We start from the raw sequence: 208,088 nt of genomic DNA, 5'->3' as shown, positions 1-208,088 counted from the left end.
GTACTAATGTGCACGAAGTAGTACTTAATGGTACGAAATTCGCTACAATTTGTATTTGTGTGAACATATTACTGTTGGAGTGTAGGATTGAGGTAGTTTTGGAAATTCGTACTTATGGAAAAGTGCTAAATGGAACTACATTGGCTAAAATTTGGGTTTAGGTGAACAAATAGAGCTGATATATGAAAGTACATTTTGGAAAGTCGTGTACGAAAAATGCTAAATGATACAAAATTTGGTACCTTTTGGTATTTGCTATATGGTATAGCATTTTGTACAATTTGTGGTTTTGTAAAGCGATGATCTAGAAATTGGAAATTCGGTATTAGATTAGCAATTGGTGTTTAGAGTGGAGGTAGGGAGGAGGTTTTGAAAAATCGTACTTATTTATACAAAAAGTACTAAATAGTCCTCAAATGGGTTTCAGGGGAACTGGTAAAGCTGCAAAAGTGAATTGGGGTTAGGATATATGTTGAATATAAGGAAGTAATTTTTGAAACGTTTACCTATGTGTACGAAAAGTTGGGTAGCATGTTGGTACCAAAACCATTTTGGTATTGTGTAAACAGTTAAGGTACTAAATTTGGTGTTGGGTGTAGGAACAAAGCTGGGATTATATAATTTGGAAATACGCTATTTGTACAAAAAAATACGAAATGGAAAAATATTTGTTATGTAGATCACTCTAAAATTTGAGACAAAGTTTCGAGTTTGAAAAATTGTACTGTAAATTGTTCCATTGATGTTAACGCCAAGCAGTTTCTAAATAATGTACTGAAATTAAGTAGTCAAACGTGAAGTATCTTTTTTTAAAAAGATGTTTTTTGTTCTGACCGCTTTGGTATGTTAATTTGAAAACGTGGTCCAAATTGACAATTTTGTTAACTAGAAGTTATTTACCCCCTGATAATAAAAAAGCCTAAATTGAAATGCCTCCAAAAATTTTTCCGTTATATACGGTTGACATACCTCTAAATCGTCAAAATTTCTCTTCTAATAAACGTGAATTGAAGTGGACATTTTTTAAATTAAACTTTTATATCCTCTGAGTATTCAAGGTGCAAATTTAAAGAGAATTGGACAGTATAGATTTGTTCTTCTTTTAAAATACACTAAGTCGAGAGATGCCATTATATGGGGATATACGAAAACGTGGATTTTTATGGTCATTTTGAATGCCGGAACGTTAAATTTTCGGCATTCTAAATGACCATACAAATTCGGGTTCTGGGCGAAACCGCAAAAGCTAGAACCTTGAATTGTGAATGTGCGTTATTGTTGTTGTGAAGGGGTGAGATAAAGTATAGTGTTTGGAAATTCGTACTGGAAGGGAATGCTGTGTTAGTGAAGGGGTAAAACCAGGAGTCAAATCTGAAATTTGCAATATAATACGAAGTTTGGGAAATTCGAAATAAAAAATATGGTAGCTGTGTAGAGATGCGATACGGCAGATTTTTTTTTTTTTAAATTCTGACTACAATCGAAAAAATATTGGTAATAAGAAAAGGTCTTAGTACAACAGAATCTCCAGTATTCACTATTCCCGTATTAAATATTTGTTATATATATTTTGTTCCCTTTCCGCATACGAAGTAGCGGGCATTTGCTAGCATTGTATAAAATATACTAAGAGTTTGCGACTTATTAAATGGTAAACCTCACTCCCAACTATTGTAAAACATTGTTGAATATTACCATATACATTCGATTGACTATAAGCTGAGGGTGTAGAAACAAGAAAAACGACATTATACCCTCCACAGTAATATATGGTAAAATTCAAATTTCCTTTACAATTCCATCGAGAAAAAATTTAAAACAAGTAAAAAAGTATCAGTCGGCTTTGCCGACTGAGATATACCCTCAGCCTGTGCAAATTGAAACACTTTTTTCACAAAAAACTTATGTATTTAGGGGGTTTCAAAATTTTGGCCGTATGAACCCACAAATATGTTGATTAGGATTAAAGATCAAAAATTTTGCGGAAAAGGTACTTAAAGGAATGGACCGACATAGACAATAAGGGTTCAATAGGGGGTTTTTACACCCTTCGTGTTATTTTTTCAGGAAGTATGGACTTGCCCCTGAGGAAACTTGTACCTTCGTATAGGGGACAGTGAATACAAGATGTTACAAAAAAACCAAGGCGATTCGAGAGCAGGTCCTAAACTGAACTTTTCCGAAATTTTGTGTGGGAGGTACTCGAAGGAGTTTACCGATTGACTCCATATTGTAACATCATCTAAGTCTGGTAGAAATTTCATAATGTGCAAAGTATGGAACAAAACGGTTACTTCCTTCAAGAGTTATCGTACTCTCAAATTTTCCGAACATTTTCGAACTTTTGTGGGGGAGGTACCGGAAGGAGTGGACCGATATAATCCGTCTTCGAACTTGAACTAAGTTTGGACAAAATATTACGAAAGCCAAATTTTGGACCGAATCGGCAGATCCGTTCGAGAGTTATCTTGCGCTCCAACCTCTACACACTGTGTTATAGAGTTTTTTGTAACTTTCAGGCTATTTTCTCAGAAAGTATGTACTTGCCCCTAATGAAACTTACAGCGTCGTATAGAGGACAGCGAATACAACTTGCGTAAACAAAAATCAAAGCGATTCGAGACCAGGTCCTAAACTGAACTTTTCCGAAATTTTGTGTGGGAGGTACCCGAAGTAGTGGACCGATTGAGTCCATATTGGAACCTCATCTAAATTTGGTAGAAATTACACGATGTGCAAAGTATGGACCAAATCGGTTATTCCCTACAAGAGTTATCGTGCGCACAAGTTTTGCGACAATTTTTGAACATTTGTGGGGGAGGTACCTGAAGGAGTGGACCTATATGGCCCATCTTCGAACTTAAATCGAATCTGGACAAAATATTTCGATACCCAAAATTTGAACCGAATCGATTGATCCGTTCGAGAGTTATCGTGCGCACCAGCCAGCCAGACAGACAGACGGACAGACAGACAGACGGACGGACATTGCTAGATCTACTCAAAATTGTCTGAAACGGATATCGTACAAACATACTTGGGGTCTAAAACCATTATTTCGATGAGGCACATTTTTGGTCGTATCAAAGTGTAAATACCCTCTTTAGCCTAAAGGCTGAGGGTATAAAAATTTTGACAAGCACATTCACGATTTTTGTTACATGGGTTAAGAAAAAAATCGTGGTTTCAAATATGTTCGCGTTCACAAAATTGGATGCTGCGCCCAAAAGTTATGGGGGGTTTTATTCCCTTATAAAGAAAAAATATTTAAAAATTCCCTTTGTGTTGTAATACCAAAATGTATATATAAATCGGTAACAACATTTAATATCTATCCGTAGACGCCTAAATATTTGGTAAATTTATTTTCATTTTCGCGGAAAATCAAAAAGTAATGAAGGAATCTTTGAGTAAATTGTATTTATTCTAACTCAGAGTCCATAAAAATCTCTAAAAAATAAATTAAAAATACGTACAAAATCTAGACAATGTCCAGAAAAATGTGAGACCAACATTTTATAGATTAGGATTTTAAATTGCATATTGCAGCTACAACAAAAGACAAAAGTTTATTGTTGGCACATTATTTCAAGAATATATTTTTTGGTTTAATACGAAAATTTTGAGAACATTTTTGGGAGTTATTCTACTATTTCGCTAAATTTCCAAACAAAACCTGAATTATTTTGCTAAAACCTCTTCAAGGAAAATAGTTTATCATCGTGACAGTATATTTGCTTAGTGTGATAAACAATAGAATTAGGAAATAAAGAGTGATATTGATATTACAATCAAAGAAAACACATAACAGTTAAAACCCGTATAACGCGCGAAATAGTTAAAATCAGTTGAGGCGCATGTGCTTTTCGCATAGAGCGAGTGAGTGCATCTCTGTCAATATGTTTGCATTTTTCCATGTTTCATTCAGCGACCAAAGTGTGCCATCAGTTGCATCTTACTCCACCAAAATGCTTCATGGGGGTAAAAATAACGCGATGTTCATATGATTATAAGGCGCATCCGATTTCAGTGACCCCCTGTTAAAAATACGTCAATAAGACAAATTTTACACAGATTCGTCAAGAACCGCGGATGTGCTACCTGATTCTATTTTTGGTTAAATACGAATACTACTCCCGAATCTCTGTAGTTTAAGACACACCTTTTTGAAAAATATTATAATCGCGTATAAAGGATTCCATTTATGTAAACAATTTTAAGGGAAATCGCGGTTTAGTATGCGTTTTAGTCAAAATAAAATTTTGCTTATTTTCCTATTTTCAGGGTATCTATATCAGCGGTTTTAGTGGATGGATTCGATCGTGGTAGGGCTCATTAAATCCGGCGCGGAAAAAAACTAAAATCAAGCGGGGTTCAAGGGTACCTGAGTCACAGTTGTAAATTTTGAAGCCAAAAAATAGGTTTTTAAAGAAAAATTACGCACCAAAAATTCGACTTTGGACTCCTATTACTAGGGAGCTGTGCGGAGCACACTCATGAGATATACATCAAACGACGTGGAATCACGAGTTCTACAATCCAATAAATAGATTAGGTCATTATCTGGTTGCGCCCTCCAATTATAAGAAAAATTCAAAAGCCCCGATTTCAAAACTTCAAAATGTCAGCATCGATTTAAGGGGGATGCACTGTATATATCGAGAAGTCACACATTAGAATCATGTTGCCCAAGTGGTATTCTTCAATTCTTTCTTTAAGCTCAGGTCTGAATTTTCCCTGGTTTGACCAAAAATCAAGAAAAAACACAAAAAAGCTTGCTAACTTCAACACATTTTTACCCATTTTTTTATATTACCACCAACGCAGCTTCCACGAAAATTATTTGTTATGGTCCATATTATGAGATCGTGGCTAAAACACTTCAGTTAATATAAATTCATTCATATTTTATAAAATATATTAACAGTTCGCGACTTATTAAATGGTGAACCTCAACTTCAACGATTGTAAAACATTTTTGAATATTACCATATATTTAAACCGGCCTTGTCGGAATATTGTATAACTCAACAAAGACTTAATAGCACATTTTAGACATTTCGGTAGGATAATGCGTTTTACACCTGGAAAATAATGAAAATTGGAAAAAAAACATTAGTTAGAAACATTCAAATAAAAATCATATGCATCGGGTTTTAATAAAAATCAAATATCGTTCGTTGGTAAATGCATCTGTATTTCAAAAAGCAAAGCAACCAACAGAGAGGAATGGAAATCTTTTCTTAGTTCGGCTTATAGGACAAATGTTCTGTAATAGGCCAACTAAGTAAGTAAGTAAGTGTTGTTTGGTGTCTACTTCGCTGCTCAAATCCCGAGGAATATCTTTTTCTGTTTTTAAAATAATAATCTGCACTTAAGTGCAATGATATTAAACTTTTGTGGACGGAGGTAAATATTGTGTATAGCAGTTACTCCGTCCAATGTTATCGTGCGCACCAGCATCGGTGTGTACCGTTTGGTACCTACAACAAACAAGTTTTTCCGATATAAACGAGTCTAGACAAGGCCAAGATTCTGTCGTTTTATTTTTTTTTTTCGCACATAGTCTTCGTGGCTCTAAAACATTAAATAAATTTTCTTAGGAAAATGTATGCTTTGGAATATAATAAAAGAATATTTTGTTGCAAAAACTTATTAATGAAGTATTTTATTCGTGTAGCCTATGGCTTTCATTGAATATGGCTATGATTTCAGCAAACTTCTTAAAATAAGATCTCTTCCATTACAGTAAAACATAAAACTAAATATCTTTTTGAAAAATTAAGATTTAATATATCAAGTAGGGGGTAGGCACACTGGCACATCCTCCTGTACAGACCAGCAAGGTAATTTAGTAACTGATACAGATAGTGTGCTAAGGATATGGAAAGAACATTTTTCAAAATTGTTGGTATCCAATAGTAGCTAAGACGACGAAGATACCACAGATCCAATCCCAGAAGATGGTATTGAATGTATACCACCCGGCCAAGATGAGGTAAAGACAGCAATAAACCGGCTGAATAATAATAAAGCAGCAGGTGCTGCTGGCCTACCAGTCGAGCTGTTTAAAACCGGAGGCGAGGCATCAGCTAGTTAGCTCCATCTGGCAGGAAGAACGCTTACCCGACGATTGGAACCTGAGAATCCTGTGTCCCGTCCATAAGAAAGGAGATAAGACTTTATGCTCCAACTATAGGGACATAAGTCTTCTCCCTATCGCCTACAAGATAGTGTCAGGGATATTATGCGAACGACTAAAGCCCATGGTCAACGAAATAATTGGACCTTACCAATGCGGCATTAGACCTGGCAATTCCACCATCGACCAGATATTTCCCCTGCGGCAAATCCTGGAGAAAACACAAGAGATGCAGATCGACACCTACCACCTTTTTGTCGATTATAAAGCAGCCTTCGACAGCCCGCTACGTTCAAAGGTATTCCAAGCAATGTCTGAAATTGGTATCCACGCAAAGCTCATTCGGCTTTGTAAAATGACTCTAACTGACACAAGATCTTCTGTTAAAATAGTAAAGAACCTCTCCGAAGAGTTTTGTACTAAAAGAGGTTTCAGGCAAGGAGACAGCCTTTCGTGTGATCCTTTCAACATCCTGATAGAAAAGGTTATACGAGAGGCAAACGTCAAAAGAAGTGGCACAATCTACACCAATAGCCACATGTTACTTGCTTATGCTGATGATATAGACATCATGGGACGATCAATAAAACAAGTAACGGATACCTTTATGAAAGTCGAAGGAGAATCTGCTAAAGTGGGTCTGGCGGTAAACGGTGAGAAGACCAAGTTAATGGTGTCGACGCGCGATGCGTCCATTTAGCTCGGACCAACTGTTGAAGTTGGTTCCTATAATTTTTAGGTTGTAAAATACTTCGTATACCTCGGCACCGCCGTAAACACAACAAACAACATCAGTTGTGAAATAAAAAGAAGAATTGTATTGGCCAACAGATGATACTTTGGCTTAGGTAAGCACTTCAAAAACAAAGCCACAACTCGTCAAACAAAAATAACGCTTTACAAAACACTGATACTACCCTTGCTGATGTATGGTTCCGAAGCCTGGGTACTTGCGCAAGCTGATAAGGCAGTGCTTGGCGTGTTTGAGAGAAAAATTCTTCGAAAGATCTACGGACCAATCTGCGTTAACGGTGAATATCGACATTGCATGAACCACGAGCTGTATTAGCTATACAGCGACATCAGTATAGTTAAACGTATCGAGATGCATCGATTGCGTATCATAAGAATGAGCGATGATGAACCCGATAAAAAGGCGTATAAATTCGGGCCACATGGCGGTGCACGCAGAATTGGCAGGCCAAAGAATAGATGGCGCAAACAAGTTGATGAAGAGATGACAAGGCGGGGTATTTCAGAAAGCGGAGCACTAAACAGAGAGAATTGGAGATCTTTTCTTAGTTCGGTCTATGGAACAAATGTTGTGTAATGGGCCAGCTAAGTAAGTAAGTAGTGGGGGTAGGGGCTGGTTCCTTTTAGAACACGAAATCTTGTCTCTGAACGCCATTTTTTATAAACGCCATACGTCTTTGGGAGGTACCTCCACATGAAATAAAAAACATCAGCAACGCGTTTACTTTTAAGAGAAAAATCGTTAGTTATTTCGCCGTTTAATTGTTCAACTTTTTTGTTTCATTTTATTTGCTTCTCTTTTTTAATTTTTCTTAATTTTGTATTAATTTTTATCCAATTGTAATAATAATTTGTGCAACTGTTACATAAGTCCAATTAAAAAATGATACTTCATATAATTATAATTATAAAATTATATATCTTGTTGTGTAGATTTTTCAATAAATAATCAAATAAATAAATAAACTATTTCCAAAATTTTTTACCGATCCAGGTGTCATGGTAGTGAATAGGTTGGTATGTAAATAGATAGTATGAATGCAGACCAGGAAACTCGGCTTATTTATGACAGACATTCTTTACTTTCAGCCTTTTAAAAATGGTCATCTACTCTAACTGGTATGCCGTTAGCTCGGCAAATCATATCATATACATCAGATGAAATTTATTAAAATTTCTGATAAACGTTTTTCACTTGCATTCAGATTTCCAAGTCGTAATAGAGACTGTCATATGTTTTCATTTAAGTGACACAATTAGTGATGCAATGAATAATACATTGTGCCTGTAAACTCATAGGCCTCGTACAAACACCGAGTCAAGTGTTATTAGAAGTTGTTATTTATTCGGGGAAAACGCAGTTTAGAAATTTACATAACAAACTGGCAGCGTCTTGATGTAAGGTCATTGCCAATGTATTTTTACAATGTTTGCTGCTCTTCACTCGACACGTTCATGGTTAAGGCTGTTCTCAATTCTAATTCAATTAAATTGAAATGAAAATTGTTTCTTAGAAAAAAAAACGAGAATATTTTTCAACGTAATCAAGATCATGGGTGGAGGATTATTTGCAGGGATTTTTTTTTTGCTGTGGCATTATGTCACTAAATGATCATTTGTAGTAGTTGTGTCCGCTTTTAAATTACTAATATTTTCCTTATTCCGCTTAGTTGTGGTTGTCGCCGCTTAACGAATAAATGTCATAACGTTTGTGTCTGCTGAACAGGAGGGAATTGGGTGTAGATATTGTTTCTCTGGCGCATTTACTCATCTTTTTTCTCGACATTAAGTAAGTCCAACATTTTTAATCAGTATCAGCAATTTTTAAAACAACAACAACATCATCGTTGTTGGTGGTAATTATGATGCACTATCTTTTATGGGGTCTGTAGCCTCCGTAAAATATTCTGCTCAATTATTCGTTCAAGTTGTTAGGAATATATATGGGTTATTCCGCAGAAATGTCTACAGATAAGGAAAAGTTTGAGCCTGTATTTGACCGCGTAAGCTAAATAATATCTGGAATTTAGGTCAGTTTGTTTTGAAACATAAACTCGGTAAATATTCCAAATTTATGTTCTAAAAGGTTAGATCTCTTTTTTTACTGCTGTATGCTATCTTGGCAATTACACAAGAAAATTAGAGAAAAATCAAAAAGAAAAAAAAAACATGAAATAAAAAACATTAGAAACGTGTTTACTTTTAAGAGAAAAATCGTAAGTTATTTCGCCGTTTAATTGTTCAACTTTTTTTGCTTCTCTTTTCTCGCAGGAGCGATTTTTAAATAAATCGCCGTCAAAATTCAAACTTTTGGATTTTTTTATGTTTTCACGATTTTGCTTGGAACCGCAAGTCCTATCGAAATGGGGCTAAAGAAAATGTTGTTGCTGTGAAAATGCTCTGGAAGATTGACTCTTATGATTTGTTCCTAGGTTTTACAATTTTTGTTAGCTTTTCACGATTTGCTTGAAAACGGTCTTATCGAAATGGGACTACAAAAAAATCTTATAGCTGTGAAAATTCTCTACAAGATCGGCTTTCGTAATTTTTTCCACGGTTGTACCATTTAATTTGGGAAATTGCAATCTTGTCATTCTTTTATAAGTTGACGATACATTCAGTGAATTATCCCAATTTGAACGTCTATATCTCAAAAATGGTAAAACCTACGAAAAAATCATAAAATACAATTTTATAGACAATTTTCACTGCTACAACATTTTTTTTAGTGAACATTGTGAAAACTTAAAACAAACCCTAAAAATGTGAACTTTGACCGCGATTTGTTTAAAAATGTCCCAGGTGCAAGCTCCTTTCATTTAAAGTTGGTTCAAGACCACCGTGTAGTATCATCAACACCACGTTAAAAATGGAGGGGACTTTAGAAAATCATCATTTGAAATGTATTGTATTTGCACAAGGAAGACCCTTTTTCTGCGTTGGAGGACAAACGGAAAAAATGCATCATTTTTATAGAAGCACCCATAAATAGCTTATAGGAGTCTAGATTTTTGTAAACTGGTCGCAGCACTCACAGCCATTGCCGTTTAACACTTTACTGGCATGCAATAATCTACGACATAACATTTGAATGTTCATTTGTGATGGTGTAACACATACATACTCACCATCCAAAAAGCTTATACTCGGCCAACTACTGAGATTTTGGACTACCCAACACCTCTCGGCATTACCACGTAATCAGAAAAGTACGATTAAACCACAAACAATTGTAACAATTGCAATGACCACAACATTATTTTCTGGTAACAATGATGAGGATGACGCCAAGGCAGGCAAGAGTGCATGGAAGACAGATATGAGGCTGAACTTCCTTTATTGCCATAGACATGGTGTCCAGTATAAAAAGCCCTTTTATAGCAAAAAGAGCATTGTGGACAAACATACATACATACATACATAATTACACTTGCATACTAACAGACGCCATTGGGAAGTGAAAATATTTGAATGTTTCTGCTATCTCGTCATGTTTGGTCATTAGGGCCAAGAGACATGTTCCAAACAAAAGACAAAAAATAACGATTATTGTTGGTGCAATTTAAGGGGTACAAAAAGAACCACAAATTGGAAAAAATTAATGTTCATTGTAGGCGAGAAAATACTCTCTAAAAATTATACATACACATAATACTGTCCTGTACATCAATTTTGATGATTGGTGGTTTTTTGTGAGGGCATCCTTTTACCCCCATGCTAATACAAGTACCGGCGTGTAAATAAAATTTCTTATATCTGGAGGGCTTAACTTTACCTGACTTAGACGCAATTTATGTAATTGAAAATGTTCTGGTTTTTCATATTTAACCCTCTCCAATCATTACAGCCAACCAAATACTCATTATATAAACAACGTTAATCATTTCTGTGAGTTGAAGTGTGTGTGTGTGTGGATGGATGGCAGGAAGAAAGGGTTGTGCGTGACAGGAAGTTTGAAGATTCCTTCAAAGATTTATGGGAAATAGAAAAAAGTGTACATTATGTTATTACTGGCAATGAAGCTTTAACTGTCAATATGTCTGTCAGGCTGTCATCAGCATTTCCTCCTGTTTGCAATAAAAAACGTTGTTAAGAAAAAACTGTCAGAAAATATGGATACAAAATAAAACTGTCAAAAAAATAAAAAAATAATTATCAACATTTCGTAGTTGTGGTGGTCGTACCGAAATCCTTTTTGGGGGGAAAACTTTTTGTATAATAAAAAAAAGTTAGCTACCAACAAAAAATAAGTAATGAAAGAACTGTATATTTATTTAGATGCTAATTTCCTCGAATAAGGAAAAAAGATGATGGTTAATTAAAAAAGTGTTAGTGTCTTGGGGTGTGGGTGTTCGTGCGTCCGGTAAACATTCGTTGTCCTTCTATCAATATTAAGATGAATCTTCAATTGTAACGGATATCCTTAAGGCCATATAATAAGGCCAATTTTTTAATATAAAGTTCATCTAAATTTGTTGTTTTGTATGAAAAGAAGTCCATAAAAAAGCTTCAACCCTTCTTAAAATGCAGGAATTTTCTTGATTAGGTTTAATTGTAAATAATGGCAAAGGTTACTATTTAATAAGTGTAATTGAAGGACCTTTCCGGAAAGGATACTCTATTGTAACATGTTTTTCTTAGCAAAAAAGTATATTTAAGTTGCCTTTAAATATTTACCAACCCTCCCCCTCCTTGGTGTGTGCGTGGGATAATTAATCATTTCCACTTCTCAAGATGCAGATAAACAAAATTTGGCCAACTGAAAGTTGTTTGTTTTCCTTTCATGTTACGTTTTTCCCCAGCATGAAGTTATGACAACAATTAAGCCATCCCGATTGCTATGCTAATTACACTCTCTTTACTTGTCCGTTCTTATCATTATGGTCGGATTTTGCATTTATGCATGAGCACCAATCCTGACCATATTTACATGGCAACGTCTAAGATAAAAAGCACAAAACTTTGGATGAAACAAAGAGATTTGCATAGAGCCTTCAAACAACAAAACCTTGCCAGAATTGTTCGTGTGAAATTTCAAGAACTTTTAAGTAGTCGACAAGATAATGCATATCATTACAGAGAGAGAGAGACAGGATAAGAGTGTGGATTGATCGGTGTGAAATTTACTTAGGTAGAATGATAACTTAAAACGTACATAAATTTGTTGTTACAAGAACGGAACATTTTGGTCTGTAGTATATGGTCTGGTCAAGTTAGGATGAAGATTTTAAGTTATGTTATAATCCGACAGGGCTTTGAGTATTTACACAAATGTTATTAATTTTATGGAAATTACAAACTGAAAGTAAACTCAGTTTGGTAAGGTTTTGGAAATGTATTAGTATTTCCTAGAACTAAATTTTATTCTAAAGTATTACTTACTTACTTAGCTGGCCCATTACAGAACATTTGTTCCATAGGCCGAACTAAGAAAAGATCTCCATTTCTGTCTATTTGTTGCTTCACACTCTGGAATACCGAAACTTTTCATCTCATCATCCATTTGTTTGCGCCATCTATTCCTTGGCCTGACAATTCTGCGTGCACCGCCAAGCGGTCCGTATTTATACGCCTTTTTAGCGGGTTCATCATCGCTCATTCTTATGATATGGTCTAGCCAACGCAATCGCTGCATCTCGATACGTTTAACAATATTGATGTTGTTGTATAGCAGATACAGCTCGTGGTTCATGCGACGTCAATATTCACCGTCAACGCAGATTGGTCCGTAGATCTTTCGAAGAATTTTTCTCTCAAACACACCAAGCCCAGAGATGTGGCTTTGTTTTTAAACTGCTTACTTAAACCAAAGTAGCATCTGTTGGCCAATACAATTCTTCTTTTTATTTCACAACTGATGTCGTTTGTTGTGTTTACGGAGGTGCCGAGGTAGACGAAGTCTTTTACTACCTCAATATTATAGGAACCAACTGCCACAGTCGGTCCGAGCTCAATGGACGCATACCGCGTCGACACCATCAACTTCGTCTTCTCGCCGTTTACCGCCAGACCCACTTTCTCCTAAAAGGTAAAGGTATCAGTTATTTATTTTACTGATCGGCCCATGATGTCTATATCATCAGCATATGCAAGTAAAATGTGGCTATTGGTGTAGATTGTGCCACTTCTTTTGACGTTTGCCTCTCGTATAGGGTGTTTTTTTAAGCCCGATAGAACTTGAAATTGTAAAAAATTACACAAAAAATTAAATTGTAATCAAAATTTTTTTTATTCGAAAGATCAATACGTGACATTAACATTTGAAAATGATTTCGGCCATATGGGCACCGCGGCTGTTCTTGACGAAGTGCATTCTGGACGTCCAATTTTTGGCCACTTTTTCGAGCACTGCTGGCCGCATGTCACGAATAACACGAACAATGCTGGCCTCCAAGGCATCAATTATTGCTGGTTTATCAGCATAAACCAGTGACTTCACGTAGCCCCACAGGAAATAATCGAGAGGTGTCAAATCGCACGACCTTGGAGGCCAATTGACAGGTCCACTTCTCGAAATCAACTTATCGCCAAATTTTGATTTCAATAAGTCGATGGTTGCGTTTGCCGTATGGCACGTAGCGTCATCCTGTTGAAACCACATCTCCTCCGGATCAATGTCATCCATATTTTCAAACAAAAAATCATTGATCATGGTGCGGTAACGATCTCCATTGACCGTAACGCGAGCTCCGGCCTCATTTTTGAAGAAATAAGGTCCGATGATGCCACCAGCGTGAAAACCGCACCATACGGTGAATTTTTTTGGATGTAATGGAGTCTGTAGGGTCTCTTGTGGATTGGTCTCACTCTATATGCGGCAATTTTGCTTATTAACAAACCAGTTAAGCCAAAAATGCGCCTCATCGCTGAACACAATTGTGCGATAAAACAACGGGTCATTTGCCAACTGCTCTAGAGCCCAATCGGCGAAAGAACGACTGATTTTCAAAGTAAATGTGGATAATTTCGTAGTGTTGTTCAAGCGTGAGTCTATTCATGATAATTTGTCAGAGTATACTGAAACAAATAAAAAAAGTTTCATCAAAATTTAATTTTTTGTGTTACTTTTTACAATTTAAAGTTCTATCTAGCTTAAAATAACACCCATTATAACCTCCAGCAGGATGTTGAAGAGATCACACGAAAGGATGTTGAAGAGATCTCCTTGTCTGAAACCTACGGTCAACGAGATAATTGGACCATACCAATGCGGCTTTAGACCTGGCAAGTCCACCATTGACCAGATATCCTGGAGAAGACCCAAGAGATGCAGATCGACACCTTTTTGTCGATTAAAAAGCATCCTTCGACAGCTAGCTGCGTTCAAAGGTATTCCAAGCCATGTCTGAATTTGGTATCCCCGCAAAGGAGGAGGATGGATTTGCGCAAGAAAAAATTGTTCCCTTGTAAAGATAGCCGCAAGAACAACCTACTGAAAAAAATCAAAACGATCCGAGAGGAGCTCTTAAACTTCACTTTATCCGAATTTTGTGTGTGAGGTACCTGAAGGAGAGGAGCGATGTAGTCCATATTCGAACCCGATCTATATTTGGAAGAAATAATGCGATGTGCAAAGTTTGGACCAAATCGATTGCTGCCTTTCGAGAGTTATCGTTCACGCCATTTAACAGAAAATTTTTGAATTTTTGTGGGGAGGTACCCGGATGAGTGGACCGATATAGCCCATCTTCGAACTTAAACTAAGTTTGGAAAATATTACGATACCCAAAATTTGGTTCGAATCGGTTGATCCGTTCCACAGTTATTGTGCGCACCAGCCACCCAGACAGACAGACGGACGGACATGGCTAAATCGACCCCAAATTGTCTGAAACGAATTTCGTCCAAACCTACTTGGGGACTAAAACCGTTATTTCTATGAGGCACATTTTTTGTTGTATCAAAGTGTATATATCCTTTCTAGCCTAAAGGCTGTACCCTCAGCCTATAAGAAGAAGCGAACATTTGGTTTTTGCTCTTCAATTTTTATACCCTTCACCATAGTAAGTAGGTTATATTAAGATTGTTTTATGTTTGCAACGCATTGAACTAATCATTTACGATCATTTAAAATATATATTCTTGATCAGGATAAAATTCTAAGACGATCTAGCCATGTCCGCCTGCCCGTCGGTTGTAATCACTCTATCGTCCGTAAAAAATGAGATAAAACGCTAAAATTTTGCACCCGAGTACCTTTTTTCCATAGGCAGGTCAAGTTCGAAGATTGGCTATATAAGTCCACGTTTGGTATAGCCCACATATAACGATAGCTCCCGATTTAAGGTGTTTTGTGGATTTTAGCTAATTTTTAGACCAAACAAGCTGTAATTTGACGTTTGAGGTTCACAGTGGTCCTAAAACTTCTCCACCAAAAATCCCATACATCGCTACACGCGATTATCCGTATTTTGAAGGTTTTAACTACAATTTTTAACCGAACCAGCTGTAATTTGACACTTGAGGTTTCCAGTGGTCACGAAACTTCTCCATCAAAATTCTTTAAAAAGGTCCGTGTTTTGGTATAGCCCCCATATAACGGTACCCCCGATTTCCAGTATTTTGATGATTTTAGCTAAAATTTGTAATTTGTAGTTCTCAGAGGTCCCGAAACTCCTCCACCGAGTACCTTTTTCCATAGGCTGGTCAAGTTCGAAGATGGGCTATAGCCCATCCACGTTTGGTATTGCCCCCATATAACGGTACCTCCCTATTTAATTTATTTTGTTGATTTTAGCTATTTTTTGACCAAACTAGCTGTAATTTGACGTTTGAGGTTCACAGTGGTCCTAAAACTTCTCGACCAGAAATCCCATACATCGGCACCCCCGATTTTCGGTATTTTGAAGATTTTAACTACAATTGAGGTTTCCAGTGGTTACGAAACTTCTCCACTAAAATTCTTTAAAAAGGTCCGTGTTTTGGTATAGCCCCAAATAACGGTACCCCCGTTTTTCAGTATTTTGACGATTTTAGCTAAAATATTTGACCGAACCAGATGTAATTTGACACTTGAGGTTTTCAGCAGTCACGACTCTTCTTCACCAAAAATCGTCAACATAAGTCCATATTTGGGTATAGCCGCCATATAACGGAACCCCCGATTTTCGGCATTTTGAGGATTTTTGACTGAACTTGCTGTAATTTGACATTTGAGGTTTTCAGAGGTCCTCCACCAAAAATCGTCCACATAGGTCCATGTTTTGGTATATAAAGGTACCAACAGATTGAAGACATTTTTAGATACATTTTTAACCTAGTCGGGCATATAACATTTTATTAGCTAGACAGAGGCCGATTTTGGTAGATTACATTTACTTACACGTACATTATTTAGTTTCATGTTTTCTTCGAAGTCGCTTAGAGAACTTAGAACACTGAGCAACACTTTCTGTTAGCTTTATTTATTACGGCAAAATAATATATTACGATCATTATTGAATATACTGAAGTTTCTTGGGTGCCACCGTGGTGCCATGGTATGCACACCCGCCTTGCACGCTGAAGGTCGTGCGTTCGGTTCCCCCGGCCAGGCAACCTCAAAAATTTTTCAACGGCGGTAAAATACCCCTCGGTAATGTTGGTGACATTTCAGCCATGTAAAACTTATCTACAAGTGGTGTCTTAGATGCGCCGTTCGGACACGGCGATAAACAGTAGGACCCATAGCATTGAGCTAATATGAATCGGGGTACCACATATTGATATGAGAGAGAAGTCTCTCTTGTCCCTTCTGGGACGTTTGTGGAACTATTATTATTATATATTAAATTGTTTCTTCCAATTGAAGTCTTTGATGTTTCTCACAAATTTCCCAACTTTCGGCAACGTACCTCCTCAATTTTGCTCAACGCGTTAAATGCATAGCCCATACCGTTGCAGCTTGCCCGTAACGTTACAATGATTAATTACAGTCGACGCTTCGTTTCAATTACATCTTAAACTCATCTCCGAGAACCAGCATTGACCATTCGTTTCTTCATTGCTTTTCCGACACAAAAGACAAGAATGCATATCTTCGGATGTACAGATGTTGGTATTTTTTGTTGCAATTATCAAATATTTACATATGTTCCGTCCATCATCAACAACCATAAACCCACCCACCCACTGGTCGGTCCCACTGGTGTTATCTGCCGAAGAAAACTCACATACGCACTTTTCAGCTCATTAAAAAGTTTTACGATTTTCTCGTCTTTATCTTTTAGTGTTTCATAGTGTGTGTGTGTTTGTAATTGCCTGTTTGTTGTTGGTGTTTCTGTATGTGTGTGCGTGCATGTGTTTGTTAATATCAAATGGAAAAGTTGCCAAAGTTTGTGTACTCTTTTAACTTCATAAGGATGGAGAAAAAAAATAAGAAAATAAAACACCGACACTGTTTACACCATCCCGAAAAAATGAGAAGAAAATTATCCGAAAAGATAAAGAATTAAGTACGACGAGTATGATATGTTTGGTAATGATGTTGAAAATCAACACTTCCGGCTTGTTTCATGAGAACGCAAACGAAAACAAAAAACAGAAACATAAACTTACTCCTTTTCCATTTTGTTGGACGGATGAAAGGAGGAAGACATGATGTCGACATCTCATTGAGATGTTTTTAATTAGATATTAAACTTTCTTTTGGTAAACTCAATGTAATGCAATGTTGAAAGTGACGTGTATTTCTTTATGAAATAAAAATTAATAAACAAATTTTCCATATAAAGAGTTGGGTTGCCCATAACTGCTGTTTAATGAAATTGATACATATCCAAAATAATAGAAAATATATTCTGAGATACAATTATGTATAAACCGAAATCCAAACAAGCAATTTAAATTAAGCAATTTCATAGGTTTTTTTCTCGATTTGCCGTGCTTCCAAATCACTCCTTTGTCTATAAATGTTTCCCCTTTTTAGTGTGCAACGTGGTGTTACTGATTTCAGAGTAGACCTATGTACCTACCACACTCTTCTCTTCGGTTTAGGACGATACTTCTGTTCGTTAAATGGGTTCCTCTGGAGCTCATGTACAAATAGCCAATAGTTTGTTAAATATGTACAAACTTGCTCAAAATTTATGAATATTTCATTAAAAATGTGCGGCAAGTGGTAAATTAACTATAACGACTTCGTTAATATACAATGATCTCATAATATCCTTATTTGACATTCAACCTCGAAGTGAGGATAGCAAAATGAATACAGATATTGTGCTCTAAGAATAGTAAAAACCTTTAAAAATATAACATTTTGTACCAACAGTATTAAATTTATATTTCCTTTAGTCGGAATACTTCGTCTTGCTTCCCAGCAAAAATTCGGATCCGTTAGTCATTACGTAACCCATTACAAAGTAATGTAAACAAGCTTCTTTTCCCATTACAAGTAATCTGAAAAGTAATGGGATACTTCTTAAAAAAATTACAAGGCAAACCTACTTACTTTTCTCCTCACTAAGTAATGAGGACGGTGGCACAGTGAGTGTGTGTCCGACTATAAATCATAGGGTTGTGTGTTCAACGCTCACTGTCGGCACGAGAGTTTTTTTTAATTAAAAAATAACAGTTCGTGTTGCACATGTGCACTGCACATTTAAGTTCTTAATCAACCCTTAATGTTCGTGTGCGTGGCATAGTATGTAGTGTCTTTGGATACAAATCAGAGGGTTCGTGTGTTCAACTCGCACAGCGAGCGAAATAAAATAAAGTTAAATAAAAGTAAGAAGTGTGATGAAATTAAAAAAATCTCTACATCAACTGTTCTAAAAATAGAATTTTTTCAACTTACTTTTCAACTTCTAGTGGCCACTGAATAACTAGTTATTAGAGTGGTCATAAAATAACTACAAACTGAGTGCGACATGCCCTTGTAAAAATAATGGGGAAGAAAGGGGGTTTGCGAGTAGTTACGGCTGCCAAAAATCCCTTACAAAATCCATGATTTTGGGAGGACTTTTTTTGCTGGGTTTGCCTAACTTGAATTATCGTAAAATGTCGGAATCAAACATACATTTTGTTATCGTTACCCTTTATAACCAAACATTGGACTAGTACATAGTTTACTGTACTAGTTCAAAAAAGTATGAGTAACGTCATACAAACTACCGTGTGATATTACGTATACGCATTTTCATACAAACGATGTGGGCCATTGGAATTGCGTAGTGAACCAGATCGTTCAATTGAACTAGATTGGCACAACTCTTTACACAGCATGTTTTTCAAAGTTAAAGCTTATAGGCTGGTTGATCTAGAGATTGATCCCGTTTGAACCTCTCTTTAGATCATGAAGATTTCTCCTGTTGTTTTTTAGACATTAGTGCTATAACCAGTACGATGTGCAGAATATTGTTCTGATAACGCGTTTTTTAGTTCGATTCGGCAAGGATTTCTAAAGGCCATTGGATAATTTTTTCTTTGTAAAAATTTGATTTAATTTTTTTGAACGAACATTTATCGCTGTGCTTTTGAACCAACTTTAAATGTAAGGAGCTTTCACCTGAGAAGCTTTTGCAGATTCTGAAACTACAATGTTCATAGATGAGAAAAATGAAAAAAAAAACAAAAAATCGTTTGTTAAATTAATAGCGGTCAAAGTTCACGTTTTTAGGGGTTTTTAGGTTTCCACGATTTTGCTGAAAAACCAGAAAGCCCTATCAAAATAGAACCAAAGAAAATGTTGTAGCAGTGAAAATTCTCTACAAGATTTCCTTTATAATATTTCCTAGGTTTTACAATTTTTGCATGCAATCTGTGCGGGAACTTTTTCAACGGCAGAAGAATAGTGAAAACGTATTTCTTAATATTTTTCCATGCTCTACACGGTTGTGGGTATTTGTGATATTTGCAAAAAAGTTATAACCCTAATGTTCCTACTTTTATTGTTTTCAGTTCTTCTGTGTCCAGTTTGAAAAATTCTGCAACATAGACTGGCTGGGTTCATAAAAAATCGGAAGAAAGATGAGTGTTTTTAGCTGGACACTTAGACGGATGCAGCGTATCTTGCGGTCCAGTCCAAATGTAGAGCATGTGTTTGGTATCGTCCTGTCAATTCGCTGCCTAGAGAGAGATCATGAAGAACTCTCCAACGAGCTTGGGTAGGAAAGCCTATCCACTCAATTGTGTCAGGGATGATTACGGCTATAACGCCCAAACAGGCACTATATTGACAACATCTAGTTGTGCCGATGTAAAATCTCCGCGTCTTCATTACGATGGTCCACTGGTGTCAAGAAGAGTCCTCAGGGCAGTATTCTAGCATGTTTGAATATTTCCACTGCGCTGCAATAAAAATTACGTACCAGACCAAGAGGCCAACAAGGTTTCTTTGTCAGCACCCTAAGTGCTGTTGGTCAGAGATTTGAGGACCTCATTCCAACGTTTGATCTTGTTGCAAATATCAGTGCCTAGCGCAGACGACTTAAACATGCTTTCGAACGTTACACCCAATATCTTTGAGTAGTTAGTGTTCGGAATCAGGACACCTTCGATCTATATGTTCAGGGGCAGCCTAATTTCAGCGGCCTGCATACACTCAGACCTCGCTTTGCGTCGCTGATATATTCCAAAAAAACTCGACCCAAGGTGAAACGACGCAAAGCGAATAAAGATTTTCTATGGAAAACAGTGTTAAGATCGGAGATAGGTTCCATGCTAAAAACCGCTATTTTTTATATGCCCACAATATAGCTATTTTGGTCTAATTCGGAAATTTATTTAATTTAGCTAAAACAGTAAAAACATCTAAAATCGGACGGTAGCGTTATATGAGAGCTATAATAAAACGTGGACCAAAATACATATGTTCATCATTTTTGCTGGAGAAGTTTCTACATCACTGGAAACACTTAAATTATAGCTAATACTTACTAACTTACTTAGCTGGCCCATTACAGAACATTTTTTCCATAGACCGAACTAAGAAAAGATATCCAATTCCCTCTGTTTAGTGCTTCGCTTTCTGGAATACCGCGCCTTGTCATCTCTTCATCCACTTGTTTGCGCCATCTATTCTTTGACATGTCAATTCTGCGGGCACCGCCATTTGACCCGAATTTATACGCCTTTTTAGCGGGTTTCATCATCGCTCATTCTTATTATATGGCCTAGCCAGCGCAATCGCTGCATCACGATACGTTTAACTACATATATTGATGTCATTGTATAGCAGATACAGCTCGTGGTTCATACTAGAGTTGTGCCAAAGGAACTATATGGAACTATCTCGTTCACTTCGCAGTTCCAATGGCCCACATTTTTTCTTTGAACAAACTGCGTATACTTACTATCACACGTTATATTTCATGATGTTACTCATACGTTTTGGAACTAGTACAAGGAACTAGGAACTAGATTACCCAACTCTAGTTCATACGACGTCGATATTCACCGTCAACGCAGATTGGCCCGTAGATCTTTCGAAGAATTTATCTCTCAAACACGCCAAGCACTGCCTTATCTGCTTGCGCAAGTACCCAGGCTTCGAAACCATACATCAGCACGGTTAGTATCAGTGTTTTGTAAAGCGTTATTTTTGTTTGACGAGATGTGGCTTTGTTTTTAAACTGCTTACTTAAGCCAAAGTAGCATCTGTTGGCCAATACAATTCTTCTTTTTATTTCACAACTGATGTCGTTTGTTGTGTTTACGGCGGTGCCGAGTTATACGAAGTCTTTTACTACCTCAAATTATAGGAACTAACTTTAACAGTTGGTTCGATCTCAATGGACGCATTGCGCGTCGACACCATCAACTTGGTCTTCTCACCGTTTACCGCCAGACCCACTTTAGCAGATTCTCCTTCGACCTTTATAAAGGTATCAGTTACTTCTTTTACTGATCGGCCCATGATGTCTATATCATCAGCATAAGCAAGTAACATGTGACTATTGGTGTAGACTGTGCCACTTTTTTGACGTTTGCCTCTCATATAACTTTTTCTAGCAGGATGTTGAAAAGATCACACGAAAAAGACTGTCTCCTTGCCTGAAACCTCTTTTGGTACAAAACTCTTTGGAGATGTTCTTTCCTATTTTAACTGAAGATCTTGTGTCAGTTAGAGTCATTTTACAAAGCCGAATGAGCTTTGCGGGGATACCAAATTCAATACCTTTGAACATAGCGGGCTGACGAAGGCTGCTTTATAATCGACAAAAAGTTGGTAGGTGTCGATCTGCATCTCTTGGGTCTTCTCCAGGATTTGCCGCAGGGTAAATATCTGGTCAAAGGTGGACTTGTCAGGTCTAAAGCAAGGTCGTGCTTTGATATTGTTAAAGTTACGAAGTTTTTCGGCAATTCACACACACACGACCCGAACGCAACGAAAGAGCACACAAATGTTGTGATTTGTTTTTGTTTTGCAGCATGCGTGCATACAACGTTACTAACACACTGTCAAAAGTTGCAAATATTGAGAATTTTGTGTGCCCTCTTCTTGGTCGGCTGTGGTCTAAAGCCGCATTGGTAACGTCCAATTATTTCGTTGACCATGGGCTTTAGTCGTTCGCACAAAATCCCTGACACTATCTTGTAGGCGATAGGGAGAAGACTTATGACCCTATAGTTGGAGCATAAAGTCTTATCTCCCTTCTTATGGACGGGACACAGGATGCTCAGGTTCCAATCGCCGGGTACGCGTTCTTCCTGCCAACTAGCTGATGCATACACCCTATCAGCGTGTCGCCTCCGGTTTTAAACAGCTCGGCTGGTAGGCCATCAGCTCCTGCTGCTTTATTATTCTTCAGCCGGTTTATTGCTGTCTTTACCTCATCTTGGCCGGGTGGTATACATTCAATACCATCTTCTGGGATTGGATCTGTGGTATCTTCGTCGACTTCGCTACTATTGGATACCATCAGTTTGGAAAACTGTTCCTTCCATATCCTTAGCACACTATCTGTTTCAGTTACCAGATTACCTTGCTGGTCTCTACAGGAGGATGTGCCAGCTACAAAGCCATCATTTTGATGTTTCCCTCTTTTGTAGAATTTTTCGGACTTCATTCTGTCTCCTGTATATCTCCATTTGTTCACACTCTCGCTTTTCCATCTCTCTCTTTTTCCAGCGGAAAATAGTTTCTCCTCTCTCCTTTTCTCCCAATACCTCTCTCGTGCGCTACGCGTTGCGACTGATTGTAAAGTAGCCCTATATGCCGCTTTTATCTCTTCGGTAGCAGCAAGACACTCCTGGTCATAACATGGATTCCTTGGTGGAGGTCTCTGGTATTCAAGTACTGATTTTGCGGTTGTTTGCATGGAGTGGACAATGTTTTGCCATTGTCCTGATATGTTATCGGGACGAGGAGTGCTTTGATTAAGCAGTTGGGCCAGTTGAGTGGCTATCTGTTGTGATTGCAGGTTACCGATGTCCAGCTTCCGTGTTGTGTCTGTTCGCACTTTGTTTGCTACGTTTAATCTGGTACGTAACTTTGCTGCAACAAGGTAGTGGTCCGAGTATATGTTTGAACCTCGGAACGATCGTACATTCAACTCGCTTGATGCATGTCTTCCATCTATCACAACGTGATCAATTTGATTTCTTTTTCTTTGATCTGGCGACAACCAGGTGCCCTTATGAATATGAAGATGCTTAAATCTGGTACTGCTAACTACCATGTTTCTTGCAGCTGCAAAGTCTATCAGCCTCATACCATTGTCAGGTGTTTCACTGTGGAAACTGAATTTCCCGACTGTTTCTCCTTTCCAACTTTAGCATTAAAATCGCCCAGTATAATTTGAATATCATGGGCAGGGCAACGTTCATAAGTTTCTTCTAAGCGCTCGTAAAATATATCTTTGGTCTGTTCGTCCTTGTCTTGGCAAATAAAGCTGATGTTGAAGAATTTTGCTTTTAATCGAATTGCAGCGAGTCTTGCATTCACTGGGGTGAAGCTGGAGACCATATGTCTTAACCTCCGACACTACAAATCCGCAACCAAACGCATGCTTTGTGTCATGGCAACTATAATACAGTGCGTGACCTTTAGGTGTTGTTGTGACGCCTTTCCCGTTCCATCGTATTTCTTGTATGGCAGTAATGTCGGCCTTGTACTTTTCAAGTACATCTGCCAATCGTAAACTGCACCTTCTCTAAAGAGTGCGAACATTCCAGGTGCAGATTCGCAGATCATGGTCCTTAAAACGTTTGCGGAGTTCATCAATTTAAGAGGGGTGTGTTTTTCTTTTCTTTCGTTTTTTTATAGTAGGCTGCTTTTTTTGTAGGGGAGGGTTACTAACCCGACGCCCAAACCCAAGTTTTTAACGTTCTTATGGGTGAACGCGTGGCACATGTTAGCTCACTACCTTTATGGGGGAGGTCAGTGTCCACTTGAGATGAAAGAGAGACCAAGATAAATCCTGAGCTTTGCCATGTTAAAGCCGGTCAGGACCGTTCCTTGGTATCTTCCATCCCCTATGTCACCCAATAAAATATACCTAAAAAGATGAACATATCTGAAATCGCGGGGTACCCTTATGTGGGCTATACTTAAACGTGGACCGATGTATCCCATCTTCGAATTTGATCTAAGTTCGGACCAAATACACATGTGTACAAAAATTCAGCCCTCAATTACAACAAACGGGCGGACGGACATGGCTAAATCAACTTAGAATTTTGCGCTGACCAAGAATATATGTATATATTTTTTGGGATTATTTTAATGCGTTACAAACGGAAAAACAAACAAAGGTATTGGTGTATTTTTAATTCATATTTTGTAAAGGGCTAACCAGATAAAAAAACATAAAACAAAAAACATTGTTCCACAACATCCCATACGGGACATGGAAGCCTTCTCTCGAGGTTTAGAGATACCAACAAGAAAATTTTACCCACTCTTTGAGTACGAGTAAATGACAGATATGGCATGGTCGTATGTGTAATTGCTTTTCTTTGCAGCCGGTTTTTCCAATTTTATAAAACTGTTTTATTAAGTCTGTTCACTTAAAAATTCAACTGCCGAACATCTGATTGAAATCTTTATTTGAAATACTTAAGTCAAACTGTCGTTCCCTCTGCATGTGCATTAATGATTAGGGACCGCATACTTTTAATTTATTCCAACAAAATACCCCAAACTATTAAAAATTATCATTGGTTTACAATATTAACTTAATTTTCAAACAGTAGTGAGAAAGTGTCACATGTCTGTCAGAGCTTAAAGCCATGCAGGTGTCACTCCACTCCAAATGCTTTGTTTTAATTGAGGCTGATGTGTGTAAAATAACACAGTTTCAGAGGTAGACAATATACCATGAGATGGGGACTTAACGGTCTGCGATGTGGAGAAAACAAGGACACAAAATACCAGCAAGAAAGTTGTAATTTTATTATGAAAATCACTTTTAATATTTCATGAATAAAAATTGATATTTTTAAATTATAAATAGCTGTAAAATAAGATATTTCTCCATTCGCTAATTTGCCAATAGTGATTACATAACAAACAGAAATCATTGAAGTGAACTCCAGTGGAAATGGATCATTTATATCTGCTACAGACATTCGAGCAAATCGTTTGATCTTTCTAACCAGGCAGGCATACATACAGCTGGAATATGGGATTTCATGCCGTAATTCATGCTGCTGTATTCACAGACTCGGACATTGTTTTGATATGTCTTTCGGTGGGTATAATATTGGGAGGCTGTTTGTATAAAAACTTGATACAATGCTCGGACACAAGGATGAATATTCGTTCATGTTTTTGTTGATGCATTGGAATATGTTGTTGCATTTGACAGCTGAGTTTGTGTTAAATTAGTGCACAAATTTACTTTACAAAGTGCATAAATTGCTTTTCATAACGCCTCATTTAACCTGTATGCAAACATACACACACAGATGCACGCACTAGAATTGACCACACTCCCACCAAAAGGTGTCCATCCGTGTGTGGGAGGTTTCCGCCAATAAGTGAGATTCGTGGTATAGGTCTATTCTCATTGTTTGTTTGTTTATGTGCGATGTGAGTCAGTGGGTGCGTATACATTTGTTTGTACGTTCATACATACATACATACATATAAATGAAGGGACGAGTGAGAGTATAAATGCTTTTCAAACAAATTTTCCGGTGCATCACTTTGACCATTCATGCGTGACAGTAAACAATTGCAATACGGCAGCCAACGACGATGTTGTGAGTGAGTGCCCACGACTGTTGCACTGCTTGAATGCAACAAAGTCTTTTGTTGTGGGTATGTATTGGTGTTGTTGCTGGATGTGCAATGCTTGTTAGTGGATGTGCACATCTGATTGCATGAACGTTTTTTTTTTTCAGTTTAAACTGAAATCGTTTTCGGAAATTGGTTATGCCATTTGTATCAGTGTTATAGCCCATTCCAAACTCAATTGACCACCGATTCAATGGTACCTGACATGACTTTGTTTATGCATCGAAACATTTATGCATCGAATGTTATATGTATGTACGTGCATATGTATAAAGGAGATTGCAAGGATTCGTTGATGTTTAAGCATTTAAAGAACGTGTAGAACATTCTTTAACGTGATTTAGCTCATCGTCGTCAACGCAGATTTTAATAGCAGAACTCCTTCTTGTGTGTGGTTTGAGTAAAGCACAACATATCTCATCATTCAGAAGAGTTCTCCATGGAAGCTCTATTATATTATATTATTTTTAGGACCAGTAGTGCAATTCCCTAACTAATTTTCTGAGTTACCAACACAAATTGATAAACTAAAATACTTCTGCACGCGCAAAATAAATTTGTTAAAAACAAAATTCCAACAACAACCTCACAGGCAACTGTGGTGATGTTCTTTTCAACTCACAGAATTCGATGAATTCTTAGTTGATACGTGCTGACATGTTGCAGAATATTTTGATTTTTGTGTTTCTTTGGAAAAGCCGAAAAGTGAGTGTGATTCTCATTAATATGGGAATACTAGACACTTAAACAAGAGTTCGGTTTTTCGCTAAAAAGGCATAATTTCAAAAACTGAGAAGCCAATTGATAATTCCCTTCGCCGGGATGAAATCATGGTATTGGTAGCAATCAGTAAAATTTTGCAACACTGTCAGTTCGTTTTGAAAAACATTACTCTCTGTAATAGAGGGTAATAAATGAAGTTGAGCCAATGGGGGAATACTCCACTCAAGCAAACAAATGAGATTGAATCTTCAACAATAAACAAAACAAATAAAATACTTCTCTTTTTTTCAAAATAGTCTGGTTTAATCCCATTGTTGTTGTTTTATTATTTTAAAACAAATAATTAATTAGTGGAAATACTAAAATACTTCTAATTTCAGCAATTAACGAAATTTTCTAAGCGACATTTGTGTAGAACATTTCGAAGCTCAAAAACGTCATCTTGTGGTACTTTTATAGCGGCTCTTAAAATAAAAGACGAATATGAAGTTAGTTGGAAGGTAGAAGTGCTCTACGAAAATAATCCTCATTCTATTCGACTGCAGACATGTCATCTCAAAAATAAGCTAAAACAACAGTGAACAAATATATAACGCTGATTCCTGATGCCTTACAGGGTCTCTAACAAAAACTTCATCACGCCATAACGCAGAAATTCGACTCACGGCGGATTTGTGCTGCGGGGTTCTTAATATATTCACCAAGGTCTTTCTTCGCCAACAGGAATTTTCCCACTAAGTTAAACATTTTGCGATCAAATGGAAATATTAGTCCTAGACCCCAAATGTGGTATACTAAGCTTCATATCTCGATGAGATACAGCGATTTTGAGATGTGTGTCTGTCCATTATAAATTGTAATCAAACTGCAGACCGCAATTATGGACCGATCGTCACGAAATTTTGCATGGAGGTCGGGCTTAGACCAGAATAGATACCTATTGGTGATGATCGTGAAATATTTAGCTGGTGAAATGGACTAAAAGCATAATTTTTATACGATTTTGTAGTTGCTTATTAGGTCGCAATAATAGTCCGATCGCCTCGAAAATATAATTGAGGTAAGAATATATGACAAAGAAGAAGCTTGCAATTTGAGATGGTGATCAGGTAATTTTTAATATACAGCTTATATCATTATTCCTGGAAGACACATTCTTATCGTTCTACAAATTGTCTCTATCATGCAAATTACGTGGATTTTCTATACATATATTGCAGCATGGGATAGCTTCGCCACCCAAAAAACCAAGCGACACCAACTGAAGTGACTAATTAGCATTTACGATAATTTGCAAATCGTAAAATTTCTTCTAAATGTACATCAAGTTCAATGAAGTAGAATACCGGACAAATACTTTGTGGTCTCCAAAAATCCTGTGCTGATCGACTAAAATGATTGGTGAGACCTATAACTATTGGAAGGTCAAGTCAGTAACCTCCTTCGCAAAAGTTCATTAATTTTTTGGGTAATTTCCTGAATCGTGTTGAAATTTTAATAGAGGGAAAGGTTATACTTGATATTAATGAGATATGGGCCCCAAATTGCCCCATTTTTTAGAGTCATCCCAAATATTTTGAACTTTTGAGTACCTCCCACCTGGAAGGTATAGACCGGTGTACTCCATTCTCGAACATGGTGAAAGTTTAAGAGAAATATTGCGATGTGCAACAATAATTTTAGTACATGACCATAAAAGTAGCACAAAAAAGTCGATAATCCATCTTCGAGTCGACATTATCCATATTCAAACTAGAACTTAGTTTGGAAGAAATATTACTTTGCACTATGGTTGGACCAAATCTGTTTTTTTCTTGCCTTGAGAGTTATCGTGCGCAGTAGAGTTGATGGGATAAACGGTCGAATGTACACGGCTAGATCAAATATATTTGGTCAAAGCAATTATATGGTTACTATTTTTTTTTGTTGAGAATTGTTTGACTGTAGGTTTATTAACATTTCAACATTTCTATTATTAACATTTCCTGTTTTATCCAACAGGTCAAAACTGCAGTTGAGTAAATAACATGAACGTTGTTTTTTCCTGCAATAATGTATCCATCATCGTTAAGTTTCTTGTCATATTTTTGCCTAATATTTTATTTAAAAGACTTTTTTGTTGTGTTTTTTGCTGTTATCAATTATTTCATTAGCATTTTGAAGTGTGAAAAAATGTTGGCAATCTAAATTTTTGCAATCGTGTTTTTCACATCCCCATTTAATATTTATTGATTCCCTTGCCGTGGGCAATTTAGTTATGTTATAAATTATTCAATAGTCATTTAAAAGCAGATTTGAAAAAAAAAGAACACATGGAATTTTATGTAATATGCAATCATTATAACCTATACCACAGCATGCAGTAGCTTTTTATGACTAAAAACATGTTGAAGCAATAAGTGGCCGCCTTCTTTCATAAACGGTTATGTTTCTATTTGCTATAGATAACTTATGGGTCATAATTGACGAACTGATTACAAATAAAGTTCGTCCTAAAAAGGTATGGCAAACAATGAAACTTCGGTTTTCCTAAAAAAAATTAAAATCAGAAATAGATTTTGTTGTTTTCATTTTTTGTCCACATTCTGAACCGAATCAAGTTCCGGCTGGTGCTAGAGGACTAGAACTTTGACTTTCACTCCTAGGGTGTAACCAACCCGGCCGAGGAAATTGATAGTCCCACATTTTCACGTTAAATATAAATGCCTATTTTTCTGAAAAATGTGATAGCTGATTGGTAAAATTTTAGAGAAACGACCAATCACCGCTTCAGAGATCTACCCGTTCCCTTAGATCCTCTGGTTTCAGAGAGAATTTTATATTTAGCGGTTCGCATTTGAAGAATATACAAACCTGCCAGAATGCGAATGAGATTTTACCGGTGCATCAATACAATGCAATACTTACTTGGGTGTTATCAAGGTGGCCATCGTTGCAATCTTGTGGAAAGGCTTGCCCCACCCAGACACGTCAAGAGGAATCTTCATGATCTAGAGAGATCCGGACGGTGCTGCCACCGAATAAACGACACCATACCCGGCATATGCCCTGCATGTGGATCTCACCTATTTTACTATCCACCTGAATCCACTCATCTATCTTCCGATTCTTTATGGACGCAGCCAGACCCGGTTGTAGAAGATAACCAAAACCAGATACATAACACCGTATACAAACGAACATATTTGGATTCCAACAACAACCGATTAATTATATACGCTAATATCGATGGAGTCATTTATTACTCTGTTTGATTGGCCAGTTGAAATTTTTGGACATTTGTTAAAGGACGAACTATTTTCAAGTTAATGGACACTGCAATTCAAACAAGGATATAGTCGAGTACAACTCTTTGTGCTCTATAAGATGTGTGGCTATATTCTCTGAAAAGTGTGTGTGTGTGTGTGGCTTCGTAAATACCTTTCTTCTTCTTGTTCCTAACCTGGGGCAACTTTTTCTCTTATACCCCTGAGGATACTTGGTTGGTTACTAGAACTATGTAGGTGTATTTACGTGTGTGTGTCTGGTCGGGTGAGCATGAGTTCTTTGCCATAACCTTTTGTCATAATGGTTTGCATTCAGTTCCTTTTTGCCAACCGTGTACTCCTCATGATGTCCTCTCCTCATGATGTCACCCCTCTTTAAGTACAATAGCAATATGGAGGATACTTAAAATATGAAGTAGGAGAAGACAAAACAAAAAATCATTCGTTGTTTGCATATTTCCCATGTTTGTCTCTTTATTATTTCCGTTTCGTTCGGTTGTGTTGTGGTCTTGGTCCTCAACGTCAGCATCTCCATCATCATGAACAATCGTTTCAGTTACAGCAGTACAATCATCATCGTCGTCGTCGGCTAAATCACCATCAACGACTGCACTGTGTCCTTTTGCCGCAGGCATTTTATTCCAATTTGTGGTTGGCTTAAGTATTGTAAGGCTTTTTCCCCTAAGCCCTATTGCATGATTATTGTTAGGTTGAGGCCTCTGCATGCAGAAAGGTAAGGAAAAGATGTTATGTGGTAATTGTGAATGGTTTTGGTGCTTCACTTGTGGAAGACGCTGAATTTTTATTGTTCATCAGATACAGTAAGCATACGGCGGTCAAATTTGAGGCTAGGATGTATGGTGGCACGAGCCGATTTACATTTCTAGTAAAGGTTAAACGAAATTGTTCCAATATTAAGAAAAGGCTAAAGTAACAGTATCTAGTGGAGTGCAGGATTAAAGGGCATTGGTTCCTTATTCGAATATAGAAAATTTGTAATTTGTACATTTATATATATAATTGTTCCACAAACATCACATACGGGACAAGGGAGACTTCTCTCATATCAATGAGTGCACCCCGATTCATATTAGCTCAAGGCTATGGGACCTACTGTTTATCGCCGAGTCCGAACGGCGTGTCCTAAGACACCACTTTGTAGAGAAGTTTTACATGGCTGAAATACTCAGGAAATGTCGCCAATATTACTGAGGGGTATTTTGCCAGGGTAGAAAATTTTGATGTTGACTGGCCGGGGAATCGAACCCATGACCTTTAGCGTGCAAGGCGGGTGTGCATACCATTGCACGACGGTGGCATCCGTGGCGATCTTAATTCCTCTAGTCGGTATGTCCTAATCTACATTGGGCAAGTTTGCTTGCGCCAAGTTTATGTTTGTACCCTACACGACTGCCCCTGTGCATAAGCTTCACTTGAAAACATTTCTTTTAGGGCGATATTAAAATTTTCACCTATCTGGCTGTTATATCAAATGACTTAAGGCGAACTGAAACAACATAATTAATTATACGAGTATATTTGACTACTGTCGACATCTACTTGGTACTGACCGAAAGCTTTGCTGGTTTTTTTGATTAGCATTTTATATGTCTCTAATACACCAAATAGAAGCCGAGGTATTTGTCATTATACCCTCAGCATTTATGCAAAATGTGTCTTATCGAAATAATGGTTTTAGACCCCAAGTATGATTGGACGAAATCCGTTTCAGACAATTTTGAGTTGATTTAGCCATGACTGTCCGTCTGGCTGGAGCGCACGATAACTCTCGAACGGATCAACCGATTTGGTCCAAAATTTGGCCTTGGTCATATTTTGTCCAAATGTAGTAACAGTTCGAAGATGGGCAATACCGGTCCACAACTTCCTGTATTTCCCCCAATATTTAAAAAAATAGACTAAAATGGTATGCACGATATCTCTTGAATAGGCAACCAATTCGGTTCAAACTTTGGATCTCCTAATAGTTTGTCTAAATTTAGTTTAACGTCTAAAATGGCCCATATCGGTCTTCTGCTTAGGGTACCTCCCCCACAAAACTTCAACATTTGTGTCTAAGTGCAGTTTATGGTCTGTTCGAAGATCCTTTGGAAATGTATACCGATGTAGTTCGTTGTGGTCCTGTTTACAACCATATTACGTTTTCCGTGGACAAGTCCATGTTTGCTGTAATACTGGTCCAAAAGTTATACGATCGAACTTTCGGTATGACTGCAAAAATAAGATGCACTTCCATAATGGACTATGTCATTCCATTCCTTTAGGTACCTCCTCCGCAACACTTTTGAACTTTAATCCTTACAAACATTTTTGTCGGTCCAAAAAGCGCCACAAAATTTTAAAACGACCATAAATACATTCGATCTGTCCGTAGATGAATGTTTTAGTTCACATAGGCTGAGGGTGGTATATCTCTGTCGGCAAAGTAATTAAAAACTTCAAAATATTAAAATTGTGATAGATTAGCGCATTTTGCAATAACTCTGATATTTTACCATAAATGCCACTTGTTGTATTAATTTAAAGTTCAGATAGTTTAGTTTCATCATCAAGTCCAACATAAGCAGAAATATCTGACATGGAAATAAAGTTCCAGAAATTAGAAATTGGGATATGCCAGCGTCTTTTTCAACATCACAAGCATCTTTGAGTAATTGAGCGATATGATGTACACATATTTTTCCGGATTGTCTTCAAATAAACATAACCATAATTTTCATTCCATTTTAAATCAACCATTTTTATATCATCATCATCATTATGCAATTATTTATTGATTAATACAATTTTCACATTAATATTAAATTTTTGACAAATTCCATTTAAATTGAATTAATGCAAATGAAATTTTCAAAAGCAATTTCCCTCTTGTGTGTAGTCGTATGCTGGCTGTCACATTTCAATAATCAATTCAAGTGGGTATTCTTTCATTGTGCAGTGTTTGTTGTTGGGGGGCGTGTGAAAAGAAGAAAATATTTAATTAACACCTTTTGTTTATTTAATCCTTTGATGGCTAATCACATTATCCTTGTTATGCTAAGCATGATGCTATCTCGGCACACAAGTGTAGATTTGAGCCTTTGTTGGTTGGCATTTGTGTTTGTCTATGGATGGGTATGTCGGTGGTGTCTGTCACATATTGTCGCTGCAACCTTTGAAGCTTTACAACATTTCCTCCATCCCCCACGACAGAGCAATGAATGGACGCCGTAGAGATTCATTCATTCATTGGGCCGCTTGTCGCTCGCTATGACTGGTTGGTGTCAAAGCTTTAAACGATTCAAAGAAAATGTCAATTAAAATATTCATTTGCATACAGATGAGTTCACACTCTCGCTTATACGGACAAACAAATACATGAATACGGGTGGTGTTACCATTTTGGTATTAAGAGGCCAATTGAAATTTAAGTAATTTATTTTTGAAAAAAGTTCATTGTTTAGTGACCTTATCACTTCTGAAACATGTTCTAGGTTGTTGACGATTATAACATTATATATATGTTTTGAACCCAATGTAATTCTCGAGCTGACCTTATAAACATTTTTCATTTCGTGGTATTGGCTGTGACTTGCAAAAGGAATTAAATAGCCATTTTTTAACGTTTTGGGAAACTTGTTTTATTTTATTGGGTTACCATTATAGTATTCTATTTAAAAATGTTTTAAATAGAAATTCTTTTGGTCACAGTTCGGTATTAAAATTAAATAAGATACGGCAGCATTGTTCAATGTTCGACACAGTCACGAGTGTGTATACCTGTGGTTGAGAGTAAAGATAACTTTGGTGTAAATGAAACTTCAATTTTTATAGAAAACAATGAACTGGTGTTACATAAACATGGCGTGAAAATAGAAAAGTTTGCATTGTTTTTTTATCATTCTAAAAATTTAAGACATTTATTTTGGTACATCTCGTCACGTCTGTGGGGTTACATTTTTCTGAACATGGTTTAGGTCTAAACACTGTAGGATCAAGATTAGTATTTGGCAATTCTTGTTAAATGTAATGTTAAACTGAATGAGTCTTAACCAAATGATACGGCTTATAAGCATTGAACATTGTCAGCTTGAATGGGCTATAAAAACGTTGACCGTTATAAGAAACAATATGTGAAATTAAAACAATTCGGCTTGATAAGAATTCTGTGACGAATTTAAAAAATATAACTTAAAACTCTGTACTGAATTGAACAGACATACCGGCATGGGAAAATAAACATAGAAATTGATTATGGTGCAGCTCAAATGATAGTTAATTTCCTCTGCCTCATCCTCTGAGTATAATATAGTTATTGTCTACATGTTTCATAGTTTTCTTATAATATGAATAAACGGGTCAACAAATTTTTTTTTTATTGGTCCTAGACCCCCAATGTGGTATACCAATCTTCATATCTCGACGAGAAAAAACCTAAAATTTTACAGTTTTACTCGACTTGTTATTCCAGTGATCCCATAACAAATTTTAAAGCGCTGAAATTAAAAATTCTTTGAATATCAGTGATTCAATGTTTAGTACTATTTAGTACTTCTAGTACACTTGTTGCTTATTACACTTTAGATCTTCTAGTACACTAATAGTAAAATTCCATAAAATTCAATTATTCCCACACGCAATACCAAAATGGTACCAAATTTAGTACTATTCGTACACATAAGCTTCAAAAAATACCTCCTTTTATAAAGCCTATGTACCAACCGCGACACTCAGCTCTTTATATTCCCCCAGAAACAATTATGGCACTTTTTAATACATTTCATATACATAAGTACGAATTTCCAAAATCTCGTCCTAATATTTCAAAATTCCTGCTTTTATCACAATAAAAAATTATTCCAAATTCTGTAGCATTTAGTACAAATTTCAGGATTCCCGCTCTATTCGTTCTCCCCAATCCAAATTGTACCAACTTCTATCCCAATACCGAATTTAAAAATTCCAGCTCAACCCCTTTAGTACATTTTCAGGATTTCAGCTCTCAATTTAACAAAATTTGGAACCATGTAATATGTATTTTAACAGGTAAAAAACAACTAATAATAAGTAGAAAATCAAATAATTTGCATGCAAACAAATTGATGACTCCCGAAAGTATTCATATTTAATTATACGCCAGAAGGGGGTGGGCGCTTTCACAAAAATTAATATTTAAAAAAACTTTAAAGGTATCGACACCGAGTGCCTTTTGAAAAAAGGTGGCGAAGCGGCCCCATGCTGCACTATACATATGTATAAAAAATTCATTTGGATAATTAATATGCTGGGCTCCACGTAATTTTCAATAATGCTGGGAATTTCTCTATCATGATAGAGACAAATTGTAGAATGGGAGGAAAATGTTGTATTCTACACAAAACTTATTATATATTAGACAGTATGCCCGTAAGTTACCCAGGATACACATTATTGTAATTTGCATCAGAGGATAGGTCAGGCTCTGTTATCTGGGCTCGTAAATCAACATAATTGGCATCAATGGAAAGGTCAAGAAATGGTCTTGCAAATGTTATTTACATCGGCGGAATGTATCTTCCAGGAATAGATATATAACATGTATTTTAAAAATTTACTTACTTACTTACTTAGCTGGCCTTTTACAGAACATTTGTTCCATAAGCCGAACTAAAAAAATCTCCAATCCTCTCTGTTTGCTGCTGTATTTTCCCAATCTGGGATATGTAGCTTACTGATATCTCGTTTCAATTGTTCGCTCCAACGAAGCTTTGGCCTTCCAGATCTGCGAGAACCTCCATGCGGCCCGTATTTATACGCCTTTTTAGCGGGTTCATCATCATTCATTCTTATAACATGGCCTAGCCATCGCAATCGTTATATCTCGATTTGTTCAACTGCATTGATGTCATTGTATAGTTGGTACAGCTCGTTGTTCATACGACGCCGATATTCGCCGTCAACACAGATTGGCCCGTAAATCTTTCGAAGAATTTTTCTCTCGAACACACCAAGCACTGCCTTATCTGCTTGAGCAAGTACACATGCTTCGGAACCATACATTAGCACGGGTAGTATCAGTGTTTTGTAAAGTGTTACTTTTGTTTGACGAGAGGTGGCTTTATTCCTAAACTGCTTACTCAGCCCAAAGTAGCATCTGTTTGCCAACACTATTCTTCTTCGTATTTCACAACTGATGTCATTTGTTGTGTTTATGGCGGTGCCGAGGTAGACGAAGTCCTTTACTACCTCAAAATTGTAGGTACCAACATTCACAAATGGTGCGGGGTTTGTGGTAATATTACGCGTCGATACCATCAACTTGGTTTTTTCGCCGTTTACTGCCAGACCAACTTTAGCAGATTCTCTTTCGACTTTTGTAAAGGTGTCAGTTACTTCCTTTATCGATCGACCCATGATGTCAATGTCGTCGGCATAAGCCAGTAACATATGGCTGTTCGTGTATATCGTTCCATTTCTTTTGACCTTCGCGTCTTGTATGACCTTTTCCAGCAGGATGTTGAATAGATCACACGACAGGCCGTCTCCTTGTCTGAAACCTCTTTGGGTAATAAACTTTTCGGAGAGGTTCTTTCCTATTTTAACTGAGGATCTCGTCTCAGTTAATGTCATTCTACAAAGCCGAATGAGCTTTGCAGGAATACCAAAATCAGACATGGCTTGGAACACCTTTGAACGTATAGGGCTGTCGAATGCTGCTTTATAACACTGTGCAACACGAAAATTATTAACCATATTTTGACACCGCAGCGTGATAGAAGACTAAAAAAGAGAGGACACGTGTCTCGCCGTTTTTCCCTATCTCATCAACTTTTGCGGTTATAGGCCTCCAAAGGTTTGAGGCTTTGATGTAAAAAGGGTCATTTAGTCAGGGCTATATCTTCCAAACCGTTAGGAAATTTGAATTCATCTCAGAGGCTCTAGCTCTTGTCTTAGAGAACAAAAATTGTGAACACATATAATCCATCAAACTTCATCTGCAAGGTCAAAAACGCCATAATCAAATTTCTTTTAAAAAATTTTCTCAAGTTTTGTTATACAGCTATCAAACCGATCAAATTTGAAGCAAAGAACCAACTACAAAAATGTATCTCAGATCTCAATAAACATCTTTCAAGAACATATGAAGATTCTAGGAATGATTCTTAGGGCTGAAATTCACCTCTGACCAACTACAAAACTCATGCTTTGTGTCATGGCAGCTATAATACAGTGCGTCACCGTTAGGTGTTCTTGTGACATCTTTCCCAGTCCATCGTATTTCCTGTATGGCAGTAATGTCGGCCTTGTACTTTTCAAGTACATCTGCCAGCGCGTAAACTGCACCTTCTCTATAAAGAGTGCGAACATTCCAGGTGCAGGTTCGCAGATCATGGTCCTTAAAACGTTTGCGGGGGTCGTCAACTTTAGAGGTGTTTGTTTTTCTCTTCTTTCGTTTTTTCATAGTAGGATGCTTTTTTGTAAGGGGGGGGGGGGGGGGGGTTACTAGCCCGACGCCCAAACCCAAGTTTTTAACGTTCTTATGGGTGAACGCGCGGCACATGTTAGCTCACTACCTTTAACGAGTGTTAAAGGCAGTTCCCCAGGTGACACCACGGGAGGTCAGTGCCCACTTGGGACCAAGATAAATCCTGGGCTTTGCCATGTTAAAACCGCCATGCAAAATTTCGTGACGATCGGTCCATAATTGCGGCCTGGAGTTTGATTACAATTTATAATGGAGAGACGGACGGACACACCTCTCAAAATCGCCTTATCTCGTCGAGATATGAATATTGGTGTACCACATTGGGGGTCTAGGACCGATATTTCGCGGTGTTACATAAATTTTTCCCAAAACAAAATTATAATACCCTCTCACCTCATAGTGGTGTATTTTATTGAAAAAATTTACGAAATTAAAAAAATTTCTCCAAACCAATTTACTGTTGCACGAATGAATAAACATAAGCCTACTTATACTAAAATAACTTTTATATAACTTTTTTTTTCACCCAATCACCTTTTAATTAAGATTTTATGTTAACTTATGTAGTAACTCATCACGCTATGATACAGGGATATGAGGTTGGAAAAATGTCATAACCCAAGTGTGCATACAACCAAAATATGAGTAAAACATCCCGATATAAATAAAAAGATTTCTATTAAAAAGTTAAAACTAAAAAGTTGTTATATAATATACGCCTGAAAACAATTCAATATACATTACAGATTCTAACAGACAGTTGACGAAAGTCCCTTCAAATTAAGAATTATATTCGTAAATATATATTCAGTATTAATGAAATCCTTTCTATATTTTTCTATCGGAGCCCATAAAATCAAAATATCCTGTTCCTTAGGTTGCCGGATGTTAATGTTAGTTAAGTGAATTGTTCAGAAATTATTAAGGTACCCCTTGCATAATAATTTATAAAAACTGGTTATTAAACTCTAAATGTTCAAATGATTAGAAGGATATCTTAAAGAAAGTGTATTTAAATTATAAGGCACGTTATCGCTCATTCTTAATGACGTTGATGTTCATCATGGTTATGAAATCGCTCACCATACAAAATCATCATCACACATAAATGCAACGTCGATATATCTGTGTTTTAATATTGTCATTTTAAGTAGATGCGAGCAAGGATGCGGTCGGTCGGTAGACCGGATCAGGATCATTCGTGTATTTCTGTGTAGAAGTATAACAAACAAAACAAAACAAGAAGGAAAGCATAACAGGATCCCAAGTAACACAAGTAAAGGAGTTATATTTTCATTACTTTCACCACTGACCTTTGGGCTAGAAAAAAAATACACAGAGCCAAGAACGCAAACGCTTACATAAGAACACAAGGAAACCTCTTTATGATAGTGCCGTACACACACATACATACATGCATGTGTACTATAGCACATTTAGTTCGCAACCACAGAAAACTTCCACTGGCCTCAGGACATAAGAGCAGCAACGGTAAAGGAAATCAAGAAACAAGAATAAATGCAACATAAACAGACACATGGACGTACATAAGTACACCAACACAACCTCATATATGGTCAGGCAAATACACATACATACGTTGCCACAGTAACTATGGTAGTTAAAAGGCGAAATACAATAAACAGACAACCAAAGAAAGCCATGCACCACACATCCTTATATAGGGCTAGATTTAACCCTGCGTCCTGTCCTCCCCGGGAAGGCTCTCACACAAACAAACATCCATCCATCAACATGCATGAATTATAAGGCGAAATACTGGCATTCATCATGTTCCTGTCACGGCGGCGTATACGGCGGAAGTCGCCTGAACCCAAAAAGTGTTCAGGCACACCCACACACACACATCACCATCCGCTCATGTTAGCCGTGCCTATAAACGACACACGCTGCCAGGTTGGGCATCTTCTTCCATTCACAAATGTTGAGAAACTTCGATATGGATGACTGCTGTGGTTTTTTGCTCTGTAAGATGGTCTTCTTGTTGAGAATGAGTATGGTTTCAGGTGTGTCAGTATATTCATTCGTGGGTGCATGTGTATGTAAGTGTTTCCGCACACGATGTACAACAAACCAACAACGTATTCAATTTTCACGGCACCACGGTGAAATGAGTCTTGAGGCATTAAATGCAACCAAATTAGTTGCATTATGGAACCATAGGACCTCATATATACTTAGCTACGTTCGTGCATGCTTACAACCACACGTATCTATCTACCTATCTTCTTCTCATCATCATGTCAGCAGAAAACGACACATTGTTATGAAATGAACCCAGTGAACACATTAGAGGTCTTTAAGAGACTTAATCCGTATACTATGTGTATGTATATGTTTAAATAAAGGAATATTCAGAATTATCGAAGACTATAGGTATTGGCATAAAAAGTGGGTGGTAAAATTTCGATTGGGTTATGTAATGCAAGAGAAACATTTCAAAGATTCATGCACGAAGTGTTACGTGATTTGGAGTTTTGCTTCCCATATCTCTGTAACGTACTCTTCACATCGAGCGAATAATTTTTTGAGGTGGAGTAAAAGCTGTTCTTCGGTTTCGGATGCATTTAGGTTGCATTTACTCCCTCTCAAATAATTATTCACTTGACTGGAAGAGTACGGGTTAGTAATAAATCTGTTAAACCGCAAATTTGGTCTATAATCCGTCTCATTTCTTGGCCATCTTGTCGAACCAGAATGTATGCACCAATTACCAGAAAAAGTTGAACCAATGGCCAACCATCCTCAGCCGAAAAATGTGAAGGAACTTCGTCGATTGGTTGCCATGGTAAACTTTTATCGTAGATTTGGTCTTGGAGCTGCGGCCAACCAACTTCCACTAATAGCGTGCCAAAACGGAAACAAGGTCCCACAGTCGGGACGGAAGAGATCAAAAAATGTATGTCTCATATATACAATTGTACTACTTTATCGCACCCTTGTGATGTCGCCATTGGTGGAGTTCTGCAGCAGCAACTAATGGCTGGATGCCTCAATGTTTTTATTCGAAAAAATTTTCGGATACTCAGAAGAAATACAGCACATATGATCGTGAACTGCTTGCTGCTTATTCAGATGTCAAGTATTGCCGCCACATGCTCGATTGCCGCAAATTTATAATCTTCCCGGATCCCAAACTGATAACATCAACTTGATTACTGGTCTCATTTTTCCATATATACACGTTATATCAGCTCAGCGGATAACGTCGTCGCAAACGCACTATCACGCATTTCCACAAATTGTCTAAATCTCAGAAGTCTGACGCTGGTTTACAGTCACTTTTAACCAATACCGAATCGTCATTGGTGACTCATAAATTGGTGCAGATATCACCCGAAACTCAGTCTGTTTACTGAGATATTTCAACGGAAAGTGCTTGACCTCTCATGCCATCAAATATGCGATAATGTGTGTTTAATTCAGCTTCGATGAAATTAATACAACAACGCTTGGCCATGCATGATGAAAGATATTAGGATGTGGAGTCAACAATGCCTGATATGCCAACGTTCAAATATCCATAGACACACACACAGTGAAATTGGCTCGTATGCTGTTACTGATCGACGTTTTCATCACGTCAAAATTGATATGATTGGTCCTTTACCACAAAGCAAAAGCTATAGTTACCTTCTAATCTGTATTGATCAGTTTACACGGTAGCCCGATACGATACCGATGGAAGACATGCGAGCCTCTCCAGCAAAAATATCAACCAACCAAGGACGAAAATTTGAGTCACAACTTTTTACGGAATTGGCTCGTATCCTTGGAGCGACTCGCATCAGAACTACATCATATCCTTCCTATGTTAATGGAATGATAGAACAGTGGCATCGATTTTTGAAAACTGTCATAATGGTTCATCGATCTTAAAACTGGCTGTACGTTTTCCAACTGTAATGCTGCGTCTAAGGGCTAGCATTGGTGAAGTTACTAACATATCTCTGTTTGAACTAACGTATGGAATATCAGTTAGATTACACTGTGCAACAAAATGGAGGTGAAAGTCTGTAGCATGGAAAATTCCTCCTGAGGAAGAAAGGCCCTGGTGAGTATAGATCCGCCGTGAGTCGAACTTCCGCGTTATGGCGTGATGAAGTTTTCGCTAGGGACCCTGTAAGCCATCAGGAATTAGCGTTATATCTTTGTTCACGGTTGTTTTAGCTTATTTTAGAGATGACATGTCTTCAGTCATATCGAATGATTATCATTTTCGTGGAGCACTTCAACCTTCTAACTCGCTTCCTTCAATGTCCTTTTCGTCCTTTATTTTAAGAAGCGTTATAACAGTACCACAAGATGACGTTTTTCAGTTTCGAAATGTTCTGCAAAAATGTCGCTCAGAAAATTTTAGGTACGGCTCTCATTGACAACTAATCGATTTTGTCGCGTTTTGTAATTTTTTCGATTAAGACTAATGAAATTGATACATTAACCATATTTTTTCACTGGGTTATCTTTGTCGTTTAAACGCACACACCTACACACATTCTGTTTCTTGTGGAGTTTCACATTTGACATAATACTGACTTCTACGAAAGCGACAGGCATATCACGAAAATACAACTACAACGGAGTACAAATGAAATGGAGGGATCGACAACGAACACAAAAAAAAAAACGCTCGCAAACAGCCAACAAGAAATCCCTCCACGAAATATGGAAGAGCAAAGGTAAGGTTTCACATTATATCTTAGCATAAAGCATAGATGACAAACGAACAAAAACTAGCGGCAGGGGATTCGTATCAGGATAATGGAAAGGACAACGCAATAACTATGTTGTTGAATAGCAATGGAGGTGGAAATGGTACCGAGGATGACTATGATGATGACTGACTGTCTGAAAGAGTGAGCGAATGTTAAAGTGACTGCAAGACTGACGTCTCTGCAATGCAGTCTATTGTTTGCGAAATGGTTGTGGTGGTCGTAAGATACCGGAATGAAGATGAATTCTCCACGGAATTGGGCTGAGTTGAGATGTGCTTTACACCTGCAAGCAATGCTTCTAAAATGTACACACTCTCACACAGCTGCTTGACAGAATGTTTCGCTTGTATTCTGATAGTTGGTTTAATTCATAAGAGTGTGTGTGTGTAAAATGGATAGGTGGACAGATAGATGGATGGTTGGATGACTGCTCACTGGGATATGTAACTCAGTTCGGCAAGAAGGTAAGTAAGGAAATACGTTCAGGAAGTTGAACTCTGGCGACTTATAAACAGGCGTATCAAGTCACACAAACATACACATATACAGACATCCATAAGGACACATATTAATAACTGAATACCAAGTTGCTTAATAGGACTCTGGTGCTTATTTTGCATGTGAGTAATGATGTTTGGAATGATGTCAACTTATTGATACTTTGATTACCATGTCTGGAAAAAATGGAATACGCTGGATATGCATTTTCACATAAGTTCCAAGAAAATTTGGGGACATTTTTCAAAGTTTGTTTTATTGTTAACCCGTACTGGTTTATGGTTTAACACGATACGTTGTCAATTTCTATGAATTTCGTCGGTATCATTACCGAACCTCTCGGAAAACTGTATGGGCTTTGCGAGGATGCCAATGTCAGATATGTATTCGAACACCGTGGGCAGTAAAAGTCTATTTAAGGGGTTTTGCCACTTATTGAGCACGAAAAATTACATTTGCATGCATTTTTTACAAGATTTTTCTTTTAATTTTTGGTTTTCATCTGATAGATCACACCTTGAGATAAGTTCAGATTTTTTTGTTGAAAAAATATTGCACAGTGTTCTGGCAAATGGCCGCACACGAAACACTGTTTTTACTAAAGCAGTTTGCGGTGCCCACTGTAGCTCGAAAATATATTTTTGTGGGATCATTAATAACCTGATCGTACTTAAGCGAAAGGGAATTTAAAAAAAAATGTGAACTGTCAAAGTCAAAATTTTGATTTCAACTAAACAATGGATAGTTTTTTTCGCCATGAATCCGTCAACATATTCTATTCTACCTGCACTTTAAAATGAACTATAAAAACCTGTTTTGTAAAAAACTTGTAAGTGGCTATAACTCTTTAAAGTAAATTAAAAATTTTAAGTAAATCATGAAAACGCCTGTGTCTTAAAGTTTATTAAATTGCAACGAATTGTCAAATTTTAAAGTATATTTTAGTCGTCTATGAGTTCACGTAAATCGCCCATTTTCAACAAGGTATAGGAAACGTGTCTACGAAGGTCTCTACATCATCTAGAGGCTGAGCTATAGATGATTTACAAATTACGAATAAAGACGAACAAAAAATTGCTAATAAAAGGAGGTAGTAAATATCGATTTGCCCAGTCAGTTAAGTACCTAGCCAATGATAGATTTGTCTAGTTCATTGCCGCTTTGAAATTACCCAATTATTTCACTATCCAATGGCATTACTCGTTTACAAAGTATGCTCTATTTTACACATGATGGGGAGGAGAATCATTCCTCTGTAATTCGAACATACTGTCCCGTTCCATCTTTTTGTGTGGAATGAATAAGATTCTGTCGTGTAGAATGTGCTTCTCTTGTCAGCCAGATCTTCGAACTATCTGATAGATAGTCTCGTTAGGCTTTAAGAAGTTCGGTTGGTAATTCAGTCGACTTAAGGTAAGGTTACATTAGGCAAATATTTGCTCCAGCAACCGGCTGTGTGCGCTTACTGAGAGCAAGTGAGCAAAATTTCAATGCATTATTTACGCCCACTTGCTCTCAATAAGCGTAGATGGGTTGTGTTTCTTGAATATGATTTTCGGGTGACAAACGAAGTACGATGGTAGATGTGGCCTCACCAATGTTTTCAATTTGATGTTTCACTATTTGGAAACATTTTCCGTATTTACTCTGACCATTGTATACTTCCGCGCCTCAATTCTCTCAGGTCATACTAGGAACTAGAACAGATTTTGCGGCTGTTTGCATGGAGTGGACAATACTCCTCCGCGGATCCTGAATTCTTTCAACTTGATACTAAATTAACATAGAGTGGGCAATACCCAACCGCGGATTCTGAGTTATTTCAACGTAGGTGTTAAATTGTCCTGGTAATGGCAAGGGCAGCGGCATATGATCTTTCCAGCCGATCGCAGAAAATATGTGTAACTGTTCCCAGTTGCCTTCCATAGACACATGATCCCCGCGATCTGAAAAATTTAGTTTTTTTCTGAATTGTCACATGAATTTCATATCTGGTGCACCTGAAAACCATATGATTTTTACCCCGACCAACAACAATCACACTCCAACTTCAGAAGTGCGATTCTCTAACAAATTTTTGAGTTACCGACAAAAATCGGTAACATTAAAACGCAAAATTATGAATGAAAAGTTCAAATGACTTTGCGACTACTTTTTATTGGTCGCTAACTTACCGAATGATATCGTTAACTACCGAATTTTTAAGCATTTTAATTTTACCGACATTTGTCGGTAACTCAAAAAAAGAGTTAGAGAATCGCACTACAGGTGTTCATCGACCAGTACTCTCTCAGTACATTTACCACTCGGTAAACTACATTTTTTGAACATTCCAGGTACATATTCTCTTAATATGAAATATAAGTATTTAATGAGGTTTCTTCTTCTTACAGGAAACCAGCGGCACTTAAACGCCTGAATTGTAATAAATGGTAAATGTCATCTTTATCAAGTAATTCCTTTTGTGTGGGTACTTGACGAAAAATAATACTCGTAGCCATACAGAGTATTCCGCATGACCATTTATCGACTTTGTCTTTTGTATATTTGTTTTAATGAATCGGAAAAACATTTTGAAACATGGAAATATCTAAGGATATCGTAGACTGTTAAAGAAGTTGGCAATCCTGTTAACTTGGTGGGACAGCTCTTTTCCTGATACGCAATGAAGTGGAAAGAAAGCTACATACTCGTATATATGTGCGCGAGGTTATGTAAACAAATGCTTCGCAGAAACACACATGATACCCCATCATCCGGTCACACATGCTAAAACCAATCTACCGTACATCCATCCATCCATCCTCAATATACCTCATAAGGATAACAAACACGGTTTTGTATCTTCTACTTCGTTTTCCTTTTGTTATCCTTAAAGCTTCGTTTAAGCCTTCTGATATTTCATATTTAACATAAACTTGGCTTTTGTTCATCTACATGCGTACGTAACCGCCTATGTGTGTAATCAGGCAAGCAATGCCACCAACCAACCATCCATCCCTACATACCGCTCATGTACTCAAAGAGTGACACATTTCAAAAAATCAAGTTCTGAGAAAAACGCGTTTTAAGTTGCCTAAAAAGATTATTTAACAACAACTAAAATAGCTAGTTGGACCATATTTTGTAGAGAACTAGCCAGATATCAGTGCTAAATTTCTGTGCAAGATCAAGCATGACTTGAAGTGTTTTAGTGCTTCATCAACTCAAAAAACTTTTTTGATGATTTATGCGAAACTCCTAGAAAATAGCTGGATGAGTTTTAGAGATATTAACTTGAAAATTTGACACAAGATAAAGTAGAAGTCGTAGAAAAAATAGAAATTGATAACTCAAAAAAAACATTTTTTGAGTTATGTCACTCTTTGAGTAAATGAGCCATATGTACATATGTTTGTGTATACATGTGTTTGCATCTTCATGCGTACCGCGTTTTAGGAGATACTAGTAATTATGTTTGTGTGACAGTGTCTGTCACCAGAGTAATGCATACATGTCGTATGTCATTATCCAAATGACAGCAGTTGGGTAAATGTCATTTCAGCTGTATTTCACCGAAGAAGATGTAGCTGTTGTAACTGATGTAGCGACGAACGTCGTCAAGGCAAAATGCAGAATTTTAATCACCATTTTCCCAACCCATACCAATCCCATTCGATCCGTACTGGGAAGTGCAATAAAGCAATATAAACTTTGACATTTAAATGTGTCACTCACAAATGTGCTCATCGCACCTGCAGCTATGACTACAAATATAAGAGCAACATATTTATTCCAGTCTTAATTTCTATGAAATCTGCATAGTTCTGATTCGGTCTTAAACACATGCCTCAAGACAGGTGAAGTTCTTTGTATTGCGGAATGAAAGTTTGCAATATCCCAGTATGGATAATAAAATGGTATTGTTTTTTTAAGAGAAATGCTAAGTAGTGGAATAGGAAATTAGGATCTAAATAAAATATTTATAATAATGTGTAAAAGTATTTGTTTTTGGTATTTGTTTAATTTATATATATTTCTGAGGCATCAATATGTAACTATACAATATATAAGTATGTATTTCAATTGAAATTACATGTATCAATATGTATACGTAAGTTTGCGGTTATATTTAGGCATGTAGGTATAAATCACAAAGTTTTCAAACTCACACAACTATTTGAACGCATTGACACCTAGAGCAACATCTCTTAATTACTTTTCAAATACGACACTGCTGGCGGCGTGAATAAATGTTGAATGTAGATATGTGTGTGTGTTTGTATTTGTATGTATTCAGGTAGATAGATATTAATATAGAACATTGATATTTATATGCCGAAGAATATTTGGCATATTCGTGTTCAGCAAAAGGGATTTAATATTGGCGTGATTGCTGATTATATTGTTGTTGAGGTTGTCGGCGATAAATAATATATTAATAAAGCTTAGGGAGATAATATAAATGTGAAATTATAATACGCCCCCGTGGCCGCATCCTTGTTACGTCGGTGGTTAGTAAGGTGGCTTATAAGTATTTATGGCTTCCAACGAGTAGTATATAAATCCTTTATTTAGTAATAGGATTTTTTGTTATGAAGCGTTAGGGGTTTTTTACTTTTGGGACCCTTATGGGCTTCACGAAAGAACAAATAAATAAAGGGGACATTTTCAAATTGCACCGGACCATCAAATTTTTATGCCAACGTATTTAACTCCACCATTGAAAAGACGAATATTATTGATCTGTGTATCAGAACATGTATCTAGTGTCCACCGATCTCTTTTCCCTCAACAATACGAATACCATAGAGCAGAGCTGATCGAAATCGAGAGAGAGGGACATTTAAGGGAGAATTAATATTTAATTTTTCTTGATTTTTCATTACTTATTTCAACATTTTTTAAACATGTATGTTGTCTAAAATCATCCACAATGCAAATTATTAAAAAATATAAAAAAATTGCATAAACGTTTAGTTGTTTATGGTTCACAAAAACTAAGAGTACGACGTTTTCACAATTTGACTGTGTGCTAGCACACATGCGAGCTCAGCTATGCCATAGAGCCGAGCCACAACTGCCGAGCCGACAGCCGCCCAGTGGTACCGAGGCGACACCAACACGAGTCGTGAAGAGCCGAGCCTCACCCGACAACTGCCGAACTGATAGCCACCGAATAGCACAGAACCGAACTCAATTAATCGATTACATCCATTTAACTCGTTCAACAAACATATATGGCCTGTTTCTCTAAGACGATTCGAATACAAATTCGTCCGAATTACTACCAAACTTCCGTTTTTTGAAATATATTTGGATTTTTTTATTTTCAATCAAACAAACATTTCCTACAACACTAACTGTTTGGTAGTAATTCGAACGAATTTGAATTCGAATCGTCTTAGAGAAACAGGCTAATAATCTATATAAACAAAAATCAAATGTCGTTCGTTGGTAATGACATCAGTTGAGAACGGCTGGATCGATTTGGATAATTCTGTTTTTGAAATGTTTTTCATAACCCAACTTAGATTTTTATGGAAAGAAAATTTGATCATGCCCACTTTTTGCAATTTTCAATTGTAGGGCTGTCGATAAGAAATTGAATACGCAAGAAAAACTACCAAATTTGATTGTGCTTTTCAAATTTGTTTTGAAGCAAAAGTAAAAGAAATAATATTTTTAAAACTAAGGTTTGGGTGTGTTTCATGCACACACATTTTCGTTTCGAAATACATAAACTGGGGGTTATTCTTTTCTACAAAAACTACTGAACTGATTTTCCTGAAATTGTCATGGAATGTACAGGGACAGCCCCCGGTGAAAATAGGCTACAAATTTAGTTTCGGAGGGGGCGGCGTTCTTCCCCTATACCATTTTTTTTAAAAAAATTCTATATTTAAAATAAATATAATTATTTTGGAGACAATTGAGACTTAGGTTTTTATTAAAAGAAAAGTTTGCGCGCTCAATTTTTTTTCAATTTTTATTATACCCCCAGCATTTATGCTAACGAGGGTATATACACTTTCATACGGGCAAAATGTGCCTCATCGAAATAATGGTTTAAGACCCCAAGTATGTTTGGACGAAGTGTGTTTCAGACATTTTGGAGTCGATTTAGCAATGTCCGTCCGTCAGTCTGTCTGTCTGGCTGGTGCGCACGATAACTCTCGAACGGATGAACCGATTTGGTCCAAAAGTTTGCTATCGCAATATTTTGTCCAAACTTAGTTTAAGTTCGAAGATGGGTTATATCGGTCCACTCCTTCCGGTACCTCCCCCACAAAAGTTCGAAATTTGTGCACACGATAACTATTGAAGGGAGTAACCGACTTGATCCATACTTTGCACATCGTGAAATTTCTACCAAAGTTAGATTAGGTTCCAATATGGACTCAATCGGTCCACGCCTTCGGGTACCTCCCACACAAAATGTCGGAAAAGTTCAGTTTAGGACTATCGAATCGTTTTGATTTTTGTTGTAGCAACTTATATTCACGGCCCTCCATACGACGGTACAAGTCTAATCAGGGGCAGGCCCATACTTCTTCACAAAATAGCCTGAAAGTTGCAAAAAAACCCCTTTAAAACCGTGTGTAGTTATTGGAGCGCAGCATAACACTCCAACGGATCTGCCGATTCGGTTGAACATTTGGCCTTCGCAATATTTTGTGCAAACTTAGTTTAAGTTCGAAGATAAGCCATATCGGTCCACTCCTTCAGGTACCTCCTCCACATAAGTTCAAAAATGTTCGGAAGAATTGTGCGCACGACAACTCTTGAAGGGAGTGACCGATTTAATCTATACTTTACACATCCTAATATATCTGCCAGGTATAGATCAGGTTCGCATATGGACTATATTTGTCCACTCCTTCGGTTACCTCCCACACAAAATTTCGGATAAGTTCACTTTAAGACCTGCTCTCGAATCACTTTGATTTTTGTTGAAGCACCTTCCATTCACTGACCCCCTTTACGATGGTACAAGTTTTTTCAGGGACAAGTAAATACTTTCTGAGAAAATAGCCCGAAAGTTGTAAAAATCCCTATGACACCATGTGTAGTGGCTGGTCCAAAATTTGGCCTTCGTCATATTTTGTCCAAACTTAGTTTCAGTTCGAAGATGGGCAATACCGGTCGGCAACTTCCAGTACTTCCCCCCAAAATTTAAAAATGTCACTAAAATGGTATGCACTTTCTTGAACAGGGTAACCACTTTGGATCTACTAATATTTTATCCAAATTTAGTTTAACTTCGAAAATGGCCCTTATTGGTCCTTAAGGTACCTCGAAGGTACCTTCGAAGATACTTTGGAAATGTATACCGATGCTATTGGTTGTGGTCCTGTTTACAGCGATATTATGTTTTCCGTAGACAAGTTCATGCTTCCTGTCTTACTGGTCCAAATGTTATACGATGACCCACTGAAATTACTAGTGGGTGCGATATTTATCGAAAAGATATGACTCCCAAAATTAGATCCACTTTCATAATGGACTATTTCGGTCCATTCCTTCAAGTGCAACTTTAATCCTAATCCACATTTTTGTCTGTAGTTCAAATGTTCAAATAGGGCCACAAAATTCTGAAAAGGCCCTAAATACATTAGATCGGTCCGTAGATGACAGTTTCAATTCACATAGGCTGAGGGTATATCTCTGTCGGCAAAGCCGACTGATACTTTTTTACTTGTTTTAATTAAAATTTTCAATTTAAAAATTTTCTGTAAAAACTACTGAACCTATTTTCCTAAAATTGTTAGAGAATGTATTTCTCTGGGGCCTAAAGACCCGACCACGCCTGTTTTTTTAAATGGTATACATATCTCCAATACAGCTGAACCGATATATATATATATATATATATATATATATATATATATATATATATATATATATATATATTATGAATTTCGGAGGAGGTGGGGTACCTTCCCAAGGCCTTTCGGCATAAATTTTGGGAGGCAATGGGGTTTGTGTACCCTAGGTACATATTAGGAGCCAAAATATCGAAATTTTTTAAATATGTTATATCTTGAAAACTCGTGACAACGCCCACTCTTTTCAAAACATTATTTTTCCAAAACTACTGAACTTAATTTCATGCAATCTTCAGAAAATGTTCAGGAATATCCCGTGGTCCAAAATTCTATATATTTGTAGACGAATTTTGGAATCCTATTGTTTTATAATCGCTATATTTTATAAACTTATGAGTGCATCGGCTGGCAAATTGATTTTCGAGACAACTGTGTTTTGCAAATTTCCTTAAAGGTGAGGTTCAACGGCCATGAAAAACTAAAACATATAAGTCTCATTTTTTAACTTTGAGATAAAAAATCCGACAGTCCGTAAGAGAAAAGAAAGGTTACAGACAAAATCTTTTGGTAAATTTAAGATCCTCCTCGGTTTGCAATGGACCGAAGAAGTGAGGTAGAAAATACCTATTTTTGAATTGTCAAGCATAAAGTCTATAAAAGGTTGTAATAAAAACTCATTACGACGGGTCAGCAACGCGGGCCGGGGTCTGCTAGTATATAATAAAGATTGAAATCGTAAACACTCGTGTTTTACTTAAGGTTTGTGGGTCCTTAGGCCGACCATGGAAGCGAATGAGTCTACCTCAGCCTTAGACAAAGCAACTCGTTATACATTTCCTGAGTATTTCAACCATGTAAAACTTTTCTACAAGTGGTGTCGTAAGACACGCCGTTCGGACTCGGTGGTAAACAGTCGATTCCATATCATTGAGGTAAAATGAATTGGGGTGCATTCACTGAGGAGTCTCCCTTGTTCCTTCTAATATGTTTGTGCAACAGTTATTGCGTACGTGTAAGAGATCAAGTCACAAATAACCAAAAACAGATGGTAATCTTGTAAAGGTAATCTTATATTTTTGTGGAAAATATTCAAATAATGTGTAAATATTGGTTTATGTTTCGTTTGCTGTATTCAACTCATTGAATTACATAGATATTTCACCTTTTGGTTTTATTTTTTTCTTAAACTAGCAATGTTAAAAATTTAACTTCGGCACACACAATTGCCATTAGCTTAAACCAAGGCTAGGAGAAGGGAATATGGGATATATCCCTTTTACTCCCTCTGCTAACCGTTGATTTTGGTTAAAGAACAAAAAATCATTTCTTATACGAAGCTTACACGACCAATTCAGTACACTACATTTGGTAGTCCACTTACAGTATCCCAGATAGACGAATCTTATTTCGTTTTCCCAAAATCAGATTTAAGGCTATCGACAACTATGCATGGTTATTATTCTTGCTGCAGTAGGGTAAATTTGAATAATAAACGTAAAACTATGTATATTTGACTTACAATTGTAATTTTCGATAATGCCTCAAGGTTCGAGATGTATTGAAGGATTCCTGGCAAAACATGAAACAAAAACTCTACAAAAATAAAGGCAAATGGTATCACCAAACCACACCGGCATACTCACTTTTCGAATTTCGTATTGGTCGTACTGGTAATGAAGTATAAAAAGAAGAATGCTTGCAATCGAAATGATTTTACAATATTTAATGGTTAAATAAAATACATGCCGAACGAACTATGGCCACACGCACAGAGATCCAATACATATTCCTAGAACAAAAAAAAAAAAAAACAAACCTGCATATACAAAGAAAGAACCAATCTGCAATTTTAAGAGCCCTGTTGAAAGGTACTTTCTCAGCATCTCATCTGAACCGCAATCTCCCACCCGCACAACACATTCATCACACACCAAATAGAGATGGAAACTCCGCACATACTTATACAGAAAATTGCAATCATGCATCATCAAACAGAAAATAAATTAACTTTTTATCAAAAGTAAAAGCTGAAATTCATATTGTAACAAACGCACACTCATACATCCACCCACCTAGTTACCCACATATACACAGAGATACATATGTATTGAACTTTGTTATATTATAAATATAGGATATGCAATATCCCAAAATGAAAAGGATTTTTATTTTCCGAGGTTATTGTTACAAATGAACCAATTCTTGTTTTTTTCGGTTCTTCATTTTTGCGTAACAGGCTCATTTTCACAAATTACAGAATATACTCGTAGACAGACTCACATTTCGTATACGCACCAACATACTCTCAGCTAGGTTCAGCAATATTATGAAGTTGTTTTTCACAACATCGGAAACTATGTTGTGATGATGTGACTACATGAGTTATGTATGTATGTATGTATGTGAGGTTCATGGTAAAATCTTAATTCTGCAGCTATTCAAAAATATGCATGCAATTGAAGGTATGTATTGAAGTGATCGTATATTCATATATGGTATTCGGTTTTTTCAAATACATACAAGTAGTGCGATACTTTAACTCATTTCTTGAGCTACCGACAAAAATCGGTAAATTTAAAAAAGAAGAATGAAAAGTTGAAATAAATGTTGATAGCGCTCTTGCTATCGATAGAACTTTACGACTAGTTTTTTGGTCTCCAACTTACAGAAAAATATCGCTAATTACCGAATCACCGAAAGCATTTTGATTTTTTCCGATTTTTGTGGGTAAGAGCGTATTTGTATTGCGATATGTGGGGAAAATGAAATAATTGGTAATATCTAATTTGCGTATCTTCTTTCATACATGAGAAATGTAGACATGAGAGCGACCCAAAAAACGAAACACGGTGCGCCTGAACTAACTTTAAATGAAAAGAGAGTTAACACCCGGGATGTTTTTGCGGATTCTACAGTGTTTATAGATGAGAAAAATCAAAAAACAAAAAAAAATCGCTGAAGGGATTTTTTAAGGTCGCATTTTTAAGGTCACATTTTTATGATTTTTTTTAGGTTTTCAGGATTTTTATTGGACATCGCAAGTCCTATCGAAATGAGATTAAAGAATATGTTAAAGCTGTGAAAATTCTCTCTTGCATTGATTAAGATTATGCTTTTTTCGTAGGTTTTAACATTTTTGAAATATAGAAGTTCAAATTGGAACAATGCAATGACTGTATCGCCTCCTTTAAATGAAAAGTGCTTACACCTGGAAATTTTTTGCGAATTCTGCGAGAATATCAAATTTTTAGGTTTTTAGGATTTTGCATGTAAACAAGAAACCCTATCGCAAGAAGCCCTTTTTACGCGCAAGTGACGATCTTGATGGGTCGTAAGTATTTTTTTGTGGTGGTGGAAAATATTCTGAGTGCAAGAAAACACAGGTATAAGAAAGCATAAGTCCCAAAAAACTTGTGTGTGCTCAATTGACTTACGGGCGCAAATGACTCATTGATAATCTCTGCTGTAGGGTATCACATGGTCGGCCCATTCCAACTATTGCCTTTGCTCACTTGTTATACCCTCAGCATTTATGCTAACGAGGGTATATACACTTTCATACGGGCAAAATGTGCCTCATCGAAATAATGGTTTTTATACCCCAAGTGTGTTTGGACGAAATCCGTTTCAGACAATTTGGAGTCCGTCCGTCTGTCTGTCTGGCTGGCTGGGGCGCACGATAACTCTCGTACGGATCAACCGATTCGAACCAAATTCTGGGTATCGTAATGTTTTGCCTAAGCTTAGTTTAAGTTCGAAGATGGGTAATATAGGTCCACTCCTTCGTACCTCCCCCACAAAAGTTCGAAAATGTTCGAAAAATTTGTGCGCACGATAACTCTTGAAGAGAGTAACCGATTTAATCCATACTTTGCACAACGTGAAATTTCTTCCAGACTTAAGAGAGGTTCCAACATGGACTCAATCGGCCAACTCCTTCGGGTACTTCCCACACAAAATTTCGAAAAAGTTCAGTTTAGGAGCGGCTCACGAATTGCTTTGATTTTTTTGTAACAACTTGTATTCACTGTCCCCCATACGGCGGTATAAGTTTCATCAAGGACAAGCCCATACTTCCTGAAAAAATAGCCTGAAAGATGTAAAAAAATCCCTGTGACACCGTGTGTAGTTGTTGGAGCGCAAAATAACCCTCGAACGGATCTGCTGATTTGGTCCAAAATTTGGCCTTCGTAAATTTTGTCCCAGCTTATTTTAAGTTCGAAGATAAGCCATTTCGGTCCACTCTTTTTTTTTTTTTTTTTTTTTTTTTTTTTATTTTGTACTATCATATTTACATTTTAAAATATAGATTTTGTATATACATATTTTGAGTTTTTACTAAGAGTATTGCATCAATTGAAATCTTATTTTATTTATGAATTAGTCATTTTGTGTATTATATAAAACATATCTAGGCAAAAAAGATAGTAAAAAACCTAATTTAATTTCGGTCCACTCTTTCAGGTACCTCCCCCACAAAAGTTCAAAAATGTTCGGAAGAATTGTGCGCACGGTAACTCTTGAAGGGATTGACCGATTTAGTCCATACGTTACACATTATAATATATCTACCAGGTATAGATCAAGTTCGAATATGGACTATATTTGTCCACTCCTTCGGGTACCTCCCACATAAAATTTCGGATAAGTTCACTTTAAGACCTCGAGTCACTTTGATTTTTGTTGAAGTTGACGCCCTTTACGATGGTACAAGTTTTTTCAGAGGCAAGTAAATACTTTCTGAGAAAATAGCCCGAAATCCCTATGACACCATGTCTAGTGGCTGGAGCGCACTATAGCACTCGAACTTGTCAACGGATTTGGTTCAAAATTTGACCTTCTTCATATTTTGTCCAAACTTAGTTTCAGTTCGAAGATGGGCAATAACGGTCGAGTACTTCCCCCCAAAATTTAAAAAATGTCAATAAAATGGTATGCACGATACACTTTCTTGAACAGGGTAACCAATTTGGCCCATATTTGGATCTACTAATATTTAGTCCAAATTTAGTTTAACTTCTAAAATGGCCCATATTGGTCCCCTCCTTAACGTACTTCCCCCCACAAAACTTCAACATTTTTGTTTAAGTGCAGTTTAGTGTGTGTTCAAAGATCCTTTGGAAATGTAAACCGATGCTATTGGTTGTGGTCCTGTTTACAGCGATATTATGTTTCCGTGGACAAGTTTATGCTTCCTGGCATACTGGTCCAAATGTTATACGATGACCCACTGAAATGACTAGTGGGGTGATAACTATCGAAAAGATATGACTTCCAAAATAAGAATGGTCCGTGTGAACTGTATTTGAAATACGTGTTGTAAAAGATATGATGCAAAATACCGCTGAAACAACATAAAGGGAGCGTTTTAGAGTTTCAGAATGTTCTGAAGAATTGCTGAGAACTTTATTTGGAAGATTTTTGCAAAAGGTTACTTGGTTCAACTACCAATAGTTTAGCTGATACTGACCAGAATTTCAGCAATTGTGGAAAATTTTCTATATTTTATCGATTTTGATGCGCTAGATGGGTTTTTCTTATGTTGTCATTTCAAAAGATAAATTCAACTAGTTTAGTGCTACAATATTGCCAATGACAGCAAAGCCAAATTCCTAATCGTTTCTGAGATAAAGGCCCGATAAATGCAAAACACTGTAGTTTTAGCCCGGCTTAGATGAGGCCATAAAATCCGAACTGGATCAGACAGGACAAAACCTTACTAGGGTTTTTGTAGTCTCAATATGTACTTTTCAAACACGCATACTAGAAGTTGTTTGCATTTTCCGTGTTGCATAGTGTTATTCAAGTTGCGCCATTCCATACGTTTTTACTTACTACTAAGTTATCCATATATTCGGTTTCCTCTGCATTGCTGCACTATCACTCATTTCGGCCAGAAAATACCAATAACGAACAATTCCATTTTATTTTATTCCCTTCATTGAGTTTTAATGCAAATATCAATGCATTCATCCTTGAAATAAATATTCAATTGCAGATTTTTTCATTTGAAGTTTTTGAAGTCATTTCTTTTGGTATTCGTGGTCAGAATACAGCAGGGTGTAGATTATTTGCTTGAGTGTGCAAGCTAACATGTCAATAACATTGATTGGTTGATATATGCATGCGTCGTAGTCTAATATAGAACTGTGAGTACATCAGGATGTGCTTTCGAAAGGGCTAAGATATTTGTACATTGTACTCTTACTTACAAGTTAAATGCTAACGCTTGTCAAGATTTTATATTGCTAAGATTCCATAGGCCGCTGTCGTGGTGCAACGCTTATCATGTCCGCCTTGCACACTGAATAAATGGGGGGAGAACATTCAGGCAAAAGCACATGCCATTTTCAGTAGTGGCAAAAGTGTCTCCCGAACTCTACATTAAAAAAGAAGTCGCATATCCATGAGCTTAAAATAAAATATCCTCCCAAAGATTTATACCCTAATGTATACGTTTTTTAATAAATACCTTAATAAATAAATCCCTGCAAATAAGAGAATATTGAAGGAAACTATTGAAATTCCTTGATGCATGCAATCTTGGCAAATATTTGAAATCTAAATCAATTATCCAAAAAACAACAAGGATTTGCATTTTACATAAATAAATAAAACATGTGTAATCAAACTACATAAGTTTTATTGATGCCTTAAAAAAAATAGTAAATTATGAATTTTACAGAAAAGCAACGTCAACCCAAGGCAAAATATATCCATAAATTAAAACAAATAAGTAAAAAATCGGTAAGTTCGACCGGCCGAACTTTCTACACCCTCTACCATGACATACTCTGATCGGTTGGTCGGTACCGTTATATGGGGGCTACAATAAAACGTGGACCTATGTCCACAATTTTTGTTGGATAAGTTTCTTGATCACTGGGAACCCTAAATGACAAATTATAGCTAATTCGTTCTGCAAAAAAATGAAATACGTCAAAACACTTGAAATCGGGCGGTACCGTTATATGGGGGCTATACCAAAACGTGGACCTATCTTGGCAATTTTTAGTAGAGCATATTTTTGGTGATTGGGAACCACAAATGTCAAATTTCAGCTAATTTGATCTATTGAAATTCCAAATGCCAAATTGGAGTCAATTCGGGAGGAAAATGTAGCTAAAATCCTCAAAATATCATAAATCGTGAAGTGCCGTTAAATGGGGTATACAAATACGTGAACCTATCTTGAAAATTTTTAGTGGAGAAGTTTCTAGTCCATTAAGAACCTCAAACGTCAAATTTCAATTAGTTTGGTCAAAAAATGTAGATAAAAACCTCTAAATACCTTAAATCAGGTGGTACCGTTATATGTGGGCTATACCAAAACGGGGGCCTTCCCATCTTCGAACCTGCCCTGCCTATGGGAAAAACACTCGTTCTATATCAGTTATTGCGGACGCTAGAGTGATTACAACAGACGGACATTCTTAGATCGTCTTAGAATTTTATACTGATCAACAATATATATTCTTTATAGGGTCGCAAATAATTAGTTCGATGTGTTACAAACAGAAAAACAAACTTAACATACCCTCCATACTATGTTGGAGGGTATAAAAAAGTACAAAAACTGGGAAGAACAAAAAGTTATCTCTATGTAAAGGCCAATATGAATTTTGTTATTTGTGTTTACCCTTTTAGTTGCTCAAAGTGACTTTCATCCAAATAAATATGAATGAAAGCAAATCTTTCTAACCTGCCAGAAACTGCAACCCGCGGGAACTGAGAAATATTTTGCTTGAGACAATATACCTATAGTCAGTATTGAACTTGGAACTGAAAACTAAGTATAATCTTAATGAAAGAGAAAGAGCATACTTCAACTTTTTTTACATATGGGATCATGGATAAAACATCTCGTGAACTGGAAATTTAAGATATGCAGTCTTGATCCACAGAACAAAAACAGTTCCATTCTAATTTTATATACGACGGGTGTTGCAAATATATTACTGTGATTTTCACAAATTTGTATATGTATGTAGGTATATCCATATGGAATTGTTCAATCAATTTCGCCAACTGGTCCATTTAGCCAATCGCTATCATATTGAACATTTCACTTCTACAACAGTAAGCCATAAGTTTTCATTTCTCAACAACATAATTTCTAGGCCACAATAAGGATAATGAGATGGCGAGGGACTCGGGAAAAAATAACCAATCACAAATGTACACCCACACTTACTTCCATTCCTATATGCATATGTTTATTCTATGTACATTTGCATGTACATATGTGTGTGTATGTGAATAGTTTATGGAAAATGGCACAATATGCCATAGGACACAGGCAGAGTGCTGCAGTGTATTTATGTCGTCAGTAATTAAAAGTGACTTTGTTGTTTTAATTTGTTTATTGTTTTTATGTTTCTCCCATATAATTAATCATTTTTATTAATGATTAAAATGCAAAAACCAACAAAAACAACTGTAGCAACATCATCAATAAAAGAGAAAAAACAACAAACAAACACCACAAAAATGAGAAAAAAAACCGGGAAAGCTGTTGCAATTTTTTCAATGTACAATAATGGCCAAAAGGCTTAAAGCACCAACCAGCAAAATGATGATGATGGTGATTATTGTTATTATTATTGTTGTTGTCGTTATTATTGTTATTACAAAATAACAATGTCATTAAATATAAAAAAGAGACCATTTATTATTATTGAATCATTTGCTGTTTTTTTTTTGTTTAATGGAAAATTATGGTGGAGTCAGTTATGCCAGCTAGCAATGTGCGGGTGTTAATGAGTGTTTACATTAAGCATATATGTGTGTGCGGTGCGGACGAGCTATAAAGTGCGAAAACGCTTGAACACTGACACTTATAATTCACATTGTAAAAGGAAGTGGAAATCGGAAACACGAATACAAAAGCCAATAATTTAAACAATGATTGCAGTTTTAAACTTTAGAAAATGCCAATATGATTTTACAGAAGATAGATTAAGATGACTTACTTTATTAATGAGAGGTTGACACATGTAGTGATCTTAACAAGCCGACTGCAAAACGGAATCTAAAAATAGATTTCATTTTGTAATTGTGTGTGTAAAACTTTCTCACACACACAATTGAACTAATTGAAAACAAGTGAACCAAGGCTATAGTCGGGTCGGGGCCGACTATGTGATACCCTACACCACTACCCCTGTGCATAAGCTTTTGACTAGTAAAATTGAAAATAATAAAATTGGGATAGCGGGTGGGATGTACGCCAATAGGCTTCTTTCTCTGTGAGGCCCCCATCAACCCCCAAAATTTCGCGAGGATCCGATCAAAGTTCCGACCTGTGGGATACCATTAACAATCAACATTTCATGACGATCTGATCAAAATTGCGATCTGTAGCGTGATTACAAAAAAATTGATAAGTGGGATGTATTATCGACTATTGCGATATCTCCGTTATTTGGCCACCTACTTCAACCTATTTTGCATTATTGTAAAGATGGGATTGTCTACTTTCATAGTCAGACTTTGCTTTTGGAAGGTCCGCAACTAAAGCTGTGATATTCGTCATGATTATTAAAATCGCAAATATGAAAATTTGTGTTCTATTAGTGGATATTGCGATATATTCGTTGTTTGCCCACCTACGACAACCTACGTTGCAAAGGTGATATTTTCTACATTCATTAGCAGGTTTTGCTTTTGATATACCCCATATAGAAGCGGAGATATTCCCTTTGAAATAAAATGTTGACTTTTTCTCCAAATAAGTTTTTTGCCAATTCCGACCCCTGAATATTATCTGACCATCACCAAAATCAATAGGCTTCTTCCCCTCCGGGACATTCATCAACACCCAAAATTTGGTGATGATCGGATTAAAATTGCAACCTGTAGCGTGATTACAAAGTTAAGATGGACAGACGGACAGACGGACGGACGGACACACATAGCCAGATCGATTCAGCTTGTCCATACATTCATTTTGGTATTTTTAAGTATGGGTCTACGACCAACATTTGGTGACGATCTGATTAAAATTGCGACCTGTAGCGTGATTACAAGGTTTAGATGGACAGACGAACGGACGGACACACATAGCCATATCGACTCAGCTTGTCGAGACATTCATTTTGGTATATATAAGTATGGCTCTACGACCATTATTTCGATGCGTTAAAAACTTTTTGGCCAAAACCAACTTATAATACCCTCCCCACATAGTGGTGTAGGGTAGAGTTGGGCAATCTCGTTCAATTGAACGATCCGGATCACTGTTATCATTCAAAGACGAATGAGTAAAATCATACAGGCATGTTCTGGCATTCACCTCTGCCCTCACGTGTATCGGACACACCTAAAGCTGTTCTGCAACACACTTTACACCTAGTTGGGGTGTATTCCTCACACTGTAGTTTTTATGGCGAGAGCTGAGTGAATCCTTATTTTTTAAATAAACTAATTGAAATTTTCTACAAAAAACTGCATAGGATAAAAATATAATGTGTTTTCTATTAACATTTAAAAAAAAATATTTAATTTTCTTAACAAAATATGATTAAAAAAATGTATTTTTTCTTAAAGTATCAAATTCAACATGTACGCGCTCTTGTAGAAGTTCGTTTCTTTGTTTACATCTCTTTCGTAAACAATCAAAAGAACAAAGCGTAGATACCCACACACGCATGTGTATTCGTTGATGCGCCAACACAGACTGATATTTTTTCATTGTTAATGATAAAGTTTGAAAGCTGTAATAAAGCTTTCCAAAGTTCTTTCGTGAAATATGAAAGCTCTTTTTACGTGAAATACAGAACATCTATTGCTTTCACAGGTGAAGTGCATGTGTGATGTGAAATGGATACACGGTGAATTCCAGAACATGCCCGACAAAAACCAACGTCTTAAATTAAGTATACGCAGTTTTGCCAAAGAAATTATCGGTGTCCATTGAACGAGATAGTGAACACTCACACAATGACACCCCTAAAATATGCAATAGAAAAATATGTTGCCTACCATTGTCTTAACCCTCCGTCATGCACATGTTCCGATAGTCACGTACGTAGCGCATGTATCTGGCCAGATACAGTATGTATTTCAGTACATTTATACGAAAAATATGCTATTTTAGTGATAATATTATATTCTTGTATTGTTATCACGCCAGGCAGATATATATTTTCACTTTTTTTGTTCTTAGTACATGCTTAACCCGTGTAAAAAATATGAGAAATAAAACAAGAAAAATTGTATTTTTGTGTTTACTCGTAATGTCAAAAAAATAACAAGAATTGGTATAAAGTTCATTTCAATTAAATTTAGTAGTTATAAAGTAAGTTTTAATTAATTCTTAATTTAAAAAGTCTCACAAAGCTTCAGGTAAGCAACTAAAACATGTATAATCTGATTTCGAATGTTGTAGGCATACCGGATTGGAACAAAATGTGTGTGTATCTGGTCAGATACATGCGCTACGTATACGATGTGTAGATGAAAAAATCTACATAAATTTAGATTGTTGTTGTTTTTTAAAGTGTTTTTTTCATAAAACGATACCTTACAATATTTGTAAATCAGAAATATATTTAAATCGCAATTGAATTCGTAAAATATCTGGCCAGATACATGTGCATGCGGAGGGTTAAAGCAAAATATAGAATGTACCTCCACATGCCTCGGGTTTCAACGCACAAACTTCTGAGAGCATTTCATTGAAGTTGATGCCTTCGCCTTTCAACCACATTATAAGCCGTATAATATTGGCTCTTTCAGGTGGTGCTAAGTAGCTGATGCTGATACATTACAAGTAATCTTCTGAGGCTCATCAGCATCAGAGATCATCAATGAGTCACTTGCCTCCGTAAGCCAATTGAACATGTGTTTTCTTGCACTCAGTATTTTTTTCCACACTACAAACTATAAACAATTGTAATTTTATTTGTTGTTGTTTCGTTTGTGTGTTCTTTTCTTTACCCAGCAAACCAAAATCGGAAGAAACATCAGAGTTCGGACCGAATTCGGTCCGAAAGTCGGATGAAACGTCCGAGTTCGGATCCGAATTCGGTCCGAACTCTGACCGAAAGTCATATGGCGTGGTTGACGTGTTCTCTGACCGAAATTCGGATGAAAATCGGATGTTTTAGCCGACTTTCGGACCGAATTCGGGCCGAACTCTCATGAACTATCGTATAAATTTCTGATTTATTTACCGACTTTCGGACAGATATCGGTCCTAATTCGGAAGTAATATCTTATGAAATTCGAAAGTGTTTGCCGACATTCGGGCCGAATTTGGTCCGAAGTCAGATGAACTATCGTATGAACTTCTGACTTATTTACCAGCATTCGACCAGAATTTGTTTTTATTATAAAAAGATGTTGAAAATACACAGTTAATTCATGAAATATCCAAATCCTATAAAAGTTTATATACTATAAACATATTAAAGTTTTTAATATCATCTTGCGATGATATTGACTTGGTGGAAAAACAAACTGTGGAGAACAACAAATTCGTCAACACGATCTGTGAAATATATAAAACAATTGTTATTAATATATGAAAAAATTCATGTCTTCACATGCAAAAAATTTTGATACATATAAAAGTGTGAAGAAACTTAACATTGGCCATATACAAATATAAAACATATGTATGACTTTCCACGGAATAGTGTTGAAGTTTGACGAAGAAAATCTTTACTTTCACTAACTTCATAAAAATAAAGAAATATGTATGTATGCAATTGATCACTATGAATAACATTTAAACACTATCATGCATCAACACGCATAACAAAAATAAACCAAATTTGTTCTCCGATACAGAAATTAAAACCCGAGCACTCAACTTTTCGTTCGTACTGCATAAACGTCGGCACATCAACAATTACACATTTACAATGTGCGAGCGAAACATGTACTACAATTCTTTTCTCTCTGCTTATTTACACTTAATTTTACCAAAGCAGCACAAGAGAAAATAGAAAAATTCCGTTCAGAGAGGGAGAGAGAGAGGACGGTAAAAAGTTCGTCAGACTAGTCGGACAGAGTTCGGACCGAAGTCGGTCAGACGCGTCGGAAAAAACTTCCGACTTTGAGCAGACGCGTCGGACGTCCGACATTGTGTTTGCTGGGTAGTTGCTTGGAATGTTATGATTGTTTTTGCATATTCTTCTAAATTTTGAAAATCAGTGTTAGAAAATGATATTCGCTCGCACTCTCTCGGAGAGCATAAGACAATCGGTTGAATTACAATGATTAAAAACAATTCTTGATATGCGACGAGCAACAAACAGAAAATGTTATAGAGTTATCAAAACTACTTGACTTCTTGGCACTCAAGACCCTAAAAATATCCATTTTTAAATAACTTATTTTTTGAATGGCTAACCACACTCGTACATATTTTGAGAGTGGCAAGCAACACTTGCATTTATTTTTTAGAGTGGCAAGCCGCACATACTCTTGTTTTTTATCATGTGGCTCATGAGTGTCAAAATCAGCTACTTACGGATTTCTCTGATCAGCATCACTAACACTCAATGGTTTTTCTTCTCTATATAACCTGAGTACATGCATTAGTACTACTAATGCAAAAGCCAGAACAATGTCATTGTTATGCCAAAAGCCGCAAAATCCTTATTTGGGTGCAAATATCAAGAAGACAGGAGAGGTTTCAGGATAAAAAATGGAGAAGAAACTAAAGTACACCTTAATGGGCAAAAACGCGAGTGCGGAAAAGTCTAGATCAGAATGCGGCACCTCTTTACTCGCGAGCAAGCAAAGAGAGCTTCTCTCTCCACTCACTAATTGAAAAACAATGCACTGTCAACAGTGTTTGCTCAAATTGTTGTTGTTGTGTGCCGCATTCTGGTCTAGATGCACCAAAGTTGTAATGAAGCGCGTAGAGTAAACTGATGGTTTAGTACAGGCATATGCTCCCGACTAATTTAGTAGTCATGTTTGTCTCTTCGGGAGCATATGCCTGTACTAAACCATCAGTTTACTCTACGCGCTTCATTACAACTTTGGTGCATCTAGACCAGAATGCGGCACACAACAACAACAATTTGAGCAAACACTGTTGACAGTGCATTGTTTTTCAATTAGTGAGTGGAGAGAGAAGCTCTCTTTGCTTGCTCGCGAGTAAAGAGGTGCCGCATTCTGATCTAGACTTTTCCGCACTCGCGTTTTTGCCCATTAAGGTGTACTTTAGTTTCTTCTCCATTTTTTATCCTGAAACCTCTCCTGTCTTCTTGATATTTGCACCCAAATAAGGATTTTGCGGCTTTTGGCATAACAATGACATTGTTCTGGCTTTGCGCTGTTCTATTACACTATGCAACACTGAAAATGCAAACAACTTCTTGTACGAATTTCTTGAATGTACATATTGAGACTACAAAAATCCTAGTTGTGTTTTGTTCTGATCGGATTTTATGGCCTCATCTAAACTGGGCTAAAAATACAGTTTATTGCATTTATTGGGCATTTATCTCACAATTGATTAGGAATTTGGCCTTGCTGTCTTTGGCAATATTGTAGCCCTAAACTAGTGGAACTTATCTTTTGAACAGACCACATAATAAAAACTCCATCTAGGGCATCAAAATCGATAAAATATAAAACATTTTATATAATTGCTGAAATTCTTGTCAGTATCAGCTAAACTATTGGAAGTTGAACCAAGTAAGCTTTTGCAAAAATCTTCCAAATAAAGTTCTCAGCAATTCTTCAGAACATTCTGAAACTCTAAAATGCTTACTTCATGTTGTTTCACCGGCATTTTGCATCATATTTCTTGCAACAAGTATTTCAAACACAGTTTACACGGACCATTTTATTCTCGCATTTCGGATTTCACTACATTATTGACATATGTATTAAATCGTCGTTGAAAAATATACAGAAAACAACGTGATAGAGGCATTTTACAACAATGGCTTGTTCCGAAGAGAGTTGTGTATTACATTCCAGCGAATATTTTCCCAAAAGAAAACATTAAGAAAAATTAACGGTTTTGGAGATATGGTGCGAAATGTATATAATTTGAGGCAATAAATGCAGTTTTTCTAGTTCATTATTTCTACAAATATTTTATTCTTTCCCTTATCGACAAATTTGTTCAGAGTTGAGATGAATATACACAAAGATTTCAGAGATATAGCCCAGAATTGCTTTAAAAAGCCAATATTTAATCATGTTTAGATTGGGCCATAAAATTTAAGCTGGATGTGACACAACAAAACCCAACTAGGTTATTTTGTCGTTTGTGTTTTTAGTTTCAAAAAATCCTCAGCTCCAATTGTTTTCACAAGATTACCTTAAAATGTTGCACAGTGTTATCGGGACGAATAGTGCTTTCATCAAGCAATTGCCTAAATTGAGTCACGTATACTGCTGTTTGTTGTGTGGTAGTGATTCAAGTCGATGTTTGGTCTTCGTATTGATCGTACTTTCAAGGCAGTTGACGAATGTCTTTCATCTAACATTGGTGACAGACAGGTATATCGCTATATTTTTGCTGCAATTATAGACTATCAGTCTCATTCTCACCATTTCCGTTCCAACTCACCTAATTTCAAATATAGTTTTATATGTATGACATACGTTATTTATGTCTAATCAGAATGCAATATGGCTCATGCAACCTAATTAAGCTTAAAATAAAGCAAAGTTTTGCTTTTTGTTTTTGAAAGGAAACCAAAGCAGCATTAACTGAACATATTCATATTAAAATATTATATTTATTATTCATAAAACAACATCTATTTCAAATAAATGTACATATATACTTGCATATATTACAAATTCTGCTACTTTTGATTACTCAACCGTTTTGCAATTTGTTGTTTAAATTGCTACGATATTTAAGGCAATCAATGAAACGAAACGAATATTCGATATTATTTATACCAAAAAATGAATCTCCTGAGAATTCGGACAAGCAAAGGTTCACCGGAATACATGATAGGAAAATACATATTGATGGTTTTTATAATATTTTTAAAACACCACGAAAAAAGAGGAAGCCAACAACAACAAAAAAGACAATTGCAATGAGTAACATTTAATATAAGCTTCTGTTAACCTTTTTGTGGCATCTCTTTTTCGTGGCTGCATTGCAGTTGTCAGTCCTCCAAATGCAGATATTAAACGCATCCTCTGTCATAAGCCCACACACAACCAACACACACAGGCCACTATCCAAAAGGGGAGCTCTCTTGAAAGCAATAAAAGTGAGAAAATATACTCGAACAAATTATGTATGAATGTTGAAAATAAAAAACAAAACAGAAAATGAAACCATTTTTATATTAATATTGTTGTATTTATCTTTTTGCGTAAAGAATATGCAGGGTGGGGGTTAAAGGACATAAGGATGATGTTGGCATGCATAAATGCACTTGGATTTCAACTGCATTCAAAAATCCCAACAAGAGACAGATAACATTCAACTGCCACATTCTTTGCTATCTCCGCCCCCAATTGATGGGTAGGCGGTATGAAGTCAGTCCCAATGCAGTCAAACAGTCAGTCCGTCACTCGTTGAGAACGCGCTAGGCAATGATGGAGTTTTTTCTGTTGTTGCAAACAAGAGTGACATTATATTTATATTTATTGTGACATTTATGACTTTTGTTAAAAGAAAATAAACAAAAGTGTGCATCATGTGTGTATGTAGGTGTAGACGATACAGACACAAACACACATACATACATATGTATGTATTTGTGATTGAAAGACCATTTATAAAAACGAAACATTTTATATAAAAATATATTCTTTTTTGATGCAGTGATCATAATATCCAGTAGAGTTTTTGTATAAAAATATGTGAAATTGTTTTTGCAATAATTGCTACCGTGAATGTGGCGGGCAGCTACCCCACTCTTCCAAATTATTAATTAGTTTTGGAAGTCGTATTGTATTTTCCAACATAATGTGACCTACGAATACAATAAAAAAAATTTGGAATGATTTATTTTTATTTCCATTAAAAGTAAAAAAAAAGTTTAAATCAAATTGTTCCCAACAATGGTATTTTGTGCCATTGGAAGGTTTTTAGAGTAATTAATGCAATTATTAAATTTCACAAACAATACCAACAAATGATTTGTGTGAAAATATCATTATTTTGTTTAAATAATTTAAAAATACAAGAAGAAAATCACCAAATCTGGAACACAGTGTGAAATGATGTAAACATATTTAATATCTTACTTTTGTTGCGCCACACAGGACGTTGTGGTAAGGGGTATTATGTCTTTGTGCATTTGTATGTTACATGCAAAAGGAAACTTCCTGAGTCGATATATGCATGTCCGTCCCTCTGTCCATGTTTTTTGTGATCAAAGTACAGGTCGCAATTATTGTCTGATACAGCTGAAAATAGGGGAAGATCATTTTTAGCCATAGCCACGCTATTGCTTTTGGTGAATATCGGTTCATATTTAGATACAGCTCCCATACATATGTTCGCCCGATTTGAGGTATTTGGTGCATCAAACACGCAAATTCTGGCCAATATTGTTGGAATTTGGAAAATGTCACCGAATTCGGATTAGAAATAAGTGTGCCAAATTATACTGAAATCGTTTAAGATTTGGATATTACTCCCATATATATGTTCGCCCGAGTTGAGGTATTTGGTGCTCCAAAAACAAATTCTGTTCATTTTTCATTTATATTTTCTGCCAATTTCATTTAACGCACCAAACGCAAAATTATACAGATATTTTGAAGATAATTGGAAATGTAACGCAATTTGGTGTAGAAAAATTTCACAAAATTTTATTGAATACGTGGTGTAGGGTATCATATAGTCGGCACCGCCCAACTTTAATGCTTTCGTTACTGGTTTAGATTTAGCCCTGCCTATCTATCTGTCTGGATGGCTAGAATATACAATTACTCTCTCTGGTCCATTTTGGTCCAAACTTTTGATCTCATAGCATTTTGTCTATAGGTAGTTTAAGTTCGAAGATTGCTAATATTATTCCACGCCTTCTGGTATCTCCTCCACAAATGTTCAAAAATGTTCGTTAAAATTTTGAGAAGAGAGTAACCAATTTGTTACAAGCTTTAAACATTTTTTTCCAGACATTTTCGCAAAAGTGTTTCATTAAGTTCTTACTTTTTGAAATAACAGCACAAAAGCACTAAAAAAGTATCAACTAAAATTACGAAAACTTATGAATTGAGTATCCAATTCGGCCGAAACTTTGCTCATCGCAGAATTTAGGAAGGTTTGTATTGGGCAACACCTTCGTGTACCTCCCTCACAATAGTTCAAAATTGTTGGTTTAATGTTTAAGTTTAGTTTAAGTGCAGTTTGACGATAGTTTTGAAAATTGTCGCGAAATTACTGCTTTTGGTCCCGTTTGCAGCGATATAAGGTATTTCGGTGGGCGCCATTGGTCCACCTGACATTGGAGTGTCTGACATTGGTCCACTCTTTATAATATTTCTCTCAAATTCAGAGCTCCGAAATACTAGCTCGAATTCTACTCGCGAGTGAAATTCGAGCGAGTTCGAACGGGAGTACTGGTGCGAGTAGAAAAAGTAAATCGAATATACTCTATTTTTACTCGTCACTCGCGAAGCTTATTTCAGACTTGCTCGTTTTTACTCGCGAGTGAAGAGTTTTTGCGAGTACGAGTACTTGAAGAGTACGATTTTTGCAAGAAAAAACGAGTGGGAGTGAAAATGCTCGAAATAGGGTACGAGTTTACTCGAAGAGTAAAATCGACTATAATCGAGTAGGAAAAAATTATTTATTTGTTTACCGTTTGTGTGTTCGGAGGTTTGATGAGGTTGTTCCGAAGTTCGGAGAGGGTGTTCGGAGGTCCGGAGGAAGTTGTTCCGAAGTTCGGAGAGGGTGGTCGGAGTTACATAGGAGGTTGTTCCGAAGTTCGGAGGAGGGTGGTCGGAGGTTCAGAGGTAGGAGTTCGGAGTTCCGAACAACCTTCGACCACCCTCCTCCGAACTTCAGAACAACCTCCTCTACGCCTCCAACCACCCTCTCCGAACTTCGGAACAACCACCTCTGAACCTCCGACCACCCTCCTCAAAACTTCGGAACAAAACCTCCTCTGGAACTACGAACAACTTGCTCTTTCCATATTCAGTCCACAGGAACATCGAAACCTGTTCGCTACTACAACAACACACAAACATCAACAAAATATTTTTGTCACTCGAGCAAACTCGTACTATATTTCGAGTATTTTCACTCGCACTCTTATTTTTAAACCGAGAGTACTCGCGATTGCTCCCAAATAAAACAAAAGAGTGGAGAGTAAACTTCTTGTAAAACTCGTATTCTTATTTTTCACTCCCGAGTAAAAACGAGCAACTCGGAGCTCTGCTCAAATTGAATTCAATTTTGTAGATAGACTATATCGGAAAACTCTTTCCGGTACCTCCTTTACAGTTTAAAGGCTGTTTGAGTATTACTTTGAAATTTTCATCGAAAGTAGCCCTTGTGATTCTGTTTACAACAATATAACTTTTTCGTTGGGTTGGTCCTTGCTTCTTCAAATAATGACCCAAGAGTTCTAAAAATTCTACAATGACCATATGAATGGTTATCGAAAGGAATTACTCCCAAACTGAGATTAATTTTTCAAATATACTATGTTAGACTATTCCATCAGGAACCACATTCTTTACTCTTCTTTCATTCAAAATCAAATTTATTATACTGTGCAACAGCCAATCAGGGGTTTGAATTTTTTTAGAACCTCTTATAAAACCTCATTCAAAGGTAATGGGTCCCCAATCTTATGCGCTATACTTCGCAAGATTGAAGATAAAGCATTGAAAATTGATGGAGGCCCTTGGAACCTGAACTTGGGAGGTATCTTTATACGGGGACCTTATCATAAAATGACAAATTGGTCTAAAAATTCAAATCTTTGAGGTTTTGCTCTTCTGACCTAATACCATCACCTCCATTTGTAAATTTTCCACCACCCAAACAATATCGGTTGGGAACGTGGACTTGGGAGGTACCGTTATATGGGGACTTTCACATAAAATAAAAAATTGGGCTGAGAATTCAAAGTCCTTTTGGGATTTTGCTCTTCTGGCCTAATACTATCAACTCAATTCGTAACTAATTGTTTCGGAACATGGTGGTGGGAGGTAGCGTTATATAGGGGATTTACTTTGAGATGTTAACATATTGCAATTTTGCTCAAATTGTGGCAATCTTAAAATCTAACAAAAATAAACACTTTTTATTTATTTTTAAAACCACCTACATTAGCAATTTCTTGCAAAAAGGTATTCTACCCTCTGTGAAACGAAGATGCCAAAATAAAGTCTTATCAATTGAAAAGTGTGGCCGAGACCCTCGAAATAGCTAAAGTCAAGGAGTACCTATACTATGATAAAACGTGGACCAATATTGATGATTTCTTATCGATGGTGTATGGTGGCTATACAAAATATGAACCGGCATGACCCATTATCCTGAAATTATACAACACTTTAATTCCGCTTGGTTCAGAAATTTAGTAGATCTTATAATATTGAGAGATGTATACAGATAAATCTAATTCTCAGTGTTTTATTTCAGTAACTTTGCATACTTTTGACAACAGTTGCCGCTGCCCGAATCATCGAACAAATGAGAAATTAGCAAGAAATCAGTTAGGTCATTTCTGTGCACCAATTGATCTCTTTTGACGCTCGAAAATTAACATCTTGTGTTATCATACATACATACCTCCAAAATCTAATGATAAAGTTCCTTCTGACATCATTATCTGATGATTCGGCAATGCCTATTGCATCTAATCTGCCGATGTTGAACGTGTAATAGGTATTCGACAGCTGTCTATAAAACGATAAGAAGTAAGATAACTACCATCATCAAAGGTCAATGTTTCTAAGATTGACCAACTTTTCAGGAGTAAGAAGTCGAGAATAGTTGTATATTAGGGGAGCTCTTTGCTACAATTAAGAACATTGGCAATTAATAGCTGTAGGAGCAGGCTTGTTTAGGTTTCAGTCTGAAGAAGATCCCGTTAATACACAATTTACTCTTTGGAAGAAGAATGACTTACGTGAGTTGCGTTTAAATTAGTTTTTTAAAATTCAATAAAATCGTCTTTCTGCATTTGTGGTCTTTTTAATGGCAATGTTTAATTTTAAATTATTTTAGCCAACATAATGTTACATCAATGCCACATATTAATGTATGGTTTTAAAAAATAAATAAATAATGTATACACTTGTGTTGATGAGTATTTATGTAGTTTTGTGTTTCCATTGATTTGACTGAGTACTTTACATCTACTAGTACCACTATGGCCATTAACAACAACAATACAATTACAACTATATTACAAGCCAATTTGCTCCATATTCCCTTAGGAGAATTTACAAATATCACATACGCATGTAGCTATGTGTGTGTGTGTGGGTTTGTTTGTTCGTAAATAGGCATACAGCAGTGTCCCTCAGAATAAAAAAAGAATATAGTCGCAGTTCTCCCATATATACATACCTACCGACATGAATACATAGGACAAATGTATTTTTGAGGTGGCATTCCGCACAATAACGTTTGAGGCCAACTCAGATAGATTTGTTCTCCGTATCATTTGCTGGTTGATGATGCTGATTCATTGTTTTGCTGCAGATTTTCGATAGGGATTTCGACATGAAATTATTAATAAGAAATTTTGACTTTTGGCATTTGTAGAGTTTTTCTCAAAGGTACTTATTCGTGCTTCTGTCTATTTACAAACTTACAGAATAGTTAATCTGGTCTAATGTGCCATGTTATTTTACTATTTCTCTTCAGAGGACATCTTCCATCAACTGACTACGAAGAACTATGTCCTTCTAGAATACTGTTGCATTCTATGTATACGAATAAAATATAAAAGTTAACAATTTTATGTAACATACATATGTACATATGATGGTCATGGCTTTGAAAAGTCTTTTATATTCTCTTCTCTGATGATGATTTGTACACCGAGCTGAAAAAGGTTACTGGATATTAGAGCAATATGTTAACTATCCTAACCAGTAGTGCGATGCTTCAACTATTTCTTCCCCTACCGCCAAAAATCGGTAGAAATTAAAAAAGCAAAATGTTGAATGAAAAGATGAAAAATAAGTAAGCAACATTATATATAATTATAACAGCTTTATTGTGATCGTAAACTTAGGGAAAATATTCGGTAGGAATAAAAATAATGTTCACTTAAAAACTTCCACTTAATGACGATTAAGAAAAATTGTCTGGAGGAATGCAATGGTCCGAACCAGAACTTGGTTTGGTTTTAGGACGCACAGCTACCATTGTTGGCAGCTACTTCAACCGGAGACCTCGAGGTCCATTGTGATCATCCTTAAAAAAAGAGTTGTGTTGTGGCTGGTCTATTGTAGAATAGTTTATGTATTGTTGTTGAGGCCGTGATGATGATGATAGATGCAGGTTTATAATAAAGTTGTTGTGTGTATTGACTGGTCTGGTCTGAAGTGATAAAACGGTAGTTGGTCTATTGCAGGTTTTGTTGATGTAAAGTGGTTTGGTGATGGATGTGATGAGCAATGGATATAGGTGTGCGACTGCTGTTGTTGTGGTAGAGATGTTGATGTAGTGGAAGTGATGTACTATGGGTGTGTGTGTGTTGCCGCTGAGGGTGTGATTCAGAGTTGAGCCGATTTCTATCCCCCTGTGTGAAGAAGAATAAAAACGAAAATTAATTAGTTTTGTTTGCCAAGCTATGTAAGATTGGCAAATTGGTATATGTAGATGGGGTCTATGTCGGAGAAGAAAGTCAGGGTGTTTATCTCATATCTACCGAAAAATCGATGTCCCCTCGTGAGTAGCGATAGCATAGTAGATGTTCGACCGTATCTGTTTCTTCTGGATCTTGACATAGCCTACAGTAGTCTACACTACTGTTGTCCCATCTAGAAGTTAGGGACCTGACCATGTTATGACCGGTAATGAGTCCTACAGTGATCTTTATCCCTAACTTATTTAATGAAAAGAGAGAGTTGGTTCTTTGTTGAGAGTAGCTGGGCCAGATTGCCTTGGATACCTTACAGCCAGGTTCCGTTTGCCATCTTTGTCCTGCCTTCTCAAAAAAGAAACCGCGAAGTTTTCGGATGTAGTAGCACTTTGGTGGTCTGGTAAATGACTCAACTGGTAAGTCAATCGACTGAGAGCCACCCCGTGCTAGTTCATCCGCCTCTTCGTTTCCCTCTATATCACTGTGTCCTGGAACCCAACAAAGACCAACGATACCACGTACTTCAAGCAGAGCGTTTTTGCAGTCGAGGATAGCTTTTGAATTTATGATCCACGACTTGAGGGCCTTAAGGGCCGCTTGACTATCGACAAAAATAGTCACCGGTCCTTTAAGGCTGCTCCCAAGTTCTTTGACCATCTCCACTGCTTTCCTTATTGCAAAGATCTTTGCCTGAAAAACGCTGCAGTTATCATTGAGTTTGAAGGATTGCTTAATTTGTGGGTTTTCGCAGAAGACCCCGGCACCTGTGCCATCCTCCATCTTCGAGCCGTCAGAGCGGCTTGAGGTGTGCTTCTGATGGCACCAGAGATTAGCAGAGATGCGGCTCTTTGAACACTAGATAGTTTGGACAGAAGTGCACTGTTCCCGAGAGCATGCCACCAGACAAGCCCTCCATAGGTAAGAATGGAGAGAACCACTGTATCATACAACCAGTGTATGATCTTTGGTCTGAGACCCCAACTTTTACCGATGGAGTTCTTGCAGGAATAGAGTGCCATAAAACCTCTCTTAGCCCTCTCCTCAGTGTTCCTTTTCCAATTTAGACGTAGGTCCAGGATAACACCGAGGTATTTGGCTTCCGATGAAAGTTTTAAGGCAACACCGTCCAGTTTAGGTAGCGAGAAATCGGGTAGTTTGCGCTTCTTTGTGTAAAGTACGAGTTCTGTCTTTGCTGGATTCACACCCAGTCCATTGGCGCTAGCCCAGCGAGACAGCTGCACTAAAGCACGTTGCATAAGATCTAATATGGTCAGCATAGGCTACCACCTTCGTCCTTAGCTGGTTGAATTTCACAAGAATTTCATTTATTACAAGGAGCCAGAGGAGGGGTGATAAAATTCATCCTTGAGGCGTGCCCCTGCAAACATTTTTCCTTACGGAACTCTCTCCTAGATGGGAGTTGATAATTCTGCTTTTCAGCATCTCATCAACCCACCTAACAAGGATAGAGGAAACTCCTGCGTTGGTGAGCGAATTATGAATGGATTCCAGATTCACATTGTTAAAGGCTCCCTCTATATCGAGGAAGGCTGCAAGTGTGAAGCCCGAACCCTCCATATTCTTCTCAACCATCTCGTGTAAGGCGGTGTCTACCGACTTGCCTTTAATACAGGCATGCTGCGAGTTGCTTATAATGTTGGGGCCTAGATGGGACCGGATATCGTAATCGAGAAGTCTCTCTAGAGTTTTAAGGAGGAAGGAAGATAGACTAATAGGTCTATAGTCTTTAGGTAGTGTGTGACTTGGCTTCCCAGCTTTGGGAATGTAAGTCACCGTTGCCTCCTTCCATGGATTAGGTATGTACGATAGACGCAAGCAGGCCCCATAAATCTCCTTTATGGTTGCCAGTACCGAATCAGCCGCGTGTTGCAGCATAGCCGGTATAATGTCTATCGCCCATTTTATTCTTGGGATGCTAGTTAGTCTGTCAATCAGTTGCTCGTCCTGTGCCGTACAGCCCCGATTGTGATTCGTTTGATGCGAATCACTATCTAGGTCAGTACAGCCTGGAAAATGCACTTCTGACAACAGATTTAGAGTCTCTAAACCAGAGTTAGTCCACGTGCCGTTTTCACGTTTGATGCTACCCATGGGTTTGGGATCCTTGGATAGAATCTTACGAAACCTGGCAGCTTCGTTAACTCCTTCTATAGACTCAGCGTAGCAAGCCCAAGATCTCTGTTTAGCCTTTTTGATCTCACTCTTATACTTTTTGAAATTAACCCTGTGGGTATCCCAATCTGTACTGAGAGAAGGTTTGCTGGCTTTATTATGGTATGTTTTTTTGTTTCTCCGTAGTTATGGGGACTTTGAAGAATATCATCTTGTGATCTGAGAAAGAACACTCTTCAGATTCCTTCCAGTCCATAACTTCGGAGTCGTCCATATTAGTTAGAGTGATGTCAATGACTCCACCTCTAACTCTATTTTGGAAGGTAGCTGTGGTACCCCTATTGCAAATTCTTAAATTATTTTGTAAAATGAATTTGAAAATAGACTCACCCCTGGTATTGGTATCGCTACTTCCCCAATGGAAGTGGTGAGCATTTGCATCGCATCCAAGAATGATGTGGCCTGTGCTCCTCATTTCGTCCATCAGAGTGCGTACGATGCCACCGATTGGGTCGGGGTCTTCATAAGGCATGTAAACAGAGGCCCCTATAAATGGTTTCCTATGCCCTCTGTCCATCCTTATGGTGGTGAATTAATCTGCACCACACTAAGCTGCTGTCGCCTATCTCCTACTTGGTGGGATTTTGAACCATAACCTTCCTAATCCGAAGTTAAGCACCTCCTCTCGACTGCGCAGGTAGGATTCCCCGCTTACATCCGTTGCAAAGCGAATGACAAGACCACATTTCTTCGGATAGGAACCAAGAATTCCCCAGTTATCTGAAGACCGACGTTCTGCTTTTCGACTAACTTCAGTATTTTGTCCAACTCCATGGATAGAGGAGGGGCCCATACTGAAGTAATCATCCCACAGGGAATCTCAGCAACGCTGACTGCAGCCAGATTGCTCCCCTCCCAGAGAGGATCAAGATTATTAACTGTGGATTTAATGCTATGGTGCTCAAAATATTTTGTGCATTAGTCTCTCTGAGCGAGTCTTCCCTTTGCTAAACCACGACAGATGAGAATAGAGTGAACATATGTTGTTTTTGCAGTCACGTTAACGTATATGGGGGATTTTGGCTGATTTAAGCAAATCGGCAGACTCCTTATTCTCATAATTGATAACCTTGATCCGCGATCCACCTCGTCTGAGATGAGGAAGTCTCTAAGATGACCCTCGATTTGCAACCAGTGACTTGTGCTGATTCTTCCATTGGGATCAGCCCTGTCAATGATGGCCACTCTCAGGTCACCCGGAACTGTCCGTCGCACAGCAATGTCACCTTGCCTGGATGTGCAGTGTTTCTCTACAGACTCGTTAGCTGGTTTACAAGGTTTTTGTGAAGGTACAGCGACTGTGGAAGTGTTGCTCTTTCCTGTGTTGTCCTTCACACTACCTTGATCACCCTTGGCTCACAAGGTTTCTGCAAGATGGCGGTCGCTGTGAAGCTCATAGCTCCACAGTTACTAGCTCCTGCACTAACCTTGATTGCCGATGCAGCAGAGGTATGCGAGATGTTCGGCCGTGACAGCGTTGATTTCTTCGCTGCAGGCGGTTGCTCCTCAGAAGACCTCATCCTCTTCACCACTACGGGTTCTGTTGAGTTGGTCACTGAGGTACCGCCAGCCTTTGAGGAAGTCGCCGCTGTCACAACTTATCATCCCGTTGAACCAGAACTTACTTCGTGCCATGCGGTAGGAGACAAGATGACATGTGTTAAATATACAAGTGTGATAATATCGCTTTTACTGTGGGTTTCATGATTGTGAAGTTTCAAGAAGACGACCACTAAAAGTCCCAAAAATTCTGAGCTGGAAAACATCAATAGCTATCATCCCTAGTGCCTCTATTGGAATGTATGTGTGTGTGTGCGGCTATGTAATAATGTTGATGACGATGAAAATAAAATGCGCTCATTTTTGGGGTATTATAATTGTTGTATGCTATGTTCTGGTATCGTTTCTTCTTGGTTTTTTTTTTTGGCAGAGGGTTTTGTCTTTATTTCAGTTTCGTTGTATTGTCATTGTTGACGCTGACGTTGATTCTGCTGCTATTTGCCGCTGCTGCTGATGCCATAAAATTAAACGTCGCGTTTTAGCATCATTCTGCCAATGTCATCATTGTTAAGATATTAAAAATTATTTGGTTTCAGGGTAAATATGGTATTGTTTAATGCAACCATCATGTATGTTTGTATGTCTGAAAGTGTGTGTGTGTATTTGTATGTCTACATGAATTTATGTTTGCCCGATTGGATGTTTTGTTCCTTTTAGTCAATGTATCTGTGAGCAATAATTTCACATATGAACACGTATGAATAGATGGATAACCAACCAGCCAACCACGAGCAGTATCAACAAATTCAGCAGAACCATTCATAAAGTATTTACGACAAATGACATAGGGAAAAATAGGTTCAATCAAAAAATGTGAATGATTCCCTTTGGATTTAGATTTGTAAAAGAGCGGGTAGGATTTAGAAACCTTTGGTTTGTATGGTTTTCGAAACATATCAATGGTGGAAATAATTTTTGTGGACATTTTAAAATAATATTCCTAAATAATTAATTTTTATAGATTTTCTTAAATTATGATAACAATTTCTAAATAAGCATTAACCCGTTTCTTCATAACATGAATTTTATATGACCGAAACAATGTGTTGTTTCAAACTGCCTTTTGCCAAAAGTTTATTCGACCTATCCTGATTCTAACAGAAACGGAAACAAATGTTGTGTTTTGTGAACCTCCACAAAGTCAGTAATCAAAAATTGTCCCTTACATGCACTGACCAGCTTTCCCGTTATGGAGATAAGTCTTTGGCTTTAATTGCAATGCCCTGAGGGATTTTGTAAATTTGTTACTGATTTACTATTTTTGTTGATTACTTTGGGACAATTGCAAAAAGAGTTAATCTACATATACATACTCGTATATATGTACACATATGTACATCTGCATATATTTCAAAAATGACCTCAACATGAAAGTATAAATTAAATAATACAAATTGACAAATTTCGTTTAATCTCCTGTTAAGAATATCACAAAATGTTTTATAAAAAGGAGAGTTGATGAGGATTAGTGACTAAACTGTTCTCTGTCCTTTTTGAAAGTAATTAAGATAATTATATCCCACTATAAATCAAAGTTAAGAAACGTGTTAAACGCTCAATCTTATCGCTAAAGACAGCATATTCAATATATGTTTAACAAATAAAAAATAATTGGCGGCTTTGGCGACATCCTGTGTGAATTAAGACATTCCGAAATCCTATTCCCCAAAAAGGATTCCGACAAAAATATAGGGCTTTTGGGAACATAAGGTGTATTTATCCTGACGAGTGTGGACGTTGCGAATAGAAAGTTTGCTATTAAATTTTATTTGGTTTAATGCACAAAAGTGTTTTGTCTAGGAGGTACATTAAGGAATGGACTGACATAGTCCTTCTTGAAAGCGGATCTACTTTCTGGAGTCTTTCATTTCGATAGTTATCGTACCAATCAGTAATTTTAGTTGGTTGCTGTAGGCTTTTTATATCTTTTGGGAGATTATGTCAGAAAACATGGATTTTTCACGAAAAAAAATTGTATAGAAAAGGCCTACAGAAATAAGGCCCCGTGAAATAACACCTCAAACGAAAAGTGGACACCAATTTTTGTGGTGTTTTTTGAATCTGAAAAATGATGAAATTTGGTCCCAAAAATGCAATATTTTTTGTGCCCCAAAATTTCATTGGGCAAATATGCATGTATGAATTTGGGGTGCATTTTCAAAATGCAATATTACCCCAAACACCACAATACAAAAATGGCCCAGCAATAAAATTGGGGTGGAATTGCAGAGAAAGTTTTTAAAGATATTCGTTCTAATTGTGCCAGGACACAACTCCCGAACTGGTTTTTGGATTTATGTCCGTCAATAAATTCAAACCTTACTCTCAAAATTTGTTAGGACTTCGCCGATATAACTTCAAAAAATTGCGGACATAACACCCAAAAACATTTCGAAGAAAATTTTGCATGCGTTGCCGGTGTTGGCATCCGTCCAAGGGTTGAGTCTCTTTTAAACCGCAATATTATTTACACCCCAATTAGATTTTCAAATTTTCGATTTTCTTGTTGTGAAAACAAATTGAACCCAACCGCTAAATGAAAAAAGGTCCCAAAAAAGATGAAATTAAGCCCCAAAATTGTTGTTGTTGGTTTCCATATACTTTATGGGGAATTCATTTACGCAAAAAAAAAAAAAATATGAAAGTAGGGAGGGCCCGTCACATTTTCCAACTTTAATCAAAATATCTGTCCAATAAAGAGTTTAGTCCGTCATAATATCGTTCAAGAATATATATGGAGGCTAAATCCTAATCTGATCCGCTTTAAAAAAAATTGGCAAACTTATTTCTAGTTTAAATTCCGTTAAATTTTTGAAAATTTTGTTAACATTGGACAGACATGTAGTGCTTAGAGCATCAAATAGATGAAGTCGGTCAAAAATACATCTAATCCGTTTTCAAAGTAAGCTGGCGAATTATTTCTAGACCCAATTCTGGCGCATTTTCAAAATTTCATCAATGTTAGATAGACGTAGTTTGGTGCTTCACATACCTTAAACCGATTTCAATATAATTTGATAAATTTATTTATAGACCAAACTTCGTCTTACATTCCAAATATCATTGCAATTGGACATACATAGCGTGTTTGGTACATCAAATACATGAAATCGGGTGAATTCATGTATGGGAGCTATATGCAAATATAAACCGATTCTTGCCAAAAGCAATAGCGTTCTTCCTTCGGAAAAAATTAACAATCGATTTTCATTTGAAGTGGATAATAAATTCGACGTGTACATGGTTACAAAAATACGCAGACAGACGGACGGCACGCACCAATAAGCGATTCTACTAATATCCCTAAAAGGAGTGTCGTTTTCATGTTACATACAAATGCACAAAGACATATTATCCTTTACGACAGCGTTGCCGACAGTTTTTGATCGGAAATCGTAAAAAAAATTGGAAAATCGTCAAAAATCGTCAACATGTTGCAAAACAAGGTTTGGTTAGCGGTTAATTGGATTTTTGCCCTGATTGTTTTGTCAACGAGACTGGTAACATAAGATGTAAAACCCACAGCAAAAAATCTAACAAAATATCACTTAAAAAAAGTTAAGAAACCTGGACTCATACATATTTTTTTCAGAACGATATGTATATATAATTCCGATTTTATCTCGAAAACTTTTCAAGGAAGATTTTTATTCAATAACAATTCCAAACGAACATTTTCAGCTGATGTAAATCGAAGGCGAGGAAAAACTATGAAAACACCCGTATTCCAGATACATATGTGTCTAAATATAGCCAATCTGTCTGGAAATTTGTATAAAACAATAAAAAAGCTCATAAAATCGAATCGTGAAAAATAGTCATTTTGGGCCATAAAATCGTTAAATCGTAATTTTTCAATTTTGGGCCAAAAAAACGTCAAAATGACGATAAATCGTCCAGTTCGGCGACACTGGGTGTAGCGAATAATTATATCGTTATATTCAGTATCACAAGGTCCTACCTTCGATGAAAATGTCACATCAATCCTCCAGAATTTGGAACTATTGTGAGGGTGGTACTCTTATTTGAGCATAAATCATTCGTTTCGATAGTTACCTTGCCCACCAGCCATTAAATTTGTTCAACGTAGTATCAGTTAAATCTTTTGGGTCATTGTTTCAGGAAGAATGGACTTGACCTATATAAACATTATATCGCTGTAAACCGATACCTTGCTCTATGTGCAAATACGAGCAAACGTCCATAACTTTAGTTTGGGAGGTGTCAGAAGTAGTGGCCCCTTTCATTCTCTATTTGTGTTAAAATCTCGGTAAGTAAGTATGTATGTAGGTGCATATTTTGGTATAACCCCCATATAATGGTACCTCCCGATTTTAGAAATAATTTATATATTAGCCACATTTTTGACCGAACTACCTATAATTCGACATTTGAGGTTTCCAGTGGTCACAAAACTTCTACAAAAAAATTTTCAATATACATTTTGATATGGTCCCATTGAAAGGAACCACCGATTTCACTTTCTTTAGTTTTTATCTACATTTTCGGGCAAGATTGAATGTGCTTTGGCATTTATTGTTCGCAGTGGTTAAAAACGTCTCCATCCGTAAATAGTTCGGCCCGGCCGAACTTAACGCTTTTTTCTTGTCATGTCTTAAATATGTATGGACTTTTGGTTACAAAAACTTTTTCTGGTACAAATTAAAGCGTTTCTCCACCAAAATATGTAAAGGGAAATAAAATTTGGTTTGCCCCTTTTTGGATTGAACCGTATTTTGTGTTTTCGAATTTCGAATGCTAATCGTAGTATTAGTTTATATGTATAAAAATTATTAAAGACTTTTAACTCATTTATATCTATTCTTGGCTTTATTTACTAAACTTTAAATTGTATCTTCCATACATATTCTCATCGCCAGTGTGCATACACCTACGAATTGTATCCTACAAACACTGAATAGTTGGGTTCGTCAATTGTTCCTTCGTTTAAGGCAATTTCATATAGACTTGAGAAAGGAAATCAAAGCAAATCAACCACCTAAAGACATTTCAAATAAAACTGCACTTTATTTCATACACATACACAATAGCAGATTTCATTTTCACATTAATTCTATTGCAAATGTATTGGACAAGGCTATGCGATATTTTTCGTTCACGAAAAGATATGCTTTGGGGCAAATGGCTTTTCTTTACAGACGAATAGTTGAAGGAAAAACAACAACAACATTTTAGCGCGAAATTGTTTGCAGGCATATAGCCTTAGAACCTCATCATAATCATCAGTGTATTAAAGGCTGTAAGCGTTGTAACATGCAAAGTACAGTCGCACACACACACACATAGCCCAACTTACAAACAGACATTGGCTCATATCTTTTGGATTTGGTGATTCGTTCGGAAAAAGGCAACAAATGCGGCCGTCATATTAACCGCTTCCAGTGAGTAAGTGTTGGAGGTGGTGATGGTAAGTAAGCGATTGGCGAGTGTTAGACCAAAGTTGCATATGACGGCAACTGGTGAATTCAATGCAGGATGCTTCAGTTTTGGGGGCATGATCGTTTTGTGTATGGGGCGGCATATGCAAATAGGCCCCAACTAAGCGAACAACAAAGAAAACAAAGCACACGCCACATTAACAATGCGGCGACCACAACAACCTTACAAGTCAGGAGCACAACAGCAGCTATAGCCGAAAAAAAATCTAATGCCCACCAACCAACCAGTAAACCAGCGCATAACAATTATAACCACAAGAGCGGATTTGTGAAGTATTTGTTAAGTGCTTTAAGGTAAATGCTGGCTTTAGCGTGCGATAAGCCGATATTTTAGCACACAAAATAGCTCAGTTCTTCAGTTTGCGATGAGGGAGGATAGGTTGGTTGACTGCCAGTGCTGCTTGCAACTGCTTACTAACATTGTGTTGCAATTGCCCGATATTGATGTTGCACTAATTCCCCACCAAATGGACGTCTCACAACTTGGACAATGTGCATGCATGTGTGTAAACTGAAAGTTTGTATGCTGAACTTATCTTTGTAAGGAAATCCCCGCATTTACAACAAATGCAGTGTATTTTTCTTAACCGAGAAAACAAATTCATGTACACAGTGTGTGTGTGTGTATTTTTCGACTAAACTTGAGTGTTAGTACCCAACATAAAGTTTGGCAGTGAATCAAAAAGTAAGTATATGTATGCTCTTCTGTTACAAATAAAAATAGTTAAAAATGTCAATCCATCGACTTGGTATCTACACTGCATGTATCTACACTAGAGTGGTTTTAAAAATCGATGTCTGATTTTTTATGCTGCATGATCTAAAGTGTTTAGTTTTGTTAGATTTTAAGATTGCCAAAGTTTGAGCCACTGGGGCCTCAACTGGGTCAACTACAACTGTGTGGAAAATAAGTTACTAGATTTGAACAAAACGGACACCAAAGCAAGTTAAATAAAACACTCTAAGAAGGTTTTTTTTACAATAGACTCCATTTTCACCTTAAGGCGTTTTCGGGACATTAGCTTTATTATCTTAAATTCAGTACTACTTACGTATTTTGTTGTTCGTCAAGAAATATTAAGAATAGTACATACATACATACATATGTTCCCACAACATCCCTGAAGGGACAAGGGAGACTTCTCTCATATCAATGAGTGCACGCCGATTCATATTGGCTCAATTTTGTTGTTCGTCAAGAAATATTAAGAATAGTACATACATACATACATATGTTCCCACAACATCCCTGAAGGGACAAGGGAGACTTCTCTCATATCAATGAGTGCACGCCGATTCATATTGGCTCAATGATATGGGACCTCCTTTTTATTGCCGAGTCCGACCGGCGTGTCTTGCGACACCACTTGTAGAGAAGTTTTTCATGGCTTAAATACTCAGGAAATGTCGCCGGCATTACTGAGGGGGAATTTTGCCACCGTTGAAAATTTGATGTTGCTTGGCCTGGGATTCGAACCGCAGACCTTCTGAGTGCAAGGCGGACGTGCTAACCATTGCACCACGGTGGCCCCCATTAAGAATAGTATGGCATTTAATTTAGTGCATAAATAGCTTTAACCGTTTCATAGATATGGGTCGGTGAAGTCGTCAAATAGCCAAAAAATCGATATTTTCATAATTAAGAGGCCCCAGTGGCATGTGTTAACATATTCCAATTGTGCTCAATCTTTAACAATCTTAAAATCTAACCAAACTAAACACTTTAGAGGGGCGCCGTCTAAAAAACTTCGACATCAATTTTTTCTCTTTGAGTTAAAACCAGTCTAATCTACACTGAATGTACTGCTCTGGAGTCGGTAAGTTGACTTCCAGTTTGAGCCATGGTGGTACAGAAGTGTTCCAATATGTTACCGAAAAGAAGGACCGAATAGCTCATCATAATCTTGTTAGAGTATTTGCCCCATTTGTATGTAAACGTACTACTTTCATTGGAAACGGTATCCTAGCAACAAATCATCCAATAATCTGGCTTATTCATTTCGATCGGAGTAGCTGATGCAGACCAATCTTTGTACAGAATAAAAGTATAGATGAAGCTCGAATATTGACTACATCGGGCAACTCCATCTGCATTTTCCCCACAAAAGTTCAAAAATGCTTCTTCCTTTTTTATACCCTCAGCATTTATGCTAACGAGGGTATATACACTTTCATACAGGCAAAATGTGTATGTATGTATGTTTTGACGAAATGTGTTTCAGCCAATTTGGAGTCGATTTAGCCATGTCCGTCCTTCTGTATGTCCTTTAAGTATCTTCTCCGCAAAACTTTTGATCTTATATCCTAATCAAAATTTGTATCGGTTCATATGCCCAACATTTTTAAAACCCCCATAAATACATACATTGTTGGGAAAAATTTGTTTCAATATACACAGGCTGAGGGTATATCACTGTCGGCAAAGTCGACTGATACTTTTTTACTTGTTCTATGTAAAATCTCCAAAAGCCCTTCGTGCACAAAAATGGCTGTTGAGTACGATAAATCTTGAAGAGAATGGGCGGTTTTGTCGAAGTCAAGCACATCGTTCTACTTATTGCTTTCCGGTATCGCGGATATTTTTTAAATGTTCACGGCAAATAGTCCTGAGTCTCAACTCAATACAACGATATAATTTGTTATTCGGCTACCCCAAACTTTACGAGATTAGGATACAGAATCTATAAAGATGCCTAGTCTCTTAATTACAATATTCGCAGCATTGCCAACAGAAACTACCGCTCGCAAAAAATATGTGTTAGAAGTATGTTTGGGTCCAAACAAATATATGTTTGCACAATAGGGCTCTCGCTTATTTCATAATAAAGAGCTGTGTGTATGGTGCAATATAAGACGCAGAAGCCACGGCGGTTGGGTGAAAAAAGTTTGTTTTTGTTTTGTTGTGGCGATTTATTTTTCCACAAGCATGTGTTTTTTCCTGTAACTCACAGTTATCCAACCTAACAAGTGAAGAGGAAAATAAAAAAGCTATGAAATTTCGGCTTTTCTTTTCATATGCGAAACTCGTCGATCATTCAGCTCAAATAATTTTTCAGATGTTCTATACATTGATGGCATTATATACATCTTGTGAGGAATATTGTGATATATCTATGCCATACCGACTTTTTATGCGACTCCTTTAAATATAACATATCAAACATCTCACAAAGTTTACTGGGTTCTTAATTCAATACCTGTGCACTTCTGTACAATGCCTCAACAAAGCTAACTTTGCTATTCGCCATGTGTCCGGTTATCGCTCTCAAACACTTGTAATTTGCCACGTAATTTATTTGTTTCCCATTTTGTACTCATTTTTAAAACGTTTTTGATTTATCGGTTTCATTCGTATGCGGGTGGTTTACTAGCCAGTGGGCCCTCAATTCATTTGTTTCGTTTTACATGGAGGGAGATTCGAGCGTTTTGTCCAAACAACGTTCGTATAAAATGGGTTCAATTCGGACTTTCCAAAAAATACAAAGTTCTTCCACATCGTCGAGGCATTCGTTGTAAGAATGAACATTTTTCTGCTGCAGGAATTATGATGTTCTGTTTGAAATATCTTCCGAATTTTGCAGCAAGGAGGTGTGCAAAGCAATGCATTTGTTGGTCAAATGCGAAAAGGTGGCTGCTGGAAGCTTCGAACCAATACAAGCATTATTTACTTTTTACAAAACATAAATCACAATAATTGATCACTATATTTTGCATTCGAACGTACGATTAAAATATGAATGTATGTGCGGGAATAATGGATACTTATTTCATTGTTTGAATTTTGTTTCAAATTCAAAAACTGTCCAAACTTTTAATGGGAGTGTTTAAAACTCCTTTAGTAAAATTTATGTGGATAAACAAATAAAAATGTAAGCAAATGGAGATACTTTCCCAGTATCTTTATACCAGTTTGTGGAACTTGAAAAATGCTTTAATTTAAAAGTTTGTAATCGTAAATTTCACTGCCATAGCGGGCAAAAACTATTGCATACACTTCGATTGCATAGCACAAAATAACTCTACACCACCATGGTAAATATGGATATTTTTTTTTATTTTCTAAAATAATATAAACAATATCAATAACAATTTCAAAACACAAACGCGAAATTGGAAAATACATAACTAGTTACAAATAAATAAATAAATTCATTTTATTTATATTCAGTTACCAGTCAGTCATGCACCCAAATAGAGTGACAAAGGACAAATGGTTGTCTAATTTTAGTTTGTGAAATTCGAAAAACTATTGTTTCATTGTAATTCGAAACTCAAGAGAAATATGCAAACAAGAATTCAAATGCCACTAAATAAATAAACAGCAGCGGCAATCAAAAGGTGTTAAAATTGCAATAAAATAAAAGGTGAAGTAAAAATAATTTTCAACGGGAGAGGAAGGAACTGTGTTAGAGAAAATAGTAAGGAAAGGTTCAATGTTGGGCGCACGATTTTATGTACATATTTGAAAGCAAAGCAAAGTCTATAGTTTTGGACAAAAGCTTTCCGCTTATCACAATTCCTTATTTGTACGTCGTCAAGTGATAGGTAGTGGAGTAAAACTTTAGAAAACAGTAGTTTAGTGGAATTTTAGCGGCCCCCAACTGCAAATGAATGGATTGTATTCATGTGGGATCAACAAATTTCTCCATTTGTCAATAAAAGGAATTTTATTTAAGAGCTTAAAGAGTCTGCGCTTGGGTGACGTAGGGGATGGAAGATACCAAGGAACGGTCCTGACCGGCTTTAACATGGCAAAGCCCAGGATTTATCTTGGTCCCTCTTTCATCTCAAGTGGACACTGACCTCCCCGTGGTGTCACCTGGGGAACTGCTTTTAACACCCGTTAAAGGTAGTGAGCTAACATGTCCCGCGCGTTCACCCATAAGAACGTTAAAAACTGGGGTTTGGGCGTCGGGTTAGTAACCCTTCCCTAGAAAAAACAGCCTATGATGAAAAAACGAAAGAAAAGAAAAACAAACCCCTCTAAAGTTGACGAACCCCGCAAACGTTTTAAGGACCATGATCTGCGAATCTGCACCTGGAATGTTCGCACTCTTTATAGGGAAGGTGCAGTTTACGCATTGGCAGATGTACTTGAAAAGTACAATGCCATACAGGAAATACGATGGATTGGGAAAGGCGTCACAACAATACCTAAAAGTGACGCACTGTATTATAGCAGCCATGACACAAAGCATGAGTTTGGTTGCGGATTTGTAGTTGGTCGGAGGTATAAACATCTGTTCTCCAGCTTCACCCCAGTGAATAGAAGACTTGCTGTAATTCGATTAAAAGCTAAATTCTTCAACATCAGTTTTATTTGCGCTCATGCTCCCACTGAAGACAAGGACTAACAGACCAAAAATATATTTTACGAGCGCTTAAAAGAAACTTATGACAGTTGCCCTGCCCATGACATTAAAATTATACTAGGCGATGGCCCAACAGTCGGGAAATTCAGCCTCCACTGTGAAACATCTGACAATTGTATGAGGATGATAGACTTTGCAGCTGCAAAAAAACATGGTAGTTAGCAGTACCAGATTTAAGCATCTTGATATTCATAAGGGCACCTGACTGTCGCCAAATCAAAGAACAAGAAATCAAATTGGTCACGTTGTGATAGATGGAAGACATGCATCAAGCGTGTTGGATGTACGATCGTTCCGGGGTTCAAACATAGACTCGCACCTAGAGCTGGCAAACCATCGATATTCCCAACATTAGATATTTTCGATATAATGTTTTAAAATATCGATATTATCGTTAAGTTGTTATTTCAATGGATTTCAGGTTAGGGGCTTTTATTCCGATAATATCGATAGGCAAAACTATCTATCGATATTGAGTTTTTAAATAATAATCGATACTATCGATAGTGCCATCGATTTTTTGTCAGCTCTACTCGGACCACTACCTTGTTGCAGCAAAGGTACGTACCAGATTAAACGTAGCAAACACAGTGCGAACAGACACAACACGGAAGTTGGACATCGGTAAGCTACAATCACAACAGATAGCCACAGCATATTCCACTCAACTGGCCCAACTGCTTAATCAAAGCACTCCTCGTCCCGATAACATATCAGGACAATGGCAAACATTGACCACTCCATGCAAACAGCCGTAAAATCAGTACTTGGATACCAGAGACCTCCACCAAGGAATCCATGCTATGACCAGGAGTGTCGTTCTGCTACCGAAGAGAAAAATGCGGCATATAGGGCTACTCTACAATCAGTAGCAACGCGTAGCCACGAGAGTGATATCGGGAGAAAAGGAGAGAAGAGAAACGTCTTTTCCGCAAGAAAAAGAGAGAAATGGAAAAGCGGGAGTGTGAAAAAAATCGAGATGTACAGGAGCCAGAATGAAGTCCGCAAATTCTATCAAAAAGTGAAACATCAAACAGATGGCTTTGGTACAGGCACATCCTCCTGTAGAGACCAGCAACGTAATCTGGTAACAGATACAGATAGCGTGCTCAGGATATGGAAGAAACATTTTTCCAAACCGTTGGTATCCAATAGTAGCGAAGTCGACGAAGATATCACACATCCAATCCCAGAAGATAGTATTGAATGTATACCACCCGGCCAAGATGAGGTAAAGACAGCAATAATCCGGCTGAAGCATAATAAGGCAGCAGGAGGTGATGGCCTACCAGCCGAGCTGTTTAAAACCGGAGGCGACACGCTGATAAGGTGTATGCATCAGCTAGTTAGCTCCATCTGGCAGGAAGAACGCGTACCCGACGATTGGAACCTGAGCATCCTGTGTCCCGTCCATAAGAAAGGAGATAAGACTTGATGCTCCAACTATAGGGGCATAATTCTTCTCCCTATCGCCTACAAGATAGTGTTAGAGATATTGTGCGAACGACTAAAGCCCATGGTCAACGAAATAATTGGACCATACCAATGCGGACCATACCCTGCGGCAAATCCTGGAGAAGACCCAAGAGATGCAGATCGACACCTACCACCTTTTTGTCGATTATGAAGCAGCCTTTGACAGCCCGCTACGTTCGAAGGTATTCCAAGCTCTGTCTGAATTTGGTATCCCCGTATAGCTCATTCGGCTTTGTATAATGACTCTAACTGACACAAGATCTTCAGTTAAAATAGGAAAGAACCTCTCCGAAGAGTTTTGTATTAAAAGAGGTTTTAGGCAAGGAGACAGCCTTTCGTGTAATCTTTTCAACATCCTGCTAGAAAAGGTTATACGAGAGGCAAACGTCAACAGTAGTCTGAATCTACACCAACAGCCACATGTTACTCGCTTATGCTGATGATATAGACTTCATGGGACGATCAGTAAAAGAAGTAACCGATACCTTTAGGAAGGTCGAAGGAGAATCTGCTAAAGTGGGTCTGGCGGTAAACGGCGAGAAGACCAAGCTGATGGTGCCGACGCGCAATGCGTCCATTGAGATCGGACCAACTGTTGAAGTTGGTTCCTATAATTTTAAGGTAATAAAAGACTTCGTATACCTCGGCACCGCCGTAAACACAACAAACGACATCAGTTGTTAAATAAAAAGAAGAATTATATTGGCCAACAGATGCTACTTTGGCTTAAGTAAGCAGTTTAAAAACAAATCCACATCTTGCCAAACAAAAATAACGCTTTACAAAACACTGATACTACCCGTGCTGATGTATGGTTCCGAAGCCTGTGTACTGGCGCAAGCAGATAAGGCAGTGCTTGGCGGGTTTGAGAGAAAAATTCTTCGAAAGATCTACGGACCGATCTGCATTGACGGTGAATATCGACGTCGTATTAACCACGAGCTCTATCTGCTATACAACGACATCAATATAGTTAAACGTATCGAGATGCAGCGATTGCGTTGGCTAGGCCATATAATAAGAATGAGCGATGATGAACCCGCTAAAAAGGCGTATAAATTCGAGCCACATGGCGGTGCACGCAGAAATGGCAGACCAAAGAATAGATGGCGCAAACATGTGGATGAAGAGATGACAAGGCACGGTATTCCAAAAAGCGAAGCCCTAAACAGAGAGAGTTGGAGATATTTTCTTAGTTCGGTCTATGTAACAAATGTTCTGTAATGGGCCAGCTAAGTAAGGAAGTGAGTCTGCGCTTATGACAGGAGTTACCATATAAAGGGGAACGAGCAAGGGGCAAAGCAACAGCAGATTCGACTCGGTTCTTTAGTTCGTATATGAACTCAAAATTGGTTACAATGATATGTTGTCTACGTTGTAATAGTTGAATTATTTGGGGAATAAATTTCGGCTCATTTGAATAGCTCGCTCTGATGTTTCAATTCTTTATCCTTTTTTTCAAGTTATATTAAGAGGTGTTCAAGGTTTGTAAATTGTGATTCACGTATTAAGAATGAACAAATCCATTAATTTGACTTACACTATGTACTTATTTGCTAAAGAAAACGTAAACAAAATAAATGCAATATTTCAAACAAATCACTTGCCTCATTTCAGTAGCATAAATTAGCGCATACACAGCAATGACATACATGCACATCGACCATTTATTTTTTCTACGACTTCTCTTTATCATGTGTCAGATTTTAATTTTTTTTCTTGGTATTTGGAACAAATCAACAAAATTTTTTTTTTGAGTTTATGAAGCACTAAACCACTTAAAATCATGATTGATCTTGCACAGAAATTCAGCACAGATATCTGGATATCTATTTGCAAAAGATGGTACAAGTGGGATTTTATTTTTTGTGAAGTAAAATTTTCAATTTTTTTTTGCCTAGTAATATTTTCATAAATAAGCTATATATCCGTATAATTGCTTTTTTATATAAGTTGTTTTCTTGAACCAGCAAGCTCAACCATTAAAACAACATTAACAAGTGCAAGCTTGATATCGTAAAACGCCGTTGCACATTGTTAGGGTCTAGGGGAGAATATTTTCCTACACATAACTAATTTTGTGTTATTTTTTATCTGTCAAACGAAATCAAGATTTTCAGCCTGTTTCTGTATGTCGAAAGAAGAATGTGTGCGAACGAAACACGACCAAACTTTAGTTTTCGAAATAAATTTACCTTTGCTTTTGCTTCAAAACAAAAAAAAAAAAAAAAATTGAAAAACACACAAGAGTTTGGACGTGTTTCATTCGCACACATTCTTCTTTCGACATACAGAAACTGGCTGTTTATTTTTTTTTTTATTTGAAAATGTTGCCTTTTTAGGCGAAGATCATTTTTTAGTGTTAATTTTTAATCGAGCTTTGTGATCTATAATGCAAGTGAAAAAGGAAAGCCGAATATTCGAACCCACACACCCACCACTATGCGACATGCATGTTTCGCCTTCGGTAAAGGCTCTTCAGACATATCAGTTGTGAAGCGGCTACGCTGTCCTCGAACTTTTCTTCTTTCAAATGCATTTTTTGTTTTGGTTTTTACAACAACAATGAGGATTTATTTAAGTCGTCATATGATATTTTAAGACAATTAATGTAATTTAACACTTTATTTTATTTCATTTAATTTTGTTCTTATTTAAAATTATAATATCAAGTTCAGTAATATTATTATAAATTATTATTTACATTAAAATTGTAAACAGACATTTAATACAAACAAATATGGTATTTACATTGAAACTATTGACATAAGAAAAACACTAAGTTTAGAAATCAAATGCTGAATGGCATAATGTGATGACTGAAAATTTTCTAAATTTATTTTAAATCCTCCATATTTGAAAGACCTGTAACATAATACACATACACACACATTTTCTATTTGTTGTCAATAAAATATTTAACAATTTGTGTTAGAATTTCTCAACGTTTTGCATTAAATATTTATAAATAAACATAACAAATGCAAGCATGGTTTTAGGCGATTTGAAATATAAATTATATTCCGGCTTATTTTTGTTCACTCAACTATTTATTTATTAGCAGTCGACACAACGACAACGAAATTCGTTCAACATTTACTCGTCGTATATAAAATGTGTTCAAAATCGGGCACACAGTGTGTGTGGTGCAGCGACTAAGCTAGGCATCATTCTCATTCGAAAGCCATGGCCCAGAGTAATTGTTTAAATAGTTTCCATTTTCACGAAATAGAAAGGTAGTGTGGTGGCAAGAGGGAGAGTGGCAGAGAGTTGTAAAAATGAAACAACCATGAAAACGCCATGAATTTAAATGTTACTGAATGGGCCATCAGAGGTCTACTTTTATAATTAGCGAAAAGCCCAAAAAATGTATATCATCACTAAACGTTAATTAAACTTTATTTTGTGGGCTCACATACACACATGCATATGCATTTATATACTATGTATGTGGATGGATGCAGTTTAGCTGCAGCCCATTGGAGAATTTTCATTTGAATAGTCGAATTAGTCACAGGCTAGAAGGCGTTCATATTTTTAAAACAGCAAATAATATAATGCAGTAGAGCTGATGAAAGGAGCAGCAAATGCAAGTTGTCAGCATAAATATCTGTAATTCTGCTGACAAATTGCATTCACCTATACCTTTTTATTGGCAATGTTAGCAAAAGTGCGAACTGTGAAAAATTGATTTGTTATACAAATTTGTTAAAAACTAGTAAGATTAAATTTAAGTGTGCTGTGCTGACGGAAATGTACCCTCAGCCTCTGACTAAAAAATAAGCAAACACCATAATTATGCCGTATATAAAAATATGAGGAATCTGTAGGCACCGTTATGTGGGGATATTTCAAAATTTACTTCTGATTTATAGAGAACTTGAAATATTAAATTAAGTTAAACCAAATTTCCGGTAGAGGTACCGGTATCGTTCCCGTCCTTCGGGTGCCTCCCTCACAAAATTTGGGAATAGTGCAGTTTGCGGACTCGCCTCGGATCTATTTGAAAGTTTTTGCAGAAGGTTGTTTTCACGGTACCTCTGCCGACAATTTAGTTTAACTTAATTTATTAATATGGAATATTAATATTTCCATATCCCAACCTGATACATGACGATGTGCAAAGTTTGGACTAAACAGAAACTTCCTGCGAGAGTTATCTTGCGGATTTGCCATTTTATTTGGTACCGTCAGGGTTTCTTCGATGTTTTAGGCTATTATCTCAGGAAGTATGGACCTGTCTCCGAAAAATTGTAAAGGGGACCGCAAGGAAACCTGCTGAAAAAAATTTTCAAAACGATCCTAGAGGAGCTCTTAAACTTCAATTTTTCCGAATTTTACGTGGGAGGTACCCGAAGGAGTAGACCGATATATTTTATATTCGAACCCTGGAGGGAATAATACGATGTGCAAAGATTCGACCAAATCGATTGCTGCCTTCGAGAGTTATCGTTCACACCATTTTACAGACAAATTTTAAACCTTTGTGGGGAGGTAGCCGAAGGGGTGGACCGATATGGCCCATCTTCCAACCAGACGGACGGGCATGGCTAAATCGACTCCAAATTGTCTGAAACAGATTTCGTCCAAGCATACTTTGGGTCTAAAACCATTATTTCGATGAGGCAAAAATACGGGAAAATTACAAAAACTCAAACAGAAATTTAAAATCAACTTACAAGCCAATCAGATGCCAACGAAGATGCTGCTAGATACTAACTTTCCATAAATCCTCACGGATCCTCACAAAATATTATTGGATATAATAAAAAAAAATCCACGATTATTAATAATCTTAACATTACCAATAATAACTCAAAATACCAAAAGTCAAAATACGGTATGTGAATGGGGATTTATCTATATATAGAGATATAGTAATTCTTATGTTTTATAGAATTTTGTTTATCGCGCCTTCCCATACCAACTTAGCCAGAGTTCCATGTGCCACCAACATCACAGTTTGCTTTATTTTTTATTTATTTTATTTTCCATAATTCTAAATTAGGCTATTATTTCTTTTTAAGGTATTTACGGAATGTGGATATTAGTATTTAGCGAATTTGTCGCTAGTAGCACTGCGATAATCCTGACCAACCTTTGATTATTAGGTGGTGATCATAGAAAAACAAACACTTCCACATGGAGCTCTTTCCTGTAGTATATGGGAAGTTGTCTTAATGATCCTCCATGCTCATACCAAGTTCTGTTCACATCATGGACAGAGAGATGTAAGCAACTGTTTTTCTAGAAAGCTGAAATCTCAAACCGCCGATTTGGTCTCTGAAGCGTGGGCTGGTTTACGTCATATTTGAATGCAAATTATTTTGCTTGGTTTATTAGAATTCACTTATTCAATAACTTGTGATATTTTGTGTGCTGTTTATTCGTTACTGTATGTGTTTTTCCATTATTCCATCAAATAACAGCCATCATCATAAAATTGGCGAACACATACAAAATAGATGTTATAATAACTACATATTTTAATATATATTTGAACGGGGCTTATATAAATATCACAATTTTAGCCTAATTGCTTTTTCTGAAAGAAGAAAAAAAATAAAATTACCATAAAGCAAATAATTTTAATTTTCCGCATCTCTGGCATGCACCTCCAGTCACGAACACATGCACACTAGCAGCAACCTATACACATGCATACATACATATGTATGTGTACATGTTTATTACGAATAAATAGAGGCAAATATTAATTTTGAGATTCTCTTCTCTGCTTCGAACTAATCGAATGTGTAAAACTACTACCAATCCACAGAAGAGGTTGTTATAGTAGATAACCCGGTTTTTGTGGTTGACGGCAAAAACACGAAGGTGTTCTGATGTGTGAAATTGATGAGGAAAAATCCATTAATTTCCTTGGAAAATTTCTTTAAGAGATTCATAAACAAGTTGTGTTACATACTTTGCTAAGCAAGACTTCGCTATCATAACCTACCGCAATTTCTATTAAATTGGATAGAATATCAATAATAATTGGAGAAATAATGTTGATGTCGTAAGGCATTTTAGTTTATAGGGCGATGACACTTAAAACGTTAATGTCTTTATTCGAAAAATAAGCTTGTAAGGCAGGAAGGTCCATGGATTTTTATTTCTTCGAAAGGCGTACTAACTTGAATTGCCCTATTAATAACATTCGTCTCGAAAGCCGAACTATTAATATATGTTTAACTTTTCGGTCTAATACTTTGTCCTTCTCAACTTATCCCATGCCTCTGATTCATTCATTAGGACGGGTAGTATCAGAAACATTCACATAAATAAAATTTTTGTGTTGTTATTTTGCGTACTTAAGCCGAAACAGAATAAACGTATGGTAAACGTAACATAAAACTTTAGTCGAACATGTATTCTGTTTTCAGTTTTAGACCAACGTTGCATCATTTGCTCATATCATTCGCCTGTTATTTCAAAACAGATGTTGTTTGCTTTGCTTATGATGGTAGTGGGTTACATAACGTCAGTAAAAACCATATGGTTCTGAAATATTCGGAGAGGGTTTTTCACATTTTTGAGGTTTAAAAGTACTCCAAATTTAAACGTACCTTAAAATCTTTTGAACGTACGGTGCAGTCGGCGACTGTTCGTATAAAGTTTAAGTTAATAATAAAAAAACTTTATTTATGCGGCTGGATGAGCAATTTCGGATTCTTTCTTGGGAAGTATGGACTTCTTAAAGAAAACAATAATACTTTTCTGAACAGGGTCATCACGACTAGACGCGGAATTAATTGCAACACGTGTCGAACTTTTGTTTGGGTGGTGCAGGAAGGAATGGAACGATGACGTTCATTTGTGAACTTGAGCTAAGTCTGAGAGGAATATTACGGTAACGTACGTAACGATGTCAGTTACTCCTTTCGCGAGATATCGTGCTCAACTTAAACTTTTAGGTCATTATTTCACGAAGTATGGCCTTTACCACGGAAAAAGTTACATCATTGTAATATGGACCACAAGGACTGTCCTCGGTAATTTAAAACGATATTCGAATAGACCCTAAACTGCCCTTATCGACATTTTAGAACTTGTGTAGCGGAGATATCCGAAGGAGTGGACTGTTATAGTCCATATCTAAACATGATCTACGATCGAATGAAATATGTATTAAGGCCATGAACCATTCGTTGGTAGTCTGAGGCCATTATTTCAGGAAGTGTGATCGTTGGAATTATGACCACTAGGACTAGGACTTTGGTAAACATTTTAAAACAATCATCAAACAGAAATAAGCGAGCATTTGTGTGAAAAATCATTGACGTTTAGTGGGACAAATACCCGAAAGATCAGTAGTGGTGCTATTCTTTAACGAATTTTTGGTTACCGACAAAAATCGGTAAATTAAAAACACAAAATTATGAATTAAAAGTATTAATAAAAGTTGACAGTACCTAGTGATAACTTTAGTACGTACAGACAAATTCCGTTAATTACCGAAATTGTAGGCATTTTAATTCTACCCATTTTTGTCGGTATCCAAAAAATGCGTTAGAGAAATTGATTTTTCCCTTCAAGAGTTCTCGTTTTCAACAGACAGATAGATAGTCTAGATCGACATTAGGAGGAGGCACTTCCGTCATAAGGCTAAGGGCATAAAACGGTTAACAACTGTTATGATAATCTTGGGTTTTCCTTTTATAGCAACGTTGACCAAAACTCCCAAAAAGCCTCTGAACACTCACTACTGAGGAGTGTGAAGCCACAGCTTTAGCGAAAACGAGTCAAATACACTGTGAAACAAATTGGAGCTCAAAATCTGGGCGGTGATATTTTCGCCATATGTCAAATTTCTGGGTTATGGCATAATTAATTTTTTGATTGTGCCTATTATGCTTAAGAAAATAACATTATATCTCTTTCCGGCGATATTGTAGCGTCGTTTTGAGTTTACATGTCAATCGGCTGGCGCATCTTTTTGTGGAACATTTCGTCCTTCTAACTCAATTCCTTAAATGTAAATATACCCTCAGCCTTTAGGCTAGAAAATGTATATGAAGAAAAGACAAAATTTTTTAGTTTTCCATAAAAAAAAAATTAAAAAAATTTTTTTAAGCTACATGAAAAATTTTTGGTACATAGATTGGGAAAAAAATCCCATTCTTAAATCTGTTCGAGATACTAATTTTGGTTGTTGCGCGCAAAAGTTATGGCGGTTGATAAAAAGAAAAAAATCTTTAAAAGACTCTAATCATTATATTGAGAAACTATCTTAATTAGAGGCTCCCTACATACTATATGTTTACTGAGGTCCCATAACTTTAGTTAAAAAATTGTACATTTTCGCGGAAATTAGGAAAGCATTCAAAACAATTGGTAGTTTACAACTTGTTCGAATAAAATTCAAGCTGTTTATGCATCTGAAAAATATATAAAAAATATGTACGTAATTTAAACATCGCGAAGATTCAAATGAAATCAAAACCGTTTAGCGGTTTGCATATTATAGCAAAAAACAAAAAATATATTGAGGAAATTTATAAAATTTTTGTAAGAGAAAATATTTATTAAAATTTATTTTGTGAGTTAGTTGAACAAAATGTAAGAAAAATAGGTCGTAGTTTTTCTTCTATTTTGGTTAAATTTCACGCAATAAATCACATTTTTTATTCTAATCACTTCTCGAAAACACGCTAACATCTAGCAGAAGATATGGATATCTTTCAAATAAATGTTGGGTTCCTTTAAATGGGGTATAATCTTGAAATAAAATTGTATCGGGTAATGTCCATTTTGAAATGCGTGTAAATCGCGAAATCCTCAAATACGGCGAATTCTTTTCTTTTAATTTGTACACATATGTCAGGATTTACTTTGGCTGCTAAGATGTAGCATCGTCTGCAGCTTAGTGTGCAACAAACTGTATAACGCTTATATTTTGCACAAAGTGCATACACTTTTTATGCGCATCCAATTTCACTATCAACCGTGAAAAAATACATCGATCTAACCATATTTCAATAAAATCCATCAAGAACCGTGGATGTAGCATCACACAGTATTTTTTGGATAAATCGGATACAGCTCCCATGCCACTAAATTTTTCCAACCGCTGTTTTCGCACAAACGCAGTGATGATTCACTTTCTTCATTGAAATGGAAACGATCCACATAAAACGCGAATTAATCAGCGATATTTTGAAAAACATTTTTAGCAAATTTTTCAATTTTTGCAGTAGCCATTTCCGCCGTTCTAGTAGATGGATTTTTACGATATGTGATTCATATGATCCGGATCGCCGAAAAACTAAAATATCGCGGGGTACCAGCACACTCAAAACGATATTGTAAATACTGTACCCAAAAAATATGTTTTTTAGAAAAAATATCGCACTAAATTTTGGTCTTTGGCTGTAGATCACTCTGCTGCTGTGTGGGCTACATACTCAATATACATATCAGATTATGCGAAATCGCGAGTTCTTTAATCCTATAATTCGTATTTCGAAATATCCGAATGCGCGTCCCAGTTACATAAAAAATACAAAAAACACCTGAAATCCGGCTTCAAAACGTCAGCATCCATAAAAGGTGGATGCAGTGGAAATTTTGGAAAGTGATACATTAGAAGTGTAATCTTTATTTTGTATTCTCCTACTTTTACTTTGGACAGATGTCCGTCATTTGAATGGTTTAATCAGAAAACGAATAGCAATGTAAAAAACCTGCTTAGCTTCAACGTGTTTTTACCTATGTTTTTTCCTTTACGCGGTCGTAACTACCACGTAAATTAATTTTTTTTTTTTGCTAAATTTTTGAGCTTTGTACAAAAACATCTAAATTAATCCAGCAATAGTCATAGTTACTGGTAAACTACAATAGTTCGCGTATTATAATAGTGCAAACCTTGGCTTCATGGAAACTAAAAAATTTTGACTTTTCCTCATATATACTTTGATACGACCAAAAATGTACCTCATCGAAATAACGGTTTTAGACCCCAAGTAGGTTTGGACAAAATTCGTTTTACACAATTTGGAGTCGATTTAAAAATGTCCGTCCGTCTGTCTGGCTGGTGCGCCCGATAACTCTCGAACGGAACCGATTCGAACCAAATTTTGGGTATAGTAATATTTTGTCCCTATCGGTCCACTCCTTCGGGTACCTCTCCCACAAAAGTTCAAAATTTTTCTGTAAAATTAAAATTTTTCGAAAGGACCAATCGATTTGGTCCAAACTTTGCACATCGTATTATTCCTTCCTGATATAGATCGGGTTCGAATATGGACTATATTGGTCTACTCCTTCGGGTACCTCCCACACAAAATTGGGATAAAATGAAGTTTAGGAGCTCCTCTCGGATCATTTAGAATTTTTTTTTTCAGTAGGTTGTCCTTGCGGCTCCTTTTACGACGGTCCATACTTCCTGAGATATTGGCCTAAAAGCTCCAAGAAACCTTGACGCACCAAAAAAATGACAAATCCGCAAGATAATTCTCGCAGGGAGTTTCTGATTGGTGCAGACTTTGCTCATCGTATTATTTTATCCTGTCATATTGGAATATGGACTATATCGGTCTACTCCTTCGGATACCTCCCACACTAAATTCGGATAAAGTGAAGTTTAAGAGCTCCTCTCGCATCATTTTGATTCTTTTTTCAGTAGGTAGTTCTAGCAGTCTCATTTACAACGGAAAAATTTTTCCGCAGTGAGTCAATACCTCCTGAGATAATGGCCAAGCTCCAAATGCCTGCCGGCACATACTAAAATGGCTACAGTGTAAGATAACTCTCACATTTAAAAAAAAATTCTTCCAAATTTAGTAGAACGTAATTTAATATTTCGAGCCCTTAATGAAGAAGTTTGGTTACAAAAAATGTTTGGTATATGTCATTGATTTTGTGTAGCCCCACATTATGGTACGTACAGATTTTAAAGCAAACTCGTGGTACAAAATCAATATATTTTAAATACGGCATAATTATTGTGTTTGGTTTTGAATTGTTGTGTTTTTGTCAGTGGCTGAGGGAATATCTCCGTCAGCACAGCTGAATGATACTTTCTTACTTGTGTTTTAATGAAACGTATTAAAAGTTCGGCTCTTTCGAAAAGAATTAAATTAAATTTCTATTTCAAAAAAAATCTAACTCTAGAAGGACCTATTGATATTCTAAATGGGTTAATACGGTTGTTGGTTGATGTGTATCCGCCACATTTATGTATAACTTTCACATAAATAACCATTTCCCGTTTGCTTTTATTTTTTGGTTGGAAATATGTACCTTTCCTGCATATTTTCAAATATAATTTTTTTTGTTGGCGTTTTTGTTTTGTATTTATAATTAGCCTGAAACCATTTTGCAAATTTTGCTGGAAGGCTTTCGTAGAACAGACCTAAGTTCCTTTGTGTCTGTGTGTGTGGTGGTAAGGCTACACACACAATCGTAGCTTCATATGTATGTAGCAATGTTTTGTACTATATGGTGGTCTGTATTCATATATATTTATTTGTAGGTAACATTGTTTGTGTGTGTGTTGGTATGTTTGTGTGAGTGTGTGTGTTAGTATACAATACAGCCAGTATATTATTTTCAAAGTTGAAATCCATCACTGGTGCAGTGCCGGCGGCTGTGTTTTGTATGAAATATTATAATTATGAGCGATGAGAACCCTGAGGTCGCTTAGCATGGACCGACCTACCATCCACTCAGCCAGCCAGCCAGTCAACCAGCCATCCAGCGAACCAGCCAACCATGCAATAGTTATAGAAAGAGGTTTCATTTCGTTTTGTTATTCGTATTGTGTGTTTTTGTTTTTGTTGTTGTTGTTATTATTGTTATATTCAAACATTCGCACACACACATACACAGATATACACTTGGACTACGCCAAGTTAACTCTAAGCAAAACTAAAGTTAGCTGACTGTGAATTTGTAGCTGGGGGAGGTGGCAGTGATGGAAGCTGCATCAGTGAAACAAAAAGCGCGAGAAAAGCAAAACATTTTTATAAACACTTCCAACAGCTGTATACGGAATTGTGGGCACAAAACTAAATTTAGGAGAGACCGTTTCGGTGGAATTGGAATTCATTCAGAATTTATGCGACAAAAGTCATAGATGAATTGGTGTATCTTGTATGCAGAAGAAATTGAAAACGTATTTCTTGAATCATTTATACATAGGTATGTATGTATGTGGAAGATGTGGTGTATTTTAGGGATTATTGTATAATTAATATAAAAATAATTGTATAATAACATTATGCTGGGTTATTTACATACATGCATATGTACATATAGCCATCCATTCCATTCATTTTAAATCAAAGAATAAAATTGGTTGTAATGTGTAAATGTGTCCGCATTACCTGTTCGCCTTTTGTTCTGTTCAAGAATCAGATCTTTGTTTAGTAGTTTTGCATGCATTCTCCTCATCCACGTTTCTTTTATCCAACTCTGAGGTGTTCTCCATTCGTTCTGCCTTAGCTTTATTTTGGCGTTTGCTTTTGTTGTTGTTGGTTTCTTTCCTTTTGTTTGTTTTGTACCCTCTCAACAAATTCCATTCCTCATAGCTGGAGGCAATTTGGCGTTTGGTTTGGTTGTATCGGTCGGTATTGTTGGTCGTTTGGGTTGTTCTGTTGCTGTTGTTGTTGCTGGTGCTGTTAGAGAGTTGGTGATAATTTAGATGTTGGCTTCTTGATAACAGAGAACAACAATACACGCAAATCTATCCGAAAGCAACCAATCAGTCAAGCTAGCATGCAATGGGGACAACAGCAGCAACAATAATAACGACCCCCACACCACCAACCATAAACAACAAACATCCATGCTTTCCTGTATAATAAACAATCTTCCGTTTGAGCGCCAAATGGCCCAAACATGTCTGACGTCAAACCAGTTGCTTCCATACCCAACAATTGAGATACCAAATGAAAGTGGGCCGGTTCGATGAGTTGTTATCACTGCTGACGACTAGTTTGTCTTAAGCCTTCGTGAGTTGTAGTGTTTGTGGCGTTTTTTCAGGAGGGCAGGATATTCATTCATCAATGGACTTTACAAATCACTGTTGAAAAAATCGCAAAGAAATACGCCTTTCCAAAGAGGTAAGCTAATTTGTTTGGAATATGATTTGTGGGTAGTCGGAAACAGTGGGTCCTTGTTGTGTAAAAAGTGTATTTGTTTTTTTGAAAAAAAATCAAATTTTGAAAGCAACACAGTAAAGGTAAGAAAGACTTAATTTATTTCGTCGTAACTGCATATGAAGGTAAAACCAAACAAGCGTTCCTAAATATACCATTTGAAAACAAAGACGACCAAAATCCCCCAAAAGATTACTCGGGCCCAATTCAATTCTTAACTTGTAGTTTTTAGTTGGTACGTAATCCCTTCTTTTACGATTCTTATACCTAACGCGGAGCACCAGAAATTATGTGCAGTGTTTTGGATTGAAATTTATGTATAAATGTTGTTTTTGTATTAGAAGCTGGTGCCTATAATTGTATGTCATAGGGTAAGTGCTCCTAAGTCCGGCATGTACCAGTAGTATCTTTTGTATTTGAACACATATAACTAAAAATTACTAAAATAATATATGTATTGTCAGCTAAATCTGTGTAAAATTTCATTGAGCTTAGACCATTTATTACATCGGAATTTAACCTTTTGTTTGTGAGTGTTTTTCACCACAGCCGAAAACGCATGTCTCTTAAGAAAAAAAAATCAGTGGAGACGTCAACGTAGTAATGTCTGTAATTATATTAAAATTAAAAAAATGAGTAACATTTTTTTGAATGTTCAAACGAACACATTAGAAAAATATATTATCTTATTACCCAGCTAACAAATTTTGCCGAGGGCTCTGATTTCCGATTTTTCTGAGATTTTCTGAATTTTATTTAGAATTTTCCGATTTCTCTAATATTTTCTTAGCAATTGTACCGATTTTCTATAAGTTTGTTTTTAAAGAACCTCTGCACATTTTCTGAAGAATCTTAAGAATTGTCATTCCGAATTCGTTCCGATTTCTAATCGATTTTCTAAGACAGTTTTTTGTTCGGTTGTTGTCGAAAAACAAAATGACTGGTTATAAAATTCGCATATACAATTTTTAAAATTTTTAAATATAAATGCAACATATAATAATTCAAGCTAGTGTTGATAGGTTCAACTTACTCGTGCACATTGTTGTACTATTAATCGCAAAATGATAACAACAGGCAAATTCATTAGAAAGTTTGAAATTAGAATCTTCCATAAATAGCACATTAAAAGAAAATTGTCTCTGAGTGGGGGTTGTTCTGTACAGCACGACACGTGTTGTGTCAATATCAAAGGCGTCAGCGTCAGAAAAACTGAACTTTTATCAGATTTTTTCCAGAATTTCTTTCCAAACTCGGACCGATTTTCTTAAGAAAATCTAAAATTTTCACCGAATTTTCCAGAATTTTCTTCCGTATTCGGACCGAATTCTGTCAGAAAATCTAATATTTTCTCCAAATATTCCAAGAATTTACTTCCGAATTCGGACCGAATTCGTCGCGAAACTCATATATTTTCTAAGAATTTCCTTAGAAAATTCTTTACGAATTCGGTGACCACGTCCATACAACTTTCGTACCGAATTCGGTACGAATTCGGCATCAGAATTGGAATTTTTTTCAGAAATTCTGTCCGAATTCGGAAAAAATGTTAGCTGGGTATATAAAATAGCTTAGTGATAAGTGAGTGAGTGACAGATCATCGCCCAGACGCAACGGCTGGAGCTAGAAGCTTGAAATTTTGAGTGTGGTTTGTTGTTGAAGGGTGTGAAGAGGTGAACTAGAAGGTCGAACTAGAAGGGAACGAAAAGTACTGAAAGGGACTAAATATGGTACCCTTTGTATGTGTCAAACGGGAAGAGCTAGAATGCTGAAATTTGGAAAGAGGGTCACCAATGGAGTGTTAAAAAGATGTACCAACGGGTTTTTGGAAATTCGAACTTCAAGTGTACGAAAAGTACTAAAAGTTACTAAAATTTGTATTACAGTTGAACCTCGATTATCCGTGAATCGATTATCCGGGAAACTCTATTATCCGTGATAGAAAAAAAAATGTTGGACTTTTTTGCATTTCTACTATTTTTCGATATAAACTTCATTACCAGGGAGTAAAAACACACTTTCCAATTAATTTGATTAAGCAAACAAAAGGTAATCAAACGAAAACTGGAAATTCTCCCGTATTGCACAATTTGTGTATTTATGGTATCACAAAAACCATGGGACAAAGTAAATTCAGATGAATCTGATAATGATGATATTATGTATCCTTCTAAAATTTGGTGGATTTCCGTATTGCAGATTTTCATATTATAGTACAATATTATGCCATTCTTACCTAAAAATATGTTCAAAAACTGCATAATAGCATTCCCCCCATTATCCGGGAAAATCGATTATCCGTAATGGCTCCGGTCCCGACCATAACGGATAATCGAGGTCCGACTGTAATTGTGTATTTTTAACGGATATAGCTAGAATCTTGATATTTGGTATGTGAATCAAGGTTGGAAAGTCGTACTGCTATAAGGAACTGGTTTTGGAAATTCGTACTTATGTGTACAAAAATGGTACTAAATGGCACTAAATTTAGTACAGCTTGGATTTGAGTGAACTGATAGAACTAGAATCCTGAAATATGAAACTAAGGTTAATCTTGTAGTATAGGATTGTGGTAGTTTTGGAAATTCGTACTTAGGTGTACGAAAAGTACTAAATGTTACTAAATTTGTTATAATTTCGACGTGAGTGAACGGATAGAGCTGGAATCCTGAAATTTGGAATTAAGATTGCTATTGAGGTGTAGGATTGAGGTAGTTGTTGCAATTCGTATTTATGGGTACGAAAATTACTAAATGGTACTAAATTTGAGAATTGAGATTACTGTGGGATTGATGATATTTTGGAAATGAATGGTACTTGGAAATTCGTACTTATGGGTACAAAGCGTACTAAATTTGGTACATTTTGGAATTAAGATTGCTATTGTGGTGTAGGATTGATGTAGTTTTGGAAATTTGTACTAATGGATACGGAAAGTACTAAATTTGGTACAATGTGGATCTGAGCGAACGGATATAGCTGGAATTCTGAAATTTGGAACTAAGATTACTATTAAAGTGAAGGATTGAGGTAGTTTTGGAAAATCGTACTTATGGGTACGAAGAGTACTAAATGGTTCTATCTTTGGTACAATTTGGTATTGGATGAACGCATATAGCAGAAATCCTGAGATTTGGAATTAAGATTACTGTTATAATTTTGTATTAATGTCAGTGTAGGGTTGAGATATGTGGTTGTCGAAATACGTACCATAAATATACGAAAATTACTAAATGGTACAATTTGCTGTTGGGTATAGGGACAGAGCTGGAATCTTTATTTATGGAGTTAGGTTGAGTACTAGTGTATAACGTGGGTAAACGTACTATAAATTGACGAAAAGTACCTAAAATGTTGTATCGGGCGTAGGAATAGAGCTGGAATTCTAAAATTTTTTCTTAGAGTCACTGTTGGAATGTGGGGTTAAGATGTGGATTTGGTTTTGGAAATGCATACATATTATTTGTTATTGTGAAAAGGGGTTAGCAGGAATTTTGGAAATTTTATGAGGAGGTTTCGGAAATTTATTTATTTATATGTAAATTATTATTATTGGGCTTGGAAGAACTTGTAAAGCTGGAAATGAGATACGCGGTTGGTATAAATGGTTGATATAAGAAGGTAATTTTTTTAAGGTTATACCCTGGTTTACGGAAAGTACTAAATTTGGTACCATTTCGTAATTGCATGAACGTTTTTTTTAATTCTTACAAATTCTGAAATTTGGTTTGCGGGTCGCTGATGGTTGAAATGGTATTGAAAATGCCTACTACAAAAAGTACCAAATGGTACTAAAATTGGTCTTGGGTTTATTTGTTTACAAGAATGTTTTACCTTCTAGTCTTTAAGCCTTTAATTAAAATGCCTCAAAAAGTGTGGCTCGCTGTTGATGTGTAACTGTAAGATATGGCTGATTTTTTCGTTACTTAAATAAAATTTAGTATCGATTAAAACTGGTATTAGTGTAACAAAATTTCAGTGTTCGCCATTATCATATTAAATATGGTTTATTTGTTTTTTATATTCTTTCCGCATACGAAGTAGCGGGCACTTTGCTAGTAACAAAATATTTGTAATTCTGCAATTTTAGCAAATGCCGAATTGAGGGAAGGGAAAATGTAAAGTTTGCCAGAAGTCGGCATGAGGTAAATAACGTTTATTTTACCCATTATTTTTAGCACAAAATTCTGAAAAATGTTAAACATATACTCACGGTGCGCCTTAACTAATGTTAAATGAAAGTTGTTTACACCTGGGAAAATTTAACGGATTCTGAAACTACAATGTTCCTAGATGAGAAAAATCAAAAAACAAAAAAGAATCACCGGAGGGATTTTTATTTGAAAATCGGTCAAAGTTCAAATTTTTAGGGCTTTATTATGTTTTCACGATTTTGCTTGAAAATCGCAAGCCCTACCAAAAAGGGATTAGAGAAAATGTTGTAGCAGAGATTGACCTTAATGGTATTTTCGTAGGTTTTATCATTTTTGAGATATAGAAGTTCAAATTGGGGCAATGCACTGAATGTATCGTTTCCTTATAAAACAATGTCATGAAGGGTACACCTTAGCTAACTTTAAATGAAAACCGCTTACACAGGGAAGTTTTTGTGGATTCTGAAACAGTAATGTTCATAGATGAGAAAAATCATAGAAATTTGAAATAAATCGCCGTCAAAGTTCACATTTTAAGCTTAAATTAGGTTTCCAGCATTTTGCTTGGAAGCGACAAGTCCTTTCGAAATGGGACGAATGAAAATGTAGTAGAGGATTTTCAATACTTCGGTTAAAATGTTTAAAGTCTTCCAAATACCGAAAATCGGGTGGTACCGTTATATGGGGGCTATACTAAAACATGGACCTATGTATGTCCAGATGTTTGTGGAGTACATTAAACGGACGGACATGCACAGATTGGCTCAGAATGTTACCCTGATCAAGAATATATATGGGGATTTCTGAGTGAAATTGGACAGTTTTTTTTTTTAAATAAGGGTTTTAATTTCCTTCATTTTATTCTGTGCTGATGCTGCTCATCAGCAACGATTTTAGTATATTTTCAATTTTTTTTTGACTAAAGGTTGTTTTTTTTTGTATATTTTATCAGCTATCTAATAAAACATAGAAAAAATTGCACAAAGGGCTTGGATGAAATTTTCGCGATTTAATATTGAAAATCAATTTTCTTGAATTTTTTGTATTAAACTACACTGAATTACAAAAATTTTAAGTCCTATTTGGTAGTGGGATTCCAATATATACTATTTTTTCTAAACTTTTTTAAAATTTGTCAAAACTATTTTCCTTACCAGTGTGAAATATTTGTTATTTCCCACCACAAAGCTGTCTAGAGAGAATAAAGCTTAAATAAATGTAATTTACATAAAAAAGTAAGTTTATTTAGAGGCATTGTGATTGGTATACAGCCATATATAATGTATGAAATTTTAACATGTTTAGGAGTTATCGCACTAAAAAGGTGTTATGAAATTGGTTGGCCGGGGTATAATTTGATATATCCCCAGAAGAGACACCGATGTTAACTTATCGCTATATTTATACCGACAAATACATAATCTGTGCATTTTTCGGATTATTCGAAGTGTAGTTTGTATCTCTTCCACGGAAATTTAATGAAGAAGACATTAAACCACAAAATAACATCATTCATATCTTTCTTACATTACATTTTTAGACACATATAGTTTCCTTCACGTTTTCAGATGAATTGTCATGCATTTGCTTCGCATTAAACAAAAAAAGAAAACGGAAACTTTCATTCTTGGAATTTTATTGACTGCAACGAAGAATGCCTCCGTACTTTGATATGCATGAACTGCAACAAAAACCACAACAACAAATAAGAAATGTTAATAAATGTATTATGCATAAAAGTATGTAGGTATACTATATGTGATATATATATATATGTGTGTAGTATCTGGACAATATACAATATAATATAACTATAATACAAGAAACCAAACAGAAAAAACTGGTCTCTCCTGGGGCAAATTTGTTTAAAAATATAAAAAAATACTTGAACAAAAAATATCAACTGTCAGTTTTCAAAAAACAAAAAAATCTAGCCGCCGGCTATTCGACAACAACATCAACAACAACAAACCCCATTAAAAATTAATTCTCACAAAATGCACAGCAATAAGAAGAAGAAGAACGACGACAACAGCAACGAACGAACGTACACATTGTATGGAACGACCGATAAAAAAACGACATCTCTGAAAAGTTGCAACTCTGAAAATTATGAAGTAAATGTAAAATGTCATGCATTGACAGGTTTCTGGGATGTATTTAAAATATGTTTGACCCCAAACAGCAATAACCACACAACAACGTAATCGAGAACTACGTGAACAGCTTCAACACAGACAGAAAAAGAAAACAATGCCATAGTACACGTGAGATATATACAGGGCCAATGTCAAAAGTGGCTGCGGCATTGAGGCCCCAGCAGGATAGCGCCTCTGTTAAATATTTGAGTTAGCTAGTTAGACACATTCATACCCAGCAAAAAATTGGGAGCTATATCGAATCGAATTACCCATTACAAAGCAATGTTAACAAGCTAAATTTTGAATTACCAGTACGCAGAAAAATAATGGGCTATTTCCTTTCTAATTTTACAAAGAAAAACTACTTATTTTACTCAAGTGTGTGTCCGAGAGATAAGAGTTCACCGATCACCGTCGGCAAACTTGTTTTTTATAATAAAAATGAGAAATTTTTTTGTTGATTTACATGTATGTATGTGCTTAAATCCTAATTTGTCGTTGGCTACAAATCAGAATTTTCCATGTTCAAATCCCACGGTGCTCTTGAACCAACTTTAAATGGAAGGTGGTTACACCTGGGAAGTTTTTGCGGATTCTAAAACTGCAATGTTCATAGATGAGAAAAGTCAAAAAAAAAAAAAAAAAATTGCCCGAGCGCTTTTTAAATAAATCGCGGTCAAAGTTTACATTTTTAGGTTTTCACGATTTTGCTGGGAAACCGCAAGTTCTATCAAAATGAAACTAAGGAAAATGTTATAGCAGTGCAAATTCTCTATGATTTTTTTGTTGGTCTTACCTTTTGTGAGGTATAGAAGTTCAAATTTTCACAATTTACTGACTGTATCGTCTCCTTATAAAACAAGAGAATTATCACAGCTATACGATTTTCTCTAGTCCCATTCCGATAGGACTTACAATTTTCAAGCAAATCGTGAAAACCTAACAAAAAAAAACCAAAAATGTTACCTGAACTTACATATCTCAAAAATGGTAAAACCTAGGAACAAATCATAACGGTCAATCCTCTGGAGAATTTTTAGAGCTACAACATTTGTTTCAGCCTCATATCGATAGGAATTGAGGTTTCCAAGCAAAATCGCGAAAACCTAAAAAAAAACCTAAAAATGTTAAATAAATCGTGGTCAAGATTTATTTAAAAATCCCTCCAGCGATTTTTTCTTGTTTTTATATTTTTCTCATCTATGAACATTGCTTTTTCAGAATCCGTAAAAACTTCCCAGGTGTAAGCGGTTTTTTTATTTAAAGCTAGTTAAGGCGCACCCGGACATTGTTTTATAAGGAGGCCATACAGTAAGTGCATTGGTCCAATTTGAACTTCTATATTTCAAAAATGATGAAACCTACGAAAATATCATAAAGGTCAATTGGTCGAAATATCATAAACCAATTTGTGAAAACCTAAAAAACCCCCTAAAAATGACAATCGCGCTCCGGCGATTTTTTAGGTTTATTGATTTTTCTCATCTATGAACATTGTGGTTTCAGAATCCGCAAAAACTTCCCAGGTGTAAGCACCTTCCATTTAAAGTTGGTTCAAGAGCACTGTGATCCATCAGAGAGTAATAAAAAAAGGAAATAATTGGTTAGTTGATTTGTAAGTAGTTATCTTAGTTCCAACAGCCGAACTAAGATAAGACCTCCAATCGACTCTCTTTGTTGCTTCGCTTTCTGGAATACCCCGCCTTTCATCTCGTCATCCACTTGTTTGTTCCATCGAATTCTTGGCCTGCCAATTCTGCGCGCACCGCCATGTGGCCCATATTTATACGCCTTTTAAAAGGGCTTATCTTAGTTATACTGATGCCGTTGTATAGCATATGCAGCACGTGGTTCATACGACGTCGATATTCACCGTCAACGCAGACTGGTCCGTAGATATTTCGAAGAATTTTTCTCTCAAACACACCAAGCACTGCCTTGTTTGCTTGCGCAAGGACCCAGGCTTCGGAACCATACATCAGCACAGGTAGTATCTGTGTTTTGTAAAGCGTTGTGTTTGTTTGACGAGATGTGGCTTTGTTTTTAACCCACTTAGCGCCGACAATTTTTTTGCGAGAAAACTTAAAATCTATATATATAAAAATGGTGTAAAAAATGTATAGTAATTCATAAAATAAGAACGGCTAGGCCGATTTCTGTAAAATTTTTTGTCAGTTATTCGTATTTTCGAGGAGAAGGTCTTTACGGGAGAAAATTTTGGAAAATCTCTCTGGAAAAGTCTGAAAATTGGCAAGATCGAAAATTGAGTTTTTGTATGAAATTTTATTCCTTAATAGCGAGACGAAGTTCGCCGGGTCCGCTAGTTTTATATAAAAACAAGTAAAAAATAATCAGTCGGCTTTGTTGACAGAGATATACCCTCAGCCCCAAAAACGTATCTATTTAGGGGGTTTTAACAATTTTGGGCGTTTGAACCGACAAAAATGTTGATTAGGATTAAAGATCAAAAGTTTTGCGGAGGAGATACTAAAACGAATGGATCGACATTGACCATTATGGAAGTGGATCTCCAGCAACAACAGCTGGTGCCTATGGGTTTTTTACACCCTTCGGGCTGCTTTTCGAAAAGTATGGACTTGCCCCTGAAAAAACTCTTACCATCGTAATTGAGGCAGCGAATGCAAGTTGCTTCAACAAAAATAAATGTGATTCGATATCAGGTCTTAAAGTGAACTTATCCGAAATTTTGTGTGGGAGGTGCCGGATGGAGTAGACAAATATAGTCCATATTTAAACCTGATCTATATCAGGAAGATATATTAGGATGTGTAAAGTATGGACCAATTCCGCCACTCCCTTCAAGAGTTATCGTACGAACAATTTTTCCGAACATTTTTTAACTTTGGTGGGGGAGGTACCTGAAGGAGTGGACCGATATGGCTTATCTTCGAACTTAAAATATGTTTGGACAGAATATTACTAAGGCTAAATGTTGGACCGAATCGGCAGATCCGTTCTAGAGTTATCTTGACACCTCACACGGTGTCATAGGTGTTTTTTGCAACTTTCATGCTATTTTCTCAGAAGTGTAGACTTGCCCCTAATGAAACTTGTACCGTCGTATTGGGGGCAGTGAATACAAGTTGCTAAAACAAAAGTCAAAGCGATTCGAGAGATGGCCCTAAGCTGAACTTTTCCAAAATTTTGTGTGGGAGGTACCCGAAAAAGTGGACCGATTGAGTCCATATTTAAACCATATATAAGTCTGGTACACATTTCAGGATGTGCAAAGTATGGGCCAAACCGGTTACTCCCTTCAAGAGTTATCGTGCGCACAAATTTTCCGAACATTTTCGAACTTTTGTGTGGGAGGTACCGGAAAGAGTTGACCGATATAACCCATCTTCGAACTAAAACTAAGTTTGGGCAAAATATTACGAAAGCCAAATTTTGGACCGAATCGGTTTATCCGTTCGAGAGTTATCGTGCGCTCCAGCCAGCAAGAAAGACAGACAGACGGACGGACATTGCTCAATCGACTCCAAATTGTATGAAACACATATCGTCCAAACATACTTGGGGTCTAAAACCATTATTTTCATGAGGCACATTTTGCCCGTATGAAAGTGTACTAGTATATACCCTCGTTAGCATAAATGCTGAGGGATAATGACATTTTTGAGACTTTTTAAGCATTTTTTAAAACGTGTAGGGTTCCTGTAATCGGGCTTTCTTTTAAAATTACCTAAAGCTTTGAAGGGTTGGCTTTTGACTGAAAAAATACTCTTACTACATTCCTAACAAATCCCTGATATGAATGTAACATATATGGTTATATTTTTATCGCTTATATAAATTTTTCATCAAAAGTCGAGAATTGCCAACAAGTCGATTTTTTTGAATTACTTACGTTTTAGGTTAATTGCATGCAAATGCATAGGCTAAATAAAGTTTTATAAGCATGGAATGACAGATAACTAAAACAAAATGCAAAAAATCCCACAAAAAAAATTGCCAAAATATCTGAGTTTTACGTCAATTTGTCCAACCACTTTTGCGGCGTTTAAACGACCAGTGGCTTTATATGGGTTAAACTGCATAAACTGCCAAAGTAGCATCTGTTGGCCAATACAATTCTCAATCCAAAACGCTTATATATTAACTTTTATGGCGATATGTTAATGTTAACCCATGCCAGCCAAACGATCTTTTTTTCATAGCATGTATGGGGACAAAGGTGCATTTTCACGAAAATTTTCTAAAGACCACATTTATGGTCTAATCGATAAAACAACTTTACCAGTTTATTGTTGTGGCTAAAAAGTAATACCATAAAAATTTCGGATCGGATTTTGATATAGCTATCTACAAAAATGCATATTGGAGTAAAATCTGATCCGATTTTCACAAATTTTTTTAGGATTCATGTTTAAGCCACAGCATTGAACCAGGAAATTTTTTTCAACATTCTGGCCTCTTCAAGAAAGCTGTAAATCAGTCTGATTATTATCTTTGTAACTGAGTTTTAAAAAAGGTTTCCAATGAAAATACAAATTGTGGATAAAAATAAAATATATTGTGTAGAATTCTATGGGGCCCCTGTGGGCTTATTTGGTTTGCATTTGACCCTGTATTAGCGCATAAAAAACATACACACAAACGGACACACCGATACGTTCATGCAAAATAAAAAGTCATACAAATATACAAAAGTATGTAGAAAACGTCAAAGCAACAAAATGTAAACCTTCGTGACTTAAACAAAATATGATTATCAATTTGACCTGCGGCAATGTTTTCTGTATATTTCTGCATATGAATGCAGAAGAAGGCTGAATTCGATTCTCTGGCTCTCTCTCACACTCTCTTCTAGCCGATTGTTGATTCTTCATTTTTCTTAGGTTGTTGTTTTTGGTTGTTTGGTACTTGCCGGGTGTAAGAACTACAAAAGTTTTCTTTTGGGTCGTCGTCAGAATACTTCTATGAAAACACCAATAACCATGTGTACGTATGTGTAATATATCGTGTATGTGTATGTGTGGCTGTTTGTTTGCAAATTTCCTTATACTCAATAAAACTCTTCCGAAAAAAGTTGTAGAGTTTTATTTTGTTTCTTTTGCATAGTAAAACTCATACATCGATACGAACATACATACATACATATTTACATGAACACAAACAACAACCACAACACGCACAAAAATGTTTATATATCAACATACCTATACACATACACATGTAGATATATACACTTTTGATATAAAAGGCCAAAGGGTATAATTTAAATCTTTAAATAAAATAAATAACAACAGCAACAAAAACCGAAATAACATTTGCAAGAACAACAATGATCATCCAAACAAAAACACACGCATGCACACACACACATACATACATCGTATATGAATATGCACACATATGCCATGTGAGAATTTACGGTTGTGTGCGTGGGTTTATAACACTGAGTTCTAAAATCTCCACAAAAAGTTAAAGATTACGAAGCATAAAAACAAGACGACAGAAAAAAAGAATTGATACAAATGGTATTTCAATGGGAAAGTCATCATCATCAGCTTATCGTCATATTGTGGCATACATTTATTTTTGACCAAAATAGTACGACAAAAACTTGCAACACGCAGTGGATGCAGTTCGAATAAATGTGGACAAATACATAGCGGTAAGCCGAAATCTTTATAAAATTCCCAAACCCAATGGTACCGTTTCGAGCCGCAACATTTTGCTTTATTTCTCAAACTTATCTCAAATAATAGAAAAATGGGTTGGAAAAAGGCTATACATGTGCGCCTACTGGACGGATATAACACTCAAAATTAATTTTGGTCTTATGACCTTTTGGCATTCTAACATATTGTTTTGTCATAGAATATCGAAGGCTTTCGTGGAATCCAGAAATATACCGTTAAATGATTTGCTCGAAATTCGAATTGGCAGCTTCTCAATATGCCTCGATGACCCAGTTGACGCAATGTACCGAAAAGTATCAGTGAATTCCCTATTTCATTCTAAAATGTGAGTGCAGGATAACATCAGCTCGTGGCTCCATGATCGGAACTTATGTTTCATACTGTGTTTATCGTGAAAATCAATTCTGTTCCATTCCTGATTTTGAGGAAGATAGAGTCACAAAGTCAAAAATGCGTACATTCATTCAACATTTGCAATAATTATACCGAAAATTATATATTTTTCCAAATTCCGACGCTTATAGTGGATATAATGGAGCAAAATATGATGGGGATATTCTAACGTTGTAATTTTTGGAATAAAGTATTCGAAATTATTTTATATTTTCGCTATAATCATAATTTCCCAAGTCGACTTAGTCCTTACTAGAGATGGGCGATTTTCGTGTTTCGTGGCACTAGAAAACACGATACAACAAAGCTAGAGGGTTTAATACGTAGTCGTCGCTAAAGTGCTGTTGTTGTTTATGTGTGTATTTGTTGTTGTGTCGTGTTTTCTAGTGACACGAACACGACAATCGCCCACCTCTAGTCCTTACCATCTGTTTTCAATACGTTACACCACTTCTTGGGAATTATAAGCTGGTTTTGACTGAAAAGTTTGTAACACATCAAAATAATGGCCAAACGGCGAACTTAGTTTATCTATGTCCATTCGTCTGTTCATTAATTTTGATCGAATTGCCGCGAAGATGATGGGGTCTTAGAGAGAAAGAAGCCTAATAATTTTGGTAATGGGCAGATCATATTCAGGGGTGGAAATAGGCAAAGATATTATGTAGGGAAGTAGTAAACTTTTCAGTCTTATGCAAATATATCCACTTCTATTCGCGGTAATATAAAACGGAAACATCATTACGGAAGTGGGAGTAGGTGGTCAAACATCGGAGATCTCACAGTAGTCCCTAATCCATCCCATTTTTTTTGGTGTCACCGTGATGAAATGGTAAGCACACCGCTTTGCACTCTGTTTAAGTTAGAATTGATCGTATAATTTTAAATTGACCCTATGAATTGCATAGGTGTACTCGTTGAAATCTCCTCATACCCAGTTATTACACCCCTGTAATAGTATGAGAGATTTCAACGAATATTCTCTTGACAACCGCCCTTTTGAAGCATCAATGCAGATGTCAACACAAAAAATAACAAAACAAAAAAGAAGATTGATCGATCAGCTTGACTTGCAAGCAACACCCGCGCTTTATCGTAAGCCTTTGTACATATCGTTGTACTTAATTCTTAAAGGTAATATTGTTTACCATTGAATAAACACCGGCAATTGAGCCAAACCTTTTATTAAAACTATCGTGTTTTATTTTCTTATTCTCTTTTTATAGTATTGACGGCCAAACGTACGCATTGGGCGTACTGGCTCCATTGGGGAGCCTCGATAACACTTGTTCCACCCAGTCCCTATAGTGCGGACTAAACATTTGGTCGCCTCGGGCCGAATAAACATTTGGTCCTTCGAGCCGGATAAACACACTCTGTATGCCCGGTTTCGATTCCCAGGCCAGGTAACATCACCTTTCAACAATGGCAAAAATTCCCATGATCGTAATGATACACGAACACAAACATATAATTGTTGTAAAAAGTCAATACAGTTCGTAGAACCGGCCGCCGTGGGATTGCGGTTCAGACCCGTTTTTATACCCTACACCACTATGTGGGGAGGGTATTATATGTTGGTTTTGGCCAACAAGTTTGTAACGCACCGAAATAATGGTCGTAGACCCATACTTATATAAACCAAAATGAATGTCTCGACGAGCTGAGTCGATCTGGCTATGTGTGTCCGTCCGTCCGTCCGTCTATCCATCCAAAGCTTGTAATCACGGTACAGGTCGCAATTTTAATCCGATCGTCACCAAATTTTGGGTATTGATGAAGGTCCCAGACGGGAAGAAGCCTGATTTTGATGATAGTCGGATAATATTTAGGGTCGGAATTGCCAAAAAACTTATTTGGGGAAAAAGTCAACGTTTTTTACAAAGCGAATATCTCCGCTTCTATACGGGGTATATCAAAAGCAAAACCTGCCAATGAAAGTAGAAAATATCACCTTTCTAACGAAGATATCGCAATAGCCGCAAATTAAACCCAATTTTTCATTTTTGCGATTTTAGTTATAATGACGAATATCACAGCTTTGGTTGGCGACTTTCCAAAAGCAAAGTCTGGCTGTGGAAGCAAAAAATCCCATCTTTACAATGATGCAGCGTAGGTGGCCAAATAACGGAGATATCGCAATAGTCGGTAATACATCCCATTTTTTCATTTTTTTGGTAATCACGCTACAGGTCGCAATTTTGATCGGATCGTCACGAAATTTTGGGGGTTAATGGGGGTCCTACAAAGGAAGACGCCTATTGAGTTTGGTGATTGTCGGATAATATTCAGGGGTCGGAATGGGCAAAAAACTTATTTGAAGAAAAAGTCAACGTTTTATTTTAAAGCGAATGTCTCCGCTTCTATAAGGGGTATATCGTAATGAAAATAGAAAATATCACCTTTACAACGATGTAAAGTAGGTTGTCGTATGTGGCCAACAACAGAGATATCGCAATGTTCGGTAATGCATCCCATTTTCCAGTTTTTTTGTAATCACGCTACAGGAGTCAGAATAAGCAAAAAGTTTATGTTGAGAAAAGTCAACGTTTTTTTCTTATGTGAATATCTCCGCTTGTGGTTGGACTGTTCCAAAATGGAAGCCCGTCAATGGAAGAAGAAAAGATCTCCTTTATATTGATGCAAAGTATGTTGGCGTAGGTGGGTAAACAACCGAGATATCGCAAAAGTCAGTAATATATCCAATTTTTCCATTTTTTATAATCACGCTACAGGTTGACATTGTGATCGGATAGTCATGAAATTTTGGGGGCAGATGGGGGCCCCACGGAGGAAGAATTCTATTGATTTTTGTGATAGTCGGATTATATTTAGGGCTCGGAATGGGGAAAAACTCATGTCAAGACTTCAAAGTTTTATTCTTTGTGAATATATCGGCTTCTAGTAGGAGTATTCCTATGGCAAAGCCTGTCAATGGAAGAAGAAAATATTACCTTTACATTGGTGTTATGTAGGTTTGGGAAGGTGGTCACACAAGGGATGTACCACAATAGTCGGTAATGCATCCAATTCTTCCATTTTTTGCAATCAAGCTACAGGTCGTAATTTTGATCGGATGATCTCGGAATTTTGTTGCTTATGGGGGTCTCAGAGTCGGATTATATTCCCTAAAATAAATGTTTACCAGTGAAAAGCTTATGCACATGGGTAGTGGTATAGGTTATCACATGGTCGGCCCCGTCCCGGCTATAGTCTTTACTCACTTGTTAGACTTATGTCGTTATTTAAGAAAACCTTAAATAAATGCGGCCTTTATAGCATTTTCGTGAAAATTCGCCGTTGGTCCCATACAAATTGCAATCGAAACAAATATCGCTCAGTTGGCACGGGTTGACGTTAACCGATCGCCATAAAATTTCATATATATGGTTTTTGAATCAAATGGAAAAAATAGGGGGTAGGCCATTAAAAAAAATATTTATCTTTTTTTGGGTCACCCTAATGTATATTTATGAAAATACCTTAACCTCGATAGTGCGACTGTAATTATTTTGGTGCATTTGGCAACAGTTCCAAAGAATTACATGTTTGTTTGGGTGCAAACAAATATTTGTTTAGATAAAATATAAATAGAAAACCAAAATCCACAAAACCATACACACATTTATAAATGGTGGTGGTTTTTCTTTTATTGAAATGCATAGAAATGCCAAACACAAAAGCAACAACAGACGCGTATATACATACAAAATTCCAAATAAAAGAAATAGTGTCACAATTTTAGAAAGAAAAACCAATAAAACCTTCTTATTTTAAAATATAGAGACATCGTTCAACTCTTCTCTTTAGTTGCGAAATAAAACTCCTCAAAATTGAAATCATCAACCGGAAATCGGAATCTGAAATCAATTGATTATATGATGTAATAAATAGGTACATCCATATTTCAAATATATGCAATGCATATTATGCATGTATATGAAAAATGTATACAAGTTTTAAATGCCATTTCTTCCTAGTCCAATAAATCCGTTCATTTGATTCAATTACAAAATGTATCCGGCATCTAATTTACTAAAAAGCACCATTTCTTTAAGAAAACTCAAAACACCGATTTATTCACACATTTTACTGACTTAGTCAACGACTGCCTTGGGAAAACTGAAGTAAAAATTTTCTATGCCTTTCTCGCAAAAAGAACAAAAATAATTCATAACATTTTTCCTTTTCCTCTTCGCTTGCTAGGTTGGTTAACTGTTATAGAAAAAAATGACTGCTTGTGGATGAATAAATCGCAATAACAATAAAGAACGGAACACACGTGTTTGGCCGCATACCGCATATACCCCACCAAAGCAAAAACCAACTTTTTCCCCCTTCCGTCGTCGCTTCTACGTCTCTTTATTATGAAATAAGCGAGAGCCCGGTTGTTACGCTCTTTGACAAAAATCCTCTCTCCACCCATAAAAAATATCCAAACTTATATTTGTTTTCAACCAGTTCCAAATATATATTTGTTTGGATCCACACATATTTCTAACATATAGTTTTCTGTGTGTAGCCTGTGGTTGGTAATCTTGCAAAAAATAAACGATTTTATTTTCACATTTATCGAAGACGTGTTTCTGGTAAATATCCATGTCGCTTAGGGTGTCATGTGGTAGACTCCACCCCAAGTTGACATTTTCCTCACTGGTATTTTACGTACATAATTTCTCTAAATTAAAAAAAAAACCTTTTCCATTCTGTGAAAAATAAGGACAGTTTTTTAAACACTTACTTTAAACATTAAAAAGAACATTTTCATATTTAGATGTCTTCACCATCGCCACTATAATAAAGTAGAATTTCCTTTAATGACGTTGTCACCAATATAATCACACATAATATTGTTGATTTCCTGCCAACAACTTGAATGAATGTTAGCTCCCAGTTGAAAGTCAGAACAACTGGCGGTCTCTATAAAACCACAACAACAGGTTGATTGACAGTTATATGAGTGAGTCAATGCCAGCACGAGAATGGACCAATGGCTGACTGCAGCAATTTGTGGCCGTACAACATCCGTTCTGCATAAAAAAGTAATCTACATTTAATTATTATCGTTAATATTAGTAATTGTGAGTAATTTCTATAAAACAATTTAAATGTTGGGGGCAACAGCAACTGCAAAAACACAGTAACGTTCAATGTTCAGTTTGCATGACGTTTCAGTTGTCCGGACATCGTGCCATGTAACAAAACAACGAATAACGCTGGGCTATGACAACAGTGGCGAGCGACGACGAAATACTTTCAACTGGTGCGACAGCAGCCGCAACAAAGCAAGAAATGCTGTTAAATTGCCACTGGCGATATTTATGTTGCTGTTGCCAGTTTGGGCAGTGCTACATCGCATCGCTGTTGCTGTCGGTGCTGTTATGTTACTTGTGGCACATTTACTTCCTCCCCACCGTTTGTTTGTTGTTGTTGTGCACATTTCTTTTCCAAGCAACGCCATTATATTCACTCAAACAAGAAGCAAGTCGCCAGTCAGCCAGCTTAGCTGGTTCACCTCTTCAACTAAGCAATTTTTATAAAAATGTTGTATTTTTCCAATGTTGTTGCAGAGATAGAGGCGGCAACATCTGCGGCATTGCCGTTGTTGTTGTTGTTGTTGTGACTGCTGTTATGGTTGATGATGATGCCATACAGTCACCCAACACAGCTACTGTTGTTTATAATGACAATGATTATGAAGAAAATAATTAAAAGCCTCCAGCCAAACAGAAAAATACATTTTTTTAGTATTTTAGATATACTCCTTGGATAGATGGATGGATGAATGGTTGGCCGGTCGGATGGTTGGTTGGATGTATTCTTTACTTTTTACAAAGAGAGTAATGTTCGAGAGTAGCCCAAAGCCAGGATAGTGATGAGCAATCCGTTGTCTAAAATAACCCCTTTTTATCAATATATTGAGTAGGGGACAAAGGGCAATGAATGTAACGCAACGAGTTTGAAACAACAACCACAACATATCAATTAGAGTATTAGATCCATTTCCAGTCACTCAGGTAATTTTCATAACAGTCAATGGATACAATGATATTAAAACAATGCCATTATAAACGAGACGAAACAATTTTTTTAGAAAAATTACCGCCTAAATATTGCCGCTACATTACTTATTTTTACAATATCGCCCTTCATTTTCACGTAATACAGATAAAATGTGCATTTTTAGTTGCACTGAAAGGAATTTCCCAAGTTATGAAAATATTTGTGATTTTTTCAAAATGGTCTGGTTTAATCCCATTATTGTTGTTTTAATATTTTAAAACAATTAATTATACCCTACACCACCATGTGGAAAGGGTATTATAAGTTTGTTTTGGTAAAAATTCATGTAACACCGCGAATTATTCGTCGAAGACCCCCAATGTGGTATACCAATCTTCATATCTCGACGGCATAAAGGGATTTTGAGATGTGTGTCCGTCCGTCAGTCTGTCAATTATAAATTGTAATCAAACTCCAGGCTGCAATTGTGGATCTTTGTTGTAATAATTTGCATTTGCTGCCGCAATTACGACGGTACAACTTTTTTAAGGCACAAAGCCATACTTCCTGAGAAAATAGCCCCAAAGCTATAAAAACATCTATGGAATCATGTAAAGTGGCTGAATGAAGCGCGCGATAACTCTCGAACGGATCAGCCGATTCGGTCCAAAATTTGGCTTTCGTAATATTTTTCCAAGCTTTGTTTAATTTCAAAGATGGGCACCATCGGTGCTCAAATTGCTGAACCTCACCCCAAACGTTAAAAAAAGTCACTAAAAAGCTAGACGCTTTATCTGTTGAACGGAGTAACCGCCCAAACTTTGCATATTCTAATATTTTGTCCAAATATAGTTTTACTTCATAAATGGTCCATATCGTCTTCATCCACCAAAGTTCAACATTTTTGTTTAAGTACAGTTTAGGATCTGTTCGAAGTTCCTTTGGAAATTTATAGCCGGTATTACATTTGATATTGCCAATAGATGACAATTTCAATTCACACAGGCTGAGCGTATATCTCTGTCGGCAAAGCCGACTGATACTTTTTTACTTGTTTTATTTTATTTCGCTCTCTGCTGGATTTGATCATGCGAACTTCTGATTTGTAGCTGAACACACTAGACACTGTGTCACGCGTACGAACATTAAGGCATTACAATCTGTTCTTTACTTTGTCAACAAAGTAAACACACAACCCTAGTATTTGTAGTCGGACACACACGCTCTGTGTCACTGTACTCATAACTTAGTAAGGAGTAATATAAGTACCTATTTTTGTATGCATTACTTTGTAATGGGTTACATAATGATTAACGGATCCGAATTTCTGCGGGGTGTATATCAATGCTCGGCAATTGAAGACCCTTTTGTAGTAGTGTACGTAAACCTTTTTCGCACCGACAATAAAAAAGAGAAATTTTGTTTCTCAAATGCGAATTTTCAAAATATCTTACCAACATTTTGTTATGCACATATCATTACTTCATGCATTACCAAGTAAAACGAGCTCATTGCTCTCCGAATTATCAGGCAGTACATTTGTATATAATAAGATACATATTACCACTTTACTTATACTAAGTAATGAGTACGTTGACACAGAGCTTGTGTATCTGACTACAAATCCTAGAGTTGTGTGTTCAAAGCTCACCGTCTGCACAGGAGATTTTTTGTTAACAAAATTACGTAAAAATTTGGATGTAAATGTTCAAACAACTCCCAATGTTCGTACGCATGGAAGAGTTTGTAGTGTGTTTGGCTACAAATCAGAAGTTCGTGTGTTCAAAACCAGTACAGAGCAAAATAAATGAAAAACAACAAAAATGCGGAGTTTTGAATAAATGCACCTCAATTTTTCAAAAAAAAAAAAAAAAAAAGAATATTGATCAGCATAAAATTCTATGTCGATTTGACCATGTCCGTCTGTCCGTCCGTCCGTCTGTCTGTTGAAATCAAGATACAGCTCGCAATTTTAAAGATAGAAAGTCAAAATTTAGTACAGAAGTTTTTATTACTTGCAGGATGGTTGGTATTGAAAATGGGTCCACGTTTTGATATAGCCCCCATAGAACGGTACCTCCCGATTTTCGGTATTTTTAAGGTTTTAGCTTTATTAGCCTACCAAAATGGCTGAAATTTAGTACGTAGTATTCTTTAGGGTTATAAAACTTTCCTCCAGAATTTTGTTGGTATCGATCCACACCTTCATATAGCCCCCAAAGAACATTACCTCCCGATTTTCGGTATTTTGAAGGTTTTATCTTCACTATCCTACCAAAATGGCTGAAATTTGGTACGTATTCTTCTTTAGGGGTATAAAACTTTGCCCCAGAATTTTGTCGGTATCGGTCCACACCTTCATATAGCCCCCATAGAACGGTACCTCCCGATTTTCGGTATTAGCTTCATTATCACACCGAAATGGCTGAAATTTGGTATTTAGATTTCGTTGGGGGTACTCAAACTTCCCCTTTAAATTTGTCGGTATATGTCCACGCCTTCATATAGCCCCCATGGAAAGGTACCTCCCGATTTTTCGTACTTTGAAGGTTATGTCTTCAATATTCCACCAAAATGGCTGAAATTTGGTATTTAGGCTTCAATGTGATATAAAACTGTTCGCCAGAAATATGTCTGTACAGGTCGACGTTTTCATATTGCCCTATTTCTGACTAAAATTCGTCGGTATAGAACCACGTTTCGATATAGCCCCCATAGAACGGTACCTCCCGATTTTCGTAATACTGAAGATTGTGACGTCAATATCCAACCGAAATGGCTGAAATTCGTTATTTCGTCTTGCAAGAGTTATAAAATATTCCAGAAGAGTATTATCAGTATAGGTCCACGTCTTCCTATATTCCCATAGAAGCGTACTTCTTAATTTTCGGTATTTTTTAAGTTTAAGCCACATTCTCTTTCCGAAATATAGGAAATTTGGTATTTAGTCTTCTTTGAGCCTAAAAACTTTCCGTCAGAAATTTGTCGGTATAGATCGACGTTTTGAAATAGCACCCATAGAATGAAACAAAATATAAAAAATTTCAACACTTCATATCTTCACTTTTCATAAATAGGAAAAATGGACGTTGAAAAACAATTTGGTATGTGGCTCTATTCAAATGAGCGGCAGTGTACGTATGGTAACACTTGTTCCTTTACATTCAATGTGTTGACAATATTATAAACAATATTTCAGCGACAGTCAATATAGACTTTGTTTTGGACATATAAACGACGCTTCCAAATTACGCATCCATCGAAAATTAAATCGTAATATTCCCTCTGTCACATGGAGGGGAGTTTATTATAACAGTCACTGAACTCATCTTCGAGCTAATTCATATTTTTTCTCTTTATGTAATTTGCATCTCATTGTATTAGTAAGTAATAAGTAATCAGTATTCGGTTCTAGTTGTGGCGTGTCTTTGTGTAATTAAATAAGCCCAAAATGATATAAATCATCATCGACATTCAAGTTTCCTCCAGTTGCTTACCTTTCGATGTAGTATTACAACAAAACTCTGCTCTACAATACACAACGAATACAGCCAGCAATATCTCCAACACAATCATCATCAGCAGCGTTTAACCTGCGGCTAGTACATTGCTGAAACGTTCACCATGTCCCTCACAATTTCCCCCTTTACGACAGTTTGCCAACGCTTTCTGCCGCTCGCTATCATAAGCAACATATTTGAATTGCCTGCGGGTAGGCAAAGAAGAACTTGTGATAACTTAGCTCGCGGCATTATTTCAAACAAAAATGCCTCCGGGCAAACAGATGTAATTATATAACATAGAACGAAACGAAAGAGCGAAGGCACCACATCTACTTGGGCTACGACAAAGCTAGCCGAGGCAGAATATCACAAATAAAGGAAGACAAATAAACCGGCACACAAGTATGAATCGACCTACCAAGCAACCCAGCCGAACACGCACATCAACCCATTCCAAAGTTTTTGGCAACAAACCAATTTTTCATTTACCTTCATTCACATCATTGTCGTCGTTCGTCGTCATCAGCATCACCATCATCAACGACATGAATAACCATCATCAACACACCAATGTCAGTCATATCGTCAACAATATCATCATCATCACCAGCTCCACCTCCACAATACCATGCAACAACTATGAAATGGCAACATAGCGACAGCGACAGCGACAGCATCCAGAACAACTCGATTCGATATTTGAAAAGCAAACGACGACTGACGGATTGTTTGACTAGCAAAAGGGGAGGATTATGTTGTCGATGGTGATGCTGTTGCTCACCTCACCCATAGGAAGGCTATAAAAAATTAACAAACTGTGTGCAGTTCAACCCCTCTGTACGATGAACGCTGCCTGCTGCCTTGTTGCTTACTATCTCTTCCTCCGTGACCACCGCCTTTCTGGCAACGAAATGATGAACGAAACAAAAAAAGTACCCTCCGGCGATAATTTCATTCACATTTAAAACTATCTCTGTAGCTTATTTTAAATAAATTGTTAGCAGGCAAGCAGCAGTATCAACCAGCCAGCAAAATGCAATGGCACCGTCTTCGTCATCGACATTTCTGATTTCAGGGGGAGAAATAGAGTTGATGATTTTAAAGGTCAGATTATTATTCTGAATATTTTGACTAATTACTATCTAATTGTTATTAGGAGTGATCCCCTATTTATTGTTCTTACCATGATGTAGACAACAACTTGTGGAATTTTGACTTGGAATTTCAAAGGGCAACGTATTGCTCTAGCATGAGTAGCCGCAATGAGAATGCCATCAGCGAATGTTGTAATAATTGTCAATATCCTGTATGTGGGATATCAGCCAAATACAAATTGTAAAGACGTTGATATAGAGTCGAAACCCGTGACACTAGGGCGGTTTTAAAAAAGACGATGTCGGTTTTTTTATGCGGCCCCCGCTAAAGTGTTTAGTTTCGTTAGATTTTGAGATTGCCAAAGTTTAAGCACAATCAGAATATGTTAACATGTGCCACTGGCAAGGCGACTTCGGCGACTATTTGCCCGTATTACACAGAAAAAAATAATTACTGCATTTCAGGAATAGTGTTCATAAAGCCTTGCAAAAGTTCAAATTTCTGCATTTCATGAACGCCTTTCCAAGAAAAAATACTGTTTTTTTTTTTTTGAGAGATTGAAAAAAAAAACATTTGTTGTTTTTGTTATTATTGACTAACAACCACCAACAACAACACCACCAACCAAACCAGAGACACATTTTGCTGCTTTTTATTAATTAATGCTCTTATTTTGTATTATTGTAACTTACCGTTTCTTCAAATGATTTTCACTGTAGTTGTTATCGTCTTGTGAACATAGCGGAACAATACGAACCATATGTACATACATGTTGGGTCTATCAGATATTAGATGTTGCCTTTATATTAAAGAAATTAAAAATTTGTAGTTGCGAACTATACAGCCAAACACTTTGTTTTTTTCAACACCAAACGCACTGTAGTTGTTTGGTTTGTCAGTTATCTAACAACAAAATTGTTGGGACCTACAGTGGTAGTTTGGGTATGTGTTGTGGTGTGTATGTGTGCGGTGTGGTTTGTTGATATAGTCTCAATGTGATGGTGAGACGATGGTGAGGGTTGTGTTGTGGTTTGTTGATACATTGTCAATACGAAGGTGAGACGACGAGACCATTCAAAAGAAAACGAGAACAAAGTTGAGAGCATTTACCAAGAGAGGAAATATGAGAGTAAATAGTGGAATATCGGGAAAAATAGGAAAGTGATTTTGTATCTCATGAAAATCTTACATATTTTTGAAAAAATCGTGGCTTTTGGATGGAAATAAGAAACTGCACATGTATCTCATGTGAGGTACCTGTACAGTATGAAAAAACTAAATCACGAACGAAAATATGTAAAAATTCTTGAAATATTTTTTTTCTGTGTATGCATTAAATTAAATGCCATTCTGTTCATTTTATGTTCAAAAGCAAAATACGTACGTATTACTGAATTCGAGATATAAATATCAAATATGAGAGATATCAATATCAAAATATCAATCTATGAATTGGAAAGGCAGACATTTGAGTTATTCTTACCATATTTTCTCTTTGTAATTTTGTTGTGGTCTTGAAAAATTTCAATACAATTCAGTATAAAATTTTGACTTTCTAAATTGTTTCCACCGATTTCTTCGTAAGAATAATTTTTGGAGCTCTAACATCGATTATCATCAGATTCGAGGACCCTAATAACAATTTTCTGTTCAATATTTGTTGGCAATGGACACTCACGGCCTTTATTCTTAGTTATAAGTACTTTTTGTACAAGTTTATCACATCTGACAAAGGATTTGGGTAAAATCTTAAGGTGTTCTATCCTATTGAACCATTAAAAATGCTAATATTTTCACATTTATAATAACTTGAGTAAAAAGTGTCGTTATGACGCATATGTGAAACATGTTCGATATTGAAAATATCGAATAAAATAATATTTACAATTCCTCACCTGTCGATAGATATAAAGGTATTTGTAGGCACAATTCTATTCTATTATATTCAGATGTACCGGAGTGTATATTCATCTACGAGTCTGTTGAAAACTTAAGTTCCCATATTATCCGTAGACAAATGTTTGGTTCCACTGTATTTTAAATCTTAATTAACGGTTACGTGGCTCATATTTTATAGAAATGAATCTTTGGCTATGAAATCCAACAACACCGCTAAATTTTTCATCCAAAAAGAAATTTAATATCAAATGTCAATTCGTTATACTGTGCCTTGGCGCTTGTGTTCGACAAACACACGCCCCAGCACACACGTCAATACTACTACCACTCAAATAAGGCTCATACAAATCCATATAATTCTTTTTAATAAAAATTGCTTTAGGAATTAGTGGAATTGTTTTAAGATATGAACAAGCGCAACACAAAACGGCAACAGCAACAACAAAAATACACATTGTAGGTATATGAAACACATTTTTATTGGCCCCCAGGCCATACATACAAAAAATTCATATTCAATATAAAAACACAACAATTTTAAAAATTCAAAATATTTCAAATTAATAGAAGTGTGGAGGCATTTATGTGAATGGTTTGTGTGTGTGTTTTCTTTACTTGCAGCAAGAAAAAGAGCATCAAAATAGAAATAAAAAAGAGGCGCATTCGCTAACATCACCTATGGATAGGAGAGGAGGCCAAACTCATAGGAACTGCAACAGCAATACACTTGCAAAAACTATCCACTGAGGAGAGGTGAATGGAGTGGACCTCAACATAATAAATGTGAATGGAGATGGACATTGTGTTGAATTGGAGTTAATTGTTTTGGCCATTTGCTTTTTACTCCTCATTCGTAATCTCTGGTGGCTCAATTAACGGCAACATTTAAACCGGAAATAGATTATTACCACGTTATCAAGTATAGCGGTAGCCACAACACCATCTAAGAGAAAGAGAAACAATAACGAATGCTACAACTGGCAACGTGCTAACAAAAAAGCGCGCAAAACATCTCTAAAAAAACGAACAGAAAACCATCCAGTAACTGGTAAGAAGAGGTCCAACAACAATAACAACCAACAATAGCTAAAGCTGGTAGTAGAAGGCAACATACATCACTGTTCACAGGAATGGAAGGAGGGGGTAATGGTGCAGAATGAAGAGATAATGTGCCAAGGTCGTCATTGGATTACTGCTGATGTTGCAACTGGCTCTCCTGTTCCAAAACAGATGTAAGGCACAACAGCACGCGGCAACGAACACAACATCGACACCATATTATCAACAATTAGTAGCCATCAAACAAGGTGGCAAGTTGTAAAACAACTTCAACTAAAGACAGAACGCACGCTTCTCTTGTGCCAAGCTCACTCACCGAAACATTATCTCTCTTTGTTTTCCAACAAGTTCGAACAAAGCATAACCTGAGGTTGTATACGGCAGCAGCAGTTCGTTGTCGTTGGGTGGAAAGACATTTAACATTTTCCACAACACATTCAGTTCGAAACGGACCTTCAGCGCGAATGCAAGTCAGGTAAATGTTCTAACGGTAAATTACACAACACAATTCACAAGTTTTGTTGTGTTGTTGAGAAGTTGTTTGGTTTTGACCAAGAAAATATTTCTCACTCTAACACACACACAAAGAAATCATCATTGTGTCTGTGGCCGACTGTATAGAAGTTGGAACGGAAACGGAAGTGAACAATTCCGACCATTGCTTTTTAGCACTTCTTCGTCGTACACACACAAACATACAAGCAACGCTACCACCCCCTATACTCATACTCCTACAATCGGTTTTGAATGAAATGTGTTGCATTTGAGTTTCGAACGGTTCTGGTGTTTGGTGGTAGGTTCTGTTGTTGTTATCGGCATCCTCATTGTCATCTTCGTACCGTCGAATTCTTCAAAACGAAATTTTATGTGAAATGTGAATTGTTCGTAAAATATAAAATCGAGTGTTTAGACTATTGAACTTGTTAGTTGTTAATCAGTTCTTGTTGCCAACAAAACATTGAATACTTCGTTCAACAAAGCCATTTGTTCTTAATCGTTCCGCCAAAATATCACTTGTTATTAAAATTATTTAAAGACAACAACAAAAACAATTTGTTGCTGCGTTCCCTAATAAATAAATCATCTAAAGTGCATTTGTTAAATATATTGTGAGTTATCCCAAATAAATAAATAAATAAAATGTGACACTAAAAACTATTGTTTCAAAGTACTGAGTAATCAAATAAATGAAAAAAAAAATATTAAAAAACCTAATGAATGTGTTTAAACATTAATTCGCATAAAAGCTGTTATTAAAAATATGAATGTGTTGCTCTCAAAACAAACAAAAAATCATTAAAGTCACAATTATAACCAATTGTTAATTGAATGATTTTGTAAGAACAATATGTAAACAGCAGATCCAAAAATATACATATATAGACTGTCAAATGTTATTACAATTTTGTAAAGAAGTATTTTATTGAAACCTGTAGTTAAATTGAATGTACAAGTACATGCATTACTGAAATCACGATAAATCAGCACCCTAGATTTCTAGCCACTTAATAGCATTCCAACATTATTCCATTTTGCAGACAAACTATGCGATATCCAATTGCATGTCATCAAGTCAAGAATAGCGCACATTTTCACAATGAAAGCTGCCTGTTAAATGAATAAACATAGTGTAATACATACCCACCATCATGTAAAAAGAAATTAATGCATACTTAATTATTTTGTGCTAAAATTGTTTACATATTAAAAGATTGAATACGAGCATGTTATATGTTTTAAACAACTTCTATAATGTAATTTTTCAAAGACGTTAAATTTATAAACTCTCGATATATCATTACAAAATGTTCCCTGGAAGGTGCATATTTATGGCGACACGTCTCTACGTTTGTAAGAAACACATCGCGGTATTATTCTTCCTTTAAATACGTGGTTACTTGATCTTTTACATCGGTATGATAGGGATAAATAAATTACGGTAGTTTTGACTTAGTTGCCAAAACAGATTTTGCACGCTTTTAGTGACAGCAAAGCAAATTTCGCATTTATTTTTAGAGTCTTTAACAGCCAAAAAGTGGCAGTTATTCGATTCACCCATTGCCAAAGAATTGGTCCTTAAATGTGATATTCATCTGTTTCATGTGATCCGAGAACTAATTTGGAAAGGAATATTGAAAAACATGGAAACCCATCATCAAAAAACATTCCCTATTTGGCATCAGTTGATAAAAACAAAAATGTAATTAATAAAAATTATATATTATCGTCGTATTTTCTTCCACATTTGTCACTCAATTTCTGTATAAAAGAATGCGTTATTAAATTTTCTTTGTGTTGATGCAAGAAACTGCAGAAGTAAGCTAAAGAAAATAACGGTTCTATCGCAACCCATTTCTAACAATTCTCACCATGTCATCGGTGTTATGCTTAAGTGTTCAATACGCCATTTTTGACTTTTTGAGATATAGGTAATTTCAAGGGTTTTTGTGTATGCTCTTTTTGAATTTTGTGGTGGGCTTTTTCCTATCTGCTCTAATTTCCGAGATATCCACTTTTCGGCCCGGAAGGTTAAGTTAATTTCAGGTATGAAATTAACATTTTAATAACTTACACGGTGTGCCTTAACCAAATTTAAATGGAAGGTGCTTACGCCTGGGAAGTTTTTGCAGATTCTGAAACTACAATGCTCATAGATGAGAAACAAATAAATCGCGATTTAAGTTCACATTTTTAGGGGTTCTTTAGGTTTTCACGATTTTGCTTAGAAGCCGCGAGTCCTATATAAATGGGCCTAAAGAAAATGTTGTAGCTGTGAAAATTCTCCACAAGATTGACCTCTATGATATTTTCGTAGGTTTTACCGTTTTTGATATATAGAAGTTCAAATTGAGACAATACACTGACTGTATCGCCTCCTTATAAAGTATTCAAGATTTTGGGAGAAATGGGACTAAAGAAAATGTTGAAGGTGTGAAAATTGATGATTTAATTTTTCCTAGGTTGTACCATTCTAAAGATATATAAGTTTAATTTGAGAAATTACAGTAATTACATTGTTTTACAAGGAGGCTATACAGTCAGTGCATTGTCTCAATTTAAACTTCTATATCTCAAAAACGGTAAAACCTACGATAACATCATAAAAGTCAATCTTGTGGAGAATTTTCACAGCTACAACATTTTCTTTAGGTCTACTTACATAGGACTCGCGGTTTCCAAGCAAAATCGTAAAAACCTCAAGAACCCATAAAAATGTGAACTTAAATCGCGATTTATTTGAAAATTTGTTTTTTGATATTTCTCATCTATGAGCATTGTAGTTTCAGAATCTGCAAAAACTTCCCAGGTGTAAGCACCTTCCATTTAAAATTAGTTAAGGCGCACCGTGCTTGCAAATGTAACGTTCCAAAAATCAGAACTTCAGTTTTCGATTTTGAAGGTTTGAATTTATTGAGGCAAAGATGTACAAATGTATTTGTCACTTTGTCACATGTGATTTACAATATTTTGCATTTGTATCATAAGTGTGGATATGGAACACTTATGCTAATTTTACTAATTACAGTGTGCAACATTTTTAACGTAATCTTGTGCAAACAATTTCGAATTTATTGAAAGTACAGACCCAAACGGGGTGTCTGATCCAGCTTGAAGTTTCTGGCCTCATTTAAATATGGCTAAATATTGACTCTTTATTACAAATTGGGTCTATATCTCTGAAACCTATTCGAATAAAGTTTTGACAGAAAACTGATATATAAGAGCAAGAAGAAAATATTTGGAGAAATGATCAACTCGAAACACTACATACAGTAGTGGCCAATACATTTGCAACAAAATTGCACGTTTTAGAAAAATTTCTGTAAAATATTTTTGAAAGATGAGTTTAGGTATATTTTGAAATTATTTACACGTCAATGCTTCAAGTATAAGAAAATAAAAAGTTTTGACACGATATTCAACAAGAAATATTAAAAAATTTTAAAATACATAAAACTCCTTGAAATGGAAAGGTCAAAACCTATGCAACTGAGCCAAATCGCTTGCAGAAATCTTCAACATTTTGTAAAATACCATTTTTAATATGATTCAAATTATTTGTTTTTTGTTTTTTTTTTTTTTTTTTTTTTTGGAAGTTTAAAAGTGCGTAAAATTTTAAAACTGATATCAGTCACACGTAATTCATCATGACGATATCATTAAAAATTCGGGATTCTATAAAGGCAAAACGTTTTAGAAAACCCGTCAGATGATAATTTGCCGCAAACATGTTGTATATAGACATTTCCGGGAAGAGCACAGGCTTCCCAAGAAAAGAAATGGTTTGTAACACATTTAGTACTCGCTAAAACCCATTAACATTATATTATAAATACCGTATTTTATGGCCTTCTGAGTGAATTTTTGATGGAATTCCTGTTTTTGAACAGTAAATAATGTTATTGACATGCAATTCCGTAAAAAACGCATTTTTCATAAATAATGGAATATGTCTTAGGTATTCTAGCGAGCACTAAATGTGTTGCAAACCATTTCTTTTCTTGGGAAGCCTGAGCTTTTCACGGAAATGTCTAAAACGTTTTGCCTTTATTCTATATTCTATTCGGGATTCTATCCCGAATTTCCAATGACATCGGCCGATATAACGTCAATAGATAAGTAATACTCACTCTGATAAGGGTCCGATCCCTACTCTCAAATATATTTCGAGTCCCAGACTTCTGACTTTCGCTAACAAACAATATAACTGCACTCTGAACTCTGAATTTTATTAAACTCAAAGCTTAAATGTCAAGAAATTTCTATTATTTCCTCATTTTTGACTCTTGCACTCATTCTCATGCTCCTCCCCTAGACCTGTCACTCCCCCGATGAAGTACCTATGACTTAAAATTTTACTCACTTTTAAATTTCCCAAAACAAAAATAAAAAATAATTTAAAAAAATTAAGTTTCAGTGTTTTATTTAGAAATGCACTTAAAACTAAAAAAATAATTTGTCGCTTAGCCTCAATATATATATTCTTTCTCATCATAGAATCTCTCAAATAAAACGCTTGCATTTAAATTATGAATGGTGGCAAAATTAAACGGCAAGCGTTTTATTTGAGAGATTCTATCATGAGAAAGAATATATATATTGAGGCTAAGCGACAAATTATTTTTTTAGTTTTAAGTGCATATCTTAATAAAACACTGAAACTTATTTTTTTTAATTATTTTTTATTTTTAACTTTTTAGTAAATACATTTTTTGACCACTGAGATCCCCAAATGCCGAATTACAGTCCATTTGAGCAGAAAATGTAGATTAAAATGCTTGAAATTGGGTGGTACAGTTATATGGATGCTATATTAAACCTTGATCTACATCCACAATTTTTAGTGGGGAAGTTCTTGGACTATTGAGAACTCCAAATTCCAAGTTACAGCAAATTCGGGCTAAAAATGAAGACAAAATCTTCAAAATACCAGAAGTCGGATGGTACCGTTATATGGAGGCTATAGGAAAAAATGGACCCATATTGGTTTTGGTTTCATATTCATGTATTGTCATCTAAATCTGAAAAATGTGAAAAGTGTTAGTTCGATTGGTCAACTGCAACCGTGCTAAAAATCAGTTACCAGATTTTAAAAGGGGGTCGAGTTAGACACCGTAAACACATTGTAAGAATGGACCAATATTAGTTTTGATTTCATATTCATGTATTGTCATCCAAATCTGTAAAGTGTGCAAAGTTTAAGTACGATTGGTCACCTGCAACTGCGTTAAAGAGTTACCAGATTTGAAAAGCAAAATACCGGAAATCGGGTGGTACCGTTATATGGGGGCTATAGGAAACAATGGACTCATATTTGTTTTGGTTTCATATTCATGTATTGTCATCTAAATCTGAAAAGTGTGCAAAATTTTAGTTCGATTGGTCAACTGAAACCGTGTTAAGGGTGTCCAGTTAGACACCGTAAAAACACTGTAAGAATGGACCAATATTAGTTTTGATTTCATATTCATGTATTGTCATCCAAATCTAAAAAGTGTGCAAATTTTAAGTTCGATTGGTAAACTGCAACTATGTGAAAAATGAGTTACCAGATTTGAAAAGCAAATTAGATAAAACACTGTAAAACAGTGTAAAAATGGACCAATATTGGTTTTGATTTCATATTCGTGTATTGTCATCCAAATCTGAAAAGTGTGCAAAGTTTTAGTTTGATTGGTCAACTGTAACCGTGCTAAAAATGAGTTACCAGATTTGAACTAAACACACACCAAGGCAAGTTAAATAAAACACTGTAAAAAATTTAATCATATTAAAAATTATATTTTACTAAATATTGAAGATTTTTGCATGAGATTTGGCACAGTTGCATATGTTTTGACCATTAAATTTTAAGGCGTTTTATGTATTTTAAAGTTTTTTTCATAATTTTTGTTGGATATCCTGTCAAAACTTTTTATTTTCTTATACTTGAAGCATTGAACTATAAATAATTGCAAAAAATACATAATTTTGCTTTCAAAAAATATCTTACAGAAAATGTTCTAAAAGGTGCAATTTTGTTGCAAATGTATTGGCCACCACTGCATATTGCCTCAAAATTTATAATATATCTAAACACAATTCTGAAAAATTAAAAAATCTAAATCTATCTCTACAACCGTTGAAATCGTAAACAACTCTTCAGAACAGGCTATCGTTCTAAAATGTCTCTATTACGTTGTTTTAAAACATTCTTCAACTACAATTTAATAAATATGTCAATAATGTAATGAAATCCTAAATATGAGAATAAACTGCTCGTATGAATATGGTTTTAAATACGTGCAGTAAAATACGATACAGTGTTTCCTAAGTGGTCTGTTCAACACTTAAATTCTACTACTTTAGGTCTACAATATTGCTCAAGACTACAAGCCAATATTCCTGCTCTTTCTCAGATAAAGGCGTGATACACGTAAAAAAATTTAGTTTTATCCCAGTTTAAATGAGGCCTTAAAATCCGACCTAGATCTGACAATACAAAACCCAACTAGGGTTTTTGTAGTCTCAATATGTACTTTCAAAAAATGCATTTTTAGTGTTGCATAGTGTTATTTGCAAAATGGGAAAAATATAATTCCACGGTACAAATTCTTACAACTTCTAACATTCGTTTCTAAAGTACACTTCTAGATTAGAAAACTTTAATTCCTTTCTGCTTTGTGAGGTTACAGCATTCCTTACAGGAAGATTTGAAGATTAATACGGGAAAATCCTCGTTTAAATTTTAGAGACTTGATGTACGTTTCTTTAAATTGATTTTTACACAGTTAAACATACACATATTGCCAAAACATTTTCAAAAAAGATCATGTGGCCTTGTTTAGATGAGGACATAACATGTAAACATGAACTATGCAAGTAAAATCTCAATGGGATTTTTAGTCTTGAATGTATTTTCGTAAATTCACATTCGAATTTATTTTCACTCAAAACGTTTGAAAAATATTTCATAGTTTATGTTAAAATAAGCAAGTAAAAGAGTACCTGTGGTCTGTTAGAAGAAATCGAACTTTTCAGCAATAAGAATGCCAACATGTCTTCAACATAAGTGCTACTGGTCTTTTACAGAAGTCATATCGATATTATATTAGGAAATCTGCTGAATAGGGCCTAGGAGCACTCCCCAATTTTGGTTAGATCCATGGTAAGACCGTCTGTCTGCTGAAATCAGTATGAAACTTAAAAGGCGATTTTTTAAAACTGTCACAAAATAATTATCGAATCGATTTGTTTTTAATTTTCAAAAATGCTTTTTGATTCTTGATTTCTATAAAAGCATCCGGCCCTGACAGAACAAGTTATTCCAGACTGGTCCCCGAAATGATTCTTGTGGTACCGTTGTCGCGACTTATGCTCGTTCAGACATCTGACCTCAAATAAAAAAGAGAAAAAAGAGAAAAGCTTGCAGGGATGCTTCAAGTTTTCGCATCGAAACCAAACGATACAGTATAAATGGCCTTGGTCAGATGGCAGGGGTAAGGCAGGGAAGACTATAGTCTCGATTTTCGCCACCAAATTTTCTTCAGTTCCATTGTTTTTTGTTTGCGGATATTCTGCGCCGAAGTTAGTTTTTAATACCAAGCTATTTTTATACCAAAACATGTTAGGGAAAGAAAATATGTATACAATAAATTGTGGGAACTTCTAAATGTAGATGTTTTTTTTTATTTCTTGCAGAACGTCATTTGTGGCATTGGATCAAAGATCATCTTTGACAGTGGAGTCTTCTTGTCCAAAAAGGTAAGTTCATATAGCATTTTAAACGAGACACTTAACTATTTTAATTTCAATAAGATTAATATGTCTATTGCTTTATAAATTGTATGTTTAGGTTACATTTCCTTTGTCTAAAATATTGCATCCACATATTGGGAATATTTCGTTTAAAATTAGCTTGCTCAACGCTTAGCTTATTCAATTTTAATTTTTTATTAATTTTCAAAATATTCATTACGATTGAAAATTATAAAAAAACGCTAGCAACTAGGGCTATCGGCCTTACGCTTAGCTTATAATATTGAAATTTGATATCAACTATGCACTGTGTTAACGACATTTGTACGTACACTCTCCACACTTTTCTTGCAAATATGTAAACGTAAGATTTTGTCCCAAGTGTGTAATTAATTGTCATACTTTCTGCTACCAATGATTTTCGTATTTGCATTTAAGGACATCCTCTGCATCTTATTTGCAATGGCCATGAGCTTATCAACCACGTATACAAACATCTATGCGTGCATGTAGGTGTATTGACACTTTTTTTTCGTTCCATTTGCCAAATTGTACTGTCATTTTCAGCCAACTAGATGCAAATATGCCCAAATGACCAACTACAAATACACGGTCATGTGCAACCACGCACTGGATGATATCCATATAATTTGTCTACCCACTACTTATGAGCCATGAATTGCCGCGATATCCACAACATCGTTGCACGTTGACAGTAAATAGCCATCTTACGGCAAAGTCACGTCGCGAAAATGCAAAATAAACGCTCTGGGCAATCGTATGACAGCAAAATCTAACCGAAATTCGTTAAAACGCCATTCACTGCCTATAACGATATGCATTATCCGAGCAATGATTGTTATTGGTCAGTCAGCAGCACATACTACGATGTCGAAGTCATGTGATACGCAAAATAGAAGCGCTTTGATGAGCAATAATGGCCCATGCACAATGTGTGCGTGTGTGTGTTTGTTTGTGAGATTTTACATTATGTTGCCAAGAAATCCGTTACGCTACCTCATCATTTAAACTGATTATATGCCAATGTAAACAACTGATGGATATACAATATTATCTCGGCGTTAATAAATCGGGATTCAAGATTTTATTATGGTTATAACCATAAAGGGTTTAACAACGGCAGACAATAAACGACTGATTGAAATAATTCAAAATGTCATCACAGGAAAAGAAGGCAAATGTTTTAAGACATTTTTGGTATACATTTTCAAACATTTGAATCTCATACGCAGACATGAATATGATATTAGTAAAACGTAATTTAAAGTAATAAAAAATATATAAGTAAGAGCTTGAAAATGCTTTCTTAAGTCCAACTAAGAACACCTAACCCATATACATAGTAGAGTTAAATTTTTTTAGTTTTTGTAATTAAGTTGACTGGGTAGAGAATTCCACAGATGTATGGTAGCAATGAAGAATTGCCATTCTGATGCTAGGTTACGTCGTTTAACAGGTATTATTTTTCTACCTCTGGTAGATCTTGCCAATTTTAGTCTGCCATAAAGATAGTCAGATTTTCGTTTAGTAATAAGTTTATGTAAAGATATTAAGGCCCTTAATTGAAGATAGGAATCGAAACAAACACCATAAAGGGAAGATGAAAATTGTGAGACATGTTGCGCTCTATTATTATATGCAATATTTAATTTCCATCTACCGGGCACCAAAAATGTCTTAGCCAGAAGTAATCTAATGTAAAGTGGTGTGAAGGAAAGAGTGAGCCATAAGGTACGCAGTTTGGCGTAAGTTTGTCCAAACACAACATTGATATGATTTGTCCAGTTTAATGTGGAGTTAAAAATTATGCCTAAGTTTTTGGCGGTGGGCACAAGCTCAATTTTTCCCTATTTAGAATTATGTCTACGTTTGGAATAAAATGTTTTCTGCTTTTATGAATTATTATGCATTTTGATTTGCTGGGATTTAAGAAGAGACCATTTGCAAACATTTGAGAGGTCGTCATTAAGTTTTTGGGAGTACTGGCGTACATCGTTCAGAATGCTGCTCAGATATATCTGTACGTCATCGGCATACATATGTGATTTACTGTGCTCTAATTGGAAGATGTATATAGTATAGATGTAATACATGGTAAAGAGTGGTGGGCCTATTATGGACCCTTAAGGTACTCCCTTATCAACTCTTCATGTTTTGGATATATCACTTCCCGAATACACAGATTGGGATCTATTGTTAAGATAAGAAATTATAAGATTTGTTGCTGTTGTGGAAAATTAAAAAAATGACGAAGTTTGAAACAAAGATTGCGGTGATCAACCGTATCAAAAGCTTTCGAGTGATCAATAAGTACCAAAAAGCATACCACATTTTCATCGATATCTCTCCTCATAAATTCTGACACCACTATGATCAGCCCGAAATCCTGAATTAATGAATTGTTATTAAGATACTCGGACATTTGTTTATGCAATATTTTTTCAAAGACCTTTGACAGGTATGATCCCAGCAAAAAAGTCCTCCCAAAATCATGGGTTTTGTAAGGGATTTTTGGCAGCCGTAACTACTCGCAAACCTCCTTTCTTCCCCATTATTTTTACAAGGGCATGTCGCACTCAGTTTGTAGTTATTTTATGACCACTAGAATAACTAGTTATTCTGTGGCCACTAGAAGTTGAAAAGTAAGTAGAAAAAAATTCTATTTTTAGAACAGTTGATGTAGAGATTTTTTTTTAATTTCATCACACTTTCTTACTTTTATTTTACTTTATTTTATTTCGCTCGCTGTGCGAGTTGAACACACGAACCCTCTGATTTCTAGCCAAAGACACTACATACTATGAAACGCACACGAACATTAAGGGTTGCTTAAGAACTTAAATGTGCAGTGAACATGTGCACCACGAACTGTTATTTTTTAATTACACACACTCACTGTGCCACCGTCCTCATTACTTAGTGAGGAGCAAAGTAAGTAGGTTTGCCTTGTAATTTTTTTAAGAAGTATCCCATTACTTTTCAGATTACTTGTAATGGGAAAATAAGCTTGTTTACATTACTTTGTAATGGATTTCCTTCACATTGTTGTACAGTAGGTTGGCGTAGGTGGTCAAACAACGGAAATATCGCAAAAGTTGTTAATGCATGCCAACTTTACCACTTTTTGTAATCACGCTAGGATCGTCACAAAATTTTATTGCCAGAGCTTGATAATGAAACTAAACCATCTGAACTTTAAATTAATACAAAATGTGGAATTTATTGTAAAATATCAGAGTTGCTATCACAATTTTAATATTTTGAAGTTTTTACTTTAAGGACAAATACCTCTGCTTCTATTTGGTGTATTAAAGAAATGTAAAATGCTAATCAAGAAGACCAGCAAAGCTTTCAATCAGTAGATGACGACGGTAGTCCCCCTTAAGTAATTTGGTATAAAAGCCATATAGGTAAAAACATTAGTATCTCCCTAAAAGAAATGTTTACGAATGAAATGCAGGGTAGGGTATCACATAGTCGGCCCATCCCGACTATAGCCTTGGCTCACTTGTGATTAATATTTTAAGTACTTAACTTTCGAACCACCATACGTATGTTTATTTTTACTTTTAAAAATAAAAAATAATCATACGCATTTAGGAGTATTTTAACGTTAAAAAATTCTAAAATAATTTGTAATAATTATTAAGAAATATTACTAAATGCTGTCTGTTTACACAGAAGTTCAGTAAAGGAAAGCGAAATGAGATAACAGTTTTGACCGTTGTTTGCTGAGAACTTGCTAAAGGTAGCTAGAAGAAATTTTCCCAGCAACATTTAGCAAGTTCGATCGGTTGTTTTTTAAATCTCCTGTATAAATATTGCGATGCTTTCATTTTTTTAATTATTTTCTTTAACCTAATATTTATTTTACTTAAAATTATGGAAGTTCTTCACTGCTTTCGATTTACTTTTTTCATGCATTAGCGCCAAAAACCAAAAGTATTTTCGATTTCCATGGACTCCAACCAAACAGAATTGGTGCCTCAGAACCCCTGAATAATTTTGGTGTAGCATGAGGAATAATAAGTTTCCCTTGATATATTAAAGACAATTCAATATCTCGGCATATAATGCCCCCTATACTCCCAATTCCATCTTGTTTAAACATTTTCTCTTCATATTATCAAATGACACCATTGATTGCAGTCAATTGTCCGGAAAGCATCTTAATTTATAACCATTTGAGTGCAACATTTACAGCAATTGTGTGATCAGCAATCGAATTACAACAACAGCAAACAACATTATTTCATTGCAACGCTCCCATAAACACGCTGTCATTCATACCCATGTACACAAACAACCATACACACACATACACCTATCCATCGGTACAAGACGAAATGACCCAGCTAAATGGCCAACTAATTCAACGTGATTTTCGTGTGAAAATCTCGCGATTCGCCCCGGGGCGTAAATATTAAATACAGGCGAAAAAGACAATAAACAAACACACAAACTAGCCAGTTAGTAAGCCAACATCCAGCCAGCCATCCCACCAAGCAGCTAGCCAAGCAAAGGGAGACTGAAAGCCGCGACACGAAACCACAAACAATCAACAAACAGCAGAACATCGACAAAATCTGCCGCAAATGACTGACTAACTGACTGGCTCACTAACTACAAATGGCTTTAAACTCTGAATGTTTTAACATTTAAATGACCAGGATTTGGCGAGTGTGTGTGTGTGTATGTGTGTGTTTCAGTTTGTTGCATACATGTTTGTAGGTGAATACACAACACACATTTACAAATTGACACTGTGTTGTCTTGACCACGACAAAATTCCGCTTATGAGGACAACAAATTTCACACACTCACACGGACATCCGCCTCTAGACCGTGAACACTGTCGGCAGTTCTAGTTGCAATGCATGGATTCTGCATTCGGCACCAAATTCGCAGTGTTGCACTCACTATCTGTGATGGCCCCAGCAGAAGCGCTACAACGGTTAAGCCAAATCCCACAAAACAATCCGAAAATATCGTCTAAATGTTGGTAAGTGGTATATATGGTATGGTGCGGGACCATGGAGGGAGTTGACAACGCCGAGTTGTTGTTGTCTTATTTTTTCGCATAAGCTTGCTTTTGTTTGCAAGACAAAAACACTGTCGACGCCTAGGGCCATATGCACGCGGCTTATATCGTCACATCGTGCCCCCTTGCTACGGTCACGTTTCCCCAGCAATTCAGCAATTGTCTTGCAATAGTTTTGATACCGTGGCGAGTATTGCGAGAAAACCTTTATACCGCCATTAGCATTGAATTTTTTGTGTGTGAAAATAAATTTTGTGAATTTGTCTCTATGCAAGTATGTAGTACATGTGTACGAATGTGTATGTTTGTTTCTTGAGGTGAGTAAGTGTATGTGTATTTGTGTGCGACTGATTTCGTTACAACTACCAAATATAATATGCCAGCAACGAATAGTTTCTTTGGTGGTGGCCAAAGGAAACAAAACCTACATTCGTACATCTACCTTCACAAGTCCGGAAGGTGCAATTGTTTGTGACGCCAAAGGAGTCCTTGCCTAGATGTAGGCATGCGAAAAAAATCGCAACCCTAGCAAAAAACACTCTGTGAACTGTTAAAAATGCTTTTTCTTAACAATCAAACTGGCTTTTATAAAAAGTCGAAGTGACAAGCATACATATTTTAGAAGATCGTGTTGTTCTCCTCACATATGCATATTTCACCAGGCCATAAAAATCCGATTATTATTCATCTTCATTGCAGCAGATTAGGACAAGATTGCCCAAATTAATATCAATTTGAAGAAATTAATTGTAATTTAGAATATTGGATAATGCCATTCCTCTTTAGTGGGAAACTGAAGGAAGAACTCTAACTCGTACAGTGGTGCACATCATCAAATTTACTGTCCAACCACAAAATATTTAAATGTGTAGATTTTGTTATGAGTACACAAGGGCTAGGCATTGTGATTAACAACGGTGAGCTTTAAGTGAATCTGTACCAAACATTCGAGTTGATAATAGGTGCAACGCTATTCAAAAAATATGGGTACATACACAAGCACATCTGGATATCCCTAAATTGACTACATTTGTATAAGGAACCTACAGGAACCTGCACAAAATAAAAAAATAAACGCTGGGATACTGGCAAACTCAAGTGGCCAGAAACATCAACTGAATTCAGCAAAAAGAAGAAATAACATATCCTACATAACATACTAGAAACGTGGGAAGAAACCGAAGCTTTAGTAAACGAAATTGCAGGAAGCACTTGGACCCATCCAAAAGTCTAACATAAAACCATGGATAACAAATGAAACCTGAAATCTGATAAAACAAAGAAACGAACAAAAAGCGCGAGTGATCGAGTATAGTTCACAAAAACCTCAATATAACACGATCGATAAATATGACAAGCGATCGGCAAGAAGAGGCAAAGGAAAGTTTATAGATAATTTGGCAAAAGAAGCAGAAGCCGCTGCAGGAGAAACAATTCAAGATAACTGCATCAACTTATAAATGAAATTAACAATAAGAAACAAGATGCACATCAACCAGTGCGTGACAGGAATGGAACTCAACTGACAACTCCAGAGGCTGAACTTAATAGATGTAGGGAATGCTTTAAAGAACACTGACGATGCTTTCTAAGCCACTGCGTTAGATAATGTTGTTAACATAAAAAAACGAGGGAGTTAAAGCTAAAGCCCCGAAAGGAAGTAATGCTATTGCTGAAATTAAAAAAAAATAAAGCAGCTGGAAAAGATAACATACCCCCCGAATTACTCTTAGCAGACATTGAAGTAACCGCCAACATCATCCACTTCTACACTACATTTGGAGCGAGTCACTCGTGGGCTAAAACTAGTTGATAAAATCCCTAATAAAGACAACCTTCGTAATTATAAAAACTGTAGAGGAATCAAAAGTAATTCAATTCAAGACAAGACTAGCTAACACCGAAGACAAGCTTAGAACTGAACAAGCTGGCTTTCGACCACATCGCAACTGCAAATCGAACACTCTAAGAATAATTATCGAACAGTTAGTGGAAGGGTGGACCCCGTTATACCTGCCACGATTAAAAGTGCAGCATTATATAATTCGCTAGAAAAACGGGGTGTAGAACAAATTAATCGCTATAATAAAGGCTACGTACTCCAATCCTGACATGCAAGTACAACACAATGGGACCCTATGTACCCCCTTCAAAACAAAAATTTGTGTACGTCAAGGCGTCCAATAACACCACTAATCCTTGAAACAGTGTTAGATGGCATATTGTTAAAGGTGTGCAAGAAGAGGCGAGCAATAACATGGGAGCTGAATATGCAGGTCGAGGACCTAGCATAAGCAGATGATATCTGTCTTCTGACACACAAGGCCTGAGACATAATAAATAAATGATCTAGAGAGGTTGGACTAGAAATCAACTTAAACAAGTAAAAAAGTATCAGATGGCTTTGCCGACACAGATATACCCTCAGCCTGTGAATATTGAAACAATTTGTTTTCCCAAAAAACGTATGTATTTAGGTGGTTTTAAAAATGTTGGGCGTATGAACCGACAAAAATGTTGATTAGGATTAAAGATCAAAAGTTTTGCGGAGGAGATACTTAAAGGAATGGATTGACCATTAAGGAAGTGTGTCTCCAGCCAATACATATGGTGCCATAGGGGGTTTTTACACCCTTCGGACTGTTTGCTCAAGACTATGGACATGCCCCTGAAAAAACTTTTACCATCGTAATTGAGGCAGCGAATGCAAGTTGCTTCAACAAAGATCAAAGTGATTCGATAGCAGGTCTTAAAGTGAACTTTTCCGAAATTTTGTGTGGGAGGTACCGGATGAGTGGACAAATATAGTCCATATTTTAACCTGATCTATATCTGGTAGACATATTAGGATGTGTGAAGTATGGACCAGTTCGTCCACTACCTTCAAGAGTTACCGTACGAACACTTTTTCCGAACATTTTTGAACTTTTGTGGGGGAGGTACCTGAAGGAGTAGACCGATATGGCTTATCTTCGAACTTAAACTATGTTTGGACGAAATATTACTAAGGCCAAATTTTGGACCGCATCGACAGATCCGTTCGAGAGTTATCGTGCGCTCCAAACACCTCACACGGTGTCATAGGGTTTTTTTTTGCAACTTTCAGGCTATTTTCTCAGGAAGTATGGACTCGCCCCTGATGAAACTTTTACCGTCGTGTAGGGGGCGGTGAATACGAGTTGCTAAAACAAAAATCAAAGCGATTCGAGAGCAGGTCCTAAACTGAACTTATCCGAAATTTTGTTTGGGATGTACCAGAAGGAGTGGACCGATTTGACCACATCTAAGTCTTGTAGACATTTCACGATTTGCAAAGTATGGACCAAATCGGTTACTCCCTTCAAGAGTTATCGTACGTAAAAATTTTTCGAACATTTTCGAACTTTTGTGGGGGAGGTACCGGAAGGAGTGGACCGATATAACCCATCTTCGAACTTAAACTAAGCTTGGACTGAATATTACGAAAGCCAAATTTTGGACCGAATCGGTTGATCTGTTTGAGAGTTATCGTGCGCTCCAGCTAGCCAGACAGACAGACAAACGGACGGACATTGCTCATTCGACTCCAAATTGTCTGAAACACATTTCGTCCAAACATACTTGGGGTCTAAAACCATTATTTCGATGAGGCACATTTTGGCCCTATGAAAGTGTATATACCCTCGTTAGCATAAATGCTGAGGGTATAATAAACATATATTATGCGATTTAACAACCGTAACGAAGAACCGATCAAAATTGACAATAAACAGATTCCCTACGTTGAATCATTCTGCTATTTAGGAAGCATTGTGGTCATAGCTGGCGGCATTGAGTATGTCTCAAACAAGCTTAATAAGGCACGAAGCGCATTTATTATCAATTATACAGAGACTTCAGACATTCATAATAAATATATCCAAATCATATGTGGTTTATTCTGGCCAAATGATAAAGAGATAAAAATGGAATTAGAATCTCAAGAATGACTCTAGATTAGAACCTACAGGACAGTAGAAGGCCTGGTCGCCCAAAAATGTCCTGGAGAAGAACAGTATTGAAGGAATTGGCAAATATTAATAAACCATGGGATTATATAAAGTATTGTTGAAGCCCTATGTTTCCCAGAGAAATAAATAAAGGACAAAAAAGGGAGAACCCTTGAAAAGTAATTTTACATAACCAAGATACGCAGGAAATACACGCCAATATTACACTAACGGGTTTTAGGCATCGTTCAAAAATGTAATGTTATCTGTCGCGGACATGTTTTACCAATGTACACTCCTTTCTTTTAGATGCTAACTTGAAGATCTAACGAGTTTCAGACTTCGTGTATTGTTATTGCTGTCTTTTGTCATAATTAATATTTATTTAGACCCAGAGTATTCTAAAAGTCAGTATCATTCACTTAAAATGTAGTTAAAAATTACCCACATCTTATATAAACCAAAGTCAATGGCCACAGATATTAAGTAATTCACTGTGTTAACGCACACATTCATACTATATCCATGCACATGCATATAAGGAAGTATGTATGTATGTTCGTGTGAATGCATTCAATTGTAAAATCTGTATATGTGTTTGTGTGCCAAAGTAAATCGTTAAACAGTGAATAGTTTCAATTCATAGGAAGGAAGAGAGTGTCTTGACTTGGACATGCTATGACCTTTGGGCAAATTCTCACATTGGATATTTACACATACACAGCCAGCCTCGACATGTCCTACGCATACCAATGTCTAAGACATACATACGTGTGTGTGTGTCTTTATACATACATGTACATATGTATATTAGGGAGATGTTGTTGCTGTTGTAATAGGACATAAGGAGAAAAAAATCAACAGCAAGCTGGAGAACTCTAATAAATGCATTGCAAATCTGTTCCAAGCTATCTGTGTCTGCTGTACTCGGATGTGTTAAAGGCAACGACAACAACACAAATCGCTATTGGCCACATTTGATATGAGATAAAATTATCAAGGAGGAGTTGTTGTAGTTGTTGCTGTTATTACTATGACGAGCATTACTATTTGTAGCTATGAAAAGTGCTGTCGTTCCTTTTGTTAATGCTGCTGCTGTTGCCGTTGTTGTTCTTGTTCTTTATATTGGTACAATAATGAAAACGAAAATTATTACCTTTAGAAATAAAACGCCCATTACCTTTGGGCAAATTAGAAAAGGAAGCATTAAATAAAAACAAAAGCTCTTACGTGAGTTAAACTCCATCCATTAACCATCACCTAACAGACAAAATGTGACCAAATATTTACTAGACCTTTGCACTCTAAAAAACAAGGTATGAGGCAGAACAGGTTTATAGGAGTAAAACTAAAAGATGTCAAAGGGAAGAGCATTGGTGTAGAAGGAATTCTCATGAGAACATTTTTTAAAGAGGGGATCACATGGTTATTGAGTTCTTAGCATAGGGAGATTCAATGGTCACATGTTGCTATTATGGCAATACGGCATTTCAGAGTTTAGAGGCAGTTTATTTTGCTAAGAAATTTCGGTGCAGCTGCACATTTTAATATAGCCCCCATAGAACGGTATCGCCAGATTTTCGGTATTTTTAATGTTCAATTTGAAAATAAAGACCCTGTGGTAATTTGAGAATTTAAATATTAGGAGAAAGAAAAATTTCGTTCAAATGGTTAAGTGTAGGTTCACCTTTTTAATATAGATTTCCTATCGTTTTTTAGTTTTGATTAAAATTTACAATTTGAAATCCCTAAAATTTACATATCACAGATTTTTTAATTTTTTAAAATACAATAAAAAAGAAACCGAAAATATGAAAGTGGAAAGTTGAATTTACGCATCAACCCCTCAACACTCCCCAGCAAAATTAATTCAATTCAATGTAGACTAGTTCTTTCACGGCATCTTTTGATGCACTCCAGGCACTCCATTCCCCACATTTTATGCGCATTCAGTTGCGATCCAACGAATAACATCCATTTCTTACATTTTAACATTCAACCAGATTCGTGAAAAATACACTCCAATTCCTTACATTTTAACCGCATTCGGATGCGATCCAACGATTGACATCAATTTCTCACATTTTAACAGCATCCGGATGCAGTGCAAACGAAGTCGTGAAAAAGACACTCCGTTCGTTACATTTTAGTAGCAGTTGTTAGAGGTCCCTACAAGCATATACGTCAGTTTGTAAATCCCTACAACTCGTCCAAAAACAGAAAAAAAAAACATTTCCAAAAATTTGTTATAAAAGCTCCGTTCCTTTACGTGCAAGAATCTTCAAGTTTTACCACTTTTTACTCGAAAAGTGTTCCTTTACTTGATGTAAGCCTACAATTGTTATGAGAGCAGTTCACAACTTTTGCTAGTTTTGCCACTTTTACCATTTTAAAAAGTAAAGGAACAGACCAAAAATATAATAATTTGTGAACTCATGAGAGAAAATTTCCTAATGGTGTGCTGCTAGAGTACATGTCGAAATCTTAAATGGTGATGAGAAGAGAAAATAAAACCCCTTTAGCAGATGAAGGAAGAACAGTTCAGCTTGGATTAAATGGAGAGCGGAGGAAACAAACTCAGTTGCGATTGAATTTAATGAAGTAATTTCATAAATTGTGTTAATGTAATAAAGTTCTTATTATTCTTGTTTTACACAAACAATAAATTATTTTTATTTATTCAAGAATATTTTGCAATGGCTTGCATTTTTATTGCATCTTTGCACTGAACGTCTTTGAACTGAACAAACACACATTCCGAAGAGTGCCTTTAAATTCACATCCAAAGCACTGCATCAAAACACGTGCTTTGGATGCAAAATGGTGAAAGTGTTAGTTAAAATGCAATGCCAAAGGGTTTGTTAAAATGCAGTGCATCTGTCAGTAGTCACGCTCTTATAAAAATCATGAGTGAAAATGCATAATTAGATGCACTTCTAAATCACTTGTACATATGCTTTAACTGTGTCTTTGGAGACAAACTTTTTGCTGGGTCACTGTATCATTTTTGACGAAATAGGTATCCATTCAAAAGTTTCCGACATTTGGCCAATATACCTGATTCTGAATCACGGATTGACGTTGCTGTACTCTGTCTCTGCAAGCGAATGACAAGAACCAACTTATAGTGGAATTCTTGAACGAATACCAGATACAACTAAAAAAGTTGTTTAAGAATAGATTACGAAAAACTATCAGAACAATAAATATAGTGTAATTTAAACAACTGTCTTAGATTTATTCTGCCATTTTGAGCAAGTACCGATAAGACAAAGTAATAAGTAAAAATATTAACATTTCCTGTAGAAAAACGATTAATTGACGTTGTATGCCTTAGTAAATATTCAAGTCCGGCTTTCGACCCAAGTGCATAACACTAAATTACTTTTTGATTATCTTCTTTTGTTAGTGCCGAAATAAACCACCGACTGACTGATGGAGATCGTAATGGTGGTGTTGGTGACAATGATGATGAATGCATTCGAAAGTTATACATGACATTATATTTTTGATTGGTTGTCTGTGCCTGTGTGTTCACTTATTTATTCAACAATAAACGCATATTTAAACCTAGCCATGCACACAGATATACATACCCAAATATACATTTGTATACAACACATGTAGAAAATACGAGAGAGAGAAAAAAACAAGTTTGCTTTTAAAATGTTTTTACCCTGAGGCTCTTTTATTCTGGTAATTACGATTTGATTAACTTTAACTACATGAACTCACTCAGAAAATTGTGTTTTGAGTAATTTTCGTAAAAATGTTTGGAAAGAGTTAAAACAACAACAACAGTAATAACAGCAACCGCATTAGCAGAAACAAAAAGAATTTTTAACAATACCAAATGATAGATGAAATGTGTGTTTGTATGTATGTATGTGCGAACGAACGATTTTTATATATAGATGTGTGAATCTGCTCATGTTGCACAAAAGGGGAGAGCAAGAAGTCATCTAAGGGTAAACATGTACAAATGTGTTTATAATACGGCAAACATACATGTATCTGTACATAGAAGTCTTTATTTAACAAATAGTAATAGGGTGCATTTCCACAATACTTACAGATTATGTTAAATGTTCTTAAAATCATATTACAAGGTGGACTGGTCGCAATAATTGATGAACATTTGAAATGAATAAATATGTGGCAGCCATGTAGATGCATGGAATGTTAAAAATACCTAGCATGTACTAGATTCTGCAATTTATGTTGTATATTACATATCGTCACCATAAATGCCCGAAGTCGTATCTCCAAAAAAGTCAAAATTAGTTTTTTGATTGAATCTAATACATACGACTAAAATACATGCTCTTGAAAAATTTCTAGCTTCTACGTTAAAAAATAACGGTCCTATTCAAGAAAAGGCATTTCGGAAAATGTGTTAATATTTCAGATTTTATTGTAATGACGGATCCCAAAACCAAGCGTTTCCGCGGTTTTGGTTTCATTACTTACTCCCATTCGTAAATAATTGATAATATCCCATATACACGCCTTCATAAGATTGATATTCCATAAACAAGTAAGTCAGCTGTTCTGACTGAGATATACCCTCAGCCACTGGATTTTGTATCATGAGTTTGCTTTAAAATCTGTAGGTACCGTAATGTGGGACTATACCAAATTGTTGACAAATGTATACTAAACATTTTCAGTAACCAAATTTCTTCATAAAGGACTCGAAATATAAAATTACGTTCAACTAAGTTTGGAAGATTTTTTTGGAAAATTTTAGAGTTATTTTACACAACAGCCATTTTAGTGTGTGCCGGCAGGGTTTTGGAGCTTTAGGGCCATTATCTCAGGAAGTATTGTCTTACTTCGGAAAGAAATTGTACCCTTGTAGATAAGGCCGCTAGAAAAACCGACCGAAAAAGAATCAAAACGATGCGAGGGGAGCTCTTAAACTTCACTTTATTCGAATTTTGTGTGGGAGGTACCCGAACGAGTGGACCGATATAGTCCATATTCTAACAAAGTCTGTACTAATCAGAAACTCCCTGCGAGAATTATCTTGCGGATTTACCATTTTGATTGGTTCCGTCAGGTTTCCATGGATCTTTTTGGCTAGTATCTCAAGAAGTATGGATTGCGCAAAAAATAATGTACCATCGTAAAGGGAGTCGCAAGGACAACCTACTGAAAAAACTTTCAACATGATCCGAGAGGTGCTCTTAAAATTCACTTTATTCAAATTTTGTGTGGGAGGTACCCGAAGGAGTGGACCGATATAGTCCAAACTCGAGTCCGATATATATCCGGAAGGAAAAATACGATTTGCAAAGACTAAAATCAATTGCTGGACGAAATCATATGCTCCCTTCATCGAAATCATATGGCCCATCTTCGAACATAAACTAAATTTTGACAAAATATTACGAAACCCATTTGTTTTCGAATCGGTTAATCCGTTATCGTGCGCACCAGACAGACGGACGGACATGACTAAATCGACTCCAAATTGTCTGAAACGAATTTCGTCCAAACATACTGAGGGTATAAACAGTTTTTCATTTTATAACGTTTTTTTGCTTCTACTGTAAAACTATTATTTTGTTAGTTGCGACTTTTGGCATTTTTGGTGACGATATATAAACATGTACAGTGGCGGAAATACAATTAAGAACGCCTCGTTTCGTTTCAAATATTTGAATATGTATAACACTGTACAACACAAAAAATAATTACAAGATAATTCAACCAGATTATGAAAGAGGACCGAAAAAAAGAAGACATACCAGTCTAAACATCCATGGTCCTAAATACTCTAATGATGACAGCTACTCCTGCTCTGATAAAATTGACTGAATTAGCCATAAAAAGTGACAAACATGTGTGTATCATGAATGATCATAACAAATTTAGTTAGCATATGGCTAGTTACTTCGATTTCAAGGGTTAATTCAGTCAATTTTATCAGAGGATAATAGCCGTAGGCTATCTCCGCATTTTCACATACAATATCAGGAACCTATGACTTATCCTGATGACTTTATTTTAGTTTATAGTAATAAAATACGTAATTTTTCAAAGTCCGATCTGGGTTATCAATATTTTCCCTATATATATTCACCATAGGTATTACAGTTTGGATCGAGCACACATAATCTTCTGAAAGAATTTATTATGAAAAAACATCAATAAAATATATTTTGTGACCACAGATAACGAAAATGTGAATAAAAACGGTAGAATATGGTCCTAAATCATATATAAAAAGCGAAAGCTTCTGGAGATTTTAAATATTATATCTATAAATTTCTTTTGTTCAGAGGCTCATAATGAAATTTGATTTGGAACATTTATTCTTTTCACACAACCCGCAAAAAGTGAGGTATTTTAGGAGATTTTGGCTCAGTACGAAATTAATTTTAATTAAGAGTCTAAAAGTTTAACATATAATTTCTACCTATAATATCTAATTTTGTAACGTCATTTTCTTAACAAAGTATTATACTCAGATATACAGTTTGTTCTAGGACTTACAATGAAATGTTGAGTAGAATATTTCTTCTAACACCTTTCGTCTAGAACTAAATTTCATGTTACTTTCATGCATCAACTCAAAAAAAGAACAAAACAAATTTATTCAAAAAATATTTGGGTGTTTTGGTGGCAAACTTGATGTATATATTTTCTTGATATATATTGCAAATACATATTTCATTTATACGGCGACTTATATTGAAATTTGATGGAGATTATTTTTGTCTTTGACGTGTTCTATCTAGAATGAAGTTTTGTTTGACAAAACTTAATAAACTCAGATAAAGTACAAAATTAACCCTAAAACGTGATTTTACTTTTGGCAGATTCCTAGCGTTTGGGTACGATTTAGAGTTTTGGTGTATTCAGGGACCTATAGTAAAATTTTATGACAAATAATTTTGTAGAATATTTTGATCTGATACGATCACATTTTAAAGGAGTTTTTAAACGTTTTTGAAAAAGGGACCAAAAAACCCCTTTAGTGACTCGCATGAAGGTTAATTTTTTCATAAAAAGATACCCCGCATTGTTGTCAGTAATATTGCCAAAGACACTTTATACCTAAAATGCAAGGATTCCAAGGAATCTGATGTCGAATAGTTCACAACCTGTAGAAATGGGCGGAACTTGCCACGCCTATTTAGGTTACTTCCCGACGTAAACTTTCAAAACGCCGCTACACGTGTCTTCTTTTTTGCCCTCTTTTATAATCTGTGCGGCGTTTCTTGTAATTTAAAACAAAAAAACGATTTTGTTGTACAGTGTAATTAATCCAAAGCTTATTTACCCCTCGTTTTCCTGCCACAAACTGAGCGACAAATGAATCGTTTTCAATTCATTCTCGTGTGTCGTTCTCGAACAAAATATCCGCAAAACTATCGAGACAAATTCGAAAAAAATTTCGTGTTCGATAGCAATAATATGGTGGGATGTTTTGAATGCTCGAATTCCACAATAATTTTGTGTCTGTACATCAGACATTCGTTTATACAAAAAATTATATTTTAATCCACAAAATTATTGATTTGACTGGTTTTGATATTAATATGTAATAGCTTTGCTGATCAAAAAGCCTTACATAATGATACCTAGCACACCCGCGAACAAATTGTGCAATGAAGGCTTTCAAAATGTTAAGCCTTTCATTTTTGTTATGTCTACCGTTAGCGCAATTTTTTTGTACATATACGATTTTTTTATTTCCTGTCTACCATCTGCAGACAACAATCCTACCATTTTGTAAGTTGGAAATGGGTTGAACAAACTACAGATAATCATTTGACATTTGCTTACTTTTGTAGCTTAAAGATGTAGTTTTTAAATTGACAACGCACAATAATATTTCTTTAGAACTGTAAGTATCTGTATTATAATGAGCAGTTACAATTTCTAATTATTTGAAATTCAATTTAAAGAAAAATATAAAATAATTATAATAAACTAAGTCTAAACATTTTTAGACATGGGTCATTGGAACTATTTCCCGAACAATTCTCTCGTCATGGACTCAATAAAGTGGGCTAAAAACTGATTTTAGAATAAATAAGCGCCGGTTATTGAACGAAAATCACAAAGTATCGTTCAAAGCGTCATCGACCGTGTGAGAGGAAACTAAAGCTGTGGACTTGATCCCAAAACTAAAATAAATTCGTCAGATCATGGGCAAATTTTGGAAAACATTATGTATGGCCTAATTATCGAACATAGACTCAATAATATGTACCATTGAAGGACATCGAGTACCAAAAACGCATTAATGTAACCGATTTCTAAAATTCGTAACATAATATACACATTAGGGCTATAACCAAAAAAATACCACACCAGTACAGTGTGGGGAATTTTGTCCTGATAACGAAAACGCGTTTCTAAGATCTATTCGGTAAAAAAAGTTTCCGCACCGACTGCGATTACTAAAACCCTTTTGATATTTTTATACCCTCCACCATATGGAGGGTATAATTAAATTTGTCATTCCGTTTGTAACACATCGAAATATTAGTCAGAGACCCTATAAAGTACATATATTATTGATCAGCATAAAATTCTATGTCGATTTAACCATGTCCGTCTGTCTGTCTATGAAATCAAGATACAGCTCGCAATTTTAAAGATAGAGCGTCAATATTTGGTACAGAAGTTTTTATTACTTCCAGGATGCTTCGTATTGAAAATTGGAGTAGCTATGATGTAATGAAGATTTTTTTCTAGCTTTAACCAGTTTTTATCACTGCGCGAAAACTTATTATCATTTGCATACCACATCATACATCTCTTAATGATCATTTCATAATTTAACTAATAACTTATACGATATACTTATTATTAATCTGTTGTTTTAAAATTGGAGTAGCTATGACGTAATGAAGAATTTAAAAAAAAATTGAAGAATATAATTGTAACCAAAATAATTAGATCTCCAATTTCTAGATTTAAGGTGAATTATATATATGAAATTGTTTTTAGAGTAGCTATGATATTTAGGTGGATTCTTTGTAATTATATAAATTGGCCTCAAAATTGGCTTCAATTGCAAAGCAAATAAATAAAATAAAAAAAATAAAATATATCGGTCCACGTTTTGGTATAGCCCCCATAGAACGGTACCTCCCGATTTTCGGTATTTTTAAGGTTTTAGCTTCATTATCACACCAAAATGTTTGAAACTTGTTAATTAGTCTTCGTTGAGGATATAAAACATTCCACCTGAAATTTGTTGGTATAGGTCCACGCCTTTATATATGTAGCTCCATTTCCGACTGAAATTCGTCGGTATAGGTGCACGTTTCGATATAGCCTCCTAGAACAATACCTCTTGACTTTCGTAATTCTGAAGGTTGTGACGTCAATATCCCACGGAAATGACTGAAATTGGTGTTGTGTCTTCTTCATAAACGAAAGGAAATTAATTGTTCCATTTTACTTCAATGCAACTCGTGGTGGAGGGTATAACAAGTTGGGCCAGGCCGAACTTAAAGCCGTTCTTACTTTTTTCTACTTAAAATTTTAAATTTGCTTTGTTTGAATAAATATTTATAGAAAATAAATACAGTTCTCACAGGCAAAGTCATTAAAAACTGTGTGTAACTTTCGCGAATTTGTTGCAAATGACACCATATACTCTTGTCCAATAATTATATAATAATAATTGTTCCACAAACATCCCAGAAGGGACAAGGGAGACTTGTCCGATAAGCACAATAAATATAAACATAAAATTCGGGAGTTTATAAAAAAACAACAAAATGGCAATATTGTCAAAAGTTTCTAATATGCTCTGAAATGCCGCGATTTGATAACAAATTTGTCCGGAATGGTTTGATATTGATTTTAAATTAGATTTCAAAAAAATACAAATTTTAATAAAAGGGTATATGTCATTATAACAAATAAAATTAAAAAATGCATTACTGAATTTTAATGGATTTGGGCGGAAACTTTTTTCGCGGTAGAGAAAAAATTACACCTTATTTCATAATAGTTTTTCATTCTCTACACGGCTATGTGGTGGTATTTTTGATATTTGCAAAAAATGCAAAAAGTTATAACCCTAATATACATATTGTGTATGAAAATTACATTTAGGTAACCTTTTTTATTTCTTTCTTTCTTAATTATATGGCCGGGTCGATTTAGAACTATTTTAGTAAAGTGTGGTTTCTTTCGTATAAACGATGGGAAAGTTAATCATGTTTTGTCTCAATTTGAAACTGCTTACCGTGTACTTTATTTACAAATTTTATTTCATATAAATATTTAAATATTTGGAACGAAACACGGCAAATACTTTTTAATAAGTTGTCGTTCTTAATTGTATGGCCGCCACTGTATACATATGTATAGATTTATATGCGAAATTATTAATCTGGATATATATCGTTGTGAAAGTCCTGGAAAATCCACCATTACGAACACCCTTTTATTTATTAAATGCACAACTACACTATTAACATGTTTTAGTATAATGAATAGGTATATGAGTTTGAAGAATGAATGAATTTCACAAATAAGCGCCAGACGTAAAGACATTCTTCTAAACACACACTCTCTTATAGTTCAGCTATGTTTATACATATATGCATATGTATTTAAGTATTTATTTGTATGTTAAATACAAAATGCCTCCAGTAATTTCTCATGGAATTTCTTTTACGTGTTCGTCTGTCTGCATAAAGTTCGACAATATGTCTGTCCATCCCATCTATACACGATTAAAGAGAAGAGATGAGGTCTACAAGGAATTGAAAAGTAAATAACCATAGTAGATTTGTTGTTGATGTTGTTGTTATTGTTGCTTTTCCATATTTTTATTTCTTAATCGTCTAAAACTGGGAAGTTGGGGTTTCTTTTTTCTTTTTGGTATGTCTTACAATGCGTATTGAGAGATTTCGTTCGTCTTAAGGCATTAAAACTCTTTTTTTGTTTTTGTTTTGTTGTTATGATGTTTGCCAGTTGTTTTGTTTGCGTCTTTTTTAATACATTATAATTATTTTAGTATTAATGTAATAAAGGTCGGCGGAAAAAATGACCCTGAGGGAAATGTGTTTTTTTTCTTCACATTTGGATCGTTTCTCGTGGTGATTCGCATTTTGTTTTTTATTTTTGTTAACGATGGTTACGAGGAAATGGGGAGTCATTAATTATGGGAAAGTCGGTGCGCTGTATGTATGAGAAGATATTAAATATTTACTGTCATATTCGCCTTAACATGTCATTACATTGGGATCACACTGAGATCAATATAAAAATTATGCCAGAAATTGTGTCAGTCCACTTTGTATATCTAGACAACAAATGTGTTTTATAGAAATATTAAATATTATGTACGTTACGATTGTTTCTCCTATCGAACTTTTAACCTCAATAATCGTGTTGAGCAGCATATCTCTCTTAATAACAAGCTGAGAATAATTGGAAAACAAAAACATTGTAGGATAACTGGATATACATTTCTCCGTGGCATCATAAGATGAACAACACTCTGGCAAGTCACCCGTGGGTAATATGCAAAGGTAGATGTATCAGCAATTAAGTACTTTGATGTGTCAAAAGTTTCAAAAAATTTTGCAAATGTAAAGCGGTTAATAAAATATTTTCCACACAATTAAATCCTCAAAAGTTTAATAAACGTATAATTCAAAAAATTCATTACAGTTTTTAAATTTAGAGATATTATTTAAAAAAATATCAAGTTTGACAGTTTGAGTTCGTGATACCATCAACTGAGCTGAACTGATTCCAGTACATTTATAATTGTGCCATTGATTAGAGTAAGGAAGGAATACTTGCTGATTTTCTAATCGGATGATAACATATTGAACCAAGTAATCAGTCATTTTCGAATAATGGATAATGTTGCCGCAGTGGACAAAAATCGAAAAATGTGAACTTTTATATGTACGAATATGTTTACGTTTCTTTCTTACAGTACACACATCAGCTACGACGAATCTGAAAGAATTTTGACGATATGTGCATCCATAACGAAATTATAGCTCTTTATATATGAAAAATATTTTCAAGGTAATCTGAACCGATTTTTGTGGAAATCGGTGTAGCTGTTCAGCCTAAGAAAATAACACATATTGAATTTGAAGGCTATCCGATCAAAATTGAACGAGTTGTAACAAAATCGGGAAAATATAATCTGAACCGATATGGACCGAAATTGATATTTTTCATTCCTGGGCCCACATAAGTACTTGCGCAAAAATTCATCAACCTAGGTCAACGCCTTCAATTTTTGTCCACTTTTGTATGGAAGCGGCAACACTGTGCGACGCTTACAATTAGATATTATGGCGATGACTTACAAACTCATATCCCCGTATCATATTTTGATAAGCTTTTAAGACTGGATAAAACCTGGATAAATCCTATTCAACCAAAGGCTAGTTACTCAGTAGAGACAAAAAACTGTTGATACATTACGTCGGTGTCATGCTTAAGTGTTCCATACGCCATTTGTCCGTTTTGAGATAATCGCATTTTAATGTTTTGCGTCACAACTGCTTGAAGCTGACTAAAGAAAATATTTATACATTTGACTTGAAATATTAGTAATAGTATATAGAACATATTTGCAAAAATATAGAGGAATATGAATTGGAATATAAAAGTTATTTAAGAAAAGAATTTTTGTCGATTTGTTCCATATTCACACTTATGACACAAATGTAAATATTGTAAATCACACGGAACAAAGTGACAAAAATTTTTCCATCTTTGCCTCAATAAATTAAATACTTCTTAATCGAAGATTAAAGTTCTGATTTTTGAAATGTGTTTGTAAACTTGTAAGTTTTTAAAATATTAATTTCATAATTGAAAAAAGTTTAAGCTTTCGCGTCGATGTGTGGATATCTCGGAAACTAGAGCAGATAGGAGAAACCCGACTAGAAATTCAGAAAGAGCATACCGGAAAACCCTAGAAATCACCAGTATCTCAAAAAGACCAAAATGGCGTATGGAACACTTAAGCATGACACCGACGATTAGTAGTTACTCTGTAGACATAAAGAATGAATTAACGGTATTTCTGACTAAACAGCGCGAAGTTGATCATTATGTATTCTTTTTTAATAAAAAGTAAAAATTTCTAAATTTTGAGTTACTATCCTTTTGTTGTAAAGGTGCGATAAGTATATGATGATTCCACAAAAAAATTTTTACGCACAAAATGATTTAAAAATGTTTATTATTTATCAAACATAAAAATAGGATAATATCTTTGATCGCATGCTCATACCACTACTTGATTCGGGTAATGCTGATTGGAGATTCCAGTGGATCTTGAAGCACTTATTTTCGTTTGAGTAGTCATTCAGAGGTATAACAATTGACTACTGATCCATTGATTAGTCCATCAGTGAAAAATAAATGAGCAGATTTTACGTAATCTGTTCCGGCATCAGAATAAAAGCAAAAAAAAAAAGTTGGAATGGCATGAGCGGGCATTTTGCAATGTTTTGGATCGCTTAATCTTTATTAAGGGATATCACTTCTTTCAGTGAAATGACGAAAGAGAAACATCATGTTGTCTTTTCAGCCGACGCTTATTTGAAAATTTTGCCTATTAGCGCGAATATCATTTTAATTAATTTGTCATTGGAGTCGAGCTTAATGACAGTTAATGTTTGCAAGTGAAAAAGGAAAGCCGAAGATTCGAACCCATACAACCTCTACTATGTGACATATTTCGCCTTTGGTAGAGGCTCATCAGACATATCGGCTGTTTGTTTGCTTTGGTTTGTGCGTGACATTTTTAATATTTATATTAAATTGAATTTATTTTATTAATAGATTAATAGATAATTCATTCGTGCAGGAAATATTTCTTTTGAGATTTTTTTATCTCTTAGTATTTTTTATCGAATGAATCTTATTTTAGGGATTTAATAGGCAATGTTCATTATCGCTACAGAAAATAATTTTTTAGATAAATGTCAAGAAGTCATAACCTTTGTGAACACATTTAACGTATTCTGGAGGCTGCGATTGCCTGGGATTACCCATCATTCAATTTCAGTGCAGCCAAATCGATTTGTATAGATTCATTTTGGAGGATCATGGTCTGATATTCCCAAAGCGTTTGTCGCCAAAGTGCATGATACACTTCTCTACATAAAGCGTGCTTACCAAGTACTACTTCACCCGAGCAGATTTCGTTTACTGGCTGGAGTAACAATGCGACTTTTGCTTTCAATTTGAAATTTATAGAGGTTCTTTTTCCCTTTGCACATCCATTCGCCTTCTATCTTGGTAATATCAAACAGTTTGTTCAATGAATCAACGTTTTGTTTTTCTGTACCGCTAGTACTCTTCCAGAAGTTTTGTTTGCTACGCTCTATTTATGATACTCCTTAGCATAGAGCAATATAAGCTTTAAATAATTAGCGCTCTTAAATGTGGTTTCTGTAACAACTGATATCTAACAGGTAGAAAACGGAAAAACACTCATCTATAAAAAATCACAGTCCTTTTCGCCCCTCAAGTTGAATGTAAACGGAGTAACTATCGATAGATATAGGCCGACTTGCGAAATGTACCATTACTTTACAATTTTTAGATTCCGTCAAAAAAGTTCAGTCGCATACTAATGCATTTTTCGGGCATTGCAACTGCTGATGCATCAGAAATAAAAATTATATGTACATATTCGCATTTTTACTGCATTAAATGCGTAACTGCGACGTTTTGAAATACATAGCTTAGTGGTTATTAAGTATTACAGTGTTATGAAATAAAATACTTCAGACATTTTCAAAGCAACTGACTTCTACAATGACCTGTGATTTTTTTAATCAATCAACACTTTCTGATAGAAGAGGTATTATCATTTGCAACTCTTGGGTATGTGTGATTTCTATTTCAATCTACCTTTTATAAATTTTAGTTGTTCCTTTAAAGGATGTTTAAAAATTAGAACACATAACCCTTCAAAAATTTTACATTGTGGGTGATAGTGGAGGATGGCCACATGACGAAGGCAGAGACATGTATGCGCTGGTATTCGTTATGTATGTTTGCATTTTAGCAGCCACTATGACGTTGACAAACAAACCAACAAAATAGCGGAAAGAATGAAGTGAAACCAAAGAAGAGAAAAGGTTCTTCAAAATGCATCTCCAAAAGTTTAGCCTGAGGCAATGCGAACAACTTTTAACTGGCATAGAAAAGATACCGCTGTGGGCATTGAAAGCGACCAGAATAGAAGACGGAAAAAACAACAGCAATACCACCACCGACTACAACAACATCATATAATACGCCGTCCGCAATAGCAACAACAGGACTAAAGAAAACAGCACAAACTAACTGACAACCTTATGAAAAGTAGTAGTCTTAGCCATAGTTCCAATACGACAACACACACATGAATTGGCCATTCTTATGGAAAATGGTATGCACCATAAGGAACGAGGGTAAAGCATGGAACCTGAAGAAGAGATAAAGAAAGTGTGGATATGCCAAATTCTGATCATGCTGACCTCGTTTATTATTCTACTTGTAGAATCTCATCTTATCATGTCGCAAAGAGGATATGAATGAGCAGCAGCTCATATATTCAAACCATAGAAATGGTCATAACACGAATATTAGAGTGTCATCCTCGAGGACAGCGAAACATGTGGCATTACCAACTGGGCTTAACCAGGAATGTTATATTTTCTATTTGTATTTCTGCAGAATAAAATATATCTCGCATGATTTTAGTATGGAGAAGTTGGCTGCCCTGGAGTTGTCAAATACATGTTCAAACCAAAAGTGTTCATTAACAGTACAAATTCATTTTAAAACAATTTCGTTAAACTTTGATTTTGATTTTAGCAAAATAAATCAGATATTTGATTTAAAATCTAATATTTTGATCAAGGAAAAGAATTGTCATTTATATAACGGAGGTCATCTATCACCCATTCTTATAAACACTCCTACAGAAAGAAATTGCAGGTGAGCTTTAAAAGAGTCATTCACTAAATACCACATCATAAGTGAGCAGAGATAGACAAAAAACCAACAACAACAAAATAACAAGAAACCATTGCATGGTTAATAGAGATGGGAAGTCCAAGGCACAGCTGTTGATATTGTTATGGCGGGTAAACCAGCACTAGACGTGGTAGCAAATTATTTGACGGCCATGACGAACGAACAAGAAGAAGCTACTACCATCCATGATGAAGTTGTCGGCATTGTGCCGTAACTACTGCTGCTTTTTGTTGATGCTGTCGCATTTCGTTTTGTTTTGCATTTTGTTGTTGTTGCCTTTGTTTGTATTCGAGTTGTCTGCGAAGTAGAAAAAGACATAACAGCTACCGTATTAGCAAACTTCAAGCCAAAACAATTGTCTATTATTGTTGCATCTTCTTCAACAGTAGCAGTTTTTCCGAATGAATGATGTTTCTTTTTGGACGTACGGTTTTTTTTTTCTTTTCTTTTCAATGTATGTACATGTATGTATGTCTTAATTTTCTATGGAAATGTACTGTCTGCAAAAGCATTAAATTACAGAGAGATCTTGAGACCTTATTGAGAATTTAAGACTGGAAAACTGCAAAAACTACCGCATTCTTCTCAAGCCATTAGCCTCGAAAAAGTAATTTCTTGATATAAAATGGAAAGTGTGGGTCGATTTTTAAATAACATGTGGCTGAAAGTCTGCCATTTTAATACCGGAAGTTTAATACATCGCTGCTGACATACCTATTAGTAGTGGAATTCTGTAACCCAGTAAAAATATAACTCAAAATTATGAATGAAAAGTGCAAATAAAATTTTACGACTCTGTGTCTAACGGTAGGACTTAGTGATAACTTTATTTATAAGTTAGTGAATTCCACCACAGCTGTAGAATACTCATTTTAACATACCCAATTGCTTAACGCTAGCACCCTATTACATAATAGTAAATAGTAATTGTAAAGTGGTTCCCATTCCATGCATACAGCTGCGAAGCTGTACTACTTGCCGCCACCAAGGAAACCGTCCTGCTACCGAAGAAAAAATGTGGCATATTGGGATACCCTGCATTCATTATCAAAACGTACCAGCAGAGAAGGATATCTAGAAAAAGGATATGTGAAATGGGAATGTGAAAAATCTGGATGTACAGGATACAGATTGAAACCTGAAAATTATATTGATTGAAATATCAAACTGATTGCCTTGGGAGAGGTACACAATACGAAGGAATGAACACTTATGGAAAGAACACATTTCCGAACTGTTGGTATCCAGTAGCAGCGATCACAACGATACCAAGAACCGATTCCAGAAAATGACACTGAATGCCTACCGTCCAGTCAGAAGACTATAAAAAAACGACCGAATGCCTGACGAGTATCCCACCCCAGTTGATCAAGACCGGAGACAACAATTTGATAAGGTGACTGCACCACCTAGTAGGTACCAGAAGATATCATTCATATATGCCAATAAACATCCCCGAAGGGACAAGGGACACATCTCTCATATCAATCAGTGCACCGTTTTGCCCTTCCTGAGAATACAGAGTGCAAGGCAGGCGTTGTACCACGGTGGTATTGCATTCTGTATTATTAAAACTTCGGTACGCTATACTTACTTACTTAGCTGGCCCATTACAGAACATTTGTTCCATAGGCCGAACTAAGAAAAAATCTCCATTTCTCTCTATTTGTTGCTTCGCTCTCTGGAATACCGCCCCTTTTCCGTATTTATACGCTTTTTAGCGGGTTCATCATCGCTCATTCTTATGATATGGCCTAGCCAACGCAATCGCTGCATATCTATACGTTTAACAATATTGATGTCGTTGTATAGCAGATACAGCTCGTGGTTCATGCGATGTCGATATTCACCGTCAACGCAGATTGGTCCGTAGATCTTTCGAAGAATTTTTCTCTCAAACACACCAAGCACTGCCATGTCAGCTTGCGCAAGTACCCTGGCTTCGGAGCCATACATCAGCACGGCTAGTATCAGTGTTTTGTAGAGCGTTATTTTTGTTTGACGAGATGTGCCTTTGTTTTTAAACTGCTTACTTAAACCAATGTAGCATCTGTTGGCCAATACAATTCTTCTTTTTATTCCACAACTGATGTCGTTTGTTGTGTTTACGGAGGTGCCGAGGTAGACGAAGTCTTTTACTACCTCAATATTATAGGAACCAACTTCCACAGTCGGTCCGAGCTCAATGGACTCATTGCGCGTCGACACCATCAACTTGGTCTTCTCACCGTTTACCGCCAGACCCACTTTAGCAGATTCTCCTTCGACCTTCATAAAGGTATCATTTACTTCTTTTACTGATCGGCCCATGATGTCTATATCATCAGCATAAGCAAGTAACATGTGACTATTGGTGTAGATTGTGCCACTTCTTTTGACGTTTGCCTCTCGTATAACCTTTTCCAGCAGGATGTTGAAGAGATCACACGAAAGGCTGTCTCCTTGTCTGAAACCTCTTTTGGTACCAAACTCTTCGGAGAGGTTCTTTCCTATTTTAACTGAGGACCTCGTGCCAGTTAAAGTCATTTTACAAAACCGGATGAGCTTTGCGGGGATACCAAATTCAGACATGGCTTGGAATACCATTGAACGCAGCGGGCTGTCGACGGCTGCTTTATAATCGACAAAAAGGTGGTAGGTGTCGATCTGCATCTCTTGGGTCTTCTCCAGGATTTTCCGCAGGTAAATATCTGGTCAATGGTGGACTTGCCAGGTCTGAAGCCGCATTGGTATGGTCCAATTATCTCGTTGACCATAGGCATTAATCGTTCGCACAATATCCCTGACACGATCTTGTAGGCAATAGGGAGTAGACTTATGCCCCTATAGTTAGAGCATATAGTCTTATCTCCCTTCTTGTGGACGGGGCACAGGATACTCAGGTTCCAAACGTCGGGTACGCGTTCTTCCTGCCAGATGGTGCTAACTAGCTGATGAATACACCTTATCAGCGCGTCGCCTCCGGTTTTGAACAGCTCGGCTGGCAAGCCATCGGCTTCTGCTGCCTTATTATTTTTTAACCGATTTATTGCTGTATTTACCTCATCTTGGCTGGACGGTATACATTTAATACCATCTTCTGGAATTGGGACTGTGGTATCTTCGTCGTCTTCGCTGCTATTGGATACTAAAAGTTTTGAAAAGTGTTCTTTCCATACCCTGAGTACACTATCTGTATCAGTACCAAATTACCTTGCTGGTCTCTACAGGAGGTGTGCCTGTACCAAAGCCATCAGTTTGATGCTTGACTCTTTGGTAGAATTTTCGGACTTCATTCTGGCTCCTGTACATCTCGATTTTTCACATTCCCGCTTTTCCATCTCTCTCTTTTTCCTGCGGAAAAGACGTTTCACTTCTCCTTTTCTCCCTGTATCTCTCTCGTTCGCTACGCGTTGCTACGGATTGTAAAGTAGCCCTATATGCCGCATTTTTCTCTTCGATGGCAGTACGACACTCCTGATCATACCATGGATTCCTTGGTGGAGGTCTCTGGTATCCAAGTATGGATTTTGCGGCTGTTTGCATGGAGTGGACAATGCTTTGCCATTGCGCTGATATGTTATCGGGATGAGGAGTGCTTTGATTAAGCAATTGGGCTAGTTGAGTGGAATATGCTGTGGCTATCCGTTGCGATTGCAGCTTACCGATGTATAACTTTCGTGTTGTGTCTGTTCGCACTTTGTTTGCTACGTTTAAGCGGGTGCTTACCTTTGATGCAACAAGGTAGTGGTCCGAATCAATGTTTGCGCCTCGGAACGATCGTACATCCAACACGCTCGATGAATGTCTTCCATCTATCACAACATGATTAATTTGACTTCTTGTTTTCTGATCTGGATACAGGCAGGTGCCCTTATGAATATCGAGATGATTAAATGTGGTACTGCTAGCAACCATGTTTGTTTGCAGCTGCAAAGTCTATCAGCCTCATACCATTCTCAGATGTTTCACTGTGGAGACTGAATTTAAAATCGCCTAGAATGATTTCAGGTGACACCACGGGAAGGTCAGTGTCCACTTGGGATGAAAGAGGGACCAAGATAAATCCTGGGCTTTGCCATGTTAAAACCGGTCAGGACCGTTCCTTGGTATCTTCCTTCCCCTACGTCGCCCTATGCTGTCCAAAAATAAATGGGAGAAGACAGTCGCTTATGAAATCATATCCAGGTTTTTGTAGAAACCAATAATGTCTACAAAATATTTAGGAAGTAACGCAGCTAAAAAATAAGCAAATGTTGAAGAAAACTCAAGAAATGCATAGAATCTTCTCGATTCTTACCCTCTTTTTGTCGACCATACAGACCTTTATGTTTAAATGTATACACGGTCTTTATAACTTTCATAATTGAAGACAGCCTTTCGTGAGTACTTTTTTACATCCTGCCGATGAAGTTAATACGAGGTTTTTACAACCTATTCTGTATCGTTTTATACCGAAAACAAATTAAATCCTCAAACGGTTTTAAATGAAGCGGACCATGAGCGCTGCCATTGACTTTATCTGATTCGCTATATCGAGTAGTTTTGTTTGCAACGAAGCGTAAACGTTTACTATTTAATTCTTAATTTAATTTTTTATGAACATTACTGAACCAAACACTTTCAAATACTTCGCAAAGCTTACTTTCATACACCATATGTATTTCTTTTCTCCTTCGACTTTCTTGGCGTATACGTAATATAGGTAACTTGCAGCAATCATACGCATTCAAATTAAGTGAAGGCTTCAAAATAAGTGAATTTGGTTGTAAATCTGTTTGTTAAAAAAATTTATTATAAACCTTTTTTGGAATTTCGTCAGGTTATTATAATAGCAACTGAACTCTGGACATTAGCTTTCTGACAACATCACAATGCATAAACAGACTGAAGATACATTTAAGACCACATATTTGTAATTGTTTTTGTTAACTCGTAACCAAACAAAAGATACCAATGTACTTCTCTTGGAAAGTGCCCCAAGTTGTTCCTCATTTTTTTCTTCTCTGGGTTCCATAATGAATGATGCTATAACAAAGTTTTGAACGATGTGATTTTTTCCGAAATGGATTAAACAAAAACTTTGTGTATTTTCTTTAAATTAAAAATTTCAAGAGAAGCAAGAGTTACACATATGGATTGTTTTTATACAAACGATGGTAATGTGTGTGTGTGAGTGAGTGTTTGTTGGAAACCTCAAATCAAAAAATCAAAGTAATAAAATTTTCCCAAAAAAGAAAACATACATGGCCACACACACATACAACTAATACAAAAACTTTGACTAACATTCTTAAAGTTCTGCATGTTGTAAAGGGCTTAGGGCAATTGCAAGTAAACATACACACACACATTAATACAACTCTTACACATGCACCCACGTTCGTGTACATTCACATACTTACTTGCTGCAGTAGGGGGAATTCTTCCAATCGGCCTTAGGGATGGTCTGAAGTGAACTGAACGTAACAGAGAAAAACGCCATTTGAACTGTACAAAGAATTTTAGTGGCTACGACGACGCCGACGACGACAACGATACCGGCAAGAAAGGGCTGGCTGTTAGCAGAGTAGACCGTAACTAAGTAAGAACGCCTGACTGACTGCCTGTGTTGCCTTTCAATGAATGTACGAGTTACGGACGTACACGTATTTGTCATGTGGCTTCTTTTTTTTTGGTTTCGTTTCTTCGTTGAGCGGGGGCTACGGTGTTCGGTTCGATGATGAAGCAACGAATCAGCCGGATGGTTGTGTTTGAGTTTGACTGCTTTCCCCATCTTCTTTCAAATAGCTCTTGGCTTTGGTAGAGAGAAGTAATTTTGTTGTTGCCAGTACTGTTGTGTTTGTTGTAACCGTTGCCGTATGCCCTCAAAATCAAAACTTACCGAAAATTCAATTGGTTAAGGACAAAAATCATACTGAGAACAAAAAACAAAAACAACAACGATAACATTGCAAAGGAAATGCTAGATTTCAACAGACATTCAATACAATAACCACTCTTAAACATGAGGAACTAAATGTGCAGAGGATAGCCTCGAAAGTGGGGCAATATTTAGAAGTGGAATTTCCCGATTTATTTCATGTAGTTTCTGGTGTTCTAGGGACAGTTTCAGTTTTCAATTTGTGATCAGAAAATTTGGCGACAGTTGCAACTAACAAAAGGAAATAATGTTTTAGTTTTAAATGTAACTCTATTTAGAAACATTATTGGGTTTGGTCTAAGATAGCTTTAATATTTATGTCGCACGTACTTCTTAAAGTCCCAAACTGTGGCGAATTGGGCCCAAAACTTAAAACATTTGCTGTCATAAACAAAAATGTTTATTCCTTATTTTGCCTACTGTGGCGAAGATCATTTCTAAGATTTATCTTTATAAATTTATCTTTCGAGTTGAGAAGAATGATTGAAGATGTATTGCTAATTAATAAAAGGAAAGCCAAAGTCACAAAACCTAAATAATGCGACCGGTTTCGCTATTATTTACGCCATATCGGTGTGGAACTGGCAATGCCACGATTGTTATACTTACAGCGAAATTTCTGTAATATTGTAACTGTCAAGACTGACATCAACTTTGAGGTGGGTTTCTCTTTTCAATTTGTAGGGGCCTCCATGAAAAACCGCTTTTGATATTCAGTAGAATGGTTGTTGTAGCAACGCAAATATGTTCGTTCGTGTATTATTTCAGTTATCAGGTTCTGGTTCCTCTGAATCCACACTCAAGAATTCTGCAACCTGGGCTGGTTGCGTCCATAAGGAATCGGGAGACAGATGAGCGGGCGTAGCTGGGCAGCTAAACAAATGCAGTGTATAGTGTGGTTCCAATCCACATGCTGGGCATGTGTTGGGTATCGTGACGTCAATTCGGCCCAATATGAATTGAGGCGGCTGCATCGTCCGGATCGTAACTGGGCTAAAACCACTCGTGTTTGCCTTGGCATCTGACGTTCTTCTGCTGCGATGGATGGGGGTGGTTTCCAAGTACGGCATTCACACTGTATCTCTGTACCACCTGCGCAACCATATCAGTGTGAATGCTATCCAAGCCGTTATAAACGTGTTGGCCCAAAAAAGTATTATTTCAGCTTAATTTCAAATATTCGTCGCTATCAGGCCCGTAGATACTTAAAAAATTTAAGAAATTCTACTAGCATGGTGAAAGTTTTTGTTCGTTATAATCGTGGTCGTTATAAGAAGTTATATGTATGAGCAAATCTTAAGCAAAATTCAATGGAACAAAAAACTTTGTTCATTAGAAACGTACTTTCTTATAACCGATATTCGTTATATCCGAATTCTTCTGTCTAATTCTTTGTTTTAGTCCAGTTTTGTATATAAATCATTAAGAATATATAAAAAGTCCACTGTTATTAATTTTTGCCTCGAAAACAGGCCAAATTACCTATAGTGCTTCGGTGAGTTTTGGTTTTGAACGTTGTTCTTCCAGTATCTGGTGAAAATCGCATTATATTTTGAGATCTGGTTCACAAAAATTTCTCTTAAAACTCCCATTCAAAAAATGACAAATTATAACCAAAACAAAACAACTTTTCACACCAACCCTCGTTACAAGCCAAAGGGTTCTTGGTAAGGAATATCCATCCTACAACGAGAAAACAAATTTAAATTCAGTGTAAAAAGTCATCCTCTTTCGTGATATACTTTATTTTATATCCATCCATACATTATAAAAATGCATTTGATGTGCTTTTTTCGCCTCAGGGGGGTCAGGTGAGTGCAAGAGTACATGTATGTCATTGTGTGTGCATGCTACATATATATATGCTAGAGGTGGAAATGCACACACACATACACATAAGAACAAACATACATATTTGTGTGATTGTCGAGCTGTTGTTGTATTCTGACATTTGGTTGGCTAGTTGACTGTCTACCAGTGGGGCTGCCTGCCTGTTATTGGGTGCTCTGGGTGGGTTTATTATGCCCAAGGCGGGGATATGAATCAAAGACAAGCCACATGCTCATATGTGTGTATGTATGTACGCCAGTATGAATATGTGTGTGTGTGTATGGAGAGCACCCTGTATAAACCGAATTTATTTTTATTCTTTTATTTTATTTTTATATGTGAGTTTTGTATGAGTGTTTGTGTGTTTGGCTTATCAAAAGAATGAGAAGGTAATTTTTTACTAGACCCCAGGTAAAATGAATGGTTAAACAATGTTTAATTGAAAGAAAAGTAAATGTCACAAAAAAGAGTTATATATTTTATTATAGCCGAGGGCGATTGCCATTACCGCACACGGCCAGACTTTTGGTCAGGCAGCCAGCCGGGCAGCCTGTCGTGTCGATATTAGTAATTTGTCCCTATTATTCCCCTTTTGACATACATACTTGATAGCTCACCATGCCACCCAACCATGGAGGTGGGGGTACGGATGTACTTGTCTATAAATTGTTGGTTGACACAATTTTCATTCATACATATGTATGTAAACATGTTTCTGTGTGTACGCGGAAATTTAATACGAAAATTCATAAATTGTTTGCATATTTGTAGCAACTGTGTGTGTGCTGTGTATGTATAGGTTTCTGTGAGTTTATATATGTTTATGTTGTGGAATGAGGCGATTTAATTCGGTTTGTAATACAGCACAAAAAAGTCAAAGATTCGCGAAAGTAATTAAAAGATAATTAACACATTTTCCAACCATTTTCGCACGTAAGGTGTTGAAGTCAGTAAAACATGCCACACGTAATGCTCCAAACACTTCCACTTAAACACACATACACACACACGCGTGTGCCACTTGCATATGTACATATGTGTGTACTAGGTTTGTTTAATTTAATGTATAAGTATTTGTGTGGCTTAAATTACACAAACACTCATATTATGCAATACCTAGACATTATCATGTGAATGAATGCCTTTTTGACTGATGTGTGTATTAAGTGATTTTGCGAGTGTATATGTGTGTGTTTACCATAAGGATTACCAGTGACCAAGAGTAAATGATCCGTAGCATTTGCTGACATTCGAACACTGTATTAAATACTTCCTCATTAACATTTGATTTGCCTTGAGTCGAATGAGAGAATAATTTATTTCCCAGTTATATTTATATCGGAAAAGTTGCGAATGCTTCTTAAATGTTTGTATTATCATGTAAAATGAGTATATATAATAAGATCACTGGGTATTCATTTCATAAACTAAAAACTAAGAAATTAATTACGCCTCAACTCAGTGTGACCTATGTCAACCCTATGTTTACTGGCTTAAAAGATACTCATCAAAAATGTACATGCTCGTTAGGTATTCCACTCCCCAAACTATAACCTCGAATTTGTATATTGCTTTAAAAAAGTTACGTTGTAATCAACAAATTACTTTTTGCATCTGAATATTCGAATATAACGATCTGTCTTCCAAGAAAAAATATTAATCTGTTCACATTAATGAGATCCATTGATTGTAAATGTGTTATACGTACAGGAGCAGTCGATAAGACATTTGAAAAATCAATTTGGAAAACGGAATGATGCAGTAAGAAATGCATTCAAGCGACTTGACTTAAGAAAATGCATTTTAAAAATAAGCTACAGTTTTAACATACAGAATTATTAAGCCATTTACTTAGGCACTGTAGTGTTTTAAGTAGGAAAAAGTAATGAAAAGCAATAATCGATTTTTCGACTTTTCGATTTTGGTCAAAAACTAAAAATGCGATTTTTCGGCCTGGCGATTATTTCAATTATGCTAAAACTCGAAGTCGACTTTTTCATAACCGCAGAAAATCGACAATAATCGATTATTCGCAAATTTTCGAGTTTTCTTTTGAACCTTTGCACATTTTATAGCTATCAGAAAACTGTAAAACGGCCAAGGTCACCTAAAGTAGAGTACACAGTATCAATCAAAACTGACAGTCAATGTTCTTTTAGCACAATTTTCTGGCAAATAAAAACTTTTGCTTTTGAAGTTTTGCCAATGATGGCGAAGATCATTTTAGTTTTTATTAATTATAAGTAGAAAAAATTAAATATAAAAATTCGGGTATTTTTAATGACATTAAACAGTTGTTTTTGTCTTAAAAATATGTTAAAAAATCAGGTAGAAATATCATAATTTTTCTATTTAAATTTTCGAAAAATATACAAAATATACAATAGCTTTGTCTTTTTACGCGATATTTTGTAATATTATTGCTAATTTGTTTTGTTTATTGTTGAAGTTCAATCTCATTTTCGATTGCTTGAGTGGAGTATTCCCCCATTGGCTCAACTTCATTTATTACCCTCTATTACAGAGAGTAATGTTTTTCAAAACGAACTGACAGTGTTGCAAAATTTTACAGATCATGATTTCATCCCGGCGAAGGGAATTATCAATTGGCTTCTCAGTTTTTGAAATGATGCCTTTTTAGCGAAAAACCGAACTCTCATCACACTCACTTTTCGGCTTTTCCAAATTTGACAGTTGTTGAATTTTGACAGTTGCTGAAAAAAATGTTTCATCAACATTTATTAAGTATAAAGACACACCAAATATCTAGTCTTACTTAGGACTGGAACTTATAAAATAATCATAAAAAACTCAGAAATTTGCAAGAAATTAGGAGCTGTGAATTTATTCGCTGTCCTTCATATCCGTCGAATGTACTAATCTTGGAATATGCAGTTCTTCCAGCGGCTCGTCCACAAGGGAAAATTTATTTTTACATACAGAAGTTTGTACTTCCGAAGATAACCAACCCGGAAGTTTCATAAACAAAATATGATTCTAGAATCACTGGGTTGACTTGACAGAAAAAAGACTCAAAAATATTTCACAATTGCAGATTTGTATTAAGTTTCGTATAAATAGAAGTTATCAAACTCGACCTTTGTCTAGCACCACATCTGATATGCCTGATGAACTGAATAACCACCGATTTCCGATTTTCGAACCTGATCTATGTCTCGTGGAAATATAATGAGAGTTATCGTGTGCCTAATTTTAGTGAAATGTTTTTGAACTTTTGTGGTGGAGGTACCTAAAGGAGTGAACCGCTATGCCTCATTTTCGAACTTAAACTATAATTATGGCGAAAATTTTGGATCCAATCTGCAGACCCGTTCGACAGTTATCATGAGCGCCAAACACTTCACTTGGTGCCATACGGTTTTTTACAACTTCGGGCTTTTTTCTCAGAAAGTATGGACTTGCCCCTGATAAAGGTTGTACTGCCGTAATGGAGGCGGCAAATACAAGTTGTTACAACAAAAATCAAAGCGATTCGAGCGCAGGTCTTAAAGTGAACTTATCCGAAATTTTGTGTGGGAAGTAACTGAAGGAGTGAACTAATATAGTTCATATTCGAACCTGATCTATATCTGGTAGATATATTAGGATGTGTAAAGTGTGGACCAAATCGGTCACTCCCATCAAGAGTTATCATGCGCACAATTTTCCGAACATTTTTGAACTTTTGTAGGGGAGGTACCTAAAGGAGTGGACCGATATGGTTTATATTCAAACTAAAACTATGTTTAGACAAGATATTACGAAGGCCAAATTTTGGATCGAATCGCACGATCCTTCGCGAGTTATCTTGCGCTCTAATCACTACACACCGTGTCATAGGAATTTTTTTGCAACTTTCAGGCTATTTTCTCAGGAAGTATGGACTTTTCCCTGATGAAATTTGTACCGTCGTATGAGGGGCAGTGAATACAGGTTGTTACATCAAAAATCAAAACGATTCTAGAGCAGGCCCTAAACTGAACTTATCCGAAATTTTGTGTGGGAGGTACCCGAAGGAGTGGAAAGTTTGAGTCCATATTGTAACCTTATCTAAGTCTAGTAGACATTTCACGATTTGCAAAGTATGGACCAAATCGGTTACTCCTTTCAAGAATTATCGTACGCACAAATTTTCCGAACATTTTCGAACATTTGTGGGGGAGATACCGGAAGGAGTGGACCGATATAACCCATCTTCGAACTTAAACTAAGTTTGGAGAAAATATTACGAAAGCCAAATTTTGGACCAAATCGGCTCATCCGTTCGAGAGTTATCGTGCGCACCAGCCAGCCAGAAAGACAGACGGACGGACGGACATTGCTAAATCGACTCCAAATTGTCTGAAACACATTTCGTCCAAACATACTTGGGGTCTAAAACCATTATTTCGATGAGGCAAATTTTGCCCGTGTGAAAGTGTATATGGTAAATTTCAAATTTCCTTTACAATTACATAGGAAAAAAATTAAAAACTTTTTTGGCGAGCACATCCGCCATTTTTGGTACATGGGTTACGAAAAAAATCGTGGTTTCAAATCTGTTCGCGTTCACAAAATTGGATGCTGCACTCAAAAGTTATATGCGGTTTTACTCTCTTGTAAAGAAAAAATACTTAAAAATTCCTATTGTCTTGTAATAAGAACATGTATATATGAATCGGTAGCAGCATTTGATATCTATCCGTAGATGCTAAAATATTTGCTAAATTTATTTTTATTTTCGCGGAAAATCAAAAAATATTGAAGAAATCTTGGAATAAATGTTATTTATTCTAAATCAGAGGCCAAAAAATCTCTAAAAAAATAATTTAAAAATACGTACAGAATCTAGACAACGCGTAGAAAAATGTGAGACCAAAATTATAAAGATCGCGTTTATAACTTGCATATTACAGCAACAACAAAGAACGGAAACATATTGTTGGAAATTATTTCAAAAATATATTTTTGGTTAAATACGAAAAATTTGAAAAATAAATGTTGGGAGTTATTCTATTATTTCGCTAAATTTCAATCCAAATCCAAAGTATTTCGCTTAAACTTCTACGAAAAAAGTAATTAGTCATCGTGAAAGTATATTTGCTTTCTGTGATAAGCAATAGAAATAAGAAGTAGAGAGTAATATTGAAATTACAATCAAAGAAAAAACATAGAAGTTAAAAACCGTATAATTCGCGAATTGGTTTAAATCGATTGAGGTGCATGTGCTTTTCGGATACAGGGAGTCCATGTCTATCAATATGCATGGATTTTCCCATGTTTCATTCAGCGGCCAAAGTGTGCCATCAGTTGCATCTTACTATTCAAAAAACCTTCAAGTGGGCAAAAATTACGCGATGTGCATATGATTATAAGGTGCATACGATTTCAATGGCCCCCTATTAAAAATACGTCAATATAAATTATTTTAGACAGATTCATCAAGAACTGCGGATGTGCCACCGCATTCTATTTTGGGATAAATAGGGATATTACTCCTGAATCTTTGTAATTTATGACACACCTTTTTGGCAAATATTATAATCGCGTATAAAGGATTACATTTATGCAAAAATAATCAAAGAAAATCGCGGTTCAATTCGCGGAATTGTCAAAACATATTTTTGCAGATTTTCCTACTTTCAAGGTATCTATATCCGGGGTTTTAGTGGATGGATTCGAACCCGGATGGGCTTATTAGATCCGGCACGTAAAAAAACTAAAATCACGCGGGGTTCAGGGGTACCTGTACGACAGTTGTAAATTTTAAAGCCAAAAAATAGGTTTTTTCAGAAAATTTACGCACCAAATTTTCGCCTTTGGACTCCTATTACTAGGAAGCTGTACAGAGCACACTCATGAGATATACATCGAACGACGTGGAATCGCGAGTTCTACAATCCTATAAACTAGTTTTGATTATTATCTAGTTGCACCATCTAATTATAAGAAAAATTCGAAAAACACTGAAATCAAAACTTCAAAATGTCAGCATCGATTTTAGGGGGATGCAGTGTATATATCGAAAAGTCATACACTAGAACCATGTTGCCCAAGGGGTATTCTTCAGTTCTCTCTTTGAGCACAGGTTTGAGTTTTGCGTGGTTTGGCCAGAAATCAAGAAAGAACACAAAAAAACTTGTTTACTTCAACACATTTTTCCCATTTTTTTATATTACCACCAACGCAGCTTCCACGAAAATTATTTGTTATGGTCCATATTATGAGATCGTGGCTAAAACACTTCAATTAATATAAATTATTCATATTTCATAAAATATATTAACAGTTCGCGACTTATTAAATTGTGAACCTCAACTTCAACGATTATAAAACTTTTTTGAATATTACCATATACCCTCGTTAGCATAAATGCTGAGGGTATAAAAATAAGTTACAGAGTTTTATTTATAAAATTACTAAAAACTCGAAAATTAATGTTCGCTATGCCTTCATTAAGTATATTTTTCATGATGGAATCTCTCAAATAAAGCGCTTGTCGTTTAATTTTGTTATAATTTTTAATTGAAATGCAAGCGTTCTATTTGAGGGATTCATTCCATCATGAAGAAGAATATACTTATTGAGGCTAAGCGAAAAATTATTGCTAATTTTTAGAGCATTTATAAATAAAACTCTGTAACTTATTTTTTAATTATTTTTTATTTTTAACTTTTTAGAAAATAAATTTGTATGACCACTGAGAACCCATATCCATAACCAATTTACAGCCAATTTAGGCCGAAAATGTCGATAAAAATTTTAAAATGCCTGAAATCGGGTGGTACCGTTATTTGGGGGCTATATCAAAACCTGGACATATGTCAACAGTTTTTAGTGGGGAAGTTTCAGTGCCATTGGGAGCTCCAAATGCCAAGATACAGCCAATTCGGGTTAAAAATGAAGATGGCGGGACTGTAGGAAAAAATGAACCCATATTGGTTTTGGTTTCATATTCATGTATTGTCATCCAAATCTTAAAAGTGTGAAAAGTTTTATTTTTTTACGTAGTGCACACGGCTGAACACCAAAAAACATTACGCAGCACGTAGGGTTAAAATTCGAAAAAAAACGGCGCTTACTTGAAAAATCAAAACATACTTTTTTAATAATCTGTCTTGACAGAGTTAAATAGTACAAAATTCTAGCTCACTATCCGAAATAGCAATGTCGTATGTTGTTTACTTTTCTTGTTGCACTGTGTCAAAGATGAGAAAATTTTAAAATTTTTGTCAACAGGTAAAAAAACTTAAATTTGTGTGGGTGTCAACGGCGATAACATAGTTGTTGATATATAAAAATTTAATTATACCCTACACCACACAGTGGTAAGGGGTATTATGTCTTTGTGCATTTGTATGTAACATACAAAAGGAAACGAAATAGACCCATAGTTCCTTTTGGGGATATACATATAATCACTTTCTGAGTCGATTTATGCATGTCCGTCCGTCTGTCTGTCCGTCTGTCCATGTATTTTTGTTCGCAACGTACAGGTCGAATTTTTTGTCCGATTCAGCTGAAAATTGGGGACTACAACTTTTTTAGCCATAGGAAGAACGCTTTTGCTTTTGGTAAAAATAGGTTCAGATTTGGATATAGCTCCCATATATATTTTCGCCCGATTTCACGTATTTGCTGCACCAAACATGCTATATACGTCCAATTTTGAATTTCGATTCTAAAAATAAATGTGCCAAATTATATCGAAATCGGTTCAGATTTGGATATAGCTCCCATGTATATGTTCGCCCGATTTCACGTATGTGCTGCACCTATCACGCTATATACGTCCGATTTTAATAAAATTTGGAACGTTTGACTGAATTTGGTCTAGAAATAAGTGTGCCAAATTATATAGAAATCGGTTCAGATTTGGATATAGCTCCCATATATATTTTCGGCCGATTTCACGTATTTTCTGTACCATACACGCTACATATTTCCGATTTCGATGAAATTTGGAATGTGTGACTGAATTCGGTCTGGAAATAAATGTGCCAAATTATATCAAAATCGGTTCAGATTTGGATATAGCTCCGATTTATATTTTACATATTCACAGTGGTGTAGGGTATCATATAGTCGGCAACGCCCGACTTTGATCCTTTCCTTACTGGTTTTTAGTATGGATGCATCAATTAGAGGTATTTCTCAATATTTTAGAATAAAATTGTTTTAACAAAAGTGTTGTAGAAACATGCCTAAAAAAATCTTCAAAATATTTCCAAATTTTCCATAATTTTGAAATGTATTAGAGTATAGAAAAAAAGTGTGTCAAGAAGGTTGTGAGAATTTTTTTTGTATTTTCTCTTGAATGTTCTCTTTAATTTTTCGCTACAACCATGGCGTTTTTTGCGCATTTTGAGTTATGTCAAAAATGGTGACAATAGTCATGGTTCACATTATATAAGACTATGTGTGCAGTTTTACCGTTACTATATATATAGTAAGACGAACTTTATGAAATGATGGCGATGGAAGTAAATGCCGACAATTTGGATTCAGTTTCGTTCTTATGAAAGTTTGTTATAATTTTCATATAAACTTCCACTGAAGGTGCAATTGGTAGCTGATACGGTAATCGCAGCTAATGTATACTTCTGCTATGAGAATATACGGAGGGACAAACTTGCAAAAAGTTAAGACGCAAAAATGCATAGCTCGACTATTTTTCAACCGATTCCTTCTTGCTTTAAGTAAATAAATACTAAGTTTGGTATCTTCTACGCAGCCCAGAGCCCATTTTCCTGTTTTTTTATTTTTTTTTTTTATTTTCACACTTAAACCGCTTAAACATATCCAATTATATCCAAAGGAAAAAATATAGAAGTCTGTTGTGAAAAACGAAGTTATGCCCGTTTAAAATCCAAGAAACCACGTTTTTCACTACATTTTCCGTTATAATATCGAAAAAGGAAGAGTCCGAAAGACGCCAAACGTAACTTGGACTTCCACAAAAGAGAATTTATGTATCAGAACCCCTGCAAAAATTTTTGACAACTTTTGTATCACAGTGTTATTGGTCAAACAAAAGTTTCGGAAACTCAAATTAAATCAACACAGAAAACCCAGAAATGTTTTTAAAACCGCGAAATATCAGTGAATATTACAAAAATTGAATTGAAGCTGAAATAAAATATTAATTGTTGTGTTATTCGGATCTGAAAAAAATGACTGAGATATGGGCATTGAAATATCCATTGCGTTTTTCTCAAAATGGAATTTTGGAAATCGGTGACCACTCTAGCTCGAAAACTGATACCAATATTTGTTGGGCTTTTTAGGATATCGATATCTAGTCCTTTATCGACCGATGTATTAAAAAAAAAAAAATATTTGCAATTTTATGGCCAAAACTTGGTCCTTTAAAGGTAAAAAATTGATAATTTGATTTGACTGTCCACCACTGTATAAACTAATATTTTTTTTTTTTAATCCGCCTATTAAGGACAATATTTTTATATTCTAAATAAGCCCACAAAATCGTAGGAAGATAGGTTCACTCGCTTTCTAGTTAGAGTGGTCACCTCACCTCCGATTTAATAAAAAGAGTGTTTCGTATACGGTCATTTGCCAAACTATGTACTATTTTTAAACAACAAAAATTTCAAATGTAGGTTAAAATGTGTTCTTTCAGATGAAAAAACAAAATATTAAAAAAGTTTGGTAGTTTTCTTACAAAAAATGTATGGAAAATGGCAGCATATATGTGAAACTAGGAGAAAGCCTTTAAAACTAAAATATTAATAGAAAATATATTTATTAACTTTAAGTTGTGCTTAGGAATTTGTTTTTTGAGATGAATGCGACACCGAGATTCGAATACTACAAAGCTTTGAACCCCCAAATGATTCCCTGAATTAATCTCCGTTTTTATGGATTTTACCCAATGTGCGCCGAGTGATTTACCCACATTTAAAAACTAAATTGTAGCTTGTTGAGAATCTGAAAATGTGACCCTTTTTTTTTAAGAACATTGCCTGTCAATGGCGTTGAGATAAAATTTTTGAACATAATACTCATTATATGTAGATGTTACTTAAAAAACACATTATTTTAAATTAATTCAATCTTATAATCTTCTCGGCATTTATGCATTATGGACATGTCATGAAAAAGATTTAACAGATTTATGCACTAAACCTATCTCTCTTTTTAAAATTTAACCCCATGACATTACAAAAACAAGTGAGCAAAGGCTATAGTCGGGATGGGGCCGACCATGTGATACCCTACACCACTACCCCTGTGCGTAAGCTTTTCACTGGTAAACATTTCTTTTAGGGAATATAATCCGACTACCACCAAAAATAATATGCCTCTTTCTCTCTGGGACCCCCATAAGCAACCAAAATTTCGTGACCATCCGATCAAAATTACGACCTGTAGCTTGATTGCAAAAAATGGAAGAATTGGATGCATTACCGACTATTGTGGTATCTCCCTTGTTTGACCACCTTCGCCAACCTGCTTTACACCAATGTAAAGGTAATTTTTCTTCTTCCATTTACAGGTTTTGCCGTTAGAATACCACTACTAGAAGCCGATATATTGACAAAGAATAAAACTTTGAATTTGCCTCCAAATGAGTTTTTCCCCATTCCGACTCCTAAATATTATCCAACTATCATCAAAATCAATAGGCTTCTTCCTCTGTGGGGCCCCATCTACTTCCAAAATTTGTCACTATCCGATCAAAATTCCAACTTGTAGCGTGATTACAAAAAATGGAAAATTGGGTTTATTACTAAATTTTGCAATATCTCGGTTTGCTCACTTACGCCAACATACTTTGCATCAATGTAAACGAGATCTTTTCTTCTTCCATTGACGGGTATTCCTTTTGGAATACTCCAACCAGAAGCGGAGATATTCGCATAAGAAAAAAACCTTGACTTTCCTCCACATAAGCTTTTCGCTTATTCCGACTACTGAATATTATCCGACCATCACCAAACTAAATAGGCTTCTTCCTCTGTGGGACCCGCATCCACTCGCAAAAAATTCGTGACGATCCGATCAAAATTGCGACCTGTAGCGTGATTACAAACAAATCAGAAAATGGGATGCATTACCGACTATTGCGATATCTCTGTTGTTTGAGCAGCTACGACAACTTACTTTACATCTTTGTAAAGGTGATATTTTCTACTTTCCTTGCGAGGTTTTGCTTTTGATATACCTCTTAAAGAAACAGAGATATTGGCTTTGAAATAAAGTGTTGACTTTTCTCCAAATAAGTGTTTGCCCATTCCGACCCCTAAATATTATCGGACCATCACCAAAATCAGTAGGCTTCTTCATCTGTGAGACCCCCATTAACGCTCAAATTTTCGTGACGATCCGATCAAAATAGCGACCTGTAGCGTGATTTCCAAAAAATAGAAAAATGGGATGTATTACCGACTATTGCGGTATCTCCGTCATTTGATTACCTACGCCTTACTAGTTTCCATCATTGTAAAGACGGGATCTTCTACTTTCATAGTTAGGCTTTGCTTTTGGAAAGTTTACAACTAAAGCTGTCATATTCGTCAATATAATTAAAATCGCAAAAATGAAAATTTGCGTTTTATTTGCTACTATTGTGATATCTTCGTTGTTTTATCACCTACGAGCACCTACTTTACATCACTAGAAAGGTGATATTTTCTACTTTAATTGTCAGGTTTTGCTTTTGGTATACCCCATATAGAAGCTGAGATATTAGCTTTGGAAAAAAACGTTGTCTTTTTATCCACCTAAGTTTTTTGCCCATTCCGACCCCTAAATATTATCCGACCTTCACCAAAATCAATAGGCTTCTTCCCCTCCGGGACCCCCATCAACATGCAAAATTTCCTGACGATCCGATCAAAATTGCGACTTGTAGCGTGATTACAAGGTTTAGATGGACAGACGGACAGACGGACGGACGGACGGACTGACGGACGGACACACATAGCCAGATCGACTCAGTTCGTCGAGACATTCATTTTGGTATATATAAGTATGGATCTACGACCATTATTTCGATGCGTTTCAAACTTTTTGGGCAAAACCAACTTATAATACCCTCCCCACATAGTGGTGTAGGGTATAACTACGCACTACCTCAAACACTGCTAACTATAATGCAACAGATGTCTGGGCATTCGTATAACACTTATAATGTATTGACTGGAAAAAAGGGGCTCATCATTTGCATTATGATTTAATATGAAGAATAAGTAAATACATTTATATGAATGTGTATGGCTGTCTGTCTTCATGTGTACTTGTAGGTGGGTATTAAACAGCTGAAAGGTCTTATATGCTTGAATCCAACTATAACAAGAACAATATCAGGGGCAGAACGACGACAACAACAATACATGAACCATGACTGGCTGTTGGCTATAACGATGACGACAACGACGACGTTGAACTAAACCAACAAAATGAAATGAGAACCCATCCAAAGGACTGCAGGCATTAAATTCTTCTTAACTGCCCCTGGGGACATTTTGTGATTTGTGTACAGTTCATTTTTATTTTCTCTGTAGTCTCTTTTTCGCTGTCTCTTCTCCATTACGTTTCCTTTTCGTTTACATTCGTCATTTTTGTATTTTGTCTGTTCGGTGTTCGGGGTTTTTGTTGTTCATCGCAGTCATACTGAAAAGAAATCTCCTCAACTTGCAATCACATCCTAAGATGATGGATGTATATGTGAGCGTGTGTGAGTGTTAGTGGAAGTGTGCTTTTTTTTATAAATCCTGTTGAATGCGGATGGAAACTGAGATAAACAATGACATAATACGAATCTTTGGATGGTAGTATGCTCAAAAACGTTGAAACTTATATGGTGACCTTACCAAATAAAAGATCGACTAAGGACCAATATTACAGGCAGTCAATTGCATACTTATATTCTGAGAGGGAGTTAGCATTAGAGAAACTTTTGCATAAATATTGACCTGTTTTCAACGTTTTGATATGAGTTTTTCACGTGAAACTTAAAGCTATAATCTGTTGCATCAACTTTTGTTGATATTTTTCATTCATAATTTTGCGTTTTAATTTTATGGATTTTTGTTGGTAACTCAAAAAAATTAGTTACAGAATTCTGATAACGCCAATTCAAACCATCGACTCAGCACAAACAAATTGTTCGCTTAAGTATAATAGATATTTAAAATTTAACGAAGTATTCTAGCATAACAAAAATAACCAACAATTCCAAAACTATATTATTTTTGCTTTTTTAATAAATTACACATCTTTGGCTATGCTTAACTTGTTACGACCGTTGTGGGGTTATAGTAACCAAAACTAAATGGTAAGCTTGTTGGGGATCTTGGGGCTAAAGTAACGACACAAATAGCGAACACATTCAAGTTGCGGAGGTTTTTAGGGACATAGGTGAGTAGGATCGCGTGTGTGTGTGTTTGCATTATTTTTCCTAGCTCAGAAACAGATAGAGAAACACAAAATGTCTCAAGGCTTTTTAAAATTGAGATAAGGTCTTTTGCCTGGAAAACTTTTTTGTTTTTCTTCCCCACACACAGGCATGCACTGATACGAAACGAAGGAACTATGTATGTATGTATTTGTGTTGGTGAAGGAGACTCAACACACATTGCCTACACATACAACGTGATCCAATACAAGATGTTAGTGGTAACATATGATATTTTCCACACACACACACACACACTATTGCATTGAAAAAAGCAAACTTACAATCCCAGGAACAACGTAAGGCCAAAAGGAAACTTTTTTTTGTTTTTACTCCATACCGAGGAGAAGAACTTTGAGTTCACAACGGAATATTTGCGACTTCGATACCCAAATGAATTATACCGGTGTACCCAAGTGTGTGTGTATGTGTGTGACTTTCCTAACACACTCACAGCCATACACAACTAAAACATATAAATCGACATGTTTTTTTGGTTGGTTTTTGGTCTGCTTCCTTAGCCTGTCTGTTTAGTTGGTTTGTTGGCTTCACTATCTGGTTGGTTGTTGCATGGTTAGGATACTCGATATCCTTTAGTGTCCTCATCGCCAACATTCTTGCATTTAGCTTTGAGCGATGTTACGTTTTGGGGTCTGTTGTATTGCAAAAGTATTGAGTTGTTGTATTTCAAAGGAATTGCCCCGAATGAAAATGGAAAGATGGAAGCCAAAGTATATCGACAAGGAGAAGAAATAAAAACTAAAAACAAAACCGAAATTAAGTGGAACATATCTAACCACCCAAGAGATTACAGTTTCCCTTCACAAGTTGTTAGGCCAACTAAAGAGGGTGGTATATAATAAGGAGAGCTAAGAGTTCATTAAAATTAAAAGGAGTTGTGTGTGGGCAAGAACAAATAGGTAATTTGGATCAACTTGGTACCTAAGTATATTTGAATCATATTGAATTCCAATATTAGTGTACAGGCCGATGTTAATATTTTCATAGATCTTTGTAATAATTATTTTTGAATTTTAGCCATGTTTGATCTTGTAAGAAGTTATAAACATTTTTTTTCAAGAATTAATTAATTAATTTTTGCCATTTGATCCAAAAATCTTATATTTCACATATAATTTTATTAATGAATTAATTTTATGGCGATCGGCTAACGTTAACCGATACCACCAGAGAGGTGTTGGCTTCCATAGTAATTTGTATGGGCCCAAAGGCGCATTTTCACGAAAATTCTCTAAATTCCGCAATTATGGTCCAATCGATGAAAAAACTTTACTTTACGTTGTGGCTAAAAAATGAATCCTACAATTTGTGAAAATCGGATCAGATTTTGATATAGATATATACGGCTCAAAATACATAAAATCGGCCAAATATGCATATTGGAGCAATATTAAAATCATATCCGATTTTCAAATTTTTTTTGTAGGATTCGTTTGTTAGCCACAACAATGAACTAGTAAAGTTTTTGATCGATTGGAGGAGTACCAAAAATTTTTTTTAATCGTCCTAATGTATATGCGTACATATAGGCTCTGTTCCAGAACCTGCAATTCTGGACAAATGAAATCCACCATGCCTCCATGAGCAAATTAAAATTCTTCGCGGTTTAGGAGATATGCGCATGCCAAAATGCTAATTTTTCAAGGATATTTTTGATGTCTTTTTTATTCTGGAATGCAATAATTTATAATTATTATATAAAGCCTATACTCTCCTGTTTAATATGACACCAATACCAGCATCGTACGACGATTACAAGTATTTAAAATATTTTCTTTTTAAAAATGTTGACCTTTGAAATTTGTTTGACCTCTAAAAAGTCAAAACGATGAGAAAACGAAAAATTAAAAATGCCATTTTACTCCATTTTGCCTATACTTTCAAACGTATATTGTCCGGTTCAAGTGTAACAAAATTTTTTGAAAATTGTCGGACGGTGTTATCGGAAAAAATAGTAAAAATTAGTAGATTCTTGTCCAATATATACATATATTCTGGTTTTCTGAAATAAGTAAACTTTCACAAATATTGATGTAATTATTGTGATAACGTTCTGAGCTGTTCGTGGTTCCTGTTTATGGAAAAGGCCTTATCTCACCCCTTCAAATTGAATTTAAAAGACCAACGTATTTTGAAGTATCGTTTATTTGCTCAAAGATTGGCAGAACTCAAAAGAATGCGTTTTCTGATTAAGTAATTTCTTGTGTCAAATTTGCATGTATTTATTACAAGTTTGGCATATGTAATTCAACAAAAAAGTTTTTTGAGTTTATGAAGCAATAAAAAACACTTCATATTATTTTTGATTTTGCAATTAAATTTAGCACTGATGTACCCAGACAGCTGATTGCAAAATATGATCCAAGTAGTTATTTTATCTTATGTCAACAATCTTTTTACGTTGGGATGTCAAATGTCAATCGCCAACTTAAAACCCGTTTTTCTCGAAACTGGATTTCTTTGAGATGTGTCACTCTTTGAGTAAATGAGCGATATGAAGTTTTGTCATGAAAAGTTTAATCCAGTTTTTTATTTTTTAAAATGTGAATTAAATTTTTTGGCAGTTCAATAGTTTCTTATTTTAAACCCTCGCTATATGCAAGATGTATACATGTATGCCTAATAATTCATACATATGTATGTACATTAGAGCGGCCCAAAAAAATTACAAAAAAATTTTTGAAAGGCCAAACCTCAATTTTTTCCCATTTGATCCAAAAAGTTATATACGGTATTTTTTCCATAGTACTTTGTATGGCGGGTCAAAGGAGAATTTTCAGAAAGTCGCTCTACAGCCAATTATTTTTCAATCGATGAAAAAAAATTTTCCAAATAATAAAAATCGGAACAGATTTTGATATTGCTCCAATATCTGCATATACATATGGCCAATTATTCGCCAGCATTACGCTAAGGAGCGTGCAAGGCGTGTTTGCATACTACGATAATATTCTAAATATTTCATAACTGCTTCCTTTAGATTGTCTCTTTTAATTCCTTTCCACACAACCCTCGTTTCACCACATCTTCTATTTCCGCAGTGTTTGTCTTTTTACTTGACTCGTTGAATGATTGCAAGATACTCGTACAAGTTGTTGCTTCAATACTTGGATGGCTGGGGAAATACAGCATTGGAATTGACTTGATATGGAGCCAAGCTGACTTGTCGGTGTCTTTGGCTTCAAGCTCGTACAATTTGTCTGTGTTCGTTTGGTAGGGTGGCATTGAATTGTGCACTCACACACCTACACTTATTGTTATTGTTGTAGCTGATATCTTTAGTTATCCCGACTCAATGCCAAAAGGAAACTGGCTTTTTGTCCCAAGACTCCTCCTGTAACCACGTGAGTTGCTGTGTAAGTGTATATCGAAAGTTGTTGTTAGTTCGTTCATCCATCGAAGGGTGTTTCGGTGGAATGAAATTTCAATGCACGAATGAGTACTTCATCCATTTAGCCGCAGGCCATAACCGTAAGGTTTTTGTCTGTACTGAACTTTGTACTAAATATTTGTTTAATACAGTGACTCCCTCCGCTAAAACACGACACCCGCTCCACACACCAACAACACACATCGGGCAAAGTTCTCTTGCTGCCTGTTTGTATTGTCTCAACATAGACCTTTGTATAGCTTGTTACAGCCAACCTCCACCATCGCCCATCTCAAGTCAAATTGCCTTCTACCCGTAAGTCTTGCAATAGCTCTAAGGGCTTAAAGCTAAAAAATGTCATGGCGTTTTTCCACTCTGCTCTGTTGCAGCTCATGTTGTATTATCTTCCTCCTGATTACCTCGGGGAATTTCAGTTTTGTGCAGAGTATTTCGAACAGAAACTCTTCTAATTTGTATTTTGAAATTTTGATAAAGGATCAGCAGCGGCAACAGCCACAGCAACAACAGTAATAGCAAATATACAAATAAATATGTTGTTAGTTGACTTTAGTTTGGCAAGAGGTTTTTGCCGGGTAGTCAGGCATACACCCAACACACATGCACATGAAATATCTGTCGTACTGTAGCATTTAATGAGATTTTAAATAAATATTTATCTTAAAAATGTAAAAATCCCTCAAGTTTTGAAAGTTTTTTTTTTTGTGTGGACAAAATGGATGGAGTATCTATCCATTGCCTCCACAATCAACTCATTCCCCTAATAATAAAACAACCATCATTGATTTCCCATTTCATGGCCATAGTCATTGTGAGTTTATAAAAAACAAAACAGAGAAACAGAGAGCAAAAAGGTTTACCGTAAAACTCCAATGCCTTCAGGTGGTCAGATAAAACACCCACTGAGTAACGTTAAAGAGAAATAAAATTAATCGCATGTGAATGTCAGACCGATAAATTTCTTCAGCTTTCAGGCCACACAAGACATGGGATAACTCATATTGAGCTCTCACTCCTAAATGAGTTGTTGTGTATTAAAGATATATTGCAATTGCCGATTAATTTAGAATTGCCATGGTATATAAAATATTGAAAAAAGATGCGAACTATATATTCAATTTGACAAATGAAGGAAACCGAAATTGAATAAAGTAAGTCATTGCACGCTTAGTATCGAAATAATAAAATCTGAGATTCATAAAAATGTCGTAAACGCCTTTTTTGAAAGATATAATTTTTTTACAAACTATCTTCATATTTGTTTAATTGTTAAATAAATTCTACATAAAACTAAACTAAATTTATTTTTAATTGATAAGGTCTGATTTAAATAAAAAAATTGGGCCTGGAGGTACATAGTTATACAGCAATCATTTTTCAAAAATTATTATTGTGTTTTTTAAGTGTAATATTCTATTGTTGAAGGGAGCATAACTACAAATGTTATGTAATGGAAAGTCCAATTCTCTTTCGACTTTTTGGACTTGGACTTCCTAGATTCCAAATAACCACTTTTGGCGGCAACTACCGCGACCCTTGCTGAGAAATGTATTAAAAAGTAGCTTAAATCGACTGTCGAAAGGCTTCTCTGTCCTAGAACTTTTCGTTTTTCAAATGCAGTCGATACGTCTGAAGAGCTGCTTAACCAACAGCGAAATCAGGTAACGTAATTTGGTGACTGTGTGGGTTCGAGTCCATGGCTTTTCTTTTTCAATTGCAAAAAATTTCCGAGAAAATTAATAAAAATCATTAAAAATGATCTTCCCGTAACAGGCAAAATTTCAAAAAAATTTGCCGATATTGTTCATATTCGGTTCATTATTACCTACACACACAGACTGAGTTTGTGCAAAATTTCAGAAACATATTTTTGTTCGCTTGCAAGTTATTAATTTGGCGCAGCTAGATCTGTGCCTACTGTGCGTCGTTCAAATAACTCAAAATTGACATAAATCAGTAAACGCTTCTTTCTTAGAAAACAACACTTTTGTTTACAAGATAGTTGAAGTTTTTTTTTTCATTTTGTTTAAGCAAATCTGAATATTATGTGAAATCTTAAATTATACTAGGTTATATCCAATATCTTTTATATAACTCACTTTATTATTAAATAATTTATAAATCTCATTGTTTATTCTTTGATTACAGGAAAAAATGCGATATGGATCGAGAACGAGAAAGAGAAAACAAATCGCTCGAACCCAGAGATTTATCATCGACTGGCAGAATTTACGCCCGTAGTGATATCAAAATAAGGTAGGTTTAAGAAAATCCCCATAACCTTACTGACGTTTGCTCTTACACAACTTCTATACCTTGTTTTTTATAGTGCTTCTCCCACGGTTTCGCCAACGATCTCAAATTCTAGCTCGCCCACACCAACACCGCCAGCCAGTTCAGCGGTAACACCGTTGGGCCTTCCACCTGGCACCGTTGGCTCTGGTATGACCAGTGGTTCGGGTAGCACTTCAGGTTCGGCGGCGAGTGCCGCGTCCTACATGCATGCCAACCATAAACCCATTACAGGAATTCCTTGTGTAGCGGCTGCAAGTCGCTATACGGCACCAGTCCACATCGATGTGGGTGGCACAATTTATACCAGTTCATTGGAGACCTTGACCAAATATCCCGATTCAAAATTGGCCAAGCTGTTTAATGGTTCAATACCAATAGGTAGGTAAATGTATGATAAAGTGTTATAAAACATATTCACGACATTGTGTGGGAAAATTATGGCGATGATGAGGCTAAAGCTGAAAACACATCCAACGTTTGAGTAAAGTTTTGTGTCATTTCTGGTAGAAGAATAAAGAAAATATTGAAACTTGGCAGCACTTTGTCTTTATTCATCTACCAGAAATGACACAAAACTTTAGTCAAACGTTGGATGTGTTTGCAGCTTAATACTGATGGCACTGGTGATGACCTTGTTGGTGATTATAAGGATAATGTTTATACAGGTTGCACTGGAGATGACACTACTGCTCCTGCTGCTTCTTCTACTACTGTTGTTGCTACAACTAAGTACAAAAAGGAGGATTTATAAAAAAACAGTAGAAGAGTACATGTAATGAGGAGTCCCTTTGACTACATTATCCAGGAAATATAAAATACAATGGGCAACTGTACAAATATGTGTGTGTAAGAGCCAAAAAATATCTGAGCTGCATATTCGAATTCTACTGCTGAACAGTATCAGCTGCCAAATACAAAATACCAAAAAGAAAACTGTCTCTTCACGTGGCTAAAGAAATTATAATTTATTTATTATTCATTAATATTTTATAATAAACATGATAGTAACAAACAAAGTTGGGATTAATGTTTTTTCCTTATTGTTTTTTTTTTTTCCTATAGTATTGGATTCGCTCAAGCAACACTATTTCATAGATCGTGATGGCGGCATGTTTAGACACATATTGAATTTCATGAGAAACTCGCGGCTTTTGATATCAGATGACTTTCCACACTTGGAGTTATTGTTGGAAGAGGCGCGATATTTTGAAGTTGAGCGTAAGTGGTACATTATTTTACCTTCTGTCAAAATTGCTTTTAATGTTAATTTTTCTTTCGAATTGCAGCCATGATTAAGCAACTAGAAGCCATGCGCAAAGATCGTGTGCGCAACGGTAATTATTTGGTGGCTCCACCCACACCGCCTGCTCGCATAAAAAGTAGTCCTCGTACAGGCACCAACAACGAATACAACTACGAAGTGGTCGCCCTACATATCTCACCCGATTTGGGCGAACGCATTTTACTTTCTGCCGAACGTTCCCTGCTCGATGAGGTATTTCCCGAAGCCAGTCAAGGCACCCAGACAAGCCGCAGTGGTGTGTCCTGGAATCAGGGTGATTGGCGACAAATTATCCGTTACCCGCTCAATGGTTATTGTAAACTGAATTCGGTGCAAGTCTTGACGAAGCTTTTAAATGCCGGCTTCACCATTGAGGCCAGCACCGGTGGCGGTGTTGAAGGACAACAATTTTCAGAATATTTACTCGTAAGACGTATACCAATGTGATAAACTCGAGAAAGGAGTTCGGTGTAATGTAATCCAGCATAGCAAGCAGCTCCCTCTTTAAAGAATTACACGTAATCTTAGATATTTTTAGACAAAACAAATTAACTTGGATAGACAAGAAGACACTATCATAAAATTTCATTCATTACCACTAAACTAAGATTCAATGATAACAGAAGAGACAGACACATATACATACAAATCTTCACGTTTAATTCCTCAAAGATCCATAGTCGAATCGGGGGAAATAATTATTCTCAAGATATGATTCTTGAGTTTCTTAGACATTTTTGTTTGTTAAATCCCTATGAAGAAGAACTGATTTCTTAGTTAAATGTTGCATTAAGTACATGTATTTTTATTTCGATTTGTACAAATAACACAATGTATTTATTTAGTTTTAAGTTTCCGTTTTTTGCTTAGCCTACTTTAAGATCTAAGACCTAGAATACAGTTCCCCAAATTCTATAATTCATCAACTTCCATGCCCCATCTATCTCCCTCATCCCACAAACACAAAAGCATTTTAAAATGTATTGTCTTTGATAAATTGCCCAACAATGACAGACAAACAATGGCAACAAAAAAGAAAACAATTATCAATGTAATTTTTCTAAGTGTAGTTTCATCTTAAAATAATTATATTAAATGATAAAAATAAAGTAAATAAATAAGAAATTAAAGAAATAACATTAAAAAGTATTTTCCATTCACAAGTTAATAAAGGTAAAATTAAGATATAAAGCAATATGTGTATTATCCCAGCAGATCATTCCTATAGAAAAGATTGATTTGTTGATTTGTAAGTCGTTATGGCAATCAAAGAGTACTAAGTATATAAACCCCTATTTGGTGTTGGGAGTTTGTGCTGCGTATAATCATTCGGCAATGTTAAACGGACGCGATAAGCTCTAAAGTTAAGGTAGAGAAAACTCGTTCGTCATTTATTCTTTTCAAGTGACATATTGTCGAACAAGTGAAAAAGTATCAGCCGGCTTTCCCGACAGAGATATTCCCTCAGCCTGTGTGAATTGAAACTTTAATCTATGGACGATATAGAATTGAATACCGGCTATGCAATCAAAATCCTTTTCCCCAATTTTGTACCGAATCGGCTGATACAAAAGACGGTTCGAGGGTTATGGTGCGTTCCAGCCACTACACATTGGAAGAATGGACTTGTCCCTGAAAAACTTGGACAGTCGTTATGGGGGAAGCGAATACAAGTTGTTACAACAAAAATCAATGGGTTTCGAGAGCATATCTTAAATTGCACTTTTTCGAAATTTTGTGTGGGTGGTACCCGAAGAAGTGGCCCGTTATGGTCCATCTTGGAACTTAAACTAAGTTTGGACAAACTATTACGATAGCTAAATATTGGACTTAAACGGTTGATCCGTTCGAAAATATCGTGCGCTCCAGCCACTACACATTGCACCATAGGGAGTTTCTACAACTTTCTGATAATTTTTTCAGGAAGTATGGACTTACCCCTGAAAAAACTTGTACCGTCGTTGTGGGTGCAGCGAATACAAGTTGTTGGAAAAAGAATTAAAGCGATTCGAGAGTAGGTCTTAAACTGGACTTTTCCGAAATTTTGGGTGGGAGGTACCCGAAGGAGTTAACTGATGTAGTCCGTATTTGAACTTCATATATGTGTGGTAGAAATTCTACGATGTGTAAAGTATGGACCAACTCGGTTACTGCCTTCCAGAGTTATCGTGAACACCATTTAACGCTGAAGAATATTTTTGAAAATTCAGTGTGCAGGACACGTCTGTACAGCATTGCACTACGGTGGCACCCCAACAGAATAAAAACTTCTTATTACCGAATTTTTTAAACTCTCCATCATAAGTTATATTGGAACCAGATTTCAGCCATTTCGGTTGGAATACGTGGCTAAAACTTTAAAACCAACAATTCTGTGTAGAAATATGTTATATCTCCAACGGAGACTAAATAATGCGTGGTAGGAATAATGTGGCTAAAACTTTAAAAATACCGAATATCAGATACCATTCTATGAGTGCTATACCAAAACTTATGCTGACTATTTTTGGTTGAGAAATTTTGTGACCACTGGGAATATCTAATGCCAAATTATAGATTGATTGGTCAAAAATGTAGTCAGAATGCTAAAATTACATAAAATCTGGAGGTACCGGTAAATGGGGGCTATTGTAAAACATGGACCTATATTCATTTTTGGTAGATACGTTTTTTGACCTTTAGGAACCCTAAATGCAAAATTATAGCCAATTCGCTCTGAAAATGTGGCTATAAATTTCAAAATACCTAAAATTTGGGGGTACCGTCGTATGGGGACTATACCAAACCGTGGACCGATATAGCCCATCTTCGAAATTGTCCTACCTGCAAACAAAAACACGCATTTTTACAAAATTTCAGCATCATATATCTATGAAAAATAGATATAGGCAATGCATTTGCACCTCTTTCCATTGTTTATGGGACCGACTTAAAAGAGTATTATTTCAACATGAAAACAATTTTAATGTTAGTTAATTACGACATTAATCAATGGGTAATTTGTTGCGACCTTGAAATAGTAGTCATTGTCATGGGGGCATAACGCAAGGCTTCGCTATATAGGGTACATGGTTCTGACTCATTTCAAGACTGTATTTCCAAAACTTAGTGATGCTAAAATTGTAGAGTTGGGCAATATAGTACTCAGTTCACTGCCTTAATTTCAAAAGGTATGAGTGATGTTATACAAACTACCTTTTAAGTGTTTTCATACAAAAGATGTGGATTGGAACTACGTAGTGAACTAGATCGTTCAATTGAACTAGATTGGCACAACTCTACAAAATTGACGATATGAAGAACCAATAAATCAATACATACCTGGTATCGAGAAGTTCACTGTGCAACAGTGAAAATTTGCATTAGTTCTGATGCATAAATTTAGTTACCTGGGAATCCATGGAAGACAAAAATAACTACGTTTTCTTTGGGCCACTTCATTTTTTGGTTTTTATAACGGTGAATGTAGTGAAAATGGGGGTTCTACTTTTCGCTACGATCATTTCGCAGGCGGCTATTCAGCTCTTGAAGCATATCAGATGTGAATAACTAGAAGACAAAGCACAATGGTACCAAATCCAAATTTTCTGGCCAAAACTATTTCAACGTCCATTTTGTATTGAAATGAATTATTTTTTATAATAAATGTGTACAAACAGCAATTCTTACGTTTTATCGACCGAAATGACCAAAAACTGCCAAAATGTGTTGAACAGGGTGGTCCCGTTGTGTGGGGTCTAAACAAAAAAATTGACCTATGTTAATAATTTTTGGTACGAAGGATTCATATCTTCCAAGAGGTCAAAATACCAAATTTCAGCCGAATTGGTCATAAAGTGTCTCTAAAATCCACAAAATATCTAAAATCGGACGGTACTTTTATGTGGGTGCTATGACAAAAAGTGGACCTATTTTCAAAAAATTATACATACTTGTTTTCTACACTCTGAAACCCTTAAATATGAATTTTAAGGAAAATTGGTTGTTAATTGTGGGTATTACCGTTCTACTTCAATTGGATACTACGTACAGTCATAACAGGTAATTACAAAAAATTCTCCCATCTTAAAATAGAAAAATCCACTTTATTTTAACTGTGGCAAATTTGAGCACGATTTGACTTCTGAATTTATTAGTACAGACCCCCTGCTATCTTTCAAATTCGATTTGGAGGTGGACATATTTGGACATTTTTTTAAAAGTTTATGTATGGTAACATGGGGCGGCTTCGCCACTGGGGCGCCTTCGCCAGCACCGATTTTCTTGATAATTATAACTGCTACAGAAATGCCGTTAAAGGAAAAATTGTGAGTTTAACGAAGATCTTTCATCTCCCAAAAATTGGCATTTCTATCAAATATATGATTGCTGATGCACGCGGTTTCATGTTTTTGGGGTATTGCGAAAAATATTTGTGGTAAGTATATTTTGTGATATCTTGTATACCTTTTGTGATATCAAAATTATATTTTATACCGTTAATAGAAAACTACTGAAGAATATAAATCCAAATAATTTGCATGATAAAAGTAATTATAAATGTCAATATATTCATATTATGAACTATGGCGGCTACGCCATGATAGTGGTGTTGTGGGTTAATGTGAGAAATATGTCAGGTTTAACTTAAATTGTTTATGCTATTGATATACAACGCTATAATGTGATGTTGAAATCAAATATTGTGCCAAACCTATCTATTTTGGCAAAAATTTCATTTTTATGCCTAAATTCAAGGTACCTACTTCAATTAACGGCTAGAATATCTTTCTTTTTGTAAATTTTAGAATCATTTTTGATTATTAAATAGAAAACATGTTCCTTTTATGCATAATGTTGATATTTGGGGAGGAAATATGTTAAATGCCATTTTTAGAGTCCGTTGATATATGTATGTCCTACGTCGATGGCGAAGCTACCCCATGGGTGGGGAGGCTTCGCCACTTTTTACACATTTTGTAAATGCTCAAAAATAATATTTTAAAAACAAAATTATAATCATTTATATATCAAAACTTATAGTCAAGACATGCTAATATTCTAACCAAAAATAATATTTGGAATTTTGAAAAAAAAAAAAACGTGGCGAAGGCGCCCCATGTTACCATATATTTAAAAAATATTTGTAAAAAATAATTTTTAATATATATAAAAACATTGATTTTATTACGCTAATTTTACAAATTTCATCGTTCTTTTTGTAAATATTATGAAAGTACTCATTAACAGCTTCCCGATTCATAATGACTTTGGTCTCACTTCTGTATATTTATGCAGCGACGCAATACAACAAAAATTTTATATTTTACAGCACAAAGTCTGTTTTATTTTTACATAAAAAAGTGTCAACTTTGGTACTGTGCCAATCAACGAATACTAACGTTATTTACAAAAACTAATTATTTTCAGATGACTTGATGTGTTTTTTATTATTCTGTGCAAAAAAGAATTAAAATTTCGAAACTTCAAAAATAGGGTTTTGGCCAAAAATTTCCTGATTGAAACCTATGTGCATGGAAACAATTTTAATGGTAACAAATTACGACATTAATCAATGGGTAATTTGTTGCGACCTTGAAATAGTAACCATGCTCATGGGGCATAACGCAAGGCTTAGCTACAAAGGGTACTTGGTTCTGAAAGTGCAGCTTTCGCATTTCAAGACCGTATTTCCAAAATTTAGTGATGCCAAAATTACCAAGTTCCTAGTTCACTGCCTTAATTCCAAATAGTATGAGTGATGTTATACAAACTAGCGTTGAAAATTACGTATACGCGGGGTTTTCATACAACGATGTTTGTCGGTAAGTCAGCGACGAATAAAAAGTAGTCGTAAACTTCTACCGATAGCAACAGTGTTGTCAGCTTTTATTTAAACTTTTGACTCATAATTTTCCGTTTTAATTTTACCGACATTTGTCGGTAACTCAAAAAATGAGATAGAGAATCACACTACTGAGTTATTAGTACTTCATATCGAGATGATTAATAACACTGTGTAAATTTGCATGGGTTCTGATCAGTGTTGCCGAATTTGACGATTTATCGTCATTTTGACGATTTTTTGGCCCAAAATTTGGCCCAAATATGTTATTTTTGACGATTTTCCAAATTTTATTGACGATTTGACTTTGATTTCCCATAAAAAAACTGTCGGCAACGCTGGTTCTGAGTCCATGGAAGACAAAAAGAACTTCGGTTTCTTTGGGCCACTTCATTTGTTGATTTTATAACGGTCAATGTAGTGAAAAATGGGCGTTCTACGTTTCGCTACGATTGTTTCGCACGGTTATTCAGCTCATCAAGCTCATTAGATGTGAATAACTAGAAGACAAAGGTGGAGTTTGATAACCTCTATTTATACGGACAATATTGCAAATTAGCTGATATAAAGAATTTTTATGTCATGCTTCTATCAAGTCTACCCAGTGTCTTGTCTAGAATTATTTCTCGATATATCACGAATATTGTCAATTATTTCATATTCCATTTCAGAAAAAAAGGATAAATTTTTTTGGCGCTACATCAATGATTTTTGATATGTAGGTTAAGAAAAAAATTCCCAAGTACGAATCTGGTCGCGAGCCAATTTTTGGTTGTTGCGGACAAAAGTTATGGCGCTTTTTTTCGCTTTTTAAGAAAGAAAATATTATAAAAACGCTAATTATTTTAATGAGCACAATTGCTACAAAAAAGTTCTCTCGAAGTGACTTCAGCGATTAGATTGCATAATAGCTGCAAAATGTTACACAGAATTCGCGGAATGTACATAAAATTGACAAATTATTGAATATAAGTCAACTTTTTTCAAAATTAAGGCCCATTTAGTGATCATAAAATTACATAAAAATTTGTTGTAGATCAAAACTTCACGGCGAATCAAATGAGACTACAATCAAACAGATTGGTGTTATAGTTTCGATGCTACAGCCAAAATAAGCATATATTTTGGTCAAAAAAATAATTTTTTGTTTGAAAAAATATTTGTTCACATGCATTATGTAGTAGAAAATATTGTAAAAATCTGTAGGAATGCTTCCTTCATTATGCTTAAATCTCCAAATAAAATAGACGGATTTTGCTTTATTGACATTCATATTAAAGCTTTCCCGTTAGGGAAGGTAATTGGGTTGATGAGGATATATCTCAAAGCTTCTGAAATGGAAATAGATGTCAAATAACCCATTTTAATTTATATGCATTCTAAAGTACGTGTAAATCGCGTAATTATCGAAATCATTTTGTCCGCATATGATTTTCATATAAAAGACATTTGGACTCTAAGATGTAGCATCGGCTGCATCTTAGCATTAAAAAACCTATAAAATATCGCTAATTTGCGCAAAGTGCATACAATTTTTGTCCGCATCCGATTTCAGTGTCCACCATGAAAATCTACATCGATATATATCTATTTCAAGGGGATCAATCAAGAACCGTGGATGTAGCATCACACACTATTTTTTGGGATAAAATGAATGTAGCTCCCTTTTCAGTGAAGTTTTCAAATCTCTGTTTTCGCTAAAACGAAGATGCTGCACTAGTTTTATCATTGCAGTGAAAACGACCCGCAGAAAACGCGATAAAATACGCGATATTTTCAAAAACAATTTTAGGTGAATTTCCTACTTTGGAATTTTTCGTAACTCGCGTTTTAGTAGACGGATTTTCACGGAGAACGATTTATTGGATCCGGAACGTAAAAAACTAAAATGTGCAATCAAGTAGGAGGAAATCGAATGACAATTGTAAAAATTAGGCCCGAAAAATGTGATTTTTAGAAAAATGTTCGCACAAAATTTCCGCTTTTGGATGCAGATTTCTATGAAGCTGTGTAGACTACATTCACGACACATATATAAAATAACTCAGAATCGCGAGTTCTACAATCCTATATATGTTTTTTTGAAAAATCTGTTTGCGGAATGAAATTAGAAGAAAATTTCAAAAAACACTGTAAATCTGGCTTCAAAATGTCAGCATCATTTAATGGTAGAAGCAGATCACATTTTGAGAAGTAATACATTAGTGAGATGATCCTTATTTAGTTTGCTTCTACTTTTACTTTGATAGGAAAGTCGAGAGAAGTGTGGTTTACTCACAAATCGAGAGAAAACAAAAAAAGACATGTTGGCTTCAACCCATTTTTATCCATTTTTTAACATAAATGTAGCCACAGCTTCCACGCAAATTATCTTTTAAGGCCAATATTTTTTGCCACGTACAAAAACATTTCATTTTATCCAAAAATATTTAATTTGTATAATATACAATCACAAGTCGCGTGTTCTAAAAGGGTAAACCTTGGCTTCAGCTATGTTAAATTTTCAAAAATATAGGTGATATACACATATACAACCGAGGGCTTTTCCCCTTCATTAATTGTTATGCATTGCAATTCGGAAGTTTTATAGACTGGCAGTGGCTTTGAACGCTAAAGCGTCGGCAACAATGTCCATTTGTTGGAGAAAACCCAGGCTCAAACTTCAGCAGGGGCAGCCGTGTTCATACTGTGAGTTTGTCAATAAGTTCGTATAAATAGAAGTAACTAAAAATCGACCTTTGTTTGGTCAATCACATCTGATATGCCAGATAGCTGAATAACCATGAATGAAAAATTACAGCCAAGCGATGTTCCTTTACGTGCCAGAATCTTCAAGTTTACCACTTTTTACTCGTATAGCATTCTCCTACTTCAAACAGTATACAACTTATATGAGAAAAGTTCTCAACAGTAAAATCGAATTAAAGTCTTGCACTTTGAACTTTCCCGGTACACCAGCATCAAATATTTTCATAATGTTCTAATAAGAATTTGTAATTTAACTCCACCCATTCCAAATTTTTGACTATAGGCCTGTTCGATAACTTCGCAAGTGAAAAAGATTTGCAATTTCCTGCAACTACTTGCAAGACTTCTCAGTTCTCTTTTACTGAACAAGTTTGTTATTGAACAGCCTTTTGTAATAGTTTGTACACATTTGTACAAATTTTTGGGTTATCGTACAGACCTTATGTTATCTATCATCTGTATACTTTAAACGAGGCATCTATTCCATAAATTTCATTCAATTAATTCATATTTCCTAACTTGGTGTTTACACCAGACAATTTGGAGCAGACACTAGCAAAAATACAAACCTTTTCATAAATCTTTGCTTTTATCATGTACCACAGTAAAGGAACAAACCAAGTATGTTAATCTCCAGTGCCATCTACCGAAGTATAGTAACAGTGATATGTCACCTTTTTATATTTATGTCTTTGCAATAGACTTAAGAGTAATTGTAATAGAATATGGTACAAATATTAAAAACTTCAAAGTGGTGAATAGCGAAACTACATATAAACTTTTTTGTCAGAGCTCTATTGCAAAGACATACACCATTGCTTAAAAAACAAAGACCAAAGACATACAATCTTAAAGATTGGACATCATGCAAAATTGTTTAAATTTTCATATTCAAGCATAGAGGGCGTTTATGTATAACATACAATTAACAGAAACAAAAGCGTACACCAATGTGAACTAAGTTAAATATAACATAATTCATGTCACAATATTGTAACTTCGCATTATGTTAGACCACCAGCACCATCTGCCGATGTATAGTAGCAATGGAAATGTCTTATCTTGTTATGTTATACATCTTTGTAAAAAATATAGTTGCTAAGCATAGACAAACACAACAAATTTTTGGCTCAGAGTTCTCGTACAGATGGCGGTTAAAGTTGTATACATTTTTTCCATAAATGAATAAGCAATGAACCTAAGTCGTGGTATAGAAGAAACCTAATGCCAATGTCCAATTTCAATCATTTGATTTATTTGATTTAAATATATGAAATGTTTTGAGTTACGTTTTTAATAAAACCGAAATAACAATAGATTGCAACACTCTCGAAGTTTTCAGCGTAAACACAAAATAGTTAACAGCAGCGCAAACGTTCAATTTTGAGATTCTTATCCCCAAGGTCCCCAAGGTGTGCCTGCTTTGTCCCCATGTGGATAAATTCCGAGAACAACACCAATGTAATTTTGTCATAATTTACAGTAAGTAAGATCTAAAGAAAAGTTTTAACAATTGTGCTGATGGCGTGTTTGAACCGTTTCGGCTTTAAGGTTCTTGAATTAAATACAAAATTCATTTCTGGGAATTAATAACACTGGTCAACACGACTTTTGTTTCAACAGAATTTCTTTTGTTTCTAAGGAGTCGCGGTTTTTCTCCATCAGCTCTTGTTCTTGAGATATAGCTCAAAATCGTTTTTTAGGATTTTCGTTATTTTCGAATACAAACAAATATTTTTTTGTGGATTTTTCGACACTAGTATATCACGGAGATGTTGTACGCTCGATACAAAAAGCTTTAGAAATAATAATGGTGAATATATAACAAAAAAATATATATATATAAAATACGACGGTTCTTGTAAATATTGCATATTTTGAGTACTTTAAGCTATAATTACGTCACCGGGGAAAGTCATAGTATCTTCATATGACATACCGGATATGCTTAGCGTGTCTACTATATTTTCCAGTATTCAAATATATAATATGAAGTTTATAGCGCCCATGATTCGGCCATAACCTCAAAAATGGGCAAGAAATCTACCAAGGATAAGTAAATGGCTTATGTGATATTGATACCACTGGTATCCGAAAATATCGAAATTCTGGGTAAAACTCATAAAAACCGATTTTGAGCTTTATCTCAAGAACAAGAGCTGATGGAGAAAAACCGCGGCCGGATTTGAAAATAAGTCTCCGATTTCATTTAGAAACAAAACAAAAAATATCGGTTGAAACATTCAACTTTTTCATTTTTGTTGAGCAGTGTAATCTTTAAAAAGATTGAATCTGAGGACATTTTTGTTTTGAATGTAACCTGCGAGCTGGATCAAGTAGAATTCTAATATTTACTTACTTAGGTAACCCTTTGCAGAACATTTGCCCAATGTTGAATATCATGATATTTGATCACGTCCTCCATCAAATCCTTGGGCTTCAGCTCTGCGTTCATCGACGTTCATCGATAGAAATTCGAACGAATTTGAATTCGAAACAGTAAATCACCTTGTATGGAGAAAGTGGCCAAAATAAATATCAGGCTCCAGCGCATTAGCTTGAGCATTACTGCTATGTGCTGCTACGAAGATTGTTTTAAAAAACCATGACTGCAGCATTGGAGGGGGTATACGTTATGAATTGTTTTATATATAACCAAAAGTACCTATTATCTAATGATGCAAAGATAGGCATAGGGAAACAAAACTATATCCAAAACAACATAAAACCCAACCAATTTAGCGGGTCAAATAGACCAACAATTTTGTCTTATATAGACCTTAAGCGTTCTTCCTCGAAAACAAGTACCGCCCACATAAGTCATATTTGGAAGAAGAATTCATGGCATTTCCATTGATGCCAATAATGTTAATTTACGTCGTCAGATAACAGAGTTATAGCCTAATATAACATTATTTGAAAAAATTAAGCTATTACCTCCTCCTTTCAAAATTCATTATAATATTTTGCAATACGTATTAGTTTCGCGATATTTTGAATATATTTATTTGCACTCAAATTATAAGTTGTACTCAATGGTAGACTTACCGGGTCTAAAACAGCATAGATATGGCCAATTATTAACTTTAAGGTTTATTGTTGTGTTTAATAACTTGTGGTATTATCGTCGTCTTCGTTAGTATTGAATACCAGTGGTTTGAAAAAAATTATCTGTTATCAGATTACCTTGCTTATTGTATATATCAATTTTTAAAAGATGTTTCTCCTCTCCTCCTTCCTACCTCTTTCATGTACTACGTTATGCTTCTCATTGTACAATGTACATATGTATGTACATATATCTATGTAAGTATGGATTTTGCGACTGTTTGCATGGAGGGGACGATACTTTGTCATTGTGCTGATATGAGGCATGTTTCCATTAGGTAATTAGGTAAGTTCTGTACAATATGCTGAGGTTATCTGTGGAGATTGAACCTTGCCGATAACTAATTTCCGGGTTATGTCAGTTCCTAATTTATTCGCTACGTTTAAACGGGTTCGTACCTTTTGTACAAAAAGTCAAAGATCGTAGTCAATGTTTGCTCCTCGGATTGATCGTACATCCAGCACGCTTCATGAAGGTCTTCCATCTACCACAAAGTAATCAATGTGGTTTCTTGTTTTTCGATCAGGTGACATCCAGGCGCCCCTATAAATGTCAAGATGTTTAAATCTGGTGCTGATAGCTGCGATGTTTGTTGACGCTGCGAAGATTCGTTCCGTTGTCAGATGTTTCATTGTGAAGACTGAATTTCCCGACTATTAGCCCAAATATATTCTCCATTTTCAATTTTGTCATTGCAATCTCATAGAATAATTTAAATGCCATAGACAGAACACTGATCATATGTTTTTTCTAAGCGCTCCCAAAATATACATATATATGGTCTGACCGTCCTTGTCTTCGGTAGGCACATGACCGCATTATGCATTATTCGAATTGTTTAAAATCATTCATCCGCCAGTGAAACTGGAGACCAAGATGTTTTAACATCCAACTAACTTCAAATACGCAACCAAACTCGTCTTTATATAACATCATCTATAATAAAATGAATCACTTTGAAGAATTGTTGAGACGTCCTTTCCATTCCATCGTTTTTCCGGAATGGCAATAATATCGGCCTTTTATTTTTCAACTACAGCTGCAAGTGTGTAAAACGAACTTCTCTATAAAGAGTGCGAACATTCCAGGTGCAGAGTCGTTTCTCTTTGGTTTTTCATAGCAAGTTGCTTCTTTGAGGGGTGGGTTACAATCCCAAGCCCAACCCATGTTTTTAACGTTCTTATAGGTGAACGCGCAGTACTTGTTAGCCCACTATTTTTAATGGATATTAGAGGCAGCTCCCCAGGTGACACCATGCCATGTTAAAGCCGGTCAGGGTCATTGCTAAGCATATTTCATCACCTACGTCACCAAGTACTTTCAGTACACATTTCAATAACTACTTCTATATCACCATCCTACACTTCAACAGTAATCTTAACCATTCCGTTATATCCACATTGATTTCACATACCAAATTACAAGATTCTAATTATATCCGTTTAAAATATGAAATTTGTACCAAATTTTTTAGTGATTTTAGTATTTTTCGTACACTTACCTACTCTTCATAGAGACCCTTTTCTTACTCTCCATAAGTGACCCTCATTCCAAATTTCAGAATTCTAGCTCTTCCTTGTGTAAGGGTTATAATATTTAGAACCTTTTAGTACTTTTCATACCCTTCTAGTACTACTTACGAAAACCCCCACCTTATCTCACCCCTACACACCAACAACAACTCACACTCAAAATTTCAAGTTTATAACTTCAGCGGTTTCATCTGGGCGGTGATATGTCAGTCACTCACTTATCACTAAGCTTTTTTATATTTTAAGAAGATATACACTTTAAAAAGATACATATATACAATCCTTCTACTTTATGTATCTACATTACCTACTTATTGACAAAACATATTCACTAGTCTTTTAGTGAACTGCATATTTTTGACACACATTTTTTATTCTAAGCGATAAAATACAAAATTTTAATGCTATGATGAACAATAATTTTAGTTGTCGTGCTGATAGATTGACCCCTAATTTACCACCAATCCAATGACGTAATCGACTCTGATGAAGTACAAATGTCACTGGCGATAATAACGCCTTCCACATTTCAAACAGATATTTGAATGAAAAAGAACTTCAATAAAATGTATATCAATTAAATTTGCTGAAATGCTTAAAACACTCTACGCATACATTTTACTTCGAGCACATCTTTTTATGGGTTAGAGAAATGTGGTTTCCTCATACTTCTTGTGTCTATAGAAAGAAATTATGATAGGCGATTGAATTGTCAACAAATCATGTGGTTGGTTGAGCCTTGCTTTTGTGTGGAGATGAGTCGACGCGACATTAATATTCAAAAGCGTGATCAAAAATGCGAATTCCACACTCACCCCAATTCACAATTCAATCCACTCCACAGTAGATTTCACCACCATCACCAACACCATTACTACCCTTGCCATACTGCAGGGCATAATTTAATTATGGTCCCACTGTTGTCGATTTGATTTACTGAAGACATTCTTTTGTATTTGACGGCGGGTGAGTGTGTGTGTGTTTATGTTCAATGCCCTTTTTGGTCCATCACTCATCACTTCGTGTAAGAATTTCATCTTACATATGCATTTTCATAATATAAATCTATGACTTTATACATATGGGTGTATACATACAGGGACGCCAAAGATGCCAAAAACTAAATTTTTGCGTTGTAAACCATATATTTATTAAAAATTGGGAGATTACAATATCGGAGACTTTCGATATATGTACATATCGACGCCTCCAAACAATAGTATGCTAAGTCGACTTAGCATGTTTTCAAGTTCTTTACATTTTTATATTTAACGTCCTTTAACTTAAATTCTGTCAAATTTTAGTAATGATCGGACAATCCGAAACGTTAGAAACAAATATTTACTTAGCATAGTACTGAAGGTCAAAGAAATTTCCAAACTTTTGGAGCTTCTCCTGCAAAACTCACTTTTTAGACTTAGCATACTATTATTTGGAGATGTCGATATGTTACCGAAGAAATTGATGTACACTTATAGTTGAATAGGGTATGGACTTCATTGGTGCTTCTGACTATACCCACAATTGGGTCTTCACTAAGTGAAGATTCAAGTGATTTTTCAATATTTCTGCATAGGTAGTAACCCATATAAAAGTGATTTTTAGGAATATGTATGACACACACACTCCTACCCTATCCAGGAATATTTAATTTTATAAGCCACATGCCAAATGCCACACAAAGAGTAACAAATTGACAGAGATGATACCATGACCCCTTAAATTTCTATATGACTAAAGGTCATAAAAATATGGATTACAATTATGTTTGTTCGTATGAGTGTAAATTGATGCGAATGTGCGTACTTGTGTGGATGTGGGGGGTGTTTGGTTGTTTGTCATGTACGGAAATAGGCAGCATTTACACGATATACACCCAAGAACCATCATAAATATTGCAAAATGTCTGTGGATTCAAGTAACAACAACCAAAACCATTTATTTGCCCAATGTGATCCTCATTACACTTGACCCCCCCCCCTGTGTGCTGCATTGAAACCCACAAAGACAACATGTTTCACACTACAATTACCGGAAACATTTTAAACCTTCTCATCGTATCTTTGGCACTTCTTAGCTCAACTGTAGCCACATGGTAATTTCCAGCCACACTGACCATTGTAAAAGCGCTTTTATCTCATTCAGGTTTTCTGAGTTTTCGTAATATGTATTAAAATGTAGGTTTTCGTTATGAACGGTCCTATCATTGGTGTCCAACAGTACACACATACTGTTGTATGTGTGGCAGTGACATATTAGGACAAATACACACATCCGTTTAAATGAAAGTTCTCACCCACAAAGCCTTAGGTAGGTAAACTGCTGTAGACAATCCCATGGACCAAAGTCAATGACTGTGATCATGTCGACAAAGCAAATCAACCTACTCTTAATTAAGTATGTATTAGTAAATTAGTAGCATAGATATCAGGATAAATTGTGGCTACAATTGCTTGTAGTTAGGCAGCATATATTTATTGATACGAAAAATGTATTAAATAAATATGCTCGTGGAACTCAACATCATTTGGCGATGGATATTCTTTAAATCTTATGCCAGAACATATTTGATGCTGGAACAAGATATTTTTGGGTGACACAGCATAATAAAACTCATACAGCTTTAAAGGATGACAATATTACTTACTTACTTACTTAGCTGGCCTTTTACAGAACATTTGTTCCATAAGCCGAACTAAGAAAAAATCTCCAATCCTCTCTGTTTGCTGCTGTATTTTCCCAATCTGGGATATGTAGCTTTGTGATATCTCGTTTCACTTGTTCGCTCCAACGAAGCTTTGGCCTTCCAGATCTGCGAGAACCTCCATGCGGCCCGTATTTATACGCCTTTTTAGCGGGTTCATCATCACTCATTCTTATAACATGGCCTAGCCATCGCAATCGTTGTATCTCGATTCGTTCAACTATATTGATGTCATTGTATAGTTGATACAGCTCGATGTTCATACGACGCCGATATTCGCCGTCAACACAGATTGGCCCGTAGATCTTTCGAAGAATTTTTCTTTCAAACACACAAAGCACTGCCTTATCTGCTTGAGCAAGTACCCATGCTTCGGAACCATACATTAGCACGGGTAGTATCAGTGTTTTGTACAGTGTTATTTTTGTTTGACGAGAGGTGGCTTTATTCCTAAACTGCTTACTCAGCCCAAAGTAGCATCTGTTAGCCAACACTATTCTTCTTCGTATTTCACAACTGATGTTATTTGTTGTGTTTATGGTGGTGCCGAGGTAGACGAAGTCCTTTACTACCTCAAAATTATAGGTACCAACATTCACAGATGGTGCGGTGTTTATGGACATATTACGCGTCGATACCATCAACTTGGTTTTTACGCCGTTTACTGCCAGACCAACTTTAGCAGATTCTCTTTCGACTTTTGCAAAGGTGTCAGTTACTTCCTTTACTGATCGACCCATGATGTCAATGTCGTCGGCATAAGCCAGTAACATGTGGCTGTTCGTGTATATCGTTCCATTTCTTTTGACCTTCGCGTCTCGTATGACCTTTTCCAGCAGGATGTTGAATAGATCACACGACAGGCCGTCTCCTTGTCTGAAACCTCTTTTGGTAGTAAACTCTTCGGAGAGGTTCTTTCCAATTTTAACTGAGGATATCGTCTCAGTTAGTGTCATTCTACAAAGTCGAATGAGCTTTGCAGGAATACCAAAATCAGACATGGCTTGGAACACCTTTGAACGTATAGGGCTGTCGAATGCTGCTTTATAATCGACGAAAAGATGGAAGGTGTCGATCTGCATTTCTTGGGTCTTTTCCAGGATTTGTCTCAAGGTAAATATCTGGTCAATGGTGGATTTGCCAGGTCTAAAGCCGCACTGATAGGGTCCAATAATTTCATTGACCATAGGCTTTAGTCTCTCACACAATATGCCAGATACTATCTTATATGCAATAGGGAGCAGACTTATGCCCCTATAATTGGAGCACACAGTCTTATCACCCTTCTTGTGGACTGGACATAGGATGCTCACGTTCCAATCGTCGGGTACGCGTTCTTCCTGCCAGATGGTGCTAACTAGCTGATGCATACACCTTATCAGCGTGTCGCCTCCGGTTTTGAACAGCTCGGCTGGTAGGCCATCTGCTCCTGCCGCCTTATTATTCTTCAGCCGGTTTATTGCTGTCCTTACCTCATCTTGGCTGGGCGGTATACATTCAATACCATCATCTGGGATTGGATCTGTGGTATCTTCGCCGTCTTCACTGCTATCGGATACCAACAGTTTGGAAAAATGTTCTTTCCATATCCTGAGCACACTATCTGTATCAGTTACCAAATTACCTTGTTGATCTCTACAGGAGGATATTCCTGTACCAAAGCCATCAGTTTGATGCTTCACTCTTTGGTAGAATTTTGGGACTTCGTTCTGTCTCCTGTACATCTCCATTTGTTCACACTCCCTCTTTTCCATTTCTCTCTTTTTCCTGCGGAAAAGACGTTTCTCCTCTCTCCTTTTCTCCCGATACCTCTCTCGTGCGCTACGCGTTGCTACTGATTGTAAAGTAGCCCTATATGCCGCATTTTTTCTTCGGTAGCAGCACGGCACTCCTGGTCATACCACGGATTCTTTGGTGGAGGTCTCTGGTATCCAAGTACTGATTTTGCGGCTGTTTGCATGGAGTGGGCAATATTTTGCCATTGTGCTGATATGTTATCGGGACGAGAAGCGCTATCATTAAGCAATTGGGTCAGTTGAGTGGAATATGCTGTGGCTATCTGTTGTGTTTGCAGCTTGGCGATGTCCAACTTTCGTGTTGTGTCTGTCCGTGCTTTATTTGCAACGTTTAGACGGGTACGTACCTTTGCTGCAACGAGGTAATGGTCCGAATCTATGTTTGCTCCTCGGAACGATCGTACATCCAACACGCTCGATGAATGTCTTCCATCTATCACAACGTGATCAATTTGATTTATTGTTCTTTGGTCTGGAGACAGCCAAGTGCCCTTATGAATATCGAGATGCTTAAATCTGGTACTGCTAACTACCATGTTTTTCGCCGCTGCGAAGTCTATCAGCCTCATTCCATTGTCTGATGTTTCACTATGTAGACTGAATTTCCCAACTGTTTGTCCAAAGATAT

The 208,088-nt window shown here is 35.9% G+C and overlaps 1 protein-coding gene across 6 annotated transcripts; it reads left to right on the top strand.

Annotated features, from left to right (window-relative positions):
- The first annotated feature begins 8,662 nt into the window (after positions 1-8,662).
- On the top strand, positions 8,663-190,893 carry twz (BTB/POZ domain-containing protein twz). Of its 6 annotated transcripts, none has more exons than XM_073990418.1 (7): positions 101,260-101,490; positions 127,929-128,841; positions 136,548-136,610; positions 188,319-188,426; positions 188,500-188,843; positions 189,528-189,683; positions 189,752-190,893. In XM_073990418.1, the coding sequence occupies exons 2-7, from the start codon at positions 128,831-128,833 to the stop codon at positions 190,192-190,194; spliced, it is 1,125 nt and encodes a 374-aa protein (XP_073846519.1). In that variant the 5' UTR covers positions 101,260-101,490; positions 127,929-128,830; the 3' UTR covers positions 190,195-190,893. The 6 variants fall into 6 exon arrangements, with proteins under 6 accessions (XP_073846524.1, XP_073846519.1, XP_073846518.1 ...); XM_073990417.1 differs by lacking the exon at positions 101,260-101,490 and adding an exon at positions 102,305-102,413; XM_073990419.1 differs by lacking the exon at positions 101,260-101,490 and adding an exon at positions 102,305-102,413 and having other exon boundaries at positions 127,929-129,475.
- The last annotated feature ends 17,195 nt before the right edge of the window (positions 190,894-208,088 follow it).

Source organism: Musca autumnalis, unplaced genomic scaffold, assembly GCF_047663935.1.
Source record: "Musca autumnalis isolate F117 unplaced genomic scaffold, ASM4766393v1 scaffold_5, whole genome shotgun sequence".
NCBI classification, from domain to species: Eukaryota; Metazoa; Arthropoda; class Insecta; order Diptera; family Muscidae; genus Musca; species Musca autumnalis.
The sequence above is the reverse complement of the archived record's forward strand: the minus strand, read 5'-3'. Positions and strand labels throughout refer to the sequence as shown.

Bases quoted from the DNA above. Each gene is read 5' to 3' on its own strand.
- twz (XM_073990418.1), top strand. The intron at 136,611-188,318 runs GTAAGTTCATAT...CTTTGATTACAG, and splicing joins GAGTCTTCTTGTCCAAAAAG to GAAAAAATGCGATATGGATC. The intron at 189,684-189,751 runs GTAAGTGGTACA...TTCGAATTGCAG, and splicing joins GCGATATTTTGAAGTTGAGC to CCATGATTAAGCAACTAGAA.